The following is a 282,854-nucleotide window of genomic DNA, read 5'->3' on the forward strand; positions in this document are numbered from 1 at the left end:
GTGAGCACATCTCTTTGTTTATCTCACCTATTTGTCTAAGTCTTCGGCCTTGTCAAAAATGGGTCGTCTCTGGGCTTTGACATTCACTCCCGTCACTTATGACTTTCGAGTTCTGTCAAAGAGGGGCAACTGTAGACACCCCATTTTTGACCGACCTTAAGACTCAGACGTCATCGATTGAGCGCTCGGTGATTGCGCATGTTGTGCTCGTTCTGAGGTTTCGGAGTTTCGGCTGAGGTCCTTACCCCCGGACCTCGGGACATTTTTATGCTTTGCCTCGATTTGCGGAACAAGTCTTGCTTTTTCTTCCCGGAGGGAGGGAGAGGTCTTGTAGACCATCTCTTAGTGGCCGTAGGTTACTTTTCATGGTCACAGGCCACTGTTCCAGTTTAGAGACCAGTTTTCGATTTTCGGAACCGTTGGCCGTGCGCCTCGTTCGGGACCGCTTAACATTCTCCGTTTGGCACGATTTTTGGCACACACCTTGTTTCCTCTGTCTAGAGGGACACCGCGGCCCGGGAGACCACCTTTGTGGTCACACGCCACTTTTGGTGCTTAACAACCTGTTTTCAGGGCACCCGGCCGCGCGTTTTGCCCCCCGAACCCTCATTTTGCATCGATGTTGATTCATTTTTGGCATGAACCTTGTTTTCATTGTTTAGAAGGTGGTACAAGGGTGGGAGACCACCTTTTCTCTTGGAGACCACTTCTCTCTCCGCCAGCCGATTTTCTTGTCGGGAAACTGGTCTCCCTGATTTTTAAGCCACATTTTCTGGTCTCCCACCATACCACTAGCTTGCATTCAGTTGGGAGACCATCAAATGGGCTGGACGACCACTTTTCCTTGAGGAAGACCACTCACCAGGGAAAGTGGTCGGCCGACCACCTTAACTGGTCGGCCTACTCCCTCTAGTTTTGTTTCTGTGAGTTGTTGCCAACTGTGCCAGCTGGAAGGCACAGACTGCATCCTCCATACACGTGTATGGAGGATCTTTGGCCTTGGTTTTTAGCTTCTTTGAGAAGCTTTGGCCTCCTTTGTCTATAAAGGAAGGCCTCCCCCTCCTTTGTGAGGGTTCAGATTTTTGGTGAAGGCAAAAGAATATATGCCTCTCTATATCTCACTATTTTGAGCTCAAAAGTGTGTGATTCTTGGCCCTTTGCGCACCACCTCATAGCCTAACACTTCCACCCTCAACCTAAGGTTCTTAGAGGCCATTTTCAAAGGTTAAGGAGCTGTGTTTTTGGGTCCAGAAGTTGCTGGTTTTGTTGAGCTTCAAGGGTAACTCATTTTCTCCCTTTTTAAGCTCTATTTTGATCCTTCTCTTAGCCCTATTTGCATGCATATTTAGGCTTTGTTGTCAACTGAGAAAAGCTTCATTTTTAAGTGTTTTTCATGTTTGTTTAAGGCCATTTTGTTTTGGGGGGTCATCTACCCCTCTTGCATGCTCTATTTTGCCTTGTTTTGAGCCATGCCTTAGGGCCTTTGTGTTGACCTTTGCTTGGCCCTTTAGCCACTGAAATCCAGTGGATTTTCAGTGGTTGGTATGTGGTTTTGAGGGCCAAAATCAAAGAGGGGTGACCCTCTCTCTCCTTGTCTTGTCTACTAGCATTTTTGGCCTTACAAAGGAGCCTTACAAAGGAGCCTTTGTTTTCAAACTTCCAAGCCTTCAAGCCCCTTTTGGTGACTTATAAGGCCTTCCTAGGCTTTGTCCAGAGTTGGTGTTGTCATCTAGGGTTCGCCTCTTGCATGTGTAGAATAACCCTCTTCATAGCTTATCAAAGGAGCATGTCATTCTTGCATGCATTGGTCATGTTTCAGTGGGTTTTTGGTCATTATTTGGCATGTCATACCTTTGTCTTTTGCTAGTTTAGTGGCCTCTTGAATGCTTCACATGCTTGTAGTGTAAACCATGCTCACTAGCTTACATTGCATGTGATTTTGGCCCTTGATTATAGCACATTTTGGGCATGCTCTAAACTAATTTTGTTCATATTTTGGGTTGCCTTAGCTCTTTTGTTAGACCTCTTGGTCGAATGACGCTTGCCATGCATGGTTGTAGTGTAATACCCTTGCCTAGCCTTGAGTTTTGAACCCCCTTGCATGCTTAACTTGAGGTGTTTCTATGTTTTGGCATCATTGAGCATGATATTTCAGAGCGTATAAGGTTTCCATATTCCCATGTTTATCACTCTTTAAATGCGTTTGAGAGTTGTGCTTGTATGCCTCATTTATGGACCATTGCATAAGCTTCATTTTTGTACCTTTCAAACCATCATCTTAGTCCATTTTGCTACTATTTGGGGTTGGTTTGGTCATTTGAGCATTGCTTTGCATACCTCTAGTGTAATATGCTTCACTAGTTTCGGTATTTGAGCCTCCCAATATGCATTGTGTGAGTTGTTTGCGTGATTCGGGACCATGTTGCATGTTATTTCAGAGCTGGAACTTGTGCCATTGTATGCCATATTTCATCCTTTTAACGCGTTTGTAGAGTTGTATCTCATACCTTAGGCTTTGATCCCTTGCATTATGCATGCTTGTGTGTGTGTCATTGCCTTGTTTTCATCATGTTTGGCCACTGATTTGGGTGCGGCTGAGGTTCATCCATCTTGGTTTAAGTCCATCTTGCATTGTGTATGCCATATAGTCTATGTTATCGCATGTTCGATCATTGCATTGCGTATGCCTCGTTCATAACATTGCGTATGTTAGTGCATTGTGTATGCATGCCATATAATCCACGTGCATTGAGTATGCCCTTGATTAGTCCATAGCATTGTGTATGCTAGTTGCATGCTTGCATGTCATCCTTTGCATGTTCGCATCACTTAGTCGCATCACATTTAGGACTGCGTACTAGAGTTGCATTTGCACATGCAATGCCATTCTACTTGTTGCATTGTGTTTGGAATAGGAGTTAGTCTAAACACGAGAAACGAGGAACGTTTCATACTCCAAGTAATGAAACGTGCCTCGATTCCCGATCGCCGACACTCTTGACCATCCATGATGGAGTTGTTGGCTTTAGTTGCTTATATGTGCATTCATGTCCCATTGAGTCGTGCAATTCGACTCCTCGGCCATCATGCGTCGGGATGCATGATTGGTGGCTTGAGGATCGAGGACTACACTCCCTAGAGCATATGCAATGATGGGGAGAATGGTCGGGCACACATATGCTGAAAATACGTTGCCTTCTCTCTCTCTTGCCATTGTTGCAGAAAAAGCAGAAACCAGGAGAATGAACTGGTCGGCCGACTAGGTTTTCTGGCAGGCCGACCACCTTTTCTGGTCTTCACCACCAAGGGTGGTCGGCAGGTGGTCTCCCTTGCCCATAGCTGGTTGGCAGCCTTTCCACAGCTTCCCTGGGTGGAGTTTCATCTCTCTGGAGCCTCGTGCAACTTTCTGAAATCAATTGCAAACAAAGGTGGGTCGAGGCATCGCGATGGATTTCCCGACAAGGCGACTCGGGGATGCATGCATCCTTTATCATTCAAGGCAGAGCTGAGGCAATCCATTTCATGTCTCCTGCATGCTAGTTTATTTGCTTCCTTAGTTAAATTTGTTAATTAGCTAGTGTTGTGTAATAATTAGCTGTAATTTGTTATTCATTTGGGTTGTGTAATAATTAGTTTGATTAGCTTAGATTAGCTAGTTGGTTGTGTATTATTCATTCGGACCCTCCGAGGAGGGCAATGTTGTAATAAGTGTGCGTGTGTGTGATGCATGTCTTCCAACCCCAAGTCTTTCTCCCTTTCATTTACCAGCTTATGATGGTTAGTTTTAGGGCACGTTTCAATTAGGATCCTTATGCTCGTATGTTTGCATCCATTCATCTGTTTTGCATGCACCGGGCTCGGCGTATCATACTAACTGCATCGTATTTCAATTCTAAGTTGAATACATGTTATCTGTAATATCTGTAACCAGTCCGCGGGGGAGGGACCTTGCTGCTACAGTTCGGACTCGCGGTTTTTGTTGTCGCGGTTCTTAATCTGAACCAAAGAGTCCAAATCTGGCAAATCGTTTTGAGAAACAGATTTTTGAAAAAGTAGTGCCAAACATGGACTGCTTTGCCAGATACAAAGTCGCCACCTAAATATTTTTAAAATGGGGAAATTTAGGAAACCCTGACTCGGTGCCGAAGGCCACATGTCCGTCATCACCGGAGTTGTCTCGGCTCGGGAGCTTGGGTACGATCGGGGAAGGTCAGCTATGAGCACCCCCTTTCGCCCGGTCCGAGGACCGGCCTCTACTAACCATGATATCCGATTTTGAAAACGTTATGTGTTCTTATTCCAATTATTAGCCTAGAATTACTATGTTATGCGCGCAGCAAACAAGTATAGACTAGATTGCCTAATTTGGAAAGAAACATTGCATATCCGTTCGTTTTGAAAATGCTTTAAATTTTGCTACTCGCAAGTAGGCTAAAACACGGATTTTAATGAGTTTTTCCAACTCAAACAATCCAACCTTCACCCACAGGCATTCAAACAATTTAAACTCACATAAGCATTTAGCCGCATGGCAATCATACTGTCATGTTAACATTCACACACATGCGAGATGCTAAAGCATAAATACTTACATCGTACTCCGTGCCAAAACGGTAAACTAGTTAGCAAACATGCGTGTCCTAGTTCATGTTAAATTGCCTAATGCAACACATACAGGATGCAATTAGATAGGCTCGGCTAACCTAAGCATGGCATATGAAATGCGATCAACTATCACATATTCAATTTTTGAATTGAAGTACAAATGCAGTTAGCGTGATGTACCGAGCCTAATGCATGCAATATAAATGGATGCACACATGCATAGCATAAGGTATGCTAAATTAAACGTGCCCTAATCTACCATCATAAGCAGGTAAATAAAAGGGAAGAAAGAAGTGGGGTTGGAAGACATACACACCACCCACGCACACTTATTACAGATTTGCCCTCACTCGGAGGGACCAAATAAATATTACAAATTAATTAACTATGCAAGCTAATTAATGATTACAAATTAATTAATTTAATTAAAAAATTAAATTAAGCTAAGAAAACAGGTAAACCGCCTCGGGAAACGGGCCGCCATGCATAGGCTGCCTCTGTTTTCCTTCCTTCACTCCTCTGGAGGTTGTCAAAACCTCAGGACTGCATCCCTGGACACTGGGGAGTGTCACCGGCTGAGTGGAATTACCACCGGCAGTGGTGTGTGGCCATCGGCACAAAATGAAGCTGTCGGCAGGGTAATTGTTGCCGGTCGGCACCTTACACTGCCGGTCGGCAGAGTGTTCCTGTAGAATCTGCAAATGACAGCAACAGAGGGCAAGGCAAAGCATGGCAGCACAATTCAAGGCATATATGCACCAACCATGTCCCTTATCATGATAATGACTCAAAGGGGCATGTGCCTCGATTCTCGGACCACCAATCACGCATTTCCATGCATGATGGTCCAAAGAACCAAGTATGCAACTTTGATTTCAAATGAAATGCAAACCAAATCAAACCAAAGTCCTAATCCCTATCACCAAATCAAGGGGCAAGGAATGCATGCAAAATGCAATGCAACCTAAGCATACAAGCTAAGGATGCAACATGGCATGGCAACTAACTTATGCAAGCATACAAGCATACATATGGCAATGCAAATGGATGCAAAGATGGACTTAAACATGAATTAGGCAACTCTAAATAGGCCTAAAACAGTAGCCAAAATGCTATAATGAAGGACCAAATATACATGCACACATGCACCTAATTGAAGGCCAACACTTAAGCACAAATTGCACAACCCTCAAACACATTTGAAAGGGGGAATCATGGACTAATTAGCATGCAACATAAGCATTGAAATCATGCTAAAACATGGTGCCAAACCAAGTAATAAATCAAGCCAAGCATGCAACAAATGGCCCAAATGCTCAAAGCAAATCAATGGAGCATTGAACTACACTTAGCAAGACCAAACATGGCATGCATTAAGTAGCTAAAAACAGGTTTGTAGCATGTTAAAACAAGGCTAAAGGACTACTTAGATGGCATCTAAGTGACTCAAAAAACAAAGGCATGCATAATGGTCAAAACATGGAGCATTGCTACACAAGCTTCCAAAGCATTAAAGAGGCATGCAAGGCAATCAAACAAGCATGGAAATGGGACTGAAACAACATGTGGGGGGACCCCAAATCACCAAATCGATGCAAAGATGTCATGCTACACATGCACATACTCAAGGCCAACAAGCCCAAATACAAAGGAGCTATATCAAGCATGCCAAAATCAACCCAAACAACCTAGGACAGACCTAGAACAGGGCAAAACATGCACAAAATCTTCACAAGACTAAGCCTAAAACATGTTCCAACAAAGGCTAACAACCTAAGACATGTTAAGGCATAACAAGGCATTACAAGGCAACTATGCTAAGCATGCATGGAGTACCAAAACCAACTTAAAATCATGTTTTATTATGGATATATAAGCATGAAAAACAGCCTAAACATGCTCAACACACACTCAAGCATAATGCTCTCTCAAGAGGCCAAAACATGCCCTTTTCAAGGACAACAAGGAGATGGGGTGGCCCTCTCCTTCTTGGGACTTCAAGGCACCATCTTCACCACTGAAATCCCTCAATATTTCAGTGGTGAAGAGACCCCAACACCAAAATCCCGGAGCTAGCACAAAAGGGCACAAAATGAGGCCTTTCAAGGCCTAAGGGGGGTCAACCACCCTCAAACAACAAAACACTCTAAATAAACAATAAAGAGGGCCTAAAAATAGAACTTTTCTATGTTATACAATAAGCACAGAAACAGCTCTAAGACAGGTAGAAAATCAATGCAAAAATGGGGAATAAAGGTGTAAGTTTCTTACCCTTGATGATTTTCTTCACAAATGGTGGACCAGCTAGTTCTTCAAGCTCAAAACCACTCAAGAACACCAAGAACAACCCTTTAGAACCTCAGTAGCTAAAGGAAGGTGAAACACTATGTGTTTGTGTGCAATAGTAAGACACAAACACACTAAAACACACACAAGAGGGAAAAAGAGAGAGATAAGGTGTAACAAACCCTAACCCTAGATCTCAAACCCTAACAATGGCTGTCTAAGCTCTCAAAATATCTCAAAATGTCTCTCTTTAAGCCAAGAGACCTCTCTCTCTCTATATGGCACTTCTTGTCTTGTAAAGCTTACATGACAAGCTTCATAAGAGGGAGATCCCTCCATACACGTGTATGGAGGGGAGCAAAAGCAAGACAGCTGTCTTAAAATATCTGCAAAAGCAGATGCACAGTAATCGGCCGGCCAAAAATGCCATCTTGGCCAAAAAGAGTGCCGGCCGGCACTAAAAAGTGCTGACCAGCAACAAATAGTGCCGGCCGGCAATATACATTGCCGGTGGCAGCAAAAACCAGCCGGTGGCCTCTAGCCACTGCCGGTGATGGGTGGGGATGGTCTACAAGCCCTACCCTGCCTCTCCAAGGTAAAACACAAGTGTTTGGTGCAAAACCAGACACTAAACGGTCGAGTTCGGAGATCCTGAGACAAGGCGCGTAGCCGAGACCTCCGGGAACTCCAAACGAACACAAACATGGATGATCACCGAGTGTTCAAACGGTGACATCCAAGTCTTGAGGATGGTCAAACAGGAGCCCCCGCTACTGGGGCGGATTGTGATAGAGCTCAGCCAGCCAGAGGTGGCTTCCGGCTATAGCCGCGACATGCCAGCACCGACCCAGACCCTTGATCAGGCTGAGGCCAGAGGAAAAGACAAGGCAAAGGTAGACGCCGACCCTATTGAACAGCTGTTGTGGGCAGTCGAGGCTCTGAAAGTCAGAGGGATGAACAAGCAACAAACATCCGCGATTGTGATCAAAGCTGTGGATGATGCTTTCCCCGCTCCGATCAAAGGCAGTTCAAGCCGGGTAGAAAATCGGGATGGGCCCCGTCATGCCCAGACAATTCCTGTCGTTCCCAACCCTGCACCGGGAAAGGTTCAAAAAGCCAAGGCAGCGCCAGCCGACCCTTTCGCTAGCGCATCTGGCAAGAGTCCTCAAACTTCAAAGTACCTGCCCCGAGGGCGCAGGGTCTTTCATGACCTCCACATGCCTTTGTCTAGGGCATTGCTAATATTGGCGAAGAATGGGCATCTTAAGCCTTTGGAGCCTCGGCCACTCCCGAAGAATCTCCCTCCCACGCATGATGCTACCTTGTACTGCGCGTACCACCAACAGTCCGGTCACAGTACCGATTGATGTTCCCGCCTTCGTCATGAAGTGCAGGATTTGATCGATAACAAGGTTATCCTCCCACCCACCTCGGCCAAGTCCGTCACCACCCAACTGTTGGATTTCGAGGCCTCAGATACTGCAAGTATGTGAAGTGGACCGCCTGCGGGCGACATTTGGTATATTTTGGATGTAGCGTCTAGCACGCATTTTTTTGAGCATCGGTGAAACCGAGTTTTGTAAATCCTGGCTTGGATATCAAGTCAGTCTTTTGTTTGAGTCTGTCTCTTTGTCTTGAGTCAGTCTTTTTTTGCTTAAGGGTCTGTCTTGTTGTATCGAGTCAGTCCCCTTTTGTATATAATACTAGGTGATTCTGGGGTTGTTGTCCCGAACGCCATTTTGTTATTTTCTGTTTTTGTTTTGAGTCTGTTTCTGCCAAGGAGCCAGTTACACCAATCAAATCCGAATGAAACAGCTGTTGCTATCTCAACTTCATGCTTGCTTTCAGCATAAGGGCCAGAGAATTGGATTGGGCTGACAGTACATCTCGCCTGCTCTCCTGCATGCCAAACTCATTGCAGTAACCTAAGTTTTCCAAAAAACAAACCTTTTGAACACTGCGGTGATGAAAACGAAGAGGAAGGAATTCCTCGGGTTTTGCAAAATTTTGATAATTTTGAGAGAAAGAGAGGCGTGCTAAGCCTTTTAATGAGTGAAATCATGCTTGTCGGCGTGAGTACTGAGAAGGATCCTGGCCTGATCCAGATTGGTTCCACACTATCTTCGGCGCGAGCGATTTGTCACTTTCTTAAAAACTTTCAAAAGCAAATGTTTTGCGCGGCCCTGTGAAGACTTGTGTGGAATCCCTCTTGAGGTCGCGCAGCCTAGGATCGCTCTCAGCCTCAAGATTCAACCCATTTGTTTTCCGACTTTGAACCCGTTCAGAACGTTTAGAAAGTTCAACGGACAAACGCCGTGAAAGGCCCGTGTGGCCAGTTTTGAAGTAGCCTTCGATCAAGAAGCATCAAAGCCGAATCAGAAGGAGTAGATCTCGCCGGAAGAAGCTCGTGGAGTGACCAGGATGGATTCTCCTATAAATCATTGCAACAGCCGTTCTCCTAGACACGGAGAGGCTTCCAGTTCAGGAACCATTTGGCATGGACTTGCTACACTTTTACCCTTTGAGAGGCTCGCTGGGCCGAAAACCCGGAAGGGCGACCCAGGCAAAAGTTAGAGCAAGAGAAAAATACAGAAAAGCAAAAAATACAAAAAAGAAGAAAAGAAAAGAAAAAGACAAAAAAATGCAAAAAAAAAAGGAAAAAGAAATAGAAAATGAAAAGAAGCTCACAAGGTCGAAAACCCGCATTGGGCGCCTTGGCAAAAGTGAGAGCCAAACAAAGTGAAGGTTAAAATACCCGAGAGTACCTTAACCGGAACTACGTGAGGCTTGATTCCCATGTTTGGGATACGTAGGCAACTTCATCATGAAGTCCAACCCCCAACGCTTTCATAGCGTCTCAGTCCATGCAATGGTTTCGATTTCATCCCCAAAGTCCAGTGGCCAACACCCTTCAAGATGATTGTGTCCATATATTTGTTGTGACCGTCTTCGTCATCGCTGTGTCCGAGAGTTCGACCACCGCCAATGAAGACTGTCTGCGAATTGCTGCGGCACCACCCAAACAAGGGGCAACTTTCCATTGCCACGAGCCGCTGTGAGCCGCCATTCAAACCAGGGGCAACTTTCCGTTGCCTCCCACTCCCTTCAAACCAAGGGCAATTTTCCATTGCCTCCGATCCGAGGTTGCGCATCTCGAAGAGTAAGTTCTATGCTTGTTGAGCATCAGCTGTTTGAAAAATAGTTTTTGAAAATTTTTACTGAGGTTGACTATTTTCTCGAAAACTATTCCATTTTCCAAAACTGGACCATTGTCTTGGACCCAAAAAGGAAAATTTTCAGTGCTTACAGCCTGACTCGCATGCTTTTCAAATCAAAAAATCGAACAAGTACGTTAATCTGACTCTCATTTTGATCAAAATTGTTTTAGTAGAAAGCAAAAAACAAAGAATGGTTAAAATGATGAACTAGGGGCACAGTCGAGCCAGGCGTTCTGTCTTTCCCCCGTCATCGACGTACTTGCCAGAAGAGCGCTCTACCCGTCAGAAGAAATAGCCGTGAGCTAACGGTGTTGAGCATGAACCCACACCTTTCTATTTATCCATCAATCACCCCAGGGAGGGATGAAAAATGAGAGAATGAAGAATAGAGAGGTGTAAGTTGAGAGAAAAGTGAGGAAAAGGGTTTTGAGAAAAAAAAAATCCGAGCTCGACAGCCGAGTGATGTGAGAATCACAAATCAGACAGGGCGGGAAACACTGCCTAGAGAAACTGGCTCCTCGTGATCTGAGGTCCCCCGTCTTCAGTAACGCGTCTGTGTGTCGTGTCTTTTGTTTTGTATATCTCAACCTTTGTTTTAGGTCTTTTCCGAGCGTGTCTTGTTATGTTAGGTCGTGTACCTTTATATTTGAGTCCTCCCTGCTGTGTTCAGTTGTAGGCTCGATATCCCGGTTTGAAAAACCCTCATTCGATTTCAAAAATCATTTATGCTCAGAATGCTGTGCCATTCTCTACATTTGAACATGTTTCGACTCCAACCGGTTCCATCTTTGAGGTCCGTCCTGTTAGATTGGGCCGTTTGTTCAGAATTTGCCGTGTGCAGAATGAAACGAATGCTGTGTTATGGGCTGTATGCAGATTAATCCCCAACAGAGTAAGGGCCGTGTATCCGGAATCAGGCAGTGGGTTGCTTGGGTTATTTTGCTGTTGGCTGTTTAAGTTATCTGGTTATTACAGTGCGAGTGTTCAATTTTCAGATAACCAATCAATTTCATTTACATTGAGGTGTAACATGATGAGATGCGATGCAATGCATGAAATGTGTAAATGTAAACACTTTTTCAGATAAAAAGTCCGTTTCATTTCATTATCTTTTCAAATGTACAAGTTTTGGAAACAAAAATCTGCCTGCGGCAGTACAAGGTAATCTAACTACCAAAGACAAGAGGAAAAGTACAAAAAGAAGAAGATAGCAAAATCTGCATCCATGTCGAGCACTCCGGGGGGCCGTCAGTCCGTCCTAGTCCTCTTCCTGGACGAGGGTCCAGGAGCATCATCAGCATCGTCGTCAGAGCCCGAGCTAGAACCGCCTCCGGTCTCCTCCTCTGATGACTCTGACTCCGCCTCTGCCTCCGCCTCTGACTCCTCGTCATCATCATCGTCCGGGACTGGAGCTCGCGAGCTACTCCCGACGTGAGTACGCCCTCCCCTAGTACGGGGAAATATCTGGCCCTCCTCATCTCTCCCCCGGGCAGGGACAGAAGGCCCAGCTGGAGCACCTCCTGCCATGGGAATCTGGAAAGGAGGCTGAAAAAGTACACAAAAGGGAAATGCATCAGTATACTGTAGACAGTTTATCAGTGCAGAATACAGTGTATGAGTACAGTGTGAGAATGTCGTGAGCAGTCTATCAGTGCAGAATGCAGTGTGTGAGTACAGTGTATGAGTGCCGTGGGCAGTTTAACAGTGCAGAATGCAGTGTATGCAGTGTTCAGATACTGTGAGATCAGTGTATCAGGTGTCATGTCGTGCATCAGATTATGTGAATCAGTGTATGAATGGTTTGAGGCCAGTGTCAGAAGGACATACCGGTATGCTGTAGAGGGCTAGGAGATCAAATGTCCGCTGGAGCATCCCCATCATCGAGGCATTCATCGCCAACGACTGACGGGTGTACCCAGGAGAAGCCTGCAAAAGTATCAGATGTATCAATATTCTGTGGAATATCAAATAAACTGAAATGAAATGACTATACAAAAATGCAGTAATACATACCGGAGGTAAGTCGGGGACATCGATGAACTCGTGACCAGCCGGTGGAGAGGCGAAGGGGATCTGATAGGTCGACCCACCCTGCCCCTAGAAAGTCAGTACAGCGGGCAGGGCAGGCCAGCCAGTCCCCCGTCCTCCCTGAGCTCCGCCCCTGCCACGGACCCGGGCCCTCCTCGCAGCCCCTACTCTAACTCCCGCTCCGGCCCCAGCTGCCGATGCCACAGGCCTGGCCCCCTCTGCTGGACGGCCGCTCAGAGGTCGCATCAGGTACGTCCGCACGTACTCCTGATAGTCGCCGGTACCTCTGAAGCCGGCCTCCTCCCAGCCGATGGTGTAGTCGTCCATCTGCTCGCTGGTGAGCCCCTCGGTCTCCCTCATATCTGCGGGGGGGTGAACTGGGACTATCTGCTCAGGTAACCCCAGGGTCTGGCGTAGGAAACGCTCCCCCAGGTACCAAGCCTGACAGACCGGGCCCTCAAGCAAGATCCGGAAACGCGAGGTCTCCTCCACACCAATGAACCGATCCCGCATCGCCGCCGGCAAGGGAGCCCACGGCCGCCATGTGATCTGAAAGTGACAGACAGTTTGTTATCTACTGTTTTGGAAATATACAGTGGAAAAGCGAAGCTTAAATGAACTGTAAGTAAAACATACCTCGGCAGGGGTAATGGTATCGAAGTATCGGCGGAAGAAGCCGAATGTCTCCCGTGGTCGCCGGGTGCATCTCCCGTCGAAACGACTCGAGAAGGGGACGGCCAGAGGAGTCTCCGCAACTGGCACAGGAGCGAGCTTAGGAAAGTAGGCGTAAACCCACAACTGCAAGATAAATATCAGTGCATTTATCAGTTGAAGCAGAATGCAGAATAAAGCAGAAATGGCAGAGCTGTGTGTTGTGCAGTGTATTGTGTGCAGTGTACAGTGTGAGCAGTGTACAGTCAGTGTAAAGCAGAATGTATGTGTGTGCCATGTGTACAGCATACAGCAATTATAAAGCAGACTACAGTGTGTGCAGTGTACAGAATACAGAAAGTATAGGGCAGAAATGAAAAAGTGGAGAAGAAGTGTACCTCCCAAGCCCGCCAGTAACCTCCAAGCAGCTGGCCGCTACCGCGAGAAGCCGAGCTCATGTATCCATAAAGGGTGGCCAGAGCGGTGCCACCCTAATCATAGTGCAGAATGTCCCGGACGTCCACCAGTGCGCTGAGAAGACAGAGAGGCACGGTGTTCGCCCGATCGGCGAAGATGGTAGTCCCGAACAGGAACATGAGGAAGCCGCGAGCATACCTCTCCACGTCCTCTGGGGTCATCTCTGCCTCCTCCTCCAACACGGGCTGGACCCGAAACTGTACCTCAAACCAGGAGTATCGAACGAAACCTGGGCGAGCTAGGGGTGGCGCCTCCCCCAGTAGATGGACCTAAGCGGCGGTCCACTCATCCATGTCGATGTCAAATGGGATCGGATTCCCCCCTACCCCGATGCCAGTGAGCATCGAGAAATCATAAGGGGTCATCGTCATGTCCCCTGCAGTGGAAAAATGAAAAGAATCGGTGGTGTCACACCATCTCTCAGCCAAAGCGGCAAGGAGAGGCGTGCATGTGGAGAGCCTGGAGAGTCCTCGGCAGAAGGCGCCGAAACCCGCTCGATCCACGATGCGCCGGACTGCATCAGGGAGCTCACCGTACCACTCCCGAGCACCAGTATTCCCATACCCACGGATGGTATGGGAACCCTCCTGCAAACAGAAAGTAACAATTGCAAGACAACATTCAAAATGCAGTTTTGAAAAAGCAGATAAAGCATGTGTGCAAGTTTGACAGATTCAGGCAAATACCGGGTGCCGGTGTGCTTGCAGTGAAATACGTGTGCTGTGTCAGCGTGTTTGGGTGTTTCAGAACAGATAGAGCATTGTGTGCAAATCTAACAGATTCAGACGAATACTGGGTGCCAGTGTGTATGCAGTGAACTACAGTGAGTGCAGTGTGTTTGAGTAATTCAGGGCTAGTGCAGTGTGTGTGCATGTGTCAGTCTCAAGCAGATATCAGTTGTATGTATGTTTACAGTCAACTATAGTCTACAGCATATCAGTTTTCAGCAGTTAAAGAATACAACTAGCTATGACAGTTTTTGTATCCTACATTGCGAAAAGTAAAGCAGAAGACAAAGAATTACCTCGGAAGTGCCGAATGAAAGGTGGGAGGTAGGCTCACGCAGTAGTAGCTCAGGCACCACGTGCCTCTCGAAGCTCCGGAACTGACGCAGGCCGTCGGGGGGCAGAACATGGATCGCTGGTCGGTAGGTCGCCGGGTCGAACGGGCGCTCGCTCAGTGGTAGGAGCTCGACCTTGGGATCCATCTCGTGGTCCGGGGGAGTCCCGCTACGTGGAACATCGTCCGCCATATCGAAAATGATGAGAAAATGGCCGGAGGAAGGAAAATTGGGCCGGAATACGAAGAGTCAACCGAAAAGTCGACTCCCGAGAGGGTCGGAAATGCCCGGGAAGGCCGGAATGTGAAAAGGCAGAGGAATGAAGAGGAAAACAAGGGAAACAAACCCCAAAAAGGCGGGAACGCCAAACGAGGCACCGAAACAAAAATGTGATCGGTGGAAAATGTCCGAAACGCGAAAAAAATCGCGAATCCGACGACGAAACGGGCGTAGAACGCGAAGAAACGGAGAAACGGGGAAGGAAAAACGCTCTAGAGAGAGAGTGTGAAGGTTTTCGGTGGTGGAGAAGTGAGGAATAGGGTTTTGAAACCCTATTTTAAAACACCCGAAGTGAAAAGTCGAATCTGCCCCGACTCAGCAACTGTTTGCCAGTCGGCAATGTTTTGTGCCGGCCGGCACTTTTTTGTGCCGATGGAATTATTCCTCAGCCGGTGGACAGCCGGTGGCCTCCCCTCCCGGCCGGTGATGTTCCCACAGCCTTGTTTAGGCCATGTGAGGAGTTTTTGGTCTTCATAGCTCAAGAAAGTGCAAGAAAGTGCATTCCCGACGCTCAACCGGCCTTCGTTCTGACTTCGGACTGCATCTGCCGTGCGTAGCACTTGAACCCATGCAAGTGTAGACACCCCATTTTTGACCGCCCTTAAGACTTGGGCACTACTGATGGTTTGCTCGGTGTTGAGAGATGTGCAGGGCAAAGAATCAATTTCTTCGGCAAGAAGAGAGGCAAATCTTTCAAAACACTTTGTTTAGGGTTTTGGAGTTGAAGAAAAGAGGAAAGGAGAGGAGAAAACTGGTCTGGGAAAAGTTCGGCATGAATCCGGGTAGAAGCAAGTCGAGCAGCCCTCGCTGAATCGGGCTTATCTATCTGTACACTTGGAGTTTAGCTATGGGGCCACCACCGTCGGAAAGCTTACTTCCGGGGCTTCATTTTTCACTCAAGAATCTCCTAGAGCCAAGTCCGGGTGGGGGAGATATGATCAGTTGAAGTCGGGCATCATCCCGGTTGGATCGAATCTGCGCGGCTTCACGGAAAAGGGCATAACTTTTTGCACAGAAGGAATTTTAATGCAAGGTTTGCGCCATTGGAAAGCTAACTTCTGGGGCTTCAATCTGGACATCCACCGGCACTTTTTTGACCTCACCGGCCACCCACCGGTACTCTGTTTGTGCCGGCCGGCAATTTATTGTGCCGACCGGCCATTTATTGTGCCGACCGGCACTTTATTGTGCTGACCGGCAATTTTTGCTAGCCGACGACCTTCCGGAGCATTCTGCAGATTGAGTGGATTCCAGCTGTGCCAGCTGGAATGCACAGAATTGATCCCCCACGTGCATGTGTGCTTGTTTTGCACCCTTTGCACACCTTTGGCCCCTTTTCTTGCACCCTTTGCTCAAGGCTTCTTGAGGAAGCCTTGACCCCTTTTATTGGCTTCCTCAAGAAGCCTACCAGCTGTCCAAGCTTCTCCAATAAGCCTTGAACCCCTTTGACCCTTTGAAGCTTGTCTTAGAAGCTTAGCATTGCTTATATAAGCACCTCTCCTCCTCCTTTGTTTAGGTTAGAGATTTTTGGAACAAAAAACCAGAGATATATAGATATATCTGATATACATACATACAACCCTTGATCTCTCACCATATCTCCCTCATTCAACCATCAAACACCCTTGTTCTTGGGCCATTTCTTCATCAACTCATAGCACAAGGCATCCAACGCCTATTCCAGCAGCTTGAGGCTGTCCTCCAGAGGTTAAAAGCTCCTAAACTTGGTCCAAGAGGTGCTGGTTTGCTAGTCTTCAAGGGTGAGTCCTCATCTTCCCTTTTCTAGCTTTTTCTTGCTTCATATCTAAGCCATAGTTGCTTGTACTTTTGGGCTCCGACCTAAACTTCAAATCATCATATTTTGAGGTCCTCTTCATGTTTGATTGAGGACCTCTTGCTGTTTGAAGACAATAGCTTGCACTTGCCTCTTTACACCTTTGTATGCCATCATTTTTGCATAGTATCTTTGGCCCATGTGTGATCTGTTTTAGAGCCTGATGTAAACTGAAAATAGGCTTATTTTGAGCCCTTCTTCAACATTGAAGAAGGGCTCAACACTGTTTGGAAGTCCATGTTGTACTCCCCTTTATATCCTCTTTTTGGTCCCATTTTTGTATGTCTTGGCAGCCCCTGATGTTGCTGTTTTTGGACCTTGGTCCGAACTAAAAGTGGCTTTATTTTGACCTTCTTAACATGTTTTATTAAGGGTCTTCGCTTGTTTGGTGAATGCTTTGTATACCTCATGTTATAGCCACTTTTTGAGCCTCATTTTGCATTGTATTTCTAGCATGTTTGTATACTGATTTCGGGGCTGCCATGAACTGTAAATGTGCATATTTTGGGCCCCTCTTCAATGTTGTTGAAGGGCCCTAACATGTTTGGGGACAGCATCTGTGAGTTGCTTCATAATCGCATGTTTAGGGCCGTTTTTGTATGCCATTTTAGCCCCATCTTTGCTTGCTGATTGGCCATGTCATAAACTGTAAAAATGCTTGTCTCAGAGCTGTCTTGCTTCTGTCTTCATGCTCCATGTCCATATTATGCATGCTTTGTATAGCTGTAAGCCATTTCGGGTGCCTAATTTCGCATTTCGGGAGGAATTCCATGCATCGGGCGTACTTTCGCCTCATTTCGGGGCTGTTTTGCCCCTCATTTTGCTGCTGAAATCCCATTGGCATGTTTGCATATCATTTCCATGCCATTGCATTGCGTATGCCATTGCCTCGGTTTGCGTGCCCGTGTGCACGCATTTCGAGGCACTCCATTTTCATTCATCGGCCTCTTATGTGAGTGTGGCTGAGGCTCTCTCATGTTAGTATAAGTCCATGTTGCATTCTATATGCCATTTTAGCCATTGCATTGCATATGCCATTGCCTCGGTTTGCGTGCCCGTGCGCACGCATTTCGAGGCACTTCATCTTCTTCCATTGGCCACTGTTTTGGGCCTAACTAGAGCTGCCTAATTCATGTTTAAGACCATCCCTTGCTTATTTGCATGCTCACCTTGCATGTTTGCTTGTATCGGCATGTTGCATCCTTAGCTCGTATGCCTAGGTTGCATTGCATTGGCATGCATGCCTTGCCTCTTGATCATGTGATAGAGGTTGGGCTTTAGTTTGTTTGATTGGTTTGCATTTCATTTGACATGAAAGTTGCATACTTGATTCCTTGGGCCATCATGCATGGAAATGCGCGATTGGTGGTCCGAGAACCGAGGCACATGTCCCTTTGAGTCATTACAATGATAAGAGACATGTTTGGTGCATACATGCCTTGAAATATGCTGCCATGCCTTGTTTCGCCCTCTGTTGCTGTGAGTTGCAGGTTCTGCAGGAATACTCTGCCGACCGGCAGTGTAATGTGCCGACCGGCACTATTTTCTCTGCCGACAGCTTCAACTTTGTGCCGATGGCCATACAACACTGCCGGTGGAAGTTTCATTCAGCCGGTGATGATCCCCTCTGTCCAAGGATGTAGTCCTGAGGTTTTGACAGCCTCCAGAGGAGGAAAGGGAGGAAAACAGAGGCAGCTTGCGCATGGTGGCACGTTTCCCGAGACGTTTTCCTGCTTTAATTAATTTGTTTAATTTGTTAATTAAATTAGTTAATTTGTAATATTAATTAGCTTGCGTAGTTAATTAGTTTGTAATATTTATTCGGTCCCTCCGAGCAAGGGCAAATCTTTAATAAGTGTGTGTGGGTGGTGTGTATGTCTTCCAACCTCACGTCTTTCTTCCCTTTTATTTACCTGCTTATGATGGTAGATTAGGGCACGTTTAATTTAGCATACCTTATGCTATGCATGTGTGCATCCATGCATTTGTATTACATGCATTAGGCTCGGTACATCACGCTAACTGCATCAGTACTTCAATTCAAAAATTGAATATGTGTTAATCGTGCATTTTCACATGACATGCCTAGGATTAGCCGAGCCTATCTTAGCGACATTTTGTATGCGATGCATTAGGCACTTAACATGGACTTGGATCATGCATGTTTGCTAACAAGTTCTTTGTTTTGGCATGGAGTACTATGTAAGTATTTCCGCTTTAGCATATCACATGAGTGTGAATGTTACCATGACAGCATGCTTAACATGTGGCTAAATGCTTATGTGCTAAACTGCTTGAATGCCTGTGGATGGAGGTCGAATTGCTTAAATTGGGATAACACATTAAAACTGTGAATTTTAAAGCCCACTAGATAGTGGCAAAACCATCTTTTCCAAAAGCCCACTTGAGGGTGGCAAAACCTGCATTTTAGCCTACTTGCGAGTAGCAAACCATTTTCAAAACAAACATGAAATGTTTTGTTCCAATTTGGGTGATTTGGTCTATACTTGTTTGCTGTGCGCATAACATAGTAATTCTAGACTAATAAATGGAATAAGAACACATAAAGTTTTCAAAAACGGATATCACAGTTAGTAGAGGCCGGTTTTCGGACCGGGCGAAAGGGGGTGCTCATAGCTGACCTTCCCCGATCGTACCCAAGCTCCCGAGCCGAGACAACTCCGGTGATGACGGACATGTGGCCTTCGGCACCGAGTCAGGGTTTCCTAAATTTCCCATTTTAAAAAATATTTAGGTGGCGACTCTGTATCTGGCAAAGCAGTCCATGTTTGGCACTACTTTTTCAAAAAAATCTGTTTCTCAAAACGATTTGCCAGATTTGGACTCTTTGGTTCAGATTTAGAACCGTGACACAAATCGAGTCCGAACTGTAGCATTGAGGCTCCGCGGGCGCTGCTACAGTTTCTGGCGACTCTGCTGGGGAGTTTAGAGAGCTTGACTCGAACTTGTGATATCCTGTTTTGATTTCGCTTATGTGTTTCTTTGCATTGCATGTGCATTGGTGCGCCTAGGAACACAGTGTTTGCCATCTGCCATTCCTGAACGGTTTGCCGGAGGCTTGTCTTGTCAAGACATGTCCATAAGGCTGACCGGCTATGGGCTCTGACAGTATGGGAACACAAACCCCGGTTTACCGGGGCACCCTTTTTTGACCATTCGACCTAGTGCATATTCGGAATCCATAGTGACCATTCCAAACTAGGACAGGTTGCTTACCCAATAGGTTGTTTGAAACTGCTGTGTGCATAGTGAAACCCTAGTTCCTGACAAAATAGGACAGGGAAACCCTACCCCAACATAGGGGTGTTTTGGCTCTCTCTTACTTGCTATGTGCTTTTAGAGTGTATCTCTACAGGAATGCATATACCAGTTTACAAGTCTGGGTATCAGGCCTGTGGGCATCAGCATCAGTATTTGGGGAATCAGTTTTACCTGAGGGTATCAGTTTACAGGCAGATATTTAGGAAACAGTGATCAGTATTGGGTACATTCATCCTAGTATGCTCAAATCTGTTCCAGTGAAATTAGGCTGAGATGCTCTCTGTTTTCCCTTTTGCAAGGTAGTCCTGGAACCATAGCTTCAGAAGGCTCCGATATCTCCCGAGGTTCATCGGACTTGTGCTGATAGACTTTGTCAGGTCAGAGACTCAGTTCAAGGGTAATCAGGGCCAGAGCAGGCTAGTCAGGCACAGATCATCAGTTCAACAGTCTTCAGATCAACAGTCATTATCCATCTCGCCTGTGTGCAGTCGGGTTGAGATATCTGCTTTTGCCACAGAGACAGATATACCGGTTGCTCAGTTAGATTAGAACAGTATGTCGAGTCTGGAAGAGATGGTGCGCCAACTCCAGGATAGTATGAAATCCATGCAGCAAGACACTGTCCGTCAAGCAGAATTCGCCAAGCAACAGGCTGTGGTCATAGCCCAACAGGCAGAGACAATTGCCAGATTGGAGCAGCAAACTGGAGTATCTACTTCGCACCAGGCTCCTCCCCCACCAAGAGTTCCCACACTCGGGGAAGCAACCCATGTCCAGGATAATACGGACATTCCAGTCGGGCCAGCTCCACCCCCGATTCTGCCTCAACTCTCCAAGGCACCCACTCCTATCAACCAAACAGATTCTCCCTTCGAGCCCGAGGTGGAGCCCGTGGCATTAAAAATGCACAAGCTTGAAAAGCTGTTCAAAAAATCTCAAGGTGCGAAGTCCATTCCGGACATTGGAGACGGATACATCGACGCAGCTGTGACGCTGCCAGATCGGTTTAAGATGCCACAAATCGATCGTTTTGACGGATCTGAGGATCCCATGGTACACCTGCGACTATTTTCAGACGTCCTAAGACCAATGGGCCTCACTAGATTGCAGAAGCTGTCTTTGTTTGGCCGGACCCTGTCGGGTGTAGCGGCCGCATGGTATGCCAAATTGGAGGATGACGTCAAGAGAAGTTGGGATGAGATGGCTGAGGCCTTCGTCGCACAATATTCATACAATACCCAAATCGAGATTACGACCCGTGATCTTGAGACGACGAGGCAGGAGCCTAAGGAGAGCTTCTCAGAATTCGTGGCCCGCTGGAGGGCCAAGGCCTCAATGATGACCATTAGGCCAACAGATAAGGATCAAATACGGATGATTGTGCGCAATCTCCAGCCTAAGCTAATGCAGAGAATGATTGTAATCCCCTTTCCCACTTTCTCAGATTTACACGATATGGGGGTACAAATCGAAGATGCAATGAGGCAAGGTCTGTTTGACCAGGATAAGGAGCAGCCCAGGAGGGCATTTTCCCGCAGTTCGAATGTGACCACCAGCGGTGACGCAGCTGCAAGATCATCTGAAGTGGGCATGGTCACCACCACCACACCAAGAGCAGCCACCCCCTTTGTTGGTGCATCCACTTCAAACCCCCGGACTTCAGACTATCTGCCCCGAGGCAAGAGGGTTTTCACCCCACTCTATATGTCTTTGTCTAAAGCCCTGGGGGTCCTACTCAGGAAAGGGCATCTGAAACCGTTAAAGCAACGGCCTTTACCCGATCCTCTCCCTCCAAAACATGACCCGACTAAGTACTGTGCTTTCCATCAACAAACCGGTCATGACACCGACAGTTGCGTCCGTCTCCACCACGAGATACAAAATTTGATTGACAACGGGGTCATCCCCGCACCAGGTCCTGCGAAGTCTATCGACACTTGATCAGTGAACTTGTGGAGGGATAATGTGATGTGATCAGAGGTTGGACCACCTGCGGGCGGCACTCAGTTTACTCCAGATGTGGTGTATGGCACGCACTGTTTTGAGCATTTGTGAATGTTAGTTTTGTACTTTCTGACTTGGGTATTGGGTCAGTCTTGTTGTTTTGTATTGGGTCAGTCTTTTCATGCTGAGTCAGTCGGGTCTGTCTTGTTGTGTCGAGTCAGTCCTATTTTGTTAGAGTCGGGTGATTCCAGGGGTGTTACTTCAGATATCACTATTTTGCTTTGTGTTTGTCCTTTTGAGTCTGTTTCTGCCAGGGAGCCAGTTGTGCCAACAGATTTGAATGAACAGCAGTGATTTTCACACTCTTATGTTTGCTTCTGCCGTGTGCCAGTTGTGCCAGAAGTATTGAATGGAATGACAATGCTCTTCGCCTGCCTTTTCTGTGCCTTGAAATCATTGTATCGACCTAAGTTTTTTTTAAAACTTTTTTTTGAACACTGCGGTGAAAACGAAGAGGAAGGAATTCCTCGGGATTTGCAAAATTTTGATCATTTGAGAGAAAGAGAGGCATGCTAAGCCCTTAATGATTGAAATCATGTCTGTTAATGTGAGTACTGAGAAGGATCCTGGCTTGATCCAGATTGGTCCCACACTGTCTTCAGCACGAGCGACTAGTCGCTTTCTTAAAAGATTTCAAAAAATATTTGCGCAGTCCTGCGAAGGCTTGTGTGGGATCACTCTTGAGATTGTGCAGCTTAGGATCGCTCTCAGCCTCGAGATTCGACCCCTCACTTTCAAACCTTGAACCTGAGTTCAGAACGTTCAACGGTCAACCACAACGTGAGGCCTGTGTGGCCAGATTTGAAGCAGCCCTCGGACAAGAGGCAAGAAAGTCAGATCAAGAAGATCAGATCAAAGGAAGCTTGTAAAGCTAGATCAGAAGCCCCCCCCCCCCCCCCTCAAACTAGGGGCAAAAATGTCAGATGTGCTCGAAGAGCCGAAGATGGATCCTTCAGTAAATCAATACAACAGCCACTCTCCTGGATACGGATGGCTTCAAAACCCTAAAACCATTTGGCATGGATTTGTTACACTTTTACCCTTTGAGAGGCTCGCTGGGCCGAAAACCCGGAAGGGCGACCCAGGCAAAAGTTAGAGCAAGAGAAAAATACAAAAAAAAAAAAAAATGCAAAGAAAAGAACAAAAAAAAGAAAATCAAAAAAGGAAATGAAATGAAAAGAAATGAAATGAAAAGAATTGAAAAGAAAAGAAAAACAAAGCTCGCAAGGTCGAAAACCCGCAACGGGCGCCTTGGCAAAAGTTAGAGCCTAAAAAGGAGAGGTTAAATACCCGAGTGTACCTTAACCCGGAACTACGTAAGGCTTGATTCCCATGTTTGGGATACGTAGGCAACTTCATTCTGAAGTCCAGCCACAAACACCTCTAAAATCAATTGTGTCCATGTAATGGTTTTGATCATCTTTGCCTTCTCTGTATCTGAGAGTTTGGTTGTGACCTTCACTGTGAAGACTGACTACAATGTGCTGCGGTGCCATTCAAACAAGGGGCAACTTTCCTTTGCCATTCAATGCGCTACGGTGCCATTCAAACAAGGGGCAACTTTCCGTTGCCATTCAACGCGCTGCGGTGCCGTGCAAACAAGGGGCAACGTTCCGTTGCCATGCAGCTCTCTTCGAGCAAGGGGGCAATTTTCCTCCAAATCCGAGGTTGTGCGTCTCAAGAGTGGGTTCCGTGCTTGTTAAGCATTGGCCGTTTACAAAAATAGTTTTTGAGAATTTTTACTGAGGTTGACTGATCCCTCGAAAATTATTCCATCTTTTCCAAAACTGGACCATTTCTTGGACCCAAAAAGGGAAAATTTTCAGTGCTCATAGCCTGACTTGCATGATTTTCAAATCAAAAATCGAACAAGTATGTTAATCTAACTCTCATATTGGTCAAAATTGTTTTAGTAGAAAACCGAAACAAAAAATGGTCAAAATGATGAACTAGGGGCACAGTTGAGTCAGGCTTCCTGTCTTTTCCCCATTTTCAACATACTTGGCAAGAAGGGCACTCTACCTGCCGGAAAAGGGCACCCCTGAAGCTATCAACAAAGGGCTGAAAGCTCTCTCATCCTCCAAGCAACGAGGAATCAAGCCAAGTGCGAAGCACGGACGGGAACGGATCAAGATATTTCACTCCCTCATCTGGACAGATCTGATCACGTCCAAACTCCCCAGCGGAGCATCGTCAACCGATGTCAATTGCAGATCTGCTGCGCGTCTGGTCGCATTGCAACCCCTCTGTGGGAGAAATTCACTGTTGTGAACAAGAAGCTGGTAGAATACCAGGGGCAAGAGCCCACAATTTCCAGCTTATCCATCAACCACCCAGGGGAGGGATGAAAAACGAGAGATTAAAGAATAGAGAGATGTGCGCTGAGAGAAAAAGCGAGAAAAGGGTTTTGAGAGAAAAACCGAGCTTGAGAGCCGAGTGATGTGAGAATCACAAATAAGAAAGGGTGGGAATAATACCCGGTGAAACAGGCTCCCTGTGCACGTCTATGTGTCGTGTCTTTTGTTTTGTTTGTCTCGATTCTTGCTTTGAGTCGTTCCGAGCGTGTCTCGACGTGTTTAGGTTGTTTACCTTTTGTTTTCCGTTGTTGAGTCTTTCTCGCTGTGTTCAGTCGTAGGCTCAATACCTGGTCGAGAACTCATTTTCTCAATTTCAAAAAATGATTTGTTGTGTGCTCAGAGTGCTGTGCCATTCTCCACATTTGTGCAAAAAAGGAAATTTGTTCTTTCGAAAACTGCAGGGTCCACCCCCGATAAGTGTGAACAGTAGAACAAGGACCTATCTGAAGCTATGATAGTTCCAGACTGCAAAGCAAAAGCAAAAGAGCGAAAATCGAAGTATCTGAGTTTGTGTCAACTTCAGAAAATTCCGTGATTGTACTCCGGACGTACCTCTTCAGGGCCTTGTCAATGCTCCGAAATATGAGTGTACCTCTACCTCAGGCACAAGATCAATCTTGCATTGTGATGCACGTTCCAATTGCATTGTTATGCACCCACTTCACTAGCATTGTTATGCTCATTCATTGCATTGATTTTGCACATCTATCCAGCATTGTCATGCTCATTACATTTGCATTGTCATGCACCTTTTCACTTGCGTTGTCACGCACTTTCCACTGCATTGTTATGCACGCTCTCTTGTTCGGAAACACTGGGATACGTCCTTATGCTTTCCCTTCTCATTCGGAAACTCCGGGATACGTCCCTATGTTTCTTTCTCTTTTTCCGAAACTCCGGGATACGTCCCTATGTTTCTCTTACCTTTCCGAAGCACCGGGATACGTCCCTATGTTTCTTCTCCTTTTTCGAAACACCGGGATACGTCCCTATGTTTCTCCTTCTTTCCGAAACACCGGGATATGTCCCTATGTTTTTCCTTCTTTCCGAAACACCGGGATACGTCCCTACGTTTCTTTCTCCTTTTCTGAAACACCAGGATACGTCCCTATGTTTCTTCTCTCTCTTTCCGAAACACCGGGATACGTCCCTACGTTTCTCTCTCTTTCCGAAACACCGGGATACGTCCCTACGTTTCTCTCTTTTTCCGAGACCTTGGGATACGTCCTTATGTTTCTCTCCCTTTTCCGAGACACTGGGATACGTCCTTCTGTTTCTCTTCCTTTTCCGAAGCACCGGGATACGTCCCTATGTTTCTTCTCTCTCTTTCCGAAACACCGGGATACGTCCCTACGTTTCTCTCTCTTTCCGAAACACCGGGATACGTCCCTACGTTTCTCTCTTTTTCCGAGACACTGGGATACGTCCTTATGTTTCTCTCCCTTTTCCGAGACACTGGGATACGTCCTTATGTTTCTCTTCCTTTTCCGAAGCACCGGGATACGTCCCTATGTTTCTTCTCTCTCTTTCCGAAACACCGGGATACGTCCCTACGTTTCTCTCTCTTTCCGAAACACCGGGATACGTCCATACGTTTCACTCCTCATTTTCCGAGACACTGGGATACGTCCTTATGTTTCTCTCCCTTTTCCGAGACACTGGGATACGTCCTTATGTTTCTCTTCCTTTTCCGAAACACCGGGATACGTCCCTACGTTTCTTTCTCCTTTTCTGAAACACCAGGATACGTCCCTATGTTTCTTCTCCTTTGTCTAATCCTTGGGATACGTCCCTAACCTTTGGGATACGTCCCTAATCTTTGGGATACGTCCCTAATCTTTGGGATACGTCCCTAACCTTTGGGATACGTCCCTAACCCTTGGGATACGTCCCTAACCTTTGGGATACGTCCCTAACCTTTGGGATACGTCCCTCATCTTTGGGATACGTCCCTAACCTTTGGGATACGTCCCTCATCTTTGGGATACGTCCCTAACCTTTGGGATACGTCCCTAACCTTTGGGATACGTCCCTAATCCTTGGGATACGTCCCTAACCTTTGGGATACGTCCCTAACCTTTGGGATACGTCCCTAATCTTTGGGATACGTCCCTAACCTTTGGGATACGTCCCTAACCTTTGGGATACGTCCCTCATCTTTGGGATACGTCCCTAACCTTTGGGATACGTCCCTAACCTTTGGGATACGTCCCTCATCTTTGGGATACGTCCCTAACCTTTGGGATACGTCCCTCATCTTTGGGATACGTCCCTAATCTTTGGGATACGTCCCTCATCTTTGGGATACGTCCCTAACCTTTGGGATACGTCCCTAACCTTTGGGATACGTCCCTAATCCTTGGGATACGTCCCTATGTTTCTCCCTCTTCAGTTAAAAGCGTTCGGAATACGTTCCAATGCTCACACCATCCCGAAACACCGGGATATGTCCCTATGTTTCTCCCTGTCCCATTTCCCCACACAATTTCAGTGTGTTTGGAATTCATCTTAGGTCGCATTGTCATGCACACCTCTTCACTTGCGTTGTCACGCACATTCCACTTGCATTGTTTTATCAAACCGGCTTCGCGAAAGCGTATAAGTCCAATTACAAACCGGCTTTGCGTAGCATATAAGTCCAATGTTCAAACTGGCTTCGCGTGGCGTATAAGTCCAATTATCAAAGTCTTCCTACATATCATTTGTATCATGCCCCTGAACTACGCTGGTTTGATTCCTTGCAAAGGGATACGTAGGCAGCCTGCGGGCACAACCATTCATTCATTTGTATTTTGTTTGTTTGTCCAAGTCTTCGGCCTTGTCAAAAATGGGTCGTCTCGGGGCTTTGACATTCACTCCCGTCATTGTTATGACTTTCGAGTTCTGTCAAAGAGGGGCAACTGTAGACACCCCATTTTTGACCGCCCTTAAGACTTGGGCACTACTGATGGTTTGCTCGGTGTTGAGAGATGTGCAGGGCAAAGAATCAATTTCTTCGGCAAGAAGAGAGGCAAATCTTTCAAAACACTTTGTTTAGGGTTTTGGAGTTGAAGAAAAGAGGAAAGGAGAGGAGAAAACTGGTCTGGGAAAAGTTCGGCATGAATCCGGGTAGAAGCAAGTCGAGCAGCCCTCGCTGAATCGGGCTTATCTATCTGTACACTTGGAGTTTAGCTATGGGGCCACCACCGTCGGAAAGCTTACTTCCGGGGCTTCATTTTTCACTCAAGAATCTCCTAGAGCCAAGTCTGGGTGGGGGAGATATGATCAGTTGAAGTCGGGCATCATCCCGGTTGGATCGAATCTGCGCGGCTTCACGGAAAAGGGCATAACTTTTTGCACAGAAGGAATTTTAATGCAAGGTTTGCGCCATTGGAAAGCTAACTTCCGGGGCTTCAATCTGGACATCCACCGGCACTTTTTTGACCTCACCGGCCACCCACCGGCACTCTGTTTGTGCCGGCCGGCAATTTATTGTGCCGACCGGCCATTTATTGTGCCGACCGGCACTTTATTGTGCTGACCGGCAATTTTTGCTAGCCGACGACCTTCCGGAGCATTCTACAGATTGAGTGGATTCCAGCTGTGCCAGCTGGAATGCACAGAATTGATCCCCCACGTGCATGTGTGCTTGTTTTGCACCCTTTGCACACCTTTGGCCCCTTTTCTTGCACCCTTTGCTCAAGGCTTCTTGAGGAAGCCTTGACCCCTTTTCTTGGCTTCCTCAAGAAGCCTACCAGCTGTCCAAGCTTCTCCAATAAGCCTTGAACCCCTTTGACCCTTTGAAGCTTGTCTTAGAAGCTTAGCATTGCTTATATAAGCACCTCTCCTCCTCCTTTGTTTAGGTTAGAGATTTTTGGAACAAAAAACCAGAGATATATAGATATATCTGATATACATACATACAACCCTTGATCTCTCACCATATCTCCCTCATTCAACCATCAAACACCCTTGTTCTTGGGCCATTTCTTCATCAACTCATAGCACAAGGCATCCAACGCCTATTCCAGCAGCTTGAGGCTGTCCTCCAGAGGTTAAAAGCTCCTAAACTTGGTCCAAGAGGTGCTGGTTTGCTAGTCTTCAAGGGTGAGTCCTCATCTTCCCTTTTCTAGCTTTTTCTTGCTTCATATCTAAGCCATAGTTGCTTGTACTTTTGGGCTCCGACCTAAACTTCAAATCATCATATTTTGAGGTCCTCTTCATGTTTGATTGAGGACCTCTTGCTGTTTGAAGACAATAGCTTGCACTTGCCTCTTTACACCTTTGTATGCCATCATTTTTGCATAGTATCTTTGGCCCATGTGTGATCTGTTTTAGAGCCTGATGTAAACTGAAAATAGGCTTATTTTGAGCCCTTCTTCAACATTGAAGAAGGGCTCAACACTGTTTGGAAGTCCATGTTGTACTCCCCTTTATATCCTCTTTTTGGTCCCATTTTTGTATGTCTTGGCAGCCCCTGATGTTGCTGTTTTTGGACCTTGGTCCGAACTAAAAGTGGCTTTATTTTGACCTTCTTAACATGTTTTATTAAGGGTCTTCGCTTGTTTGGTGAATGCTTTGTATACCTCATGTTATAGCCACTTTTTGAGCCTCATTTTGCATTGTATTTCTAGCATGTTTGTATACTGATTTCGGGGCTGCCATGAACTGTAAATGTGCATATTTTGGGCCCCTCTTCAATGTTGTTGAAGGGCCCTAACATGTTTGGGGACAGCATCTGTGAGTTGCTTCATAATCGCATGTTTAGGGCCGTTTTTGTATGCCATTTTAGCCCCATCTTTGCTTGCTGATTGGCCATGTCATAAACTGTAAAAATGCTTGTCTCAGAGCTGTCTTGCTTCTGTCTTCATGCTCCATGTCCATATTATGCATGCTTTGTATAGCTGTAAGCCATTTCGGGTGCCTAATTTCGCATTTCGGGAGGAATTCCATGCATCGGGCGTACTTTCGCCTCATTTCGGGGCTGTTTTGCCCCTCATTTTGCTGCTGAAATCCCATTGGCATGTTTGCATATCATTTCCATGCCATTGCATTGCGTATGCCATTGCCTCGGTTTGCGTGCCCGTGTGCACGCATTTCGAGGCACTCCATTTTCATTCATCGGCCTCTTATGTGAGTGTGGCTGAGGCTCTCTCATGTTAGTATAAGTCCATGTTGCATTCTATATGCCATTTTAGCCATTGCATTGCATATGCCATTGCCTCGGTTTGCGTGCCCGTGCGCACGCATTTCGAGGCACTTCATCTTCTTCCATTGGCCACTGTTTTGGGCCTAACTAGAGCTGCCTAATTCATGTTTAAGACCATCCCTTGCTTATTTGCATGCTCACCTTGCATGTTTGCTTGTATCGGCATGTTGCATCCTTAGCTCGTATGCCTAGGTTGCATTGCATTGGCATGCATGCCTTGCCTCTTGATCATGTGATAGAGGTTGGGCTTTAGTTTGTTTGATTGGTTTGCATTTCATTTGACATGAAAGTTGCATACTTGATTCCTTGGGCCATCATGCATGGAAATGCGCGATTGGTGGTCCGAGAACCGAGGCACATGTCCCTTTGAGTCATTACAATGATAAGAGACATGTTTGGTGCATACATGCCTTGAAATATGCTGCCATGCCTTGTTTCGCCCTCTGTTGCTGTGAGTTGCAGGTTCTGCAGGAATACTCTGCCGACCGGCAGTGTAATGTGCCGACCGGCACTATTTTCTCTGCCGACAGCTTCAACTTTGTGCCGATGGCCATACAACACTGCCGGTGGAAGTTTCATTCAGCCGGTGATGATCCCCTCTGTCCAAGGATGTAGTCCTGAGGTTTTGACAGCCTCCAGAGGAGGAAAGGGAGGAAAACAGAGGCAGCTTGCGCATGGTGGCGCGTTTCCCGAGACGTTTTCCTGCTTTAATTAATTTGTTTAATTTGTTAATTAAATTAGTTAATTTGTAATATTAATTAGCTTGCGTAGTTAATTAGTTTGTAATATTTATTCGGTCCCTCCGAGCAAGGGCAAATCTGTAATAAGTGTGTGTGGGTGGTGTGTATGTCTTCCAACCTCACGTCTTTCTTCCCTTTTATTTACCTGCTTATGATGGTAGATTAGGGCACGTTTAATTTAGCATACCTTATGCTATGCATGTGTGCATCCATGCATTTGTATTACATGCATTAGGCTCGGTACATCACGCTAACTGCATCAGTACTTCAATTCAAAAATTGAATATGTGTTAATCGTGCATTTTCACATGACATGCCTAGGATTAGCCGAGCCTATCTTAGCGACATTTTGTATGCGATGCATTAGGCACTTAACATGGACTTGGATCATGCATGTTTGCTAACAAGTTGTTTGTTTTGGCATGGAGTACTATGTAAGTATTTCCGCTTTAGCATATCACATGAGTGTGAATGTTACCATGACAGCATGCTTAACATGTGGCTAGATGCTTATGTGCTAAACTGCTTGAATGCCTGTGGATGGAGGTCGAATTGCTTAAATTGGGATAACACATTAAAACTGTTAATTTTAAAGCCCACTAGATAGTGGCAAAACCATCTTTTCCAAAAGCCCACTTGAGGGTGGCAAAACCTGCATTTTAGCCTACTTGCGAGTAGCAAACCATTTTCAAAACAAACATGAAATGTTTTGTTCCAATTTGGGTGATTTGGTCTATACTTGTTTGCTGTGCGCATAACATAGTAATTCTAGACTAATAAATGGAATAAGAACACATAAAGTTTTCAAAAACGGATATCACAGTTAGTAGAGGCCGGTTTTCGGACCGGGCGAAAGGGGGTGCTCATAGCTGACCTTCCCCGATCGTACCCAAGCTCCCGAGCCGAGACAACTCCGGTGATGACGGACATGTGGCCTTCGGCACCGAGTCAGGGTTTCCTAAATTTCCCATTTTAAAAAATATTTAGGTGGCGACTCTGTATCTGGCAAAGCAGTCCATGTTTGGCACTACTTTTTCAAAAAAATCTGTTTCTCAAAACGATTTGCCAGATTTGGACTCTTTGGTTCAGATTTAGAACCGTGACACAAATCGAGTCCGAACTGTAGCATTGAGGCTCCGCGGGCGCTGCTACAGCAAGGTGTATCCTTTTCATATCCTTTTGAATTTTACAAGGTCCAAAAGTTGCCCCATGTATATCGCATTTCAAATCATCGCACTGTTTTGTGCATTTCAAACTATCGCACTGTTTTGTGCATTTCAAACTGTCGCACTGTTTTGTGCATTTCAAACTATCGCACTGTTTTGTGCATTTCAAATCATCGCACTGTTTTGTGCATTTCAAACTGTCGCACTGTTTTGTGCATTTCAAACTATCGCACTGTTTTGTGCATTTCAAACTGTCGCACTGTTTTGTGCATTTCAAACCGTCGCACTGTTTTGTGCATTTCAAATCGTCGCACTGTTTTGTGCATTTCAAACCGTCGCACTGTTTTGTGCATTTCAAATCGTCGCACTGTTTTGTGCATTTCAAATCGTCACACTGTTTTGTGCATTTCGAACCGTTGCACTGTTTTGTGCATTTCAAATCGTCACGCTGTTTTGTGCATTGCATTCCGTTGCGCAGTTTTGCGCATATCATTTCTTTACTTGCGTAGACCGCATGTCAATTACATTACCTGTGTAGACCGCATGTTTGTAATCATTTCCTTACTTGCGTAGACCGCATGTTAATTACATTACCTGCGTAGACCGCATATTTGTAATAATTTCCTTACTTGCGTAGACCGCATGTTAATTACATTACCTGCGTAGACCGCATGTTTGTAATCATTTTATTACTTGCGTAGACCGCATGTTAATTACATTACCTGCGTAGACCGCATATTTGTAATCATTTCTTTACTTGCGTAGACCGTATAATTGTTCAATTTCTTTCCTTGCGTAGACCGCATATTTATTGTTCAATTTCTTTACCTGCGTAGACTGCATGTATTGCCTGCGTAGACCGCATGTATTGCTTGCGTAGACCGCATAATTGTTCAATTTCTTTCCTTGCGTAGACCGCATATTTATTGTTCAATTTCTTACCTGCGTAAACCGCATGTTTTGATTGCGTAGATCGCATCTTAAATTTCATTACTTGCGTAGACCGCATGCTTTGATTGCGTAGACCGCATCTTAATTTCATTACCTGCGTAGATCGCATGTTTTGATTGCGTAGACCGCATATTGATTAACTTCATTACTTGCGTAGACCGCATGCTTTGATTGCGTAGACCGCATCTTAATTTCATTACCTGCGTAGACCGCATGTTTTGATTGCGTAGACCGCATATTGATTAACTTCATTACCTGCGTAGACTGCATGCTTTGATTGCGTAGACCGCACCTTTATTACTTGCGTAGACCGCATCTTAAATTTCATTACCTGCGTAGACCGCATGTTTTGATTGCGTAGACCGCATCTTTATTAATTTCATTACCTGCGTAGACCGCATGTTTTAATTGCGTAGACCGCATCTTTATTAATTTCATTACCTGCGTAGACCGCATGTTTTGATTGCGTAGACCGCATCTTTATTAGTGACGTCCAAGTCTTGAGGACAGTCAAAAATGGGGTGTCTACAATATCTCATATGCCATTTTAGAATAGCCAAGCCTATCTTAGTTGCATCCTGCATGTGTTGCATTAGGCATCTTAGCATAGTTAGGATTCATGCATGATTTCTAATTAGCTTCTTTCTTGGGCTCGGAGTACTCGGTGAGTGTTTATGCTTTAGCATCCTTGCATGTGTGTGAGCGACTGCCATGATAGCACGCTTTCCATGAGGCTAACTGATTATGTGATATACCTGCCTGAATGCCTGTGGGTGAAGGTTGGATTACTTGAATTGGAACAATTCATCGATTACGAGTTTTAAGCCCACTTGAGAGTGGAAAATCACCCTGTTTTCTGAGCCCACTTGAGGGTGGCAAATCCACGTCTTAGCCTACTTGCGAGTAGCACCATCAAACCATTTTCAAATAAACAAACATGAAATGTTTTGTTCCAACTCAAGAGATCTAGTCTATACTTGTATGCTGTGTGCATCACATAGTAATCCTAGGCTAATAAACCGGAATAAGAACGCATGTGTTTTCAAAAACTCGATATCATGTTTAGTATTGGCCGATCTTTGATCGGGCGAGCTGGGGTGCTCATTGCATGACCTTCCCTAATCGTACCCAAGTTCCCGAGCCGAGGCAACTTTGGTGATGACGAACACGTGGCCTTAGGCACGAGTCAGAGTTTCCTAAATTCCCCCAAAATAAAATATTTAGGTGGCAACTCTGTATCTGGCAAAGCAATCCATGTTTGGCACTTCTTTTTAAAATTAGTTTTTCAAAACGATTTGCCAGATTTGGACTCTTTGGTGATTTATCAATCTCGCATTGCACTTTGCGAGATCAGATTAAGAACCGTGACATCGAGTCCAAACTGTAGTGTGCCCAATGAACAAAACGGGATTTTCCTGAGACGTTCGGGGACGTCTACACCTGGATTATTATGTGTCAACAGTAATACATTATTTCTCCTAAGTAGTCATAGTTAAATATGAGACCACTACTGACTCTGGAGTAGAGGTTGTTGTATCACTAACAAAGGTTCAATGCAGAGCACACCTTCATGATGCATACTAATCTATCTTTGTTTGGTAATCTCTCTTGTCCTTGTTGATATTAAAATGAGTGGGGGATTATTGGACCATTTTAATATCTTTTATTTATTTATTTATTTATTTATTTTTGGTGACCTTTTGTCTTGTTCATGAATCTCTCTTCTTTTTTCTTTTTTTTGTGACCTTTTGTTTTTTTCATGAATGGAGATTAATTAGAAGGTCATGGGCTTGGTGGTGAGTTAAAATTTGGAGGTTTTGGAGCTCTCCCTTTTCTCTAGTTTAATGGTCATTATTTTTTGGTGTAATTTGTAAAGTCCTAGTGGCTTATAAATTGTTTCTCTCATCTACTCTTTTCTACACCAACTATTTTTTACACTTGAGAGATTACTAGCCAAAAAAAGGTGTTTTTTCTTGGTGGAGCTTTGGGTTCACCATCTTGTGCAGAGTTAGCCTGAACCATACGACAAGTGGTTAGGTTGTTGCATCCTATAGAGGACAAGTCATATTTTAGTGACTGTTGTATCGATATTTGAGTTCTTCCTACCGTAGTAAGCTTGATCTCCTTAAACAAAACGGGATATCCGTGTCTCAGCCTGATCTATTTATATCTCATTTTCTTTGCATTATTTATCAATAAAATATAATTCTTCTGGTATTTTCACCAACATAATGCGTGTAAGTTGAATACAAATTCGCGTAAGTTCGTGAAAACTTAAGACTTGCACAAATTTATATTCAACTTACACATTTTGTGGGATCACTTATGTAAGTTTATGAATATTTAAATAATTTTGTGATAAAGTTACAAATAGTGTGCATTGCACACCAAAAAAAAAAAAAAGTTATGCTAGAGATCCCAAATAAATTACCAAACCTTTCACATGGGTGTGGGACCCACGCACATGTGAGTTGTGTGGGTCCTACACCCATGTGAGAAGTTTAGTAGAAAATTTGATAATTTATTTGACATTTATAGCATTTTTCAAAAAAATAATTTTTAAACTAGGCCACACTTGTTTGTGTGTTTTTACTATTTCTTTTGTTTTTGAGTATTTTTTATTTTTTTGGGAGGAGGGAGGGGGCGGGTCTCTGAACTTTATTTATAAACCAAAACCAATGTAAATGCTTTTTTTGAGTTTATATTTTGGAACCCAATTTAAAAACTTGAGGTTCCCAATTTATAAACTAAAAAATTTGTCAAACAAAGTTTCTATGATTATTTTAAAAAATTTCATAAATATAATATTATTATTTTTTCTTTTTTTTGTTACTATTATGTGTGATTAGCTATGTGGATTTTCATGTACTTAGATAATATAAAACGATAAAGAAATTTTGTGATAAATATACTAGCATTGCTTAATCCAAAATTACAATCTATTTTAATTATTTTGAACACAAGTCGAAACTATTAGAGACACATAAAAATATTACAAATAATCACGAAGTTGCAAGTGGACAATATTTTTGCTTATGAAAATTTCTAGTCCGTGACCTAGTTTGTCAATTAGTTTTCAATGCTTTCAAAAGGGGGAATTTCTTTTTTTGGTATTGTGGGGGCCGAATATTAGGGGATGCGAAGAGGCCGAATAAGTGAACTTAGAGAATCGAGATATATACATCGTATTTGGCCCCGTCTTATATAAATTCAGATGTACCCTCATCGGCCAACATAACCAATTGAGCGAGGAGTCAAGTGAAGAGTGGTTTGAAACAAAAGGAGCCGAGTAAACAATTACATGATGGATTAAAGGTGGGCCTGACCCTGAGGCCTAGAAAAAGATATAAATAGAAGAACATCAACTAAAGAGAGGTATGTGAGAATTAGTAGGTTTAACTTAAGATACAAGCAACCAAGAGAGTATACACTGACTTATCCGTCGGAGTGCTAATTCCGGCACCCCCGACCGGAGTGTTCATTCCTTTTCAGGTTACTAGCTGAGGATCTCGAGCGTCCCATTGGATCAAAAGAGTATTTCCAAACCACTTCTCCACAATTGGCGCCGTCTGTGGGAATACTCTAGCACATCAATGGCGGGCGTGACAGAAAATCCTCCAGCAGTCGCTGACAACCTTACGCCACGAGTCAATACCACTCCAAGCACCATGCTAGAACCAGAAAACATTGCTGCACAAAGAGCCTTGAACTTTGATTCAGCTGATGAATCAATGCAAGCGATTATGGATCAGGCGAAGCAAAACGAACAGAGGTTGGAGAACATGATGGCTGAGAACGAGCGCCTTTGATGGGATTTGGCCTTGGAGGTGGCAAAATCCCAACAGGCCGCGCGCCAAGATCTGCCACAACCTCTGAGAAAGGATGGTCGACGACCTCAAGTTCGAAGACAAGATAGTGGCAGTGATTCTGACTCCTTATTCCCAGAACCCAAAAAGAAGGGGCGAATGGAAGTCTCCAATTCTTTTGAAGGAAGTCCGCGTGCACAGAGTAAGAGAAGAAGAAATCATTCAGATGAAGAGGACCAACATAACCTCTTTGTGCAGCGGATCGCAAGGGCAGTACTACCCAAAAAGTTCAAGGCTCCATTGTTCACCTTATACGATGGAAAATCGGATCCCACTGACCATATCCGTCATTATAAGCAAGCCATGACGCTGCATCCAGACGACGAGGCTCTCATGTATCTGATATTTTCGAGTAGTTTGGGACCATTGGCTATCAGATGGCATTATAAGTTGGAACCGGCGTCGATTAAGAGCTTTCACCAATTACAAAAATCCTTCAAGGCAAGATTCATCACCAATGAGGTCCAGCCGAAGCAAACCGACTCACTTTGGGCAATGCAAATCCAACCAGGGGAAACCTTACGAGCATTTTCGACGCGTTATTGGGAATGCTTTAATCTTGTGGATGACGCCTGCAACAACTCCATGGCCATCATCGCCTTTAAAATGAGGTTGCATCCTGATAGTTCCCTCCATAGTTCCTTGACCAGAAGGCCCCCCAAAACAGTCTGGTCATTGATGAAGAAAGTCGAGGAATACTGCAAAGTGGAAGATGACGCCCTGCAGGTTAAAGCCGGGCACAAGGCCAACAAGAAGGCCCCTTCTGAGATCATTCAACCAATAAATTATGAACTATTACGAAGCCCTGAACCGCGGAATCGGGCTAAATGAGATAGAAGACGGGATTCGCGCGGACCAAGTGACCAATGTTCCCACCGAGGTAGTGAACAACTTCAAGTGGATAGCAGGCGCACAAGGCGTGCAGACAAGAAATGTATAGAGTTGTCAGAGCCGATTAGCATGGTTATGTCTAGAGTTCAACACCTTCCGTTCTTCAAATGGCCATCAAAAAATGGTGGGACCTCCCAACACGAGGAGACAGGATAGGCGGTGTGAATATCACAAGGACCACGGCCATGATACCGAGAGTTATGCGTTGAAGGATCACCTTGAGGAATTGGTACAAGATGGTCGACTTAAGCAGTACGTTCTAAAAGACAACACAACCAAAACAATAGCTTTAAGGCAGGATTCACCTCTACTCGGTGTAATCAATATGATATACAGTCTACCGACGGCATCCGCAGTTCATATAATTCAGTCGAATCCTAGCCCCCAAAAGCAAATCACACTAGCAAAACTGCCCCATGAAGCTCCTAGTATTACCTTCGACGATTCTGACTTGATCAGCGTAACGCTCCCCCACATTGATCTATTGGTCATCGAACTACACGTAAGCCGATTCATCATTGAATGCGTTCTCATTGACCAGAGGAGTACTTCAAAAGTTATGTACTAAAAGACCTTCATCAAACTTGGGTTCACCGAGTCAAACCTGTCTCCAGCTCATTATCTGTTATTCGGTTTCAACGCTAATCCGGAATACCCGTTGGGCAAAATCACAGTACCAGTTCGAGCGGGCTCCCGAACGATGGATGTGGAATTCTTGGTTGTCAAGTTGCTTTCGCTGTATAATTTCATCATGGAACGAACTTGGCTGCATGCCATGAATGCCGTGTCAAGCACCTATCATCAACTGCTCCGCTTCCCGACTGAACGCGACATTGAACAAATCCGTGGTTCCTAGAAATTGACACAAGCATGTTATTTTCTTGCCGCAAAGACACCAAGAGAGCTGGAAGTGAATTCTATTGAGATGCCAGATCGCGGGAGCCTCGACGATGTTGGACGGTTCCCAAGTGAAAAGGCCACGGAAGCCCTGGATCAGTTGAAACTGACGGGGATCCTGACAGGTTCTTCATGGTCGGCGCCTCCTTGAATAAAATCGACAGGCAGCAGCTCATTACCTTCTTACTCAGCAACCTTGATGTATTTGCATGGTCGCCGTATGAGATGCCGGGGGTAGATCCATCTGTTTCTCAGCACCGTTTAAATGTTGACCCCAAATGTAAGCCAATTATTCAGAAAAGTTAGCGGTTAGCCGCAGAACACACTGCTACCGTTGTCGAAGAAGTTGACCGGTTGCTTGATGCCGGGGCAATCCAGGAAGTGACCTATCCTACGTGGCTATCGAATACTGTGGTGGTAAAGAAGAAAAATGGGACTTGGCGTGTCTGTGTGGACTTCACAAACTTAAATAAAGCTTGCCCCAAGGATTGTTTTCCTCTCTCCATAATTGACCAACTTGTAGACGCCACGGCACGTCATCAACATATGAGCTTCCTCGATGCCTACAGAGGCTACCATCAAATCGCCATGCATCTGGAGGACCCAGACAAAACTGCATTCCTCACCCCAAGAGAAACCTATTGCTATAAGGTTATGCCTTTTGGGCTGAAGAATGCAGGGGCAACTTACCAAAGACTAGTCACTGCCATGTTCAAAGAGCAACTCGGCCATACTATGGAAGTGTACATTGATGATATGGTGGTCAAATCCAAAGAAGAGCAAACTCATCTAGCCAATCTGGAAGAGACATTCGGCATTTTACACAAGTACAAAATGAAACTGAACGCTTCCAAATGTGCTATTGGGATCAGATCCGGCAAATTCCTTGGCTACATTGTCAACTACCGAGGAATCGAAGCCAACCCGAGGCAAATCACAACAATCCTAGAACTCGGCTCCCCTCGATCGGTGAAGGAGGTTCAAAAGTTAATGGGGATGGCCGCCGCACTCAACAGGTTCATCAGTCATTCCATAGATCGCTGTCGACAATTCTTTCATACCCTACGGCAGGGTAAAGCTTTCAACGGTCTGAAGACTTGCCTCCGATTAGTTCCACTCTTGACAACACCTTCGGCAGGCGACCCGCTCATTTTATATCTGGCAGTTTCCGACCAGGCCGTCAGTGCTGTACTATTAAAGGAAGAGCTTGGAAAGCAGTGGCCAGTGTTTTATGTGAGCAAGGCAATGGTTGACACCGAAACACATTACCTTCCGTTGGAAAAACTCATCCTAGCCCTCGTCATGGTAGCAAGAAAACTGATGCATTACTTTCAGGGGCATACCATCGGGGTACTAACGGACTACCTCCTCCGGTCAGTACTCCATAGTGCAGAAGCATCAGGGCGCGTTTCAAAGTGGGCTCTTGAACTCGGCCAGTACGATATTCAGTTTCTGCCTAGAACCTCAATCAAGAGGCAAGTGCTTGCCGACTTTGTGGCCGAATTCACTGGGGGTCTTGCCGACTTCAAGTCTGATCAAACTCAACCTAAGCTGAACTAGAGAATTTATGTAGGGGACATTTGGCAGTTGTACTGTGATGGATCATCCAATCAATGCGGCAGTGGGGCGAGCGTAGTGATCATGGCTCCCGACGGGGCAATAATCGAGCAGGCTGTCAAACTGGGCTTCGATGCATCGAACAACGAAGCCGAATACGAAGCATTGATAACCGACTTACGGAATGCACATCTTCTTGGTGCTTGGCATCAGCTTATCTTTTGCCAGCTTATCTTTTGCTATTCAAAGCTAGTCATCAACCAATTGAAAGGGGAATACGCAGCCAAAAATGACCGAATGGCAGCTTACATGAAAACGGCAAACTCTTTACTAGCAAAATTCGACCATCATGAACTAAATCAAATAACCCGGGATCTAAACACACATGCAAATGCCCTGGCCTGCCTAGCCTCCACCATCAACTCAGAAATCAAACGGACAATTGAAGTGGGATTTATCCCTGAGCCGAGCATTGCCCCCTCAGAGTCAATTCAAGTTAATATCATAGAATCAGGTCCAAGCTGGATGGACCATGTAGACGTGCCCTGGAGAACTCCCCTGCTCCGCGCACGATGGCACGAAATCATTTTGTTCTTAAGCTACTACAATTCGGACTCGTGTCATGATTCTGAATCTAACCTCACAAAGTGCGATGTGAGACCGATAATTCACCAAAGAGTCCAAATCCGGCAAATGGTTTTGGAAAACTGATTTTTATAAAGAAGTGCCAAACATAGACTGCTTTGCCAGATATAGAGTTGCCACCTAAATATTTTATTTTTGGGAAATTTAGAAAACCCTGACTCATGCCTAAGGCCACGTGTCCGTCATCACCAAAGTTGCCTCGGCTCGGGAACTTGGGTACGAGAGGGGAAGGTCATGCAATGAGCACCCCCGCTCGCCCGATCAAAAGAGCGGCCTTTACTAACATGATATGTTATTTTTGAAAACACATGTGTTCTTGTTCTGGTTTATTAATCTATCATTACTATGTGATGTGCACAGCATACAAGTATAGACTAAATCGCCTAAGTTGGAACAAAACATTTCATGCTCGTTTGTTTGAAAACGGTTTGAAAGTGCTACTCGCAAGTAGGCTAAAAAACTCACATTTTGATGAATTATTCTAATTCAAGTAATCTAACCTTCACCCACAGGCATTCAGGTAGTTATATCAAATAAGTAGTTAGCCTCATGGCAAGCATGCTTTCATGGAAACACTAACACACATGCAGTATGTTAAAGCGTAAACATTCACAGTGTACTCCGAGCCAAAACAAAGAACTAGTTGGAAATCATACATGATCCTAGTTCATGTTAAGATGGCTAATGCAACACATGCAAAAATGCAACTAAGATAGGCTCGGCTATTCTATGATGTCATGTGGAATGCAACTTGATAACATGTTGTTGAACACGTATTCAAGTAAATTTATTGAAAATACAATGCGATTTGTATGATGCGCTGAGCCCGGTGCATGCAAGACTGATGAATGAATGCACACATGCAAGCATAAGGTATACTAATTGAAATATGCCCTAAAACTAACCATCGTAAGCGGTTAAGTAAAAGAGAGAAAGAAATGAGGGTTAGAAGACATGCATCACACACATACACGCTTATTACAACAATCGGCCCTCTCTACGGAGGGTCCGAATAAGAAGCAAACTAGCTAATCTAAGCTAATTAAACTAATTATTACATCTCAAAACTAGCCAACTAACAAGCTAACTAATTAAGCCATTGCAACACAAATTGAATAGTTAAACGCATTAACTAATTAAGTACAAACCGAATAGCTAACTAGCTAATCAAATCAGCTAAGTAACGAGATAAATCAGGAGCCTCAAGGCGGGAAGTATATGCATGCTCGGTCGCCTCGTTCAGAAATCTGTTGTGATGCCCCAACTTGCCTCTGTTTGCAATTGTTCTCAGAACCTTGCACCAAACTCCATAAAGCTTCTAACTCACCTTGGGGACCTGTAGGAGCATGGCCGACCACCTAGGGGTGTTGCCAGCCACTAGCTGACCAGTTACCATTGCTGCAGACCAGAAAAAGTGGTCGGCCAGCTAGTTTTTCTGGTATGCCAACCAGTTTTGGCTGCACTTCTTCAATTTGCTACAACAGAGAGCAAGAAAGGGCATGACAATGTATTTGCAAGATATGTGTGCACAACCACCCTCCCTATCATTTCATGAACTCAAGGGAGTGTAGTTCTCGACCCTCGGGCCACCAATCGCGCATCTCAATGCATGATGGCCGAGAAGCCAAATTGCACAATTCAATGTAAAATGAATGCACAAATAAACACATAAAGCCTTGACCTCTATCATGTATGATCAAGAGGGTCGGCGACCGAGAATTGAGGCACGTTTCATCACTTCAAGTATGAAACGCCCCTCGTTTCTCGTGTTTGGACTAATATCCTATCCAAACACAGTGTAAGCAATAACATGCATGCAAACATGCAATGCAACTTAAGCATGCAAACATGCAATGCAAGGCATGCAAAACACAATGCAACTACATGGCATACACAATGTAAAGAATAACATGGCATACACAATGCAAACAACAACATGGCATACTCAATGCAATGTGACATGATCAACTTAACAAAGCTAATGACATGCAGACAATGCTAATGCATGCATACACAATGCAAGGCAACATAAGCACGCAACAACATGATGCAATGTAACAACATTCACATAACATGCTCGATGGACTTAGACCAAAATGGACAAATCTCAGTCATGCCCAAATCAATGGCCATATGCTAAGAAATGAAGGCACAAAAGCATATACAAGCATGCACATGCATTGACCTATCAACTAGGCCTAAGAGCATAACCCTCAAGAGCACTCAAGAAGTGATAAACATGGAAGTATAACAACACTATAAGCTCTGAAATTAAGTATGAAATGATGCCAAATCATTCAAACAATACAAGTATAGCATGCAAAGGTCCTTAAGCATTAAAGCTAGCAAAGAGGACTACAAATGGGGCATGTACTACATGGCATAAATGCATGAACCAATCATGGACAGAGCTCAAGTAGGTCAAAACAAAGACCAAAATGTGATGAGATGGGGGCTCAAATGCCTAGGCATGCAAGCATACACACTAGGCCATAAACAAGGCAACAATGCATAACACTCAAAGGCACTTAAAGAGTGAATGAAGTGGGAACATGGCAATGCTATATGCTTTGAAATGACATGATAAATGATGTCAAATCATGTACACAACACAAATAAAGCATGCTATGGTACCCAAAGCTTGAAGCTAGCATAGGCATTTGTACTATAGCTATGCCAAACATGAAGCATATGGCCAAGGCAACCCAAAATAGTCCTAGAAGATGTCAAAATGATGCTAAAACATGTATGGAAGGAAGCCAAAACAAGCTAGCATGAAGGGCATAAAGCATGGAATATGCAAGGCCAAAAGGAAGGGTTACACTACACCTACTAAGACCATGCATGAGATGGCTTCACCAATAAAAATCAGAGTTATATCATGGCAAAATAACCCCAAAAACACATTGAAATGATAGCTCGCAAGCTTAGGCATAAAGGCATACACAATGGCTCATGTTTAAGGCATAAAGGACCAACCCTTCAAAGCATGGAATAAGTGAAAGATGCAAGTGTATGACCACACTACATGGACTGAAATCTCATACCAAATGATGCCAAATCATTAAAATAGCCCAAGCAATGCATGCTAGTGGACTTGATACACAAAGCTAACAAGCTAGAATGCACTATAGCTATACAAAGCATGGCATGCATGACCAAAACAACACAAATCAGAGCTAGAGCATGCTAAAACATGGACAAAAGCTTCTTAGAGTTAATCCAAAAACAAGCTAGAATGATAGTCTAAAGCATGGTACACACTAGGCTAGTTCATGGAATTACACTACAAGTGTATGGAGCATGCAAGGGGCCATTAAACCAAACCTTAACAGAGCTATAACATGGTAAAACAACAACAAGAACATGCTGAAATGGACTCAAAACAAGCTAGGAAGACATGCTACTTCATGAAGCATACAAGACTAGTTTGTGAGAAATACAATACAAGTGTATGAAGCATGCATGAGGTGACAAAACCAAGTCAAAACAATGGTATGCCATGCTAAAATAAGCCCAAATACATGCTAAGATATGGCCAACATAAGCTTAACAAACATGCTCAAACATGAGGCAAATGAAGCAAGCATTCAAGAACACAAGGAGAGGGGATGACCCTCTCCTATTTGGGACCTCAAAATACCATTTCCACCACTGAAATTCCTCTGAGTTTCAGTGGTGAGAAGGCCAAAACAAGGTGATCCCAATAGCTTAAAAAGATGGCACAAGAACAAGGTCAAACAAGGCCTAAGAGGGGGTAGACTACCCCCAACACAAAAGTAACCTTAAACAAACATTTTAAGGACTGAAAAAAAAAACTTTTTGCAGTAGGAAGTTAAGTCTAAAACACCATGCAAATAGGTCCAAAATCTTAAGCAAAACAAAGGGTTAAAGGGCTAGTTGACTCACCCTTGTAGAACCTCTTCAAGGTTACCACTCCAGCAGCTTTCTTGGATCAAAACTAGTCCAAGAGCACCAAAATAAACCTCAAGAAGCCTCAGCAACAAAAGGAGGGTGTTTGAGTGTGTGTTTGTGTGCAAAAGTGTGATAAATAAACATTTTAAGGCACAAAACAAGAGCAAATAAGGAAATATAGAGACAAGTGTGTATCTATATCTCAAGCCACAAAATTCTGAACCTGGACAAGTACGGGGAAGGTTCTCTTATATAGAGAACCAAGCCTCAAGCTTGTTGAGGAAGCTAAGGGCTCAAAGCCATCCCTTCATACACGTGTATGGAGGATGGTTTTTGTGCCCTACAGCTGTGACAGCTGGAGAGAAAATATCTCCAGGAAGCTGGTGAAAAGCTGCCGACCACTTGAAGTGGTTGGCCAGCTAGTTACACTAGTCGGGCGACCAGTGGAAGTGGTCGGCCAGGGTCAAAAGTGGTCGGCCACAAGGGAGAGGTGGTCTGCAACAAGAGACCAAGGTGGTGGTGTGGTGGCCGACCAGAAAAGCTGGCCCAGAGACCAAGGAGACCAATTAGCCGACCAGAAAATTGGCTGGCGGGAAGAAAAGTGGTCTCCAAGGGGAAGAACTGGTCTCCCATCCTTAGACCACCTTCCAAACAAGGAAAACAAGGTTTGTACCAAAAACAAACCAGAAAGGATGCAAGACGAAAGTTCGGGAGTCAAGGCATGCGACCGGGAGACTCGAAAACTAGTCTACGGGCATCAAAAGAGGTCTACGACCACAAAAGTGGTCTCCTGGACCACAGTGTCCCTCTAGGAAGAGGCAACAAGGCATGGTTCAAGAACCAAGCCAAACGGAGAACGTTAAGAGGTCCCGAGACAAGGCGCGCGGCCAAAGTCTCCGGAAACCAGAAACTAGTCTCCAAGGGGGAAAAGTGGTCTATGACCACGAAAAGTGGTCTACAACCACAAAAGGGTGGTCCACAGACCTCCTCCTCCTTCCAGGGAAGAGAAACAAGGCTTGGTCCACAAACCGAGCCAAAACACAAAGAGTTCAGAGGCCCGGAGGCAAGGCACTCAGCCGAAAACTCCAGAAACTCGAAACGAGCACAACATGCACTATCACCGAGCGCTCAATCGATGACGTCTGAGTCTTAAGGTCGGTCAAAAATGGGGTGTCTACAGACCCTATCATTGCATTCCTGTCTTCTGAACAGCTCCTGGCAGAAAAAAAAGAAGCACACAAACTGCGAAACAAAGCCCTGCGATATTACTTGGATCGGCAAGGATAGCTCTACAAAAAATCCCTCTCTGGTCCATATCTAGAATGCGTTCATCCGAATAAATTCGAAGAACTCCTGACTGAGATACATGAAGGTAGCTGTGGTGCCCATTCCGGTGGGCGTTCTTTGGCTCATCGAGCTGTGACACAAGTGTATTATTGGCCGACAATGAGAGCTGATGCCAAGAATTACGTCAAGAAATGTGAACAGTGCCAGAAGTTTTCCCCTTTAACCCATTTTCCTGTCGAAGAATTGAGCTCTATCACCAGTCCTTGGTCGTTTGCCCAATGGGGACTTCACATCGTGCCCCGGGCAACAAGCGATTTTTGATTGTCGCGACAGACTACTTCACAAAATGGGTCGAAGCGGAGGCACTAACCCACATTCGAGATACTGATGTTAAGAGCTTTGCATGGAGAAATATCATAACGTGATTCGGCATTCCAAGAGCACTTATTTCAGACAACGGCACCCAGTTTGATTGTGGCGTCTACCGGGAGCTGTGTAGCAAGTATGGTATCCGGCCTTATTTCTCCACGCCGCTTTAGCCACAAAGCAATGGTCAAGCTGAAGCTTCTAACAAGTCCATCTTGGACGGCATCAAGAAGAGGCTGGAGAAAGCTAAAGGTAGATGGGTCGAAGAATTGCCGAGTGTGTTATGGGCTCATCGCACTACGCCGAGGCGATCCACTGGGAAAACACCGTTTGCTCTATGCTTTGGAACCCAGGCAATCATCCCCCTGGAGATCGGCCTCCCAACCTTGAAATCAAAAGTTTTTGACATGAGTCAAAATGACATGATATTAGCCTTGGATTTGGCTCTGATTGAAGAACGACGAGACCGTGCCCTTGCGTCCATGGCACGGTATCAGCAACAGCTTGCTAAGTCATATAATCAACATGTTCAGCTACGCCGTTATGCACCAGGAGAATTAGTCCTCAAGAAAGTACTTCCGGCTGCCAGGAATCCGGCTGACGAAAAACTGGGTCCTAACTAGGACGGCCCCTATCAGATTGATTCAATCGCGGGTACAGGGGCATATCGGCTCAAAGACATGTCTGGGAGAAGTCTGCCACGTCCTTGGAATTCCACGCATTTGCGTAAATTTTATCATTAACCCCGCATGTGGGGCATGATGACTTGTTTTGAATGTTCGTCATGTACAACTTTCACCTTTATAATGAAAAGACTCCTTGTCTCACTATATGTAATTTTAGTTCGAAGATAAAAAGCCTCCGAATTCGGAGCCCCATCAGTGAATGACACTTTTGGGCCGAATAAGTCTCCGGATTCGGAGCGCCCTTCATGGATATCACGATTGGCCGAGTTAAAAAGCCTCCGAATTCGGAGCCCCATCAGTGAATGACACTTTTGGGCCGAATAAGTTTCCGGATTCGGAGCGCCCTACGTGCATATCACGATTGGCTGAGTCAAAAAGCCTTCGAATTCAGAGTCCCGTCAGTGAATGATGCTTTTGGGCCGAATAAGCCTCCGGATTCAAAGCGCTCTTTGTGGATAAAAGCCTCGAATTCGGTGCATTTTTCGTGAATCTTACTATTAAAAAGCGCAAACATAGCTGGTGGAAAATGGAAAATGACCATAACAAAACGAATAAACATAAATCGAAATAACAAGCAAACACAAAAAAAAAGAAAAATAAATAATAATAATAATAATAATAATAATAATAATAATAATAATGTGTCTTATTGAACTGATCAGTGTTACATAATTCGTTTCTAATTCACTTTAGAGCAATACATGTTCAAGTTTATTCAGCATCCCCCTCGTCGTCACTCTTCTCAATTTCGAAAGCCCCAAAGGGAAAGTGATGACGTTGATATAACGGAGATGCTGAATCAACGTCTGCTCCCTGGAGAGCCTCTGCGGCTTGGAGAGCCTTAATCCATCCATGCCTAAACCCCTGATTCTCGCATCGAAATACCTCCTCGACGAGTTTCTCCTTGGTCTTGTCTATCCCAACTTTTCGGCCATCGTGGAAGCCTTTTTCATAAGCCCTGGTCTTTGCAGTCTCTACTACAAACATGTTTGTCGTATCTCGATCGGTAATCGCATGACTTATCAGCCGTTGGGTCACCCTTTCCTCCATGACCGGGTTAGATTGGCCGGCCGCACGCGGCTCGACAGTTTTGTCCTTTTTTAGCTCACGCTCAGCCTTCTCCACGCAAGCCTCCAAGTTTCGAATTCGTTCATTCTTCTGCTCTATCTCCCACCGCGCGGCGCGTAAATGCATACCGATTTCATAGGCGGTATACAAGCCTTTCACTGCTCCATGGTTGCCCTCCCGAAAGACTTCAAAATCCTGTTGACCAACCATCAACTAACGGACTTCTGGTGGAAAAATCTATCGAGCGAACTCGACTGCCACACCTGGGTCGTGAACAATTGAATCCGCTTCCGTCATCGGTTTATTCTCTACAAAAATTACAAAACTTAACGGTCGCAGTGTTGCATTGGACTCACCTCTCGGTCGCGGTCAAGGGGAGTTGCCCCGTTGCTGTTTTTCCCTTCTGGGTGATCTACTTCGACGACGTGGGGACTAACGCTTTTCCCGCTCCCTCGACGTCCTACTTTCCGTGCGCATAGGTTCGCCACTTCGATTTATCTCTGCATCCAGCTCAACCAATGTCCTTCATTCTCCTCTGCTGTTGAAGAATAGTCTATTTGACATTCTCACTTATCTAACCTTCCTCAACAGACTGGTTTAAATTGAGTCTGAACACACTAATGGGACTTACGCGCGCGAAGCACTCACTCTATTTATTCCTAACGGGTGCAGCGTCCCCAAGGCAATCTCATTAATGCTAAACTTCAAAAGCCCAACGTCGATCTACTCGTGCCACAACCACTCCATGAACTAATAGTATTCATCTTAATAGTTCATACATTGGCTGGGGCAAGGGCAGATTTATTAATCTAATCGGCCAAATATCTAAGCCTGGCCCCGATCTATTCGTGCCACAGCCACTTCATGAACTAATAGTATTCGGCGTACCAGTTCATACATTGGCTGCGGCAAGGGCAGATTTATTAATCTAATTGGAAAAATATCTAAGCCTGGCGCTGATTTACTCGTGCCACAGCCACTCCATGAACTAATAATATTCGGCATTCCAGTTCCTAAAGTGGCCATCGTAAGGGCAGATTCATGAATCTAATAGGCCAGACAATGAGGCCCTAAGCCGATTCACTTGTTCAGATAAATTGAAAGACGGATAAGTTACTAAATTGCCAAGATAGTTATCCAATCGGCAGGAGTTCACGGATGTTTAATTCACTCACCTCATAAACTTACATCCTATTGGATCGATAGCTAGCAAGCACAGTAGACAACAGTTATTTTATCCACAGTAGTAAAAAGCAACACTATTCATCAATAGCAAAAAATTGAGCACAAATAATAGCGAAGAGCAAAGGAAATTTTCAAGCAAATGGAATTTTCATTAATAAATTGAGTGCAGATGGTAGCCATTTTACGCATGAAAATTACCTTAAACTAACAGAAATCTACTAAACAAAAAGTTACAACCTTGCATGGAAGATGCCTAGCAAAAATTAAAATATCACCCTAGTCAATCCTCAGGGTCAGACCCCGACGGCTTAACGTCCACTTGCTCGAATGGAATCGGCTGGGCCAATGTCACATTCGCGGCAGCAAGGGCTTTGAGCCAGCCATGTTTGAAGCCTCGGTCCTCGAATTTGGGCACTTCCTTCGCATAGCTCTCCAAGGCGGCTTCCTTTCCCGCCTCAAACGCTTTGGAAACCTCAGAGTCGGCTTTTTCCTTCACCTTCTTCGATTCTTCTAAGTCGGTTTCCAACTTGGCAATCACCTCATTGGCTAATTGGAGCGCGTCCTCACTCGCTTTTGCCCTATCTTCAGTAGCCAGCCTTAGCTGCTTGGAATTCCTCGCGCCTTCGGCCTCAGAGTTGGCCCTCGCACGTTCCTCTGCCATTTTTGCCGCTTCGGAATCGGCTCTTTGAGAGGCTTCCACAGCCTTGCTCTTTTCGTTTTCAACTTCAGTTTTCAGCAAGCCGATCTGCTCTATAGCGTCTTGTTAACGGCGGCCTATTTCGGCTATCCTGCCCACGGTCTACAAAATAAGGAAATAGAGATAAATAATAATAAAAATATATGTATTTAGGTGGAAGACTGCATATAAAGCATGTACCAATAAGGCTGACTGAGCGGCTAATGCAATCGACAGTAGATCTGGCTCGGCCCGAAATGTGGCTCTGTCAACCGGCAGGGAGATCAAAGAGGCCATGCTCAAGGCCACAGCCAGGTCTTTTAAAGCCGACGCGTCAAAGGAAATCGGCATGTTCCTTATCTTTGGTTGAACAGTGAACGGAATAACCAAATCCAACTCCTCAATGCGTGGCCGTTTATCGACTTGCCCTTCAATGGACTTGGCTTCTTTCTCGGCAGGGCATTTCTCTCCCCTTTGCTGACCCTCCTGATCCCCCTGCTCTACCCACTCAGTCTCGGCCATTTCGGTTTGAGCCGTCTCTTTCCCGACGACAAGCAGGGAGGGCTCAACATCGGCAGTGAGAGGAATTTTCGATCGGATGGCCTCGGCTCTCCACTGGGCGGCCATTCTTTCGGTATTTTTCTTCTTGGCAAGTTGCGTGAGCAACAACCCAGCCATGTCCTTAAGATACGCATCGAGAAAGTCTCCTAAATCTATAAAGATGTCTTCGAAGGAGACGTCCCCTCAGCCTGAGGTAGACAGAGGGTTGGAGGAATTGAGACCGGCTTCCTCAAAGGCTAACTTCAAAGCCTTTTCTACTTCGGCTTCAGACTGGTTTGACTCCTCAGCGACCTCTTCGACTACCTCCACCTGCTCCGAATCGGATCCCTCTAAACCAACTTGCCTCAAGTTTTTAAAGTTGGTTAAGATAAGGGCCGTGAGAAACTCTTCGCCCCTCGGAACTGGGATGTTTTCTGCCGCCAAAAACGTCGTATACGTCGGCTCGTATCGAAGAAGAATGTGGGCTGCCCTCCCTTGTTTTTGAAGGCTTGGACGGCCAAAGTATTGAGCGCGACTTTAATTTCCGCAAGAACGACGTCGTCGGTTGAAATCAAAACTTTCTTCAAATCGTTCCTGCACAAGTAAAACCATGAGACCACAAAAATAAAGCTGAATAAATATAAGAAAGATAAACGCAAGGAGCTATATGGCCACCTGGTTCGCCTCTCCGTCTAGGAATAGGATCTAGGCGGTCTTCGCCTTCGCCGAATTCCCATTTACCTCGGACAACGATCATAACATCATTAACTCGCTTGCCAGAGCTGGAAAGCATAGTCACTAATTGATAGTCGATGTCCTTGGCCCTAAGGAAATAGCACCCATGTCGGCCCAAAGATTTGGCCAAGGCATAACAATGCCGAATAGTAGGTATGCCGAGATTAATCCTAAGGCAACGGTTTAACTCTATAATCCCTATTATGATTCAAAAAAAAATTTACATTAGGTTGGGAAAGGATTAGACCCCAGTGGCAAAGGACGGCCCTGAGAAATGGGTGAAGGGGGAAACGGACTCCGCCCTCTGCAATTGATAAGAGAGGGAAGACGATTGTGCTTTCATTAGCCCTCTCCATATCAAGGGTGTTGTCTGTCACAAGTGACAGACAGACGTCATCAGGGATGGAAAAATGGCGTCGAAAGCCAGAGGCTCGATCCGCAGAAATGAGGTCTTTCAAATGCTTTGCCATTTTCGGCAGTCTATGGAATATGCTAAACTAAAAACAAACCAGGAAAAGGGATTCTAAATAGAGAGGAAGAGAACTTACAAGAGGCGGAGAAGACAATGAGGAATAAAAGGAGGTTGCAGAGGTGAATCGGAATGCACACCAAGAGCTCCAAGTATTCAAAAAATGTATATGCATTCGAAAGGACAACAAAATTTTAAATCACAATAAATGAAAGAAGCGTACGAAAGGGTGGGAAGTTGTAATGATGATCGAAAAGCATATACGTTCTGACATTCGCGTTGGAATGAGGTTAGCCGCCGAATTTCGGCTCTGACTTTTTAAGTTCGAAACCAAACACGCTAGCTAACTGTTGTTAGTGGGGTGTTTGGGGGGCAATTGTGGGGGCCGAATTTTAGGGGATGTGAAGAGGCCGAATAAGTGAACTTAGAGAATCGAGATATATACATCGTATTCGGCCCCGTCTTATATAAATTCAGAAGTACCCTAATCGGCCACATAACTAGTTGAGCGAGGAGCTGAGTGAAGAGTGGTTTGCAACAAAAGGAGCCGAGTAAATAATTACATGACGGATTAAAGGTGGGCCTGACCCTGAGGCCCAGAAAAAGATATAAATAGAAGAACATCAACCAAAGAGAGGTATGTGAGAATTAGTAGGTTTAACTTAAGATACAAGCAACCAAGAGAGTATACACTGACTTATCCGTCGGAATGTTAATTTCAGCACCCCCGACCGAAGTGTTCATTCCTTTTCAGGTTACTAGCTGAGGATCTCGAACGTCCCATTGGATCGAAAGAGTATTTCCAAACCACTTCTCCACAGGTATGAAAAAATTTCAAAATAATGTGATAGATAAAAAAAAATTATAAAATAATTATAAAAATATGTAAAGTGTTGTATAAATTGTGGGATCACATAGAACAAATAAATTAATATTTTGTATTTGCAATTATAGACTACAACATCATGCTAGAAATTACACGTAGAAGAACAAAAATACATTAAAAAAATAGCAACAAAAGGCAAACCAAAGCCTACACTAGACAGTGTCCTTAAAACAGATTCGCCGCCTCACCGGTTGGGTGCTGGACGTTGTTCGACGCCTATCTCCCAGGATACGACGGTTGGACCAACTATAGCAATGCACCGACTGAGTAGTTTCGGCGAACAAAACTTTGCAACACTCTCTCACAAGAAGAATATAAAAACTAGAGAAAATTTTTGAAAGACAAAGAGGAGAAAATTTTATGGGTAGAAAACTGAAGGAGAAGGGTCTCCTTTTATACACATGGAGGGAGAGAGGAAGAGGCTCCAACCATAAAGGCCCCTCACAAATGCAGAAATGAATTCTATATTAAACCTGCAAAACTGTTGGAATAATTCATCATAATTATAAAGGAGTTACACATGTATTATACATCTATGTAATGTATATAATCTGCAACCCACAACACTGGTTTGACCTAAAAAGATTAAGATGGGTTGGGCCAACCCCCACACTCAATCCATTCCAGCAAGCCTCAAGCCTAAGCCCAAATCCAAACCCAGTCCCAAGGTCCACGATCCACAACCTACGACCCACGGATCACGAATCACAGACCCGGACCCGGCCCGATCTAGGCAGGCAGGTGGCGTGCATGCGCGTATGGCAATTTTTGCCTAACCAACCTGGACTATAGTCTTGGCCCAAATCCATCCTTGAAGCATCCATATCTCCCTTCTTTCAGGAAATTTGGATGCCCTAAAGGCTTACACCATTAGGCAAAACATGGAATTTAAATACCCATCAATGCTCTCATCTACAATCAATATGGGATTCAAGGTTTTACACATTTCCCAACACCTCTTTCATGAGGCCAACTTAATGAGTCAATTTCTCATTCAAACCATAATGGTTTTTTCGTCATTCTTTTTGGGGTGTAAAGATCTCACTAATTTACAATTATATTGTACAGAAATACACAACACAATAAATTGGTAAAGAAAGCAAACCGAAGCCTGTGTGGTACCACAGTCTCCTTAAAATAGATTAGCCGCCTCATCGTGAGTGCTGGAGGTACGTTGGCTTCTATCTCCCAGGATACGACGTTTTAGACTGGCTAGCGCAGAAGCACCTCATGATAGCTTTGGCGAACCGATAATGGCAGCACTCTCTCAACACATGAAGAAAATTATATGAGGAAACAAACTAACTGTATATATTCTGGAAGAAAAAAATATGTGATCAAGTAACTGTATATATACAATGAGGAAGAGAGGAGAAACCTTCCAGCCATGAAGGCTGGCCACTAATGCAAAAATAAATTCTGTATTAACCTACAAAACTGATTAGATTAAATCCATCATGAATAGAGGAGTTACCAGCTCTATCATACACATAGGTTTTGTATATATATTCCTACAGTCCATAGACCTGGCTTGGCCTAAAAAGATTAAGATGGGTGGGCCAAATCCAACCCCCACACTCAATCCATTCTAGCAAGCCCAAGCCCAAGCCCAAACCCAAGTCCCAAGATCCATGACCCATGGATCACGGACCATGGACCACGAACCTAGACCCGGCCCTATCCGGTCTGGGAGGGTAGGCGGGCGGCGCACATGTATATGGTAATTTTTGCATCACCAACTTGGGCCATAGTCTTGGCACAAGTCCATCCTTGAAGCATCCATAACTCCCTTCCTTTGGAAAATTTGGATGCCCCAAAGGGCTCATACCCTTATCAAAATCTTGAGTTTTAAATACCTATCAAAGTTTTCCTCTATAATCAATGTGAGATTGGTAGTTATACACAATTCTCAATACCTCATTCATGAGGCCATCTTTATGAGACAATTTCTCATTCAATTCTTAATGACTTTGGGTCATTCTTTTTGTGGTATGAAGACCTCGTTACAAAGACTCTAAACCCATTTAATCCCAACTCAACCAATGGTTGGGACCTATTTTAATTTCATATTAAAGTCACCATAAAACCATTTTTTCCAACAATCCCCCCCATGAATAAAAAGTGACTGAATAAAGAAAACGGACAACGTTTACAATAAAGACTCGGAGAGAAAGCACACATACTAACCCTACATCAGAAAAGGTAACTGTTGGCCTTGAACCTTTCGTAGTGAAAGCCTATTGGATTTACTAGCTGACAAGTAAACATGATGTCTTGAACTGTTCTGTCATTTATGTAAACCAAGAAAATAGACCTCACACAAAAGTTAGTCCGATCATTGTTCTTGTTCTTACTGGTGTGTCCGGTATTGCCCTGGAACACTAGCCTGGTTCAGTGAGTGGCTTTAAAGAATTTGGCCTTACCAATTCTTAAAGAAATGGCCCCACTTCGCACTCACATAGGCGACCTATATAAGGTATTTCATTATACCACGGTTGACTATTCATATCACTTAGGTCATTAAAAGCATTAGCTTAACCTTCCACCCCCACAAGGTATCATTATACAAAGGAATGGGTAAGAGGATTTACTTCCTCAGGGACTCACCCGTTACACGAAATTAGGTTGTCTCTTTGAACCTAGATCTTGGGATCTCCAGTCAACTAGGTTGGGTTTTCCGTTCCGGTAACATTAATTTTAGAATAACATTAATTCAACAAATAGATTCATCTTGCAGTTTTAGAATAACATGATTTTTCTGCCCAGAATTGGTTTTGGTTTTAATTTTTGCATGTTATTGCTTTGTTCTGTGGAGCACCATAGAAATCATATATATAGGTTTTGCTTCCCAGAATGTTCACTATGACTTGCTTTGATTATTAAAGCCTACTGTGTCATATATTTCTCACGTGCTAATATATCAAAGATACACAGCTTTGCATTGAAGTTATTTTTGTTTTACACTCTTGTGTGTATGTTTAGAATATTAAAACAAATGTTTGGTTCTAATTTTGTAAGCAAAATCAGAGACTGCTAGGGTTTATTCTTGCGTAACCAAGATTGTTTTCTTGTTCACTGGGTTTTTATAAAGTGGCTTATTATATGAAAAGTTTAATTGGTGTGTTTTTTTTTTCTATATTCAGTATAATTCCATGCCTATAGACATTCAATTTGATTTCCTAATCCACTGGTTTTCTGAAATGGTAGTTTAATTTGAAGGCTCTATCATAATCTACATACTTAATTGTTTTAGTATGATTTTATTTTATGAGTATGGTTCATAATTCCCTACCATGATTTGCATGATTTTAATTTTATAATATAATTTGCATGCTATGGCTGTTGCAATTTTTGACATGTTAAATATTTTATAGTTTTGATTTGTTACATGCTTACACAAGTTGTACTAGGCCGGATATAGCCTACTATGTTAGCAGGCTTAGTATGTACACGAGTAATCCAAATGCCACTCATTAGAGAGGCATTACACGGGTGTTAAGTTATCTACGCTACACCTGGGATTATGGGTTGCATTATACCAGATACCCAGCGATATTAGAAGGGTATAGTGACTCTAATTAGATATCTGATATAAAGGATTCCAAATCCACTAGTGGTTATGTGTTTACCCTTAGAGGGGCAGCCGTGTCTTGGAAATCTTCCAAGCAAACATATATATCGAGATCAACGATGGAATCTGAATTTATTGCTTTGGATAAAGCAACTGAAGAAGCTGAATGGCTTCATCAGTTCGTTGAGGATATTCCACGTTGGCCGAAACCTGTGCCTTTGCTATCTGTATTCATTGTGATAGCCAGAATCACTAATTTCTCAACATGTGGTCAGTAAACTTTCTACTACTAGGAATCACAATGTTTTAACCTGTGATCAATAGTCACTTTAATACTAGGAATCACAACCTCCTGACACAATAGACACTTTTATTACTAGGAATCATCATGTCTTGATATATGATCAGTAGCCTTTCCACTACTAGGAACCATCATGTCTTGACATGTGATTAGTAATCTGTTCGCTACTAAGAACCATAATCTCATAACTGTGTAGCCAGTGGTCTAACACTTCCTAGGAACCACTAGTTTTCTATCTTTGTGATCAGTGATCTTGTTCTCACTAGGAGCCACCAATTTAAGAATATATTTAGAATTTAGAAATTCAAAAATATATTTGTAGACACCCCATTTTTGACCGTCCTCAAGACTTAGACGTCACCATTTGAACACTCGGTGATTATCCATGTTTGTGTTCGTCTTGAGTTCCCGGAAGCCTTGGCAGCGCGCCTCGTCTCAGGACCTCTCGACTCGACTGTTTTGTGCTTGGTTTGACACCAAACACTTGTGTTTTGCCTTTGAGAGGCAGGGTAGGGCTTGCAGACCATCCCCACCCATCACCGGCCGCGGCTTGAGGCCATCGGCTGTGTTTTGTGGCCACCGGCCAAATATTTGGCCTGCCGGCACTATAGATAGCCGGTCGGCTATCTTTTTTTGGTCAATTGCATCTTTGGCCGGCCGACTACTGTGCATCTGCTTTTGTAGATATTTTGACACAGCTGTCTTGCATTTGGCTCCCCTCCATACACGTGTATGGAGGGATCTCTCTCTCTCTAGATGCTTGTCTTGTAAGCTTTACAAGACAAAAAACTCTATAAAGAGAGGTCTTCTCTCTTGTTGAAAGAGGTTAGACATTTTAGACAGCCATTTTAGGGTTTGAGCTCTAGGGTTAGGGTTTGTCTATATCCTAGCTCTATATCTCTCTTCCTCTTGTGTTTAGTGTGTGTGTTTAGGCTCACTATTGCACACAAACACATAGTGTTACACCTTTTCTTGGTTCTGAAGGACCAGAGGTCTGTTCTTGGAGTTTTGGGGCTGGTTTAAGCTCAAGGTAGCAGCTGGTCCACCATTTGTGAAGAAGGTCTTCAAGGGTAAGAAGTTTACCCCTTTATTCCCCATTTTTGCATTATATTTTTACCTACCTTGCAACTATTTTTCGGCTTTGCATATAATGCATAAAAGTTCTGTTTTTAGGCCCTCTAAATAGTTTGTTTAGAGTGTTTTGTGGTTTGAGGTTGTTTGACCCCTCTTAAGCCTTGTAAGGCTCCATTTCGTGTCATTTTGTGTGAGATCCGAGACCTTGGTGTTTGGGCCTCCTCACCACTGAAATCTTGAGGGATTTCAGAGGTGAGGATGGTGCCTTGAGGTCCCAAGAAGGAGAGGGCCACCCCCTCTCCTTGTTGTCCTTGAAAAGGACCATTTTTGGCCTCTTGAGGGAGCACCTAGCTAAGCCTCATGTTGACCATGCCTTGGCTATTATTTATGCTTATTTTGCCATGAAATAGCATTGTTGTATGTTGGTTTTGGTACACCATGCTTGCTTAGCATACATGCCTTGTAATGCCATTTTGTTGCCTTAACATGCCTTAGGTTGTAAACCATTATTCTAGCATGTTTTAGGCTTAGCCTTGTGAAGCTTTCATGCTTATTTTTCCATGTTTGAGGTCTTTCCTTAGTTGTTTGGGTCGACTTTGGCATGCTTAGTATAGCCCCTTTGCATTTTTGGTTTGTTGGCCTTAAGTGTGTGAATGTATAGCATGCATCCTTGCCTTAATTTAGTGGGTTGGGACCATTTGCCATGTTATTTCAGTCCCTTTAACATGCTTGTATGCTTGCCTCGGATGCCTCTTTGAAGCTTTGAAAGCTTGTCTTGCATGCTCCATGTTTTGGTCATTGTGCATGCTTTTGAATTTGAGCCACTTAGATGCCATCTAGGTGTCCCTTGGGTGTTGTTTAGGTCTGCATTAGACCTATTTTAAGTCCTCTTAGCCTTGTGAGGCTTGGTTGACTTAGTCTTGGTTTAAGCCTCTTGGCTTGTCTTGGGTTTTTGGCTTTGTTTGCATGCCTTGTTTATCTTGTTTAATTGGCTTAGCACCTTTTGTAACATGATTTTCAATGCTTACCTTGCATGCCATTAGTCCATGTTATGCCTCTTTCAAGTGTGCTTGAGAGTTTCCCTTTTGTGCTTGAGTGTTAGCCCTTTAACATGTGCATGTGTGTATGTGTGTTTAGTCCTCATTTCATAGCACTTATGGCCATTGTTTTGGGCCTAATTAGAGCTGCCTAAATCATGCTTAAGTCCATCCTTTGCTTGCTTGCATGCTTACCTTGCATGTTTGTTTGCATGTTTGCATGTACATCTTGCATACCCATGTTGCATCCTTAGCTTGCATGCCTAGGTTGCATTGCATCTAGCATGCATGTCTTGTTCCTTGATCTAGTGATAGGAATTGGGCTTTGGTTTATTGGTTTGCATTGCATTTGACATCAAAATGTGCACACTTGGTCCCTTGGGCCATCACGCATGGAAATGCGCTCTTGATGGTCCGAGAACCAAGGACCATGTCCCTTTGAGTCATACACATGATGAGGGATAGGATTGGCGCATACATTGCTTGAATTGCCATGCTATGCCTTGCCCTCTGCTGCTGTCAATTGCAGGTTCTGCAGACATTCTTTGCCGACCGGCAGTATTTAATGCCGACCGACAATCCATTGGTGGCCGATAGCTTCACCAACTGTTGATGATCATATACCACTGCCGGTGGCTATTCTACTCAGCCGGTGGTGTCTCCCAATGTCCAGGGAAGCAATTCTGAGACTTTGGCAGTCTTCAAAGAGGCAGAGCAGGGAAAACAGAGGCGGCCTATGCATGGCAGTGTACTTCCGAGCAAAACCCGAGCACGCGCGCATCGGACCCTCTTCCCGAGCCCCCCCCCCTTTTATTGCTTTCCTTATGCTTAGTTAATTTGTTAATTAATTAGGTGATTTGTAATAATTAATTAGCTTGCGAGTTAGTTAATTTGTATTATTCTTTCGGTCCCTCCGAGCGAGGGCAAATTTGTAATAAGTGCGGGTGAGTGTGTGCATGTCTTCCAACCCCCACTTCTTTCTCTCTTTTACTTACTTGCTTTGACGGTTAGTAATGAGACATGTTTAATTTAGCATACCTTATGCTATGCATGCGTGCATCATTCATCAGTATTGCATGCACCGGGCTCGGCGCATCATGCTAACTGCATTGGTATTTCAAATCTAACTTGAATACATGCTACTTGTGCATTTTCACATGTCATTCATAGAATAGCCGAGCCTACTCTAGTGACATTCCGTATGCGTTGCATTAGACATTTAAACACGAACTTGGAGCATGCATTGATTGCTAACGAGTTCTTTGTTTTGGCACGGAGTACGATGTAAGTATTTATGCTTTAGCATCCTTGCATGCGTGTGGGTGTTGCCATGATAGCATGATTACCATGAGGCTAGCTGCTTATGTGATATAAACTGCTTGAACGCCTGTGGGTGAAGATTGGATTGCCTGAGTTGGAATAGCTCATTGAAATCCGTGTTTTAGCCTACTTGCGAGTAGCAAATTCCAAAACATTTTCCAAAAACAAACGGATATGCAATGCTTATTCCCAAATTAGGCAATCTAGTCTATACTTGTTTGCTGTGCGCATAACATAGTAATTCTAGGCTAATAACCGGAATAAGAACACATAACGCTTTCAAAAACGGATATCATGGTTAGTAGAGGCCGATCTTCGGATCGGGCGAGAGGGGGTGCTCATAGCTGACCTTCCCCAATCGTACCCAAGTTCCCGAGCCGAGGCAACTTTGGTGATGACGGACACGTGGCCTTTGGCACCGAGTCAGGGTTTCCTAAATTCCCCCAAAATAGAATATTTAGGTGGCGACTCTATATCTGGCAAAGCAGTCCATGTTTGGCACTTCTTTTCAAAAATCTGTTTCTCAAAACGATTTGCCGGATTTGGACTCTTTGGTTCAGATTAAGAACCGTGACACGAATCGAGTCCGAACTGTAGCGGGGGTCCCTCGCGGGTGCGTGCTACAGTTTCTGGCGACTCCGCTGGGGATTCAGAGAGCTTGACTCAAACTCGTGATATCCTGTTTTGATTTCATTTATGTATTTCTTTGCATTGCATGTGCATTGGTGCGCCTAGGAACACCGTGTTTGCCATCTGCCATTCCTGAATGGTTTGCCGGAGGCTTGTCTTGTCAAGGCATGACCATAAGGCTGACCGGTTGTGGGCTCTGACAGTATGGGAACACAAACCCCAGTTTTACCAGGGCACCCTTTTCGACCATTCGACCTAGTGCATATTCGGATCCATAGTGACCATTCCAAGCTAGGACAGGTTGCTTACCCGATGTTAGGTTGTTTGAAAACTGCTGCGTGCGTAGTGAAACCCTAGCTCCTAACAAAATAGGACAGGGAAACCCTACCCCTCTATAGGGGTGTTTTGGCTCTCACTTATCTGCTATGTGCTTTAGAGTACATCTCTACAGGAAAGTACATATCAGTTTGCAAGTTTGAGTATCAGGCCCGAGGGCACCAGTATCAGTGTTGTTGAGAAATCAGTTATTTGCGGGTATCAAGTTCAGTTTTGGGAACAATGGTTCTGGGGAACAGTGATCAGTAGTAGAGTGCAGTTGTTCGGCTACACCTGTGTTTGATCTGTTTAGGCTGAAATGCTGTTTGTTTTTCCTTTCAGTTCAGAGGTTCAGAGAGTTGATACAGAGTAGCTAGTGTTCCCCCTTGCTGAGGCAGGACTTATGATGACGCAGAATTCAGAAGAGATTGTTGTTATGACAGCTACGCTAGATCAAGGGATCACCCTGCAGGATGAAACCAATGTTGATGTATCGCATCCGCCCAGGTCGCCTGTCGCGCACCCGATCTGGACTCCCCAGTTGTATCAGGCTCGCGAGCCCACTACATTCGAGCTAATGGGAATGATTGGTGACCTCCAGAGATCCATGGCTGATCTGGCCTATGGAATGTCGGCTTCGCCGCCAGCGGTACCGTATGCCGGGAATTTCATGCCACAGGAGCCCCCGCTGCTGGGGCGGATTGTGATAGAGCTCTGCCAGCCAGAGGTGGCTTCCAGCTACAGCCACGACGTGTCAGCAACAACCGGGCTTCGCTCTGAAGTAGCAACCCAAACCCTTGACCAGGCTGAGGCCAGAGGCAAGAACAAAATGAAGGCAGATGCCGATCCCATTGAACAACTGTTGTGGGCAGTCGAGGCTTTGAAAGCCGGGGGGATGAACAAGCAACAGATATCCGCAGTTATGCAAACACTGTGGAGGATACTTTCCCCACTCCACCTGAGGGTAGTTCAAATCAGTCAGAAAATCGGGATAGGCCCCGTCATGCCAGAACAGTTCCTCCTATTCCCAATCCTGCACCTGGGAAAGATCATAAAGCTAAGGCAGTGCCTGCCGACCCTTTTGCTAATGCGTCTAGTAAGAATACCCAGACTTCAAAGTACCTGCCCCGAGGGCGCAGGGTTTTTCATGCTCTCTACATGCCTCTGTCTAAGGCACTTTAGATTCTTGCCGAAAGGGGGCACCTCAAACCCCTTAAACCTCGGCCTCTCCCAAAGAATCTCCCTCTCACACATGATGCTGTTTTGTACTGCGCATATCACCAACAGACCGGTCACGCCACCGATAACTGTTTCCGCCTTCGCCATGAAGCTCAGGATCTGATCGATAATGAGGTCATTCTTCCACCTACCTCGGTGAAGTCTGTTACCACCGAGCTGTTGGACTTTGAGGATACTGCGAGTATGTGATCAGGGGTTGGACCACCTGCGGGCCGCGCTCGGTGTATTTATGTGGCGTCTGGCACACACTTTTTGAGCATTTGTAAATGCAGTTTTGTAGCTTCTGGCTTGGGTTTTGAGTCAGTTCTCTATTTGTTTTTGAGTCTGCCTCTTTGCTTTGAGTCAGTCTTTTTGTTTTGGGTCTGTCTTGTGGTACCGAGTCAGTCCCGTTGTATAGGATGTCGAGTGATTCTGGGGTTGTTGCCTCAAACACCGTTTTTTTATTTAACCTTTTAACCTTTCTTTTTGAGTCTGTCTCTGCTGTGGAGCCAACTACATCCGAGAAATCTGAATGAAACAGCTGAGGCTATCATGTTTCCATGCTTATTGTTTGTTTTGGGCTAGTTGTGCTAGAGAATTTGAATCAATGGCCGTGCATTCCACCTGTTCTCTTGTGCCCTGAAAATCATTGTATTGACCTATGTTTTTTTTCAAAACCTCTTTAACACTGCGGTAAAAACGAAGAGGAAGGAATTCCTCTGGTTTTGCAAAAATTTGATCAATTGAGAAAAAGAGAGGCATGCTAAGCCTTTAATGAATAAAATCATGCTTGTCAGCATGAGTACTGGGAAGGACCCTGGCTTGATCCAGATTGGTTCCACACTATCTTCGGCGCGAGCGATTTGTCGCTTTCTTAAAAACTTTCAAAAACAAATGTTTGACGCGGCCCTGTGAAGACCTGTGTGGGATCGCTCTTGAGATCGTGCAGCCTAGGATCGCTTTCAGCCTCAGGATTCGACCTGTTTGTCTTGAACCTCGAATTCATTCGGAACATTCAACGGTCAACTGTCAAAGGAGGCTCGTGTGGCCAGTTTTGAAGCAGCCCTCGAACAAGAGGCACCAAAGCCGAATCAAAAAGATTAGACCTCACCAAAAGAAGCTCGTGGAGCAACCATGATGGATTCTTCTGCAAATCATTGCAACAGCCGTTCTCCTAGATGCAGAGAGGCTTCAACTCCAAAAATCATATGGCATGGACTTGTTGCACTTTTATCCTTTTGAGAGGCTCGCTGGGCCGAAAACCCGATAGGGCGACCCAGGCAAAAGTTAGAGCAAGAGAAAAACACAAAAAAAAAGCAAAAAGCAAAAAATGCAAAAGAAAGAAAAAAAGAGAAGAAATAAAATCAAAAAAATCAAGAAAAAAAGAAAAAAGAAAAAAAAAAGAAAAAGAAAAAATGAAAAGAAGCTCGCAAGGTCGAAAACCCGCATTGGGCACCTTGGAAAAAGTTAGAGCCTGAAAAGTGAAGGTTAAAATACCCGAGTGTACCTTAACCGGAACTACGTGAGGCTTGATTCCCATGTTTGGGATACGTAGGCAACTTCATCATGAAGTCCAGCCCCCAACGCTTTCATAGCATCTCAGTCCATACAATGGTTTCGATTTCATCCCAAAGTCCAGTCGCCAACGCTTCCAAAGTGACTGTGTCCATATATTTGTTATGACCGTCTTCGTCATCTCCGTGTCCAAGAGTTCGACCACCACAAATGAAGACTGTTTGCGGACTGCTGCGGCATCATCCAAACAAGTGGCGACTTTCCGTTGCCACGAGTCGTCGCGAGTCGCCATTCAAACCAGGGGCAACTTTCCGTTGCCATCTACCCCTTCCAAGCCAGGGGCAATTTTCCATTGCCTCCGATCCGAGGTTGCGCATCTCAAAGAGTAAGTTCCATTCTCGGTGAGCATTGACTGTTTGCAAAATAGTTTTTGAAAATTTTTACTGAGGTTGACTATTTTCTCAAAAACTATTCCATTTTCCAAAATTGGACCATTTTCTTGGACCCAAAAAGGAAAATTTTCAGTCCTTATAGTCTGACTTGCATGGTTTTCAAATCAAAAATTGAACAAGTACGTTAATCCGACTCTCATCTTGATCAAAACTGTTTTAGTAGGAAGCCAAAACAAAAAATGGTCAAAATGATGAACTAGGGGCACAGTTAAGTCAGGCGTTCTGTCTTTCCCCCGTCGTCAACATACTTGCCAAGAGGGCACTCTACCCACCAGAAGAAATAGCTGTGAGCTAACGGCGTTGGGCATGAACCTGCAACTTCCTATTCGTTCATTAATCACCTTGGGGAGGGACGAAAAATGAGAGAATAAAGAATAGAGAGGTGTAAGTTGAGAGAAAAATAAGAAAAAGGGTTTTGAGAGAAAAAATCGAGCTTGAGTGCCAGAGTGATGTGAGAATCACAAATGAGAAAAGGGTGGGAAACAATACCCAGAGAAACTGGCTCCTCGTGATCTGAGGTCCCCCGTCTCCGTTAACACGTCTGTATGTCGTGTCTCTTGTTTTGTTTACCTCAACCTTTGTTTTGAGTCTTTTCCGAGTGTTACTCGATGTGTTTAGGTCGTGTACCCTTTTGTTTGAGTCCTTCCCGCTGTGTTTAGTTGTAGGCTCGATACCCCGGTTGAAAATCTATTTAATTTCAAAAATCGTTTATACTCAGAATGTTGTGCCATTCTCTATATTTGATTGTGTTTCAACTCCAGCTGGTTTCACTCCCATAGTCCGTCTTGTCAGATTGGGCTGTTTGTTCAGGATTTGCTGTGTGCAAAATGAACCAAATGCTTTGTTACGGGCTGTATGCAGATTAATCCCCAGTAGAGTAAGGGCTGTGTGTCCAGATTCAGGCAGTGGGTTGCTTGGGTTATTTTGCTGTTGGCTGTTTAGTTATCTGATTATTACAGTGCAAGTGTTCAATTTTCAGATAACCAATCAATTTCATTTACATTGAGGTGTAATATGGTGTGATGCAATGCAAAGTATGAAATGTAAAGATATACGGATGTAAACACTTTTTCAAATAAAAAGCCTGTTTCATTTCATCATCTTTTCAAGTACACAAGTTTTGGAAACAAAAATCTGCATGCGGCAGTACAAAGTATCCTAACTACCAACAAAAGGGAAAAGTACAAGAAAGAAGAAAAATAACAAAAATCTGTATCCATGTCAAGCGGCTCCGAGGGCTATAGGTCTGTCTTAGTCCTCTTCCTGGACGAAGGTCCAGGAGCATCATCAGCATCGTCATCAGAGCCCGAGCCAGTGCCGCCTCCGGTCTCCTCCTCCGATGACTCCGCCTCCGACTCCTTGTCATCATCATCAGGAACTGGAGCCCGCGAACTACTCCCAACATGAGTGCACCCCGCCTTGGTGCGGGGGAATACTCTGCCCTCCTCATCTCTCCCTCGGGCAGGGACGGAAGGTCCAGCTGGAGCACCTCCTACAACGGGAATCTGGAAGGGAGGCTGAAAAAGTACATAAAAGACAAATGCATCAGTATACTGTGGACAGTTTATCAGTGCAGAATGCAGTGTATGAGTACAGTGTGTGAATACTGTGGACGGTTTGTTAGTGCAGAATGCAGTGTATGAGTACAGTGTATGAATGCTGTGGGCAGTTTATCAGAAGTGGCATAGTGCATCAGATTATGTGAAGCAATGTATGAATGGTTTGAGACGGTGGTCAGAAGAACATACTAGAATGCTGTAGAGGGCCAGGAGGTCGAAGGTCCGCTGTAGCATCCCCATCATGGAGGCATTCAACTCCACGGACTGCCGGGTGTACTCGGAGGAAGCCTGCAAGAGTACAAGATGTATCAGTATTCCGTGGGATATCAAATAAACTGAAATGAAATACCAATGCAAGATGCAAAATGAAGTAATACATACCAGAGGCAAGTCGGGGATACCGGTTAACTCGTGATCAGCCGGGGGAGGAGCAAAGGGGATCTGGTAGGTCGCCCCATCCTGCCCTCTGTATGTCAGTAAAGTGGGCAGAGCAGGCCAGCTGGTCCCCCGCCCTCTCTGAACTCCACCCTTGCCGCGGACTCGAGCTCTCCTCGACGCTCCTACTCCAGCTCCCGCTCCAGCTGCTGGCGCCACGGGCCTGGCTCCCTCAGCCCGACGGCCACCGCTCAGAGACCGCATAATGTACGTCTGCACGTACTCTCTGTAGTCGCCGACGCCTCTGAAGCGGGTCGCCTCCCAGCCGATAGTGTAATCGGCCATCTGCTCAGTAGTGAGTCTCTCGGTCTCCCTCATGTCCTCAGGAGGGTGAACCGGGACTATCTGCTCTGGTAACCCTAGGGTCTGGCGTAGGAAACGCTCACCCAGGTACCAAGCCCGACAGACCGGGCCCTCCAGTAAGATCCGAAAACGCGAGGTCTCCTCAGCACCGGCAAATCGGTCCCGAATCGTCACCGGCAACGAAGCCCAAGGCTGCCAAGTGATCTGAAAGTGACATACAGTTTGTTATCTATCGTTATTGAAATATGCAGTGAAAAGCAAAGCTTAGATAAATTCTGAAATAAAACATACCTCGGCAGGGGTGATAGTGTCGAAGTAGCGGCGAAAGAAGCTAAATGTCTCTCGTGGCCTCCGCACGCATCTCCCATTCAAAGCGTCGTGAGAACGGGACGACGAGGGGGGTCTCCGTGTCTGGCACGGGTGCAAGCCTGGGAAAGTTGGCATAGACCCACAACTGCAGAGAAAACATCAATATGATTATCAGATAAGAGCGGAATGCAAAATAAAACAGGAATAACAGGGCCACATATTGTGCAGTGTGTTGCGCAGACAGTATATTGTGTACAGTGTACAGTGTGAGCAGTGTACAGTCAGTGTAAAGCAGAGTGTATGTGTGTGCCGTGTGTGCAGTATACAGTTAGAGAAAAGCAGACTACAATGTGTGCAATACAGAATACAGTACAGAGTACAGAAGATAGAAAAGCAGAAATGAAAAGCGGGAAAGAAACGTACCTCCCAAGCACGCCAGTAGCCCCCGAGCAACTGTCCGCTGCCACGGGAAGCCGAGCTCATATACCCGTAGAGTGTGGCCAGAGCGGCGCCACCCCAATCATAGTGCAAGATCTGCCTGACATCCACTAGTGCATTAAGCAGGCAAAGGGGCACGGTGTTTGCCCGGTCGGCGAAAATGGTCGTCCCCAGCAGGAACATGAGAAAGCCGTGCGCATATCTCTCCACGGCCTCCTGAGTCATCGGAGCCTCCTCCACCAACGCGGGCTGGACCCTGAACTGCACCTCGAACCAGGAGTAACGAACAAAGCCTGGACGGGCGAGAGGTGGCACCTCGCCAAGCAGATGGATCTGAGCGGCAGTCCACTCGTCCATATCAGTGTCGAAGGAGATCGGATCACCCCCTACCCCGATGCCTGTGAGCATCGAGAAATCATAGGGAGTCATCGTCATGTCCCCCATCGCAGATAGATGGAACGAGTCGGTGGTGTCCCATCACCTCTCCGCTAGAGCAGCAAGGAGAGGCCTGCTCGCGGTGAGTCTGGATAATCCCCTGCAGAAAGCGCCGAAGCTCGCCTGGTCCACAATGTGGTGAACCGCGTCGGGAAGCTCAGCATACCAGTCCCAAGCGGCAATGTTCCCATACCCGCGGACAGTATGGGAATCTCCCTGTTTTCAAACAAATAATTGCGAGGCAATATTCAAAACGCAGTTTTAAGAAGCATACAGGTATACAGCATGTGTGTATGTTTTCAAAATCAAACTGACATCGGGTGTCGGTGTGCTTATAGTGAACTACGACGTGTGACGTGTCAGCGTGTTGGCGTGGTTCAGTACAAATATAGCACGTGTGCAAGCTTTTCAGATTCAAACAGATATCGAGTATCGGTGTGATTGCAATAAACTACAGTGTGTGCAGTGTATACTGTGTTGGTGTGTTTGAGTGATTCAGGGCCAACGCAGTGTGTGTGCACATGTCAGCCTCAAACAGATATCAGTTGCCAGTATGGTTGCGATCAACTACAGTGCACAGTGTGTCAGTGTATCTGAGTCAAGCAGTTAAAGAATGTAATCAGCTATGGCAGTTTTTATATTCTACATTGCGGAAAATAAAACAGAGAAAGGAATGTTACCTCAGAAGCGCCGAAGGATAAGTGAGATGTAGGCTCACACAGGAGGAGCTCTGGTGGCATCACTCTGTCGAAACTCCGAAACTGGCGAAGTCCGTCAGGAGGTAGCACATGAATCGCCGGCCGGTAGGTCGCCGGGTCGAACGGGCGGACGCTCAACAGGAGGAGCTCAACCCCGGGATCCATCTCGTGATCCGGGGGAGTCCCGCCCTGTGGAATATCGTCGACCATGTCAAAAATGGTGAGAAAATAGCCGGAAAAGGAAAAACCGGGCGAAAATATGGAAAGTCAACCGGAAAGTCAACCCGAGAGGGTGAAAAGTGGCCCGAGAAGCCGGGAAGTGAAAAAGGCACGCAAGTCGAGAGAAACTCGAGGGGAATAAACCCCAAAAGGTGGAAATGGCAAAGAAAGCACCGAAATGAAGAAATATTCAGATGAAAATGTTCGAAACGCAAAGATATACGCGAATCGAACGACGAAACGGGCGTGAAACGCAAAGAAACGGAGAAAAGAAGAGAGAAAAATGCTCTAGAGAGAGAGGGAATGGATTTTCGGCTGAGGAGGATGTGTAAAATAGGGTTTGGAACCCTATTTTAAAAGACCCGAGGTGAAAAGTCAAATTTGCCCCGATTCATGCATTTTTGGCCGGTCGGCCAAATATTTGGCCGGTGGAATGTATTTATGGCCGATGGACAGCCGGTGGCCTCCTCTTCCGGCCGGTGAGCCTCCTGCATCCTTGTTTGGGTCAAATCTGTAGTTTTGGGTCTTCATAGCTCAAAGAAGTATAAGAAAGTGCATCTCCGACACTCAACCGGCCTCCGTTTTGACCTCAGGTCGTGTCTTCTGTGCGTGGCACTCGAATTCGTGCAAGGTGTATCCTTTCCGTATCCTTTTGGCTTTAACGAAACTCCAAGTTGCCCCATGTGCATCACATGTCAATCGCACTGTTTTATGCACTCGCGTCGTCTAAACGCATCGCGCTATTTTGCGCATCTCATTGCATGTTTGTTCAAATTCATTACTTGCGTAGACCGCATGTTTTGCTTGCGTAGACCGCATGTTTGTTCAAATTCATTACTTGCGTAGACCGCATGTTTTGCTTGCGTAGACCGCATGTTCATTCAAATTCATTACTTGCGCAGACCGCATGTTTGTTCAAATTCATTACTTGTGTAGACCGCATGTTTTGCTTGCATAGACCGCATGTTTGTTCAAATTCATTACTTGCGTAGACCGCATGTTTTGCTTGCGTAGACCGCATGTTCATTCAAATTCATTACTTGCGTAGACCACATGTTTTGCTTGCGTAGACCACATGTTTGTTCAAATTCATTACTTGCGTAGACCACATATTTTGCTTGCGTAGACCGCATGTTTGTTCAAATTCATTACTTGCGTAGACCGCATGTTTTGCTTGCGTAGACCGCATGTTTTGCTTGCGTAGACCGCATGTTTGCATTCAATTTCATTACTTGCATAGACCGCATGTTCTGCTTGCGTATGTAGACACCTCATTTTTGACCGCCCTCAAGACTTGGACGTCACCGTTTGAACACTCGGTGATTATCCATGTTTGTGTTCGTTTGGAGTTCCCGGAGGCCTCGGCTCGCGCGCCTTGCCTCAGGATCTCCGAACTCGACCGTTTAGTGTCTGGTTTCACACCAAACACTTGTGTTTTGCCTTGGAAGAGCAGGGAATGCCTTGTGAGGCATCCCCATACACCACCGGCAGTGGCTAGAGGCCACCGGCTGGTTTTTGCTGCCACCGGCAATGTATATTGCCGGTCGGCACTATTTGTTGTCGGTCAGCACTATTTAGTGCCGGTCGGCACTATTTTTTGCCAAAATGGCATCTTTGGCCGGCCGACTACTGTGCATCTGCTTTTGCAGATATTTTAAGACAGCTGTCTTGCTTTTTGCTCCCTGTATGGAGGGATCTCCCTCTTATGAAGCTTGTCTTGTAAGCTTTACAAGACAAGAAGTTCTATAAAGAGAGGGGCTCTCTCTTGTTGCAAGGGTTAGACACTTGAGATATTTTAGAGAGCTTAGACAGCCATTTTCATGGTTTGAGTTCTAGGGTTAGGGTTTGATACACATTATCTCTCTCTTTTTTCCCTCTTGTGTGTGTTAAAGTGTGTTTGTGTCTTACTATTGCACACAAACACATAGTGTTTCACCTTCCTATAGCTACTGAGGTTCTAAAGGATTGGTTTTAGTGTTTTGGTGTTGGATTCAAGCCAAAGAGGGCCATTGGAGCACCATTGTTGAAGAAGTCTTCAAGGGTAACAATTTTGACTTTATATTCCCCTTTTTTGCATTGATTTTCTACCTATCTTAGAGCTGTTTTCGTGCTTATTGTATAACATAAAAAAGTTCTGTTTTTTAGTCCTCTTGATTGTTTATTAAGAGTGTTTTGTGGTTTGAGGGTGTTTGACCCCTCTTAGGCCTTGAAAGGCCTCATTTTGAGCCATTTTGTGCAAGTTCCGAGACTTTGGTGTTTGGGCCTCTTCACCACTGAAATCTTGAGGGATTTCAGTGGTGGAGATGGTGCCTTGAAGTCTCCAAAAGGAGAGGGCCACCCCCTCTCCTTGTTGTCCTTGAAATGGACCATTTTTGGCCTCTTGAGGGAGCACTTAGCTAAGCTTCATGTTGACCATGCCTTGGCTGTTTTTTGTGCTTAATATGTCATATTATACCTCTGTTTTTCATTGGTTTTGGTACACCATGCATGCTTAGCATACCTACCATGTAATGCCATGATATTGCCTTAATATGCCTTAGGTTGTTAGCCTTTGTTCAAGCATGTTTTAGGCTTAGTCTCGTGAAGGTTTTGTGTATATTTTTCCATGTTTTAGGTCTGTCCATAATCGTTCGGGTCGGATTTGGCATGCTTAATATAGCCCCTTTGCATTCCGGCTTGTTGGCCTTAAGTGTGTGAATGTATAGCATGACATTTTTGTATTGATTTGGTGATTTGGAACCATCCACCATGTCATTTCAGTCCCATTTGCATGCCTATATGTTTACCTTGGACGCATCTTTAATGCTTCGAAAGCTTGTGTAGTATGCTCCTCGTTTTGGCCTTTATGTTTGCTCTTGATTTTGAGCCACTTAGATGCCATCTAAGTGATCCTTAGGCCTGGTCTTAAGGTGCTAAAACTCTGTTTTTAGTCATTTAGTTCATGCCATGTTTGGTCTTGCTAAGTGTAGTTCAATACTCCATTGGTTTGCTTTGAGCACTTAGGCCATTAGTTGCATGTTTGGCTTGATTTATTGCTTGGTTTGACATCATCTTAACATGACTTTCAATACTTACTTTGTATGCTAATTGTCCATGATATCCTTCTTTCAAATGTGTTTGAGAGTTGTCCAATTTGTGCCTAAGTGTTGGCCTTTCAACATGTGCATGTGTGCATGTGTATTTGGTGCCTCATTATAGCACTTTGGCCCTTATTTTAGGCCTAATTAGAGCTGCCTAAATCATGTATAAGTCCATCTTTTCATCGGTTTGTATTGCCACATGTATGCTTGTATGCTTGCATAAGTGCCTTGCCATGCCATGTTGCATCCTTAGCTTGTATGCCTAGGTTGCATTGCATCTTGCATGCATGCCTTGTTCCTTGAGTTGGTGATAGGAATTGGGCCTTAGTTTGTTTGTATGGTTTGCATTTCATTTGACATGAAAGTTGCATACTTGGTTCTTTGGGCCATCATGCATGGGAATGCGTGATTGGTGGTCCGAGAATCGAGACACATACCCCTTTGAGTCACAAACATGATAAGGGACATGAATGGTGCATATATGCTTTGAATTGTGCTGCCATGCTTTGCCTTGCCCTCTGTTGCTGTCAATTGCAGATTCTGCAGGAACATTTTGCCGACCGGCAGTGTCAAGTGCCGACCGGCAATCCCTTCTCTGCCGACAGCTTCATTTTGTGTCGATGGCCATAACACACTGCCGATGACAGTTCCATTCAGCCGGTGGCACTCCTCAGTGTCCAAGAAACCAGTTCTGAGATTTTAGCAGCCTCCAGAGGAGTAAAGGAAGGAAAACAGAGGCAGCCTATGCATGGCGATGCGTTTCCGAGCAGGACCGAGCATGCATTGCATCGAGCTCTCCTCCCGAGGCGGTTTACTGCTTTTCCTAGATTAATTAATTTGCTTAGTTGATTAGGCAATTTGTAATATTTAATTAGCTTGCGTAGTTAATTAATTTGTAATATTTATTCGGTCCCTCCGAGCGAGGGCAAATCTGTAATAAGTGTGTGTGGGTGGTGTGTATGTCTTCCAATCCCCACTTCTTTCTTCTCTTTTACTTACCCGCTTTGATGGTTAGTATTAGGGCATCTTTAAAATTAGCATACTTCATGCTATGCATGCGTGCATTCTTGCATTTGTATTGCATGCATCAGGCTCGATACATCACGCTAACTGCATTTGTACTTCAAATTCAAAACTGAATATGTGATAGTTGATCGCATTTCACATGCCATGTTTAGGTTAGCCGAGCCTGTCTAGATTACATTTTTGCATGCGATACATTAGCCATTCTTAACATGAACTAGGACATGCATGTTTGCTAACTAGTTTATTGTTTTGGCATGGAGTACGATGTAAGTATTTATGCTTTAGCATCCCGTATGCGTGTGAGTGTTGCCATGACAGTATGCTTGCCATGCGGCTAAATGCTTATGTGATAAATTGTTTAAATGCCTGTGGGTGAAGGTTAGATTGTTTGAGTTGGAGAAACTCGTTGAAATCCGTATTTTAGCCTACTTGCGAGTAGCAAATTCCAAAGTGTTTTCTAAAACAAACGGATATGCAATGCTTATTTCCAAATTAGGCAATCTAGTCTATACTTGTTTGTTGTGCGCATAACATAGTAATTCTAGGCTAATAAATGGAATAAGAACATATAAAGTTTTCAAAAACGGATATCACGGTTAGTAGAGGCCGATCTTAGGATCGGGCGAGAGGGGGTGCTCATAGTTGACCTTCCCCGATCGTACCCTAGCTCCCGAGCCGAGACAACTCCGGTGATGACGGACATGTGGCCTTCGGCACCGAGTCAGGGTTTCCTAAATTCCCCCATAAAAAATATTTAGGTGGCGACTTTGTATCTGGCAAAGCAGTCCATGTTTGGCACTTCTTTCCTAAAATCTGTTTTCTCAAAACGATTTGCCAGATTTGGACTCTTTGGTTCAGATTAAGAACCGTGATACAAATCGAGTCCGAACTGTAGCGGGGTCCCTCGCGGACGTGTTACAGCGTAGACCGCATGTTTGTTCAAATTCATTACTTGCGTAGACCGCATGTTTTGCTTGCATAGACCGCATGTTTATTCAAATTCATTACTTGCGTAGACCGCATATTTTGCTTGCGTAGACCGCATGTTTGTAATCAATTCCATTACTTGCGTAGACCGCATGTTCTGCTTGCGTAGACCGCATTCTTATGTCCAATTTCATTGCTTGCGTAGACCGCATGCTCATGATCAATTTCGTTGCCTGCGTAGACCGCATGCTCCACTTACATATCTGTGCCTTCACAGCATTATCATGCTTCCCCCTTGCTTTGCGTTGTCACGCATTTTCAAGTACATTAATATGCATGTTGCTAATAACATCGTACCTATTGAGTTGCTTTCTTTTCAGGCACGATATTGTATGTCTTTTTTCGGTCTAGGAGACCCTAAATCCTCTGAAGGTGCAAGTCCTTCGGTGTTTGTCGTGCCCGAACGACTTTTGATAAGTTGCATTATACATGCATTTCAAGCGACTCGCGTCGTCACATATTCAAGTTCACGTGCATCTCAAAAGCCGCGTGTTGTCGCACATTCCATGCATTTCATGCATCATTTGCATTCCAAAAACAAAAACAAAACAAAATATATAATTGCATTGTCATGCATCATTGTAATATAGTGTATATTGCATTGTAGCTTTATTGCTCGCGCCTTTCCATGATTGAGCTTGGTCTGGTATACTTTTCACGTCGAAACATAGTTCAGTGGACCGTTCTATGTTAGACGTGGCTTGTATGCGTACATGCTTTCCTAGGCAAGATTTGGTTTGGCCCGCAGGCCATATCCGTTATATTACATTTCCATTCCATTGAATATAGTGTATATTGCATTGTAGCTTTATGGCTCGCGCCTTTCTATGATTGAGCTTGGTCTGGTATGTGCCTATACTTTTCACATCGAAACATAGTTCAGTAGACCGTTCTATGTTAGACACGGCTTGTGTGTGTACATGCCTTTCCTAGGCAAGATTTGGTTTGGCCCGCAGGCCATATCCATTATATTACATTTCCATTCCATTGCATATTTGTAGATATTGCATTGTAGCTTGCATGCGTTCATTGCATCACCTTTCATTTATGGCTTGCGCCTTTCCATGTTGAGCTTGGTCTGGTATGTGCCCATACTTCTCGTGTCGAAGCATAGTTCAGTAGACCGTTCTATGTTAAACATGGCTTGTATGCGTACATGCCTTGCCTAGGCAAGATTTGGTTTGGCCCGCGTGCCATATCCATTGCCATCTCCCCAGCATATCCATATATATATTGCATTGTAGTGTAATTGTTGCACCCGGCATTAGGATCATTGTCCTTTCTTCAGCAGGTCGTTTCCCCACTTGTGTCAATCCCCCCCCCAATACTTGTTCTTGTGTCCATCTACATTATTCATAGTTCAGTTAACCGTTCTATGGTAGACGGACTTGTTACCTCCATCAATCCATTTGACATAGGTGTGGTTTCGAACCGCTCATGATTGGATCATAATTCAATTGCTTTGCATATAGTTTGCATTGTTTCAATTGCATTGCATTTTCATTTGCGTTTCTTATACATTGTTTTGTATATATTGCATATCATTTTACGTTCATTTTTGCATTGTCATGCATGTTGCTAACAACATCGTACCTGTTAAGTTATTTTCTTTGCAGGCACGATATTGTATGTACGGTTCATTTGCGGCTGGTGGAACCAGACAAACTGAACAGGTATTGTATCCTCCGAGTGAGACGTATTGAGAATCGCATAATTCTCTTACATCCTTTCTGCATTGTAGTGTAGCTCGGTGTATGCTAGATTAAAACTGTTGCATATGTGCTCCGTTACGGCTTTCTTTGCATGATCATAAGTTATGCTCGGCTTCTTGCATTGTCTTGCATTTTGCCCCTGTCTTCGGGCGCATATCTTGGTTGTCTTGCATGCTTTGTCTAAGTCTTCGGCCTTGTCAAAAATGGGTCGTCTCTGGGCTTTGACATTCACTCCCGTCATTGTTGTGACTTTCGAGTTCTGTCAAAGAGGGGCAACTATAGGCACCCCATTTTTGATCGTCCTCAAGACTTAGACGTCACCATTTGAACACTCGATGATTATCCATGTTTGTGTTCGTCTTGAGTTCCTGGAAGCCTTGGCAGCGCGCCTCGTCGCAGGACCTCTCGACTCGACTGTTTTGTGCTTGGTTTGACACCAAACACTTGTGTTTTGCCTTTGAGAGGCAAGGTAGGGCTTGTAGACCATCCCCACCCATCACCGGCCGCGGCTTGAGGCCATCGGCTGTGTTTTGTGGCCACCGGCCAAATATTTGGCCGGCCGGCACTATAGATGGCCGGTCGGCTATCTTTTTTTGGTCAATTGCATCTTTGGCCGGCCGACTACTGTGCATCTGCTTTTGCAGATATTTTGACACAGCTGTCTTGCATTTGGCTCCTCTCCATACACGTGTATGGAGGGATCTCTCTCTCTCTAGAAGCTTGTCTTGTAAGCTTTACAAGACAAAAAACTCTATAAATAGAGGTCTTCTCTCTTGTTGAAAGAGGTTAGACATTTTAGTGTGTGTGTTTAGGCTCACTATTGCACACAAACACATAGTGTTACACCTTTTCTTGGTTCTGAAGGACCAGAGGTCTGTTCTTGGAGTTTTGGGGCTGGTTTAAGCTCAAGGTAGCAGCTGGTCCACCATTTGTGAAGAAGGTCTTCAAGGGTAAGAAATTTGCCCCTTTATTCTCCATTTTTACATTGTATTTTTACCTACCTTGCAACTATTTTTCGGCTTTGCATATAACACATAAAAGTTCTGTTTTTAGGCCCTCTAAATAGTTTGTTTAGAGTGTTTTGTGGTTTGAGGTTGTTTGACCCCTCTTAAGCCTTGTAAGGCTCCATTTCGTGTCATTTTGTGTGAGATCCGAGACCTTGGTGTTTGGGCCTCCTCACCACTGAAATCTTGAGGGATTTCAGAGGTGAGGATGGTGCCTTGAGGTCCCAAGAAGGAGAGGGCCACCCCCTCTCCTTGTTGTCCTTGAAAAGGACCATTTTTGGCCTCTTGAGGGAGCACCTAGCTAAGCCTCATGTTGACCATGCCTTGGCTATTATTTATGCTTATTTTGCCATGAAATAGCATTGTTGTATGTTGGTTTTGGTACACCATGCTTGCTTAGCATACATGCCTTGTAATGCCATTTTGTTGCCTTAACATGCCTTAGGTTGTAAACCATTATTCTAGCATGTTTTAGGCTTAGCCTTGTGAAGCTTTCATGCTTATTTTGCCATGTTTGAGGTCTTTCCTTAGTTGTTTGGGTCGACTTTGGCATGCTTAGTATAGCCCCTTTGCATTTTTGGTTTGTTGGCCTTAAGTGTGTGAATGTATAGCATGCATCCTTGCCTTAATTTAGTGGGTTGGGACCATTTGCCATGTTATTTCAGTCCCTTTAACATGCTTGTATGCTTGCCTCGGATGCCTCTTTGAAGCTTTGAAAGCTTGTCTTGCATGCTCCATGTTTTGGTCATTGTGCATGCTTTTGAATTTGAGCCACTTAGATGCCATCTAGGTGTCCCTTGGGTGTTGTTTAGGTCTGCATTAGACCTATTTTAAGTCCTCTTAGCCTTGTGAGGCTTGGTTGACTTAGTCTTGGTTTAAGCCTCTTGGCTTGTCTTGGGTTTTTGGCTTTGTTTGCATGCCTTGTTTATCTTGTTTAATTGGCTTAGCACCTTTTGTAACATGATTTTCAATGCTTACCTTGCATGCCATTAGTCCATGTTATGCCTCTTTCAAGTGTGCTTGAGAGTTGCCCTTTTGTGCTTGAGTGTTAGCCCTTTAACATGTGCATGTGTGTATGTGTGTTTAGTCCTCATTTCATAGCACTTATGGCCATTGTTTTGGGCCTAATTAGAGCTGCCTAAATCATGCTTAAGTCCATCCTTTGCTTGCTTGCATGCTTACCTTGCATGTTTGTTTGCATGCTTGCATGTACATCTTGCATACCCATGTTGCATCCTTAGCTTGCATGCCTAGGTTGCATTGCATCTAGCATGCATGTCTTGTTCCTTGATCTAGTGATAGGAATTGGGCTTTGATTTATTGGTTTGCATTGCATTTGACATCAAAATGTGCATACTTGGTCCCTTGGGCCATCACGCATGGAAATGCGCTCTTGATGGTCCGAGAACCAAGGACCATGTCCCTTTGAGTCATACACATGATGAGGGATAGGATTGGCGCATACATTGCTTGAATTGCATTGCCATGCTATGCCTTGCCCTCTGCTGCTGTCAATTGCAGGTTCTGCAGACATTCTTTGCCGACCGGCAGTATTTAATCCCGACCGACAATCCATTGGTGGCCGATAGCTTCACCAACTGTCGATGATCATATACCACTGCCGGTGGCTATTCTACTCAGCCGGTGGTGTCTCCCAATGTCCAGGGAAGCAATTCTGAGACTTTGGCAGTCTTCAAAGAGGCAGAGCAGGGAAAACAGAGGCGGCCTATGCATGGCAGTGTACTTCCGAGCAAAACCCGAGCACGCGCGCATCGGACCCTCTTCCCGAGCCCCCCCCCCCTTTTATTGCTTTCCTTATGCTTAGTTAATTTGTTAATTAATTAGGTGATTTGTAATAATTAATTAGCTTGCGAGTTAGTTAATTTGTATTATTCTTTCGGTCCCTCCGAGCGAGGTCAAATTTGTAATAAGTGTGGGTGAGTGTGTGCATGTCTTCCAACCCCCACTTCTTTCTCTCTTTTACTTACTTGCTTTGACGGTTAGTAATAAGACATGTTTAATTTAGCATACCTTATGCTATGCATGCGTGCATCATTCATCAGTATTGCATGCACCGGGCTCGGCGCATCATGCTAACTGCATTGGTATTTCAAATCTAACTTGAATACATGCTACTTGTGCATTTTCACATGTCATTCATAGAATAGCCGAGCCTACTCTAGTGACATTCCGTATGCGTTGCATTAGACATTTAAACACGAACTTGGAGCATGCATTGATTGCTAACGAGTTCTTTGTTTTGGCACGGAGTACGATGTAAGTATTTATGCTTTAGCATCCTTGCATGCGTGTGGGTGTTGCCATGATAGCATGATTACCATGAGGCTAGCTGCTTATGTGATATAAACTGCTTGAACGCCTGTGGGTGAAGATTGGATTGCCTGAGTTGGAATAGCTCATTGAAATCCGTGTTTTAGCCTACTTGCGAGTAGCAAATTCCAAAACATTTTCCAAAAACAAACGGATATGCAATGCTTATTCCCAAATTAGGCAATCTAGTCTATACTTGTTTGCTGTGCGCATAACATAGTAATTCTAGGCTAATAACCAGAATAAGAACACATAACGCTTTCAAAAACAGATATCATGGTTAGTAGAGGCCGATCTTCGGATCGGGCGAGAGGGGGTGCTCATAGTTGACCTTCCCCAATCGTACCCAAGTTCCCGAGCTGAGGCAACTTTGGTGATGACGGACACGTAGCCTTTGGCACTGAGTCAGGGTTTCCTAAATTCCCCCAAAATAAAATATTTAGGTGGCGACTCTGTATCTAGCAAAACAGTCCATGTTTGGCACTTCTTTTCAAAAATCTGTTTCTCAAAACGATTTGCCGGATTTGGACTCTTTGGTTCAGATTAAGAACCGTGACACGAATCGAGTCCGTACTGTAGCGGGGGTCCCTCGCGGGCGCGTACTACAATATTCACCTACCCTAACGGGGTGTCTCATCTTTGCTTTCAAACAAAGCCACATAAAAATCATATATGCTATAATTGACACAAGGATAACATAGTAATTGCCTCTAATTAATTTAGAGATATTATCATGCAATCTTTATGATTTCCTCTAATCACACTTGATCTCTCTAGATCTTCCTTTAAGAACCTCGCAAGGCTTAAGGTTGGCAAGTGGAACAACATTTCTATTGTCACCTCTTGAAGCCATTTCTGAAAAATTATAACAAAATTGCACTATTCTGTTTTTCTAGACACTAAACTTAACACTAGAAAATCCAAAGTTTGAAATTTAATTCAAAACTGATCTCACCAGTTACCCTAGAATTGAACATGGTCAGGAAAGTTTCCTGCTATACTCTGCTCAATAACTCAACCCACTAGAGTCATTAAAAGCTTAACTTAACCTCTACACTTGCAGGTATCACCAATAAAAGGAATGGCTAGAGGTTTAACCTCCTCAGTGACATACCATCGTTACACGCAATTAGGTTGTTCCATTGAACCTAGATCTTGGGATCTCCAATCAAGTAGGTTGGGTTTCCATTCCGATAACACCTTACACTAAAGGCCATAACCCCATTCCTTCTGACGACTTCTCTACTGACACTCGATTTAACCTTTTGGTTAGCAAATCCACAATGTTGTCCTTAAACTTTACAAAGTCTAAAGTGACAACTCCGTTTGAGAGTAGTTGTCGTATGAAATTATGTCTACGACGGATATGTCTAGACTTTCCATTATAAATATTATTTTGTGCCCGTCCAATAGCCGATTAGCTGTCACAATGAACACAGATGGCTAGCACAGGTTTAGACCAACGTGGAATATCCTCAACAAACTGGCAAAGCCATTTAGCTTCTTCAGTTACTTTATCCAAAGCAATAAACTCAGATTCCATCATTGATCTCAATATACACGTTTGCTAGAAAGATTTCCAAGACAAGGCTACCCCTCTGAGGGTAAACACATAACCACTAGTGGATTTGGAGTCTTTTATATCAAATATCCAATTAGTGTCACTATACCCTTCTAGTACCGCTAGGTATCTGGTATAATGCAGCCCATAACCCCGGGTGTAGCATAGATAACTTAACACCTACATAATGCCCCTTCAATGAGTGGCATTCGAATTACTCGTGTATCTACTAAGCCTACTAATAGAGTAGGCTATATCTAGCCTTGTACAACTCATCAGATACATCAAACTTCTAATGACCCAAGAATATTCTAGCTGAGAGACACTTTCACCATTATTCTTGATCAAATGTAGACTCACGTCTGTCGGTGTCCTAGACACACTTGTATCTGATTTACCAAATTTCTCAAGTATCTTCGTAACATAGTGAGATTGAGAAGGTACAATAACCATTAGATGTTCTGGTAATTTTAATATCCAGAATGACATCTACAAGGTCCACATCTTTCATGTCAAACTTAGAGTTTAACAATCTCTTGATAGTTTGAATCATCGTATCATTACTACCAACAATGAGTATGTCATCAACGTATAGACACAAAATGACATAACATCTGTCAGTGTCTTTGACATATATGCATTTGTCACACTCATTGATTTTGAGCTCATTTGACAATATAGCATTGTCAAATTTCTCATGTCATTGCTTGGGAGCTTACTTCAAACCATACAATGATTTGACAAATTTACAGACTTTCTTATTTTGTCCTGGAGCTGAAAACCCCTCGGGTTGCTCCATCTAGATTTCTTTATCTAAATCTCCATTTAAGAAAGCTGTCTTTACATCCATTTTATCTATCTCTAGACCACGTAAAGCTGCTATCGCAATCACCATGTGAATGGATGTAATCCTTGTCACAGGTGAATACGTATCAAAGCAATCCAGCCCTTCTCGCTACTTGTATCCTTTGATAACTAGCCTAGCTTTACACTTATCAATTGATCCATTTGCTTTCATGTTTCTATTAAAGATCCACTGACTTCCCAAGGCCATACCAGACACACCAGTAAGAACAAGAACAATGGTTGGACTAACTCCTGTGTGAGGTCTATTGTTTCGATTTACACAAATGGCAGAACAGTTCAAGACATTACGTTCACTGGTCAGCCAATAAATCCAATAAGCTTTCATTACGAAAGGTTCAAGACCAACAGCTACCTTTTCTGATGCAAGGTTAGTCTGTGTGCTTTCTCTCCAAATCTTTGTTGTAAATTTTTTCCGTTTTCTTTATTCGGTCAATTTTTATTCATGTGGAGGATTATTGGAAAAAATGGTTTCATGGTGACTTTAATGTGAAATTAAAATAGGTCCCAACCTTTGGTTAAGGTAGGATTAAATGGGTGTAGACTCTTTGTAACAAGGTCTTTACACCACAAAAAGAATGACCAAAAACCATTAAGAATTGAATGAGAAATTGTTTCATAAAGATGGCCTCATGACTGAGGTATTGGGAATTGTGTATAACTATCAATCCCATATTGATTGCAGAGGAAAACTTTGATAGGTATTTAAATCTCAAGATTTTGATAACGGTATGAGTCCTTTGGGGCATCCAAATTTTCTGAAGGAAGAGAGTTATGAATGCTTCAAGGATGGACTTGGGCCAAGACCATGGGCCAAGTTGGTTATGCAAAAATTGCCACATGTACGCAGGCTGCCCGCCTGAACCGGACCGGGCCAGGTCCAGGTCCGTGATTCGTGGGTCGTGGGTCGTGGATCTTAGATCTTGGATCTTGGCCTTGGGCAAATGGATTGAGTGTGGGGGTTGGGCTAGGCCCACTGATCTTAATCTTTTTGGGCCAAGCCGGGTCAATGGGATGTAGGAATATATACACAAAACCTATGTGTATAATAGAGCTGGTAACTCCTCTATTCATGATGGATTTAATTCATTAGTTTTACAGGTAAATACAGAATTGATTTCTGCATTAGTGGCCAGCCTTCATGGCTAGAAGGTTTCTCTTCTCTCCCCTATTGTGTATAAAAGGAGGCTCATCTCCAATAGGTTGAACACAGACTTTTTGCTTCGAGAATATATACAGTTAGTTTGCTTCCTCTTATAATTTTCTTCCTGTGTTGAGAGAGTACTGCCATTGTCAGTTCGCCAAAGCTATCAAAAGATACTTCTACATTTGGCGATCTAAACCATCGTATCCTAGGAGACAGAAGCTGACGTACCTCCACCACCCACGGTGAGGCGGCTAATCTATTTTAAGGAGATTGCGGTACCACACAAGTTTTGGTTTGCTTTCTTTACCAATTTATTGTATTGTGTATTTCTATACAATATGATTGTAAATTCTTGCATGTTTTCTTATTTGTTTTATCAAAGGATACAGGTAGTGAGAAGGCTTGGATTACTTTGATACGTATTCACTTGTGATAAGGATTACACCCATTCGCATGGTGATTGCGAGGGCAACTTTACGTGGTTGGGGATACATTAGATAGATGTAAAGAAAGCTTTCTTAAATATAGATTTGAATGAAGAAATCTACATGGAGCAACCCAAGGGATTTTCAACTCCAAAAAAAAAATAAGAAAGTCTATAAACTTGTCAAATCATTGTATGGTCTGAAGCAAGCTCCTAAACAATAGCATGAGAAGTTTGACAATGCTATATTGTCAAATGGGTTCAAAATCAATGGGTGTGACAAATGCGTATATATCAAAGACACTGACAGAGGTTTTGTCATTTTGTGTCTATAAGTTGATGACATATTCATTGTTGGTAGTAATGATAAGATGATTAGAACTACCAAGAGATTATTAAATCTAAGTTTAACATGAAAGATATGAGCCTTGCAGATATCATTCTGGGTATTAAGATTACCAGAACATCTAGTGGTATTGTACCCTCTCAGTCTCACTATGTTGCATACTCATAAAATAAAATCATACTAAAACAATTAAGGATACAAATTATGCTAGAGCATTCTAATTAAACTAAGCAATTAGAATATAATATTGCAAGATCATGTATTTCTAGGAAAAAAAATAGTAGACCATTTGCCCAGAAAATAACCATACTGAAACAGTTCTCTTATGCATTGTAAGTACATAAAATTATTTTCTATTTGTTCTCAATACAAGCAATGTGTACAGCAAATTATGTAGTAGACTAATTTTGACTTTCAAGGCAAGAATATCATGGCAGCAACAATAGACTACAATTTTATTTTATTTTTTGTTATTATAGGAATCTGAAGCATGCAACAGTAGCCTTTCACCCATAAAACACATATTAATACTATGAATCACTAGAGAACAAAGCAACACCAGCATTACCAAACCAATTATGGACACAATGTTTATTATTAATCTTACTAGTAATGCAAGACAGTGGGCTTATCTATATGGTACATTCTAATTGATACTCAAAAACTTTGGCAGTAGAGAAAATTAATCTAGCAAATTATGATGAATATATTTGTCCAATTTCATGAATATTATATGATCTGTTTTAAGTTTGTTGTATAAATTGTGGGATCACATAGAACAAATAAATTCATATTTTATATTTGCAATTATAGACTACAACATCATGCTAGAAATTACAAGTAGAAGAACAAAAATATATAAAATAAAATAGCAACAAAAGGAAAACCAAAGCCTACACTAGACAGGGTCCTTAAAATAGATTCGCCGCCTCACCAGTTGGATGCTAGAGGTTGTTCGACGTCTGTCTCCCTAGATATGACGATTGGACCAGCTACAACAATGCACCAACTGGGTAGTTTCGGCGAACAGAACTTTGCAACACTCATAGGAAGAATATAAAAACTGGAGAAAACTTTTGAAAGACAAAGAGAATCAAATTTTCTGGGTAGAAAACTGAAGGAGAATGGTCTCCTTTTATACACATGGAAGGAGAGAGGAAAAAGCTACAGCCATCAAGGCCCCTCACAAATGCACAAATGAATTCTATATTAAACTTGAAAAATTGTTGGAATAATTCATCATAGAAAAGTTACACACACATTATATATCTGTGTAATGTATATAATTTTGCAGCCCACAACACTGGCTTGGCTCAAAAAGATTAAGATGGGTGGGCCAAGCCTAACCCCTACACTCAATCTCAAGGTCAATGGATCACGAACTCGAACCCGGACTCGGCCCAGTCAGGGCAGGCAACGCGCGCATGTGGCAATATTTGCCTAACCAACTTGGACCATAGTCTTGGCCCAAGTCCATCCTTGAAGCATCCATAACTCCCTTTCTTCGGAAAATATGGATGCCCCAAAGGACTTACACCCTTAGGCAAAAAATGGGATTTAAATACCCACCAATGCTCTACTCTACAATCAATGTGGGATTCAAGGTTTTACATCTTTCCTAACACCTCTTTCACGAGGCCAACTTAATGAGTCAATTTCTCATTCAAACCTTAATGGTTTTTTGGTCATTCAGGTAAGATCTCACTACAAAGAATCTAAACCTAGTTTGCTCCACCTCAATTGAGGATTGGCACTCACTTTAATATTGCATTCAAGTCACCAAAAAATCATTATTTTTCCAACATAAAGTTCAAGTGATGATTTTGTGATGGGATGTAAGTTTTAAATCCTTTCATATTTGTGTAAGAAACATATTTTCTCCAACTAGAGTATAATTCCTCCTTTCAAAAAAACAAGAAACAAAAATAAATTTTGCAGATTAAAGTAAATAAAAAGTGGATTCATTAATTGAAATTGGACCCCAAGAGCTAGTAGACAGCTCTGAAAGTAGTGGAAATACAATTGATTTAGACGTGTGGTCATGTTTCAATAATGGGCATATGATTTTATGTTAGGTGATTAGAAAACAAGAGACGACATATTATATAATGATTAGTAAAAGAGTATGAAAACATGACGTTCTAGGAGAATCCAATAATTTTCCTCCAATAATTGTTGAATGGAAATTGTATAACAATAGTTCTATGAACTAAAACAAAAACAATACGAAGAAGTCTAGAATTTGAAATTAAATGTCTAGATTCATTGATAGTATGGTCTTACATGGTAGCCCACTTTAAAGTAGAGACTTTTAAGAAGAAGAAAAAAAATAGTATTCTAATTAATTAACTTATCAATGCAGCTGATAATTTTTTTGACAAATTGAGATAGCTACCTAAACTTATTGCTCCTAGTTAAATGGTGTTTTCTTGTTAAGTAGTGTCATAACCAAGAAAAAGAGTGGGTAATACCATTTATTATCTAGGGGTGCCATACCAATTAAAAAAAGTTAGGGGCTACCTTTAATAAAGAATTGTATACTAAATTGAAAGTGCCATATATTATTAATGTTTTTTTAATCGGGCATAAGTGTGTGGCCCTGGTGTTCTCTCTGTCATTCTATCCTTGCCAACAATATATATTTAATATAATTAATTAGACTAGCTCAATTGATAATTCATACATAAATCCAATTAAAAGATTAAGAGATCAATGCTTTAATAAATATAAAATTGATAATTTCTTTTTTATCATGAGATTTTGATAGTATCTTCCTAATCATAAGAGCTATAGCATTTTCAATGTGATAAGTATCACATTGATAGCATTTTTTTTCAATGTAACTATCACATTTTATTATTTGGCTACTTTTGTATCTTCCTCTTTCACAAGGAGAATTTTATTAGTCACAATTCACCACTTTATAGCTTCACCTTTTCACTTTTACGTACTGAAAGATGTCAATCGTTTCTTATTTGCATAAAAAATGCAATAATGATAGGTGACTCTAATTTTAAAACTCTAGAGAGAGCTCTAATGATATGATAAGAGAAAAAAAAATAAAAAATAAAAATAAAAACATAGGTACACATATCACATTATATGTGGGCCTCACTCATTACCACATCACTAGAGCTCTCGTTAAAGTTCTAAAAGAACTTTCAATCTTTATTCTAAAAAATAACATCATCCACAGGTTCAGCAAGACTATAAATTTAGAAGTATCTATCTAAAATTTATTGAGAATTAAAAATTTCAATTGTGATAGGGACCCCCACATATACATAACCCTCACAACTCACTCTCATCCCAACCACTCATAATGTGGGACTCACACATACATGAGTGGACCTCACATACACATCAAGGGCTTAGATCAAATTAGGGGTCATAAAATCCCCAAAAAAGGAGGTCCCAAACATTTCTGTAAAAATTAATAGTTCAAATTCATTTCATTTATAGAATCAATATTTTATCGATTTAATCTCCACCACTGATATCCTGATAAATTTTGGGACATATTTCTGGACCCCAGCTTTTTTGTTTTTCTTTGGTATAGCAATGTTGAGTTTGGTGCACCATCCATCAAATCAATCTCAAGCATTAAATCTAAATTACCAAAAGTAAATAAATGTTGATTAGTATTGACTAAAATTAAATGTAAAAAATGAGGTAAGTTTTCATGTTTTTGTTTACTATGAGTCCTAATTTTACTGTCATAATGTGATCCAGCTTGTCATATAGTATGATTTACTCATCAAATTTTTTGACACTTGATTTGTTAAAACTAATATTGATGCATCATAGATGGAGCTGCCCACAACTCACGAATAAACTACCAATCCTCTCTTATGCATCATTGCTCGAGAGATTATGAGCTCGTTTGGAATGTGAGTTGGCTTTTAATTTTTTAATTATTCTAGGTTGGGGCTAAAAAATCTCGTTTGGGATAGATTTTTTAATTTTTTTGACTTTCATGAGAGCAAAATGAAATGATTATGGATTGATGTGACATTTTAGCCTATTTTAGAAAGTGGGTTAAAAGTTACTTCCTAATTTTTAACACACTTCCTCTCTCACAAAAAATGTCGAAAAGTCAAAAAATTAGCTTTTAATCATATTTTCAAAACACTCCTTTATCCTATTTGACTAAAATAACCTATTTTATCTTATATAACTATTTTATCCCAAAGTGTCTTCTCAAACAAGCCCATATGGGTTAGGAATATCACATGGTTATATTCTTATTCAATGGTGTTCTCTTAATTTTTCATCTTTTCTTTATTTGTAGGGCCATACAATTTTTGAAGCACTTGTTATTTGATTGAACGCCGTGAATATGAAATTTTGGAAACACTTGAGATGGTAAAGGTTATAGGGACCCCTATTCAAACTTTCTTGTTCGCCTATGTCAATTTATTTATAATACCAAAATCTCTTATCTTTTTGTTTCAATTTATTCACAGTAACATATTTTTTTATTTTTAAAAGTGAAAATTTTATTATAAAATATATTTAGAAACTAATTCTTGTCGTCAAAAAAGTCAATCGCTAAAATGTTACAGTGAAAACTTTTTTAAAAAATAAAATAAAATTATCAACAAAATTTGAAAAATGTCACTAAGATGGTGTTTGATAAAATTGAAAACTGAAAATTAAAGACTGAATATTGAAAATTAAGTATTGACAACTGGATGTTAAAATTTTTAAGCTGAAAAGTTGTTTAATAAAAATTTAAATGCTGAACTAAAAATAAGTTGTTTGATATGTATATAATTGAATTTAAAATTTATTATTTTTAAATTGTATATTTTTATTTTTATATTGTGATGATGGTTGTGGTGGTGGTGACGGTGATGGCATGGTAGTGGTGGCGATGGTGGTGCATGGTAGGGGTGGTGGGAGCGGTAGCATTAATAGTGGTGGTGGTGGTGATGGTGGTAGTAGTAGTGGTAGTGGTAGTGATAGTGATAGTTATATGATGGTTGTGGTAATGGTAGTGATAGCAATAGTAGTGGTAATAAAATGATACTAATGTTTATGACAATAATGACCATGGTGATGAAGGTGATGATAGTGATAGTGGTAGCAGTAGTGATGGTGGTCGTAGTGGTGGCAGTGGCATGATGGTGGTGGTAGTGATAGCGGTGGTGGTGATAGTAGTAGTGAGTTTATAATAGTAAATATCGATATTTATGTTTAATATTTATAAATTTAGTAAAAATTAAGTATGTTTCGTATGACTTAAAACTTTCTTAAGTTTTAGTTTACATTTTAAAAGGTACTTAAATTTTTAAGTGATATTAATTATAGTTTCAAATATGCTTAATTGATTATCACTTAATACATTCAATTTTAAGTGATGAATGATGTTATCAAACATCTTCTAATAAATGGACTTTTAGAGACACAATAATTTGGTGCAGAAAAAGATTTATGTTTTAAATAAAAAATTTAGTCTCAAAAGCATAATAATTCATCACTAAATGTCTAAGACTTTTGATTACTAAAATATTTTGTCCTGAAAAAGTGATTTTATCCCTAAAATTTTTACTCTAAAATCCTAATTTGTAGTGACTAACACGAAAACTTGAGACACAATAAAACGACTACGAATGAGTCAGGACAAAGAGACATAGAATTTTGGATAAATTACAATTGTACTTATTGTAATTTGTATATAGTGTCAATTTGGTCCTTGAATATTAGTTGCATTAAACTTACTTTTAAAATTTTTACATTTTAACAATTTAGTTCAATTGATAATGTCTTTTTAAGAACTATACTGAAAACAATATACAAAATAAGGATAAAAGACAGTTTTAGTATCTAAACTATGCGTTATTTTTTATTTTAATCATTTAAGTTTCAATTTTGTCATTATGGTCCTCAAATTTGTCAATTTGAATTAATTTGGTCCTAGGTCTAACATCTGCCAACATTGGTAATATGAATATGAATAAAAGATAATTTTGGTCCCTAAAGTATGCATTTATTGTCATTTTAATCTCTCAAATTTTAAATTTTGTCATTTTAGTCCTCAAAGTTGTCAATCTAAGTCAATTTGGTCCTACCTGAAATTGTCAATTTTTAGGACGAAAATAAAAAAATTTAAAACTTGAGGGATTAAAATGAAAAGAAATGCAGACTTTAGGAATCAAAATTGTCTTTTGTCCAAAAATAAAATACTTTTTCCATTATAAATGTAAACGAACGTTATTGATAAGACTAAATTGACTCAAATTGACAAATTTAAAGACCAAAATGATAAAATTAAAACTTAAGGGATTAAAATAACAAAGAATGTATACTTTAATAATTAAAATTGCTTTTATCCTACAAAATATAAACTATTCACCCTCCTCAAAGTAATCGAAAGGTTGAGATTCCATTTTGAATGAATCGTTTTACTCTTGATTTTTTGTCTAATTTTTGAATAGATGTTATCAACTAAACTAAATTGACACAATATAAAAATATTAAAAAGAAAAATTCATAAAATTAGAACACACTACAAGAAAAAGCATCTTTAGCAACTAAAAATACACCTTTGGTCGCTAAAAGTATAGGTTTTGGCGACTAAAAAAGCATTAGTAGCCAAAAGTGAGGATTTTTGGCGACTAAAAAAATTTAGTAGCCAAAAGTATAGGTTTTGGCGACTAAAAATCTATTTGGTCACCGATATATGGCTTTTAGCGACTAAAAAAATTTTAGTAGCCAAAAGTAAGGCTTTTTGGCGACTAAAAAAAATTTAGTAGTCAAAAGTGAGGTATTGGGCGACTAAAAAGATGTTTGGTCGCCAAAGTGAGGCTTTTACCGACTAAAAAAATTTTAGTAGCCAAAAGTGAGGCTTTTTGGTGACTAAAAATAATTTAGTAACCAAAAGTAAGGCATTGGGCGACTAAAAAGATGTTTAGTAGCCAAAAGTGAGTCTTTTTGGTGACTGAAAAGAAGTTTAGTCGCCAAAAGTGGTAATTTTAGCTTGGGAATTAAATTTTTTAACAACTAAAAAATAATTAGTAGCCAAAAGTATAGAATTGGCGACTAAAATTATGTTTAGTCGCCAAAAGTGGTCTCTCTTTTTTTTCCTAGTAAATAATTTATTTTTTCATAAATTATGTTCAATAAAAAATAATTATCTTTATATATATACATTTATAATAATACGGGTCTATGTACTATATAAATAATATATGTTGCATATATAACCATGTGGTGTTATAGTGGCGTAGTGGAAAGAGTGCCTTGTATAAAGCTTATGGTGTGGGAGGTAGATAGTTCAAATCTCCACAAGAGTTAGTGAGTGTAATTTTTTTTTTTTTCATGAATGAGCTTTTGGTGACTAAAAGGTTTGGTCGTCGATCCCTTGAGTATTGGCGACTAAAACATTGGTCGGTAAATGTATAATTTAAAAATATATACTTGACTATTGGCGACTAAATTTTTAGTCGCCAAATGTATAATTTAAAAAATATAATCGACTATTTGCGACCAAAGTTTTGGTCGCTAAAGATTTGCTTTTTGGCGACTAAAAAATTGGTTGCTAAAGATTTGCTTTTTGGCGACTAAAAGTTTTTTAGTCGCCAATACCTTTCCCAACCATTTTCCAACGACCAAACCGACAACTAAAAAATTTAGTCGGGGAAACTTAAAAACCGACTTTTGCCAAATGTGTTTTTTCTTGTAGTGACAACAAAAACCAAATTAAAGCAAGAGACAAATTACATCCATCACTGATATAATTTGCCCAAACTTTTTTGACACAGCATGCTCTTATCAGAACCCGCTTTGGGCTAAGGCCATTGAAGCATGTGCCTTAGGCCCCAGAAAATTGGCCCAAAATAGGGCCCTCAAATTTAGAAAAATATTATATTAGATTACAAATATAAATAGGTCCAAATTATTTTTGTTGTTTTAGGGCCAATCTAAAGGACCCAAAAATATTCTATTGGCCTCATATTAAGTGTAGTTTGGCCCAATTGAAATTAAAATATGTACAAAATGTTGATAACCCTTGAATGAGAAATACTACATATACATACATACTAAATGTTTGTGGCCCAAAATAGGCCCCCTAATATTTTTTTTTTTTTTACCTTATTTATCATACTTTAGTGGAATAAATAAATTTGTCCTATTTTTTTTTACCTTCTTTGTTTATTAGATTTTAATGAAATAAACAATTGATTCAATCTCAGTCACACTCATATACAACATATTCAATAAACAACAATGCAATGCAACCAGACTCATAAACAACATATTTAATAAACAACAATTACTTCAATACATATCCAATACATTTTAATTGAATAAAATTTTCCTAATTTTGGTTTTTTTTTTTTTTGCATGAATAAATTTTAATATCTATTTTAGTATCAATCAACAATAATGATACCAAATAAGATGAATTTGTTTTTCTTTATGAATATAAGTTTCCATTTTTATTTCACCTAAGACGTCCGAAAATTTAAGGCCGGCCCTGGCTCTTACCGTAGGAAAGCAGAGAGCAAATTTGTTTATAATCTCAAAAACTGTGTGAAGGTTACACTTCTTATTGGCTGTACGGATAAAGTGAGCCTCACTTGTAAGTTATAACTTAACTAGATAGTTAAATAGGTGGTCTTTCTTTTAATTCTGATTATCTTCTTTTTGTTTTGATTTATGAAACTAACTAGAGTCGAAAAGAAGACCATTTATTTAATTATGTTTCTTTTTCACAACACCAATTAAGTTACCAAGTGGAGTAACCGTCAATAAGAAGGAGAGTAACATGTTTTGAGTGTGGGAACAAATTTAATCACTTAAAAAATATTATAAGACTTTTATATATATACATATTCTAGTGTCATGTCAATTTATGTGAATCTCAATTAATTTTGAGATTAAAGCAAAATGTTCCTTTCATATGAATTGAGTATCTCGATTAATTTTAAGGCTTATGCAATTCGCTCCTTTTACTTGAATCGGATAAATCTATAATAAAAAAAACCCCTAAAACATGGCAACAAAAAGTTAAATCTGATATTTAGAGAGAACACAATCACCAAGGTCCAAGCTACACCTAATAGGCCAACCTTCTCAGTTGGACAATATGAGACTTTTAAATTAAACAAAAGAGAAGGCAAGGCAACGCATGTCAATCTCTCCATTTACTTCAAGCTAAATGGCCATGGCTTCCCAAACTCAAAAGCTTCACTTCATTTTGTTCCCTTTAATGACCTATGGCCACATGATCCCCATGATAGACATAGCCAGATTACTAGCACAACAAGGTGTTAATGTCACCATAGTCACCACACCACTCAACGCCAATCGATTCACAATAGTTATTGCTTCTGCCCAACAATCTGGACTCCAAATCAAATTTCCCCAACTCAGATTCCCATGTCTCCAAGTTGGACTGCCCGAAGGGTGTGAGAACTATTAGGTTTTTATTCTTGGCAATCCCGTTTGACAAAACTCCTTTCAGTTGTAATTATATTCGCTCTTTTATTTCAGTAAGGCTATGAGTTTTAGATACGAATCCAACCTGAATTATGCCTTGCAGAGAAATTTGTGAAGTTAATTCTTTCATATTTGCCACTTCGTTGACTATGCCTGGTTAGCTCGTGAGGGTCCAGGGGGCAGCGCCCCTTGGCGGGTCCAGGGCAGCACCCAGAAGGGATCAAGGGGAAGCGCTCCCGAAACAAAAAGCAAAAATGTAGTCGAAGTTGCTTGTCTGCTCGAGCGGCCATTTGTGCGCTCGAGCGGAGAATCTTTGGTTCCAGAAGTTTGATCGCCTACAGAAGTACTGGAAGTTGGGATTTTACGCTCGAACGAACTTTCCTACGGTTGAGTGAGGTCTGCTCGAGCGGCCATTCTTGCGCTCGAGCGGAGATCGCGGATTAGTTTTCTATAAATATGTGGTTTCATCTGTTTTTAAGGTTACGACTTCTAGGTCTTCTTCTTGGATATTAGGGTTTATATCTGGATCTTTTTTGATAGTTTCTTTGATATTTGTTTGAGTTTAAATCTGGTTTGAAAAGTATACATCAAAGGATTGTTTGTTTCGTTCAATACCAAAAGAGAGTGTTGTTCTTTAGTAGATTCCGTAGAATTTAGGCCTGAAGCTTTGGTGGATTCTGGAGTGGCTCATTGTCGTGGATTTGACATCGACGTTGTAGATTCAATGTTGGGCAAGACAATTCCGAGGTGAAGATCGTGGTGGAAGAGGCATATAGAGGTCGGTTCAATTTGTACGTGGATTTGCTAGGTAATTGAGAGTACACTTATGTAATTCCTTTTGTCTTTTTAGTGGATTGTTTTGTGGCTTTGGCCAGTGATTTTTTATTGCAATTAGAGGCGCTTCAATTGTGATTTTTCCACATTAACATTGTTGCGTCGATTTGTCTTGATTGTTTGATTGGGATTATTATTTACTGCTTAAAATTGATACATAATCACAAATCAATATCTAGGGGATTTCTAAATTTTTCAATTAGTATCAGAGCGGGTCACTCTATTTTTTTTTAAACTTTTGGAGTGAGATATTGTTTGATTTGTGATAATGGATTCAATTCGTGAGGGAAATTCTATGGTTCGACCACCCCTACATGAAGGATCTAATTATTATTTTTGGAAAGTTCGGATGAGATCGTTTTTAAAATCTATTGATTAAAAAGTTTGGCAATTTGTCATGTATGGGTGGACTGAACCAATGAATACCGTTGATGGAGTAACTTTTCCCAAACCAATTGATAAGTGGGACCCAACTGATTATCAAAATAGTAGCTGGAATAGTAAAGCTATCAATTCTCTCTTTTACGCCATCACACCTGAAAAGTTTAGTCGAATTTGCAATTGTGAAGTCGCAAAAGAGGCTTAGGATATCTTACAAACTATTCATGAGGGCACTCCTTCTGTTAAACGCTCAAAACTTCAATGGCTCACATCTAGTTTCGAAAACCTTTCAATGAAAAATAGTGAAACCTTTGATGAATTTTATGCAAAGTTGAGTGACATTGTAAATTCCAACTTCAATTTAGATGAAAAAATACCGGAATCCAAGATTGTGGGAAAAGTTTTGAGGTCTTTGCCCAATTGCTTCCAACCAAAAGTTACGGCTATTGAGAAGGCTCAAGATGTTGACAACCTCAAACTGGATCATTTGGTTGGAAATCTCCAAACTTATGAGGCACATAGTAATTTCAAAAAGAAACAAAAAAATGATATTGCTTTTAATAGTGCTCATACAGTTGGAAAGGATTCTGATGAGGATTGTGAGATTGATTCCAAGATTACGGATGCTTTCATAGAACAATTTAAAAAGTCTTTTCTGAAAAAGAATCCTAATATTTTGGAATCAACTCATACATCCAAAGGCAAAGATAAATTCAAAGTTAATTCTATAACCCAGAAGAAGAAAGGAAAAATACAAGGGAACACTGAAAGAGTCCAATGCTTTGAATGCCAAGGATTTGTCCACTTTGCTTAAGAATACCCTACTCGTTTGAGGAAGAAGAAAGCCTTCGCTATCACTTGAGATGATGAATTAGAGTTTGATAAAGATGAAAGTGACAACAAAGCACAAGGCGAAGAGGGGCATGAACAATTCCTTGCTTTCATGGTGGCTTCCGAAACTGAAGGACGAATAAAGTATCCAAAGAGGCCTGTTGAGAATGACACTGATGATGAATCCTCAGGGAGTGATGATGAAGAACTTCAGTAAGCTTATGAAAAGTTGTATAAGGAATCTCTTAACTTATCCAAATTGAATGACAAACTCATTATGAAACTCAAAGCATGTGAAAGTGAGAATGTCAAACTAAATGAGGAGATTTTCGAGGCTAGGAATGATGTCGTCAAGATTTCTAATGATCGATAAGCTCTTTGTGCAAAACTCTTGACTTGTGGCAAATCTATGCAACGTATGAAGAAAAGATTGAAACTCTCGAGATGTCTCAAGTTGTTTTGGAAGAACTAATAATCAAGAAAGAGGAAGAGCTCAAGTGTGCTATGGCTACCATTGGTCTTTAGAACAAAGGATCAAAGACTCTGGACAATATCATTGGGTCTCAACAAATATGTTATGACAAGAGTGGCATTGGCTCTGGTGATAACAAAGAGCAAAAACCAAGTGCATCCACATCTCATGATACAAGAACTCAAGTGCAAGGGGAGCACAAGATTCAACGAGAGGAAAGACTTCTCAATCTTCCTAGAGTTGGTAAGGCCAAAGAAAAGAAGGTACACCATGTTTTTATTTGTCATCATTGTGGTATATATGGTCATATTTGCCCTTATTGTTATGAGTTGCATGGGAGAGTGTCTCATAGAGATGAAAAAAATTCTAACATCTCATGGGGTAGGAGACAGTTTATTGGTGGCAATGAGGTTAAGAGTCATATTAGACCTCGTTATTTTGATTTGTTGGAGACCAAACATGAACAAAGGCTATGTTTTCCTAGACCTAGGAATAGGAAGTTGGAAACCAAGTCGAGACAGGTTCCCATTAAAAGGGAAGGGAACCACAACGTCAAGACACCTCCCAAGAACCGCAATTCTCATAACTTTGTTCATATTAAAGCAGTTTGGGTGAAAAAACTTGACTTGTGTTAAGTTGTTTATTCCTTCTTTTTTTTCTCTTTTTTTTTCTTTTTTGGGTTTCTGTGTGTTTTTTTCTTTTTGGGTATTTTAATGTGTGGTATCATTTAGTGTGTGCTTGTTTATTTTATGTCTTGCTTTTTTAGAAAGAAAAAAAAATCCAAAAAGATTTTCTTAATATGGTTTTGCAAGCTTGAAATTTTTAAGAAGTCCTTGGTGCATATTGGCATTGATGAGAATATCCATTACATGTTAATATGTGTGTGCTTTTTGTGGTCATTACTCATTTCGGAGTGTGTGTTCTTTGATTAGTATGTCTCATTCTGTACACACTCTTGGATTAGCAAATATTGGAGTCTTCCGCCTTAGTGATCATTTTTCCTCTATGGACTTCTAGTAGTGTGTCTTTTGCTTTTCTAGAGGAATTGACCTATACTGGCATTGTCACACCCCAAACCCAGGTATGACCGGCCATGGCCTACAGGGCCTTAGCCCAAGGCACACGTAAGCCTAACTACTAATCCATAATCACATTGAACAACTATACAAAAGTCCAATAATAAATAACCAAACTCAATCAAGTGACATGCCACAAGTATAAACGACAAAACCAACCGTAATCAATACCATCCAAACTTATAGGATATAAACAGCCCATATATCAAAATAATCCTAAATGAACCTCAATAAAAATAAAAATAAATATGCACAAACTTGACATAATAATCTAAAACAAAATAAATGAATGTCCTAGAGGTCCATGCAATCGAGTCCCCACTACGCCACGAGTCCACTCTAAATCCTTCTAACACCTGGAAATGATAAACAACTAAGTCAGATAATAGCTTAGTGAATAACAACATGGATAGTAAATACAGTTTTGAAAACAGGGATCAATTCCAAAATAAGATACATATCACAAAAACTAGATTGGCATACACTTTTGATAAAGATAATCTGTTTCAAAAAGAAAGTTCCACAGTTCAACAGTTAAAATACTCATGTCTCTCAAGAACATGAAAAATGACATTTTTCACTTAAAACAGATTACAACATGAACACTAATAATTTTCTGGGTACCAAGAATAACAAGTAACATGCCACACAGTTCTCAAGGCAATAAGCCTGTTGGATGCAATATCGAACCAAGAGTCATCCTCGGGGTGGCAACCCGGGCCTTTTCTCTAAGACGATTCGATTGAAGGTCATCTAGCCCAACCCAGGTCTTTTCCTTACAATCGTTGAGTACTAGAGTCATCACAGCCCAACCCAGATCTTTTCCCTAGTGGCCAGAGTCACCACACACAGTGGAATAATTTCCCTGGACTAAATATATAGATGGTCCCGATAATCAATACAATTCAGTTTCGCAAAACATGGTAGTTCACCATTATAAACATGAGACCCTAACAAATAGTTTACAATATGCCAGGTTTACACATGCTTCAAAAATAATTTAATTCCATTGATACTATAATAATTTATCAAAACAGTTTAGTCCTGAAACAACAATTCAATTTTCCAATAGTTTAGGGTAGGGGAACATTTATAAAAATATGTAGCATGCAACTAGTCACTTGAAAGCGGAACAATGTAATCCTCGAAAAGAGTATAAGAGTCCAACTAGTACCCTGAACCAAGTATGAAACTACACGTGACTACCAACTTAAAAATACTAAAGAATAAGAACTAAGTGATCCCAAACTAAAGCGCACTAACACGGCTCAACCCAACTCACCATTACTTTTAAATATTACCTAAGCTCATGTTCTTCAAGGTCTAAAATTACCAAAGACATGGGTTCAAATCGAAACTTAATTAAAAGTACCTTTAAGATAAAACAGAGTTTTAAACAAGTTTTTCCAATCTATTCGCTAACTTTGAAAATTACAAAACCCACTCCACACTATTTGAAAAATTCCAAAACCCTCCAGATATCAACTAATATATCCTAACTTTCAAACCCAATGGTTTCACTTGATTTGCTTAACAAAATAATTATTTGCAATTAATTATATCCAAACAAGTTGTTCTCTGCAGCACTTTAAAGAAATTAATGGTTCTCTTAGTACACATGAGAAATCAATGCAAGGCCAAAAATTTAAGAAACTAGACTCATAACCGGTTCTAATGACGCTAATTTGATAATTTTCGGATTTATACCCAAAGAGAACGACACTTCCGAAGTTACTGTTTTAAACTAGTTTTCTGGACAGATTTGAATGCACCAGTTAATATAGATTTTCACTCCCAAAAATTATGAGAAAATTATGATATGAAATTCAATATGTAATTAATCTACTGTAAAAATTTTAGTTCAAAATTCATCCATTTGATATGATTCCTCGATTTTTAAAGTTTGTGATTCTGTGCAGAATTTTTGAACTAAGAATTACACTCATTTTTTATACATGAATTTAACTCCCCAAATTTCTTGACAGTATATATATATACACAAAAAAACATACACCTACAACCTCTCTATCAATGGATTAAATAACAATAGAATAAGGAGAAAGAACAAAGAAAGAAAAAAAGAAAACTTAAGAGGCCATACGGCATAACACACACAAAGCTTTCATTATTGGCTACAAGAATAATCTTGATGATTGAATCACCCCTCACCTTCCTTCATAAACCCACGGCTGGCTGCTAGGGCTGCTAGTGTTGTGAACAAATAAGAGAGTAGGGTTGGTGTTTATTTTATTTTATACTAGTGGTGAGCACACATAAAGTCAAATAAATAGATAAATATACAATATATATATATATATATATATATATATAAGTTATATGCAACTTAAATGGTAAGAGCTTTATTTATTAATTTTGTGGTCTAGAGTTCAAGTCACATCCTCTTCTCTATTTTTTTTTTTTTAATAATAAACCTTGCCTCCAAATTAAAGACTTTCACCATAAATTTATTTTAGGTTTAAAATTAATTAAAAGACCCTCCAAATATTTAATTTGCACTTTAGGATTCACCATCAAAATATTTGAGATTGTAAAATTATTATTACTTAATTATTTATTTGATTTGTATATTCGGGTTCTCACATTCTCCCCTCCTAAAAGAAAAGTTTCGTCCTCGAAACCAACCTGAGTAAATCTAGAGAATAGATGTGGATACTTTTCACGCATCTCATCCTCGCGTTCCCAAGTCGCCTCTTCAACTAGATGATTACGCCACAGTATCTTAACCAATTTAATGGCCTTCGTATGCAACATTTTCTCTTTCGAATCCAAAATCTGAACAAGCGTCTCCTCATACAAAAAATCCTCTCTAATCTGAAGCGACTCATAATCTATCACGTGTGACAAATTGTGCACATATTTCCTCAACATTCCTGCCAACCTCGGGGGTAAAGCAACACGGTATGCAACCTCACCAACCTTCTCCAATACCTCAAATGGACCAATGTATCTGGGACTCAACTTTCATTTCTTTCCAAACCTGATAACTCCTTTCCATGGTGATACTTTTAAGAATACCATATCCCTCACATGAAACTCTAAATCTCTCCTACGATAATCAGCATAACTTTTTTATCTACTCTGAGCAGTCAATAATCTCTCTCTGATGGTGATAATTTTCTGTGTTGCATCCTCCACCAAATCAGGTCCCAACATTTGCCTCTCACCATCCTCATACTAGCACAAAGGAGATCTACACTTCCTCCCATACAAAACCTCATAAGGAGCTACTCTCCAAACTAGAATGATAACTATTATTATACGTAAACTCCATGAGCGGCAAATAATCATCCCAATTACCTCTCCACTCCAAAGCACAAGCTCTCAACATATCCTCAAGGGTCTGAATAGTCCTCTCTGATTGCCCATTTGTCTGAGTGTGGTAAGCTGAACTAAAATTTAACCAAGTACCCATAGCTGACTGTAACGCACCCCAAAACTTAGACACAAAACGAGGGTCCCGATCTAACACTATTGACACAGGTGCACCATGCAATCTAACAATCTCCTTTACAAATAACTATGTTCATCCGAACTGCAATAAAATGTACTGACTTGGTTAATCTAACCACAACTACCTAGACTGCATTGTGATTACTACTAGTACGAGGTAATCCGCACACGAAATCCATGGTAACATGATCCCACTTCCACTCTGGTATCGGTAAGGGTTATAGTTTCCCCGCAGGTTTCTGATGTTCTACTTTAACTTGTTGACATACCAAACACTGAGCCACAAATTCTGCAATATCTCCCTTCATACCATTCCACCAAAAATGTTCATGAAGATCCCGATACATCTTAGTACTTCCAAGATGAATGTTGTAACTAAAACTATGTGCCTCCGTCATAATCTCCTTCCTAAATCACCACAAGCAGGAACACAAATTTAGCTACGAAATCTAAGCTACCTATCAACACTAACCACAAAGTCTACATGCATACCCTCTGTCATCTCTCCATTAATACGCTCACATTGGAGGTCAATCTCCTCAGCTAAACGAATCCATTCTCTCAAGGTCGACTGGACTGTCAATTGACTACAATAAGCCCTATCACCAAGCATAATAACTTCAAGCCTCAAACATCTCATGTCTTCTACCAAACAAATCTCAATAGACAAAGCAACTACATCTCCAACTGCGACCTTCCTACACAAGGCATCTGCGACCACATTTGCCTTCCTCGGATGATACAAAATATTCACATCATAATCTTTTAGCAACTCAAGCCATCTTCTTTGCCTCAAATTTAGTTCCTTCTGTGTGAAAATATACTTCAAACTCTTATAATCAATGTAAATCTCACATGACTCTCCATACAAATAATGTCGCTAGATCTTAAGAGCGAAAATCACTGCTGCTAACTCCAAGTTGTGCGTAGGATAATTTCTCTCATGTACTTTCAACTGTCGTGACGCCTAAGCAATCACATTCCCATGCTATATGAGCACACATCCTAAACCCTATCGTGAAGCATCACTATAAATCACAAAACCACCCCTATTTGCGGATAAGGCAAGGATTGGAGCTAATGTCAATCTCTGTAAACCATAATTTTTGGATTTATACCCAAAGAGAACGACACTTCCGAAGTTACTGTCTTAAATTAGTTTTCTGGACAGATTTGAATGCACCAGTTAATATAGATTTTGACTCTCAAAAATTATGAGAAAATTATGATATGAAATTCAATATGTAATTAATCTACTATAAAAATTTCAGTTCAACATTCATTCAGTTGATATGATTCCTCGATTTTTAAAGTTTGTGATTCTGTGCAGAATTTTTGAACAAAGAATTACACTCATTCTTTATACATGAATTTTACTCCTCAAATTTCTTAACAGTATATATATATACACAAAATACGTACACCTACAACCTCTCCATCAATGGATTAAATAACAATAGAATAAGGATAAAGAACAAAGAAAGAATAGAAGAAAACCTAAGAGGCCATACGGCACAACACACACAAAGCTCTCCTTCTTGGCTACAACAATAATCTTGATGATTGAATCACCCTTTACCTTCCTTCATAAACCCACGGCTGGTGATAGGGCTTCTAGTGTTGTGAACAAATAAGAGAGTAGGGTTGGTGTTTATTTTATTTTATACTAGTGGTGGGCACACATAAGGTCAAATAAATAGATAAATATACAAAATATATATATATATATATATATATAAGTTATATGCAACTCAAATGGTAAGAGTTTTATTTATTAATTTTGTGGTTTAGAGTTCAAGTCACGCCCTCTTCTCTATTTTTTTTTTTTTAATAATAAATCTTGCCTCCAAATTAAAGACTTTCACCATAAATTTATTTTAGGTTTAAAATTAATTAAAAGACCCTCCAAATATTTAATTTGCACTTTAGGATTCACCATCAAAATATTTGAGATTGTAAAATTATTATTACTTAATTATTTATTTGATTTGTATATTCAGGTTCTCACAAGCATATCATGGTAATGTTAAGTCTCTTAACCACCTTCCATCTTTTTGCATCTCCATGTCTTTTCCCTTTGTTCTTTGTAGTCCTGCCATGAGGAAAAGACTACCTCAGAGTCACCAACCACGCTATCCTTATTATATCCATGCTTCTCTGGTTTAGTTTCCATACTCTTAAACGTGTCAGCCACCAATGAGTGTGCAAAAGAAAGAAAAAAAAATGTGCAAAAGAAAGAGAGAGAAAAAAAATCATTGATTGAGGGGGAGCCTCCTCTTTTACTCACCAAATACCCCTTGATTTCTAGTGGTTTGACTTTCCTTAGTTGTGCTTAGATTCTCTTGCCAGAGGTCCAGCTATCAGATCACTACTAGGATTTGAATCTTGTGTTTGTCGAACTCCAAGAGTCACACACACACTTTTATCATAGGATCTATGCTTTTCACATAATGCATCACTTTCTTTCTTGAGAAATCTTCTACTGGCTATGCACATTGTGTTTTCAAGTAATTATGTTTCTTAGATAATCTTGTGTGTTTTTAGGATACAAATCTAAAATTCCTTACTTACTTCACCGTATTTTGTTTTTGTCTTTTTCTTCTTATTCATTGTTTTCAATATTTGTGGTTGCTTTTAGTGAGGGGGAGTTTGGTTCATCTTGGATTGGTTTGTTAAGGGTGTTTGGCATTAGTTGGTTTGTGTGTTGTTATCCATTGCTTGTTTATTGCTTACTTCTCGCAGGTTATTAATTTTTTCATCATCTTGTCCCTGCTTGTGTGGTTTTTGATCTTGTTCTCGTTGTTTGAGCTTCATTTCTCAATTCGTGACAAAAAGGGGGAGAAATGTTGTTGGGTGCATGTGTCTTAGGATTTCATGTATTCATGCCATGTGTCAGGTGCATGTGTCTTAGTTTTCATGTTTTCATGCTACATGTTCTTAAAATCTCCAATTTATATATGTTCATATTTTCATCTCATGCTTCAAGATAATCTTGTCATATGTCTATTGCTTTTTCATATACTCTTGTGGCACTAATAGTTATTTTGGAGATTATGGCACTAATAGCTGTTTTGCAGATCACGACCTTGAGAATGAAGTTTGCTTTTGTTGACTGTAATGGGTTGGGGTGATTAGGCTGTAATGGGTTGGGGTGATTAGGATTTTATTTGTTAGGTGTGTTTTGTTACGGCATTGCCAAAGGGGGAGATTGTTAGGTTTTTATTCTTAACAATCTAGTTTGACAAAACTCCTTTCAGTTGTAATTATATTCGCTCTTTTATTTCAGTGAGGTTATGAGTTTTAGATGCAAAGCCAACCCGAATTGTGCCTTGTAGAGAAGTTTGTGAAGTTAATTCTTTCATGTTTACCACTTTGCTGACTATGCCCAGTCAGCTCGCGGGGGTCCAGGGGCTAGCGCCCCTTGGCTGGTCCGGGGCAGCGCCCAGACGGGGTCAAAGGGCAGTGCCCCAGAAGCAAAAAGCAAAAATGCAGTCGAAGTTGCTTGTCCGTTCAAGCGGCCATTTGTGCGCTCAAACGGAGAATCTTTGGTTCCAGAAGTTTGATCTGTAACAACCCGAAAATTTAAGTTGTCCCTTAAATTTTATGCTAGTATTATGGTTGTATGTGATGATATATTATTAAATAAATAATAATAAATATAGAATCTAATTTTGCATTGGATTATCAAATATAGAATTAATTAGGGATTATTATTTGGGGTCAAATTAACAGAAATATGAAATTATAATACTAGTTAGGCCAAATTAAAGTTAAAGATAGTAAATAAATAAATATAAAAGTAAGAGTAAATAAATAACAATAATAATAATAATGGGTGTGGTAGTAAAATAAATAATTAATTTTCTGTTGGTATACGATAGAGTGTAATTTAATTAGGGATTGATTTATTTATATAGTTATATTAGAAAACTGGGCCAAAGTGTAAGTATCTTAAATATTTATTAAAGATAAGTATAAATCTAATCGAATCAGTTGGAGGATACACGCTGCCATGTGTTGGCCAGCGGACGTTCTTACTTCCCTATAAATAGGGAGGAGGTGCTCAACTGTGGGAAAAAGAAAATGAGAAAGGAAAGGAAATGAAAGGAAAAGAAGCTAAAGAAGGGGAAGGAGAATATTTGAAGAAAAAAGGGTCTTTGATAGTGGAAAGAAAGAGTAAAGTATTAAAGTTAAGGTGAGTTATATTAAACCTTGAGTCACCATAATATATTTTACATATGTTTTGACTTGCCATAAATTATTACATACAAGTTTATGTTTTATAAATTATATTAATATTCCAATTACGTGGATTATTTTATAAACCCAATTTGCTTAAAATGAAACCCATGGATATATTTGTTTAACTTTTAATGATTATTTGACTATGACCTTATATATAATTATGTTTTGTAAGTATCACCACGGGAGTTCCACGCCTTAGGGGACTTAAATAACCATCGGCTCTGTTTGGTCACTTTGTGGCCCTCTGTTGTCATGGATCTATTGATCTCTGTTTTGTGCAGAGCAAAGTGCTGTGCAGAGATAAGGGCTACACTATTGTGGGAGCCAACTCTATAATCTATACGAGCCACCTCTTGAATCCGGACCTTTGTTTTGACTGTCACTCCTGTGACTTTTGTTCCATTCTATTCGGTACCGTGGTTATGGTTATTTATTTACATAATCTCAGTTTTGCTACTTAAATGATTATTTGTTCAAACTAAGTTATTTTAAATATTTTAGTTACATAATTATCCATGGTTATTTATGTCCCTTATACTCTTGGCATAATATTTCTCACTCTGCCATGTGCTTATAGCTGTTTACCACTTTTCAGGAAACAATGCAATTCAAAAATAGCTTTTGAAAAGTCTTGGATGCAGGGCTACGGAATAGACACACACAACACCTTTATGATATTTTTATATGTAAATATCAGTCTTTTTGGTCAATAAATTTTGTAATAAAAATAGAAACTCCGATGATTATTTTGGTACCCTCACTTAAATATTATTTCCGCTTACGTTTATTTATTTGTTCAAGAATTGGCCAGAGGTAACTTCAGTTACTGGCCATCATGATACTTAACCTTTGGGTACGGGGAGCGGGTCGTGACAAATGATATCAGAGCAATGGTTTATAAAATAAATAAATAAATAAAATAAATCATCATTGGAGCATAGGACACACGCACATTTAAGAAGTAGGATAGCGGGTAATTATTACCTAAATATTATATTTTGTTAGTCGATTTAATTATATTATAATTTTATATGATTTTATATATATATATATATATATATTTTTTTTTTTTTTTTGTGCATAATTTGTGAGGGATATTTGTTATAGCAAAAGAAGGAAAAGAAACAGAGGGTGTCAAGCTCAAGCACCCACCAAAATTATAATATAATTAAATATATATTTTTTCAAGTTCAGTATTCAAAAAAAAAAATTCATTTCGATTTTTTTAAAAGTGGGTTCAAATTATAAAGTTACTAATTTTAAAACTATTTTTCGTCAGTGGAAAGTTCACAGATAAAAGAAATAGAAGCTCATCTCAAATTCTTTCAACTCCTACATATGATTCTGTCATTTCACTCCCAGTCGCTTGTTTGATTGTGTTCTCATTTTATTTTTATTTTTTTTTTCGAAAATAAAACTAATGAAAAGTTTTTAAAGTCACTGATTGTTTCTCATTTTGGCCCAAAATAATTTTTGACAACTAGACAGTGAGTTGTTTTTGGTAACGTTTTTTTTTTAGGAAATATTTTCTATCAGATTAATCATCTAATATATATATTGATCAGAATGCGCAGCAGATAGCTTATACATATGACAAATTTCGAGGATGAAATTTTTAAAAAGAGAGAAGATTGTAACAACCCGAAAATTTAAGTTGTCCCTTAAATTTTATACTAGTATTATGGTTGTATGTGATGATATATTATTAAATAAATAATAATAAATACAGAATCTAATTTGGCATTGGATTATCAAATATGGGATTAATTAGGGATTATTATTTGGGGCTAAATTAATAGAAATATGGAATTATAATACCAGTTGGGCCAAATTAAAGTTAAAGATAGTAAATAAATAAATATAAAAGTAAGAGTAAATAAATAACAATAACAGCAACAACAACAACAACAACAACAACAACAACAACAATAATAATAATAATAATAATAATAATGATAATAATAATAATGGGTGTGGTAGTAAAATAAATAATTAATTTTCTGTTGGTATATCATAGAGTGTAATTTAATTAGGGATTGATTTATTTATATAGTTATATTAGAAAATTGGGCCAAAGTGTAATTATCTTAAATATTTATTAAAGATAAGTATAAATCTAATCGAATTAGTGGGAGGATACGCGCTGTCACGTATTGGCTAGCGGACGTTCTTACCTCCCTAAATAGGGAGGAGGTGCTCAACTGTGAGAAAAAGAAAATGAGAAAAGAAAGGAAATGAAAGGAAAAGAAACTAAAGAAAGGGATAGAGAATATTGGAAGTAAAGAAGGTGTTTGATAGTGGAAAGAATGAGTGAGGTATTAAAGTTAAGGTGAGTTATATTATACCTTGAGTCACCATAATATATTTCACGTATGTTTTGACTTACTGTGATAACCTTGTTCCGTATTACGCTAATTGGTCCTTATTATGAATGTGATTATGTATTTGATATGATCTTGTGCACCATTTATGTGAAAATATGTGGTTTTGAATTTCTATCTGTTCACCATAGGAATATCTGTTTGATTATCTGCTTTGGAATTTAAATTGAAGGCCTTATCGGCCACAAAACCCGAAATTGACTGTGCCATTATGATTGGCATAATTTTTAGAGCCTACGGTGAAATTTAATTGAAAATTGATTCGGATCAGAATAATTAGATTCAAAACGATTAATTAAGTGTCCAATTATTTAATATTGATAGTTTTGATTAGTGGGACTTACATAAAAGGGCACTATGCACTCAACTTCTCTCTTTATTTCATTTTGGCTGAAATCACTCTAAGGAGAGAGGGAGAGGCCGGCTTAGAGAGAGAGAGAGAGAGGAAGAGCTCAAATTGAGATTTTGATCTTGAAGCTTGAATTAATTGAAGACCAATTCAAGATTTTTCCATAATTTGGAAGATTGAGCTTCTAGGTGAGTGATTGATTATTCATGAGTTTAATATTGTAATTTATTGAATTTAAAGTTGCATGGTGATCAAGAACAAGAATTATGTTGTATTTGATGAATTTGAAGTCATGGAATGCATGCATGTGTATAATTGCCATGAATTTGTATAGTTGAGCATGAAAGGTATGATCCATGTAGGATTTTGGTTAGAGTTCATGCTTGTGATCACCATTTTCACCATTTGAGTTGGTAATGAAAGTTATATCTCACATGCATGTACAATTCCTAAGAGTATGAGCTTTGAATGCATGAAATTGTTATGTTGGAAATAAGTTTGGTGTGAATTGAGACATGCATGTGATTAATTTGTGAAATTGAGCTTCATAATGTAATGAATTTGGTGTTGGATCTTGTTAGTACATGTGTATGTGAATTTTGAGCCAAAATCATGTGTTTAGAGCCTTTGAATATCAAATTCGAACTCAAGAACAAGTTCTGGAAAACCCAGAATTTATGACGTCCACTCGAGCAGGAAATTCGAGCTCCCAGTATTTTTGCAGACATGGCGTCCGCTCGAGCGGGGAAGTTCACGCTCGAGCGGGGAGCTATAGCGATCCCGGGTTTACCCTTTGTTGTACAGTGATCCGGACATGTGTCCGTGAATGTTGGTAGTTGTTTATTTTCTAGTTTGCATCCTCTTTACTTTGTATATTGAGTTATAAGATGCGTTGGGCAGGTTTGTTACAGGTTGGTTGCGTTTGGGAGCCTAGTGTTGCTGCCCAGATTTTTAGTCCTTCGCTCGAGCGAGGAGTTTGTCGCTCGAGCGAGAGTAGTGTTGCACCGGTTCTGGACCTGAGAGTTGCATTTCCTGGCTCGAGCGAGCTTTTCGTGGCTCGAGCGGTCTGGGTTTTTCTTCGCTCGATCGAGAACTTCTTGGCTCGAGCGAGAGTTTTCTGTGTCTGGTCGCTCGAGCGACCAATCCTTCGCTCGAGCGAGGGTGTTTTATATCAGCGGACAGCAGCGTCTAAAACATCACTTTTTCACTTCTTTTCTTTGAGCAAACCCTTAATCCGACACTCTCTCTCCCTAAACTTACACTCTCTCTAAGATTTGATCTCCCTAGGGTGTGAATCTAGCCTAGAGCCTTTATTAAAAAGATAGAGGGCGTTGAGAGCTTCGATTTAATCTGAAAAAAAGTTTGGATTTGGAGCAAGTTGACCTTGGAGTCTTCATCTCCTTTTTGGTTTAAACTTCGAGGTAGGGACATCCTACTCCTCTCTATGGGTTTTGTCTTTAAATTTTGGTATTTTGAGATGTTGGGCTTGGTTTGGTAATTTTGTGAAAGTTTGGGGCTTTTGTGTAATTTTACAAAAGTTGGGGTTTTATTCATAATAAACCTAGGTGCATGTTTGGCATAGAAAAATGGAATGATTGTTGAATCATTGATGAAAATGAAACCTAAGGGTTGATATGGTAATTATGGAAAATGGCCTAATTACATTGTTTAATTAAATTGGGATAATTAATTGGTGAGAAATGAGGAAATGAAATGTTGATTGAATATCCATTTGTGCATTTATTTTCTGTTTTAGAAATAACTGCTTTGGGCTATCGGTGGAGGATAGTCGAGATTGTTGTAGACAATGCATGATGATTAGGTAAACTGAAACTAATCAATGAAATGTGTCATGGAACTTGACGGTTAATAGAATACATTAATTGTATGTATTGTGTGATTGTATATAGAACCAATGTGTTTATATACGTTATGTGTAGAGGAGGAGATAGGGGATGCACTCCGCGGTTTAGGGGAAGATAGGGGATGTACCTCTAAACCGGATAAGTATTGGGAGGAGATAGGGGATGAACTCCGTAGACACAGCTTATATGCTTGTCTAGAGAAGCGAAGATAGAGCTCATATGCTTATCTTTGTGAAGTGTGGATACAGCTTGTATGCTTATCTGAATGTGAGATATAGTTTTTATACATATCTGTGGAAATGATGATAGAGCTAGCATGCTTGTCTGTTGAAAAAGGGAAAAATGAAAAGTAATTGGGACTTGTAAGTCGTTGACATAAATACTTAATTTATGTGATTCTATCAGTATTGACCAACTATCAATTGCTAATGTTTTAGTCATTGTCCATGGTTGGTTTAGTGTATTTCTACTGGGCTGTGGCTCACCCTATATGGGAATATCATTTTCAGGTGCAGGAAGCATGCCACCTCCAAGGACATAGCTGGGAGGCTAGTGGCGGGCATAGTTTTGTCGTTTTACTCTTGATGTATTACATGTAACTTCAAGCCAAGGGCTTAATGTGTAAACGAGTTAGAACTCTTTGTTGTAACCAAGTGTTAACTTGGAAAGCTGTAAGCCCGTAGGGCATTTTGTTATGAGGTTAACATGTAATATTTATGTAATGGAACTCTAATGAATATCAGAGTGTGGTTAATTTATATGTAAATGCATGTCTTATCTGATGGGTTTATTGTTATTATTTTGAGGGCGTTACAGGAGCTATGTAGATAGACCTTCAGCTCGAGCGTCTGAGTTCGTGCTCAAGCGTGAAAATGATGTAACCAGCACTTTTGCAGACCTCGTGGGTCCGCTCGAGCGGGGAAGTCCACGCTCGAGTGGGGACCCCTATTTCTGAAATTTTGAAAATGCATTCTGTGTTTCGTTTTCCATTCTCTTTTACTTCTAAGTACTCTTAGGCATGCATTGAGTATTGTGAATGAATTAAAGAAGCCTAAAGAGGAATATGTGAATCAAGGGACAAACTGAATTGTTTGTGACCGGTTGTGTTCATGTAATGTGTAGGGTCAAGCTCCAGGGCAAATCACCCAGCCGATCATTGTGAGTAATATCTTAATAAAGATATTTGAAATATGTTGTTCGTCCAATTGCTTACTTCTGTGCAAGTCTTATAAGTTTGTTAATTTGAATGGTGGACGAATGTTTGCTATGACAAAAGAATGGGCCAAAGGCCAGTTTGACACGAATGATAGAATGAATGGGCCAAAGGCCAGTTTGACACGAATGATAAAATGAATGGGCCAAAGGCCAGTATGACATGAGTGAATGGGCCAGAGGCCGTATGACATGAATGAATGGGCCAGAGGCCGTGTGACTTAACGAATGGACCAGAGGCCGTATGATGCAAATGAATGGGCCAGAGGCCGTTCGACATAAATGACATGAATGAATTGGGCCCGAGGCCGTATGATGTGTTTGGAACCGCAGTCACTTGACCTATATTTATATATAAGCTAGATAGAAATACAAATTGGGCCCAAGGCTGTTTGAAGTACGTTTTTCTAAATACCATTGTGTAACTTCTTTATTTGATATTATTCACTGGGCTTTCGCTCACGCTCATTCATGTGTTTGTAGGTGAGCTAAGTGAGGTCCACACCCAGCCTCAGTGAAGTTTGTGTGGAACAACCGAGGTTTTGAAGAGTCAGCCCTACGTCTCATGCACAGGACTCGTCTTCGCTCTTTTGCTATCCTATTTTATTTTGTCATGTTGGCGAGGACTTTGGTTTATGTTGTATATGTTTATGGTCTTGATTGGCTGACCTAGACTTGATATATCCTATATGTACAGAGCTTTGTATTAGTACATATTTTGATGTGAGATATTAATACGTGTATGTATGGTTTGTAATGATGTGCCACGTAAGCACAGCTCTATGGACAAAGTTTTAAATTTTGCTTCCGTTTGGCCCCTTTACTCTGATGAGTTATGTCTGGTTTGATTTGAGGCCGTAGGTAATCTCAGGATTACTGGCCGGTCATGTCCTTAACCCATGGGGGTGGGTTCGGGTCATGACACTTGCCATAAATTATTACATACAAGTTTATGTTTTATAAATTATATTAATATTCCAATTACGTGGATTATTTTCTGAACCCTATTTGCTTAAAATGAAACCCATAGATATGTTTGTTTAACTTTTAATGATTATTTGACTATGACCTTATATACAATTATGTTTTGTAAGTACCACCACGGAAGTCCCACGCCTTGGGGGACTTAAATAACCATCGGCTTTGTTTGGTCACTTTGTGGCCCTCTGTTGTCATGGATCTATTAATCTCTGTTCTGTGCAGAGCAAAGTGTTGTGCGGAGATAAGTGCTACACTATTGTGGGAGCCACCTCTATAATCCGTACGAGCCACCTCTTGAATCCGAACCTCTGTTCAGACTGTCACTCCTATGACCTCTATTTCGTTCTGTTTGGTACCATGGTTATGGTTATTTATTTACATAATCTCAGTTTTGCTACTTAAATGATTATTTGTTCAGACTAAGTTATTTTAAATATTTTAGTTACATAATTATCCATGGTTATTTTGTGTCCCTTATACTCTTGGCATAATATTTCTCACTCTGCCATGTGCTTATAGCTATTTACCAATTTTCAGGAAACAATGCAATTCAGAAATAGTTTTTGGAAAGTCTTAGATGCGAGGCTATGGAATAGACACACAAAGCACCGTTATGATATTTTTATATGTAAATATCGGCCTTTTTGGTCAATAAATTTTGTAATAAAAATAGAAGCTCCGATGATTATTTTGGTACCCTCACTTAAATATTATTTCCGCTTGCATTTATTTATTTGTTCAAGAATTGGACGGAGGTAACTTCAGTTACTGGTCATCACGATGCTTAACCCTTGGATACAAGGAGCGGGTCGTGACATGATCGCTTGCAAAAGTACTGGAAGTTAGAATTCTATGCTTGAGTGAACTTTCCTATGCTCGAGCGGCCATTCTTGTGCTCGAGCAGAGATCGCGGATTAGTTTTCTATAAATATGTGGTTTCATCTATTTTTAGGGTTACGGCTTCCAAATCTTCTTCTTGTATATTAGGGTTTATATCTTGAGCTTTTTTGCTAGTTTCTTTGATGTTTGTTTGAGTTTAAATCTAGTTTGAAAAGTCTACATCAAAGGATTGTTTGTTTCGTTCAATACTAAAAGAGAGTGTTGTTCTTCAGTAGATTCCGTGGAATTTGGGCCTAAAGCTTTGGTGAATTTTGGAGTGGCTCATCGTCGTGGATTTGACATCGACGTTGTGGATTGATCGTTGGGCAAGACAATTCCGAGGTGAAGACCGTGGTGGAATAGGCATATAGGAGTTGGTTCAATTCGGGCGTAGATTCGCTAAGTAATTGAGAGTACACTTGTGTAATTCCTTTTGTCTTCTTAGTAGATTGTTTTGTGACTTTGGCCTGTGGTTTTTTATCACAATTAGAGGCACTTCAATTGTGATTTTTCCACGTTATAATCGTTGTGTCGACTTGTCTTGATTGTTTGATTGGGATTGTTATTTACTGCTTCAAATTGATACATAATCACAAATCAATATCTAGGGGATTTCTAGATTTTTCAAGAATCTCGACAAGGTCCCTTCGCCTGACATGGCTCAGAAGTTCTTTGTTGCAACTAGTATGTGTAGACACCCCATTTTTGACCGTCCTCAAGACTTGGACGTCACCGTTTGAACACTCGGTGATTATCCATGTTTGTGTTCGTTTGGAGTTCCCGGAGGCCTCGGCTCGCGTGCCTTGCCTCAGGATCTTCGAACTCGACCGTTTAGTGTCTGGTTTTGCACCAAACACTTGCATCTTGCCTTGGAGAGGCAGAGTGGGGCTTGTAGACCATCCCCACCCATCACCGGCAGTGGCTAGATGCCACCGGCTGGTTTTTGCTGCCACCGGCAATATAGTTTGCCGGTCGGCACTCTTTGTTGCCGGTCAGCACTTTTTTGTGCCGGTCGGCACTCCTTTTGGCCAAGATGGCATTTTTGGCCGGCCGATTGCTGTTCATCTGCTTTTGCAGATATTTTTAGACAGCTGTATTGCTTTTGCTCCCCTCCATACACGTGTATGGAGGGATCTCCCTCTTGCAAAGCTTGTCTTGTAAGCTTTACAAGAGGCATATAGAGAGGGCTCTCTCTAAGGCAAAAAGGAGAGCTTTTAGACATTTTTGGGAGAGAAAAAATACAGACCAAGCTCTGGTTTTTCTAGGGTTAGGGTTAGATATACACTCTCTATCTCTCTTTCCCTCTTATTTGTACACTAGGTGTTTTGTGTCTCACTATTGCACACAAACACCTAGTGTTTCACCTTCCTCTTGGAGCTGAGGTTCTAAAGAGTTTGTTCTGAGATTTTGGTGTTAGATTCAAGCTCAAGGAGGCCATTGGAGCACCATTTGTGAAGGGGCCTTCAAGGGTGAGATTCTAGTCCTTTTTTTTTCCCATTCTTGCATTAATTTTATACCTATATTAGAGCTGTTTTTGTGCTTATTGTATAACATAAAAAAGTTCTGTTTTTAGGCCCTCTTTATTGTTTATTAAGAGTGTTTTGTTGTTTGAGGGTTGTTGACCACCCTTAGGCCTCAAAAGGCCTCTTTTTGAGCCATTTTGTGCTAGCTCCGGGATTTTGGTGTTGAGGTCTCTTCACCACTGAAATCTTGAGGGATTTCAGTGGTGAAGATGATGCTTTGAAGTCCCAAGAAGGAGAGGGCCACCCCCTCTCCTTGTTGTCCTTGAAAAGGGCATATTTTGGCCTCTTAAGGAAGCCTATGTTTGAGTGTGTGTTGAGCATGTTTGGTTTGTTTTTCATGCTTATATATCTATAATATAACATGATTTCAAGTTGGTTTTGGAACTCTATGCATGCTTAGCATAGTTGCCTTGTAATGCCTTATTTGTGCCTTAATGTGCCTTAGGTTGTTAGTCTTTGTTGGAGCATGTTTTAGGCTTAGTCTTGTGAAGATTATGTGCTTATCTTGCCATGTTTTAGCTCTGTCCATAGTCGTTTGGGTTGATCTTTGCATGCTTGATATAGCTCCTTTGTATTTGGGCTTGTTGGCCTTGAGTATGTGCGTGTGTAGCATGCCATCTTTGCATTGTTTTGGTGATTTGGGATCATTCTATATGCCATTTCAGTCCCATTTCCATGCTTGTTTGATTGCCTTGCATGCCTCTTTAATGCCTCATAAGCATGTGTTGCAATGCTCCATGTTTTGGCCATGGTGTATGCCTTTGTATTTGGGCCATTTAGATGCCATCTAAGTAGTCCTTTAGCTTTGTTTTAACATGCTAAACCTCTGATTTTGGTTGCTTAATGCATGCCTTGTTTGGTCTTGTTAAGCGTAATTCAATGCCACTTTGGTTTACTTTGAACACCTAGGCCATTTGTTGCATGCTTGACTTGATTTATAACTTGGTTTGGCACCATGTATTAGCATGATTTCAAAGCTTATAATGCATGCTAATTGCTCTTGTTTATCCCTTTCAAGTGTGCTTGAGGGTTGTTTAAATTGTGCCCAAGTGTAGGCCTTCCATCATGTGTATGTGTGCATGTGTTTTGGCCTCTTGTTTTGAACACTTTAGCTACTGTTTTAGGCCTTTTTAGAGTTGCCTAATTCATGTATAAGTCCATCTTGCCATCCATTTGCATTGCCATATGTATGTTTGCATGATTGCATAAGTGCCTTGCCATGTCATGTTGCATTCCTAGCTTGTATGCCTAGGTCGCATTGCATCTTGCATGCATACCTTGTTCCTTGAATTGGTGATAGGAATAGGGCCTTGTTTGTTTGATTGGTTTGCATCGCATTTGAAACCAAAGTTGCATACTTGGTTCTTTGGGCCATCATGCATGGGAATGCGTGATTGGTGGTCCGAGAACCGAGGCACATGTCCCTTTGAGTCATTACAATGATAAGAGACGTGGTTGGTGCATACATGCCTTGAATTGTGCTGCCATGCTTTGTTTTGCCCTCTGTTGCTGTGAGTTGCAGGTTCTGCAGGCTTTCTTTGCCGACCGGCAGTGTAAGGTGCCGGCCGGCAATCTTTCCTCTGCCGATAGACTCCATTTTGTGCCGATGGCCACACACCAGTGCCGGTGGTAATTCCACTCAGCCGGTGGCACTCCCCAGTGTCCAGGGATGCAGCCCTGAGGTTTTGACAGCCTCCAGAGGAGCAGAGGAAAGAAAACAGAGGCAGTTTGTGCATGGTGGCGCGCTTCCCGAGGCGTTTTCCTGTTTTAATTAATTCATTTAATTTGTTAATTAAATTAGTTAATTTGTAATATTAATTAGCTTGCGTAGTTAATTAATTTGTAATATTTATTCGGTCCCTCCGAGTGAGGGTAAATCTGTAATAAGTGTGCGTGAGTGTGTGTATGTCTTCCAACCTCACGTCTTTCTTCCCTTTTATTTACCTGCTTATGATGGTTAGTATTAGGGCACGTTTAATTTAGCATACCTTATGCTGTGCATGTGTGCATCCATGCATTTGTATTGCATGCATTAGGCTCGGTACATCACGCTAACTGCATCAGTACTTCAATCCCCAAACTGAATACGTGATAATTGTGCATTTTCACATGACATGTTTAGGATAGCCGAGCCTATTCTAGCAACACTTCGTATGCAATGCATTAGGCACTTAACATGGACTTGGATCATGCATGTTTGCTAACAAGTTCTCTGTTTTGGCACGGAGTACGATGTAAGTATTTATGCTTTAGCATCTCGCATGTGTGTGAATGTTAACATCTCAGCATACTTAACATGTGGCTAGATGCTTATGTGTTAACCTATTTTGAATGCCTGTGGGTGAAGGTTGGATTGTTTGAGTTGGAAAAACTCGTTGAAATCCGTATTTTAGCCTACTTGCGAGCAGCAAATTCCAAAGCATTTTCAAACCGAACGGATATGCAATGTTTATTTCCAAATTAGGCAATCTAGTCTATACTTGTTTGCTGCGCGCATAACATAGTAATTCTAGGCTAATAATTGGTTTAAGAACATGTAAAGTTTTCAAAAACGGATATCACGGTTAGTAGAGGCCGGTCTTCGGACCGGGCGAAAGGGGGTGCTCATAGCTGACCTTCCCCGATCGTACCCAAGCTCCCGAGCCGAGACAACTCCGGTGATGACGGACATGTGGCCATCGGCACCGAGTCAGGGTTTCCTAAATTCTCCCATTTTAAAATATTTAGGTGGCGACTCTGTATCTGGCAAAGCAGTCCATATTTGGCACTACTTTTTCAAAAATCTGTTTCTCAAAACGATTTGCCAGATTTGGACTCTTTGGTTCAGATTAAGAACCGTGACACAAATCGAGTCCGAACTGTAGTAGCGAGGCCCCACGCGGGCGCGTCTACAGTTTCTGGTGACTCTGCTGGGGAAATTTAGAGAGTTTGACTCGAACTCGTGATATCCTGTTTTGATCTCATTTATGTGTTTCTTTGCATTGCATGTGCATTGGTGCGCCTAGGAACACAGTGTTTGCCATCTGCCATTCCTGAACGGTTTGCCGGAGGCTTGTCTTGTCAAGGCATGTCCATAAGGCTGACCGGCTATGGGCTCTGACAGCATGGGAACACAAACCCTGGTTTACCGGGGCACCCTTTTGACCATTCGACCTAGTGCATATTCGGATCTATAGTGACCATTCCAAGCTAGGACAGGTTGCTTACCCGATGCTAAGTTGTTTGAGAACCGCTGCGTGCGTAGTGAAACCCTAGTTCCTGACAAAATAGGACAGGGAAACCCTACCCCAACATAGGGGTGATTGAGCTCTCTTTTACTTGCTATATGCTTTTAGAGTGTATCTCTACAGGAACGCATATACCAGTTTGCGAGTTTGAGTATCGGGCCCGAGGGCACCAGAATCAGTATTGTTGAGAATCAGTTATCAGGAATCAGTTATCCGCGGGTATCAGATTCAGTATTTTGGGAACAGAAATCTGGGAACAGTGATCAGCAGTAGGGTACAGTTGTTTGGCTACACCCGTGTTTGATCAGTTTGGGCTGAAGTGCTGTCTGTTTTTCTTTCAGTTCAGAGAGTTGCAGAGTTGATACAGAACAGCCAGCGTCTCCCCTTTGCTGAGGCAAGATTTATGGCGGCATAAAGTTCAGAAGAAATTGTGGTTATGGCAGCTGCATCGGAACAGGGGATCGCCCCACAGAATGAGGCCAACATCAGTATGTCACACCCGCCCAGGATGCCCGTTGTGCACCCAGTCTGGGCTCCCCAGTTATATCAGGCTCGTGAGCCCACCACCTTCGAATTGATGGGGATGATAGGCGATCTCCAAAGGTCTGTGGCAGACCTCGCCTATGGAATATCGACTTCACCTCCAGCGGTGCCGTATGCCGGGAATTTTGTACCACAGGAGCCCCCGCTACTGGGGCGGATTGTGATAGAGCTCAGCCAGCCAGAGGTGGCTTCCGGCTATAGCCACGACATGCCAGCACCAACCCCGACCCTTGATCAGGCTGAGGCCAAAGGAAAAGACAAGGCAAAGATGGATGCCGACCCCATTGAGCAACTGCTGTGGGCAGTCGAGGCTCTGAAGGCCAGAGGGATGAACAAGCAACAAACGTCTGCAATAGTGACCAAAGCTGTGGATGATGCTTTCCCCGCTCCGATCAAAAGCAGTTCAAGCCAGACAGAAAACCGGGATGGGCCCCGTCATGCCCAGACAGTTCCTGTAGTTCCCAACCCTGCACCGGGAAAGGTTCAAAAAGCCAAAGCAGCGCCAGCTGATCCTTTCGCCAGCGCATCTGGCAAGAATCCTCAAACTGCAAAGTACCTGCCCCGAGGGCGCAGGGTCTTTCACGACCTCCACATGCCTTTGTCTAGGGCATTGCTAATATTGGCCAAGAATGGGCATCTTAAGCCTTTGGAGCCCCGGCCACTCCCGAAGAATCTCCCCGCCACTCATGATGCTACCTTGTACTGCGCGTACCACCAACAGTCCGGTCATAGCACCGATGGATGTTCCCGCCTTCGTCATGAAGTGCAGGACTTGATTGATAACAAGGTTATCCTACCACCCACCTCGGGCAAGCCCGTCACCACTCAGTTGTTGGATTTCGAGGGCTCAGATACTGCGAGTATGTGAAGTGAACCGCCTGCGGGTGACATTTGGTGTATTTTTGAAGCGTCTGGCACGCATTTTTGAGCATCGGTGAAACCGAGTTTTGTAAACCCTGGCTTGGATATCGAGTTAGTCTTTTGTTTTGAGTCTGTCTCTTTGTCTTGAGTCAGTCTTTTGCTTAAGGGTCTGTCTTGTTGTATTGAGTCAGTCCCCGTTGTATATAATACCAGGTGATTCTGGGGATGTCGCCCCGAACACCATTTTGTTTTGTAATTATTATCTGTTTTTGCTTTGAGTCTGTTTCTGCCGAGGGGCCAGTTGCACCAACAGATCCGGATGAAACAGCTGTTGCTATCTCAACTTCATGCTTGCTTTCAGCATAAGTGCCAGAAAATTTGATTGGGCTGACAGTACATCTCGCCTGCTCTCCTGCGCGCCAAACTCATTGCATTAACCTAAGTTTTTCAAAAAAAAAACTTTTGAACACTGCGGTGATAAAAACGAAGAGGAAGGAATTCCTCGGGTTTTGTAAAATTTTGATCATTTTGAGAGGAAGAGAGGCGTGCTAAGCCTTTTTTTGGATAAAATCATGCTTGTCGGCGTGAGTACTAGGAAGGATCCTGGCCTGATCCAGATTGGTTCCACACTATCTTCGGCGCGAGCGATTTGTCGCTTTCTTAAAAACTTTCAAAAACAAATGTTTTACGCGGCCCTGCGAAGACCTGTGTGCAATCGCTCTTGAGATTGCGCAGCCTAGGATCGCTCTCAGCCTCGAGATTCAACCTATTTGTTTTTCGAGTTTGAACCCGTTCAGAATGTTCAGAAAGTTCAACGGACAAACGCCATGAAAGGCCCGTGTGGCCAATTTTGAGGTAGCCTTCGATCAAGAAGCATCAAGGCCGAATCAGAAGGAGTAGATCTCGCCGGAAGAAGCTCGTAGAGTAACCCTGATGGATTCTCCGCAAATCAGTGCAACAGCCGTTCTCCTAGACACAGAGAGGCTTCAATTTCAAAAAACCATTTGGCATGGACTTGCTACACTTTTACCCTTTGAGAGGCTCGCTGGGTCGAAAACCCAGAAGGGCGACCCAGGCAAAAGTTAGAGCAAGAGAAAAATAAAAAAAAAAGAGCAAAATATACAAAAAAAAGAAGAAAAGAAAAAAGAAGAAAAGAAAAAAGAAAAAAGCAAGAAAAGAAAAAGAAAGAAGAAAAAGAAATAGAAAATGAAAAGAAGCTCGCAAGGTCGAAAACCCGCATTGGGCGCCTTGGCAAAAGTGAGAGCCAAACAAAGTGAAGGTTAAAATACCCGAGTGGACCTTAACCGGAACTACGTAAGGCTTGATTCCCATGTTTGGGATACGTAGGCAACTTCATCATGAAGTCCAGCCCCCAACGCTTTCATAACGTCTCAGTCCATGCAATGGTTTCAATTTCATCCCCAAAGTCCAGTGGCCAACACCCTTCAAGGTGATTGTGTCCATATATGTGTTGTGACCGTCTTCGTCATCGCTGTGTCCAAGAGCTCGACCATCGCCAATGAAGACTGTCTGCGGATTGCTGCGGCACCATCCCAAACAAGGGGCAACTTTCCGTTGCCACGAACCGCTGTGAGCCGCCTTCCAAACTAGGGGCAACTTTCCGTTGCCTCCCACCCCCCTTCAAACCAGGGGCAATTTTCCATTGCCTCCGATCCGAGGTTGCGCATCTCGAAGGGTAAGTTTCATGCTCGTTGAGCATTGACTGTTTGAAAAATAGTTTTTGAAAATTTTTACTGAGGTTGACTATTTTCTCGAAAACTATTCCATTTTCCAAAACTGGACCGTTGTCTTGGACCCAAAAAATGAAAACTTTCAGTGCTTGCTGCCTGACTTGCATGCTTTTCAAATCAAAAATCGAACAAGTGCGTTAATCCGACTCTCATTTTGATCAAAGCTGTTTTAGTAGAAAGCAAAAACAAAAAATGGTTAAAATGATGAACTAGGGGTACAGTTGAGCCAGGTGTTCTGTCTTTCCCCCGTCATCGACGTACTTGCCAGAAGAGCGCTCTACCCGCCGGAAGAAATAGCTGTGAGCTAACGGTATTGAGCATGAACCCACACCGTTCTATTCATTCATCAGTCACCCCGAGGAGGGATGGAAAATGAGAGAATGAAGAATAGAGACGTGTAAGTTGAGAGAAAAGTGAGGAAAAGGGTTTCGAGAGAAAATCCGAGCCTGAGAGTTGAGTGATGTGAGAATCACAAATCAGAAAGGGTGGGAAACAATGCCTAGAGAAACTGGCCCCTCGTGATCTGAGGTCCCCCATCTTCATTCACGCGTCTGTGTGTCGTGTTTCTTTGATTTGACGTTCTCGTCTTTCGTTTCTAGTCTTTTTCGAGCGTGTCTCGTTGTGTTTAGGTCGTGCACCTATATTTCAGTCCTCCCCGCTGTGTTCAGTTGTAGGCTCGATATCCCGGTTTGAAAAACCCTCATTCGATTTCAAAAATCATTTATGCTTAAGAAGGTTGTGCCATTCTCTACATTTGAGTGTGTTCCGACTCCAACTGGTTCCACCTTTGAAGGCCGTCTTGTCAGATTGGGCTGTTTTGTTTGAAGTTTGCCGTGTGCAGAATGAAACGAATGCTGTGTTACGGGCTGTATGCAGATTAATCCCCCAACAGAGCAAGGGCTGTGTATCCAGAATCAGGCAGTGGGTTGCTTGGGTTATTTTGTTGTCGGCTATTTTAGTTATCTGATTATTACAGTGCAAGTGTTCAATTTTCAGACAACCAATCAGTCCCATTTACATTGAGGTGTAACATGATGAGATGCGATGCAATGCATGAAATGTGTAAATGTAAACACTTTTTCAGATAAAAAGTCCGTTTCATTTCATAATCTTTTTCAAGTACAAAGTTTTGAAGAAAACAAAATCTGCCTGCGGCAGTACAAGGTAATCTATCTACCAACTAAAAAGAAAAGTACAAGAAAGAAAGAAAAGATAGCAAAAATCTGCATCTATGTCAAGCACTCCGGGGGGCCGTCAGTCCGTCCTAGTCCTCTTCCTGGACGAAGGTCCAGGAGCATCATCAGCGTCGTCATCAGACCCCGAGCTAGAACCGTCTCCGGTCTCCTCCTCCGATGACTCTGCCTCCGCCTCTGACTCCTCGTCGTCGTCGTCGTCCGGGACTGGAGCTCGCGAGCTACTCCCGACGTGAGTACGCCCTCCCCTGGTACGGGGAAATATCCTGCCCTCCTCATCTCTCCCCCGAGCAGGGACAGAAGGTCTGGCCGGAGCACCTCCTGCCATGGGAATCTGGAAAGGAGGCTGAAAAAGTACACAAAAAGGGAAATGCATTAGTACACTGTGAACAGTTTAAAGGTGCAGAATACAGTGTATGAGTACAGTGTGAGAATGCCGTGAGCAGTCTATCAGTGCAGAATGCAGTGTATGAATACAGTATATGAATGCCGTGAGCAGTTTAACAGTGCAGAATGCAGAGGATGAGTACAGTGTATGAATGCCGTGAGCAGTTTATCAGTACAGAGTACGGTGCAGAATGCAGTGTATGCAGTGTGTCAGATGCTGTGAGATCAGTGTATCAGGCGTTGTGTCGTGCATCAGATTATGTAAAGCAGTGTATGAATGGTTTGAGGCCAATGTCAGAAGAACATACTGGTATACTGTAGACGGCTAGGAGGTCAAATGTCCGCTGGAGCATCCCCATCATCGAGGCATTCAGCGCCAACGACTGACGGGTGTACTCAGAAGAGGCCTGCAAAAGTATCAGATGCATCAATATTCTGTGGAATATCAAGTAAACTGAAATGAATAACTGTACAAAATGCAGTAGAACATACCGGCTGTAAGTCGGGGACGTCGATGAACTCGTGACCAGCCGGTGGAGGGGCGAAGGGGATCTGATAGGTCGACCCACCCTGCCCCTGGAAAGTCAGTACAGCAGGCAGGGCAGGCCAGCCAGCTCCCCGTCCTCCCTGCACTCCACCCCTACCACGGACCCGGGCCCTCCTCGAAGATCCAGCCCCTGCTCCCGCTCCGGCCCCAGCCGCCGATGCTACAGGTCTGGCCCCCTCTGCTCGACGGCCGCTCAAGGGACGCATCAGGTACATCCGCACGTACTCCTGATAGTCGCCGGTGCCTCGGAAGCCGGCCTCCTCCTAGCCGATGGAGTAATCATCCAGTTGCTCAGTAGTCAGCCCCTCGGTCTCCCTCATCTCTGCAGGAGGGTGAGCCGGGACTATCTGCTCAGGTAACCCGCGGGTCTGGCGTAGAAAACGCTCCCCCAGGTACCAAGCCCGACAGACCGGGCCCTCTAGCAAGATCCGGAAACGCGAGGTCTCCTCAGCACCAGGGAATCGACCCCGCATCGCCGACGGCAAGGAAGCCCATGGCCGCCATGTGATCTGAAAGTGACAGACAGTTTGTTATCTACTGTTATTGAAACATGCAGTGGGAAAGCGAAGCTAAATGAACTGAAAGTAAAGCATACCTCGGCCGGGGTGATGGTGTCGAAATATCGAAGGAAGAAGCCGAATGTCTCCCGTGGTCGCCGGGTGCATCTCCCGTCGAAGCGACTCGAGAACGGGACAGCCGGAGGAGGCTCCGTGACTGGTACGGGAGCAAGCCTAGGGAAGTAGGCGTAAACCCACAACTGCAAAACAGATGTTAGTATGACCGGCAGAATAAAGCAGAAATGGCAAAGCCGTGTGTTGTGCAGTGTATTGTGTGCAGTGTACAGTGTGAGCAGTGTACAGTCAGTGTAAAGCAGAATGTATGTGAGTGCCGTGTGTACAGTATACAGCAAGTATAGAGCAGACTACAGTGTGTGCAGTGTACAGAGTACAGAGAATATCGGACAGAAATGAAAAGCGGAGAAGAAATGTACCTCCCAAGCCCGCCAGTAACCTCCGAGCAGCTGGCCGCTGCCACGAGAAGCCGAGCTCATATATCCATACAGGGTGGCCAGAGCAGCGCCGCCCCAATCGTAGTGCAAAATATCCCGGACGTCCACCAGTGCGCTGAGAAGGCAGAGAGGCACGGTGTTCGCCCGGTCGGCGAAGATAGTAGTCCCGAACAGGAACATGAGGAAGCCGCGAGCATACCTCTCCTCGTCCTCCGGGGTCATCTGCACCTCCTCCAATGCGGGCTGGACCCGAAACTGTGTCTCGAACCAGGAGTACCGCACGAAGCCTGGACGAGCTAGTGGTGGGGCCTCCCCCAGTAAATGGACCTGAGCGGCGGTCCACTCATCCATGTCTGTGTCAAAAGGGATCGGATCCCCCCCTACCCCGATGCCTGTGAGCATCGAGAAGTCATAAGGGGTCATCGTCATGTCCCCTGTAGCAGAAAAGTGGAAAGAATCGGTGGTGTCCCACCACCTCTCCGCTAAAGCAGCAAGAAGAGGTCTGCATGTGGACAACCTAGAGAGCCCTCGGCAGAAGGTGCCGAAGCCCGCCCGGTCCACGATGCGCTGGACCGCATCAGGGAGCTCGTCATACCACTCTCATGCACCAGTATTCCCATACCCACGAATGGTATGGGAACCCGCCTGCAAACAGAAAATGACAATTGCAAGACAACATTCAAAATGCAGTTTTGAAAAGACAGATATGGCATGTATGCAAGTTTGTCAGATTCAGGCAAATACCGGGTGCCGGTGTGCTTACAGTGAAATACGTGTGCTGTGTCAGCGTGTTTGAGTGTTTCAGAACAGATGTAGCATATGTGCAAGTTTGACAGATTCAGACAAATACTGGGTACCAGTGTGTGTGCAGTGAAATACAGTGTGTGCCGTGTGTTTGGGTGATTCAGGGCTAGTGCAGTGTGTGTGCATGTGTCAGTCTCAAGCAGATATCAGTTGTATGTATGTTTACGGTCAACTACGGTCTACGGCATATCAGATTTTAGCAATTAGAGAATACAGCTAACTATGGCAGTTTTTGTATCCTACATTGCGGAAAGTAAAACAGAAGATGAAAAGTTACCTCGGAAGTGCCGAATGAAAGGTGGGAGGTAGGCTCACGCAGCAGTAGCTCAGGCGCCGCGTACCTCTCAAAGCTCCGGAACTGACGCAGGCCGTCTGGGGGCAGAACGTGGATCGCCGGCCGGTAGGTCGCCGGGTCGAACGGGCGCTCGCTCAGTGGTAAGAGCTCGACCCCGGGATCCATCTCGTGGTCCGGGGGAGTCCCGCCACATGGAATGTCGTCCGCCATGAAGAGAGTGGTGTGAAAATGGCCGGAAAAGGAAAACCGAGCCGGAATGTGAAGAGTCAACTGAAAAGTCAACTCCCGAGAGGGTCGAAAATGGCCGGGAAGGCCGGAATGTGAAAAGGCACGGAAATGAAGAGGAAAGTGAGGGGAACGAACCCCGAAAAGGCTAGAACGCCAAACGAGGCACCGAAACGAGAATGTGATCGGTCGAAAACGTCCGAAACGCGAAGAGAAACGCGAATCCGACAACGAAACGGGCGTAGAACGCGAAGAAACGGAGAAACGGGGAAAGGAAAAAGCTCTAGAGAGAGAGAGCAAGAGTTTTCGGCGGCCAAGGAATGAGAAAATAGGGCTTGAAGCCTTATTTTATAACACCCGAGGTGAAAAGTCAAAACTGCCCCGCACCAGCAACTGTTTGCCGGTCGGCAATGTTTTGTGCCGGCCGGCACTTTTTTGTGCCGATGGAATTGTTTTTGTGCCGATGGCCAGCCGGTGGCCTCATCTTTCGGCCGGTGGGGTTCCCACAGCTTTGTTTAGGCCATATGAGAAGTTTGTGGTCTTCATAGCTCAAGAAAGTGCAAGAAAGTGCATCTCCGATGTTCAACCGGCCTCCGTTCTGACCGCGGGCCGTGTCTCCAGTGCGTGGCACTCGAATTCGTACAAGGTGTATCCTTTTTGTATCCTTTTGAATTCAAAAGTTACCTCATGTGTGTTGCACAAGTTCATCACACTACTTTGATGCATTACATCGCGCTGTCGTGCGTCACACATTTGCATTGTTATGCACGTGTTACATGCGTTGCAACACGCACCCCTTTGCATTGACGTGCACATTTCTCATGCATCATCATTGCATTTCCATTCCATGCATTGTCATGCATTCCGGAATACGTGCGTTGTTGCGCATTTAAGCCCGTTTACATTCCGTGTGGCATGCATGTCGCACTTAGCATCGCACTGTTTTGTGCATTTCAAACCTCGCGCTGTTCTGCGCATCGCACTGTTTTGTGCATTTCAAACCATCGCACTGTTTTGTGCATTTCAAACCATCGCACCGTTTTGTGCATTTCAAACCATCGCACTGTTTTGTGCATTTCAAACCATCGCACTGTTTTGTGCATTTCAAATCGTCGCACTGTTTTGTGCATTTCAAACCATCGCACTGTTTTGTGCATTTCAAACCATCGCACTGTTTTGTGCATTTCAAATCGTCACACTGTTTTGTGCATTTCAAACCTCGCGCTGTTCTGCGCATCGCACTGTTTTGTGCATTTCAAAATTGTTCGCGCTGTTCTGCGCATCGCACTGTTTTGTGCCTTTCAAAATTGTTCGCGCTGTTCTGCGCATCGCACTGTTTTGTGCATTTCAAAATTGTTCGCGCTGTTCTGCGCATCGCACTGTTTTGTGCATTTCAATTTCGCGCTGTTTTGCGCATCTCATTGCATTTTGCATGCATTCCATCGCACTGTCCTGTGCACTCGCGTTGCCTAACGCATTGCGCTATTTTGCGCATCATACCGTCGTGCAATACGCCGGTCTGGCGAGACCTTAAACACGCATGGTCTGGCGAGACCTTAAACACGTACGGTCTAGGAGACCTTAAATCCTTGGAAGGTGTAAGACCTTTAGTGTTCGCATTGTCGTACACTTCGAAAGCCGCGTGTTGTCGCGCATTTCATGCAACATGCATTTCATACATCATTTGCATCTCAAAAACAAAAAACAAAAAAAACATGCATTGTCATGCATACCATTTTGCATCCCGGTCTAGGAGACCTTAAATCCTCTGAAGGTGCAATTCCTTTGGTGTTCGTCGTGCCCGAACGACTTTTCGGTGGTCTGGTAAAGCCACCTGCCTATGTTTGCGATGAGTTCCTAGAAGACCAACTGGGACGGTGGAAACTAGAGTTCGAACGGCTTATGCCTAGAACGCAAAGGTTCGGGAGTTCCGAGACTAAAGTCTGGTTTAAATACCCAGAGGTTTACCCTCGGCTTGAAATCTGTATGGAAGCCCCATAGGTTGAGGCGGCATGTCTACGCCTCAATTCTGGATACTGAACCAACCTAGTATATCACCCTGTTGGTAAGATAGGGAAAGTTGCAATCATAGTCATTGCATCATAGTGCATTGTCATGCATTTCCATTGTAGATTGCATGCATTCATTGCATCACCTTCCGCCTATGGCTTGCGCCTTTCCATGTTGAGCTTGGTCTGGTATGTGCCCTTACTTTTCATGTTAAAACACAGTTCTGCATGTGTATCGCGCCGATTCCACGCTGATATGTTGGTTGAGGGTTGCGGCACCTTTTCTGTGTTACACATGGCTCGTATGTGTCCATGCCTTTCCTAGGCAAAATTTGGTTTGGCTTGCGTGCCATATCCATTGTATCCATATCCATTCCATTGCATATTTGTAGATATTGCATTGTAGATTGCATGCATTCATTGCATCACATTTCATCTATGGCTTGCGCCTTTCCAGGTTGAGCTTGGTCTGGTATGTGCCCTTACTTTTCATGTTAAAACACAGTTCTGCATGTGTATCGCGCCGATTCCACGCTGATATGTTGGTTGAGGGTTGCGGCACCTTTTCTGTGTTACACATGGCTTGTATGTGTACATGCCTTTCCTAGGTAAGATTTGGTTTGGCCTGCGTGCCATATTCATGTATTACATTGTAGTGTAATTTTTGCATCCGGCATTAGGATCGTAGTCCTTTCTCCAGCGGGTCGTTTCCCCACTTATGTCGATTCCACCCAATACTTGTTCTTGCGTCTGTCTACAATACTCATAGTTCAGTTGACCGTTCTATGGTAGACAGACTTGTTACCTCCATCAATCTATTTGACATAGGTGTGGTTTCGAACCACTCGTGATTGGATCACGATTCAAATGCTTTGCATGTAGCTTGCATTGTTTCAATTACATTGCATCTTCATTTGCATTGTTTATACATTGTTTTGTATATATTGCATATTGTTTTGCATCCACATTTGCATTGTTATGCATGTTGCTAACGATATTGTACCTGTTAAGTTTGTTTTCTTTGCAGGCACGATATCGTATGTACGGTTCATTTGAGGCTGGTGCAACCAGACGAGCCGCACAGGTATTGCATCTCCCGAGTGAGACGTATTGAGAATTCCATAATTCTCTTACATCCTTTCTGCATTGTAGTGTAGTTTGGTATGCTAGCTTAAAATTGTCGCATGTTTGCTTCATTACAGCTTTCTTTGCATGATCATAAGTTATGCTCGGCTTCGTGCATTGTCTTGCATTCTGCCCCTGCCTTCGGGCGCATATCTTATTTGTCTTGTATGTTTGTCTGAGTCTTCGGCCTTGTCAAAAATGGGTCGTCTCTGGGCTTTGACATTCACTCCCGTCATTGTTATGACTTTCGAGTTCTGTCAAAGAGGGGCAACTGTAGACACCTCATTTTTGACCGTCCTCAAGACTTGGACGTCACCGTTTGAACACTCGGTGATTATCCATGTTTGTGTTCGTTTGGAGTTCCCGGAGGCCTCGGCTCGCGTGCCTTGCCTCAGGATCTTCGAACTCGACCGTTTAGTGTCTGGTTTTGCACCAAACACTTGCATCTTGCCTTGGAGAGGCAGAGTGGGGCTTGTAGACCATCCCCACCCATCACCGGCAGTGGCTAGATGCCACCGGCTGGTTTTTGCTGCCACCGGCAATATAGTTTGCCGGTCGGCACTCTTTGTTGCCGGTCAGCACTTTTTTGTGCCGGTCGGCACTCCTTTTGGCCAAGATGGCATTTTTGGCCGGCCGATTGCTGTTCATCTGCTTTTGCAGATATTTTTAGACAGCTGTATTGCTTTTGCTCCCCTCCATACACGTGTATGGAGGGATCTCCCTCTTGCAAAGCTTGTCTTGTAAGCTTTACAAGAGGCATATAGAGAGGGCTCTCTCTAAGGCAAAAAGGAGAGCTTTTAGACATTTTTGGGAGAGAAAAAATACAGACCAAGCTCTGGTTTTTCTAGGGTTAGGGTTAGATATACACTCTCTATCTCTCTTTCCCTCTTATTTGTACACTAGGTGTTTTGTGTCTCACTATTGCACACAAACACCTAGTGTTTCACCTTCCTCTTGGAGCTGAGGTTCTAAAGAGTTTGTTCTGAGATTTTGGTGTTAGATTCAAGCTCAAGGAGGCCATTGGAGCACCATTTGTGAAGGGGCCTTCAAGGGTGAGATTCTAGTCCTTTTTTTTCCCCATTCTTGCATTAATTTTATACCTATCTTAGAGCTGTTTTTGTGCTTATTGTATAACATAAAAAAGTTCTGTTTTTAGGCCCTCTTTATTGTTTATTAAGAGTGTTTTGTTGTTTGAGGGTTGTTGACCACCCTTAGGCCTCAAAAGGCCTCTTTTTGAGCCATTTTGTGCTAGCTCCGGGATTTTGGTGTTGAGGTCTCTTCACCACTAAAATCTTGAGGGATTTCAGTGGTGAAGATGATACTTTGAAGTCCCAAGAAGGAGAGGGCCACCCCCTCTCCTTGTTGTCCTTGAAAAGGGCATATTTTGGCCTCTTAAGGAAGCCTATGTTTGAGTGTGTGTTGAGCATGTTTGGTTTGTTTTTCATGCTTATATATCTATAATATAACATGATTTCAAGTTGGTTTTGGAACTCTATGCATGCTTAGCATAGTTGTCATGTAATGCCTTATTTGTGCCTTAATGTGCCTTAGGTTGTTAGCCTTTGTTGGAGCATGTTTTAGGCTTAGTCTTGTGAAGATTATGTGCTTATCTTGCCATGTTTTAGCTCTGTCCATAGTCGTTTGGGTTGATCTTTGCATGCTTGATATAGCTCCTTTGTATTTGGGCTTGTTGGCCTTGAGTATGTGCGTGTGTAGCATGCCATCTTTGCATTGTTTTGGTGATTTGGGATCATTCTATATGCCATTTCAGTCCCATTTCCATGCTTGTTTGATTGCCTTGCATGCCTCTTTAATGCCTCATAAGCATGTGTTGCAATGCTCCATGTTTTGGCCATGGTGTATGCCTTTGTATTTGGGCCATTTAGATGCCATCTAAGTAGTCCTTTAGCTTTGTTTTAACATGCTAAACCTCTGATTTTGGTTGCTTAATGCATGCCTTGTTTGGTCTTGTTAAGCGTAATTCAATGCCACTTTGGTTTACTTTGAACACCTAGGCCATTTGTTGCATGCTTGACTTGATTTATAACTTGGTTTGGCACCATGTATTAGCATGATTTCAAAGCTTATAATGCATGCTAATTGCTCTTGTTTATCCCTTTCAAGTGTGCTTGAGGGTTGTTTAAATTGTGCCCAAGTGTAGGCCTTCCATTATGTGTATGTGTGCATGTGTTTTGGCCTCTTGTTTTGAACACTTTAGCTACTGTTTTAGGCCTTTTTAGAGTTGCCTAATTCATGTATAAGTCCATCTTGCCATCCATTTGCATTGCCATATGTATGTTTGCATGATTGCATAAGTGCCTTGCCATGTCATGTTGCATTCCTAGCTTGTATGCCTAGGTCGCATTGCATCTTGCATGCATACCTTGTTCCTTGAATTGGTGATAGGAATAGGGCCTTGTTTGTTTGATTGGTTTGCATCGCATTTGAAACCAAAGTTGCATACTTGGTTCTTTGGGCCATCATGCATGGGAATGTGTGATTGGTGGTCCGAGAACCGAGGCACATGTCCCTTTGAGTCATTACAATGATAAGAGACGTGGTTGGTGCATACATGCCTTGAATTGTGCTGCCATGCTTTGTTTTGCCCTCTGTTGCTGTGAGTTGCAGGTTCTGCAGGCTTTCTTTGCCGACCGGCAGTGTAAGGTGCCGGCCGGCAATCTTTCCTCTGCCGATAGACTCCATTTTGTGCCGATGGCCACACACCAGTGCCGGTGGTAATTCCACTCAGCCGGTGGCACTCCCCAGTGTCCAGGGATGCAGCCCTGAGGTTTTGACAGCCTCCAGAGGAGCAGAGGAAAGAAAACAGAGGCAGTTTGTGCATGGTGGCGCGCTTCCCGAGGCGTTTTCCTGTTTTAATTAATTCATTTAATTTGTTAATTAAATTAGTTAATTTGTAATATTAATTAGCTTGCGTAGTTAATTAATTTGTAATATTTATTCGGTCCCTCCGAGTGAGGGTAAATCTGTAATAAGTGTGCGTGAGTGTGTGTATGTCTTCCAACCTCACGTCTTTCTTCCCTTTTATTTACCTGCTTATGATGGTTAGTATTAGGGCACGTTTAATTTAGCATACCTTATGCTGTGCATGTGTGCATCCATGCATTTGTATTGCATGCATTAGGCTCGGTACATCACGCTAACTGCATCAGTACTTCAATCCCCAAACTGAATACGTGATAATTGTGCATTTTCACATGACATGTTTAGGATAGCCGAGCCTATTCTAGCAACACTTCGTATGCAATGCATTAGGCACTTAACATGGACTTGGATCATGCATGTTTGCTAACAAGTTCTCTGTTTTGGCACGGAGTACGATGTAAGTATTTATGCTTTAGCATCTCGCATGTGTGTGAATGTTAACATCTCAGCATACTTAACATGTGGCTAGATGCTTATGTGTTAACCTATTTTGAATGCCTGTGGGTGAAGGTTGGATTGTTTGAGTTGGAAAAACTCGTTGAAATCCGTATTTTAGCCTACTTGCGAGCAGCAAATTCCAAAGCATTTTCAAACCGAACGGATATGCAATGTTTATTTCCAAATTAGGCAATCTAGTCTATACTTGTTTGCTGCGCGCATAACATAGTAATTCTAGGCTAATAATTGGTTTAAGAACATGTAAAGTTTTCAAAAACGGATATCACGGTTAGTAGAGGCCGGTCTTCGGACCGGGCGAAAGGGGGTGCTCATAGCTGACCTTCCCCGATCGTACCCAAGCTCCCGAGCCGAGACAACTCCGGTGATGACGGACATGTGGCCATCGGCACCGAGTCAGGGTTTCCTAAATTCTCCCATTTTAAAATATTTAGGTGGCGACTCTGTATCTGGCAAAGCAGTCCATATTTGGCACTACTTTTTCAAAAATCTGTTTCTCAAAACGATTTGCCAGATTTGGACTCTTTGGTTCAGATTAAGAACCGTGACACAAATCGAGTCCGAACTGTAGTAGCGAGGCCCCACGCGGGCGCGTCTACAGTTTCTGGTGACTCTGCTGGGGAAATTTAGAGAGTTTGACTCGAACTCGTGATATCCTGTTTTGATCTCATTTATGTGTTTCTTTGCATTGCATGTGCATTGGTGCGCCTAGGAACACAGTGTTTGCCATCTGCCATTCCTGAACGGTTTGCCGGAGGCTTGTCTTGTCAAGGCATGTCCATAAGGCTGACCGGCTATGGGCTCTGACAGCATGGGAACACAAACCCTGGTTTACCGGGGCACCCTTTTGACCATTCGACCTAGTGCATATTCGGATCTATAGTGACCATTCCAAGCTAGGACAGGTTGCTTACCCGATGCTAAGTTGTTTGAGAACCGCTGCGTGCGTAGTGAAACCCTAGTTCCTGACAAAATAGGACAGGGAAACCCTACCCCAACATAGGGGTGATTGAGCTCTCTTTTACTTGCTATATGCTTTTAGAGTGTATCTCTACAGGAACGCATATACCAGTTTGCGAGTTTGAGTATCGGGCCCGAGGGCACCAGAATCAGTATTGTTGAGAATCAGTTATCAGGAATCAGTTATCCGCGGGTATCAGATTCAGTATTTTGGGAACAGAAATCTGGGAACAGTGATCAGCAGTAGGGTACAGTTGTTTGGCTACACCCGTGTTTGATCAGTTTGGGCTGAAGTGCTGTCTGTTTTTCTTTCAGTTCAGAGAGTTGCAGAGTTGATACAGAACAGCCAGCGTCTCCCCTTTGCTGAGGCAAGATTTATGGCGGCATAAAGTTCAGAAGAAATTGTGGTTATGGCAGCTGCATCGGAACAGGGGATCGCCCCACAGAATGAGGCCAACATCAGTATGTCACACCCGCCCAGGATGCCCGTTGTGCACCCAGTCTGGGCTCCCCAGTTATATCAGGCTCGTGAGCCCACCACCTTCGAATTGATGGGGATGATAGGCGATCTCCAAAGGTCTGTGGCAGACCTCGCCTATGGAATATCGACTTCACCTCCAGCGGTGCCGTATGCCGGGAATTTTGTACCACAGGAGCCCCCGCTACTGGGGCGGATTGTGATAGAGCTCAGCCAGCCAGAGGTGGCTTCCGGCTATAGCCACGACATGCCAGCACCAACCCCGACCCTTGATCAGGCTGAGGCCAAAGGAAAAGACAAGGCAAAGATGGATGCCGACCCCATTGAGCAACTGCTGTGGGCAGTCGAGGCTCTGAAGGCCAGAGGGATGAACAAGCAACAAACGTCTGCAATAGTGACCAAAGCTGTGGATGATGCTTTCCCCGCTCCGATCAAAAGCAGTTCAAGCCAGACAGAAAACCGGGATGGGCCCCGTCATGCCCAGACAGTTCCTGTAGTTCCCAACCCTGCACCGGGAAAGGTTCAAAAAGCCAAAGCAGCGCCAGCTGATCCTTTCGCCAGCGCATCTGGCAAGAATCCTCAAACTGCAAAGTACCTGCCCCGAGGGCGCAGGGTCTTTCACGACCTCCACATGCCTTTGTCTAGGGCATTGCTAATATTGGCCAAGAATGGGCATCTTAAGCCTTTGGAGCCCCGGCCACTCCCGAAGAATCTCCCCGCCACTCATGATGCTACCTTGTACTGCGCGTACCACCAACAGTCCGGTCATAGCACCGATGGATGTTCCCGCCTTCGTCATGAAGTGCAGGACTTGATTGATAACAAGGTTATCCTACCACCCACCTCGGGCAAGCCCGTCACCACTCAGTTGTTGGATTTCGAGGGCTCAGATACTGCGAGTATGTGAAGTGAACCGCCTGCGGGTGACATTTGGTGTATTTTTGAAGCGTCTGGCACGCATTTTTGAGCATCGGTGAAACCGAGTTTTGTAAACCCTGGCTTGGATATCGAGTTAGTCTTTTGTTTTGAGTCTGTCTCTTTGTCTTGAGTCAGTCTTTTGCTTAAGGGTCTGTCTTGTTGTATTGAGTCAGTCCCCGTTGTATATAATACCAGGTGATTCTGGGGATGTCGCCCCGAACACCATTTTGTTTTGTAATTATTATCTGTTTTTGCTTTGAGTCTGTTTCTGCCGAGGGGCCAGTTGCACCAACAGATCCGGATGAAACAGCTGTTGCTATCTCAACTTCATGCTTGCTTTCAGCATAAGTGCCAGAAAATTTGATTGGGCTGACAGTACATCTCGCCTGCTCTCCTGCGCGCCAAACTCATTGCATTAACCTAAGTTTTTCAAAAAAAAAACTTTTGAACACTGCGGTGATAAAAACGAAGAGGAAGGAATTCCTCGGGTTTTGTAAAATTTTGATCATTTTGAGAGGAAGAGAGGCGTGCTAAGCCTTTTTTTGGATAAAATCATGCTTGTCGGCGTGAGTACTAGGAAGGATCCTGGCCTGATCCAGATTGGTTCCACACTATCTTCGGCGCGAGCGATTTGTCGCTTTCTTAAAAACTTTCAAAAACAAATGTTTTACGCGGCCCTGCGAAGACCTGTGTGGAATCGCTCTTGAGATTGCGCAGCCTAGGATCGCTCTCAGCCTCGAGATTCAACCTATTTGTTTTTCGAGTTTGAACCCGTTCAGAATGTTCAGAAAGTTCAACGGACAAACGCCATGAAAGGCCCGTGTGGCCAATTTTGAGGTAGCCTTCGATCAAGAAGCATCAAGGCCGAATCAGAAGGAGTAGATCTCGCCGGAAGAAGCTCGTAGAGTAACCCTGATGGATTCTCCGCAAATCAGTGCAACAGCCGTTCTCCTAGACACAGAGAGGCTTCAATTTCAAAAAACCATTTGGCATGGACTTGCTACACTTTTACCCTTTGAGAGGCTCGCTGGGTCGAAAACCCAGAAGGGCGACCCAGGCAAAAGTTAGAGCAAGAGAAAAATAAAAAAAAAAGAGCAAAATATACAAAAAAAAGAAGAAAAGAAAAAAGAAGAAAAGAAAAAAGAAAAAAGCAAGAAAAGAAAAAGAAAGAAGAAAAAGAAATAGAAAATGAAAAGAAGCTCGCAAGGTCGAAAACCCGCATTGGGCGCCTTGGCAAAAGTGAGAGCCAAACAAAGTGAAGGTTAAAATACCCGAGTGGACCTTAACCGGAACTACGTAAGGCTTGATTCCCATGTTTGGGATACGTAGGCAACTTCATCATGAAGTCCAGCCCCCAACGCTTTCATAACGTCTCAGTCCATGCAATGGTTTCAATTTCATCCCCAAAGTCCAGTGGCCAACACCCTTCAAGGTGATTGTGTCCATATATGTGTTGTGACCGTCTTCGTCATCGCTGTGTCCAAGAGCTCGACCATCGCCAATGAAGACTGTCTGCGGATTGCTGCGGCACCATCCCAAACAAGGGGCAACTTTCCGTTGCCACGAACCGCTGTGAGCCGCCTTCCAAACTAGGGGCAACTTTCCGTTGCCTCCCACCCCCCTTCAAACCAGGGGCAATTTTCCATTGCCTCCGATCCGAGGTTGCGCATCTCGAAGGGTAAGTTTCATGCTCGTTGAGCATTGACTGTTTGAAAAATAGTTTTTGAAAATTTTTACTGAGGTTGACTATTTTCTCGAAAACTATTCCATTTTCCAAAACTGGACCGTTGTCTTGGACCCAAAAAATGAAAACTTTCAGTGCTTGCTGCCTGACTTGCATGCTTTTCAAATCAAAAATCGAACAAGTGCGTTAATCCGACTCTCATTTTGATCAAAGCTGTTTTAGTAGAAAGCAAAAACAAAAAATGGTTAAAATGATGAACTAGGGGTACAGTTGAGCCAGGTGTTCTGTCTTTCCCCCGTCATCGACGTACTTGCCAGAAGAGCGCTCTACCCGCCGGAAGAAATAGTTGTGAGCTAACGGTATTGAGCATGAACCCACACCGTTCTATTCATTCATCAGTCACCCCGAGGAGGGATGGAAAATGAGAGAATGAAGAATAGAGAGGTGTAAGTTGAGAGAAAAGTGAGGAAAAGGGTTTCGAGAGAAAATCCGAGCCTGAGAGTTGAGTGATGTGAGAATCACAAATCAGAAAGGGTGGGAAACAATGCCTAGAGAAACTGGCCCCTCGTGATCTGAGGTCCCCCATCTTCATTCACGCGTCTGTGTGTCGTGTTTCTTTGATTTGACGTTCTCGTCTTTCGTTTCTAGTCTTTTTCGAGCGTGTCTCGTTGTGTTTAGGTCGTGCACCTATATTTCAGTCCTCCCCGCTGTGTTCAGTTGTAGGCTCGATATCCCGGTTTGAAAAACCCTCATTCGATTTCAAAAATCATTTATGCTTAAGAATGTTGTGCCATTCTCTACATTTGAGTGTGTTCCGACTCCAACTGGTTCCACCTTTGAAGGCCGTCTTGTCAGATTGGGCTGTTTTGTTTGAAGTTTGCCGTGTGCAGAATGAAACGAATGCTGTGTTACGGGCTGTATGCAGATTAATCCCCCAACAGAGCAAGGGCTGTGTATCCAGAATCAGGCAGTGGGTTGCTTGGGTTATTTTGTTGTCGGCTATTTTAGTTATCTGATTATTACAGTGCAAGTGTTCAATTTTCAGACAACCAATCAGTCCCATTTACATTGAGGTGTAACATGATGAGATGCGATGCAATGCATGAAATGTGTAAATGTAAACACTTTTTCAGATAAAAAGTCCGTTTCATTTCATAATCTTTTTCAAGTACAAAGTTTTGAAGAAAACAAAATCTGCCTGCGGCAGTACAAGGTAATCTATCTACCAACTAAAAAGAAAAGTACAAGAAAGAAAGAAAAGATAGCAAAAATCTGCATCTATGTCAAGCACTCCGGGGGGCCGTCAGTCCGTCCTAGTCCTCTTCCTGGACGAAGGTCCAGGAGCATCATCAGCGTCGTCATCAGACCCCGAGCTAGAACCGTCTCCGGTCTCCTCCTCCGATGACTCTGCCTCCGCCTCTGACTCCTCGTCGTCGTCGTCGTCCGGGACTGGAGCTCGCGAGCTACTCCCGACGTGAGTACGCCCTCCCCTAGTACGGGGAAATATCCTGCCCTCCTCATCTCTCCCCCGAGCAGGGACAGAAGGTCTGGCCGGAGCACCTCCTACCATGGGAATCTGGAAAGGAGGCTGAAAAAGTACACAAAAAGGGAAATGCATCAGTACACTGTGAACAGTTTAAAGGTGCAGAATACAGTGTATGAGTACAGTGTGAGAATGCCGTGAGCAGTCTATCAGTGCAGAATGCAGTGTATGAATACAGTATATGAATGCCGTGAGCAGTTTAACAGTGCAGAATGCAGAGGATGAGTACAGTGTATGAATGCCGTGAGCAGTTTATCAGTACAGAGTACGGTGCAGAATGCAGTGTATGCAGTGTGTCAGATGCTGTGAGATCAGTGTATCAGGCGTTGTGTCGTGCATCAGATTATGTAAAGCAGTGTATAAATGGTTTGAGGCCAATGTCAGAAGAACATACTGGTATACTGTAGACGGCTAGGAGGTCAAATGTCCGCTGGAGCATCCCCATCATCGAGGCATTCAGCGCCAACGACTGACGGGTGTACTCAGAAGAGGCCTGCAAAAGTATCAGATGCATCAATATTCTGTGGAATATCAAGTAAACTGAAATGAATAACTGTACAAAATGCAGTAGAACATACCGGCTGTAAGTCGGGGACGTCGATGAACTCGTGACCAGCCGGTGGAGGGGCGAAGGGGATCTGATAGGTCGACCCACCCTGCCCCTGGAAAGTCAGTACAGCAGGCAGGGCAGGCCAGCCAGCTCCCCGTCCTCCCTGCACTCCACCCCTACCACGGACCCGGGCCCTCCTCGAAGATCCAGCCCCTGCTCCCGCTCCGGCCCCAGCCGCCGATGCTACAGGTCTGGCCCCCTCTGCTCGACGGCCGCTCAAGGGACGCATCAGGTACGTCCGCACGTACTCCTGATAGTCGCCGGTGCCTCGGAAGCCGGCCTCCTCCTAGCCGATGGAGTAATCATCCAGTTGCTCAGTAGTCAGCCCCTCGGTCTCCCTCATCTCTGCAGGAGGGTGAGCCGGGACTATCTGCTCAGGTAACCAGCGGGTCTGGCGTAGAAAACGCTCCCCCAGGTACCAAGCCCGACAGACCGGGCCCTCTAGCAAGATCCGGAAACGCGAGGTCTCCTCAGCACCAGGGAATCGACCCCGCATCGCCGACGGCAAGGAAGCCCATGGCCGCCATGTGATCTGAAAGTGACAGACAGTTTGTTATCTACTGTTATTGAAACATGCAGTGGGAAAGCGAAGCTAAATGAACTGAAAGTAAAGCATACCTCGGCCGGGGTGATGGTGTCGAAATATCGAAGGAAGAAGCCGAATGTCTCCCGTGGTCGCCGGGTGCATCTCCCGTCGAAGCGACTCGAGAACGGGACAGCCGGAGGAGGCTCCGTGACTGGTACGGGAGCAAGCCTAGGGAAGTAGGCGTAAACCCACAACTGCAAAACAGATGTTAGTATGACCGGCAGAATAAAGCAGAAATGGCAAAGCCGTGTGTTGTGCAGTGTATTGTGTGCAGTGTACAGTGTGAGCAGTGTACAGTCAGTGTAAAGCAGAATGTATGTGAGTGCCGTGTGTACAGTATACAGCAAGTATAGAGCAGACTACAGTGTGTGCAGTGTACAGAGTACAGAGAATATCGGACAGAAATGAAAAGCGGAGAAGAAATGTACCTCCCAAGCCCGCCAGTAACCTCCGAGCAGCTGGCCGCTGCCACGAGAAGCCGAGCTCATATATCCATACAGGGTGGCCAGAGCAGCGCCGCCCCAATCGTAGTGCAAAATATCCCGGACGTCCACCAGTGCGCTGAGAAGGCAGAGAGGCACGGTGTTCGCCCGGTCGGCGAAGATAGTAGTCCCGAACAGGAACATGAGGAAGCCGCGAGCATACCTCTCCTCGTCCTCCGGGGTCATCTGCACCTCCTCCAATGCGGGCTGGACCCGAAACTGTGTCTCGAACCAGGAGTACCGCACGAAGCCTGGACGAGCTAGTGGTGGGGCCTCCCCCAGTAAATGGACCTGAGCGGCGGTCCACTCATCCATGTCTGTGTCAAAAGGGATCGGATCCCCCCCTACCCCGATGCCTGTGAGCATCGAGAAGTCATAAGGGGTCATCGTCATGTCCCCTGTAGCAGAAAAGTGGAAAGAATCGGTGGTGTCCCACCACCTCTCCGCTAAAGCAGCAAGAAGAGGTCTGCATGTGGACAACCTAGAGAGCCCTCGGCAGAAGGTGCCGAAGCCCGCCCGGTCCACGATGCGCTGGACCGCATCAGGGAGCTCGTCATACCACTCTCATGCACCAGTATTCCCATACCCACGAATGGTATGGGAACCCGCCTGCAAACAGAAAATGACAATTGCAAGACAACATTCAAAATGCAGTTTGGAAAAGACAGATATGGCATGTATGCAAGTTTGTCAGATTCAGGCAAATACCGGGTGCCGGTGTGCTTACAGTGAAATACGTGTGCTGTGTCAGCGTGTTTGAGTGTTTCAGAACAGATGTAGCATATGTGCAAGTTTGACAGATTCAGACAAATACTGGGTACCAGTGTGTGTGCAGTGAAATACAGTGTGTGCCGTGTGTTTGGGTGATTCAGGGCTAGTGCAGTGTGTGTGCATGTGTCAGTCTCAAGCAGATATCAGTTGTATGTATGTTTACGGTCAACTACGGTCTACGGCATATCAGATTTCAACAATTAGAGAATACAGCTAACTATGGCAGTTTTTGTATCCTACATTGCGGAAAGTAAAACAGAAGATGAAAAGTTACCTCGGAAGTGCCGAATGAAAGGTGGGAGGTAGGCTCACGCAGCAGTAGCTCAGGCGCCGCGTACCTCTCAAAGCTCCGGAACTGACGCAGGCCGTCTGGGGGCAGAACGTGGATCGCCGGCCGGTAGGTCGCCGGGTCGAACGGGCGCTCGCTCAGTGGTAAGAGCTCGACCCCGGGATCCATCTCGTGGTCCGGGGGAGTCCTGCCACGTGGAATGTCGTCCGCCATGAAGAGAGTGGTGTGAAAATGGCCGGAAAAGGAAAACCGAGCCGGAATGTGAAGAGTCAACTGAAAAGTCAACTCCCGAGAGGGTCGAAAATGGCCGGGAAGGCCGGAATGTGAAAAGGCACGGAAATGAAGAGGAAAGTGAGGGGAACGAACCCCGAAAAGGCTAGAACGCCAAACGAGGCACCGAAACGAGAATGTGATCGTCGAAAACGTCCGAAACGCGAAGAGAAACGCGAATCCGACGACGAAACGGGCGTAGAACGCGAAGAAACGGAGAAACGGGGAAAGGAAAAAGCTCTAGAGAGAGAGAGCAAGAGTTTTCGGCGGCCAAGGAATGAGAAAATAGGGCTTGAAGCCTTATTTTATAACACCCGAGGTGAAAAGTCAAAACTGCCCCGCACCAGCAACTGTTTGCCGGTCGGCAATGTTTTGTGCCGGCCGGCACTTTTTTGTGCCGATGGAATTGTTTTTGTGCCGATGGCCAGCCGGTGGCCTCATCTTTCGGCCGGTGGGGTTCCCACAGCTTTGTTTAGGCCATATGAGAAGTTTGTGGTCTTCATAGCTCAAGAAAGTGCAAGAAAGTGCATCTTCGATGTTCAACCGGCCTCCGTTCTGACCGCGGGCCGTGTCTCCAGTGCGTGGCACTCGAATTCGTACAAGGTGTATCCTTTTTGTATCCTTTTGAATTCAAAAGTTACCTCATGTGTGTTGCACAAGTTCATCACACTACTTCGATGCATTACATCGCGCTGTCGTGCGTCACACATTTGCATTGTTATGCACGTGTTACATGCGTTGCAACACGCACCCCTTTGCATTGACGTGCACATTTCTCATGCATCATCATTGCATTTCCATTCCATGCATTGTCATGCATTCCGGAATACGTGCGTTGTTGCGCATTTAAGCCCGTTTACATTCCGTGTGGCATGCATGTCGCACTTAGCATCGCACTGTTTTGTGCATTTCAAACCTCGCGCTGTTCTGCGCATCGCACTGTTTTGTGCATTTCAAACCATCGCACTGTTTTGTGCATTTCAAACCATCGCACTGTTTTGTGCATTTCAAACCATCGCACTGTTTTGTGCATTTCAAACCATCGCACTGTTTTGTGCATTTCAAATCGTCACACTGTTTTGTGCATTTCAAACCTCGCACTGTTCTGCGCATCGCACTGTTTTGTGCATTTCAAAATTGTTCGCGCTGTTCTGCGCATCGCACTGTTTTGTGCCTTTCAAAATTGTTCGCGCTGTTCTGCGCATCGCACTGTTTTGTGCATTTCAAAATTGTTCGCGCTGTTCTGCGCATCGCACTGTTTTGTGCATTTCAATTTCGCGCTGTTTTGCGCATCTCATTGCATTTTGCATGCATTCCATCGCACTGTCCTGTGCACTCGCGTTGCCTAACGCATTGCGCTATTTTGCGCATCATACCGTCGTGCAATACGCCGGTCTGGCGAGACCTTAAACACGCATGGTCTGGCGAGACCTTAAACACGTACGGTCTAGGAGACCTTAAATCCTTGGAAGGTGTAAGACCTTTAGTGTTCGCATTGTCGTACACTTCGAAAGCCGCGTGTTGTCGCGCATTTCATGCAACATGCATTTCATACATCATTTGCATCTCAAAAACAAAAAACAAAAAAAACATGCATTGTCATGCATACCATTTTGCATCCCGGTCTAGGAGACCTTAAATCCTCTGAAGGTGCAATTCCTTTGGTGTTCGTCGTGCCCGAACGACTTTTCGGTGGTCTGGTAAAGCCACCTGCCTATGTTTGCGATGAGTTCCTAGAAGACCAACTGGGACGGTGGAAACTAGAGTTCGAACGGCTTATGCCTAGAACGCAAAGGTTCGGGAGTTCCGAGACTAAAGTCTGGTTTAAATACCCAGAGGTTTACCCTCGGCTTGAAATCTGTATGGAAGCCCCATAGGTTGAGGCGGCATGTCTACGCCTCAATTCTGGATACTGAACCAACCTAGTATATCACCCTGTTGGTAAGATAGGGAAAGTTGCAATCATAGTCATTGCATCATAGTGCATTGTCATGCATTTCCATTGTAGATTGCATGCATTCATTGCATCACCTTCCGCCTATGGCTTGCGCCTTTCCATGTTGAGCTTGGTCTGGTATGTGCCCTTACTTTTCATGTTAAAACACAGTTCTGCATGTGTATCGCGCCGATTCCACGCTGATATGTTGGTTGAGGGTTGCGGCACCTTTTCTGTGTTACACATGGCTCGTATGTGTCCATGCCTTTCCTAGGCAAAATTTGGTTTGGCTTGCGTGCCATATCCATTGTATCCATATCCATTCCATTGCATATTTGTAGATATTGCATTGTAGATTGCATGCATTCATTGCATCACATTTCATCTATGGCTTGCGCCTTTCCAGGTTGAGCTTGGTCTGGTATGTGCCCTTACTTTTCATGTTAAAACACAGTTCTGCATGTGTATCGCGCCGATTCCACGCTGATATGTTGGTTGAGGGTTGCGGCACCTTTTCTGTGTTACACATGGCTTGTATGTGTACATGCCTTTCCTAGGTAAGATTTGGTTTGGCCTGCGTGCCATATTCATGTATTACATTGTAGTGTAATTTTTGCATCCGGCATTAGGATCGTAGTCCTTTCTCCAGCGGGTCGTTTCCCCACTTATGTCGATTCCACCCAATACTTGTTCTTGCGTCTGTCTACAATACTCATAGTTCAGTTGACCGTTCTATGGTAGACAGACTTGTTACCTCCATCAATCTATTTGACATAGGTGTGGTTTCGAACCACTCGTGATTGGATCACGATTCAAATGCTTTGCATGTAGCTTGCATTGTTTCAATTACATTGCATCTTCATTTGCATTGTTTATACATTGTTTTGTATATATTGCATATTGTTTTGCATCCACATTTGCATTGTTATGCATGTTGCTAACGATATTGTACCTGTTAAGTTTGTTTTCTTTGCAGGCACGATATCGTATGTACGGTTCATTTGAGGCTGGTGCAACCAGACGAGCCGCACAGGTATTGCATCTCCCGAGTGAGACGTATTGAGAATTCCATAATTCTCTTACATCCTTTCTGCATTGTAGTGTAGTTTGGTATGCTAGCTTAAAATTGTCGCATGTTTGCTTCATTACAGCTTTCTTTGCATGATCATAAGTTATGCTCGGCTTCGTGCATTGTCTTGCATTCTGCCCCTGCCTTCGGGCGCATATCTTATTTGTCTTGTATGTTTGTCTGAGTCTTCGGCCTTGTCAAAAATGGGTCGTCTCTGGGCTTTGACATTCACTCCCGTCATTGTTATGACTTTCGAGTTCTGTCAAAGAGGGGCAACTGTAGACACCTCATTTTTGACCGTCCTCAAGACTTGGACGTCACCGTTTGAACACTCGGTGATTATCCATGTTTGTGTTCGTTTGGAGTTCCCGGAGGCCTCGGCTCGCGTGCCTTGCCTCAGGATCTTCGAACTCGACCGTTTAGTGTCTGGTTTTGCACCAAACACTTGCATCTTGCCTTGGAGAGGCAGAGTGGGGCTTGTAGACCATCCCCACCCATCACCGGCAGTGGCTAGATGCCACCGGCTGGTTTTTGCTGCCACCGGCAATATAGTTTGCCGGTCGGCACTCTTTGTTGCCGGTCAGCACTTTTTTGTGCCGGTCGGCACTCCTTTTGGCCAAGATGGCATTTTTGGCCGGCCGATTGCTGTTCATCTGCTTTTGCAGATATTTTTAGACAGCTGTATTGCTTTTGCTCCCCTCCATACACGTGTATGGAGGGATCTCCCTCTTGCAAAGCTTGTCTTGTAAGCTTTACAAGAGGCATATAGAGAGGGCTCTCTCTAAGGCAAAAAGGAGAGCTTTTAGACATTTTTGGGAGAGAAAAAATACAGACCAAGCTCTGGTTTTTCTAGGGTTAGGGTTAGATATACACTCTCTATCTCTCTTTCCCTCTTATTTGTACACTAGGTGTTTTGTGTCTCACTATTGCACACAAACACCTAGTGTTTCACCTTCCTCTTGGAGCTGAGGTTCTAAAGAGTTTGTTCTGAGATTTTGGTGTTAGATTCAAGCTCAAGGAGGCCATTGGAGCACCATTTGTGAAGGGGCCTTCAAGGGTGAGATTCTAGTCCTTTTTTTTCCCCATTCTTGCATTAATTTTATACCTATCTTAGAGCTGTTTTTGTGCTTATTGTATAACATAAAAAAGTTCTGTTTTTAGGCCCTCTTTATTGTTTATTAAGAGTGTTTTGTTGTTTGAGGGTTGTTGACCACCCTTAGGCCTCAAAAGGCCTCTTTTTGAGCCATTTTGTGCTAGCTCCGGGATTTTGGTGTTGAGGTCTCTTCACCACTAAAATCTTGAGGGATTTCAGTGGTGAAGATGATGCTTTGAAGTCCCAAGAAGGAGAGGGCCACCCCCTCTCCTTGTTGTCCTTGAAAAGGGCATATTTTGGCCTCTTAAGGAAGCCTATGTTTGAGTGTGTGTTGAGCATGTTTGGTTTGTTTTTCATGCTTATATATCTATAATATAACATGATTTCAAGTTGGTTTTGGAACTCTATGCATGCTTAGCATAGTTGTCATGTAATGCCTTATTTGTGCCTTAATGTGCCTTAGGTTGTTAGCCTTTGTTGGAGCATGTTTTAGGCTTAGTCTTGTGAAGATTATGTGCTTATCTTGCCATGTTTTAGCTCTGTCCATAGTCGTTTGGGTTGATCTTTGCATGCTTGATATAGCTCCTTTGTATTTGGGCTTGTTGGCCTTGAGTATGTGCGTGTGTAGCATGCCATCTTTGCATTGTTTTGGTGATTTGGGATCATTCTATATGCCATTTCAGTCCCATTTCCATGCTTGTTTGATTGCCTTGCATGCCTCTTTAATGCCTCATAAGCATGTGTTGCAATGCTCCATGTTTTGGCCATGGTGTATGCCTTTGTATTTGGGCCATTTAGATGCCATCTAAGTAGTCCTTTAGCTTTGTTTTAACATGCTAAACCTCTGATTTTGGTTGCTTAATGCATGCCTTGTTTGGTCTTGTTAAGCGTAATTCAATGCCACTTTGGTTTACTTTGAACACCTAGGCCATTTGTTGCATGCTTGACTTGATTTATAACTTGGTTTGGCACCATGTATTAGCATGATTTCAAAGCTTATAATGCATGCTAATTGCTCTTGTTTATCCCTTTCAAGTGTGCTTGAGGGTTGTTTAAATTGTGCCCAAGTGTAGGCCTTCCATCATGTGTATGTGTGCATGTGTTTTGGCCTCTTGTTTTGAACACTTTAGCTACTGTTTTAGGCCTTTTTAGAGTTGCCTAATTCATGTATAAGTCCATCTTGCCATCCATTTGCATTGCCATATGTATGTTTGCATGATTGCATAAGTGCCTTGCCATGTCATGTTGCATTCCTAGCTTGTATGCCTAGGTCGCATTGCATCTTGCATGCATACCTTGTTCCTTGAATTGGTGATAGGAATAGGGCCTTGTTTGTTTGATTGGTTTGCATCGCATTTGAAACCAAAGTTGCATACTTGGTTCTTTGGGCCATCATGCATGGGAATGCGTGATTGGTGGTCCGAGAACCGAGGCACATGTCCCTTTGAGTCATTACAATGATAAGAGACGTGGTTGGTGCATACATGCCTTGAATTGTGCTGCCATGCTTTGTTTTGCCCTCTGTTGCTGTGAGTTGCAGGTTCTGCAGGCTTTCTTTGCCGACCGGCAGTGTAAGGTGCCGGCCGGCAATCTTTCCTCTGCCGATAGACTCCATTTTGTGCCGATGGCCACACACCAGTGCCGGTGGTAATTCCACTCAGCCGGTGGCACTCCCCAGTGTCCAGGGATGCAGCCCTGAGGTTTTGACAGCCTCCAGAGGAGCAGAGGAAAGAAAACAGAGGCAGTTTGTGCATGGTGGCGCGCTTCCCGAGGCGTTTTCCTGTTTTAATTAATTCATTTAATTTGTTAATTAAATTAGTTAATTTGTAATATTAATTAGCTTGCGTAGTTAATTAATTTGTAATATTTATTCGGTCCCTCCGAGTGAGGGTAAATCTGTAATAAGTGTGCGTGAGTGTGTGTATGTCTTCCAACCTCACGTCTTTCTTCCCTTTTATTTACCTGCTTATGATGGTTAGTATTAGGGCACGTTTAATTTAGCATACCTTATGCTGTGCATGTGTGCATCCATGCATTTGTATTGCATGCATTAGGCTCGGTACATCACGCTAACTGCATCAGTACTTCAATCCCCAAACTGAATACGTGATAATTGTGCATTTTCACATGACATGTTTAGGATAGCCGAGCCTATTCTAGCAACACTTCGTATGCAATGCATTAGGCACTTAACATGGACTTGGATCATGCATGTTTGCTAACAAGTTCTCTGTTTTGGCACGGAGTACGATGTAAGTATTTATGCTTTAGCATCTCGCATGTGTGTGAATGTTAACATCTCAGCATACTTAACATGTGGCTAGATGCTTATGTGTTAACCTATTTTGAATGCCTGTGGGTGAAGGTTGGATTGTTTGAGTTGGAAAAACTCGTTGAAATCCGTATTTTAGCCTACTTGCGAGCAGCAAATTCCAAAGCATTTTCAAACCGAACGGATATGCAATGTTTATTTCCAAATTAGGCAATCTAGTCTATACTTGTTTGCTGCGCGCATAACATAGTAATTCTAGGCTAATAATTGGTTTAAGAACATGTAAAGTTTTCAAAAACGGATATCACGGTTAGTAGAGGCCGGTCTTCGGACCGGGCGAAAGGGGGTGCTCATAGCTGACCTTCCCCGATCGTACCCAAGCTCCCGAGCCGAGACAACTCCGGTGATGACGGACATGTGGCCATCGGCACCGAGTCAGGGTTTCCTAAATTCTCCCATTTTAAAATATTTAGGTGGCGACTCTGTATCTGGCAAAGCAGTCCATATTTGGCACTACTTTTTCAAAAATCTGTTTCTCAAAACGATTTGCCAGATTTGGACTCTTTGGTTCAGATTAAGAACCGTGACACAAATCGAGTCCGAACTGTAGTAGCGAGGCCCCACGCGGGCGCGTCTACAGTTTCTGGTGACTCTGCTGGGGAAATTTAGAGAGTTTGACTCGAACTCGTGATATCCTGTTTTGATCTCATTTATGTGTTTCTTTGCATTGCATGTGCATTGGTGCGCCTAGGAACACAGTGTTTGCCATCTGCCATTCCTGAACGGTTTGCCGGAGGCTTGTCTTGTCAAGGCATGTCCATAAGGCTGACCGGCTATGGGCTCTGACAGCATGGGAACACAAACCCTGGTTTACCGGGGCACCCTTTTGACCATTCGACCTAGTGCATATTCGGATCTATAGTGACCATTCCAAGCTAGGACAGGTTGCTTACCCGATGCTAAGTTGTTTGAGAACCGCTGCGTGCGTAGTGAAACCCTAGTTCCTGACAAAATAGGACAGGGAAACCCTACCCCAACATAGGGGTGATTGAGCTCTCTTTTACTTGCTATATGCTTTTAGAGTGTATCTCTACAGGAACGCATATACCAGTTTGCGAGTTTGAGTATCGGGCCCGAGGGCACCAGAATCAGTATTGTTGAGAATCAGTTATCAGGAATCAGTTATCCGCGGGTATCAGATTCAGTATTTTGGGAACAGAAATCTGGGAACAGTGATCAGCAGTAGGGTACAGTTGTTTGGCTACACCCGTGTTTGATCAGTTTGGGCTGAAGTGCTGTCTGTTTTTCTTTCAGTTCAGAGAGTTGCAGAGTTGATACAGAACAGCCAGCGTCTCCCCTTTGCTGAGGCAAGATTTATGGCGGCATAAAGTTCAGAAGAAATTGTGGTTATGGCAGCTGCATCGGAACAGGGGATCGCCCCACAGAATGAGGCCAACATCAGTATGTCACACCCGCCCAGGATGCCCGTTGTGCACCCAGTCTGGGCTCCCCAGTTATATCAGGCTCGTGAGCCCACCACCTTCGAATTGATGGGGATGATAGGCGATCTCCAAAGGTCTGTGGCAGACCTCGCCTATGGAATATCGACTTCACCTCCAGCGGTGCCGTATGCCGGGAATTTTGTACCACAGGAGCCCCCGCTACTGGGGCGGATTGTGATAGAGCTCAGCCAGCCAGAGGTGGCTTCCGGCTATAGCCACGACATGCCAGCACCAACCCCGACCCTTGATCAGGCTGAGGCCAAAGGAAAAGACAAGGCAAAGATGGATGCCGACCCCATTGAGCAACTGCTGTGGGCAGTCGAGGCTCTGAAGGCCAGAGGGATGAACAAGCAACAAACGTCTGCAATAGTGACCAAAGCTGTGGATGATGCTTTCCCCGCTCCGATCAAAAGCAGTTCAAGCCAGACAGAAAACCGGGATGGGCCCCGTCATGCCCAGACAGTTCCTGTAGTTCCCAACCCTGCACCGGGAAAGGTTCAAAAAGCCAAAGCAGCGCCAGCTGATCCTTTCGCCAGCGCATCTGGCAAGAATCCTCAAACTGCAAAGTACCTGCCCCGAGGGCGCAGGGTCTTTCACGACCTCCACATGCCTTTGTCTAGGGCATTGCTAATATTGGCCAAGAATGGGCATCTTAAGCCTTTGGAGCCCCGGCCACTCCCGAAGAATCTCCCCGCCACTCATGATGCTACCTTGTACTGCGCGTACCACCAACAGTCCGGTCATAGCACCGATGGATGTTCCCGCCTTCGTCATGAAGTGCAGGACTTGATTGATAACAAGGTTATCCTACCACCCACCTCGGGCAAGCCCGTCACCACTCAGTTGTTGGATTTCGAGGGCTCAGATACTGCGAGTATGTGAAGTGAACCGCCTGCGGGTGACATTTGGTGTATTTTTGAAGCGTCTGGCACGCATTTTTGAGCATCGGTGAAACCGAGTTTTGTAAACCCTGGCTTGGATATCGAGTTAGTCTTTTGTTTTGAGTCTGTCTCTTTGTCTTGAGTCAGTCTTTTGCTTAAGGGTCTGTCTTGTTGTATTGAGTCAGTCCCCGTTGTATATAATACCAGGTGATTCTGGGGATGTCGCCCCGAACACCATTTTGTTTTGTAATTATTATCTGTTTTTGCTTTGAGTCTGTTTCTGCCGAGGGGCCAGTTGCACCAACAGATCCGGATGAAACAGCTGTTGCTATCTCAACTTCATGCTTGCTTTCAGCATAAGTGCCAGAAAATTTGATTGGGCTGACAGTACATCTCGCCTGCTCTCCTGCGCGCCAAACTCATTGCATTAACCTAAGTTTTTCAAAAAAAAAACTTTTGAACACTGCGGTGATAAAAACGAAGAGGAAGGAATTCCTCGGGTTTTGTAAAATTTTGATCATTTTGAGAGGAAGAGAGGCGTGCTAAGCCTTTTTTTGGATAAAATCATGCTTGTCGGCGTGAGTACTAGGAAGGATCCTGGCCTGATCCAGATTGGTTCCACACTATCTTCGGCGCGAGCGATTTGTCGCTTTCTTAAAAACTTTCAAAAACAAATGTTTTACGCGGCCCTGCGAAGACCTGTGTGGAATCGCTCTTGAGATTGCGCAGCCTAGGATCGCTCTCAGCCTCGAGATTCAACCTATTTGTTTTTCGAGTTTGAACCCGTTCAGAATGTTCAGAAAGTTCAACGGACAAACGCCATGAAAGGCCCGTGTGGCCAATTTTGAGGTAGCCTTCGATCAAGAAGCATCAAGGCCGAATCAGAAGGAGTAGATCTCGCCGGAAGAAGCTCGTAGAGTAACCCTGATGGATTCTCCGCAAATCAGTGCAACAGCCGTTCTCCTAGACACAGAGAGGCTTCAATTTCAAAAAACCATTTGGCATGGACTTGCTACACTTTTACCCTTTGAGAGGCTCGCTGGGTCGAAAACCCAGAAGGGCAACCCAGGCAAAAGTTAGAGCAAGAGAAAAATAAAAAAAAAAGAGCAAAATATACAAAAAAAAGAAGAAAAGAAAAAAGAAGAAAAGAAAAAAGAAAAAAGCAAGAAAAGAAAAAGAAAGAAGAAAAAGAAATAGAAAATGAAAAGAAGCTCGCAAGGTCGAAAACCCGCATTGGGCGCCTTGGCAAAAGTGAGAGCCAAACAAAGTGAAGGTTAAAATACCCGAGTGGACCTTAACCGGAACTACGTAAGGCTTGATTCCCATGTTTGGGATACGTAGGCAACTTCATCATGAAGTCCAGCCCCCAACGCTTTCATAACGTCTCAGTCCATGCAATGGTTTCAATTTCATCCCCAAAGTCCAGTGGCCAACACCCTTCAAGGTGATTGTGTCCATATATGTGTTGTGACCGTCTTCGTCATCGCTGTGTCCAAGAGCTCGACCATCGCCAATGAAGACTGTCTGCGGATTGCTGCGGCACCATCCCAAACAAGGGGCAACTTTCCGTTGCCACGAACCGCTGTGAGCCGCCTTCCAAACTAGGGGCAACTTTCCGTTGCCTCCCACCCCCCTTCAAACCAGGGGCAATTTTCCATTGCCTCCGATCCGAGGTTGCGCATCTCGAAGGGTAAGTTTCATGCTCGTTGAGCATTGACTGTTTGAAAAATAGTTTTTGAAAATTTTTACTGAGGTTGACTATTTTCTCGAAAACTATTCCATTTTCCAAAACTGGACCGTTGTCTTGGACCCAAAAAATGAAAACTTTCAGTGCTTGCTGCCTGACTTGCATGCTTTTCAAATCAAAAATCGAACAAGTGCGTTAATCCGACTCTCATTTTGATCAAAGCTGTTTTAGTAGAAAGCAAAAACAAAAAATGGTTAAAATGATGAACTAGGGGTACAGTTGAGCCAGGTGTTCTGTCTTTCCCCCGTCATCGACGTACTTGCCAGAAGAGCGCTCTACCCGCCGGAAGAAATAGCTGTGAGCTAACGGTATTGAGCATGAACCCACACCGTTCTATTCATTCATCAGTCACCCCGAGGAGGGATGGAAAATGAGAGAATGAAGAATAGAGAGGTGTAAGTTGAGAGAAAAGTGAGGAAAAGGGTTTCGAGAGAAAATCCGAGCCTGAGAGTTGAGTGATGTGAGAATCACAAATCAGAAAGGGTGGGAAACAATGCCTAGAGAAACTGGCCCCTCGTGATCTGAGGTCCCCCATCTTCATTCACGCGTCTGTGTGTCGTGTTTCTTTGATTTGACGTTCTCGTCTTTCGTTTCTAGTCTTTTTCGAGCGTGTCTCGTTGTGTTTAGGTCGTGCACCTATATTTCAGTCCTCCCCGCTGTGTTCAGTTGTAGGCTCGATATCCCGGTTTGAAAAACCCTCATTCGATTTCAAAAATCATTTATGCTTAAGAATGTTGTGCCATTCTCTACATTTGAGTGTGTTCCGACTCCAACTGGTTCCACCTTTGAAGGCCGTCTTGTCAGATTGGGCTGTTTTGTTTGAAGTTTGCCGTGTGCAGAATGAAACGAATGCTGTGTTACGGGCTGTATGCAGATTAATCCCCCAACAGAGCAAGGGCTGTGTATCCAGAATCAGGCAGTGGGTTGCTTGGGTTATTTTGTTGTCGGCTATTTTAGTTATCTGATTATTACAGTGCAAGTGTTCAATTTTCAGACAACCAATCAGTCCCATTTACATTGAGGTGTAACATGATGAGATGCGATGCAATGCATGAAATGTGTAAATGTAAACACTTTTTCAGATAAAAAGTCCGTTTCATTTCATAATCTTTTTCAAGTACAAAGTTTTGAAGAAAACAAAATCTGCCTGCGGCAGTACAAGGTAATCTATCTACCAACTAAAAAGAAAAGTACAAGAAAGAAAGAAAAGATAGCAAAAATCTGCATCTATGTCAAGCACTCCGGGGGGCCGTCAGTCCGTCCTAGTCCTCTTCCTGGACGAAGGTCCAGGAGCATCATCAGCGTCGTCATCAGACCCCGAGCTAGAACCGTCTCCGGTCTCCTCCTCCGATGACTCTGCCTCCGCCTCTGACTCCTCGTCGTCGTCGTCGTCCGGGACTGGAGCTCGCGAGCTACTCCCGACGTGAGTACGCCCTCCCCTGGTACGGGGAAATATCCTGCCCTCCTCATCTCTCCCCCGAGCAGGGACAGAAGGTCTGGCCGGAGCACCTCCTGCCATGGGAATCTGGAAAGGAGGCTGAAAAAGTACACAAAAAGGGAAATGCATCAGTACACTGTGAACAGTTTAAAGGTGCAGAATACAGTGTATGAGTACAGTGTGAGAATGCCGTGAGCAGTCTATCAGTGCAGAATGCAGTGTATGAATACAGTATATGAATGCCGTGAGCAGTTTAACAGTGCAGAATGCAGAGGATGAGTACAGTGTATGAATGCCGTGAGCAGTTTATCAGTACAGAGTACGGTGCAGAATGCAGTGTATGCAGTGTGTCAGATGCTGTGAGATCAGTGTATCAGGCGTTGTGTCGTGCATCAGATTATGTAAAGCAGTGTATGAATGGTTTGAGGCCAATGTCAGAAGAACATACTGGTATACTGTAGACGGCTAGGAGGTCAAATGTCCGCTGGAGCATCCCCATCATCGAGGCATTCAGCGCCAACGACTGACGGGTGTACTCAGAAGAGGCCTGCAAAAGTATCAGATGCATCAATATTCTGTGGAATATCAAGTAAACTGAAATGAATAACTGTACAAAATGCAGTAGAACATACCGGCGGTAAGTCGGGGACGTCGATGAACTCGTGACCAGCCGGTGGAGGGGCGAAGGGGATCTGATAGGTCGACCCACCCTGCCCCTGGAAAGTCAGTACAGCAGGCAGGGCAGGCCAGCCAGCTCCCCGTCCTCCCTGCACTCCACCCCTACCACGGACCCGGGCCCTCCTCGAAGATCCAGCCCCTGCTCCCGCTCCGGCCCCAGCCGCCGATGCTACAGGTCTGGCCCCCTCTGCTCGACGGCCGCTCAAGGGACGCATCAGGTACGTCCGCACGTACTCCTGATAGTCGCCGGTGCCTCGGAAGCCGGCCTCCTCCTAGCCGATGGAGTAATCATCCAGTTGCTCAGTAGTCAGCCCCTCGGTCTCCCTCATCTCTGCAGGAGGGTGAGCCGGGACTATCTGCTCAGGTAACCAGCGGGTCTGGCGTAGAAAACGCTCCCCCAGGTACCAAGCCCGACAGACCGGGCCCTCTAGCAAGATCCGGAAACGCGAGGTCTCCTCAGCACCAGGGAATCGACCCCGCATCGCCGACGGCAAGGAAGCCCATGGCCGCCATGTGATCTGAAAGTGACAGACAGTTTGTTATCTACTGTTATTGAAACATGCAGTGGGAAAGCGAAGCTAAATGAACTGAAAGTAAAGCATACCTCGGCCGGGGTGATGGTGTCGAAATATCGAAGGAAGAAGCCGAATGTCTCCCGTGGTCGCCGGGTGCATCTCCCGTCGAAGCGACTCGAGAACGGGACAGCCGGAGGAGGCTCCGTGACTGGTACAGGAGCAAGCCTAGGGAAGTAGGCGTAAACCCACAACTGCAAAACAGATGTTAGTATGACCGGCAGAATAAAGCAGAAATGGCAAAGCCGTGTGTTGTGCAGTGTATTGTGTGCAGTGTACAGTGTGAGCAATGTACAGTCAGTGTAAAGCAGAATGTATGTGAGTGCCGTGTGTACAGTATACAGCAAGTATAGAGCAGACTACAGTGTGTGCAGTGTACAGAGTACAGAGAATATCGGACAGAAATGAAAAGCGGAGAAGAAATGTACCTCCCAAGCCCGCCAGTAACCTCCGAGCAGCTGGCCGCTGCCACGAGAAGCCGAGCTCATATATCCATACAGGGTGGCCAGAGCAGCGCCGCCCCAATCGTAGTGCAAAATATCCTGGACGTCCACCAGTGCGCTGAGAAGGCAGAGAGGCACGGTGTTCGCCCGGTCGGCGAAGATAGTAGTCCCGAACAGGAACATGAGGAAGCCGCGAGCATACCTCTCCTCGTCCTCCGGGGTCATCTGCACCTCCTCCAATGCGGGCTGGACCCGAAACTGTGTCTCGAACCAGGAGTACCGCACGAAGCCTGGACGAGCTAGTGGTGGGGCCTCCCCCAGTAAATGGACCTGAGCGGCGGTCCACTCATCCATGTCTGTGTCAAAAGGGATCGGATCCCCCCCTACCCCGATGCCTGTGAGCATCGAGAAGTCATAAGGGGTCATCGTCATGTCCCCTGTCGCAGAAAAGTGGAAAGAATCGGTGGTGTCCCACCACCTCTCCGCTAAAGCAGCAAGAAGAGGTCTGCATGTGGACAACCTAGAGAGCCCTCGGCAGAAGGTGCCGAAGCCCGCCCGGTCCACGATGCGCTGGACCGCATCAGGGAGCTCGTCATACCACTCTCATGCACCAGTATTCCCATACCCACGAATGGTATGGGAACCCGCCTGCAAACAGAAAATGACAATTGCAAGACAACATTCAAAATGCAGTTTTGAAAAGACAGATATGGCATGTATGCAAGTTTGTCAGATTCAGGCAAATACCGGGTGCCGGTGTGCTTACAGTGAAATACGTGTGCTGTGTCAGCGTGTTTGAGTGTTTCAGAACAGATGTAGCATATGTGCAAGTTTGACAGATTCAGACAAATACTGGGTACCAGTGTGTGTGCAGTGAAATACAGTGTGTGCCGTGTGTTTGGGTGATTCAGGGCTAGTGCAGTGTGTGTGCATGTGTCAGTCTTAAGCAGATATCAGTTGTATGTATGTTTACGGTCAACTACGGTCTACGGCATATCAGATTTCAGCAATTAGAGAATACAGCTAACTATGGCAGTTTTTGTATCCTACATTGCGGAAAGTAAAACAGAAGATGAAAAGTTACCTCGGAAGTGCCGAATGAAAGGTGGGAGGTAGGCTCACGCAGCAGTAGCTCAGGCGCCGCGTACCTCTCAAAGCTCCGGAACTGACGCAGGCCGTCTGGGGGCAGAACGTGGATCGCCGGCCGGTAGGTCGCCGGGTCGAACGGGCGCTCGCTCAGTGGTAAGAGCTCGACCCCGGGATCCATCTCGTGGTCCGGGGGAGTCCCGCCACGTGGAATGTCGTCCGCCATGAAGAGAGTGGTGTGAAAATGGCCGGAAAAGGAAAACCGAGCCGGAATGTGAAGAGTCAACTGAAAAGTCAACTCCCGAGAGGGTCGAAAATGGCCGGGAAGGCCGGAATGTGAAAAGGCACGGAAATGAAGAGGAAAGTGAGGGGAACGAACCCCGAAAAGGCTAGAACGCCAAACGAGGCACCGAAACGAGAATGTGATCGGTCGAAAACGTCCGAAACGCGAAGAGAAACGCGAATCCGACGACGAAACGGGCGTAGAACGCGAAGAAACGGAGAAACGGGGAAAGGAAAAAGCTCTAGAGAGAGAGAGCAAGAGTTTTCGGCGGCCAAGGAATGAGAAAATAGGGCTTGAAGCCTTATTTTATAACACCCGAGGTGAAAAGTCAAAACTGCCCCGCACCAGCAACTGTTTGCCGGTCGGCAATGTTTTGTGCCGGCCGGCACTTTTTTGTGCCGATGGAATTGTTTTTGTGCCGATGGCCAGCCGGTGGCCTCATCTTTCGGCCGGTGGGGTTCCCACAGCTTTGTTTAGGCCATATGAGAAGTTTGTGGTCTTCATAGCTCAAGAAAGTGCAAGAAAGTGCATCTTCGATGTTCAACCGGCCTCCGTTCTGACCGCGGGCCGTGTCTCCAGTGCGTGGCACTCGAATTCGTACAAGGTGTATCCTTTTTGTATCCTTTTGAATTCAAAAGTTACCCCATGTGTGTTGCACAAGTTCATCACACTACTTCGATGCATTACATCGCGCTGTCGTGCGTCACACATTTGCATTGTTATGCACGTGTTACATGCGTTGCAACACGCACCCCTTTGCATTGACGTGCACATTTCTCATGCATCATCATTGCATTTCCATTCCATGCATTGTCATGCATTCCGGAATACGTGCGTTGTTGCGCATTTAAGCCCGTTTACATTCCGTGTGGCATGCATGTCGCACTTAGCATCGCACTGTTTTGTGCATTTCAAACCTCGCGCTGTTCTGCGCATCGCACTGTTTTGTGCATTTCAAACCATCGCACTGTTTTGTGCATTTCAAACCATCGCACTGTTTTGTGCATTTCAAACCATCGCACTGTTTTGTGCATTTCAAACCATCGCACTGTTTTGTGCATTTCAAATCGTCACACTGTTTTGTGCATTTCAAACCTCGCGCTGTTCTGCGCATCGCACTGTTTTGTGCATTTCAAAATTGTTCGCGCTGTTCTGCGCATCGCACTGTTTTGTGCCTTTCAAAATTGTTCGCGCTGTTCTGCGCATCGCACTGTTTTGTGCATTTCAAAATTGTTCGCGCTGTTCTGCGCATCGCACTGTTTTGTGCATTTCAATTTCGCGCTGTTTTGCGCATCTCATTGCATTTTGCATGCATTCCATCGCACTGTCCTGTGCACTCGCGTTGCCTAACGCATTGCGCTATTTTGCGCATCATACCGTCGTGCAATACGCCGGTCTGGCGAGACCTTAAACACGCATGGTCTGGCGAGACCTTAAACACGTACGGTCTAGGAGACCTTAAATCCTTGGAAGGTGTAAGACCTTTAGTGTTCGCATTGTCGTACACTTCGAAAGCCGCGTGTTGTCGCGCATTTCATGCAACATGCATTTCATACATCATTTGCATCTCAAAAACAAAAAACAAAAAAAACATGCATTGTCATGCATACCATTTTGCATCCCGGTCTAGGAGACCTTAAATCCTCTGAAGGTGCAATTCCTTTGGTGTTCGTCGTGCCCGAACGACTTTTCGGTGGTCTGGTAAAGCCACCTGCCTATGTTTGCGATGAGTTCCTAGAAGACCAACTGGGACGGTGGAAACTAGAGTTCGAACGGCTTATGCCTAGAACGCAAAGGTTCGGGAGTTCCGAGACTAAAGTCTGGTTTAAATACCCAGAGGTTTACCCTCGGCTTGAAATCTGTATGGAAGCCCCATAGGTTGAGGCGGCATGTCTACGCCTCAATTCTGGATACTGAACCAACCTAGTATATCACCCTGTTGGTAAGATAGGGAAAGTTGCAATCATAGTCATTGCATCATAGTGCATTGTCATGCATTTCCATTGTAGATTGCATGCATTCATTGCATCACCTTCCGCCTATGGCTTGCGCCTTTCCATGTTGAGCTTGGTCTGGTATGTGCCCTTACTTTTCATGTTAAAACACAGTTCTGCATGTGTATCGCGCCGATTCCACGCTGATATGTTGGTTGAGGGTTGCGGCACCTTTTCTGTGTTACACATGGCTCGTATGTGTCCATGCCTTTCCTAGGCAAAATTTGGTTTGGCTTGCGTGCCATATCCATTGTATCCATATCCATTCCATTGCATATTTGTAGATATTGCATTGTAGATTGCATGCATTCATTGCATCACATTTCATCTATGGCTTGCGCCTTTCCAGGTTGAGCTTGGTCTGGTATGTGCCCTTACTTTTCATGTTAAAACACAGTTCTGCATGTGTATCGCGCCGATTCCACGCTGATATGTTGGTTGAGGGTTGCGGCACCTTTTCTGTGTTACACATGGCTTGTATGTGTACATGCCTTTCCTAGGTAAGATTTGGTTTGGCCTGCGTGCCATATTCATGTATTACATTGTAGTGTAATTTTTGCATCCGGCATTAGGATCGTAGTCCTTTCTCCAGCGGGTCGTTTCCCCACTTATGTCGATTCCACCCAATACTTGTTCTTGCGTCTGTCTACAATACTCATAGTTCAGTTGACCGTTCTATGGTAGACAGACTTGTTACCTCCATCAATCTATTTGACATAGGTGTGGTTTCGAACCACTCGTGATTGGATCACGATTCAAATGCTTTGCATGTAGCTTGCATTGTTTCAATTACATTGCATCTTCATTTGCATTGTTTATACATTGTTTTGTATATATTGCATATTGTTTTGCATCCACATTTGCATTGTTATGCATGTTGCTAACGATATTGTACCTGTTAAGTTTGTTTTCTTTGCAGGCACGATATCGTATGTACGGTTCATTTGAGGCTGGTGCAACCAGACGAGCCGCACAGGTATTGCATCTCCCGAGTGAGACGTATTGAGAATTCCATAATTCTCTTACATCCTTTCTGCATTGTAGTGTAGTTTGGTATGCTAGCTTAAAATTGTCGCATGTTTGCTTCATTACAGCTTTCTTTGCATGATCATAAGTTATGCTCGGCTTCGTGCATTGTCTTGCATTCTGCCCCTGCCTTCGGGCGCATATCTTATTTGTCTTGTATGTTTGTCTGAGTCTTCGGCCTTGTCAAAAATGGGTCGTCTCTGGGCTTTGACATTCACTCCCGTCATTGTTATGACTTTCGAGTTCTGTCAAAGAGGGGCAACTGTAGACACCTCATTTTTGACCGTCCTCAAGACTTGGACGTCACCGTTTGAACACTCGGTGATTATCCATGTTTGTGTTCGTTTGGAGTTCCCGGAGGCCTCGGCTCGCGTGCCTTGCCTCAGGATCTTCGAACTCGACCGTTTAGTGTCTGGTTTTGCACCAAACACTTGCATCTTGCCTTGGAGAGGCAGAGTGGGGCTTGTAGACCATCCCCACCCATCACCGGCAGTGGCTAGATGCCACCGGCTGGTTTTTGCTGCCACCGGCAATATAGTTTGCCGGTCGGCACTCTTTGTTGCCGGTCAGCACTTTTTTGTGCCGGTCGGCACTCCTTTTGGCCAAGATGGCATTTTTGGCCGGCCGATTGCTGTTCATCTGCTTTTGCAGATATTTTTAGACAGCTGTATTGCTTTTGCTCCCCTCCATACACGTGTATGGAGGGATCTCCCTCTTGCAAAGCTTGTCTTGTAAGCTTTACAAGAGGCATATAGAGAGGGCTCTCTCTAAGGCAAAAAGGAGAGCTTTTAGACATTTTTGGGAGAGAAAAAATACAGACCAAGCTCTGGTTTTTCTAGGGTTAGGGTTAGATATACACTCTCTATCTCTCTTTCCCTCTTATTTGTACACTAGGTGTTTTGTGTCTCACTATTGCACACAAACACCTAGTGTTTCACCTTCCTCTTGGAGCTGAGGTTCTAAAGAGTTTGTTCTGAGATTTTGGTGTTAGATTCAAGCTCAAGGAGGCCATTGGAGCACCATTTGTGAAGGGGCCTTCAAGGGTGAGATTCTAGTCCTTTTTTTTCCCCATTCTTGCATTAATTTTATACCTATCTTAGAGCTGTTTTTGTGCTTATTGTATAACATAAAAAAGTTCTGTTTTTAGGCCCTCTTTATTGTTTATTAAGAGTGTTTTGTTGTTTGAGGGTTGTTGACCACCCTTAGGCCTCAAAAGGCCTCTTTTTGAGCCATTTTGTGCTAGCTCCGGGATTTTGGTGTTGAGGTCTCTTCACCACTAAAATCTTGAGGGATTTCAGTGGTGAAGATGATGCTTTGAAGTCCCAAGAAGGAGAGGGCCACCCCCTCTCCTTGTTGTCCTTGAAAAGGGCATATTTTGGCCTCTTAAGGAAGCCTATGTTTGAGTGTGTGTTGAGCATGTTTGGTTTGTTTTTCATGCTTATATATCTATAATATAACATGATTTCAAGTTGGTTTTGGAACTCTATGCATGCTTAGCATAGTTGTCATGTAATGCCTTATTTGTGCCTTAATGTGCCTTAGGTTGTTAGCCTTTGTTGGAGCATGTTTTAGGCTTAGTCTTGTGAAGATTATGTGCTTATCTTGCCATGTTTTAGCTCTGTCCATAGTCGTTTGGGTTGATCTTTGCATGCTTGATATAGCTCCTTTGTATTTGGGCTTGTTGGCCTTGAGTATGTGCGTGTGTAGCATGCCATCTTTGCATTGTTTTGGTGATTTGGGATCATTCTATATGCCATTTCAGTCCCATTTCCATGCTTGTTTGATTGCCTTGCATGCCTCTTTAATGCCTCATAAGCATGTGTTGCAATGCTCCATGTTTTGGCCATGGTGTATGCCTTTGTATTTGGGCCATTTAGATGCCATCTAAGTAGTCCTTTAGCTTTGTTTTAACATGCTAAACCTCTGATTTTGGTTGCTTAATGCATGCCTTGTTTGGTCTTGTTAAGCGTAATTCAATGCCACTTTGGTTTACTTTGAACACCTAGGCCATTTGTTGCATGCTTGACTTGATTTATAACTTGGTTTGGCACCATGTATTAGCATGATTTCAAAGCTTATAATGCATGCTAATTGCTCTTGTTTATCCCTTTCAAGTGTGCTTGAGGGTTGTTTAAATTGTGCCCAAGTGTAGGCCTTCCATCATGTGTATGTGTGCATGTGTTTTGGCCTCTTGTTTTGAACACTTTAGCTACTGTTTTAGGCCTTTTTAGAGTTGCCTAATTCATGTATAAGTCCATCTTGCCATCCATTTGCATTGCCATATGTATGTTTGCATGATTGCATAAGTGCCTTGCCATGTCATGTTGCATTCCTAGCTTGTATGCCTAGGTCGCATTGCATCTTGCATGCATACCTTGTTCCTTGAATTGGTGATAGGAATAGGGCTTTGTTTGTTTGATTGGTTTGCATCGCATTTGAAACCAAAGTTGCATACTTGGTTCTTTGGGCCATCATGCATGGGAATGCGTGATTGGTGGTCCGAGAACCGAGGCACATGTCCCTTTGAGTCATTACAATGATAAGAGACGTGGTTGGTGCATACATGCCTTGAATTGTGCTGCCATGCTTTGTTTTGCCCTCTGTTGCTGTGAGTTGCAGGTTCTGCAGGCTTTCTTTGCCGACCGGCAGTGTAAGGTGCCGGCCGGCAATCTTTCCTCTGCCGATAGACTCCATTTTGTGCCGATGGCCACACACCAGTGCCGGTGGTAATTCCACTCAGCCGGTGGCACTCCCCAGTGTCCAGGGATGCAGCCCTGAGGTTTTGACAGCCTCCAGAGGAGCAGAGGAAAGAAAACAGAGGCAGTTTGTGCATGGTGGCGCGCTTCCCGAGGCGTTTTCCTGTTTTAATTAATTCATTTAATTTGTTAATTAAATTAGTTAATTTGTAATATTAATTAGCTTGCGTAGTTAATTAATTTGTAATATTTATTCGGTCCCTCCGAGTGAGGGTAAATCTGTAATAAGTGTGCGTGAGTGTGTGTATGTCTTCCAACCTCACGTCTTTCTTCCCTTTTATTTACCTGCTTATGATGGTTAGTATTAGGGCACGTTTAATTTAGCATACCTTATGCTGTGCATGTGTGCATCCATGCATTTGTATTGCATGCATTAGGCTCGGTACATCACGCTAACTGCATCAGTACTTCAATCCCCAAACTGAATACGTGATAATTGTGCATTTTCACATGACATGTTTAGGATAGCCGAGCCTATTCTAGCAACACTTCGTATGCAATGCATTAGGCACTTAACATGGACTTGGATCATGCATGTTTGCTAACAAGTTCTCTGTTTTGGCACGGAGTACGATGTAAGTATTTATGCTTTAGCATCTCGCATGTGTGTGAATGTTAACATCTCAGCATACTTAACATGTGGCTAGATGCTTATGTGTTAACCTGTTTTGAATGCCTGTGGGTGAAGGTTGGATTGTTTGAGTTGGAAAAACTCGTTGAAATCCGTATTTTAGCCTACTTGCGAGTAGCAAATTCCAAAGCATTTTCAAACCGAACGGATATGCAATGTTTATTTCCAAATTAGGCAATCTAGTCTATACTTGTTTGTTGCGCGCATAACATAGTAATTCTAGGCTAATAATTGGTTTAAGAACATGTAAAGTTTTCAAAAACGGATATCACGGTTAGTAGAGGCCGGTCTTCGGACCGGGCGAAAGGGGGTGCTCATAGCTGACCTTCCCCGATCGTACCCAAGCTCCCGAGCCGAGACAACTCCGGTGATGACGGACATGTGGCCTTCGGCACCGAGTCAGGGTTTCCTAAATTCTCCCATTTTAAAATATTTAGGTGGCGACTCTGTATCTGGCAAAGCAGTCCATGTTTGGCACTACTTTTTCAAAAATCTGTTTCTCAAAACGATTTGCCAGATTTGGACTCTTTGGTTCAGATTAAGAACCGTGACACAAATCGAGTCCGAACTGTAGTAGCGAGGCCCCACGCGGGCGCGTCTACAGTATGTTACAACCACCATTGGAACAACTTTTTGGTGAGTTAAAACCAAACCCAAATTGCATAATCTTTTATCAGTTTTTGCCATGGACAAGTGATGTTACTCAGAAATTTCATATTCCTAGGCTTGTTTTCCATGGAACCTGTTGTTTTTCTCTATTTTTGTCACATAATATATGGACCCACATGGTGCTTGAGGAATATAAAGCCTTCGAGGAGTCAAGAGTACTTTGTTGTGCCCAACTTGCCTGACCGAATCGAGCTAACCAAAGCCCAGCTTCCGGGTTTTGCCAATCCGAGCTTATCGGGTTTGAATAACATTCGTGAAAAGATTAGGGAGGCTGAGAAATCAACGTATGGGACTGTGGCTAATACTTTTGAGGAGTTGGAGTCAGAGTATGTGAAAGAATACCAAAAGGCGAAAGGAAATAAAGTTTGGTGCATTGGACCTGTTTTGCTATGCAACAAAGACAAGTTAGATAAAGCCGAGAGAGGTACCAAGTTTGCGATTGATATACACCATTGCTTGAATTGGCTTGACTGGCAACAATCAAGAACTGTAGTCTATGTTTGCCTCGGAAGCCTCTCTCACCAAGCTCTTTCGTAGATGATAGAGATTGGGTTGGGGCTAGAAGCATCAAACAAGGCATTCATTTGGGTCATAAAGGATAAAGTAGAGGAATTGGAGAAATGGAATTTGGAAGGCGGATTCAAGGAGAGGACCAAAGATAGAGGCCTTTTGATCCGCAGTTGGGCACCGCAAGTACTGATATTGTCACATTGGGGAATTGGGGGTTTCGTTACGTGTTGTGGGTGGAACTCGACACTAGAAGGGATATGTGCAGGCGTGCCAATGACCACATGGCCTATGTTTAGAGAGCAATTTTGCAATGAGAAGTTAATTGTGCAGGTTTTGAGGATTTGAGTGAGTGTTAGTGTGGAGGTTCCTATAAGATGGGAAGAGGAGGAGAAAGTAAGGGTGTTGTTGCATAAGGATAATGTTGTGAAGGCCATAGGCAAGTTGATGGATGGAGGAGAGGAAAGAGAGAATAGAAGAAAAAGAGCTACTCAGCTTGGGGAAATGGCAAAGAGGGCAATGGAATAAGGTTCTTCTCACCTCAACATGGCAATGCTAATTCAGGATATCATGGAAAAGGCAACTTCTAGGCAATGAGAGAGAGAGAGAGAGAGAGAGAGAGAAAGTACTATTTTGAGCATATGAAGTTTTTTGAGTAATGGAAGGTTAGCATGTCAAAGTTACAGTTCATTGCTATGGAATTTGCTAAATAAAATTTTTGGTAAATTACAAACATACCCCTTGAGGATTACTTAAATTACAAATTACCCCCTTTGATTCTAGAAATTACATTATGTCCTCTAAAGTTTCTAATTTCATAACAAATAAGTCCTTTTATTAATACATAATTAAGTTAATTAACAGGTTTTAATAATGTTAAAATTTTATTTCAATTCACTACAAGAATTTGCACATTTGGCGACCACTTTTGGCGACTAAACAAAATTTAGTTGCCAAAAAGTTGACTTTGGGCAACTAAAATATGTATTAGTCAGCGTAGGTAGAGTTTTTAGCTACTAAAATTTTTTAGTGAGGAAATATTATTTATTGGCAACTAAATTATCTTTTTATCGCAAAAGTGACACTTTTAGCGACTAAAAAATTTATTACTCGTCATTAGTCTCAATTTTAGGCTACTATTTTTTTTTTAGTCGTTGTATATGAAATTTTGCCTACAAAATAAATGTTAGTAGCCAAAAACCAGGTATATTCTTTGGTTAATATGTAGCAACTAAAAAATTTAGTGGGCAAATACAAATTTTTTCCGACGAAATGAAGATTTAGTCACCAAATATACCTTTGGCGACCAATAAAATAGTCACTGTTTATTTTCCTATGGCTACCAAATAGGATAGTCGCCAATAATAACACTTTTGTTGACAAAAATTTCTTTTAGTCTCTAAATCTTCAAATTTTTTAGGGCGCGCGCGCGACCTCTTTTAGTGTTGCCTGCCCCTTTCTCTATTACACACAACAACATTCAACCCTCAGAATCAGACACCAAACCGAAGAGACAAACACCTCACCGCAGCCCACTGTACGGAAGACATTACCACTGCCACGGCCATTGCCACCACCGCAAAGCACCACCGGCACAGCTGCAGACCACAAGTTCCCCCTCTCTCTCTCTCCCTTGCTCACTCTCTCGATCTTGGTGTGTCTGTCTGTCTATCTCTCTCTCTCTCTCTCTCCCTCTCCCTCTATTTCCCCCTTTTCTAATTGTGGCTTTAGGGTTTTATATGCTTGATTTATACTTGATTCAATTGGTTTATATGCTTGATTCAGTTGATTTATTCTCTTAATCTCGCTCTCAGCCGAACCCATTTCAATACATCATTGTCTTGGTTTATATGGTTGATTCATGTGCATTTACTACTCATTTCTAAAATAGGTTTGTCCATATGATGACTGTCCCCTAAACCAGAGTTAAGAATGTAATCTCAGCGGTGATTTTTTCATTGCAGAGGAATTAACTTAGGACCTAAACTAGAGTTTTGAAATGGGTTTGTGCATTTACTACTCATTTCTGAAATGGATTTGTTGTTGTTGTTGTTGTTGTTGTTGTTGTTGTTATTATTATTATTATACACTTTCAAAAAAAACACTTGATATGACCGAAAAGATACACCAGATTCCAAAACATTTTTCAAACTTAAAACATTACCCTCTTCTAACACGGGAGAAAAAATCAAGGATCAGCATTATTGCCCTACATTACCCCTATTTTCCCTATATGACATTTCTTTTTCTATTTTTGTTAGTGTACACAAGCATATGCAAGGAAAAACAAACAAAAAAACAAAAAAACAAAGAATCCTACCAAACTCCTAATGGGATGGTAAGAAGTGGCATCAAAGATAGAAATATATATGACCATTTGTCGTTGGTGCATAGAGTTGTTGATACTCTAAAAATGTCAATACCCAAAACTTTATTTGTCGTGGTTTGCAAAATTATGTTCTGGTTACACACCAGCTTTGCAACCCTCTAGTTATATTGGAGTAGTTTATGTTTGTCATGTTCTGTTAAATTGTACATCGTTTGATGGAATTGTGATGATCTGATTATTTAAGATGATGGGGTTTAAAGATGTTGACTCTGTAAACAATTTTATCCTAGGTTCCTGTGAGCTTTATGTGGTTCTATCATTTATTATATATATATATATATACATATATGTAAAATTGCTATTGAAATTCTGAAGGATTAGAATTGGAGTTGTGAATGTATTGAAATGTTGTTTTGTTTCATTGAGCTGTTTGACTAAATGCCTAAATAGGGATTCTGGATTTTTTATTTATTTATGTTCTCCAGGATTTTTAAGCATTGATAATGTCTAAAGTTGGAGCAAACTCTCAAGCAAACTCCCAACTACCCATTGATGGTTTACAACCATCTATATCGGTTGAGAGTGAGACCTCTCTACCATCACAGCCTCCCCTCCCAAATCAAAATGTCCTTGATGTAGATGATTCTGATTCTAGTTTAGCTACTAGAAAAAACCCAAGTTTTATGTGGCAATACCTTAAGAAGGAAGAAATTGATGGGGTACGGAAGGCAATATGTAATTATTGTAAGAAGCATCTTGGGGGTAATCCAAAACATGGAACTTCACATTTGCGTGATCACTATAGGAGTTGTCTTAAGAAAAGGGAATGAATGGACATGAGGCAAAGAGTTTTAACTAGAAACTTTAACAAGGAGAGCTCGAAAGTCTCTTATAGTTTTTATGAAGATATTGCTAGAAGAGAGCTTTCAAATGCCATAATCTTGCATGAATACCTTTTGTCTATTGTGGATCATATTGGGTTTAACAGATGTTCGATGGCACTTCATCCATTGTTTAAAATACCTCCTTAAAATACAATAAAAAAGTGATATTTTGAAAATCTATGACAATGAGAAGGAGATGATAATGAGATTGGTACAGAGCAATCAAAGTAAAGTGGCAATCACAACTGATATGTGGATTTCTAGTAATCAAAAGAAATGATTCATGGCGGTCACGACACACTTTATTGATGATTCTTGGTCATTGCAAAGCCATATTTTGAGGTATACTTTTGCATATAAATTAATCTATGCTTTATTACAGATTCTTGTTGCATCATATATTATATGCATTCTACTGAAAACATGCCTTGATGTGCTTTTGGTGTTGAACAATTACAATGGAAGCTATTCATAATGTTTTGTTAATCGAAATTTTGTTTTAATTTATGATTTTAGGTTCATATATCTTCCATGTCTACACACAAAAGAAGTTCTTTGTGATACTTTGCTTAATTGTTTGATGGATTGGGATCTTGATAGAAAAGTATTTGCTATCACTGTTGATAATTGTTCCACCAATGATGCGATGATTAACATTTTGTTGGATAAATTGGATAGTAGTTCTCTTCTTTTGGGTGGGACTTTGTTTCATATGCGTTGTTGAGCACATATTCTCAATTTGATTGTCAAAGATGGATTGGATGTGATAAGAGTAGGTGTAGAGAAAATTCGGGATAGTGTAGCTTATTGGACAACAACTCCTAAAAGGGTAGAAAATTTTGAAGAAACAGCTCGTTAAGTAAAAAATTTTGATACTAAAAAGATAGGACTTAATTGTGCAACTAGGTGGAATTCAACGTACCTGATGCTTCAAACTGCCTTGTTGTATAAGGATGTATTTTACCGCTTGAAATATAAAAGACCCAATATACAAAATTGCCAAGTGAGGAGGAGTTGGAGTTTGCTAGAGAAATTTGTGGGAGGTTCAAGATATTTTATAGAGCAACTGAATTGTTTTCTAGAACTAAATATCCCACAGCCAATGTTACTTTTCTAAATTTATGTGAGATTAGGATAACAATCTCTCAATGGCTCTCTTATTCAATTGGAGTGGTTAGGTCAATGGAATCAAAAATGCTAGGAAAGTTTGATAAATATTGGGTGGTTATACATGGTCTTATAGGAGTTGATGTTGTACGTGATCCTAGGTAGAAACTTAGTATGTTGGAGCTTTATTTTGATAAACTTTATGGAGATACAGTTGAAGAGAAAATTATGAAGATTCGCCAACTTTGTTATGATTTGTTGCAAGAGTATCAAAGAAAACTTAGTTTGGAGACTGATGCTAATGTTGAATCTTAGATCCAGAAAATTTCTCTCCAGAGAAAATTCGATCCATAGAAATTCTCTGGATTCCAGTTTAGAGATTTTCTCTGGATTTCTAGAAAATTTCTCAGATTTTCACAAGAATTTTTCTGCGTTTAAACTAAAAAAAAGGCTCGAGATTGTGTGCCTGAGAGTCAAACAAAATGGGTTGTTGGTGGTAGAAGAGAGGAGGCGGTGTTGTGAAGGAGGCGGCTGTGGGTGGTTAGAGATAGAGCCAAAACTGTGGTTCAAGAAATGAGAGATTGACTCGGTCTGTGAATCATACTCTTCATCTCCACCACTTGAAGATTTCACACCGTTTCCAGAATCCATTTGCTACCAAAAAAGTGATATGAAAAATGATATATTAAATAAATAAATAATGCCAAACCTGCTGAGAGATAGTTGTAGTTCCAAAAAAAGAAGAGAATTTGAGAGAGAGCACAGAGAAAATTCACACAGTAATCACAGCAGAGAAATTTCATACAACCAGAGAAATTTCATACAGTCGGAGAAAATTCACACAATGATCATAGCCAGAGAAAATTCACATAGTCTAGAGAAAATTCAATCTGAATTGCTCACACTATATCTATATCTGTATATATGAACATATCTTAACCTTTCCTCTATTTATTTTCAATTCCACCTTTTCTTTTCTTCTAGAAAATTTCCCCACAAAGATGTGTGGTTTGATTAATCTCAATACCGTCAATGACGACGACAACGACTCTCCTCCTCTGTCGCCACATCTAGAGAAAATTAACAAAATTACATGCAGAGAATTTCTCTGGGTTCAAACCAGAGAAAATTGAAATTTCTCTGAGTTTGAAGACAATTTGCAACATCATAAATTGAATCATAGTATATAGTGAAAAGAATTAATTGGCATATCTACTATGGGAAAGTTATATGATTCTACTATAGCATATATAGCTAGGCTTTCATGGATTGTATGAAATGGAACTAATGTTTTTCTTGAACTGAAGAAGGTCCAATGATAGGTTTTCAAGAACAACAATAAATAAATAAAAATTTTATTAACCAGAAACAATGATAGATTATCAAAATTGACTGTCAAGTCTGCACAAATCTAGTCCTATTTAGTAACAATTAATCTAATTTTCTTTAAATTCAGACCTCACCAGATTTATTTTTTTTTTTTTTAAAAAATTAAACTTGATTCATGCATCCTATATGGAAGTCAAAGAGTGGAAGATGAATATGCATGTTCCTATACACGTTTCAAGTTATATTTATAGAACAATTGTAGAGTTCTCCATTCATGTATGAATTAAATATCTAGTATTTGGGATGTGTAAGCATTATAAAATCAGACACAAATTTCTCCGAGAGAGAGCACATAAAAATCCAAAGAAAATTAAAATTTCTTTGGTTTTGGACTAATTTTCTTTGATTTATTAACAATTTTATCTGTGTTTTGACCAAACCAGAGAAAATTGTGTTTTGACTCAACCAGAGAAAAATTATCAAAAAGCCAACACAAAACATCACAACAAGAATTCACAGTGTAAACAGCACAATGAAAGTGAGAAACAGAAGGAGAAGAACAAACGCCTCTCTTTCACAGTTGTTCATCTTTGTTCATTTATATTACCAACTAGTTATTTGTGCTATAGGTGCAAATATAAAGTATCATAGATTGAAAATTCATAACAATTGAACAGTTAGGGTACACACTAGCCTCAGTGAACTTCTTGAGAAGCTCTTCGTGTCTCTTGAACTTTTTCTCAAACACTTGGGCTAGTTGTGATCCGTCAACTTCGCCGGAGCTGGATTTGTTCCCGAAGGAAGGCGCCTGGGTGAACATGTCGTTCATATCATTGTTGTTGATACAAGATCCACATGTTCTCCAGAGAGTTTTAGAAACTTCTCTGTAATAGCTTCAACGTGAACGGAGATAAAATTGGTCGCAACAATAGTGAGAAGATCTTTAACAGGAGTGTTAGTGATGATCATCATCGTCGTCGAGCCAAACCCTAATCTCTCCGCCATGGATGTAACGAAGAAAGAGGAGAGATGAAGGGTTTGAAGAGAGAGAGAGAGAGAGAGTGTGTGTGATAAATAAGATAAGGATCTTAGACTAATTTTCTCTAATTTATAATTGAATCTGATAATTATGGTAGCTATTCGAAGTGGTTGAAAAGAATTGAAACAATATATATGTTTTGGATGCATTTTGAAAAAATAATTAAATCATGTGACATCTACATCCGTTCTAGCCTTTATTTAATATATAAGAGATTGTTTGAAAACCTCACGAAAAAGTCAACTTTTGATTAAAAAAATTAAAAATTAGTTAAAATATCAATTTTTTTACTAATAAAAATAATTTCTTTTAATAAATTTTCAAACAATTAGCTTAGTTTTTACATAAAATCAAAAACGAAAAAGGTTCTCAAAAAAAAAAAAAAAAATCCCCACAAATCCCAATCAATCACTAAGCCTACATTTAGGGCTTGTTTGGTTTTATTTTAAGATATAGTTTTTGAGAAAAAATTCCAAAATTACTTTTTCTCTCCTATATATCAATCAATCACTTTTTCTCTTTCCTCTCTCATTCTCAATTATTTTTTCTCCCACACATATCTACTCAACTACAACAAAATATCAAATCATGCCAAACTCCCAAACTATTTTCAAAATATATAACCAAACAAACCAAAAACATTTCTAAACTCTCTCCCCAAATTTTTTTTTTTTTTGAAAATTTATCTCAAAACACAAACTAAACACATTAGTTTTTAAAACATGATTTGGATAAAAAAAATTAAAAATTTTGTTTGGTTAACAATTTTTTATAATACAACTCAAAACTCAATTTTCTCTCACATTCTATATATCAATCAATCAATTTTTTTCTCATATCCATCTATTTAACTAAAAAATAAAATAAAACCACAAATCATCCTAAAATTATTTTTAACAATCATAATAACCAAACAAATTTTTAACTTTCAAAAACTATTTTTAACAACTTATCTTTCCAAATATAACTCTAAACTCAAAATTCATTTAAAAAACTAAACCAAACAAAACCTTTGTAGTCCATAGATTCTTCCGTCCTCTAACTTAAAACATACACATGTTTGGATAAAGAATTTGAATAGATATCTATAATAATTTATTGGGGTTTGTGACTTCTCTTTTTCTTTTTTTTTTAAGAAGAGTTTTAGCCCATGTTTATTCGGCGAATTAGGTTTAATGGATTATGAATGCAATAGGAGTGAATGAGGAGATTAGTAATGTGATGGTATCAATTTAGAGATGGAGAATAGAGAGTATTTGTTTGTATGCAATATTATGATATGAGATTAATATATAAAATTACACAAATGCCCTCAAACTAACCAATGTTAGAATAATTACAATATATATATAAGGCTATTTTGGAAACATGGTTGGCTAATTTTTTATTTTTAATCTATTTTAAATCACATCAACTCTATATCTTTTTACACATTCTTTTATAAAAACAAAATTAAAAAAATTAAAAAATTAACTTTTAATTAATTTTCAAAACAATTCATAATAAATATATATATATATATATATATATATATGGGAGACAAGCCACGAGGGGTGTCTTGCCCCTTGCATAAATGTCCCTCAAACTTTTTTATTTTTTATTTTTTATTTTTTATTTTTTTTACCATTTAATGCTGATAATGATTTGACAAAGGATTAAGAGGAGGGGGCATTTATGTAATTTCATACCCTTTCCACCAACAATCCGTGGACTAATCTTTGAATCCTATAGGAAATTTTATTTTCACACACTTAATTATTTTAGTATACATTTTTTTACAATACACACATTTATTAATTAGTTTTCTCAATTCACACACTAAAAGTTACAATTATACCATTCACTCATAATTATTGTACACACACTACTCAACCCTCATTTCCACACACTTATTGAGTGACCTTACTTCCAGATTTGTAGATCCACATGAAGACCATTCAAGACCACAGTGTGAAGTGAAATGAAGACAAAGTCTTCCATTGAAAACCCTATTGAACCTCCATTAAAGACACCATTGAAAAGCCTCCAAAATATTGTTGAAGATGAAGCATCTTTCTATTTTATTATTATATTTATCATTTTATTATTGCATTTACCATTTCCAAATCTCTATGCACTCCATTGCCATAAAACCCTTATTTATTTTATGTTTTTCAATTTGAAAATTTCGGCACTAGTTTTTCAAAATTATACATTTAATTCGAAACTTAACTTTCGCATTAAAGTGATTAGTTCGACAAATTAGTTCCGAAAAAAATATTAAAAAAAAACTTTCGCCAGTGTTGATGTCCAAATATAATGAAATAATTCGACAGTTGATATCTGAATATAATGAAATAATTCGTCACTGGTTGTTCGACTGAAAATTACGAAAGGATAAAAAAAAATTGTACAAAAAAACTAACATTTTCATCATTAATAGAGTATAAATCTAGAGATTAAAGCAATATGAGAGTATTGTTTTGCAAGCAATAGAGGAATAGAGAGTGTGTAGCAAGCAAAGTAACAACAATGAAAAAACTAGGATTTATATTTTTATTTTATTTTTTAAAAGATGTATATACAGAATATTTTCATATAATATTATGGGTGTTAGTGGATGTCCATTATGATCATTTTAGTTTAGAGTATAATTGTTGTTAAAATAATATTTTATTAAGTATGTACACTGAGGTAATTAGGTATGTGAAAATAAAATTTTCCGAGTCTCATACAGGGGCAAATATGTTTATTCAACTGCTGTACAGGATTGTTAATCCTTCTAGATTACCAATCCGGCTCATTATTTGTCATCCAAACATGTTATTCATAGGCTTACTAATAGTCCAATCCTGCCCCATAGTCAGCAAAACAAACATGTTCTAAGTGTTTAGATTAAAAAAGAGTTATAGACTCCAAATAATCTAACAAATTTTCTACCAAACCTCTCACATTGGTATGAGACTCACTCACATGTGGATTTATATGGGTCCCACACCTATCTGAGAAGTTTTGTAGAAAATTTAGTAAATTATTTGGGATTCATAGCATTTTCTATTAAAAAAGTTAAAAGTTACTAAACGGTTTTAGAAATTGTTTAGAAAGTATTAAATTAGTATATTTTTTAACTTTTTATAGAAAAATACAAAACATAGGTTGAGATTGAGAGCGATGTGGTAGAGAAATAATGTGACTACATAAAATAATATGCTAAAATAGTATATTTTATTTTGACACATGCCAAACAATAGGAATGTAAAAATGACCCGCGACATATGAGCGGCCCGGCCAGTTTAGGCCCGTTTGGGCCCAAGCCCAAGCCTAGGGCAAGACATTGGGCTAGTGCCATCATTTTGAAGCCCGACCTGGCCCGTGGGCTAGGCCCATCGGTCCGCTCAAAACCCACTAAAGGCCCGACCCGCCTGAGGGCTAATTTTTTTTAGTGGAAAATAATAAAATTTTGATAGAAAAAATAAAAAACAAAAAAATTTGTTCAGGCCCGCCCAAGCTTGCCCCAAGCCCAAGCCCAAACCTAAGCCCACTGGCCTACCCAAGGCCTGAATACCCCCGGGCCTGAGCCTAGGCCGCTCAGCCTGAATTTTAGCGAGAGCCCACAAGACCTGACATAAGCCTAGCCGGACTGGACCAAGCCAAATTTACACCCCCACCAAACAAACTCTTATTATCCGTTGAAAAAATTAAATATTATATTAACTTTTTTACAAATAAACAATAATTTCTTCTAATAGCCCTTTAAAGAATAAAAAACATAAAAAAATTTAAAAATATATATACATATCCGAACCAATCATTAGATATCTACTTAAATTCTTTATCTAGATGTAGGCTTTGTTTGATATAATCTAAAAAGTCCATCTTTTTATCTTTTTATTTTTTAGATCATATCAATCAACATATTCTCTTTATTTTTTTTAGATTTTTTTATAAAAAATTAAAAAATACACTTATTTAAAACATCCTATACACCCCTTAGAAAAATATTTCAGATTATTAATTAACCACTAATAACATAATAATATAATAATTTAACCTTTATTTATTTATTTATTTGTCTTACACTATTAACTCATTTGAACAGACATTATTGCTAGCAATTTTGAACACAAATAATGTTTGAGAGCTGGAAAATCTTTCCCCCGTAATTCCCCTAATGCCCAAAACGACGTCGTTTTGGGCATTAGGCTTTTTTTTTCTTTTTTTTCTTCCATTTTCAGTCTGCAGAGGAAGGGGAAGAGGGAGAGAAAGAGAAGAGAGAAAGAGGAGAGGAGAGAAGCAGCTCCGTCGCTGATCGTCTCCTCCTATGCCTCCGTCGCAGCAGCTCCGACGTCGCAGCCCCGCCGCAGCTCGTCGCAGCCTCCGACCGCCGTCACCCTGCCTCCGCCTCCTCCTCCCCCGAATATTATGCCCCCTCCAGTCCCTCCTCCTCCTCCTTTCTTCCTTCTTCCTTCTTCCTTCTTCTTCTTCTTCTTCATTTGTTCTTCTGATCTGCAAAAAAATAAATAATAAAAGAGCAATGACGGCGTCGTTTTTTATTAGGGGGATTCGAGCTACGTAACTTTCGAGCTACGTAGCACTGCTGTTTTGAACACTGATTCAGTGCTAAATTTATCCACACAAGAGTTATTATTAAGCTTTATTTGGCATGATCTAAAAAAGTTAAAAAGTCACTATCATATTTAAGTTATATCATTTTATTTAAATAATATCACCTCTCTAACATATCACTTCAAACTCAACCCATACCCAATTCATATTTCATAAAAAGTAAAAAAGTGCATCATTCCAAACCAATCCTAATGTTTGTTTGGACAAGACAAACTTCGAAGGAAAGAATCCATGATTGCCATTTACGTAGCAAAAAAGTTCTCAATTTTACCCAACATCGCTCCAATTCCTTCTTCTTGACCTTTTCACTTTTACAGTGTCAGTTCAATTAAATAAAAAAAAAAAAAGTTTTCTACACCAATTTATTCAATTCTTGGAGTGCCTTTTCAAGCAACATCGAATTTGAAAAAACCCAGTTGCTGAATTTTCGATTTGTTGAGTTGATCTTCACTTGTGGGCCATGAGAGAACAGGTATTGGATAACGATCCTAGTCAGTTCTTTTGCTCCATTCCTTTTCGATGACCATCTTTTTCATTCGGTTCGTAATCAATAGAGACAAATGCATTTTTCCACATTACGTATATTTTATTTTTTTATCTAATTCTTTATTATTTTCGTCACGTTAATGCTTTATTGGGAATTGGTTTTGTGTAGATTTGCAGTCTTCTTTTTCTTTCTATAAATTTGGGAGCAACCGAAGATCAATCTGGTTCTGGGTTTTGCAGATCTGAGTCTCTCTTTGATTTCAGACTTCAATATTTCAACATTTGTGTAAGTCTCTCCAATATGGGCTTTTTACTCTTTTTATGTGTTTGAATCACTTTGGTAATATGTTTTTCCGACTTCTGATTTGCTTTTTTCTTCTGGGTATTTGATAGAATTGCATTTTGTATATGTAATTCACTGTTTTGAGTTGTAATTCTGGGTGAATTGTGAATATTAATGAAACCTGAAGATGGTGTTAAGTACGGTCTGAGCAGTTAATTTAGAATTTGCGGATTAAAGCCTCTGAGAATATTGATTTGAGCTGAATTTGTTATAAAAATTTAGGCTTTTATGTGTTTGAATAACACTTTGATTTGCCTTTTTTCTTCTGGGTATTTCATATAATTGCATTTCTCTATTTAATTCACTGTTTTAAGTTGTAATTCTGGGTGAACTGTGAATAATAAATGAATCTTAAGTTGGAGTTAAGCACAGTCTGAGCAGTTAATTTAGATTTTGCGGATTAAAGCCCATGAGAAGATTGATTTGATCTGAACTCGTGATAAATTTGATGGTCTCGTCATTGAAACTCTTTCCAAAATTTGTATTCTATGTTTGTCAGGGACTCGGAGCATTGGCTGTTATTTTCTGTATTTGATTTTTTATCTATATTTCGATGTTTTTAAGTTTTTTTTTTTTTTTTTCCTTTTTTAAAGTAAAATGTGGAAAATGAAGATGGTTGTCATTGGACTAGATTTTCAGTTGGTGTTTTAGATTAATGTTGCTTGCAACTTTACTTTGAGAACTCCTATTCTCATTCCAGAATTGATGTGAACTAATCCTTTTTTATGAAATTTGGAAGGAATAAATATTGCCAGGAGATATGTATATTTGTTCATCTTTTGTCTGACTATATAGACTTTAATTCGTTGTACGGACATATTAATGGCCTATTATTTATGGGGAATTTAGACACCATGGAGTCTTTAATTTTACAGGATGCGGGAAAGTGCTTTATTCTTTAACTTCTTATCATGTTTTTGAAGGTCTTTTATAAAATTCAGATTGGTCTAATCTTGAGTGTGTGTGTTTTAAATTTTTTTTTTTTTTAAAAAAAAAGATGCATTGGCATGGATTGAATTTTCTCTTTTGTTTTTCATATTATATTTCAAGAATTGCTACATTTTTTCAGGGCTGGAAGCGCTAATGGAAGACCTATATACGAATGGTGAAGTCTCTAATATCACTACACCTGTGAGTACTAGATAATGTTTGATTTTGCATCAATCATTGTATAGATTGAGGTAGATTTTGATGATTTGAACTGTGGTATCTCTTGACATTAAAAAAATAAAATCGGTGGTATCTTAAATTTTGTGTCTTCAACGTTTTAACTCATGAAAGGTTAGGTATGGGGTAGTCCTTATTAATTAGCACTTCTTGACTTGATTTATAGTAATTTCAGTTTGATTTGGAAGCGTGATTTTCGAAGTCTAAGATAGGCCGTCTTATCAGGTCTGCTATAATGCTTTGAGGAACGAAGGCCTTCTTTGTAATCATCTTGGTTTTTACTCATCAATGGATGACATTTTTTCCCGTCTTTTGACCTTGAGTTCTAATATACGTGACCGATTCATTTGTTTTATTGGTGAGTTCTTCATTTCACTTATTTTAAGTTTTAGATATGATGTCACTTATATGCATCCTTACAATGGGCCCCTATAACCATCCACTGAATTTCCTTTTATAATTGCTGGATATGGCTCAATGTCACTGCAGAGCAACTTCTCTACAGAGACATTAATAGATGCTCTGAAGATTTGAGGGACATATCTTCCGGACAACATTCAAGATCTTCAAGTTGCAGCAATTGTAGATTTCTTTCCAATGGTTGTTCATCTTCTTCACGTCCTTGCAGTGCGGGTACAAGCGTTGGAATCCTTGAAGAAATAGCATCAGATCTCACTAATAGGTTACTTGTAAATTCAAGATTTGAAATTGTAGAAAGCAATATCACTTTTCGAGCCATCCCCTTCATTTTTCAAGGGTATCAATACTCCCTCCTTTTATTCAGCTTTGTTTTGTTACTAAATGATAATCATTCTGCAATGTTTTATATGAATAGAATCAAGATACAGTATTCACTCTTGATCTGGTATGATCTTTACGATGTGCCCATACTCTTTAAGTAGAATGGGGATGTTTGGTGCAGCATGTGGAACTGCTTATAGCCTTTTTTTATGGAGTATATATTTTGAAGATATGTGCCAGAGTGTTTGGTGCACTTTTACTTACATTACATCTTATAAGGTAGCTTAAATAAATTGGAAAAAACTTATTATTGGAAAACCGGGGGGAGAGGTACTTTTAGCTTTTGATTTCAGATTATCAATTTTCAGCTTACTAGAAGTTGCACCAAACAGGAACATTGAGGGATGGATAGATTTCTAAAGCTAATCTGACTTTTTTGTTCTTTGTTCTTTTTTCTTGTTTTTCTAGTTGATGTATTTATCAATTAATCATATCATATTGATCTTGATTATGTGGAACTTGTAATTGCGTGCATGGGTGTGTTGTGCATATGTGGATCCTCCAGTACGTAAACTATGAACATGGTGTAGGGTACATTATTTGGTAATATGAATATAATGGTGTTGCAGCCTTTGATATTTTTCATTATTTCTCTAAGATGCATGTGGGTTGCACAGCATGTGATATATTATATATTCCTATTCTTATGCCCTATTATTTACTTTATCTTACTATCTGTTCATATGCTCGTAGGTTGATGCTCCCATTTTTTGGTTTGAGACTCGCCTGGAGGCTAGCATCAGCCTCTTGGAAAATTTCTTTCTGCTATGTTAGATGCGCTCAAGTTCAAGTTCGCAGGTAAAGGGCATACTTAATGCTCTGTTCAGTTATTAAAGAACAGTCCATATGTGTTGTCTGTCTGATTTAATTGAAGGAGTTGACATCCTCTCAATATCATACATCTTATGAGTACTACGTTTTAAATTTCTGATAAGGTGGTTTGGATTCGATAGAACATTAATTCTCATTCTTGCATCTTCAGTGTCATCTCTCGAGTTAGGAAAACTTTGCACGGTTCTTCTGATGATATTGGCTGGCTGCAACACACGCCCGGAATGGCTCCTGTGGAGGATGGTTCAGATAGATTCCTGGAACTACTAGAACGTGTAAGGTACCAAATTTAGATTGGTTTCATCTTAAGATTCTGTTTTGATTTCTTTTTGATAGGATTGTTCAGATTATTGGATCCCGTTTTCATCACACATCTCAGTTTGTATGGATCATATCTATTTAAATTTTTATTTTTACTTTTTTGCTTCTCAGGAATGGAGAGCACAATCTGCCCAGTTCATTTGTTTATCTTCTGATTCCTGGTGAAATATTTTTGGCCTTCCCTTCTGATTTTGTTTCTCTTTGTCCATTGACATCTGTTGTAGTGATAAAGCAATGAATGATGTGATATGCCAGGACTTTTTAGCAATCATGGTCCCTTATACTTTGTGAGCACTAAGCGGTTTTTTTCAAAGATGGGTCTAGCTTGCCATATTGCAAAAATCCACAGTGAGGTATGTAAATCATTTCCTGTAAATTTTTGTACTAAAAAAGGCTTGGAAACATTAAACTACTTCTTACCTGACAATGATCATTTTGCCGTTGTAATTTTTTTCTTCAAATAATGATTTTTTCTATGGGAGCTTCTATTTTCCCAACGAAAGTAACTCTTTACACCCCGCTTTCTAATTGCACCTCCTTGAAAAATTGAAAATTTTTATTTTATCTCCGTACATCCCCAATAATTCCAACCAAACCCTCATTCGTAACCTACCATCTGCTCTTTGCACCTCTCGAACCTTTCAAAACCCTAACTCTACACCCACCCCAACCACCGTCTCCGACCACCACAGTTACCACCTCCACCCCCGATCACCATCCTGCAGTCCTCTCCCACCCCTGTGACCACCAACATGCAACCCTCTGCCAACCCTAAGACCACCCCCCTGCAGAGAGATATAGTGTTTGAAGGGAAGAAGAAGATGGATTTGGGTAGTGAGCTATGTTACATGGACTTGGTATAGATGTTGGGTGGGTGTGGGTCTTAGAGGATGTGTATCTTAGAGGTCGAACTCATCAAAACTGAAATTAAAGGATATGCGAACTTGGAAAAAAAAAAGGGTTATATTTCTATATTTAATCTATTATGTTAGACAAAATAATGTTATATGTAACATATAGGCCTTGTTTGGCAAAGCTTTTTTTTTTGCTGGCAAAGATTTTTTTTTTTTGCTTTTTGGGTTAAAATCCACAAAAAGTCAAAAATAGGCTAAAATAGTGAATAAGACAAAATGTCACATCAAACCCATAATCATTTCACTTTTTCTCTCACAAACATCACATCTAACTACAAAAAAATCCAACCATCTTAAATATTTTAGTCTACTAAAATAGTCAACTTCCCAAACGAGGCCATAGTGTCAAAAAAGCATTTTTCTAATTTTATAGCAATTATACAACAACATATAAATATAATGATAGTGTTAAGTACAAATATATAAGAAGTGTGCAATGGAAAGTATTGGACACATAACCCATACCCTTGTCTAATGTTGAGTGTCCAACCTCAGTATTTTATTTATTGTTAAGAGTCCATATGTAACATAGGTAGTGAGCAGCAGTGGTGGTGGCTAATGGAGATGATGGGGAGAAGAGGGTGGGTGGAAGGAGATATTAGGGTTTTGAATTTTTATCGTTTGAGTAGTTTTTGATACTTTTAGATAGGGATAAAATTGCAATTAAAAAAAATGAAAAATGAGGGGTGTATAGAGTTGTTTTTGTGGTGTAAATAGAAGTACGCTTTTCGTATTTGTTTTTCTTATTCTGTCTGTCATGTAAACTATACAATTGTCATTTTTTGTTTTTTGAATGTTAGTACTTTTTGTGAAGGCATCTGTGGAGCACAATGCGTGGGAACTGAAGCAATACGTCGAGGAGCTCTACTGGGGGTCTGGCAAACGCGTGATGCTGCTAGGGCATAGCAAGGGTGGAGTTGATGCTGCTGCTGCATTGTCAATATATTGGGGTGATTTAAAGGACAAAGTTGCTGGCTTGGCATTAGTTCAGAGCCCATATGGTGGCACACCATTAGCTTCGGATATTCTTCGTGAAGGTCAAATTGCTGACAAAGAAACCCGGAGGATCATGGAGCTTTTAATATGCAAGCTAATTAAGGTAGTCCGCTCTTCTACTTAAAGAGCTTTTAATATGCAAGCTAAACAACTCGTTAGACACTTATCCAAATGTGTTCTATTATTTTAAAATTTTTTGTTTTTAGACGCCAACATCCTTTGGACATTTGGAGGATCACATGTCTATCGCTTAGATACATATGAAATTCTTGGGAAGTTTGTTAAAAGTTGATTTTTTGGCTTTTTTTTAAAAAACGTATAAAAAAGTAGAAAGGTGATGTGATCCAAAATAAGTTAAAAGACAAAAATTGACATTTAGCCAAGTTTCCAAAACAGCCCTAAGTATAAGCTGGAACAAACTAACTTACGATATAATGATAAAAGAAAAATAATATAGATTTACAAAAATTGGTGTTATGCTGTGACACCCCAAAATATTTAATTAATACCACAACCAATCACGATTATTAATAAAAAAAATAATAATAATCTATAATAGTAAAATAAAAGAATTAATTGTGATTGTATGCGATAAAGTAAAATTTAATAGTAATAATAAGAATAATAATAATGGAAGTAATAAAATAAATAAGCTATACGTGTTATGTAAATTAATTTGTCATTGTGGTTATCAAATATGTGATGAGGAAATTTATTTAGGACTAAGTTAATCACTAATTAATGTGAAAAGATTAACATGTATAAATATAATTAAACGAATCAAATACCACATAAATATTTATAGTTAAATATAATTATGGTTGTATGTGATGATATATTATTAAATAAATAAATAATAATAAATAAATAAATATATAAATCTAATTTGGCATTGGGTTATCAAATATGAGATTAATTAGAGATTATTATTTGAGGCTAAATTAAAAGATACAAAACTATAATGCTAGTTGGGCTAAATTAGAGTTAAAGATTGTAAATAAATAGTAATATTAATAAGCCCATATGAGATAAGGCCAATCAGTTTTCGTTATTAATTAATAGATTATAATCTTAGATTATAATCTTTCAGGAGAGATAGTTAATTGCCACCTGTATCATCTAGCTTTAGGAAGCATGAATCACCATATGTAGGCATCATAGGAGAGTGAAATAAAGAGAGACCGAAATGAGGAAGAGCAGTTTCGAAAAGATAGGAACAATAGAAAGGAAATAGTAAAACTCAATCTTAAGGTGAGTTATATTATACCTTGAGTTAGCATAATATATTTTATGTATGTTTTGACTTACCATAATTTATTTTATACAAGTTATATTTTATAAGTTATATTAATTCAAGTTATGTTTTAGAAATATTTTAGTTACGTGGATTAATTTCTAAACTCTATTTGTTTAAATGAAACCCATTGATTTGTTTAAATTTTAAAGAATATTTGACTATAACTTTATAAACAATTAGGTTTTGTAAGTACCACCACGGGAGTCCCACGCCTTGGGATAGTTAAATAACCATTGGTCTCTGTTTGGCCACTTTGTGATTTTCTGTTTGTCATGGATCTATTGACTTCTGTTCTGATTGTCACTTCTGTGACCTTTGTTTTGTTCTGTTCTGTACCGTGGTTATAGTTAACTATTTACATAATTTCTATATTTCAGTTTCTGCTACTTAAATGATTTGTTTACCAAATTGAGTTATGTAAATGTTTTGGCTTAACTAACTATCCATAGTTATTTTGTATTCCCTATACTCTTGGCATAATATTTCTTACTCTGTTGTGTGCTTATAGCTGTTACCCTTTCAGGTGACAAGATGTAGGGGAAACCCATAACCTCACGAAATGGAACCCACATGTGAATTGATGTTGAACCACTTTTTTTTATCTTTCTTCCTTTTCTTTTCTTTTTTTTTATATTTTTGCACCCTTTTGTCCTACTCAGGGCCAGTCACTGAATAATAAAATAATAAAAGCCCTATAAATATATTTTCTCTTATTAAAATAATAAAATGAAGTAATTTCCTGTTTAATTATTTTTGTTTCCGCTTGCGCAGTTTAATTTGCTACGAATAGAATAAGTTAGTAAGTTGTGATTCCAACCGTAAGCCCCTGGGGTTGGGTCGTGACATATGCTGTATATTTTTATTATCTTTGAATGATGTATTTTTATATAACATATAATAAATATATAAAACTATTTGTTTGGTGGTTTTGTTTAGATTTGGCTACAACATTAGGTATGTAATTTGTGTAGGTATAACTCCCATATATTGAGGAATTACTTTTATTTGATCTGTTGTCGATATAGTAAGCTGTTTGACTCATTAACCTATATCCGTATTTGTTTTTCAATCTTCAAAGGAAAAAGTTCCCGGTGTTCCTTATATGCTCTTCCTTGTATGTTACCCAATTAGTTACATTACGCTCTGTGAACATATTTCAGAAATTGCTTTGTTTTGAGGTTCTGTTTGCATTAGTTTTTTTAATTTCCTGTTCTTTCTGAATTTCTTGCTTTCCCTATCTGTTCTGTTTTGCATCTCTGCCTCTTATGTTGGTAACTATCATTTTAGCAAATATAAACAATTTCATTTCGCCTTAAAAGAGTTACCACATCACGACATTACAAAATAAACTGTGCGCACCTTTTTTTCAATTCTTTCTCATTGTTCATGTTCTCATGAAGATTAAAAATATATATATATAATTGAATTGGTAGGGTGACATACGGGCGTTGGAGGATCTGACATATGAGAAGCGAAAGGAGTTCATATCAAAGCACAAGCTCCCTGACGACATCCCTCTCGTTTCCTTCCAGTCTGAAGCGAGCGTGGGGCCCGGAGTCCTTGCCACAATGTCCCACATAGCACACGCCGAACTCCCATGGCTTCCTCTTCCCAACTTTAGCGGTGGGGAGTCCAACGAAGCCCAAGCGGGTCGCACGGTCCCCGTTGTGATTCCAGTTTCTGCCGTGATGGCTGTGTGCGCACTCCACCTAAAACTAAGGTACGGGGAGAAGAGTGATGGATTGGTGACGAGTCGCGATGCTGAAGTTCCAGGATCGGTGGTAGTGAGACCAGACCGAAAGCTTGATCATGCTTGGATGGTTTACTCTTCATGGAGGAAGGATCCAAATGAGGTTGATTGTTGTGAAATGTGTGAGGCTTTGCTTAGTCTGCTTGTGGAGATTGGCAAGGCAAAAGCAGGAAAGGGTGATTGTAGTAGTGGTTTCTAACTATTAAGTAACTCCATTGAGAGAGCTTTGTGTTGAAGCTTTACATGCTTATATTTTGATCTGTTTTGCCAACAATTTTACCTCATGAAATGAATCAGCAACAAAAAATATTGCTTGGTGTTTTGCAAATTTTGCTATGCACCTTTTGCAAATTGCTCGCTCTTCATTTGGATTTTGGATGACCCCAAAAAAAGTGTTGAACACTTGCTCTTCTTTTTGGCACAAAAAAGAAAAGAAAAGAAAAGGAAAGAAAAGAAAAAATTTGAACGACACACCATTATGGGCACAAATTCTCTACTTTTAAAATTCATGTCTAGCTGTTCTCAATGGCAAAAAAATGCTGCTAGGGTTTGCAAATTTGATATGCACTTTTTGCAAATGTATAATCATAGTGTGTCGAATTATTGCATTTTCTACTACTGTGTTTGGATATTAAAATTATTGAATAGAGTGCAAAAAGAAAAGGAAAATATATATATATACAGTATAAGTTTTTACTTCTTTTTTTTCCCTTATTTTCTTACATTACACAAATACAAGATCGAAGAGTCTACTTGATTTTCAAGTAAATCCTAAATGGCCAAGTGTAAAGATGTAGGAGAATGAATATGTGAAATATAAACTCCACTTATTATACTAGATTATATTATGTATATATGTTGAGTAATTCTCCGCCCTGGCGGAACTCGTCTTCGTCTTCTTTGAGGTCATTAACTGTTTTGCTGACTCTATTATTGTCACTAATTATCACTATTTTCGTTGTCTTCTCCACCACCACCACCACCACCACCATTTTTGCCAATTCCATTATATGTTTTCATTGGGTATGGCAAAATTGATTCAAAATTCCACATTTTCTATCTCCAACACTTCATTGAGAGTTGTTTAGATGTCCAATTTACATTTGCCTATCCACAGTTTCAACTCTAAGAGATTACATATTACATACATACATTTTGAATACAGAATTAGCTTGCATATAGATGTAGTTTTGGAGATTTGACACGATTTTTGCTTAGAATTTTTTGAACTCCATATAATTTCTTTTTACCATTTTATTTATATATTTATTTTTCTAAGAGCCAGTGGTATGTAAAATATGTTAAGCATATGCTATCATTGTGATTTTTATGGTTGGGTAAAATAAGCAAAAATCCCAAGCATGTTCAAATTTTGTTATCTAAATGCCAATATATGCCTTGGTATTTATTTTTGTGAAGTGTAAAGTTTCACACGTTTTGGACACAAAGTGTGAAATTTTAGTACTCAAAAATGTGAAACACATTTTATGGGCTAAAAAAGTGCTAAATTCACATTTTCATACCTTCAACCACCACTCTTTCAAGTGATTAAAACTCATAAATTACTCAATTTTAAAGTGATAAAGACAAGTTTAGCTAGAAACTTGAAACTCAAAAATTTACAAATTCAAATAACAGGTTTACCACTACTTAAAACTAAAAAACTACACAATTTTGAAAGTTTAAAATTTCAGTGAAAGTGAGAAAACTCAAGCTAAATAACTTTTGAAGGTGAAATTTACAAAAGTGTGAAATTTTTTCCTTTTTATTTTTTCATTTTACATCATTTCTATATTCTTTTTTTTTTTTTTTTCATTATAAGTGATTTTGATATTCAATTGTGATCTTATTTGATAGATCTTATCAAGTAGGTTCTAAACAAATTGTTTTGTCTTTTAAAAATAGGTAATTGGACAAATAAGATCACTTTCGGCTCATTACAAACTTGTTCGAGATAAGTTTAAACAAGTTACTACTCAACTCGATAAGCATGCTACAAAAATAAAGCTACTTGATCTCAACTTATGTTGGGCTCGTTAAAAGCTTATTCGAAATTAACTCCAAACTTGAATATAATTTAAACCTTAGTAAGTTATCAAACTAAATTTGAACAACCTATTGCTCAACTCGATCTGGCTCTTTTTAGTCCTAACTATTGGCTATTGCAGTTTTTTCATTAACATCATCATAAAGATAAAAAAAAAAAAAAAAAAAGTATAGGTATAATCGTCTCTCACTCAACTATAAATATATAAAAATTAAATTAATGAATCACAAATACAAAATATCAAAATAATTTTTTTTTTGGGTAATTAAAATAACAAAATACTCCTACTTTAAAATTTGAGTTCACAATGTCCATAATTGATTACAAGTTTCAACCTCGTGAGGTATCACTGTCCATTCATGGAGCAAAGAGAAGTGAGCACCTTTCGTGGATGCATGTAATGGGCCTTGAACGGCCCTGTTTTAAAGGACAATAAGTGGGCCCAAACGCAGATCTATCAATTCGGCCCCACTACAGAAACAGCTAATCCCATCCAATAAAATTGAGCCATATTGCATTCGTATACGATGATGTGCTACGGTCTACGCACGTACCATAGATCTTCAATCATAGAATACTTTCTACCGTATGATTTTATTTAAGTGGGGCACAATGAAATTAAGATTTTAGCAGAAGGATCGGATCATAGGACAAATGGACAGATCATAGGACGCCTAAATGTTCGTGCATAATTGTTATGATGGTACTGCGAAGCCCACTCGATTAGTGAAAAGCCCAACTAATAGCTCTGTGGTTCTGTTTAAATTCATTTAAGTTTAGGTAGGCCCAAAAGGGTCCCACAGCCCATTAACTTATGCCCTTTAATATCCCTATCATGAAAATAACCACCCAACTATATAATTATTAAACAGTGGGCCAGAATTTTTATTTTTATTTTTATTTTTATAATCACACCAAAGACTTCTCCAAAATATTAACTTACCCTCTTCAATTATAAAAATATATCACTTTCTCGCTTTTATATCATCTTCAACCTGGTTTATTTGTACACTTTTTATAAGGAAATCAATAGGAATTGGGGTGGCTGTTGTGCGGGGGTGCACAGCAGCCACTGCTGTGCAGCTAATTGGGCTCTTTTCGGAGCCTATTTTGATAATCCGAACCGTTCATATTTTAGAATATATCAAGTAGAACATACCTGTAAAAAATCAAGTTAATCGGATATCGTTTACCCATTCATCCACTCACATTTATATTCATTTTTATACTTTAAATTACAATTGTTATTTATTTTTGTAGATACAATTGTGAGTGGATGAATGGGTAAACGATATCCGATTAACTTAATTTTTACAGGTATGTTCTACTTGATGTATTCTAAAATGTGAACAGTTCGGATTATCAAAATGGGCCCCGAAAAGAGCCCAATTGGCTGCACAACAGTGACTGCTGTGCACCCCACACAGCAACCACCCCAATTCCAAATCAATATGTATAAATTTATAAATGAATGAAAAGATAAAGCGATATTCGTTAATAGTTGAAGAGTTTAAGTGTAATTAACTCTAAAACAAGAACAAAAATGAGTCATTTATAATTTTAATACTGTGTTTGGTTGGAGGATTTAGGAAGGGATTTGGAAAGGGAAAGGGAAAAGGTGTGTAAAACTATGTGAAATATAAGCATTTTTATTCACGTTTCACCTATCTTTTCCATTTTCCTTTTCAAATTTCTCCTCAAATCTTCCAACCAAACACAACATAAATGTTACATGTTGGACTGTACACCTTCTAATCGATTTCAATTAGGTCTAGTCATGTTTTTGATGAGCGAAATCTTTCAAACACCCCTAATACCCCATCCTCCCAAACCCACTCAAATACCTATACGTTTTCCAGGGCTTGAATCCCAAACCTCCCATATGAAAATGTCAGGGGCAATGCAACTAGGCCATTGGCTTCAATTAGGTCTAGCCAACTCCTATTAGGAATTTAAACAGAAAGACATGTGTAAGCAAAATATGATTTTAATTGATCATGTAAAGCTCACTCTCATCCAACATGAAATCCATATGTAATTAAGGTTTAGATCCGTCCAAATTCTCTAGGGCGTTGAATTAATGCATATGACTAATTACTTTACACAGTCAACTCTAGGGTGAAATTCTATAAATTCAAGTTTAATTGATTGTTGTGATGATATATTTTGCCTAGGAGAGCTTACTGTGTTAATTTTTTTTCAAGTCATATAAGTATCTCACTCCATAATCAAAATAAATCATGTTATTATTTTAAATCAAGAGATGACATATATTTAGTGTGAAATTTGCTGCCATGAGAGGGCTCCAAATTCACTGAGATGCCACTAAATTATGGGTACTAATGCATGAAATGTATGTTAATAAAGATTTGTTTGAGATGTGGTTTGGTTTTTTGGCTTTTTGACTATTTGATTATTTTAACTTGAGTATAAGTTTTTTGACTTTTGTGAGAAAAAAAATAAAATGATTATCAATTGGATGTGACATTTTGTCTTATTTAACTAAAATAATTAATAAATCCTATATAATTATTTTAGCCCAAATATATATTCCAAACGAAGCCTAAAGTAGATTAAGGCCTTGCTTGTCATAACCTAAAAAAGTCAACAAGTCACTGTCCTATTTAAGTTATATCATCTTATTTAAATCACATCACTTTTCTATTACATCACTTCAAACACAACTCATACTCAACCCATATTTCATAAAAAATCAAAAAATATAATTATTTAAATCATTCCAAACAACCTCTAAATAGAAAAATGCTTCCTACCCCCAGCTGGGGGTGACACCCAGTGAGTTGTCAGCTGGGGGTTGGTCCAGGAAAAACAATTTTTTTTTTTTTTTTTTTTTTTGATTTCCGACCAGTGGGGGCACGCCACGTCACTGGGGGCGCCACCCCCACTGGGTGTATGAAGCATTGTTGCCCCTAAATATTCATACGGCTGGTTACCAAGAAAGCAATCATTCAATGGATGCCAGTGTACTTTTTCAAATATGTGCCTGTCAATAACCATCCTATTTGCCAGTTGTACGTACTAAATTATAAAATCTTTGGTGGACCATGCAATAATGCTCTTAATAGAAGCAAATTACAGAGATGCTGATCCATTGCATTGAAAGGAAAATGGTACTACTCAGGCACCAATAATGTTAAATATACTATAATAAACTTAACATTAAATATATCACTTACATAATGTTAGGTGAGCTCCATATCAAATAATGAAACCTACTTATATGTATGTGTTTTAGTTGATAAATATATCAATAAATTGATTAGTTTTTTTGACAAATATTCAGCTTGTTTAGTTCTTATTTTCAGGGTTTATTTTTCAGAAAATTAAATTTTTTTTATTTTCCGTATTTTTTTTATTTTTGATGAATTTTTTAATATTCTAATTATTTTTTTTAAAAAAAAATTAGATACACCTAATATAAATATACTTAAAAAGTATAATATTTGTGATTTTTTTTTAAAAAAATCACTAAATACCAAAAATATAAATATATATATATATATATATATATATGAGAATTCAGTACATTTTTTGTATTTTTGTGTATTTATTGATTTTTTAAAATATTTTTTTATAGATATTTTACTTTTTAAATACATCTAAATAAGGTGCATCTAAAAAAATTGCCTAAAATTTTAAAAATATTCACTAAAAATAAAAAAAATACGAAAAATAAAAAACTTAATTTTTAAAAAATTAAAACTAAACACACATTTATTCTTACACTATTCATTGTTGTAATAGCTACAATATGAACAATCTTAGTCAATTGCTATAATGGCTGTTATTGTCAAATTATAACAACTTTCCAATGAATAAATAATAATAATAATAAATCAAAAAGGCATGTTAAAAGAAATATGAAAAATCAGCAATGTTAAATCTTATGCTCAATTCCGCAATGCCATTTGGCTTCGTTTGGCAATAGGATTTTTGGCTAATTTAGTTACTAAAAGGTAAAATAAGTTAAAAAATTAATAAAATAAAATGTCACATTTAAATAATAATTATTTTACTTTTTCTCTCACAAAAGTTAAAAAAATAAAAAAAAATCAACATAAACAAACTTTTAATCCTAAGTTAAAATCGTCAAAAAGTTAAAAAACTAACTAAAAAAGTCAATTGCCAAACGATGACTAAATTTTAAATTTTCAAAAATAATTTTTAATAACATAAAATTTCACACTTTCAAACCCGAAATGTATGAAATTTTATTTTTTGGTACATAGTTTCATATTCAATTAACGTCTTGTTTGATAAAATCTCGTTTAGTAGGTTTCAAAAATAGATGTAAAAAATAAAAATTAGGAAATTTTAAAATATAAAATATAAAAAACATATTAGATGCGCCACGTTAGCGCCATCGGCGTGTTGCCCATATATTCAAACTTGTATGTATGCATGGGCAAGGGCAAAAATTTCCAACAGTTTTGTTTGGAAAAAAAAGAAAAAAAGAAAAAAAAAAAAAAAAGGGGTTTTTATCAAACAACTTAAATATAGTGAGACCTTACTGCTTAACAGAAAAATCATGGGACATAATGAGAAATAAATGCATGTGGTGAGACTTTTTACTAACCCTTAAAAAATTTACTTAGTAATAATTCGTGCTATGCAACGTATGTAAAAAAATTAATAATATATTTTTATATAAAATAATATAAATAGTTAAATTTTTGTGTGTAAATTATGAAAATAAAAAAGATTAAAATTTATAAATTAAGTCTTATAATTTTATCACAATTTATTTATTATTTTTTAATTTGTCACAAATTTAATCATGTAACTTTCAACTCTACTTGCTAGAATTGCAAACTTAGATCAGCTCAACCCAACCAACTTGAGTCTATCTTAAAATTTTTTAAAGATTGAACAATATAGTTTTTAATTAAGTGGGGACCTACGCAGAAATTTAAAAATTCAAATTAAATTTGAGTGAACTTGGACAGAAACACCAAATAATCTCAGCAACCAAAACAAAATTATATATATAAACATATAAATTATTTGCTAATTTATTTTTTAAAATAATAAATAAAATTAATTAAAAGTTTAATAGTAATGAACGAAAGAAAAAGCAATATACGTAAGATTTCTAATAGAATTTTTCTTGAAAATATTTTAAAAAATACACCTTTTAAAAAGGGATCATCGAAGGGTTGTTTAGAAAGTGTCATATTAGCTCACTTTTTTTTTAGTTCACATCACATCTCTACTTTTTTACACATTTTTTCGTAAAAAATAAAAAAGTATACTTAATTATCTTTTTTGGGTCATGTCACATCTATATTTTATTTTCATACAAAATAAAAAAGTATACTTATTTAGCACTTTCCAAACTATCACGGTTAACAAATTTACTTTTCTAATGGCATAATAATTTAAATGTGATTTTTTAGAAATTCTTTTTAATTTAAAAATTACAATAAAATATTAAATAGACTAAAAACAAATTTTTTACAAAATAAAAGTATTTGAATAACAAAAGGTAAGAAGAAAATTTAATATGATATTTTTCATTTAATCTGAAAATAATTTCAGATGAACAATAAATTATCACCTATAACCATCTTTTTTTTAAATAAAAAAAATTAATGAACTATCACTTCTTATAAAAAAATTAAAATTAAAATTAACATTTCTTTCTAATTTATTTTAGCAAAAGTAACTTTTTAACAATTTGAGCCAAAGATATATGTATTCTTTATTTTAATTTTTTTAATTGACAATTGAAATAAATAAATTAAAAAAAAAATCTAACAAAATCCACAATGTTTGCTAAGTACTAAAAAAATTATGTTCTGTTCTTTTGTTATAAAAAAAAATTATATTTAAAAATTTGTTTGGTTGAAAATTTTTGAAAATAAAAAAATTCAAAATCATTTTTCTCTCTGTTGCACATCAATCAATCACTTTTTCTCTCTCTTCTCTACTTCTCTCACATTCTACAGATCAATCAATCACTTTTTCTCTCACATCCATTTATTCAATTGCAAAGAAAAATTTAAATTATTCAAAACTCGAAAACTATTTTCAAAACATACAACCAAACAAATTTTCAAATTTTGTAAATTTTTGTAGAAAATTATTTTTTAAAATTGTTTCACAAATACAAATCAAACATGGCCATTATTGTTCAAGTCTTTATAGTTTGGAAGGATATAATTTTTTTTTATAAAATTTAGAACAAAAAAGAAAAAAAATTAATAGCGATTAATAATTTGAATACATGTATTTAGAGAAAATTATATTTAGACTAATAATATTATAACACATATGAATATTAATCTCACTCTAATTGTAGTAACATAATTTGAAGAAGATTTTAAATTTGAAATTTTACTTTATAATTTAATAAAGGATGCAAAATTTAAAAAATGAATATTGATCTCATTCTAATTGTAGTAACATAATTTAAGTAATAATCTAAAATTGAAATTTTATTTTAAAAATATAAAATTAATTTATAGACCAATCATATTCTAACACGTATTAACAAAAAAAATTAAAAAAAAATGAGAAAAAAGAATTACAACTTTCAACCTTAATGAAATGACAATATTTTGCAATTATAATAGTATATAGATATATAGATAAATCATGAAAATAGATCATTATTTAAAACTTCTATATTATGAGATAAATCATTATAATTTTAAATTTAAATTAATGGAATGCTTTCCATATTTAGTGCTCCTCAAATTTGAATTTTGAAATAGATTAGTATATTTTCTATTTTTTATTTTATATATTTGATATACTTTTCATTTGAAAGTCACAAATCAAGCGATATTATTATTATTATTATTATTATTGGCTTTAATGAGAGCTATAGAAGATTTTTTTAGTTATTTAAAATCAAAAAATTAGAAATTTTAGTTTGATATATTGGAACTCTCACAAAATTTGTGATTAGAAACCTCATTTTACTTATATAATATATAGATGGATAAATAAGAATTTATATTTGTTTTAGATATTTTTTTAATATACAAATTATTTTTTTTAGATTTTTTATAAAAATAATTTAATAACCCCATCACTAACCATAGTGTATGGAGGAAGTTGAAAATGGTGTAGCAGTAGGTATGGGAAAAGTCAAAAAAGCTTGTGGGTTAGGAGAAGTCAATAAATATTAAATTTTTTTTTTTAAATCAAAAAATTAGAAAATTAAGATTGAGATATTGGAACTGCTTTTACGGGTTAAAAACTTTTTTTTCCTTATATAATACTAACCTATCACCCGTGCTATGCACGATATAATTATAAATATTTATATTTGTTTTTGATTTTTTTTAATATATAAATTATGTTTTTTAAGATTTTTTATAGAAATAATTTAACAATCTTATCACTGAGAAGTTAAAAAAGGTACTACAGTAACTATACACAGATTGTATCTATAGTTATTTGTATGAGGGGATTTTAAATGCTAATTTGGAGATTTTGACCAAATCAATAAATGCAGACATGTGGATTGAAAAAAGTTAATAAATGCTGATCAGGGGGATTTTAACCAAATCAATAAATGTTAAGTTTTTTTTTTAATAAAAAATTTTAAAAATTCAGATTGAGATATTGAAACTCTCACAGGCCTTGGGGTTAAAAACCCCCTTTTGCTTAAAAACCCCCTTGAGTGTTTATATTTATCTAACTTCAATCTATACTATATATTAAGCAAAAGGGGATTTTTAACCCCAAGGCCGGTGGGAGCTTCAATATGCCAATCTGAATTTTCTAATTTTTTTTTTAAAAAAAAAAATTTAACCTCAACATTTATTAACTTCTCTCAACCCACAAGACTTTTTGACTTCTCTCATAATTACTGCAGTACCTTTTTCAAAACAAATAATTTATATATTAAAAAAAATTATTAACTTCTCTCAACCCACAAGATTTTTTGACTTCTCTCATAATTACTGCAGTACCTTTTCCAAAACAAATAATTTATATATTAAAAAAAATTATTAACTTCTCTCAACCCACAAGACTTTTTGACTTCTCTCATAATGACTTCTCTCATAATTATTGCAGTACCTTTTTCAAAATAAATAATTTGTATATTAAAAAAATTTAAAACAAATATAAATATCTATCTATTTATTTATTTCTATCTCTAATTCATAAGTTTTGTGGGAGTTTTAATATCTGAACCTTAATTTCTTAATTTTTTTTTTTTTAAAAAAAACATAGCACTTATTAAATTCTTCCAAGTCTTTTTAATTTCTCCAATACACACACTCTTTTTAACTTTTCACATACCTATTGCAAACAGTGAGTCTCCTTTTTGTTTTTTCCTTCTTGACTTCTCACTTCTACACTTTCAACTTCAGTTACCACGTATGCAAACAATAAGTTTTTTTTTTTTTTGTTTTCTCCTTCTTGACTTTTCCTTTTGTTTGCTGTTTCAATAATGTAGTTAGATAACGCATAAAAATATTTGTAATTTGTCTAGCGAATAAAAAATTATAATTTGATTTTTTAATATGATTGAAGATAGATAAATATAAACCATCACAAAGAAAAAAAATGTGATTATAATTAGTTGAATGATTCTTTTTTTTTTTAATGTGATTGTAGTTAGTTTAATAGTTCTTTTTTTTCATTTATTTATTTTATTATGTGAAAAATGTGATGTGATTGTAATTTGTTCAATGACTCTTTTTTTTAATATGATTGTTGTAGTTAGTTCAATAGTTTTTTTTTTAATGTTATTTAATCTTTTTATTTACTATTTTAATTTTATTTTTGATTTTTTAATATGATTGAAATTAGATAAATATAAACCCTCACGGAGAGAAAAATATGATTATAATTAGTTGAATCCTTCTTTTTTTTAATGTGATTGTATTTAGTTTAATAGCTTTTTTTTCATTTATTTATTTTATTATAGGAAAAATGTGATGTGATTGTAGTTTGTTCAATGACTCTTTTCTTTAATATGATTGTTGTAGGTAGTTCAATGATTTTTTTTTAATGTTATTTAATCTTTTTATTTACTTTTTTAATTTTATTTTTAATATGACTGAAATTAGATAAACATAAATACTCACAAAGAAAAAAACGTGATTGTAGTTAGTTCAATGATTTTTTTTTTTTTTTTAATGTGATTGTAGTTAGTTGATGGTTCTTTTTTTCATTTATTTATTTTTTTATGAGAAAAATGTGATGTGATTATAGTTTGTTCAATGGTTCTTTTTTTTTAATATGATTTAATCTTTTATTTACTGTTTTAATGGTTTTTCTTTACAATTATTTATGAAAAAAATATGATTGTAGTTAGATAACATAAAAATGTTTGTGATTTCATTTGATTTTTTTTCTTATTTGATTTTTAAAGTACCAATTATTGATAATGATTATATTGTATTTTGAAAAAAAAAATTGTAATTGATTTTTTTAACTTACTGTGTTTTTTAAAAAAAAATTATTGTGTTTTTTTAACTATCAATTCACTTAATTTGTGATTTGATTTTTAACCCACTGTATTTTTTGAAAAACAAAATGAATTGTACTCATTAGGGTCACATAATGTACCAATTATTGATGACGATTAGATTGTATTTTGACCCAAAAAAATTGTAATTGATCTTTTTAACTCACTATATTTTTTGAAAAATAAATTATTATGTTTTTTAATTATCAATTGACTTAATTTGTGATAGATTTTTTTTTAATTATTGATGATGATTAGATAGAATTAAAAAAAATTGTGATTTGTATGATTGAAGTTATCTCCTTTTATTTATAATTTTATTTTTTTAAATGACTGAACTTAGATAAACATAAATACTCACAAAAAGAAAAATGTGATTGTAATTTGTTCAATGGTTCTAAATAATCTTTTTTATTTACTATTTTAATGGTTATTTTTTTTAATTATTTTTTTATTATGAGAAAAATGTCATTGTAGTTAGATAGCATTAAAAAAATTGTAATTTGTATGATTAAAGTTATCTCCTTTTGTTTATAATTTGATTTTTTAATATGATTGAAATTAACTCACAAAAAAAAATGTGATTGTAATTTGTTCAACTGCTCTAAATAATATTTTTATTTACTATTTTAATGGTTCTTTTTTTCAATTATTTTTTTTTATTATGAGAAAAATATGATTGTAATTAGATAGCATTAAAAAAATTGTGGTTTGTATGATTGAAATTATCTCTTTTTATTTATAATTTGATTTTTTAAATATGATTGAAGTTAGATAAACATAAACACTCACAAAAAGAATAAATGTGATTGTAGTTTGTTTAATACTTCTAAATAATCTTTTTATTTGCTATTTTAATGGTTCTTTTTTTCAATTATTTTTTTTTATTATGAGAAAAATGTGATTGTAGTTAGATAGCATTAAAAAAAATGTGATTTGTATGATTGGAGTTATCTCCTTTTGTTTATAATTTGATTTTTTTTAATATGATTTTTTAATATAATTGTTATCATCCCAATTAATGAAAATTAAACGATATGTATATAATTTGTTTATAGAGAAATTGATTTATGTTTTTTCAAATATTTTGTAGGTTTCATATTTTCAAATACTTAGATACATCGAACAAATTGATGTTGACAACTTTTGGATTGATTTGTGCAAAAGTTATTATCAAAAAGTTGAATATCATTATGGTCACATTGTTTGTCGTCACTGCCTACATGATGATATTGATATTATAACAAGATAATTTTCTTTAGGTAAATAATTACTATGTACAATAATAATTCAAACTTAACAAGTGTTTTAATTTTTTATTAGGTACAATATTTCCTTTTAACAAGTGTCATTTTTTTTTTTGGTTGATAAGATACAATGTTAATCTTGTGGTCAAAGACAGTACTGGTTCAATAAATATCACTGTTCGAGATAAACGGGCAGAGTTTATTTTGCGATGTCAACCATCATATTTGAAGAATATGAGATCAAATGTAGGAAATTATAAAATTTATTATAAATAACTTATTCTTACTTTTTCAAACACAAAGTTATAATTCCAAAATTTTATAGGATAATGGCGTTAGAATGATTAAATATTATATTTCGTCATGCCAAGACCGTACCTATGCATTTATCATACATGTACCAACAATGCCACGTCAACTAGATTGTGCACCGTGCGTAACCTTTGTTTTAAATATAGATTGGTCTGAAGAAAGTCTATACCTTTCATAAAGTAAAAAAAAAAACATGTAAGTATAATGTTTTTACTTTATAACATTTTATAAATACATAATATATGTGTTGTTCATTAATTATAATACTTACTATAATGTTGACAATGCAGGAATGCTGATAAAAGGCTCACAACAATTTAGATTTTAGTTATTTTTTGTTTTACTTATTCAGTGAATTTCGAACAAATGTAATAAATTCTTATTTTTATTACTTTAATTATACAATGTCATTATTTTCTTTTAAAATTACATATATTTTATGCTAACAATTTAAAAATATGTTTGACATAACTATGAATGGTTTTTTTTTTTTTAAATTTAATCTCGTGCATAGCACGGGTGATATGCTATCTATACCATATATTAAGCAAAAGGAAATTTTTAACCCCAAGCCTTATAGGAGCTTCAATCTCTAAATCTAAATTTCCTGATTTTTTGATTTAAAAAAAAAAAAACCCTCAGCATTTATTAACTTCTCCCAACTCCCAAGTCTTACCCTCATAATAACACTTTAATGCATTAAGAACAAGTATAAAAAAAAATTCTTTAAAATCCAACAGATATGAATTTCTTGAAAAGTTCCAACACATATGATTATTATCTCTCATAATAACACTTTAATACATTAAGAACAAACATAAAAAAAATTTCTTGAAAAGTCCAACACATATGATTATTATCAGAATATTAAACTTTAATATAATATAATAATAATAATAAAAAAAGACATTTATTTCCTTGAAAAGTCTAACACATATGATTATTATCAAAATATTAAACTTGAATATAATATAAAAAAAGAAAAAAAGAAGGCATTTAAAATATAAAAAAAAAATTAAAAATCGCAATTCACATATATAGATAATTGTAAACACAATCCGTGCATAGCACGGGTGATATGCTAGTTATATTAAAAAATCAAATTATAAACAAAAGGAGATAATTTCAATCATACAAATCACATTTTTTTTAATGCTATCTAACTACAATCACATTTTTCTCATACTAAAAAAAATAATTGAAAAAAAAACTATTAAAATAGTAAATAAAAACGGTTATTTAGAACTATTGAACAAATTACAATCACATTTTTCTTTTTGTAAGTGTTAATGTTTATCTAACTTCAATCATATTAAAATATAAAATTATAAACAAAGGAAATAACTTCATTCATACAAATCACAATTTTTTTAACGCTATCTAATCATCATCAATAATTAAAAAAATCAATCACAAATTAAGTCAATTGATAATTAAAAAACACAATAATTTATTTTTCAAAAAACATAGTGAGTTAAAAAGATCAATTATAATTTTTTTTGGTCAAAATACAATCTAATCATCATCAATAATTGGTACATTATGTGACCCTAATGAGTACAATCCATTTTGTTTTTTAAAAAACACAGTGAGTTAAAAATCAAATCACAAATTAAATGAATTGATAGTTAAAAAAACACAATAATTTTTTTTTCAAAAAACACAGTGAGTTAAAAAAATCAATTACAATTTTTTTTTCAAAATACAATCTAATCATTATCAATAATTGGTAGTTTAAAAATCAAATCAAATCACAAATATTTTTATGCTATCTAACTATAATAATATTTTTTTTCATAAATAATTGTAAAAAAAACCATTAAAACAGTAAATAAAAGATTAAATCACATTAAAAAAAGAATCATTGAACAAATTACAATCACATCAAATTTTTCTCATAATAAAAAAAATAAATAAATGAAAAAAAAAACATTGACTAACTACAATCACATTAAAAAAAAAAGAACCATTGAACTAACTACAATCACATTTTTTTCTTTGTTAGTGTTTATGTTTATCTAACTTCAATCATATAAAAAAATAAAATTAAAATAGTAAATAAAAAGATTAAATAACATTAAAAAAAAATCATTGAACTAACTACAACAATCATATTAAAAAAAAGAGCCATTGAACAAATTACAATCAAATCACATTTTTCCCACAATAAAATAAATAAATGAAAAAAAAAGAACTATTAAACTAATTACAATCACATTAAAAAAAAGAATCATTCAACTAATTATAATCACATTTTTCTCTTTGTGAGGATTATATTTATCTAATTTCAATCATATTAAAAAATCAAATTATAATATTTTATTCGCTAGACAAATCACAAATATTTGTATACACTATCTAATTACAATATTAAAACAGTAAACAAAAGGAATAGTCAAAAAGGATAAAACAAAAAGAAGACTTACTGTTTGTATATGTGGTCACTGGAGTTGAAAAGTGTAGAAGTGAGAAGTCAAGACGGAGTAAATAAAAAGGAGACTCACTGTTTGCAATAGGTATGTAAAAAGTTAAATAGAGTGCGTGTATTGGAGAAGTTAAAAAGACTTGGAAGAATTTAATAAGTGCTAAGTTTTTTTTTTCAAAAAAAATCAAAAAAATTAATAAATTAACGTTCAGATATTGGAACTCCTACAAAACTTGTGGGTTAGAGATAGATATAAATAAATAGATAGATATAGATATAGATATTTATATTTGTTTTAAATTTTTTTTAATATACAAATTATTTGTTTTAAAAAAGGTACTAATAATTATAAGAGAAGTTAAAAAGTATTATGGGTTGAGAAAAGTTAATAAATGCTGAGGTTAATTTTTTTTTTTTTTAAAAAAAAAATTAGAAAATTAGGATTGACATATTGAAGCTCTCACATGCCTTGGGGGTTAGAAACTTTCTTTTGCTTAAAATATAGTATAGAAGTATAGATATGAGTAATATTATATACACTAATTAATATACTAACTAGTATATCAATTGATGATGTGTCATAATTTAAGATATTTTTAGTATTTGTAATTTATATAATGAATGAGATTAATAATAATATCATAACTAGTGTTAATAAACTAATTAACATAATAATTGGCACATATAGCACTACTCTATAATATATAGATAGATAGACACCAATAAATTTTAAATTTTAGTCTAATCTCTCCGCTCATGTTGATGTCTACTTTGAAAAAAGATACAAAGTTTATATACAGGCTAACAAAAAAAATTTAAGCGTTGGTTTGGAATGTTCTAAAAAAAATATATTTTTTGACTCATTGACTTATATAGGTTGAGTTTGGGTTGGATTTGATGTGATGTGTTAAAAAAGTAATGTAATTTAAATAAAATGATGTGACTTAAATAGGATAGTGACTTTTTAACTTTTTATATTATTTAGTTTATGCCAAACCGACCCTTATCACAATTGACAAGTTGCAAGTCATTGTTATAGAGTAACGCTACAGTAACAATCCATAACAACCGTTACGATCAATATAAGCATTGCAACATATACTACTCTGGTAAGGGAGTGTTTTGTTGGAATTATGGAAGCAGTTTATAACTAAATTTTTAGTTTTTTTTAAAAAAAATGAATAAAAAAATAGAGAGATGATATCACTTAAAAGAGGTTAAAAGTCAAAAAGTGACTTTTAATCTCATTGCCAAAAGAGGTAAGAATAGTTTAGATAAGCTGAAAAAAAACTAATTTTTCAAAAACTGGTGGTGGGTGCTTTTTACTTTTCTGTTTTGATTATCAACTTTTAGCTTAAATTAATCTCCACTAAACACCCCTAAAACTATCAATACTAAAAATCAGATTTTCTATTTAATATTATTCAATTATTTACAACTTTGGTTTAATGACAACCAAATGTAATCAATCAAACTACATAAGTAAGTTCTGGTATTCAATATTGTGGTTCTAAAATTGAAATTGAGAACCTCTATTCCCACTCCACGCTTGACTTCATACACTCTACATTTTGTTTATGTTTTTGTTTCAAAGACACAAGGTGGAGTTTGATTAATAAATACGGAGTGTGAATATCAATTATTTCGAAATTCAGCTTAAAAAAAAAAAAAAAAGTTTGAAAAGTCTAAAAATGGGTAATATGAATGAATTCAAGAACAGTGTGGAAGCAAAACAACCAAGTATAGTCACCAATCACCATCATGGGCCTATGTTTTTAAAGTTTTGTGGTCTGCAACAAAGCTGTACAGTCCTTTGTGTCAATGAAGACACTATGGCCCAACTCAAAAGTGACAGCAATATCATATCTCTGTGAACCTGTGATCCACAGGCCCAAAACATAGATATACTAGTGTATGTCCGTACTTAAAGGTACAGTATAAATAATGTTAGGATCAAAATATAATTGTCATTTATACGTATCATGTTGAAATTTATGAAATTTGTGTCATTTTTTGATAAAAATACTGAAAAAAATATATTGAATTTTTTTTTTACTTACAGAACTTGTTGGTTTTATGTTTTCATTTTCGCTCTTGTTTTACAGACTTCAACTTTTTGTTGTCCACTTTCTTAATTCTAGTGGTAATAGAAGGCTCCTCAAAAGGGCATAAAAATTCTATCAGTTAATTTTGAAAATACATGATTGCGTCTTTCGCTTGTTAACTACTCCTAATTTCTAAGCCAAGGTAATCCCCACAGAGTTTCACTATTTCTTTTAGAACTATATGCATCATCATGAAGTGAACTTCAACTAACTTAACAAATAACTTCAGCGACAGTTTGGCCATATGAGGAGCTGCAAGGCAGCACAACCAATTAAAAAAGAAAAACTCTGTATTCATACACAAAATTCATACAAAAAAATTCCACAAAAATAATGTGGCAATGGCAATTTTTAAAATAAACTCATCGTCATCCATGTTTTGATTTAAAACAAAAGGTTCGCATTAATCAACATCATTCTATATGAAAATTTTATATGAATTTTATGCTTGTTTATCATTACTCTTAAAAAAAAACAACAATCAATCTAATCGTTCTTATCTTTCCATAATAAGCTACATAAACCACACACACACACACAACAAATCCACAAAGAAAACTCTATTCATATCCACACACACAAAAAAAAAAAAATCGACAAAAATGATGTAGCAATAGCATTTTTTAAAACAAACTCATCGTCATCGTCATTAGTGTTTTGATTTAAAATAAAACTTTCAATTTGATCCACATCATTTTGTTTATGAATTTTCTATTTGTATATTTAGAAAAAAAAATACAAGATCATTCTCATTCTCATCTTTTCATAATAAACTACGCGATCCACACAACACAACAAATCAAAATTGTTCAAAGAGTTGAAAATGCAATAGAAGTTCATTTCCATGTGGATCATCCAAATATATTACTAAATTAATCCTTCGTAGGAGCGAACTTATACTAACATGCCTTGAACCATTTTTAGTTTAGACAACATTGTTTTTACCTTTGGATGTTGTGTTACCCTTCTTGTTCAATTGATGAATGTAGGAAATTGTGATGTAACTGAAACATTCTTAATCTAGAAAAGGATATTCTCCTCCCAAATCTTCATCAAAGTCCCAACTTTCTCAAATCTTCATACCAACAATGTCAAAAACATTTAACATTAGCCATTTTTTGAGAGAACAAACTTTGGGAAGGAAATTCAAGTCTAAACATTGGTGTCTCTGGTATTACAGTACTCTATAAAATCTATCAATAGTAAATATTTTCTGCATTTAGTCTCTTGCTTTTACCCTCACACCCTAATTGAACAACTCACAAAATAAATAACTCATACAAATATCTAGAGCCTAGACATAGATATATCCATGTGTGAGTGCATGTTCATGTATACCAAATTGAATGAGAATTTATAGATGAACAGACCTCGTCCATTTTATTCTACTTCTTCAAGTAAGATATGATTAAAGAGCCAATCAATGGGACTTCAACGAACTTAACAAATAACTTCAGCGACACTTCGACCATATGAGGAGCTGCAAAGCAGCACAACCAGTTAAAAAAGGAAAACTCTGTATTCATACACAAAAATTCCACAAAAATGATGTGACAATGGCAATTTTTAAAATAAACTCATCGTCATCCATGTTTTGACTTAAAACAAAAGGTTCATATTGATCAACATCGTTCTATATGAAAATTCTATACGAATCTTGTGCTTGTTTATCATTACTCTTAAACAAAACAAATAAACTATAGAAGAATGTTCATGTTCAAATTTTGATTAGAATACCAAACTTTTCACACATTGACGGGTTAGCAAAGCAGCGAAATATATTAACCTGTTGTTATCATAGCAACCACAAACCTGAGGTGATCCTTCTGAATGATTTCATTAACTACCTGTTAAAATTAAAAATAAAAATTATAGCAGCCATTATAATTAAAAAATTATAATAACAAATAAACTGTGGAAGAATGTTCATGTTCAAATTTTGATTAGTATAGCAAACTTTTCACACATTGACAGGTTAGCAAAGCAGTGAAATACTTTAACTTCTTGTTATCATAGCAACCACAAACCTGGAGTGATCCTTCTGAATGATTCCATTAACCGCTTGTTAAAATTAAAAATAAAAATTATAGCAGCCATTAACCGCCTGTTAAAATATAAAATTAAAAATAAAATTAAAAAAATCAGAATTTGAAGTTTTGAGGTTATCGAAGGTACATTCATTCAAAAAAGAAAGGAAATAGAAATTAGGGCAAAAACTGAGAGCGAAGACTCGCTGTCTCACGGATAAGAACCGAACCGAAACTTCGCTGATACAATGATACTTTCTCGACAATGTTGAAATTTCTTGTTGAAAAAAAAAATTGTCGAAGAATAGAAACACAAAAAACATTTCAATAACAGAGGAGAGAAATAGAATCTTGAGAGTGGTAATGATGAGCAGTGGCGAAAGCACAACCTATTTCGTCTGAATGTGAATCGACTACCCTAAGGCAGCAACAAAAACATTTCAATAACAAATAGAGAGAGGAGGATCGAAATTACCTTGCGAAGAGAACAACCGAGGGTGAGAGAGAGGGAACCTTGCGAGTGGTAATGATGAGTAGCGGCAAATCGACTTCAACGATGAACAACAGAGCCAAATTGAAGATGTATTTCGAAAGCAGAACCCAGCAACAAAAACATTTCAATAAAAAAAAAATACAACAGTGAGAGGCAGGAGGACCGAAATTACCCTGCGAAGGGAACAACTGCGAGTGGGAGAGAGAGAGGAGGACAAGAATAGAGGTAGTCGGTGGTCGCGATGTTAGTAGTAGAGAGAGAGGAAGAGAGAGATAAAGAGGGAATGAGGAGGCAGGTGGTTTTGGTGGTTCTGTTCAAGAAGAAGAACAGAGAGGGAGAGAGCTAAAGAGGGAATGTGAAGGAGACGAGAGAACATGGAGGGAGAGAGAGATAAAGAGGGAATGGGGAGGAGACGTGGATAGGTGGGAAAGCTAAGGGAAAGAAATGTTTGGGCGGGAAAAAAATTGTTTTCAACCGTTAGATATTGTTTAAGAATTATCGTAGCCATTCAAATGAAACGATACATTTTGATACATGTTCAAAAACCGTCTTACTTTATTATATAGATTTTTTATTTTTCTCAAGTGTCTGGGCCAATCTAACATGTAGCAAGTATGTAATTATCAATTAGTTCAGTTGATTACTCTTTTACACTCTTATATTTGAGGTCTCGGGTTCATTTTTATCAATAGTATAAAAATTTTTAAAAATGAATATTATAAAATTTCTTTTGTTGTATTGAGTTGCTTATTTTGCTTCAGTGTAAATTACTCTTTTGACCCTTATGGCCCTGTTTGTTTTGGGGATAGGGGTTGGGATTGGATTAACTTGGAGGTGGGAACCACTAAAATCATATTTGTTTGCAAAAATGTCCATGAAACTAACAGTCTTATGGGATTGGAAATACCCTCGAATGGAGGGATTAGGAAGCCTATTGTGGAAGTTTTATTCAAATACAATCCCATGAAGTAGGGATAAAATGACTATTTTGTCTCTCATTTTATAAGAATAATTTAATATAAAAATAGTTTTTAATATTAAAATAAAATAGTATAATAATATTTTTATAGCATATATATATATATATATATCAACATAAAATAATATAGTACCAAAATATAATTTTTAATATTAAAATATATCAAAAACACAAAGGGTATTATGAAATTTCATATAATTAATCCCACCCTATAATGACAAAACAAACATAAATTCTTGCTAGTCCGGGGGTCATCAAACAAATATAATTTTTCGTAATCCCTTCACTAACAATTCTCATACTAACAATCTACTCATTAACAATCCCTACGCTAACAATTCTATCCAACCTAACTCTAAAAACAAACTGGCCTTATAGTTTGAATAAAATATCATTTCAGTTCCTATTGGTTCTATTTGAATCTTAAATTTTAAGTACAGTTTTAATTTGGTCCCATTATCTAATTTTTTTGTTGGTAGAGGTTGTTGGTGGCTAGAAGTGATGGTCAAAGGTAAAGGGACTTGCCAAAGGTGGTCATGAAAGAAAAAAAAAAATACATATGAAAATTTATTTTCAAAATTAATGAAAACACCCCTTTTTTTCATATAGAATTTAGTGAATAACTGTTTACATTTATTAAAAAAAAATTGAAAACATACACTAACTAGTGTGTTTGGTTTCAATTTTTTGTATTTAATTTTTTAGAAATTGAATTTTTTTATTTTTCATATTTTTTTTTTGTTTTTAGTGAATATTTTTAAATTTTTAAGTAATTTTTTTATTTTTTTAGATGCATCTTACTTAGATGTATCTAAAAAGTAAAGGGTTCGTTTGGTTTGTATTTCTAAAAAAATTTTGGGAAATTTTCTCTACAAATAAGTTTTTAAAAGTAATCAAACCAAACAAAATTTTCCAAAAAAATTTCTCAAAACTTGTAAACCAAACAAGTTTTCCAAACAAATCTCTCTCTCACACACATCAAATCAATAGCTTTTTTCAAAACTCTCTCTCAAAATAATTTTCCAAAATATCTTTTGAAAAAAATAAAACCAAACAACTTTTCGTACTTTTTATCTCTAAACACATCTCTCAAACACAAACCAAACATACCCAAAATATTTGTTAAAAAATATTTCAAAAAATCAATAAATATACAAGAATACAAAAAATGTACTGAATTCTCTCTCTTTTTTTGTTGTATTTTTGGTATTTAGTGAATTTTCTAATGATTTTTTTCACAAATATTATACTTTTTAAGTATATTTATGTTAGGTGTATCTAACAATTAAAAAAATTGCTTAGAATATTTAAAAAATTTAGTAAAAACAAAAAAAATGCAAAAATAAAAAATTTCGATTTTCTAAAATGTGAATTCTGAAAATAGAAACCAAATAATAAGTTTTTGTTTCTACGTATTAATTTTTATAAATATAAATTATCAAACGATTCAAATTTGTTGTATTGGAACTAATAATTGCCAATCCAATTGCGTTTATGGCTTTAAAATTTACACAACATTTGTTCAAAGAGTTAAAAACGCAACACACACTCTAAAAATAAGACTTTATAGCCTTGTTTGATGTAGTTTATCAAGTTATTTATAATGTTTTTAATTTATTTTGAGAACTTGTGTTAGTGTGTTTAGTGCAATTTACATTTATAGCTGTTGATGAAAATATCAGAAAAAATATATTTTATTGATAAATAATGCAAAGAAAATGAGATACAAATAGATCAGGCTAAGGCACGGATATCTCGTTTTCTTTAAGGATATCAACCCCACTGTGGTAGGAAGAACCCAAATACTGATGCAGCAGTCACAAACTATGACTTGTCCCCTTCAGGATACAACAACATGACCACTTGTCGTATAGTTCAAGCCAACTCTGCACAAGATGGTGAATCCAAAGCTCCACCAAGAAAAACACCCTTCTTTGCTAGTAATCTCTCAAGTATAAAAAAATAGTTGATGAGTTGATGTAGAAAAGAGTAAATGAGATGGACTATTTATAGGCCATGAAGACATACAAAATGCATCAAAAAACAATAATGGCCATGAACCTAGAGAAAATGGAAAGTGTACCAAACATTAACTCACTACCAAATTCATGAATTCTAATTAAACTTAATTCATGAACAAAACAAAAGGACACCAAGGCAATGAATCTCCATTCATAAACAAGATAAGATTCATGAATAAGACAAAAGGAAGATTCATGAACAAAAAATAAATAAATGAATGATATTAAAATGGTCCAACAATAACTTATGAGGTAGAAATATCTTAAAATAAATTAAAAAATAGTTGATTATATGGAAAAGCATAAGTTTTAAAAAAAAGTTAATTGTTTAGAAGAAAAGTATTTTGAACTTCTGTTTTCTAATTATCAAATTTTAACTTAAGAAAATACTAATCCAAACAAATTTTATGTACTCCAACACACGTCGTCTTTGTAACAAATACAAAATCCAAAGCCTGCAATATGTTTAAAATTTATTTATTTATTGTGGACGGCTAAAATGAATCAAGCTCAGATAGGATTGAAATTTTTGAGCTGGTGGGCACAGCAGGAAGGCAATCTCACCAGAGAATTGGGAATTCAACACTGAATGGTTTAAATCTGGTATGAAGGTCCAGGATCAGGGGTTTAGGACCAGAATGGGTCATGGGAATTTGAGGACCGAAGTAAGGCAGAAGAAAGCATGCCTTAGTAGGATGTGGACCTAGTCAATGCACGTTCCTGTATTTCGGGCCCAACCAACTCCTAGAAATTTGTGTCTAGTGGAACATAATCCCTAAGAAAAAGGGGTTGACGTGAGAAGTGAAGGGAGGCATAACAATTAGTGGAAGTAAACTATAAAAGGGGAGGTAATTACTACAATGGAGGTACACAATCATTTCTACTTGAACTCTACTCTAGTCATTCTGCACTTCGATCTATTTGTCATTAACTTAGGCATGGGAGAGATCCCAGGTTGCTCCAGCCATTCTCCTTACTTTTTTGTGAGTATTTTTCAAGTCTGAAGGAGAGATACGACCATCGCGTCACCGCTGCAGTCAAGTGGATCGATTTTTGTCCACCACATTTATGATTATTTTAAATTAACTTGGAAAACTATTTGACTAAATAATTAGACATATTTTACATGGGTGTGTGTGTGTGTGGAGACATGCACATGTAATACAAACACAAACACATGCATACAATCAAAGAGTTGAGAAAAGTGGTAAAATATTTTATAATGAAGAAAATTGATGAGATTTGCAAGATTGGGAAGGTGTAGAAAGTGTAAATTGTGAATGATTGAGTTGAATTAAATTTTGGAATGGAGTTTCCATACCTTTCTTTATTTTTGTATTCATTATGTTCCCCAAGCTATGAAGCAAAAGATTGAAAAAAAAAAAAAAAAAATCCCCTAATTTGCTATGGTGAACTAGAGGACGGCTAAGATAACATTGTGATTGAATAATCTATAATTATTGTGCTACCAAACACACATTAAAACTGATTTCACTTTAATTAACAGTACCCATAAGCTGCCAAACCAAATGAACCAAGAAATGGATTGATGGCAACAAATAATTGATAGGCCACTTAACATATAACCAATAACCAGTGGATAGAGGTCAGCTTCATTGTCTGGAATCTTGTTATTTGTTTCAAGTCACTATTTTATGAGATAATGTATTTTTACGATTTGATCGTGTAATAAGAAAAATACTTTGAAACCCTATGAGATATATATTAGCCCATTTCAATCCTAAGGCCGACCTCGAGTACTTGATCCCAACATTTTACAGATGTTTGGATTATCTGATGCAAATTCGTGGCCATGGATGAGTTACAACGCGTAGGGTCCCAAGGAAACACATTCAAATTGCAAAAGGAGTGCTAGGAAGAGTTTAATTATTGGAGTAAGTTTGTGTAAAACAGCTCACTTGCAGAAGTACAATATATTTAACTTATTCTCAGGACTCCTTTTGTAAAAACATACTTCAACAGTGAAGAATGATCTATAGACAATTCAGTATAAGACCTCACAATCATCACAAAAAATGAGTGAGTATATGTGAGGACCCAACTACATTAGATGCATATCGTTTCTTCGTTCGAGAAAAAAAAAAAAAAAAAAAACTCCATTAGATTCATGTTATAGAATAAATCCGCAATACACAGTAGTCATTTATAGATCATGTATCAATTAAAATTGGATGTTACCATAAAAGAAATCAAACTAAAAATGATCAGTTTTATGATTCATCCCAATACAATATACCCATATTAATTGTGGTATGTGGATAGAGATTATTAGCACAATTTGACAATTGGATTAAAAGTTAATTTTTAAATTTTTTTTTTTTTTTGAGCCTCTTTACTTTTTTGACACATTTTTTAAATAAAAAAAAAGAAGTCAAAAAGCTAATTTTTAATCTACTTCCCAAAATAGGTTTGTGTAAAAATTATTGGGCAAAATCCATTTTACTCCCTCCGCTTGATAGCAGTTCACTCCCTATTTTTCAAAAATAGCTATATGCTCCTATGTGGTTTTGAACTAAAATGCAATCGTTAACAACGTTAATTATAAATGTAAAATGATTATAATACCCTCAAATCTTATATTTTTTTTGTTATTTTCTTTCTCTCTCATCTCTCATACACATAATTTATAATATCTAGTATTAATTCAATTAAATCACAATTAATTATAAATTCTTAATTATTTATTTTAATTCTTAAATTTTTATTCTAATTTTAATTTAATTATATTTTATATCACAATTAATTAATCCTAAATTATTAATTAGTTATTATTATAATTTCTAACATGTTAATCTAATTTTAATTTAATTATATTTTAGACCAATTCTTAATTATATTATATTTTATATTTACTTTATTTTAATTAACATATTAATTTAATTTTAGGTTTGGAGAAAATGGAGGTAAAATTTTCATTTTGTTGTATTAATTTAATTCTGATTTTTCAAAAAATAAAGCCTACCCTAAAAAATGGTGTGTGTAATACACCTTCCATTAGTTTGGATGGAAAAATAAATGGTAGTACTTCAATCCAAAATCACATGGGATTTTCTGGCTATATTTGAATCATATGGGGTAAAATACTCTAGATCCAAACTACAAGGAGGTAAAATAAATTTAATCAAAAATTATATAATCCGAGAGTATCATTTGATGCTATCTATGTAGTACGCTCAACAAATAACAAATTTCAGAAAACATTAAGTGAGACATTCCTAATCTCCCAATTAACTATATGATAGAGCCAATGTCTAATCCATAAAATTTTAAGTTACATCATTGGTTTGGAATACCGACCACATAAACAATGCTATATAATATTCTGATAGTACCTGATAATTACCCAAGTTCACACGGACGACCCAAATTATAAAACATGAATGGATTTTCTTTCATTTTATTTTATTTTTCTCATTTTGGATAAAGGTTGAAAGACCAATGCAACTACTAACCTAGACACAAATGGGAGGCCTTTGGATCATTAATAGTAAAATCCCTAATGGGAACTAGGGGTGTAATTTTGGCTCGGGCCGGCCCGGGCTCATGTTGGGTCTTGCGGGTTTTTGCCAAAAAATCGACCCGATTCACGGGTCAGAAAACTAGGTCCAGGTCCAGGGGTATTCGGGCCTCGGGACGGGCCCTTGGGCTCGGGCTTTGAGTGAGCCTAAATAATTTTTTTTTTAATTTTTTACCACCAAAATTTTATTATTTTCCATTAAAAATAACACTGGCCATCGGGTGGGCCGGGCTTTTGGGAGGGCCTTGAGCAGGCCAATGGGCCGGGCTTCAAAACGATGGCCCAAGCCCTAATCTAATGCCTCGGGCTAGGCTTGGGTTCGGGCCTAAACAAGCCTTAATGGGCCGGGCCCACCTCAGGCCGCAGGCGAGCTTCAGGCCAAAATTACACCCCTAATGGGAACCCATGACTCATCCCCACTTTGCTAAAAGACCCCTATCTTGTGCCCCTCTCTCTATATATATTTTTATTGGCTTTCTCTTTGGGCTTGGCTTCTGTCCAGTCCTTAATCGGACTGAACCGTGCTGTTGGGCCCGTGGGGGCCCACCACGGGTCCCGTTTTGATAATTTGAACCGTCAATGTGTAGAACTCGTCGAGTACTATAAGCCTGTAAAAAATCACGTTAATCGGATATCAGTAGCTATGTGATCAAATCAGTTTTGTATAAAAAAATGGACGGTGAATAAATTAACGGTTGACAAAAATCTGTTTTGATCACATAGCTATCGATATCCGATCCAACGTAATTTTTTACAGGCATATAGTACTAGACGAGCTTTACATATTAAACGATTCAGATTATCAAAATAAGACCCATGGTGAACCTCCACGGGCCCAACAGCACAGTCCAGTCCGATTAATGACTGGACAGAAGCCAAAGCCTTCTCTTTTATACTAAAATACTAAATGTGTCAGTAATTTTTTTATTTACTATTTCTTTATATAAATGGAATAAAAAGACTTGGAATGCACACTAGAATATTCATTTTGTTGGAAAACATTTAGATTTCATAAACTTTGTACATAGGTAAAACAAAATTATATTATATTTGGTTGGACTAATTATAAGGGCTCAGTTTATGTTTTTTTATTGATGGGGTAGTAAAAGCCCTCATGTTGTATAATTTAAGATGCATGGTTTCACTGCAAAACCCTAATTCTAATGTCCCATGCTGTCATAAAGGAAAACCCTTAAAAAACATATTTAAAAATTCAATTATTAATTTTTCATTTTTGGCAAATGGTAAGAATTTCATTAAAAATATTAAAAACTCAGTTTATGGACAATTGCTATGTTGATCATTTGTGTGCATGGTCCCACAGTTTATGTATGTTGAGTTGTATTTTTTTTTTAATTTCAAAAAAGAACATTGTATGTCAATCTTTTACATGTGTACGATCCCCCACTTAACAATTGTTTAGAAGATCTCTGATAACTTTAAGCACGATCAACCACTTGCGAAACAGAATTAGACCACAATCGCAAGGAAACGAAAATTAGAAAGCAAGCTACAACATACACATGACCTACTTGCAACGTGACTTTTTCAGTCACCTTTTGACTAAGGGCTCTTTTGGGAACTGCGTTTAACGCATGGTTTGCGTTTTGTGATCAAAACGCAGCAGGCGTTTTTGCTGTGATTTGGGAAGCGTGAAAATTGGGTTGGAAAATTACATATTTACCCTTCCTATTTATATTTTGTAAGTTTGGGTGAAATGTAAATTTTTTAAGTTGAGTGAGGGTATTTCAGTCAAATCACTTCCAAAAAAATTGGTTAAAAGTAACTTTTTACCAACTTCCCAAATCACTCCCAAAAAGCTTGGTTAAAAGCCAAAAAGTCACTTTTTACCATCTTCCCAAAACAATCCTAAAATATAATGTGAAAAAAATTAATATATTCGAAAAAGATTTTTTAGATTTTTTACAAAAAAAAAAAAGAAAAAAAAAAGTTGAGTGAAAGAGAATGAATTTTTGATTTTTGATTTATTTATTTATTTTTGTATATGAATTGAATTTTTTTGGCTTTTTAATAGTTTTTTTTTATACTAAGGCCTCGTTTGGTAAGTGGTTTTTTTAGTCAAAAAGTTACTAAAAAAATTAAAAAGTCAACAACTTATACCAAAAAATTAAAGATTTTCTTTTCTCTCTACTTTTTGCACATCTTTTTATAAAAAATCAGAAAGTTATCCCAAATATACTAATTTTTTTTACATCATATTTTAACCAATTAGTCAAAAAATTACTAAAAAAATTTATTCCCAAAGGAGGCCTAAAAATAGCATTTTTTCAAACGAACTTACAATTTTGAAATCTTAGCCAGGTTTATTTGTGGGATTAAATAGGTTGACTTACACTTAGGCCTCGTTTGGGAACAGACTAATTTAGTAATTTTTTGGTTATTGAGCTAAAATATGAGCTAAAAAAAACTAGTATATTTGGGATAGCTTTTTGACTTTTTACGAAAAGATGTGCAAAAAGTAGAGAGAAAAGAGAATCTTTGACTTTTCTGTATGGGTTGTTAACTTTTTGGCTAATTTAATAACTTTTTTGACTTTTTAGCTAAAAATAAGAGTTCCCAAACGAGGCCTTAATCCATATCTAGGGACAATTTATCTTATAAAGTATGAACCTTTTCCTACAAAAAGAATGATCTCACTTTAGTCCCTAACCCATAAACAAATGTCTAATTTGAAAAAATAATCTTCCAATCACAATATGTCACGTCATTCACTAAAATATGGAATCACAGCCTGATCCTCCCTGTCCCATTCACCTCCCTATTCTCTATATAAACCCACCATTTGGTCCCGTCTACCAGCCTTCAGACTCCGATTGGCCAAGTTTGGATATGGTTTTGAGGTTTACATGGCTCTGAGATTGCGTTGAGTTTGTGTCTCGAAATATAGTGCAAAGTTAAATAACTTTAATTTTTTAAAGATTGTGAGAATTTAATATATATATATATATATATATATATATATATTTCTTTCTAGAGATCAGAGTGGAAATTTTAATTTTTAAAGATCTAAAATTACCCTTAATTGTGTTGAGAGTTAGTAATCAGATCAAACTGAGAGTTTGTAAAAAAAAAATTCGAAACCAATGTGAGTAGTATTTTTCTTAAAGGAGAATTTCAGTTCAGCCCATGTTTTGAAAAATTATTATAAATAAGTGATAAATTTTATAAATATTGATAATTAAAATGATAAAATTTTCTATAAATCTGTAATAAGTTTATGAGATTACACTAAATGGTAATTCTCCTTTTTTTTAAAAATACTAAAATGGGAAATGTGTTTACTTTAGAGATGAAAGAATATATATATATAGGCACCGTTTGGGAAGAAGTTGGTTGGGCTTTTTTGGCTATTTTAGCCACAAAAAACAAAATAGGCTATTTTAGCCATAACAAACAAAACATCACATCTAACCCATAATCATTACACTCTTCTCTCACAAAAAAAGTCAAAAAAGCCAAAAAGCCCTTCCCAAACTAAGCTTTTTTGTCCAGGCTAAAATAGTCAAAAAATCCAAAAAGCCAACCCACTTCCCAAACGGAGGCTATATATATTTAAGCGAAATTACAAGATGAAACTTTGAAGTTTTTTTTTTTTTTTAAATTTTATTTATAATTTTTCAATATATTTATATTTATTCAATGGTAGCACCAACAAAGTAGGGCCATTCTCATTTGCCACATTCAAATTGGATGTAGTGTTGGGTGAATAGAGAAGCGTTATTGCCTCATCATAACGTACATCACTATCTATAACAAACTGAATAAAGTTCAATTTATTTTATTTTTTTCTGTGAGAAGTTTATATTATTTAGTATTTACAATATACAGATATATCCTAACTTAGAAGGAGGGCTCGATGAAACTTGAAATTCATATTTTTAGATACTATTTAAAATAAATTAAATAAATATATTTATTTAGATAAATACTTTTATTTGAATCACATCATCTTTCTATATTTTTGTACATCTTTTTATAAAGAAATAAAAAATATACTTATTTAAATCTTTTCAAATAACTCCTTGATTCGATTCAAAAGGTTGTTACCGCTTGAATTAGCCTTTTGTCTTAAAAAAGTCAAATGAATGTTAAGAAATGGTAAGGTAAAGAAAAGTATATGAAAAAAGAAAAAAACAAAAAGAAAGTACAGTGACAAGAAATCTTTTTTTAACCATTAAAGCCAAAAACTTATTAGGATGTTAATGTTTTAGAAATTAATATATTATATTAAGTTTTTTAATCTCGAATGTGATAGTTGAATTATCCTTATTAGATTATTTAAAGCATTCGGGTCATACACTTAATTTAATTTTTTTTTGAATTATACAAACATAAAAGATTATAATACTCATCTATATTTGTTTGTCTATCCATTACTGCATATTTATTCACTTTACTATCTCTCTATGATCACTTATTTATTTGTCTAATTTAAGTATATATGTCCATATCAACACACCAGCCACCGTCAACTACCACCATTAGTCACTGCCACCGTTGGCGTTGGTCGCATCTGGTAACTTTTTCGGCAAACCACGATTTGGTAGCAGGGGATAAAAATGAAAAAAAGTAAATTCTTTAAAACAATAATTTTTTTTTCATCAAACAATTTTATTAATTATGTTTCTACAATAAAAATAAAAAATAATCTTTAAATCTAATGACATACACCCTTAAAAATGAATTTCTCAATAGTTTTTTTAATTATTTAAGTGGGTATCTTTTTTAGTATTTAAAATTTTAGAAAAATTACTATTCAATAGTAATTTTATAAAATTATGATTTAAATTTAGTAATATTTATAAAATTTATCATTTATTTATAATTATTTTTTCAAATATCTACTTGGTTGAAATTTGAAAAAATGACAAATCAGTGTAATTTTGTAAAAAAATTACAAATTACTGAGAAATTTTATAAATATTAATAATTAAAATTGTAAATATTTTCATAAATTTTTAACTTCGTGCTACATTTGTATATATATAAAAAAAAAAATTAAATGTTTTCTTCAAGTATATATTTATGTTTAAGGAGTTTTCTTACTAAGTATCCTTAGGACACTTGACATGTTTGTACATAATGTATGAAAATGCATATATAACATGTAATATACAATTAATTTAAACATTATTAATCAATGCCTTTAGGACACTCATTAACCAAATTCATATATAAAATACCAATAACATTACAAATTCAGACTTATAACCTTAAAATTTATCCCCCCAAAAAAATTTAATAGTTTAAATTTATTTCATTCATAAATCCTAAACTTTATCAATTTAATTTTTATTATACAACTACATTTGAGATAAATTATGAATCGGTAAAAGTAAATTCATATTATTTTTCTTTTCTTAAAATACAATGTACGATGGTGAAAAGGAAGTGGATTTTAGCAATGCAAGTTTTTTTATTGGATAAATTACATCGAAGTTTTTGTTTAATATAGATATTTTTTTTACATTTAAAAAATTACATTTTTCTTCTTGAGATTTATAATCTCACTACAAATTGCTCTATGAATTGCTAATGTCATATACTAAATTTTTTTAAATGACCATCTTGTCATTTTTTCTATCATTTATTTTTTCTATTATTCTGACTACATTCTACAATCATTAAATTCTACTTGAACATATTCTTATTGAGTGAATATATATACAAACATAAATTTCATATAAAATTTTTAAACACAATGATATAGTTTAATGGTGACATTTGACTTTAAAATAAAACATCTATAAACATGATTTATATTTACAACAATATCACTATTATAATAATTTTATGATATTTTTTATATAAATTTTTATATATAAATATAATTTTTCATTTTGATTTCCACGATTATATCTAATTAGATCAATTTAACCTAAACATATTTAAAAAGTATAAAATATGTATAATTTAAAAAAAAAAACCATTAAATACAATAAGTAAGATAATATATTAAATTTTTGTATTTTTTTATATTTGGTGAATTAAAAAAATCACAAAATATTATACTTTTTAAGTATATCTAGATTAGGTGTATTTAAAAAATAAACAAATTACTTAAAATATTAAAAATTCAATAAAAATTTAAAAATGAAATTAAAAATTTTAATTTTTGTATGACTTAAACAAAAAAATATTATTATTATTTCTTTTGAAATGATATGAGTGAAATATCTGTATTATTTTATTATTTTATAAGTATAAAAGTTAAAAGCATAAATATATTATTTTAATCTAATAAAAAATAAATATAATTTTTTAAATGCGAAAGAATCTGTATTAGACCAAAAATAAATAAAAAAAATTAAAAAGTGTCAGGATAATTTGTCTTTTTTTTATTATTATTTTCTGTTTGGTGACAGCTGTGACCATTTTAGCATTAGCCCTATGCGATCCCTTCTTCTTAGGTCGACTCTTGTTGGAAGTAATAAGGCGCCGTTTGTTTTGGATATAGATGGATGAGATTAGGATGGGGATAAAATTTATTTATGTTGTTTTTGTTTATAGATTTGAAGATGGGATTGAGATGGAGGAGAAGATTAGAAAGTCTTGGAAAGGAGATTGAAATAGAGGAAGTGAATGTGATATTAGAAAAATAATTCGTCAGAATAGAAATTTTTATTTTTATTTTTTTATTTTTTTACATGTTGAATATTTGTTTTTAAATATTAATATTTTATATTTTATATTTTTTGTTAACTAAAAATCATTGTTTTATTTGTTTTATTATTTTCTTGAAATTTTATATTTTTTTTATTTTTTATTTTATTTTTTTACATGTTGAGCTTTTTTTTAAAACATTAATGTTTAATATTTTTGTATTTTTTATTTGTTTTATTATTTTATATAAAAAGAATTTAACAATCTCTATACTAACAGCTATTATCAAAATAAATACAATTTTATTTAATCCCTTCAATAATGATCTCCTCACTATAAATCTCTTCTATTATACTTCTGAAAACAAACGAGCCTAAATACTCAAACTTGTTTAGAATGAATTATATAGGTATATTTTTTATTTTTTTAAGTTATATTATTTTTTATTTTTTTATATATCTTTTTATAAAAAATTAAAAAATAATCTTATTTAAATAATCTCAAATAACACTTTAGTCTTAGGCTCCTTTTGAGAAGTGAGTTATAATCCACTTCTTAGATTATAACCCACTCCTGTCTTACAAAAAAACTACTTATAAATAACTTTTAATCAAAAAATTAACAGCAATGTTAGGTATCATGAAAAACCTTTCATGAAAATAATCATGAAAGTTTTGTGACCCTTAGATTACACTTAGAATAAAGCACCACACACTAATCAAAGTAATCTAAGGATCATAAATTTTTCATGATCATTTTCATGAAAAAATTTTCATGATCCCTAACTTTTCCCAAAAATTAATTATAATAATCTTCCCAAAATAACCCTTTCACCTCACTCTTATTAAAAAACTCATAATCTCATCATCTAATCTCTCTCTCTCTCTATATATAAATGCTAGGTGGTCACAAATTTTGTGGCTCGAATGACTCGAAACACTCAAAACGACGTCGTTTTAGATACAAAACGACGCAATACGACGTCGTTTTGACAGTTTCGGACCATTTGAACCACAGAATTTATAACCTTCAATATTTTTCATATATATTTTGAAAAATGCTAAAGATTCCAAATTTTCTACCAAATAAATGACCAAATGTCTCACTGTGGGGCTCACAAAATTGCGGACCTCACACCCATGTGAGACATTTAATCATTTATTTAGTAAAAAATTTAGTATCCCTAACATTACCCATATATTTTCTCTCACTATTCTCTCCTCTCCTCTCTCCTCCGTGTTGTGTGCTACGTCCTTACCATAAATGGTTGGTATATGCCCAAGTCGGTCGCGACGGGTCTCTCATTCCTCCCTCTCTCTCTCTCTCTCTCTCTCTCTCTCACTATATATATATATATATATACAGTCTCAACCTTCCTTTCTCATCAACTTCTCCTCATATTAGTTCAAAAAAAAAACTTCTCATATTTAATCACTACACATTCCCCTCATTGCTTCTCTCTCTCTAGGGAGTGAGTGAGTCACCAGTAAACAATGATGAGCGACGCACCAAACTCAGAGACCGAGTCCACTAGCAACTCATTCTCACCTCCTCCATCATCACCACCATCATCCTCCAGCTGCCTAAACCCGACAACACCGGACCCAAACCCGAAGAACCGGCCCAAGAGGAACAGGGACAGCAACAACAACAACAAACACCCGGTTTACAGAGGGGTCCGAATGAGAGCTTGGGGCAAATGGGTATCCGAAATCCGAGAACCCAGAAAGAAGTCCCGGATCTGGCTCGGAACCTTCTCGAACCCGGAAATGGCGGCCCGAGCACACGACGTCGCCGCCCTTTCCGTCAAGGGAAAGTCGGCCATCCTCAACTTCCCCGAACTCGCCCCTTTCCTGCCCCGACCCGACACGTGCTCCCCACGTGACGTCCAAGCCGCCGCCGCCAAAGCCGCGTCGATGGACCACCTTGGCGTTCCGACGACGACGTCGTCTTCGTCTTCATCGGAGGAAACGGAGGAGCTGACTGAGATAGTGGAGTTGCCGAGTTTGGGAACGAGTTACGAGTCGGCGGCTGAGTCGAGGGGTGAGTTGGTGTACGTGGACTCGGTGGTGGATGTGGAGGAATGGTGGTGGTTGGACGAAGATCATGGGTGTTTCGCCGCCGAGAGTAGTGTTATTTCCGGTGGTTTCGAGACCTTTTTGTGGCGACATTAATTAATTAATATATAACATATTTTGTTGTCCAGAAATGGTGTGCAAATTTTTATTTATTTATTTATTTTTGTTAATCACTTTCATCACAATTTTATTTTGTTGATTTTGATTGTCACAATTAATCATATATTTTATAATGTCACCTTTTTTTTCATCTATTGACAACTTGATTTTAGTGAAATTATAAGAATATTAAATGTAATGAACTCTTAATTTATTATTTTTTTTATTAAAAAAAATTAGGTCACATTTTGTGATCTATTTTATTTTGAAAATAGAAAGAAAACAAATTTCAAATTAATAATAAACTTTACAAATTCTGCTTATTAACATCGTAAATTATTTTACAAGTATGTAATTATTTTGGAAACTTACAATTGATTTGTAATTTTTTCTATTTTAATTGTATTTTATTTATTTATTTGATATTTGATGTAGGGCTAAATTACATACTATTATTTTTCTTTAAGTTCTCACTTGCTGGGATAATGAAATATAATCATCAATTTTATATAAACTTTTTATACAAAAAGATAACTTATTTTATTCTCCTTTCATATCCAGTTAAAATACTTTTCATTACGGCTTATAACTCAAACATTGTCATTGTCCTATCATTTTAGTTGATTTTTTTTATATGAAAATTTATAAATTATTTTCGCACTTCTATTACTTTTTCTTCTCTCTCTCTTATCTTAGATTGTATTGTTAAATTTAATCTCACGTCGTCAATATAAACTATCTAAACCTGTGTTTGGCAAGGGCTTTTTTAGGTTTTTTTTGCTATTTTAGCCACAAAAAACAAAATAGGTTATTTTAACCATAACAAACAAAACATCACATCCAACCTATATAATCATTACATTCTTCTCTAACAAAAAAGTCAAAAAAGTCAAAAAGTCCTTCCCAAACCAAGCTTTTTAGCCCAGGCTAAAATAGTCAAAAAATTCAAAAAGCCAAAAAGCCAACACACTTCCCAAACGGAGGCTAAGTTTGGTTGGTATAATGTAATAGTTTTTTCATTCATTCTCAATTGGTTTTAAGGTGAATACTTTAACATATAGTATTAGAGTGGGGTCTTAAGCATGTTTGTTTTGAGGGATAAGGGTGTGGGATTGGACTATTAGTTTTTACCGGATTAATAGTCCATTGTTTGTTTGAAAATTTTTGTTCCGAACTATTAGTCCCACAAATATGGTATTATCCTATCCTATGGGGGAGGGTGGGATAGAAATCATGGGATTGTTATCTCATAGGATTATTTTGTGAAATGTCAATTTTACCCTCCATGTTATTACTTAGCAAATAATTAGAAAAATAATAAAATAGTCTTTTGAACATTTATGAATTATTTTTTTAGTGTTGTTAATTTAAAATTATATATTAAATAAAAAATTTTAATTATAAATTATAAATTAAATCTAATTAAAAATAATAAATTATAAATTATGGCCTTATAAATTAAATTTTTTTAGTCTTGTTAAAAAATTAAATGTACATATTAAATTAAATTATTTTTTTAGTGTTGTTAATTTAAAATTATAAATTAAATAAAAAATATAAATTATAAATTAAATTTATTTAAAAATAATAAATTATAAATTATGGCATTATAAATTAAATTTTTTTTGTGTTGTTGAAAATTTAATTTATATATTAAATAAATTTATTTTTTATTGTCGTTAATTTAAAATTATATATTAAATAAAAAATATAAATTATAAATTATAAATTTAAGTTAATTGAAAATAATAAATTAAAATAATTAAAATATTGTGCAAAAAATAAAATAAAACAAATTTTTATTTAATCTAGTTAAAAATAATTAAAATATTAAAGCTATGTTTAATATTGCTATTACTTAGTAAATAATTAAAAAGAATAAAATAGTCATTTGAGCATTTATCCTTCTTCATAATATCCCAAACAAACATTGGATAACTAAAAATAGTCTAATCCAGACATCTAATCATATGACTAAACAAACATATGATACAAATTTAGTGCAACCAAATAATCCTGGGACAATATATCCTAGAACTAATAGTCCGATAGATTACAATCCTCCCTTATCCAGTCCATCCAAACAAACGCACCCTGAATGTTTTCTCACCCTTATGCTACACTCATTGTCAATTAATTTTAAATTGAATGCTTTATACTGTGTTTGATTGGGGGATTTGAAGAGGAATTTGAAAAGAAAAATAAAAAAAATAGGTGAAATGTGAATAAAATATGCATATATTTCACCTAATTTCACACTCATTTTCCTCTTTTTTTTTTTTCCTAAATATCTCCTCAAATCCTCTCACCAAACACAGTATTAATATATCATATATGTCCTCTTCATTGATTATAGGTTACACTTGGTTCACACATCATGTGTTTTTCAAATTTTATAAACTTAGGTTTTGTTTGGTTTGGGAAGTGAGTTAAAATATGAGATGAAAAATAACAAAGTATTTGGGAATATTTTTTTGAATTTTTATAACAATAAAAAAAAGTGTAAAATTTAGAGAAAATGAAATGAATCATTGATTTTTTTAATTGCTTTAATGACTTTTTAATTAAAATTTGTTGTTCTCAAACTATGCTTAATTTGTATGTACTGTTTGGCGCAATTTACAAATTGAGCAGCTTATAAGTCACGAAGACAAAGCAAATAATGCAGTCTACTGTACACTTGTAAATTATTAGTACTAAATCAAGACACTGCACTATTTTATTTACTATTTAGGAAATAGATAGGATCAAAGTCTTTCATTATCTACAGTATACTAGGGTTGCAATGCTTAAAACATTAATCTTTTTGTTTTTTTTCGGCTTTTTGAGAAAAAAAAGTGTAGTTAAAAAGCTAAAAAGCTGAAGCATTTAACAAAAAAATTAAAAATAAAAATAAAAATAAATAATTTAATTTAAGTTTTTAAAAAAATTACATTTTACGCTTGTTTGTTCTAAAAAAAAGAAAAGAAAAAAAAGAGCCTTTACTAAAAAAATTATTTGTCAAACAGGAAGGGCCAACATCCTAAGGACTTGTTTGAGAATATATTATTTTAGTAATTTTTGATTTTTTAATTAAAATATGAGATAAAAAAATTATATGTTTAAAGTGTTTTTTTGAAATTTTACAAAAACATATGCATGCAATAAAGTAAAAAAAAAAATCTTTGATATTTTTATATAATCTATTAATTTTTTAATTTTTTTTGATAATATTTTAACTTTTAAATTAAAATATTAAATTGCCAAACGGCACATAAATTCAAAGCAAGACTCGTCATAGACATCAGTCTTGTCCCAGCTTTGGACTAATAGTTTGTGTCGGATCTTGCTCCGAATTTGGAGTGTGACAATAGAAGTTACTTAGGATTAGTTTGGAAGGTGGGTTGATTTTTTTGATTATTTTAGTTTAGGATAAAAAGGCTCGTATGGGATAAGTGTTTTTGATTTTTTTAATTTTTATGAGAGAAAAATAAAATGATTATAATTTGAAAGTGACATTTTATCTTATTAGAGTAAAAAATCTATTTTACATTTTATAATTATTTTAGCTAAAAAAACCCCATTTAGCTTATGCCAAATGAGGGCTTAGAGATCATTTGGGGTCCAGCCCAAAAAAAAAAAAAAAAAAAAAAAAAAAAAAAAAAAAAAAAAAAAAAACCTAGATTGTTTGTTATCCGTTTAAAAATATCAAATGCCACGTTAACTTTTTTATTAAAAAAATATTTTGTAACAACTTCTCAAACAAATTGATTTTTTTTAAAAAAATTATTGATAAATCTCATTTAAAAGTGTTCTAACTTAATAAATCCACCAAGGAAGCTAGTCCCATGTATTTATATTTTTATTCCATGAAATCTTTTTATCTTGATTTATATTATTTGTAAAACTATTATACCCTTATTTCTATTGTTGATATGTATTATATAAAAAAATAATATACACATTTTCTTTTTGTTGCTATCTTTATTTTGGTAGTAATCGTTATTCACTTTTTTCTTTTTGATTAGTTTCATTCGCATTTATGATATTATTTCATAGGTAAATTACCTGGAAGTCCTATTTAAAGAGAATAAACCTATTTAATCTCACAACCTTTTGAATGCTCTCAAAAATTCACTACGTTTTTTTCTTCTTCATTCTTTTTTGTGCATCGTTCTTCTCTACTCCATTCTCTTCATGATTTTCTGGTGACTGGCGACCATTTCTTGTTTCTTTTTTTTTTTTTCTTCTTTCTAATATATAGTTACCAGCGACTGATAACCACCATTGCTTGGGGTTCACTAGCAACTACTGACCATCGACTTCTTACTTTATCCTCACCGACGACGAAAGAGACGAGTTTCCGACAGAGAAGATGAGTAGATCTACATCAAATCTGAGTAAATCCATATGAGATCCAACTATATCTAAACCAAAAATAGTTGGCGGAGTACAATATTCTCTCTATATTTGTTTCTCTCATTCGATTTCTCAATTTTTTTACCTTTTCTTTGTTATACACTTCTATTTTCCTGTTTTAATAAAGAAAATTTTTAAGTTTTGAATAAGTTGTTTTAAGTTTTAGTTACAGCCGGTCAAAACTGTAAAATTTGCAGTTTCAAGTTTTTTTTTTGTACTAAAATGAGTCATGCTTTAAAACTGTAAAATTTTACAGTTTCATAATATTCTTTAGAACTATAAAATTTTTCAGTTTCATAATATGTTTTCTAACTTGATTAATAAGGATAAATGCTTAATAAATCATGTTTTGAAACTATAGCATTTTACATTTTCAAAATTTCCTTTTCAATTTGATCAGTATTTTTTTTTCTCTTCAGCTTATCAATATTTAACGCATTATTTTTTCACTATAATTTCTCTATTTATTATTTTTTTTCCCGGCAATATTCTAGGCATTCTAGTAAGTCTCCGATGATATTCTTGACGTTTAATGAATATTTTGGACATTTCGGAGACTTCTAATGACGTTCAGAACACTCCAACGATACTTCGGCAATACTCCGGCAACTTCCCACTGATTTTAAATATTCCGGTGAGTCTCCGGTGACCGTTTGACTAAAGTCCAGCGGTGGTGGAATGTAGCACCGTTTTTGAAGTTATATAAAAAAAAGAATTTTTTGATAACAATTAAAAATATGTATGACTAATTAGTGCAAGTGTTTTGTTTTGGGACTAGATAGATTTTAAATTTTGTATATGAGACTTACTGGTAAGTGCCCCTTGTTTTATTGTGTTAGGGTTTCGAAACTCTCTATTTGGTAGGGTTTAGAAACTTTAGTTTACACGTAATGGTAAAATAATATTATGTCTGTTAGGTCCCTAAGTCTTGTCAATTCCACGAACAAACTTGTGTAATCGAGTTGTAATTTCTGTGCTGTTTTGTGTTGCTCGCTCGAGCGAAGAAGGACTCGCTCGAGCGAAGGACTGAGTCTGGCTGCAAACCTGAAAGAGGTCATTGTGCGCTCGAGCGAAGCATTGGAGGCTCGAGCGACGAACTGCATCTGCGTTCAAACTTGAAAGAGTTTATTCCTCGCTCGAGCGAAGACTTTATGGCTCGAGCGAAGGTTCTTATGGAAGTCACGCGAGATAAGCTTCTCGCTCGAGCGAGATAAGCTTCGCTCGAGCGAGCTTCAGAATCCGGAAATCTATAAGTAGTTGGTTTCTCCAAACTTTAGGATTACTTTTTAGATCTACTTTGAGATTTTCTGAGGTCTTCTTGTAGAGAGATTTTGGTGAGTTTTCCTTGATGTCTTGAGAAGAGTTCTTCACTCATGATCTAAAATACATACATCAAGGAGTTGGTTTCTTTAAATTCAAGAGAGAGTTCTCTTCGGTGGATTCCGAAGATTCTAGCGTATAGTTTCAAAAGGTGTTTGATTCTATATGTGAGTGAGGTTGTGGAATCAACTTCAAGATTGATCAGTTCCGAGACGAAGTCGTGAAAAAGAGTTACAGAAGATTCGAAGACAGATTGACTAAGTTGGGTAATCTTTGTATGATATCTTTGTAATCTTTTTACTTCAGTAGTGGATTGATTTGTGGCGTTTCGCCCGTGGTTTTTTAATCATAGTTGGAGGTGTCCAATTGTGGTTTTTTTTCCACGTTAAAATCATTTGTGTCGATTTATTATTTAATCTGAAAAACAAACAATCTAAATCACTTTCGTAAGTACTTGTTGATTTAGATTGTGTGTTTTGGATTTTTGGAATTTGGAATATTTTAATCTTGATCTAATCACGAATCACTTAGATTTTTAATTGGTATCAGAGCAGGTCACTCTTTGTTTTTTCAAAACTATAGGAGTGTGATTTTGTGTGATTAGTATCATGGATTCTATTCGTGAAGGTAACTCGACTCATAGACCCCCATTACTTGACGGTACAAACTATTCTTATTGGAAAGCTCGTATGAGAGCATTTTTAAAATCCATCGATGAGAAAGTTTGGCACTCCGTAATCTTTGGGTGGAGTGAACCTACAATCACCATGGATGGGATTGATATTCCTAAACCCCTTGATAAATGGGACACAACCGATTACCAGAATTCGAGTTGGAACAGCAAAGCTCTCAACTCCCTCTTCTGCTCTCTCACACCTGAAGAATTCCGTCGAATTTGCACGTGTGAAATAGCAAAAGAGGCGTGGGATATTCTTGAAACGATTCACGAAGGTACTACCTCTGTTAAAAGGGCAAAACTTCAACGTCTCACGTCCGCCTTTGAAACCCTTTTTATGCGCGACGATGAGACGTTCGATGAATTTTATGCAAAACTCAGTGATATCGTGAATTCCTGTTTCACTCTCGGTGAAAAAATCCCGGAAGCAAAAGTTGTTGGAAAAATTTTGAGGTCCCTTCTCGAGAGGTTCCAACCAAAGGTGACAGCCATTGAGGAGGCTCAGAATGTTGATACCCTCAAGCTCGATCAATTGGTTGGAAATTTGCAGACTTATGAAGCCCACCAAATTTCTAAGAAAAAGCAAAAAGAAAATATGGCTTTCACGAGTGCCCATGAGACGGCAAAACCTCCGGAGACTGAATTTGATTTAGAGTCTGAGATGACGGCTATGCTTACAAAACAGTTTAAAAAATTTTTGAAAAAGAAGCCGAATTTCAGAGCCCCTATTTCAAAAGATAAGAGTAATGACAAACCCAAAACTTTTCCACCAAAACTTGCTTCAAAAACTGAAAAGAAGATTGTAAAGGGGCAAGGGGTCAAGTGCTATGAATGTCAAGGTTTTGGTCACATTGCCCTTGAATGCCCTTCGAAAAAGAATCAAAAGAAAGTCTACACTGTAACTTGGGATGATGAAAGCGGGTCGGAGCAAGAACCCGAAGAACCTGAATCTGGAGAAGACGGAGATAGTGCTTTCATGGCTTTTTGGTCTACTTTGACACCTCCTCCTCCAAAGCCAGCAGAGTTAGCTCGTGGTCAGAATTTGCATCTTCCTCCCACCTTTGACGGGAGTAACTACCTGTTTTGGAAAATCAGAATAAGAGCTTTTCTGAGAGCTTTTGATCCAGAAGGCTGGCAGGCCATTGAAGAAGATACAGACAGGGCTGACAATCCGAGCAATCAGAGAGCCCTGATCACTATTCGTGGAGCAATTTCTACTGAAGAACAGCAACGGGTTGTTCGTTGCACAAAGGCTAAAGAGGCATGGGAAATTTTGAGCCAATTCCATGAAGGAGGAAATTCACATTCACCACCATCCAGCAACTTTTCAGTCTTAGTTACTAGATTGGAAGAGGCAAAGGAGAATGAAGAGCAAAAAGAGGATGATGAAACATCTGATGACAATGATGAGATCAATGGCGATGAACTACAACAAGCTTACGAAAAGCTATACGAGGAATCTCTGAATTTGTCCAAAACCAACGACAAACTCTCTCTCAAGATCAAAACATGTGAGAGTGAGAATGTCAGGCTGAAAGAAGAACTTATAGCAGCAAAGCAGAATATCGTCAAGATCTCGAGTGACAGGCAAGACTTAGGTGGAAAACTACTATCCTGTGATACTGAAAGGAATGAACTTCTGAAGGTGTATTCCACATATGAAGAAAAGCTTGCAAGTCTTGAGCTGTCATAAGCCAGATTGGAAGAGATAGTCTGTCAAAAGGATGAAGAGCTTCGTCTTGCTAGAGCCACTATTGCCATGTGGAACAAAGGTTCCAAATCTTTAGAAGACATCCTCGGGTCTCAACAAATGGGTTGCGACAAAAGCGGGTTAGGCTATGGTGCAACAGCTCACAAGGGACAGGCCTCTACATCACATGACAAGAAGAGTCAAGCAAAGGGAAAATTGAAGGTAGACCAGGCTGATCTCTCTCTTCGTCCACCAAAAGCTGGTAAGATCAACAAAAAGGAGGTAAAACCGGTTTTTATTTGTCATCACTGTGGTAGGTATGGCCACATTCGTCCTTATTGCTATGAATTGTTTGGTAAGGTGTCTCAAAAGAGTAGAAATTCAAATACTTTTTGGACTAGGAGACAACCTTACATGTCTAGGCGGAATACCAAGACTAAAAAGATTTGGGTGAGAAAAGATGATTTGACTTGTTTAGTTGTTCACACTGCTCTAAAAGCACGTGATTCACACATGTGGTATCTTGATAGTGGGTGTTCTCGTCATATGTCCGGTAACAAATCCTACTTCACCTCCCTTGAAAAATATGAAGGAGGAATTGTTACCTTTGGAGATGGCGGCACTTCGAGAGTCATTGGTAAGGGCTCTATAAGTGTTGCTGGTCTTCCCAAGCTAAATAATGTTCTACTAGTTGATGGTCTTAAAGCAAATCTTTTAAGCATTAGTCAAATGTGTGATTCCCATCATGAAGTATTGTTTTCAAAAAATAAATGTGAAATTTTGGATAAAAAGGGAAATACTGTCTTACATGGGGTTCGCACATCTGATAACTGCTATGGGATTGTTACTACTAATGATCTCACTTGTCACTCTGCCATCATTAGTAACATTGACCTGTGGCATCAAAGATTAGTTCACATGAATTTCAATGACCTAACTAAGATAGCCAACAAAGAGATTGTGAGGGGAATACCTAAACTGGGTAAGAATTTGAGCCATGTGTGTGGACCATGTCAACTTGGAAAGCAAAACCGTGCCCCGCATCAAAAGGTGAACAGCTTTACAACCAAACGTCCTCTCGAATTGGTTCACATGGATTTAATGGGTCCTACTCGCACTGAAAGCATCGGAGGTAAAAGATACATTTTTTTAACTGTTGATGATTTTACTCGATTTTCATGGGTAAATTTTTTAAAGGAAAAATCTGATATGTTTGATGCTTTCCAGGCCTTAGTCTTTAAAATCCAGAATGAACAAAGTCTTTCCATTGATCGTATCATAAGAATCCGAACCGATCATGGTCGTGAGTTTGAAAATAGTTCGTTTTCGGATTTTTGTGATATACATGGAATTAAGCATGAATTTTCTGCACCCATTACTCCACAACAAAATGGAGTTGTTGAGAGGAAGAACAGGGTTGTTCAAGAAATGGCTAGGGTCATGCTCCTTAGTAAGAAACTTCCTCCAAAATTTTGGGCCGAAGCCATAAATACTACTGTTTATGTCATAAATCGCGTGTATTTAAGGCCCGGCACTTTACAAACTCCATATGAATTGTGGAAGGGCTTGAAACCTAATGTAAAATACTTCAAAACTTTTGGGAGTAAGTGTTACATCTTCAAAGATAGAGAGCCTTTGGGCAAATTTGACTCCCGAAGTGATGAAGGTATTTTTCTAGGGTATTCAACCACTAGTAGGGCTTTTAGAGTCTATAACCTGCGAACTTCATCTTTAATGGAATCTATCAATGTGGTTATAGATGACACAGGTGCACCTCCTCCAGCAACAAATGAGGATGATAATGATGAGTCTCCAATCTTGGATATCGAATCTCAAAATCAAGGAGAAGGTGCAGACCCATCACAAGAAATGGTTACCGAACCATCCTCACAGGTAAGGCCAAGTCCAAAGAGTGCTCCAAGGGACATCACTCCTGTTGCCCCTGTCACCACAAGTCCTGAGCTTAAACCATCAGCTAGGGTGAAACTGAATCATCCAGCTCAACAGGTGATTGGAAGTGTCTCGGATCGAATGAAAACCCGAAGACAGATTCGGGATGAGGTATCACATATGTGTTATGTTTCTTTAATTGAACCTAAGAATTTTAAAGAGGCCTTGCTAGATGATAGTTGGGTCAATGCTATGCATGAAGAATTAGGTCAATTTGAACGTAACAAAGTTTGGACTCTAGTTCCCAGACCTAGAGACATGAATGTGATAGGTACCAAGTGGATCTTTAAAAATAAATCTGATGAGAATGGTACAGTTGTTAGGAACAAAGCTAGGTTGGTTGCTCAAGGCTACACACAAGTAGAGGGTGTTGACTATGATGAGACGTTTGCCCCAGTTGCACGTCTCGAATCTATTCGTATTTTACTTGGTGTTGCATGTTTCCTTGGCTTTAAATTGTTTCAAATGGATGTGAAAAGTGCTTTTCTGAATGGGTACTTGAAAGAAGAGGCATATGTTGAGCAACCAAAAGGGTTTGAGGACCCTAAATGTCCTAATCATGTCTACAAGTTAGACAAGGCTTTGTATGGATTGAAACAAGCCCCTCGTGCTTGGTATGATAGACTCACTACATTTCTTCTTGATAATGATTTTCAAAGGGGTAGTGTGGATAAGACTTTATTTGTGAAACATACTAAGTCTCATATTCTTGTTGCTCAGATTTATGTTGATGATATTGTGTTTGGATCCACTGCGGAACATCTTGTGAAATATTTTTCGGATTGCATGACACATGAGTTTGAGATGAGCATGATGGGAGAGTTGTCTTACTTTTTGGGTCTTCAAATTAAACAGTCTCCTTCAGGTATATTTGTGTCTCAGTCTAAGTATGCGAAAAATCTTGTGTCTAAGTTTGGTCCTGAGTCTGCCAAACATGCCCGCACTCCCATGAGCACCAGTCTTCACCTCTCCAAAGATTCCTCTGGTATTGATGTTGATCCTACCCTTTATAGGAGTATGATAGGGAGTCTTTTGTATCTCACAGCCAGTCGTCCAGATATTGCTTTCAGTGTAGGTGTTTGTGCCCGTTACCAAGCTAGTCCTAAAGAGTCTCATTTACTTGCTGTCAAACGCATCATTAAATATGTTAATGGGACTTTGGGGTATGGGGTTTGGTTTTCTACTGATACTACAGCTAAGATTACTGGTTTTTCTGATGCCGACTGGGCAGGGTGTGCTGATGATAGGAAAAGTACTTCTGGGGGGTGTTTTTACCTTGGGAATAATCTGGTTTCCTGGCATAGTAAAAAGCAAAATGCCATATCTCTTTCGACTGCTGAGGCTGAGTACATTGCTGCAGGGAGTTGTTGTGCTCAAATGTTGTGGATGAAGCAAATGCTTCATGATTATGGGATAGAACAGAACACTCTTACTCTTTTCTGTGATAACACAAGTGCCATAAACATTTCAAAAAATCCTGTCCAACACTCTCGCACCAAACACATTGACATTCGTCATCATTTTATTCGAGAGTTAGTGGAAGAGGGCCTTGTTGTTCTTGAGCACATTCCCACTGAGCATCAAAAAGCTGATATTTTTACAAAACTCCTTGATCTTCTTCGGTTTGAGTTCCTTAGAAAGACCTTGGGTGTCATGCTCGATCACTAGAGTGTTACTTGTTTCTTGAGTAGGTGTATATGTTTGTGCCTTATGAATGCTTGGATGTGATAATCTCATTATCATTGATATCTGTTTACTTGCATCCAATTTTTTTTACACTACTCATGCTGCTTACAAGATCTCATTGTTCATTGGTCATAGCTCATTTTGAATGCCCATGCTTATTAACCTCATGATCTCATTCTGTACACATCCTTGAGATTAATTGTTGCAGGGGTTTCCGCATATGTGATCAAAGTTCTCTATGGACCACTAACAGTGTTTCTTGTACTTTTACTGTGGAAATGACCGATACTAGCATATCATGGGTGATGTTGAGTCTCTTAACCATCTACCATCTGTTTTCACTTCCACGGTTTCTCCCTCAGTCCCTTGAAGTCCGGGCATTAGGAAAAGGCTACCTTAGAGGCACCAACCAGGCCATCCTTTATGATTTCATTCTTCTCTGGTTTGGTTTCCATACTCTTGAGAGTGAAAGCCACCAGTGAGTGCACACAAAAAAAAAAAAAAAGGGACTCTTTGATTGAGGGGGAGCCTCTGCATTTACTCAACAAATACCTCGTGATTCCTAGTGGTTTGACTTTTCACTGTATTGTTGAGTTACTCTTGATGGAGGTCCAGCCATCCGATCACTACTAGGATTAACTCTAGCTCAGTGACCTCTCATGGATTGCACACACACACTTTTTATGTGAGCTCTCATATTGGTTTTTGGGTTGTACATTCTCATGTAGCTTATGATCATTGATTATATTTTATCTGCTTTGCTCATGATTTCCAGTGTCGTTTTTTTTAAAAATTGCAAGTTCACAAGATTCATGAATTGCGGATTATTTCATGTTAGTATTCACTTGGCTCAGTATGATCATCTATTTTTTGTTTCAGGACTCACCTCTTGATTTTGAGTATAGTGTTGTTTTAAAAAAAAAAAAAAAAATTCTTTTTTGGCTTGTTTTTTTCTCTCTTGGCTCGAGCAACAATTGCCTCGCTCGAGCGTGCTTTTGCCACTGCATTAGACCTGAGAACATGCCTTTTTGGCTCGACCGACCCTTTCTTAGCTCGAGCGACCGCCTGGGCATTTTTATCTCTCGCTCGAGCGATAAAGTATTCGCTCGAGCGACCTTTCGCGGTTCAAATTCTGAATCTGTGCCTATTCAGTTCATCTTTTCCCCTCCTTCGTCTTTTCTCTCTCTCTCTCCCCTAGGGTTTTTCGTGGTTGTCTTTGCTGCGATCTTCTGCCTTTTTCCCTCTTGATTTCGGAGTTTTTTTTTGGTTCTTCATCATCTATCTCCGATTTCTGGTAAGTGTTTTTTCCCCTTTCTTCGTTTTATTTTCCTTTTTTATGTTACTTGGGTTGAGATGTGGATGAGATTTGGATGTGTTAGACTCTAGGTTTTATTTTTGTTGGTTGTGGTTCTTCCCTCTAATTTTCGAGCCTCACTCTTGCATCTAGGGTTCTTGATTTTGTCCATTACACTCTCCATTGTGCTTAGGGTTTACCATTGGGGTTTTGTTCAGAGTTTAACATTGGGGATTTCATTTATATATACATATATTGCCATTATGTAATCTGTTTTCTCTCTATTGTTTCATACATTGATGTTTCGATTCTATAATGGCTGTAATATCTTGTTTTCTCTGTGACTGATTTTTTGTCTCTTTAGCACTGCTCTTCATTTCATTTCTTATATGCTAATGTTACGAATTTCACTGCTTTTCTAACCCCTGTTGAACTAATTTGTTTTGACTGACTCTTTGTGTTTTGTTTTGGGGGTTTTCTGGTGTTGTCTATTGGATATTCCTTGTCTTTCTGGGCTCTTGTCTATATTGCTTTGTTTGGGTTGTATTAGTCATGGCCGAGTCATCCAAGCGTCGTAAAGCTACGGTTTCTCGTTCGTCCTTCAACTCTGAAAAGTTCCCATCTAAAGAAAAATCTAAGTTGTTTAGGGAGTCTTTTGCATCTCGTACCGTACATTTAGAGCGCAATATCCTCCCAAATGCCTTTGAGGTTATTCCCATTCGGTCTTTATTTGATACGTTAGGCGGAGATCAAGTGTTGCATTTCTCCGGGCCACAAAATTTGAGTCTCATCCGGGAATTCTATTGCAATATCCATTCCATTCGCAAAGAACTTCCGGCATCCTTTGAGACTTGGGTTAGGAAGAAGTCACTTGTTATCACTGGGGATGTGTTTCGGATTTTACTTGGTCTTCCTGAAGTTCGTAATTGTCATTTTCCGTTTCTTACTCGGTCAGGTGTTGATTTTAATTGTGTTGCTTCTGAGTTATGTGGTGTTGACCGGACTTGGATCACTGGGGATCTCCTTCAGCAAAATGAGTTGCTTCCTCGGTTCCGTCTCTTGAATATCATCGTGTGTGCGAATCTTTATGTCACCACCCATTCCTCGCATATTACTCAAGACCAAGGTTATGTTCTGTATTGTATTCATCACCGACTACCTATTGACCTTCCGGAAATGATTGTTTCAAAAATGATTGGGGTTTCTGAGGGCAGAAAATCTTTGGGGCTTCTTTATGGGTGTTTGCTTACTCGTTTTCTCACTGCCCTTGATGTTCTTTCTTTTGATGATGATGAGTTTGCTTACCCTATCAAACCCATTACTAAATTGACAGTCTCTCAGAGTCAGGCTCATGTGAGGGGGAGTGTGTCGGGGGTTGGGAGTTCTGGTGCAGGTAATGATGATCCCCTTGCCGAGGAGGAGGAGTTTGAGGCCGCCAATGCCGGTGCCCCTGATCTTCCTGAGCTACGTCCTCGCTCCTTTCGTGGCCAACTACAGCACTTTGAGCAGTCTGTTACACGTCGCCTTGATCTTTTGGCTACACGTCTTGATGCTTTTGATGGCCGCCTTGATGAGCAGAGTGCCGTGCTTGCTCAGATTCTTTCTCTTCTTCAGTTGCAGTAGCCACCATCGTCTCCTTCTTAGCTTTTGGCATATGCTTCTATTGGACAGTTTTTGTTCTTACTCTGGATAGTTTTTTATGCTATATCTGCCTGTTGTTGTTTTTGGGTCACTCCCGGACAAAAAGGGGGAGTAGTTTTGATACTCATGATTTCTTTTTGCAGATGAGCATTTGGACGTTTATATGATGTGGCTATTATTGATATGGATATTGGGTACTATATGTTTTTATCTATATGTTTTTGTGTTATATCTTGATGGTTTGTTTTGTTATGTTACATTTCAGGTTTGATGGAGTTAGCTTTGATTACAGGTTTTCCTCAAAGTTTGGTTTATTGTTTCACGATGTTAGTTCCAGTTTGTTTTGAGATTGGTTGCATAGTTGGTTTGCCTTGAGTTGTAATAGTTTTAGCTAGTTCGTTTGCTTTGAGTTGTAATCGTTTTAGCTAGTTCGTCTGTTTAGGAAATTGTGTTAGGAAGTTTTGTCCGGGTATTGACAAAGGGGGAGATTGTTAGGTCCCTAAGTCTTGTCAATTCCACGAACAAACTTGTGTAATCGAGTTGTAATTTCTGTGCTGTTTTGTGTTGCTCGCTCGAGCGAAGAAGGACTCGCTCGAGCGAAGGACTGAGTCTGGCTGCAAACCTGAAAGAGGTCATTGTGCGCTCGAGCTAAGCATTGGAGGCTCGAGCGACGAACTGCATATGCGTTCAAACCTGAAAGAGTTTATTCCTCGCTCGAGCGAAGACTTTATGGCTCGAGCGAAGGTTCTTATGGAAGTCACGCGAGATAAGCTTCTCGCTCGAGCGAGATAAGCTTCACTCGAGCGAGCTTCAGAATCCGGAAATCTATAAGTAGTTGGTTTCTCCAAACTTTAGGATTACTTTTTAGATCTACTTTGAGATTTTCTGAGGTCTTCTTGTAGAGAGATTTTGGTGAGTTTTCCTTGATGTCTTGAGAAGAGTTCTTCACTCATGATCTAAAATACATACATCAAGGAGTTGGTTTCTTTAAATTCAAGAGAGAGTTCTCTTCGGTGGATTCCGAAGATTCTAGCGTATAGTTTCAAAAGGTGTTTGATTCTATATGTGAGTGAGGTTGTGGAATCAACTTCAAGATTGATCAGTTCCGAGACGAAGTCGTGAAAAAGAGTTACAGAAGATTCGAAGACAGATTGACTAAGTTGGGTAATCTTTGTATGATATCTTTGTAATCTTTTTACTTCAGTAGTGGATTGATTTGTGGCGTTTCGCCCGTGGTTTTTTAATCATAGTTGGAGGTGTCCAATTGTGTTTTTTTTTTTCACGTTAAAATCGTTTGTGTCGATTTATTATTTAATCTGAAAAAAAAAACAATCTAAATCACTTTCGTAAGTACTTGTTGATTTAGATTGTGTGTTTTGGATTTTTGGGATTTGGAATATTTTAATCTTGATCTAATCACGAATCACTTAGATTTTCAATGTCCTTTCATTATTGCGGTGAAACTTTGTGTTCATCTATTGTCGCTTTGTGTTCGAAATTCTATATTCGTCCATTGTTGTTCTGCGTTCGAAACTTTATGTTTCTCCATTGTTATAAGTCGAAACACTATTTATGTCCAATCAATTTTGTTACAAACATATTCTTCAAAGGTGGGTTTGGTTTGATTTGGATTGGTGGAATGGTAAAATTACGTAGATTGCTAATGATAGTGATAATGATAATGATGATGATGAAGATGAAGATGTGGGTAATATTTTTTTTTTTATTTTTAGAGTGATTGAGTTTTTTTGGATTTCTAATTCCATCGCTACTATTGTTTTTATTTTTTTATCAATAAGTGTGAATGTTTACATTTCACATTCTTTTTTTTTTCCTTTCAATTTTGTTTCATGTTACAATGTGAATGTTCACATTAATACAAATTTAGTTTTTCTAAGGTTTGTTGTATATTAATTGTAAATTGTGAACATTCATATTGTATTTTGGTATGTGATTTTATTTTTTTTACTATATTTGTTGGTTGAACAATAATTTTTGTTACCAATGAACAATCGAAATAGTTGATTTTCACTTTTTTCAATCTTATTTTATGTTTTCATGTTGCAGTGTGAATGTTCACATTGGTATGAGTTTATTTGTTTATTTTTAAAAACTAATTGTATATTAATTGTAAATTGTGAAAATTTACATTGTATGTTAATATAATTTTTATTTTTTTGAAAATTAATTGTATGTTTGTTGTTTTTGCTACTATACTTGTTAGTTGAACAGTCTTTTTTTTTTACCATTGAATAATTAAAATAGTCGATTTTCACTTTTTTCAAATTTATTTTATATTTTTACACTGCAGTGTAAATGTTTACATTGGTATAAGTTACTTTTTTTAAGGCTAGTTGTATGTTAATTATAAATTGTGAACATTCACATTGTATTTTGGTATGAATTTTATTTTTTTCGAAGGTTAGTTGTATGTTTGTTGTTTGCTGTGAATATTCACATTGTACTTTAGTATGCGTTTTATTTTTTAAAAATTAGTTGTATGTTTGTTGTTTAATGTAAACACTCACATTATATTTTGATTTTCTTTCAGATTTTTTGTTGTGTTATTTTTAAAATTTTCAAATTGTTAAAAGGTTCAAAATTCATAATTTGAGATTTCCTCCATGGAGTGCCGGAGAGATTTTCTCATTAGAATAAGAGAGATATTTTTTCTTTAAAATAAGGGAAATATTTTCTCTTTCGAATGAGGGAGATATTTTCTCTATAAAAAAAGAGACTATTATTATGTATTAATTTCAAAATAGAAATATGTGCAAGAAATTAAAAATAATGATTTGATCATATTACATTAAATCGAACTTAATGGAATATTAAAAAAGAATATGAGTTGGATGGAATAAAACACTTAAAAAGAGAATTTATTAAAAAAAATGACCATTTTTAACTACTAAAAAAGAGTTAAAAACTAAAAAAGAAAAAAAATAGAGCCCAAATGCCCACTTATTTCTCATTTGGCAGGAATTATTTTGCCTAAATTAGTTAATAAAACATATTAAAATAATTAATAAAATAAAATAGAAAATTTAAATTATAATCCTTTCATTTTTTTAATTATCAAATTAATTATAAAAAAATTATTCCTAAAAACCAAACGAGGACTAAGGCCTCGTTTAGCAAATGCCCCCTTTAGTCAAAAAGTCAAAAAATTATCAAAAAAACTAAAAAGCCAACAACCCGTACCAAAAAGTCAAAGATTTCATTTTCTCTCTATTTTTTGTACATCTTTTCGTAAAAAATTATCTTAAATATATTAATTTTTTTTAAATCATATTTTAACTAAAAAATTAAAAAATTATTAAAAAAACATTTTTCCACACGAGACTTTAGTTGATCTCAAATAAGTGTTAAAGCTAAGACTAGCCTAGGTAAGATACTCCACTGAATCGAGTGGGAGTTGGTATGATTGGTAAAAAAAAACGTGATGCTCAGTTATTTTGGAAAAGGCATAACTGATTTTAACGTCACATTCAAGTGAGAAAATTATAAGGCAATCGTGAACTAATGTCTCAGTTATTCTGTCTGAGGGGTAACCTTATTTCAATGACTTTTAACATTTGTTTAGATTATGTTTCAACCATAGATTTAGGTAGTATTTTAAAAATCAAACATAATCCAATCCAAACACAACCTTAGCATAATAGGTGAGAACAAAAAATAAAGAATTATGATTTTTTATTTGAGTGAGAAAAGAAAAGAAATTATTAACAAATGTGTTGTTTAATTGTATTTAATTTTATTTATATTTATTTTTTGTCAACAAAAAAACTATTACAAAGAATATCAAATTTCTCTCTATAAGAGTTGAACACCAAGACCTAATAACATGAATGGTATTATATGACCACTAAGCCAAATGTGTTGTTTAAGTTGATCAAGTCACAAATTAACCAATTTATTTCTTATTTAAACAAATTTGGAAAACTTCTAAATCAACATTTTTTTGGAAATATTCTAACTCTCATCCTATTTTGCATAAATAAAATTTTATTTTTGCCCATAAAAAAAAAAAAAATCCCTATTCTGCATTCTCAAACTTTCCTAGTCATGGTGGATAATTCAAACAAATTTGGATTTAGGTAAGTTTTTTTGACTCAATAAAGTTGATTAAAAATATATAATTTTAATTTTCAATATAGACCTTTTCATCTCATTAAAAAATAAAAAATATAAATATAAACCTTGTCTTTTGAGGGCTTCACAAATCATTATTTTTGCAATGCATGTGAACGGTTCACCTTGTTTTCTATGATTGCATTTATTTAGCATATTAAATAGCTCAAATTATTTGTTGAGTTCTTTTTTTGGGCAAAAAAGGACCCTGTAGGATATAAACAAACAAGACAAATTATAATTATACGATATTGGGGTGTTTGGGATGTCCTAAATAAGTGTACTTTTTGACTTTTTAGACGAGAAAGTTGAAGAAAAAAATTATGATTGTTTGGGTTAACTTTTTATGAAAAAATGTGTATTAAAAAATTATATAAATTAGTGTGTAGGGAAAAATTAGGATTGAGAGTTGTGTAGTCGTAATTTTTGACTTTTGATAAATAGTAATAACTTTTTAACTTTTTAAATAATTTTTTAACTTTTTAACTTTTTGACCACGTACCAAACTTAGCCTGATTTTGTGAGGGTTGATAGGCTTTCTTTAATGTTTGTAGGGTCTCCCTTTGAGCTGAATACGCATTTTAGTTACCAAGGTTTGGCTTGGTGGATGAGGCTAAGGACGTGGGGGTTTACTCTTTTTAAGGTTTTTAAGTTCTTAGGTTAGACTTCTCTTATTAGTAAAATTTTTACGAATTAATCTATTTTGGAAGTCTTATTCAGGCTGTAGTAACTTAGGTGTGCATAAATTGGTCCAATATACACAATATATTAAATAAAAAAAAAGTATTTTAATTACTACTATACCCTTATTTTTCAAGGTCTTGACCATGTAACACCTTAGACTAATAATTTGGTTTCAATTTTCTGAATTCAATTTTCTTGAAATTAAGTTTTTTGTGTTTTCATTTCTTTTTTGGTTTTCACAAAATATTTTTAAAATTTTAAGTAATTTTTTTAAACTTTTTTAGATGCACCTCACTTAGATATATCTAAAAAGTAAAATATTTGTAAAAAATATTTTAAAAAATTAATAAATAGACAAGAATAAGAAATGAACTACATTCTTATTTTATTTTTTTTTGTATTTTTGGTATTTAATGAATCTTTTAAAGATTTTTTTTCACAAATATGATATTTTTTAAGTATATTTATATTAGGTGTATCTAAAATTAAAAAAATTACTAAAAATATTAAAATAATTCAATGAAAACAAAAAAAATATAAAAATAAAAAAATTTTAATTTTCTAAAAAGTGAATCTTGAGCCCTGAAATCAAGCCATGCATTTTTTTTTTCTTCTCAAAAAGTAATCGTCATGGATGTTAAGATAGGGCGCAACATGTAAATGTAATGCGTTTGGTCATAAACCTTTTTAATTATAAATTTTTTTACTTTCACCCCTTCAAATCCTTTTTACATCATCTTTAAAAGGGTGTATTAATTTGAACGATTTTCATAATTGAAGGGATCAACATGTACAATTTATAATTAAAAATGATAAAATGATAGGAGAGTTTTAGTGTAATTAACCCTAGAAATAATACTAAAAGCAAAGAGTGAATCATTGGTGAGACATGTATTGTTTACTTAACATCGGTGATGGTTTATTCAAGTAAAACTTCAAGTTTTTTAGAAGTTTAACTTAAAATGCGAAACCGATTAGATTTAAGAAAGTGATGGGTGTAAATATTCAATCATTGACATATTGTGAGTCCGTGAAAACAAAGAAGGTTGTAGAAAAGGGTTTTAATTTTAAATTTATTCAACAAAGGTTTTCTACATTTTTGGCCATAATCGGCCTATCATTTTTACATTAGGTTTCAATTTTTATTTTATAAAATTTTTTTTTGATAGATAAACTATTTTTGAGTTTGTTTTTTTTAATTTTAAAACAACTATTTTTAGGAGACACTAAAAAATTATTTTCAATTTTAAAAATCATTTTCAAAATTAAAAAAAGGCCGCAAGTTTTCAAATATTTTATTATTTTGTTTTTAGAAACACAAAAACAAAAAACGATAACAAACAGACAAAATATGTACCTCTTTTCCTAGAAAAAATGTCATTTATGACCAAAACGGCTTAGACCATCTCTAACTCTGAACCAAACCTGTCATCAAATTTAAAATTTGGTGAAAAAATCACTTTTTCATGCTCCAACGGTTTCACCAAACCGGTATCAAATTCAAATTCATCAAACAAATCATCAAAGTGAGGACAGGCTTCGCATTTCACCAAAACACTGTACACGACCGTTGGGGAAGACGAACCGGTCGACCAGCCGGTCGACCATAAAAGGGTTCAAACAGTTCCAAAAAAAAATTCAAACAGTTAAAAAAAAAATAAAAATTTCCCTTACCGGTCGACCGGCCGGTCGACCAACCGGTCAACTACCACAGGGTTCAAACAGTTCAAAAAATTTGGTTCAAACAGTTCAAAAAAAAAATTTCCTCTTACCGGTCGACCAACCGGTTGTCTCCGGAGCAAATTTGATAAAAAGTAAAGAGTTGGAGCTAGTGGTATCAAATTGAAAAAAACATCATTTTTTTCATTAGATTTGATGACAAAAGAAGTTCAGGATTGGAGATACTCTTAAAATATATGATTTCCATTTAATATTTCAATTTAGCTCAAGATTGAGCACTAAATTTGCATTTATAAATACAAATAAATGTTAATAATTAAAACCCAATACAAATTTAACATAAATTTCTAGATTTGCAATCCACACCATTCAAAAAAATAAAAATAAATGAACTGCACAAAATGCAAGACAGGATAGATCGTGATACCATTAAAATAAGCAACAATGATTCATCCAAAAAAATAAAAAAATAAAAAATAAAAAATAATCCCACCATATAAGACCACACCACTTTAAAACTTAATACTCCTCTTTTTAATAATCTACCTCATTTTTGTAAAACAAGATAGGTTCCTTGAGCCAAATATTTCATTTACTGCAAAACTGTCAAAGTTCAGTCCAACCAACTCCCTAGCTAGCATATATTCATAGAATCCATAGCTAGCTCAGTTTTAGGGTTTTCTTTTTGCAGCTTATTCATTGATTTTATTTTTTCACTTCAAATCCAAAAATAATAGGGTATACTACACTTATCTCATCAGATTTCTGATAATTACAGAAAATCTCTCATATAATTTTAATAATTATATTAATCTTTTTGCTTTTCAAATTATTATCAAGATTCTCTTAATTTGTTAAGTTCGTACAAACAACATTAGTTAGATGTCGCTTTGATTTGCATGTGAAAAGACACAAATATCCATAAATCAAGAAGCCTCATTCATTATTAACATAGGAAATTACAATTACCTCTTATGAGATTTTGCATATATATTATTAAAGATTCATACATATTTTAGTATTATTTAATAAAACTCTTAAATTTCATATAATATTAAATAAAATCCTTAAATTATTTAGACATTATTAAAATATTTTTGACAAAAATTTAATTTTCATTGATAAAATACTTTAAAATAATTAATCTCTCTAAAATTAATATTAGATAACATCTTAATAATTAATATAAGACTTATTCCACATTAAATAAACAACGTAAAATATATTATTTTAAGTAATGCATTTATTATTTAATTTTTTTTAAAAAAATTTAAAATTAATTAATTAATTTTTTCATCAACAATATGCATTACTTATTTATTCTTATGTAAAATAATTATTATTTTATCTTTTCTCAATCATATATTATTCTCAAATTTTAATCTTTATTTTTGAGTTATTAAACTTCTAATCGATTCATATTTTTAAAAAAAATGCAAGTTAATATTTCTTACCTGATTAAAAAAAATTAAAAAATAAATACATAAGTAAAAAAAAATCCTACATCCCCTGACAATTAAACCAAACTCATTCATTATTAACATTAATCTTAACCTTAAATGCATAAAATTTAATTTAAATATACATGAAATTATTATTTATTTTTCATAACTTTTTCAGCCTCCATTTGGGAAGTGGGTTGACTTTTTGACTTTTTTGGCTATTTGAGCCTAGGCTGAAAAGCTTGGTTTGAGAAGAACTTTTTGGCTTTTTTGACTTTTTTTGTGAGAGAAAAGTGTAATGATTATGGGTTGGATGTGATGTTTTGTCTGTTGTGGCTCAAATAGCCTATTCTGTCTTTTGTGGCTCAAATAGCCAAAAGAGCCCAAATGAGCTCTTCCCAAACGACACCTATAAATATAACTCCTTGACTTTATTTTTTTCCACAATAATTTTTTGAACTTTTATAAAAAAAATATAAAATAAATAAAAATTCAACCATTAATGAAGGTTAAAACTTAATTTTAAGATTTAATTTAAAAAAAATAGTTTAAATGGGATAAATAAAGATCTAGAGATAGCTTTTAGGAATCACACATAACAAATTAATTGATTATTTTAAGTAAAGCTTAATTTTAATTTTAGTTGTAAGAAATGACAAAGGCCAAGTTTGGCAACACCAAAATAATTTATTTTTTTATCTTTTTTTCATCACATCACCTCTCTACTTTTCTGGACATCTTTTCGTAAAAAGACAAAAAGTACACTTATTTAGGTTATTCCAAACAACTCCAAATTATTTGAATTGCTTATTATTTTCAAATGATTTCTTGATCCTACATTTTCTATTAACTAATTTTAATTTCTTGTGAGGCGATTAGATTTTTTTTTTACTTCTATATTTATTTTTTTAATCATGTAAGAAATATTAACTTGTGTTTTTTTTTAAATATACATCGACTAGAAATTTAATGACTTAAAGATAAAAATTAAAATTTGATAATAATATATGATTTTGAAAAAATAAAATAATATTTTTTTACATATGAATGAATAAGTAATGTAAATTATTTGGCAAAAAAAAATCTGTTACATAGCCATAGGTTATACTATTTCGTCATTTTTAATAGGAAACTGGGGTCTCTGTTGTGCTTAAAGCACAGCAGTGACCGTGGTGCCTCGGTTTGAAGTATATTATGGTCTTATTTTTATGATTTAAACCGCTCATTTTGTAAGATTTGTTAAGTACTTTATGCCTACCAAAAATCATATTAATCGGATATCAAAAACTATATGATCGAATTGTATATTGTTTTATGCTATTTCTCAAAAGAAAAACTTATTGTTTATTTTTTGGTTGTCGATCATATAGTTTCTGATATCTGATTAATATGATTTTTGGTAGGCATGAAATACTTAACAAATCCTACAAAATAAACGGTTTGGATCATAAAAATAAGACCATAATATACCTCAAACGGAGGCACCACAATCATTACTGTGTTTTGAACACAGCAGTGACCTCTTATCCTTTTTAATAGTATAACCTATGGCATCATCAAAATTTGTTAAATAGCAATAAGAGAATCTTGATAATAATTTTATAAGTAAGGGAGATTAGTGTAATTATTAAAATTATAAAAAAAGTCCTTGCAATTTTCAAAAATTCAGGATAGATAAGTGTAATTGATCCAAAATAATATACATCTAGAGAGAGAGAGGATGAGGTTGCTGAATAAATACCATTACAAAGAAATATATTTAAAAAATTCATTAAATATGAGACGAAAACTAATGCACTATCCTCTCTTCCATTGAAATGTGATAGATAGTGATCCATAAGTCAAAACTTTCATGGCCCCATCACACATACAGCTGTGAAGATGTGATCAAAGCAAATGTAGGACCCCACTTCTTTCTTCACTACTTTTGTCTTTTTATTAGTTTTTCTATTTTTCTATTTTATTTTTTTTTGTATAAAAGTTTATGCAATACCTTCTTTCTTCACTACTTTTGTCTTTTTATTATTTTTTTCTATTTTTTCATTTTTAATTATATTTTTTTATAAAAGTTTATGCAATACTCTCGCCCACTAGGTTCAATTTCTCTTAAATTTAAATTTAAATTTGTGAAAATTTGAAGAGCCAATAGGGTTCACCAATTGTCTTATTTCGATAATCTGAATAATTTATTTTATAAGACTCTCAATATATATTATCTATAAAAAAAATTAAATCAATCTAATAATCATAATATTTTTATTTTACTGTATTTATCTTAAAAAAAAGATAATCTATTTCAAAATATAATTTTCGTCGATATTTTTAGACAAATATTATAAAATGAATATGTTACGATTATTATTGGATTAATCTAATTTTTTTTTATAAATAATATAAATTGAGAGATTTATAAAATAAACAATTTGAATAATCAAAATGGGACTCTTAATGGGCCCTATGACCCCTCAATTGTTTTTAAAATTCATATTTAAATTTTAAAAAATTCCAATCAAATTATATATATCTATATATATAAGAACCGTTTAACTGCTTGAGATTCGTCTTTTTTTTTTTTTTTTTTTTTTTTTTTTTTTCTGATTTTGCCCTTTCATTTTGAATAATTTACTAATGGTAGCCTATATGTTGAGTGAAGATTTTTTTGTAATTATGTAAATACTTTTAGTCAATTATGTAACAGGTTTTTTTTCATAATATCCCAAACATTATTGGTCAATCATGAAACATTTTTTTTTATAATTGCACAAACATTCTTGTTCAATTATGAAAGATAAATCTTTTATTTTTTAGAAAATCACCAATACACCCATAAGGTTTGTATAAAATATGAATCGGTTTTATTATACTAGAAATTACAACTATCGTTTATTATAAATTTTCATTTAACACAATAATTAAGGAAAAAAAAAAACTAATTCTCCTATACAATAATAAATTATCAAAATTATTTATTGAAAAATATTTCTCATATCATTAAAAACTAGTAATTGATTTAATAATTTATTTATCAACAAAATGGTTAACTGAAAAATATTTTCATATCATTAAAAAATTTTAATTTACTCAATGATTTACTTATTAATAAAATTAATTATTTGTTATGCGAGTATGATTTATGTATTAATAAAATTAGTTATTTGTATATATATGTGTATTTTCTTTTGCTTCTTTATTAGTTTAGTGGATTATCTTAGTAATTTTTTTTAAATAAGAAAATTATCTTAATATTTGTTTTATATTTATCTGTTGAAAAAAGCTACACACCATAATTTTTTTTTTTATAAATTCAAACGAAATGTTAAAAACTCATAAATTTACCCAAAATGATATGAAAATAGAATTGGAGTTTCAATCATTAGTTGTATAACACAAAGGAAAATGTTTGGTGGCTCGAATTTTTGTAGCTCGAATGGCTCGAATGTGTTAAAACAATGTTGTTTTACACCAAAAACGACGTCGTTTTGGATGTTTCGAGCCATTCGAGCCATATTTTTTCGGGCTACCTAGCATTGTTGTATAACAAATCAAAAAATAATAGATATTATATCACATAATTCTATTATATATCTAATGAATTATTCTATTCAATTTCTTAAAATACTATTTTATTTTTAAAAAAATTATGAAAATATAAAATTTAAATATATTGTAGCGCAGGCCTTCTTAAACTTTTATGTATATATATATATATATATATATATATATATAAATATAACATTATAATGTGTACTCAATTATCAACACTATAGAACAAGCTAAGGTCCCGTTTGTTATCCGCTATCACAGTCTACTTCAGACTGTGATAGATGAACAATGAACCAAGTTTCTGTTTGTTTTGATTTTGGAGATCCGGATTAGTAGTCCGAAGGGACTAGGATGGGTCTTTGGCGAGGGTATTAGTAATCCGGAGTGAGAGATGGTATTAGTAAACCAGTCTGTTCGGATTGGGTGTTACCGGACGTCCGGTCAACCGGTCAATGCAAAAAAAAAAACTTTAAAACTTTTTGGGCATTTTTTTAAAAATATTAATGTTTAATGTTTTTGTATTTTTTGTTAAGTAAAAATCATAATTTTATTTGTTTTATTATTTTATATAAAAAATAATTTAACAATCCCCTCACTAACAAAACAAACACAATTTTATTAATTCTCTCACTATCAATCTCTTTATTAACAATTTCCTCAATTCTATCTCCGAAAATAAATTGGCCTAATGGGAAGCAACTTTGTCTAGGAAACGTCACATTATTTTATGTGGTTGGAAATTGGGCAACCTCAAATCTACCGCCATATATGTATGAACATTCAATTAATGTTAAAGGATTAATAATTGATAAACTATCTTATACTTCTTTGTGAAGATGCATTTTTGGCTCCGTTTGTAAGAAAAAAATTAGATTTTTTTGGTTAAAATAGTCACAAAAAATAAAATAAACTTTTTAACTCAATAAGACAAAATATTACATCTAACTTATAATCATTACATTCTTTCTTTCATAAAAAAGTCAAAAAAAAATCAAAAGCCAAAAACTCTTCCCAAACGAGACTTTTTAGACCCAGGCTAAAATAGCCAAAAAAGTCAAAAAGCCAAAAAACCAACCCACTTCCCAAACGAATCCTTTATTGGGTATTTCTGATTGGGTCTAGCTTCTCTCCAGTCCGTGATCGGACGGGAGGGTACTGTTAGATCTGTAAGGGTTCACTACGAGTCACGTTTCGATAATCCGAACCGTTTTAATGTGTAGAAATTATTGAGTATTATATGTTTGTAAAAAAATCACGTTGATCAGATATCAATAGTTACGTGATCAAATCAGTTTTGTATTAAAAAATAGACGGTGAAAAAATAAACGATTGATAGAAATCTAATCTGATAAGATAACTAATTTGTTAATTTCTAATCAAGTCGACCATGAAATAAAATGGAAAAAAAAAAAAAAAAAAACAAAAACAAATGAAGAAGATGAAAACGAAAGCCCACCTAGCATTGTTAAACACATATAATCATTATATTTATAAGGGAAAAAATTTCATAGACACGGTAAGATTATATAAATTTGACTTTTCTCAAATCTCGCAATAACAGAAATCTCATTCTCTAAACTGTTGTTCTTTATATATAACATTGCACTATAAGACGAACATTTACATTCATGACACAAAAGTTATTACAATGGAAGTATCTTAAAATCGTTTTAAACTACAATTCTCATCTAGAAAAAAAATGCTATTAACCAATTATTTAGTTATTATCATACTATTAAGCAATAAATTGATGCCCCAATTAAAAATATTGTGCCAGGAGGAATTTGAGGGTTGGTTTGGCCTGTTTGAAAAAAGTCAAAAAGTCACTATCATATTTCACATTATCTTATTTAAATCACATTACATCTCTAACACATCACTTTAAACCTAACCCATATTTTATAAAAAGTAAAAAAATATACTTATTTAGATCATTCAAAATAACTCCGGAGTGTTTACAGCTCATTAGAATCTTAAGTTATTTTATTAAGCAAAACTAAGTTTTTTTTTTTTCACCATCACACCTGCACTCTAATTCGAAAGTTGACCTTGAATTATCAAATGTATTCGTTGAACATTTTACGTATACAATTAAATACATCGAAAAGTGATACAATATTAAACTCAATTCATAAACTATTGCAGGGTTGACCTCTTTGGGCTTGCATTTTAATTATTAAAAAAAAAAAAAAAACATATTGTACTAAGCTAATTCGTTAATTTCATGTTATAGGTATTAATGTGATTAATTATTATATATAGCCCTTCTCGTTGACTCTAAATTTGATGCAAAACCCTATAAAATATGTTGCTTTCTTAGCTTTATTTTAAAGTAATTGGCTCTTTTAATGATCGCATTTCAAAGTCGAATTGAACAGCTAATCATTCTTTCTTATTAATTAATTATTTTGCTTTTACCGTACAAAGATCTTATTTCTTGATTAATAATATTCTATGGCACATGATCCCGCTCCAATTGACCAAGCTAGGTTGCTTGCATTATTAAATTTATGATCCGAGATCATTAAAAAAATAAATAAAAACAAAAAATAAAAGTTGAAAAAACTTGACCTTACCAATGGTGTTCGATTATTTATTTAATTATAATGGCTAAAATTCTTCATCACTTCTCTTTTTATTATTATTTTTATTGGGAAATCTTGATTTTTGTAATCTTCATATTTAAAGATTCATAAGGGTCAAACTCCAAATAAAGAGGACTTTCCGTAAATATACTTTGCCCTTTTTTGTTTTTTTCTCTTTTTAAAAAAATTCTTACACACCGAAAACTTATTCCATGGATCTAGAGTTTTATATCAATGTGTTCGGCTAATAAGAACAATACATGGAGGGAAAAAGTCACAATATATGGAGTAATTTTAGAAGTTTTGCTAATAACTATCACATTCTTTAAAACTTCATTGATTCAACATACTATATTAGATGATGGCGTGATATACCTGACCTATTGAATAATTTCTTCTTACAGATCATATTTCCAATCTATTTAATCAATCTCTCATATATGACTAATTAACTGTTATGTATGGTTTGAACTTTGAAGTATTGAAACACGGCCTAGTTTGGGAAGACTAAATAAGTGCACTTTTTGACTTTTTATGAAATATGGGTTGGGTTTGGGATGGGTTTGAAGTGATGGGTTAGAGAGGTGATGTAACTTAAATAAGATGATGTGACTTAAATAGGATAGTGACTTTTTGACTTTTTGTCTTTTTTGCCTCATGCCAAGAATGTTTGTGTTTGGGATGATCTGATAGTACCTGAAAACTTTAGAGCCAAATCACTTCTTTTGTTGAGTTTTCAAAAATTATTTTTTGTTATTTTTTTTTTCTTCATAAAAATTAGTTTGGTTAAAAAAATAAGAAACACTTATCATTTTCATATAATTTTCTCATTTTAGTAGAGAAAATAATTTTAAATATTTTTTGATGTTTATTTTGTCAAACTAATTTCTATTGTTTGGATTTTATTTTTATTTTATTTTTTAAATTTTGAAATTCAACCAGACAGGGTGCCATGTTGTTAAGGGCATTTGTTTTCAAAGTCATCTCTCTGCATTCCCATCGAGAGCAAGGACACGTCAACTGTCTACTGTAATGCAATGTATGTAGTTTTTGGGCTCCCTTGGGGCATAAAAGACGGAAAAATGCTTGGGAGCACTAATTAGTGCTCCCACTAATTAGGTGGCAATGGGTCCCGTCATTAATGATGTGATGTTTTGATCTTGGAGTTGTATTTTTTTTAATTTTTTTTTTACTTTTTTAATGCTTTAGTGCTATTAGTGGTGATGTTTTTAGTGGGATGAATCATTGTTGTAAAAGACGACACGGTCACATTACAAAACAAGAGAGAATCAGTTCCCAAATTTTTTCTCCATTTTTTTTTTCTATTTTTTAATTTCTATCCAAATTAATGATCAAAATACAATGTATATAACTACAAAGAAAAACTTATATCTACAACAATGTTATACATAAATGAATTTCTGGTGGAGGTAAGAAAAACATGTAAAAAATTCGTTTATGTATAATATTTTTTGTAAGATAAATTACATTAACTTTTCTTCAAATTTGAAAAAAAATATGTTAATCAAGTTTTACATGTTTAACGTAATTGTATTGGATTTTCTTAAAAATTTAATTCACATAATACTTTCTCATTTTTATAAAAAATTTATTAGATATATAAATGAAAAAAATAATATTATCTTATTTTTTTATATTAGTGTGTGAAAATAAAAAAATTCAAACTTTTATGTGCATTTAAATTTTGATGTATGATTTGACCGAGAAACCGCATGTTAGGTGCCAATGAAGGCAATGCAACATCCACATGGAGGAGAACTATTTAGTACGTTAGAATATTATGTGATATTATTAATATGATATTTTAAATTAATTATGTAATAAAAATTTTTTATAAATAAAATATATTGACTTTTATATGATAAATAAAAGATAAATTTAATGTATTTATAATTTTTTATTAATTAAAAATATCATGTAAATAATATTATATATCTGATAATTTTAGTGAGGAATGTATTTATATATAGGCATCGTTATCTTGGAATTAACTACAATGCAATTATTATTATTAAAGCTCATCCTCAACAGTCGCCTTTAATAGATCATAGGTTAGTTATCAGGCCTTTGAGGGCATTGGCACCTTAATAGAGGAAGACACCTTTTAATGTTTCAATTTTAGGTGATGTTTGGTATTGTTTTTTATTTTTTTTATTTTTTTTTATTTTTTTAGTTATAAAAAGATAAAATAGGTTAAAAAATTAATAAAATAAAATGTCACATCTAAATTATAATTATTTTATTTTTTTGGGTAAATTACACTTACACTCCTTGAGATTTGGGTTTAATATATATCACTCTCTGACGTTTGAAAAATTACACAACTCCCCTATTATTGTAATTATTTAGACGGAATGAAGACATTAAACTCACGCACTCTCTCTTTTTTTGCTTTGCTTTGCTTTACTTTTTTTTTTCCCTTTCTTTTACTTTTTTTTTAATGTAATTTCCTCTATTTTTCTAATAGGAGTTGTTACCTTTTATATAAGTAGAGGGGGTTTGTGAAATGAAATTATTAACCACAGGAGTGAGAATGTAATTTTCAAAACGTTAGGAGATAGGTAGTAATTGGATCAAATCTCAAGGGGTGTCAATGTAATTTACCCTGTTTTTTTTTCTCATAAAAATCAAAAAGTTAAAAATTTCATCCTAAACGAGATCTTTTAGTCCTAAACTAAAAATCAAAAAATTAAAAAGCCAATTCATATTCCAAACGAAGGCTCAGTGTGGTCCGAATGCAATTGTTAGAGGTAGGGTTCAATGAGATTTTAAACCAATCATTGAATTATATATATATATATATATATTTATCTTTTTATAAAAAAATAAATCGATTAATTCATAAAAATTGACTTCACTGCAATTAATTTAAAATAATTGGACCATTTAAAAAAACCAATCTGAGAGTTACATGTTAATTTGGAATTGTTTCTTGTTGTCTTCTCTCATTATGTTTTATTACTATAATTTTTTTGAGTGCTAGTTTAGTTTAATGATTTGATTTGATTTTATTTTTTTTTTAAATTTCAACACCGGGTTGTATTTTAATTTATTTGAATCAATGTAAAAAATAAATGAGTAAATTATATCATTAATTTTTGTAGTTTGAATAAAATTTCATTTTAATTCTCATAGTTTTAATTTAAATAATTTAAATCTTATACTTTCAGTTTTATTACAATGTGTTCTCTTCGTTATATATAGTTAGAATTTTGAATAAAAAAAAATTATGTGCAAAACTAGATAGGCCAAAATAGAATTAAAAAAAATAAAATAAGAGACCACTAGTGTCATTAATAAATTATATCAGTGGTCCTTATAGTTTCATTAGAATTCCACGTGGTCCATCTTATTTTGCACATGGTCTTTTTCTAGGGAAGTGATTGAGACCCCCTCCAATCACCACCCCCACCACCCCCTATACACACGTGGCGGGGGGTGATTGGAGAAGAAAGAAAAAAAGGAAAAGAAAAAGAAAAAATAAAAACTGGCCAATGTGAGAGAGAGGGGGTCAAAGGGGGTGCTTCCTTGAGGGGGTCCAACTCATTTTCCCTTTTTCTATTCAAAATGTTAATGGCCCATGGACGGACATTGCAATAAAATTAAAAATATAAAATTCAAATTATAAATATATAGACCAAAGTGACATTTTAATTAAACTATGAAGACTATCGATATTATTTATCCGAATTAAATTGTTGATATGAGTCTATGAGAGTTAGGGGTGCAACTTGGGCGGGCTCAACCCGACCAACTTGAACCTAGCCCGAATTTTTTTAGGATTTGGACAAGATATTTACAAATTCGGTACGGGTTTGGGCAAAAATTCAGAAGCCCGAATTAAATTTGGGCTGGCTTGGGTAAATATGTCGAACAACCCGAAGCCCGAATTATACATATATAGAAATATAAAAATATTAAATATATATAAATTATTAGTCATTACATGATATTAAAGTAATTTAGATTATTAAATCATATTAAATATATATTATATATACAAATAACATAAAATCATATTCTTTTTTTTCACTCATAAATTGTAAGAACTACTATAGCAGCATCTCTTTTAGATTATATAAATTATTTGTTTTGATAGCATTAATGATTTTCTATATAAAAAAAATGTAAATAGAGTCAAATTTTAATAATTTAATAAAGCAATTGCACACACACAAAAAAAATAAAACAAAATTCATTTACAATTCGGGCAAATCGGGTTTAACCCGGGTCGGGTTTAGACATGCAACCTCGGGTTGCAATTCGGGCCTGGCGGGGCCTAGACAGGTCTCAGCACAATTTGGACTAAACTTGGATAGCGTCCCAATCCGATCGAACCCACTCGAATTACACCCCTAATGAAAGTGACGAGTTTTTAGAACTAAAAGAAATTGTGTCGTGTATCCATCGTCCGCCTATTCTCTAGTATTTTTTTACCAGCAGTAATTGCAATGATAGAAAGAATATAAAAAATTAAGTCAAATTGATACTCCTAATTATAATATTTTCATTTTAAACATGATAAAATAAAAAAATTACGATTATTTGATTGATTTATTTTTTTTATAAATAATATCTTATAAAATGAACTATTAAAATTATCGAAATATAATTCATGTTATGCCTAATAGATCCAAACAAGACTTTTCAATTCAGATATAAACATGAGAGAGCCTAACACTTGTTTTCTAATTTTTAATGATCACAAAAGTGCAAGGACACCTGATTGCCTGAGTTCTTTTCATTCTCATATATACAAAAGACAAATTTTACACAACCATTCAAATGTATGTACGATTTTAATTATGAAATCATGTCACCCTGGTATGAATGAATTGGTACTGAGTTTTATCTTTCAAAAAAAAAAAAAAAAAAAATTCACCTTACTTATTTTCACTTTTCAAAAAATACTTTTCAAAAAATTATACTTTCTTATTTTTCGTATTTTTTTGTTTTTACTGAATTTTTTTAATATTTTAAGCAATTTTTTTAATTTTTAGACACATCTAATATAAATACACCTAAAAAGTAAAAAAATTGTAAAAAAAATCTTTTAAAAATTCACTAAATACTAAAAATATAAAAAAAATATAAGAATTCAGTACATTTTTTGTATTTTTATGTATTTATTAATTTTTTAAAATATTTTTTCACAAATTTTTTACTTTTTAGATACATCTAAATAAGGTGCATCTAAAAAAGTAAAAAAAATGTTTAAAATTTAAAAAATATTCACTAAAAATAAAAAAACACGAAAACTAAAAAAGTCAATTTTCAAAAAACTTAATTCAGAAAACTCAAACCAAACACACTATTGGTACTGAGATTTGTAGGTGTTGGTTAAGAACTTGATTAGTTTTGAAAGTTTATAATGATTAATTATGAATCAAAGTCACATTAATTATCAAATTATTATAAATTAAACTGATCTTAGTTATAAGATTTGGTGGTATTTAATTATACAACAATGATTCATCCTCCCTTTTCCCCACCCCCTTTGACCCCCTCTCTCTCTCATTGGTTACATTTTCTTTTTCTTTTTCTTTTTTTTCCTACTCTTCCAATCACCACCCGCCACGTGGCAAGAGGGGGGGATGAGGGGGTGACCCCCAAAAGGGGGTCCCAAGCATTATTCTTAATCATAATTTCAACTGATTTTGGTCCAGCTTTTTGTGGTACTATAGTTATATTAATATGGCATTGATTGTATGGCCAAGTTTGGAAAGACTAAATAAGTGTATTTTTTGATTTTTTATGTATTATGTATAGAAAAAATAGAGAGGAGATGTTGATTGATGTGACCCAAAAAAAATAAAAAAATGAAATAAGTGCATTTTTTTAGGTTAGCCAAACTTGGCCTAAGTGATGGAAGTTATGAATCATACTTTGCCTCCGTTTGGCAAGGGCTTTTTCAGGCTTTTTTGGCTATTTTAGCCACAAAAAATAAAATAGGCTATTTTAGCCATAACAAACAAAACATCACATCCAACCTATAATCATTACATTCTTCTCTCACAAAAAAAGTCAAAAAAGCCAAAAAGCCCTTCCCAAACCAAGCTTTTTAGCCCAGGCTAAAATAGCCAAAAAAGCCAAAAAGCCAAAAAGCCAACCCACTTCCCAAATGGAGGCAAGTCAGTTTTTGGGTTTCCAAATCAATTTTTTTAAAAAAATTTTTTTTAATTAATGTTTCTAATTTTTAGATATAATTAAAAAGTATAAAATTTTAATTTTTTTAAAAAAATTCACTAAATAAAAAAAACTAAAAAAAGTGAGTATATTTTCGTATTTTCCATATTCCTTTATCAATTTTTTGATAGATTTCTTCATAAATATTTACTTTTTAAGTATATTTAGATTAGGTGTATTTAAAAAATAAAAATAAAAAATTAATTAAAACATGAAAAAGTTCTCTAAATACAACAAAATATGAAAACTAAAAATTCAAAACGTGATTTTGAAAACTTAAAACCAAACAATGCATATAGATATATACAATAGCACTTCCCATAACAAAATGCATTAACACGAGAGAAGAAAAAAAAGAAAAAAAAGAAAGAAAAAACACCACCTTAACATTGAAACCGGCATTACGAAACTATACGGGAAGCAAATATTCCGGCAAGCCCGTACTCTTTTCTTCCGAGCTCCGTTTCTGTCCGATCACCTGCGAGCAAGTAACGGTGAGCTACCCGGCGGTGTGTGGCCGGAAAACCCCTCCGACGGTCAAGTTAGTACACACCTTAGGATAAAGAGAGAGAGAGAAGAGTGTTGGAGTGTAGGAATTCGTTACAGAATGTTCGTCTCTCGTGTATGGGGGGCGCAGACATGCTTATATACCCTCTGCGCCCCATATCCACTCCCAGTCATCTCCTGACACGTGGCTCCGCTATCCCATCTGTCAGCATAAACCTCGCTGAACATCACCTAATTTCAACTGCCTGCCTTCTCAGCTGGAGCTCGGCAGCCGAGCTTCTCTATCCACGGTCGTGCTATGCTTCATACCCAAGCACTTCACTGGCTAAGCCAAAGGAGGACCGGGTTAGACGGCATCTCGGCAAAGCCTAGCCCGGGGCACCTCCTGTGGTCGGCCTTCCTGCTGATCAAACGATTACCTCGGCTGACCACGCCTTTCCGGGCGCCGGTCACTCAACTTGACTGGCTCCACCATCGCCTGATCAAGCAGCTCGTTCCAACCGAGCACTGCCTTGCCGAGCAGCTTCTTTACGGTCTGGGGCGGCACATACTTGGCCCAACTCCTGCCCGGCCCAAATCCTGGCAGCCCATCTCCGGGCGGATCGCCGGTCATCTCGGCCCCATACTCAATTAGGCTCTCAACCTGCTCGGCCGTTGCCTCGGCCCAATTCCAGAAAATAAATCTCCCTCTCAATTGCCCCTTAATTCCGTCCGCGCGAGCGTGACTGGGATTACCTATACTTCAACCGGGGTAACATTTCTTTGGTCTTCAAAATGCCGAAGGGCGACCAGGCTAGTTAACATTACTGTCCGCAAACTTGCCCGGTTATACTCCTCGGCTGGCGTCCTCTTCTTTGAAAGTAGCTCGGTTGGCTCTTCGACTCTTCAACCTGTCTCTTCAGTTCTGATGTTGCCATAAATGGGGACACGTGGCGGGCTGCCATTGTTTCTTGAGCAGCCAACCCGCCGTTTTGCGAGAATTTGAATTTGGGCGGTCTCTTTTGTCTATACACATAAGACCCTTCGTCCTCATTTTCCTCCTACTGTCTTTCTGCAATCCGACTCGCCAGAGCTTTAGCATCTTCCTCCAAGCCCCGCTTGCCATTCTTTGCGTTTGTGCTCGAAGGAAAAGTAATTACCCCTCACTGGTAAGACCTTCAATCCCTCTTTTGTTGCTATCTTCTTTAATATTTCACACATTAGGGCACTAAAACTTAGTTCTTAGGGCATAGGCCATAGAAACCGTCCCAAACCTCCCACTGTTCTTGGTGTTCTTCATTTTTCTTGAAGAACATTGAAGAACTGGGGCGGACGGGGCTCCTGGTCTTCATTTGATCCAAAAAACCAATCTAACCGAGCAAATAACATGTTTGTCTCAACCCCAGCAAAAATCGAGATAATGAAAGGAATTGGTCGCTCAACCGGGCTAACAGTTGGTCTGCTTGGGCGACCGAGCTCCTTAGTTAACTTAGATGACCGAGGTGGTTTGGCACTCTTAATGACCGAGCTAAAGTCCAGCTCTCTTCGCGCGATCGCGCTCACACTTACACTTGCCATCATTTTCCTGCAGAGTCCAAGGGGACCACTGTCCATTCCTGAGGCTCTCAGGGCCGAGCAACAACCAATTATCACAGTGACAAACCCCTCAGCCGAGCTACCCTAGTCCAGCCACAAATGGGGAAATTTCGCTTCCTAGTGGATACTCCGGCCGCGCTGGCTGTGTTCAGGGAGGAGTACGGCATCCCGGCCGATGTCCACCTGAAGCTCGCAGAAGAAGAGACCACGCCTTGAGGTAGAACAGAACAATGCCCCTTCACCGTGCTGTCGATCGTCGAAGGAGGCCTCCGCTTCCCACTGAACCCACTTATCACCGAGTTCCTCCGCCGCACCGGGCTGGCACCCACACAAGTGTCCACCAACACTTATCGAATTATCAATGGTGTCCATGAACTGAACAATCGGCTAGGCACCAACTTAGGTCTAGCCGAGATATTGAGGCAATACACGATGGGTCACACCGGTGACGACCTAGCCTATTACTTGAAAATCAGACCGGGCAAGGAGAAAATTGTAACCGGCACCCCGGATAAAGATTTGCACGACAATGATTTTTTCTGGGTGTCGGGCAATTACGAAACAGCCGAGGTACCGGGCTGGTTTATAAGCAAGGACTTCGGTTCCTCATGTAAGGCGCTCAGACTTGCTCGGTCAGCTTACTTCTTTATTCTGTAATTAACCGGTTTTCCTGTTTCCTTTGCAGCAATCCAAGCCTTGCAGGCCACCTGTCAATTTCCCAACGTAGAGGCAATACGGACCGTGCTCCGCCATCGTCACCGAGACTGCAACGAACTGCTCGGTTACATCCCAACCTACAGGTACTCTGCTCCACGTCGGAGTAAAGTAACAGACTTCCTCCGTGCTCCATCGCCACCTCCAGATCCTACCCTTACTTATGTCCCCTTAATCCGGTTGACAGACGAACAAGAAATGGCCAAAAGAAGCAGAATCAAAAACCTTCTCACTGCAACCTCGGCCGAGATACCGAGCGTCGTCGCTTGCTCCCCAGCTGCCGATCAATCAAGTGCTGCCGTGGTCGCCTTAGCTTCTCTAGCCGCCGGGCAGTCTAGCAAAGAAACACGTCGGGCTGGCAAAAGACCACGGGCAGATCCCCCTGCCGAGCTCGTCGTTGAACTGACAACCGAGCAACCTGTCGAAACGGTCAGCCCCATCCTAGTATGGCGGCCGCAACTGAAGCACCGGGGTCAAGACATCCCGGCCACGGCTTCGATTAAGGGCGATAAAGAGCATTTGCTCACCTTCGATCTTACCAAAGCTCTTCTTCTACCGAGCGACGTGGTCGGCAGCGATCACGTCCCTGACACTCGGTTGATAAAATCATCAGTGAAGTCTATGGCTAGGGTAAGTCAATGTGCCTCTTAAATTTTCACAAGTGTTTGCCCGGTTCCTTCTCTAATCAACTTTGCTTCTTGCAGGCCATTCAGAAACAACACCTGGTAATGGAGCGCATCCATAGACTTCGGCAAAAGGCCAATGACACAGCCAGCCAAGTCCAGAGCCTCCAAGGCGAGCTCGGCCGAACAAAGTCTTCACTTGAGATGGCCAATGCAGACAACAACAGACTGCTCGGTCAGCTGGATGCGGCCGTGAAAAAACAGGATGAGCTCCAGACCGAGCTAAACGTGCTCAAAAAGTCGCGGAAGAAAGACTGCCGGGCTGCTAACAACGCCGGCTTCAACGAAGCCGAGGAGAGCTATAAGAAACAAGTCTTTGCAACACAAGACATTTACTTCAAAGCTGGCTGGAAGTCCGCCTGCGAGCATCTCGGCCAGGGCTCTGACATCGACGTATTTGCCAATCCTCCTCCTGCGTTCCTACCGGTCTACCTCGTGCCTTACGCAAACGACGTCTTCAGCGCGTTGCAAGCTGAGGCCGAGGAAGGGCTTGAAGAGAGAGACGCCGAGACAGATGCAGAGGCAGAGGATGCCAAGGTGCAAGAGCAGCCTGGCCATGACGAGCCTGGTGCCCAAGACAAAAGTCCAACCATCAACCTTGAGGCCGCCGAGGACGAGTTTACCAATCTCTCCCCCTTAGTTTAGTTTTCTTTTCATTTTGTATGTTTGCTTTCTGCATTTCTGATGTAACCGGGCTCTGTCCCCACCTTTTGTATTGACTTTCTATCAATGAAAAACTCTAATTTTGCCAAGTGTTTGCACGGTTGTCATCAATTCCATCTTCAGCAAAACATCTCGGTATAAATCATAGATTGAATGGAACACCTCGTCAACCGGAATACATAACTCGGTTGAAGTACTTAAGCAGAACAAAACAGCAACTTCATAAACCGAAATAACCATCTCGGTTGGTAATAACAAAGTTGAACAAATCACCAACTCTTCCAACCGGAGTAAATCATCTCGGTTGGGAATAGCAGTTGAACAAATCACCAACTCTTCCAAACGGGATAAATCATCTCGGTTGGGATTCCTAAGTTGGACAAAACACCAACTCTTCTAACCGGAGTAAATCATCTCGGTTGGAAATTCGAAGTTGGACAAAACACCAACTCTTCCAACCGGAGTAAATCATCTCGGTTTTTATATTAAAATAACAGTCCAAGTGCTACAGCAAAATTACTTCTATATATTGACAAAAAGAATTACATTCTGAAGTGCAAGCCAAAAAATTCCTTTGCACAAGAAAAGAAAGCAAAAGCTTAGAAATAATACAGTTTTAGGTTGGCTGCATTCCATGGCCGGGGTATTGCTGTTCCCTCTAGATCCTCCAAGTGGTAAGCCCCCTTGCCCGCCAGACCGGTGATCTTGTAGGGTCCTTCCCAATTTGCCCCTAGTTTGCCTTCACCTGGCACCAGGGTGTTGCCCATAACTTTCCTTAAAACCCAATCACCAACTTTGAACGGTCTGGGGTGCACCGTCTTGTTGTACTTCTTTGAGAGCTCTTGTTGGTATGCAGCCACATGGATGAGGGCCTTCTCCCGACGCTCTTCCACTAGGTCCAGCTCCAAGGCAATAGCCTCGGCATTCAGTTCGGGCTTGAAACTCTCACTTCTTAGGGTGGGCATGCCAACTTCCAGAGGTATGACCGCATCCATGCCATAAGCCAAAGCAAATGGAGTTTCCCCGGTAGATCACCGCGGGGTTGTTCGGTATGCCCAAAGCACGTTGGGTAGTTCTTAAGCCCATTTTCCCTTTGCCTTCTCCAGCCGTTTCTTCAACCCATCCAGTATAGTCTTGTTCGATGCCTCGGCTTGACCATTACACTGCGGGTAAGCCAGAGTGGAGTTGTAGAATTCAATCTTCAAATCTTCACAAAATCCTCTGAATAGGCGACCGTCAAACTGGGTGCCGTTGTCAGAGATCAAGATCTTGGGGACGCCAAACCGCGTGACCACGTTCTGCCAGACAAACTGCTTCACGTCTTTCTCTTTGATTGTTGCCAAGGGCTCAACTTCAACCCATTTCGTGAAGTAATCTGTGGCCGCAATGAAGAATTTCCGGTTGCCCGGTGCTGTTGGCAGTGGCCCCACTATATCTAGCCCCCACATGGCGAAGGGCTAAGGACTGGTGAGGGGAAGAAGTTCCCTAGCAGGCTGATGGATCTGATGGGCGAATTTCTGGCATTTTTCGCACTTGCGGACGTACTTTTGTGTGTCGGCCTGCATGCATGGCCACCAGTATCCCTGCGAAATAGCTCGGTAGGCCAAGGACCTGCCCTCTATGTGGCTGCCACAAATGCCTTCGTGAATTTCGTACAAGAAGGCCTCTACACTACCCGGGTGCACGCACTTTAGATAAGGACCAGTGAAGGACTTTTTATACAACGCACCAGATGGAGAGAGCCAAAACCGCTCTGACTTCACCCGGACTTTGTGTGCTTCTTTCTTGTCAGTTAGTAGAGTCCGGTCTCTGAGGAACAAGATTAAGGGGTCCATCCAGGAAAGACCTAGCGCGGCGCAGAGTACATCCGTCTGCCCGGCGCCTTCAATGCTTGGTCGTGGAAGAAAGTCAATTAACAGGGGGTTTGGAGATGTACTATCTACCATCGAAGCGAGGCCGGCCAGCTCATCAGCTCGGCTGTTTTCTTCACGGCCAATCTGTTGGACTCTGATTGCCTGAACTGTTTGATGTGTTCCCTGACCAGAGCTTGGTACCTCGCCATTCTATCATCCTTTGCTTCGTAAATCCCAGAGACTTGGTTAACCACAAGCTGGGAATCACTGTACACCAGTAGCTTGGCAGCCTTCATTTGAATAGCGCTCTTGAGACCGGGGAGAAGGGCCTCATACTCAGCCTCGTTGTTAGATGCTGGGAAGCCAAGCGTGATAGAATGTTCAATGGTTAGACCATCCGGGGAGATAAGAACGATATCTAGACCGGCACCATGACGATTGGACGCTCCATCAACAAAAAGCTTCCACATTTTCCCCACAAAAAGTTTCCAGCAGTCTGATGGGTCCTGAGAGTTGCGAAGGGCAATGAGATCACGGTTTCTTGGCTGTCTGGTTTCAAGTTCTGTGTTGATTGGCTCCACTCCAGCCCCCCTTGGTGATTCGGCACCGGACTCAGCAAGTCAGTCTACAATGCTTAAGTCCGTAGGCGAATCACCAGGTTGCGATATTATGCCGGCCGCTGGCTCTGTGCTGAGTAGTTCCATTACTTCACCTTCTGACGACGTGGTACCGGACAGATTGGGTGGGACAACAATACCCGGCTCCGTCATTGCGTCACCAGTTGGTTGAATTGTGCAAGCTGGGGGTACTACGGTGGGGCACGCAAATTCCGTGTCGACAACTCCACCCAGTTGTGGTATCTCGGTCAGGCTTGCAGTCCATTCTTCTTCGGCCGCGGCAATATCGGCCGGGCATACCGGATGAGTTCCTGGCGAGAATTCAGCAACGAAATCGGCCAAAGTTTGGGCCTTTATGGCTGTGCGCGGTTGGAACTTTACATCAAATGCCCCAATTCGACCGCCCACTTGAGAATTTGGCCTGAAAAGTCCGCCCGTTCAAACAAGGCCTCAAGGGGAAACTCGGTCAGTACGATGATGGTATGGGCGTGAAAATAATGCGCCAACTTCCTTGAAGCCATCATCAACGCCAACGCAAGCTTTTCCAGCGGCAAGTACCTCGTCTCAGCCGGTAGCAAGGTCTTACTGACATAAAAAATTGGGAGGTGCTTGATTCCTTCAGCTCGGACTAGCACCGCACTGACTGCGTGCTGGGAGACGGCAAGGTAAAGGTAGAGTTCCTCACCCGGCCTTGGTGTAACCAACAGCGGCGGAGTAGACAGATATTCCTTGAGTTCGGCCAAAGCTCGATTGCACTCTTCGTCCCACGAGAACTTTGACTTCAAAGCTTGAAAGAAAGGGCGGCAGCGATCTGATGACCGGCTTATAAACCGATTAAGCGCGACGGCCATCCCGGTCAGATGCTGTACGTCCTTAACCGAGCTGGGCTGCTTCAACTCTTGCACGGCTCTGATCTGAGTAGGGTCTGCTTCGATGCCTCGGTTCGTGGCTAAGAACCCCAAAAATTTTCCGGATCCCACGCCAAAGGCGCACTTTGACGCATTCAAGCGTAGGTTGTGCTTCTTTAGAATGGCAAACATCTCGGCTAAGTCGGACAAATGGTTTGCCTCATGTCGGCTCTTTACCACCATATCATCGATGTAAGCCTCCATTGTCCAGCCAAGCAAAGGAGCAAACATTTTGGTCACCATCCTCTGAAAGGTTGCCCCCGCGTTCTTCAAACCAAAAGGCATAACCCGGTAGCAGAAGAGTCCCCTTGGAGTCATGAAAGAGGTGATTTCTCGGTCAGGCCCATGCATGGCGATCTGATGGTAGCCGCGGTAGGCATCCAAGAAACTGAGCCTATTATGTCAAGTCGTCAAGTCCACAAGCTGGTCAATTCGCGGCAAAGGGAAGCTATCTTTGGGACAAGCTCGGTTGACTGTCTTATAGTCGACACAAACTCGCCACTTTCCATTCTTCTTGGGCACCACTACTGTGTTAGAAATCCACCGAGGGTAGTGCACTTCCTGAATTGCTCGTGCCTCAAGCAGGTTCTTCACCTCCTCTGCAACTACCTCGGCGTGATGCAGTGCCGATCTCCTTGTTCGCTGGATGACTGGCTTTGCTCCAGGGAAGACGTTGAGGTGATGGCAGATAAAACTTGGATCAAGGCCAGGCATGTCGTAAGGCGACCATGCGAAGACTTCGATGTTGGCAATCAAAAACTCAACCATCTCGGTCCTCTTTTGGGCAGTAAGGTTGGAACCGAGTAGGAAGAACTTATCCGGCCGCTCTATATCGAGTCGCACCTCAACCAGGTCCTCCACAGCTTTGTCCTCTGCCTTAGTGCCCATATCCTCCAGAACTCCTCGGTCTTCTGGTCCTTCTATCATTTGCACAAGCCCTTTGGCAGCCCGGCTGCCATTTACCGCCACGAAGCACTATTTGGACATGACTTGATCCCCCCAGATCTCCTCGATTGCCCCCATAGCCGAGGGAAATCTCATCACCTGGTGGTAGGTCGAAGCTACAACTTGCATAGCGTGAAGCCATCCCCTTCCAAGGATAAGGTTGTACGTCGAAGGCACTTGTAGCACCCAAAACTCCACTTGCTTGACAACGAATCCCACTTTGACCGGCAGGATAATCTTTCCCAAGGGCCACTCCGGTTGCGAGTTGAAACCAACCAGTGGCGAAGTTTCCGAAACCAACCAGTGGCGAAGTCTCCCGGAGTTTGAGCTGCTTGAATGCATCAAAATACATGATCTCGACCAAGCTTCCCTGATCGATTAAGATCCGTTAAACATCAAATTCCTTGACGCGTAGTGTTACTACCAGGGCATCGTTGTGCGGCGTCTGGATACGCTCTAGATCCCTTGAGGTGAAACTAATCGCGTCTTTTTCTTCTGTCTTCCTCCTTTTGATGGCAGGCTGTACCGACAAAACCTCCCTCATATACTCTGCCTTTTTTATCATGCCCCGGAGTTTGCAAACACGCTCCGGTTCCACGATGCCGTGGATGACATTAATAACTCCTTGTGGTGGTGCGTCTCGGTCATCCTGTCCCCTGGGATCGACCGGAGCCTGATTCGGCTTTACGCCGCCATCAATGTAAAGGTCTAGATGCCCGGCCGCGACCAGCTCTTCTAAGTGTTGCCTCAAAGGCAAACAATCCTCAGTCCGGTGGCCCCTCTTCCGGTGGAATGTGCAACGATACTGCGGATTGTAGCCCTTCTGTCCATCGCCCAACTTAGCAGGAAACCGGACATACTCCTCGTCTCGGATTTCACTAAGTATGCGATAAATTGGAATCTTGAAGACCGTGGTGATGCCAGTTCTTGCCTTCAATCTTCTGTTGGCATCCGCAACATCATCTCGGGTGTAGTCATCCCGGTCGTTCCGACGTCCTCTACCCCGGTTCTTACGATTCGAGCCACGGTCTGGTTCCTCTGCTCTGTCACTTGAGCGGCTGGACTCTAGCCCAACTGTGTGCACTTTGCCTGCTGTCTTCTTGTCTGTTGCTACCGGAGTTAACTTCACGGTAGAGGCTGACGCATCATCCTCGACACGGATGTGCTCATTGATGCGCTGCATGAGCTGGCCCATGGATGTCGGTTGGTGCATAGTGAGCGAGTCTCGCAGTCTATGTCCGACCGGGAGACCATGATTGTATTGAGTGATTGCAAGGTTGACCGGGCAATCCAAGATCTCGTTGAAGGTCTCCCAATACCTGGAGTTATATGCCTTCAGTGTGTCGCTCGGTTCCATCTTGACACTTAATAAGTGATCGACTTCCTTTGGTGTTTTTGTGTTGGTTTTGAAGCGCGTCACAAAGGCTTCGGCCAACTGATGCCACCGTTGTATGCTCCCTTCCGGCAACCTCTCGAACCACTTCAAGCCCAGCTCGCCTAAACTTGACGGGAAGATCAGGCACATGAGACCGTCATTTCACCTATGTCCGGCCATAACCTGTCGGAAGTGGCTCACATGCATGTAAGGATCGGTTTTCTCGTCGTAAAGCGTGAACTTAGGCTGGTGGAAGCCTGCCGGAAGCGGTGTTGTTTCTATTTCTAGGGAAAAAAGGATGGCACTCAGCCTGGCCAAGTCCGTATCTTCGAAGAGTGGCACTGCTTGGCAGGGTGGAGGCATTCCGACCTCTTCACTGGCGTGAACCCCGTAGGATAGCCGCTGGAACGCCGGTATTCTCTGAGCTTCGCGCCGGCGAGCCTGCTCCTTTAAGACCGCCCGCAAATCCTCTGAATGAGCGGAGTAAGAATACCTCGACGTCGTCACCGGACGTGAGGGTTTGTAGGTGCTGTCTTGCGCGCTAGACTTTTCTGCATGCGCGTCGGAATCACCAACCTGGAAACTTCTGGTAATAGATATGGACTGAGTGCGTCGCTGACTCTGACCACCTGAACGGCGGGATGGGGTGCGCTCACTGTGGTCACCCACTCCAGCTACACCGTTACCTTTGACATACCGCTTCAGATCCTCCATCTCCGCCGCCATTCGCCGGATGACAGCGTCTTGGTCCCTCAACTTATTTTCCAGATGTCTGGCGTGTGAGTCTCTCCTCCTCCGGTGACCGTCTGGACTCCGTGAATGACCATGACTTCTTCCGCGCTTATCCCGCGCGTCTCCTGACTGTCCTCCGGTGGGCGTCCCCAAGTCCGCTATTGGATGGATGGCGGGAGGGCCTTCTCTCATTCGGGTGAACTCCGAGGTGGCTCCGTCAATGGCAGACAACGGAAACTCGTCGTTGTTCGCCATGGACGGCGATCAGATGAACCTGAAAGACAAGGTTTTGTTTGTCAAGCTTCCCACAGACGGCGCCAATTGTACGAGGAGCAAATATTCTAGCAAGCCCGTACTCCTTTCTTCCGAGCTCCGTTTCTATCCGATCACCTGCGAGCAAGTAACGGTGAGCTACCTGGCGGTGTGTGGCCGGAAAACCCCTTCGACGGTCAAGTTAGCACACACCTTAGGATAAAGAGAGAGAGAGAAGAGTGTTGGAGTGTAGGAATTCCTTACAGAATGTTCGTCTCTCGTGTATGGGGGGCGCAGACATGCTTATATACCCTCTGCACCCCATATCCACTCCCAGTCATCTCTTGACACGTGGCTCCGCTATCCCATCTGTCAGCATAAACCTCGCTGAACATCACCTAATCTCAACTGCCTGCCTTCTCAGCTGGAGCTCGGCAGCTGAGCTTCTCTATCCACGGCCGTGCTATGCTTCATTCCTAAGCACTTCACTGGCTAAGCCCAAGGAGGACCGGGCTAGGCGGCATCTCGGCAAAGCCTAGCCCGGGGCACCTCCTGTGGTCGGCCTTCCTGCCGATCAAACGATTACCTCGGCTGACCACGCCTTTTTGGGCGCCGGTCACTCAGCTTGACTGGCTCCACCATCGCTTGATCAAGCAGCCCGTTCCAACCGAGCACTGCCTTGCCGAGCAGCTTCTTTACGGTCTAGGGCGGCACATACTTGGCCCAACTCCTGCCCGGCCCAAATCCTGGCAGCCCATCTCCGGGCGGATCGCCGGTCATCTCGGCCCCATGCTCAATTAGGATCTCAACCTACTCGGCCGTTGCCTCGGCCCAATCCCAGATCATAAATCTCCCTCTCAGAAACATTAATGTAAACTACAACACAGTTGTTTTAAAACAAAAATATTACTAATCAGTAATTGTACAGGAAAGAAATAAACGTTCTCGTATAATCCTGTTGATCAAGTCTGCGCTCCTCTAAACGTCGTCGCTTTACTCCCTGAAAACACAAACGTGAGCTAACCGGCAAGTGTGTGCCGGAAACCCCTTCGATGCCTAAGTCAGCAAAATAGACAAGTAAACAAAAAACTCTGTGTATTCAAGAATCAAGGTGGTGTTACCTCCCCATAGGTGATATTTGTGAGCTTTTATAGGTTCCGTGTGGCACAATCTAAGTAGGACTCTTACTCCTCCATGTAGAGTCCTCCTAGGATTCATACTCCTGAAAGATAATGTTTATCCTTCAACACCCTCCTCACTGCTTAAACCAAGTGAGATGGTTTTACCATGGTTGGATTCCACTATGACCGAGGTAAGCATGGCTTATGCTAAGCCGCAGACTAGACCGAGCTAACTTTAGTTTGGCTCTCCCATTTATTGCTCTTACCCAGGTTTCTCCTAGCACCAACCATGGTGTGATCAGACCGAGCTATCAAACAGCAAGGTTCTGGCCGAAATAACCTCGATAAGCCAAGACCGGGCTAACTTTGAGTACGGCAACCGGGCTATGTTCAAAGCTTCCTTTAAACCGGAGTAACCTCAAGATTCTTTCGGACCGGAGTAACTTTATACCTCTCTTGGGCCGGACTAACTTCATGGCCTTTTTACTCAGTTCTTCGCAACGTGGCCCATAACGGCCCATTACCCAGCTCGGCCCAATTTATAAGTATAAATTACCCTCTCAATTGCCCCTTAATTCCATCTGCGTAGCATGATAGGGATTACCTGTTACCAGCCGAGCTAAAAAATTTCAGAATTCCAACCGAGCTAAAATCATTTAGCCTTTCTAGCCGGGTAAAAAACCCTTTTAGCCTTTCCAGCCGAGCTAAATTCACACCGGGTTGTACCTGTCCGGTCAAAACGTCTCTTCAATCACAGCAACTGAACGCTTCTTATTTCATGGACACGTGGCATGCTCTTATTGGCTGAAGGCAGCTGTCACGTCGCCCTCGTACCTCGTGTTTTTTGAACAGTTCCCGTCTTTTCGTCCTTTCATCTACACAAAACAAACCCTTGCTATTTCGAATCACTACTCATCTCCTTCTCTCTCTCTTCTAACCTCCACTGTCCTTCAACCTTGCAACTGTGAAGCTCGTGTTTTGCTGCTGCCGTGTGCTCCCATCCTCTAGGCTGTTCGATCTTCATCAGGTAAGCATTATAAATCTGTTTTATTTTTCTTGTTTTCGTATTTGTTCAATCCACTGTATTTTGTTTTGTATGTTTTTGCAAAACACACTCTTTCTTTCTACTTGATTTGTATGTTTCTGGAAAAACTTAGCAATAGAACACTCGAATACATGTAATACCCTGTAGAACACTGGTTTTCGATCCAAAATCATAATGCAATCGGACTAGGATACTGTTTATGCTATGTGTAAGTCTACCCAGAGCATTCAACCGAACCAACACTTGTACCAGTAGTTTTAACAAGTCAAAATCTTTTGATTTATCTAAGCCGAGATAACAAACCGAACTAAGTCTGCACTTAGTGTGTTTTGAAGGCCTTAATTCCGACCGAACTATCTTGGGGCTAAGCCAGCACTCTTAGTTCAGACCGAACTAAGAAAGGTACCCCTAGAATTTCAACCGGTCTAATAAATCACTTGCCCCAACCGAGCTACCAAGCACCTTGCTGAAACCGAGATAGGACCTGCAACATTTCACAAAGCCGAAGTAGGACTTAACTTGTTTTTACTTTGTAGCACGGTCTAAAGATCTGTGCTTAACACTTCTGTTTTTTCACTTTGCACACTTAGGTTGCCCGGGCACTCCTTTTGATTGCTCAACCGAGCTACACAACAACATTTTCCGACCGAGCTAGCACCAAGCATAATTTATACATAACTTAGGAGTAAATGGGTAAATATAGGTTTTTAGTAGAAACACCAGGTGGCATGGCCGAATTCCGAAGGGATTATAACATCCCTGACGATGTCCACCTAACCTTAGCCAAAAAAGATGTTATACCTTGGGGAAACTAGGACTTTGTACCCTTTACCCTTTTATCAATAATAGAAACCGGACTAAGATTTCCAGTCTAACCCTTAATTTGTGAATTCCTTAGGCAAACGAGAATATGCCCAACCCAGCTTTCCACCAACTCATACCGCATAATAATGGGCATAGCCGAGCTAAACCGCCGAGCTGGCATTAACCTCGGCTTAGCCAAAATCTTCCACCAGTACTCCATAGGGTCGAAAGAAGATGGCTGGGTTTACTATCTTAGAATACGCCGCCGCTGAGAAAAAATAATAAAAGACACACCGGACAAAGACTTGAATGATGATGACTTTTTCTGGGTGTCTGGCAATTTTGAAGACCAGCAAGCCCAGATCCCTGGCCGAAGTATAAACTGGAATAAAGGAGAACCTGGTATAATTACTTCGGTTTATTGGCATGCTTTGCTTTATTTCGGTTACCTGCTCTTGAACCGAACTAACAGTTTGTTTTCTTTATGCAGATTCAGCCCATCTTCAATCCTTGTATAGTTATCCCAACCTGAACATTATCCGCGCCGCACTACGTTTTCCAGAAAGAAGTTGGGCCAAACTTCTAAATTTCGAACCGACATACAGATACAGCGGCTGCCGAAAAGCCAGAGTAACTGACTTTTTTTGGAGAACGCCCCCGAACCGGACCCAACCTTGCCACAAATTAACCTAATCCCACTGACTGCTGAAGAAAAGATGGCCAAGAGAAACAGAGTCAGGGCTCTCTTGACCGAGACAAACAGGGCCGAGGTACCACTACCAAACCAAACACAAGAAACCGTGGTGGCCCTACCATCACAACAACCCTCCTCATCACGCCGAACTAAGCGCGCCCGTACTACCCAGACCGAACAACGCTTAGTTGATGAAGACGAAACCACTCTGCCACCAAGCCCTCCACCGAGCTCGCAACCGGAGCACGCCGACCGAGCCAGCTCTTCCAAATGGGCACCCAAACTGACTTTTCAGAACCGTGATATTCAGGACACTGATTCAGTTGTCGCTGAAAAAGACCATCTGATGGCTTTCAACCTTGCCAAGAGTGTGTGCCTCTCAGCCGACATGGAACACCACAAGAACTTGACCGAGCTAAAGGCCATCCGCTCGGCCACGAAATCAATGATCCTGGTAAGTTGTTCTTCTTGTCTCTCTAAATATCACCAACTTTCTGTTCGGTTTTGTCATTAGTTTTTTTTTTTTGTCAGGCCGTGCAAAAGGGCCAAATTGCGCATAAAAAGGTGTTGGAGCTCAGGAGCACAGCAAGGCAAGCCATGGCAGAGGTTGAAGCAAAAACAACCGAACTGAAGGAGTCCTACCAGAAAACGGCCGAGCTAGAGGCCAAGGTAGCTCGTTTGACCGGACTAGTTACCTCGGCCAATGCAGACAAATAGAAGGCCCTAGATGTGATGAAGGATAAGTACCTTCGTGAGCTAGTCAAGCTCGAAGGTAAGAAGGACGCCGAGATAACGGAGCTGAAGAAGAAGGCAGAAGACGCCGAACTCCGGGGTTTCAAGGAAGACGAAGCCCTTTATATCAAACAATGTGAAGCAGCACAGGATTTGTTCTTCAAGTGCGGTTGGAGAGGTGTTGTGGAGCAGCTCGGTTGCGGGACCGAAACCGAAATCTACAATGCTCCTCAGTATTTCATTCCGGCCTCACTGGCGGAGTATGCTGCCGACCTTCAGAAGCAATTTCTTGAAGAAGGTGGAGATGAAGGTTCTTCTTTTGAAGATGGCTCCCAGCCCGGTCGCCAGCCTACTCCTCCAATTCCAGGGATCTCCAATCCCCCAGCACCTGATGCTATAGTCGTGTCGCTAGCTGAGCCGAACGCAGAGGAGCTTGTTTCAACCGAGCCCAATCGAGTTCTGGCTACGACCGAACTTCCTGCTGAGACTGGACTCAGAGTTGAGCTGGATGCTGATCTGGACGATCTGTTTAACTGATTTTGTATCTTATTTTTTCTTTTGGCTTTTGTAACCGGGCTGTGGCCCCTCATTTGTACTTGTTTTGAATTTAATCTATGAAAATCATCTTTTGTATTCAACACTTATTCCGGTTTGATCTGTATGCTTGCACTTGTAATGAGTTTTTCAATGAATTCTTTTGTTCCAACTGTTATCTAGGTTTGCTTTCCTGTTTGTGCTTGCTTTCTAACTGCAACTTGAACGAAACACAATATTTTTCGGCCGAGATACTTTATTCCGGTCTTAGCTGAGCAATCTGACTGAGCTTACTAGCCAACCACTCTTTAGCCGATATACATACTTCGGCTGAAGAGTACCAAGAGTGGTTTAATCCAGTCAACCATTCTTCAGCCTATACCCTTACTTCGGTTGAAGAGTAATAAGAGTTTAATCCAACCAACCACTCTTTAGCCGATGTCCTTACTTCGGCTAAAGAGTACTAAATGTTGGTTTAATCCAGCCAACCACTCTTTTAGCCGATGTCATTACTTCGGCTAAAGAGTACTAAGAGTTGGTTTAATCCAGCCAACCACTCTTTAGCCGATATCATTACTTCGGCTAAAGAGTACTAAGAGTTGGTTTAATCCAACCAACCACTCTTTTAGCCGATGTCCTTACTTCGGCTAAAGAGTACTAAGAGTTGGTTTAATCCAGCCAACCACTCTTTTAGTCGATGTCATTACTTCGGCTAAAGAGTACCAAGTGTTGGTTTAATCCAGCCAATCACTCTTTTAACCGATGTCATTACTTCGGTTAAAGAGTACTAAGAGTTGGTTTAATCTAGCCAACCACTCTTTAGCCGATGTCATTACTTCGGCTAAAGAGTACTAAGAGTTTGGTTTAATCCAGCCAACCACTCTTTAGCCGATGTCCTTACTTCGGCTAAAGAGTACTAAGAGTTGGTTTAATCCAGCCAATCACTCTTTTAGCCGATGTCCTTACTTCGGCTAAAGAGTACTAAGAGTTGGTTTAATCCAGCCAATTACTCTTTTAGCCGATGTCCTTACTTCGGCTAAAGAGTACTAAGAGTTGGTTTAATCCAGCCAACCACTCTTTTAGCCGATGTCATTACTTCGGCTAAAGAGTACCAAGTGTTGGTTTAATCCGGCCAACCTCTAGATTGTTTTTTCCAGCCAACCTAAAGTAAAGTGTTTGGTTATTTCGACCAAACGTCCTGCAGCCTGGATCCTTATCCTGGGCTTAGGAAGGGTGTTGGTTTTTCCAACCAACCTTTAGATTGGTTTTTCCAGCCAACCTAAAGTAAAGTGTTTGGTTATTCCGACCAAACGTCCTGCAGCCTGGATCTTTATCCTGGGCTTAGGAAGGGTGTTGGTTTTTCCAGCCAACCTTTAGATTGGTTTTTCTAGCCAACCTAAAGTAAAGTGTTTAGTTATTCCGACCAAACGTTCTGCAGTCTGGATCCTTATCTTGGGCTTAGGAGGGGTGTTGGTTTAATCCAACCAACCTCTAAGTTGGTTTTTCCAGCCAGCTTAGAATAAAATGTTTGCAATGTTCCTAATTTCACTAAAACTAACTTTTACAGAAAACAACTATGCTGAAAAGAATCGACTTGTTTTATTGAGGAAAAAAAAAATTACACATGTTTGAAAGAGGAAAGCTAAAAATAAAATAACTTGAGATTGGCGGTGTTCCATGGTCTAGGGATTGCTTTATCGTCCTTGTCTTCTAGGTGGTATGCCCCTTTGCCTGCTAACCCAACCACTTTGTAAGGACCTTCCCAATTAGGCCCTAGCTTGCCATCTCCTGGTACTAAGGTGTTTCCCATCACTTTGCGCAGCACCCAATCTCCGATCTTGAATTGCCTTGGATGCACTGTTTTGTTGTATTTCCTGGATAACTCTTGTTGGTATGAGGCAATGTGAACCAATGCTCTTTCTCTTCTTTCTTCGGCGAGGTCGAGCTCCAATGCTATGGCTTCTCCATTCAAGTCTGGATCAAAATTTTCACTTCTAATTGTGGGGAGGCCAACTTCCAGTGGGATTACTGCTTCCATGCCGTAGGCTAAGGAGAATGGTGTTTCTCCTGTTGATCGTCGAGGTGTGGTGCGGTAAGCCCATAAAACATGAGGAAGTTCCTCTGCCAACTTGCCTTTTGCTTTCTCTAGCCTTTTCTTTAGTCCATCTAAGATGACCTTGTTTGATGCTTCTGCCTGGCCATTTGCTTGAGGATATGCTGGTGTAGAATTGTAGAATTCTATCTTGTATTCTTCACAAAAGCCTCTAAAGATTCTGCCATCAAACTGGGTACCGTTGTCTGATATTAGGGCTTTAGGTATGCCGAATCGAGTAATGATATTCTGCCAGGTGAACTTTTTCACATCTTTTTCCTTGATTGATGCCAATGCTTCTGCTTCCACCCACTTTGTGAAGTAGTCTGTTGCTGCGAGAAAGAACTTCCTATTTCCGGGCGCTGTTGGAAGTGGTTCTACTATGTCCAAGCCCCACATTGCAAAGGACCATGGGCTGGTCAATGGTAGGAGTTCTTTGGCCGGCTGATGTATTTGATGTGCGAACTTTTGACATTTCTCGCACTTCTTCACATACTTCTCTGAGTCTGCTTGCATGTATGGCCACCAGCATCCTTGCGAAATGGCTCTGTAAGCTAACGATCTTCCTCTTTGGTGGCTTCCACATACCCCTTCATGTATTTCGAACAAGAATGCTTCTACTTTACTGGGGTGGACACACTTTAGATAAGGTCCTGAGAATGACTTTTTGAACAATGCTATAGATGGGGAGAACCAAAATCGCTGCGACTTTGCTCTAATTTTGTTGGCTTCTTTCTTGTCTTCCGGTAAGACGCCGTTTTTTAAGAACAGTATGATGGGATCCATCCATGAGGGGCCTAATTCGGTGCAACATACCTCTTCTACTTCGGGTCCTTAATGCTTGGTCTTGGTAGGTAGTCAATTAGTAATGGGTGAGGGATGGATGTATCTGCCATTGACGCAAAAGCCTGCTAGTTCATCTGCTCTGCTGTTTTCCTCCCTGCCGATCTGTTCTATCCTTACTACTTCAAATTTCTTGATCTCTGTTCTAACCAATTCTTGGTACTTGGCCATCCTGTCACCTTTTGCTTTATAGTCGCCAGAAATTTGGTTTACCACCAGCTGTGAGTCGTTGTAGACCATTAATTCGGTGGCCTTCATGTAGAATGCTGATTTGAGTCCTGCAAAAAGTGCTTCATACTCCCTTTGTTGTTTGATACTGGGAAGCCAAGGTTGATTGCTTGCTCCACAGCCAGGCCGTCTGGTGAGATGAGGACTATGCCAAGTCCTGCACCATGCCAGTTGGATGCTCCATCCACAAAGAGCTTCCACATCTCACCAACGAACAACTTCCAGTAAGTGGAGGGGCCAGATGATGTCGTGGGGTCAAGAATGTTGCTGGTGTTCTCTTCAAGGTCCATGCTTGCTGTTTGCCCCTTGCTATCTGATTGTACCAAGTCTTTATTTGTTGGTGAGTCTTGGCTCGGTGTAGCTTGGTTTACTTCTTCCTTGCTGTCTTTATTCTGGTCTGCTTTGGGGTCTGACTGAGTATCCTGCACTAGGGGTTGCGCTATTCCGGCGTCAACTTCTATTCCTGGTTTGGTTGTATTAGTCAGGTCGACTGGGTAGATATGATGACTTCCTGGGGTGAATTCTGTGACAAAGTCTGCCAAAGCTTGGGCCTTTATCGCGGTTCTGGGTTGAAACTTGATGTCGAATTGTCCCAATTCCACCGCCCATTTCAACATTCGCCCAGAAAAGTTTGCCCTCTCAAACAAAGCTTTTAATGGGAAAGCTGTGAGGACGACTATAGTGTGGGCGTGAAAGTAGTGTGATAACTTTCTTGAGGCCATCATCAAGGCCAATGCCAGTTTTTCCAGTGGTAAGTACCTTGTTTCGGCACCCAGCAATGTCTTGCTGACATAATAGATGGGCAGATGTTGGATTCCTTCCGTGCGGACCAATATTGCGCTAATTGCGAGCTGAGAGACTGCTTGGTACTGGAAGAGCTCTTCTCCAGGTATTGGGGTTACTAGTAATGGTGGAGAAGACATGTATTCTTTCAAGCTTTCCAGCGCTCGGTCGTATTCTTCGTCCCACTCGAACTTGGCTTTCAATGCTTGAAAAAATGGTCCTAGTCTGTCTGACGACCGGCTAATGAATCGGTTGAGTGCAGCTGCCATGCCGGTGAGATGCTGCACTTCTTTTACTGAGTTAGGCCTCTTTAGATTCTGAATAGCTTTGATCTGGGAGGGGTCTGTCTCAATACCCCGGTTGGTCACTAGGAAGACTAGGAATTTTCCAGATCCTACACCGAACGCGCACTTGGATGCATTAAGGTGCAACTTGTGCTTCTTCAGAATCTGGAACATTTTTCCTAGGTCTCTTAGATGGTTATTCTCATCCTTGCTCTTGACTACCATGTCATCGATGTAAGCCTCCATTGTTCTGCCTAAAAACGGCTCAAACATCTTGGTGACCATTCTCTAGAATGTTGCCCCTGCGTTCTTTAGGCCAAAGGGCATGACTTTATAGCAATACAGTTCTCTTGGAGTAGTAAAGGACGTGACCTCCTGGTCTGGTTCGTACATGGCGATTTGATGGTAGCCTCTGTACGCATCCAGAAAGCTAAGCCGGTTGTGCCCCGCCGTCAGGTCTACCAGTTGATCTATCCGTGGTAGGGGGAAGCTGTCCTTTGGGCATGCTTTGTTGACTGTCTTATAGTAGACGCAGACACGCCATTTGCCATTCTTTTTTGGTACCACGATTGTGTTGGAAATCCATCTGGGGTAATGTACCTCTCTGATTGCTCCTGCCTCCAGCAGGTTTCCTACTTCTTCTGTCACTATTTCAGCGTGGTGGAGTGCTGACCTGCGAGTGCGCTGAATGATTGGTCTGGCGGATGGGTGGACATTGAGTTGGTGACAGATGAAGTTTGGATCGATGCCTGGCATGTCGTATGGCGTCCAGGCGAACACTTCGATGTTAGAGGTCAGGAATTCCAAGACCTCTAATCTCTCAGTGCTGGACAACGACAAACCGAGCAAAAAGAACTTATCCGGGTTTTTATCATCTATTCCTACCTTCACCAAGTCTTCCACTGCTTTTTGGTCAGCTGCTTTGTCGACATCTGCGAACAATTCATTGCTCTCAGGTTCTTCCACTAAATGAACATATCCCTTGGCAGCGTGGCTACCATTAACCGTGACGAAGCACTGCTTAGACATAATTTGGTCTCCAAAGCCCTCTTCAATTACACCGATTTCGTTGGGGAACCGCATTACTTGATGATAGGATGACGCCACAGATCGCATGGCATGCAGCCATGTTCTTCCCAAGATTATGTTGTAAGTGGAAGGGACTTTTAACACCCAAAACTTCACTTGTTTTGTCACGCTTCCTGTCCTGACCGGAAGAATGATTTTGCCGACTGGCCATTCTGGCATTGAGTTGAATCCGATCAGGGGGGATACAGCTGGTGCCAGGTCTTTGTCCTCCAATTTCAATTGTTTAAAGGTATCGTAGTACATTATCTCACACGAGCTACCTTGGTTTATCAGAATTTGCTTGACGTCATAGTCCTTGATGCGGAGGGTAACGACCAGTGTATCGTTGTGGGGGCAATATATTCTTTCCAAGTCTTTGTCTGAAAAAGACATGACGTTCGTGGCCTCTATTCTCCCCTTTTTGATGGTAGGTTGAGCGCTTAGTACTTCTCTTAAGTGCTCAGCCTTCTTGATCGATCCTCTGAGCTCACATACACGCTTAGGTTCGAATACTCCATGTATCACATTGATCACACCTTGAGGTGGGGCGTCAATTGGCATTCCATTGGGGTTATTGTGGTCCTGGGGAGCTGGTTGTGTCCCTCCTTCAATGTATTTATCCAGGTGACCGGCTGCCACCAACTCCTCTAGATGTTGTCTCAATGGCATGCAATTTTCAGTGCGGTGCCCCTTTTCTTTGTGAAAGGTGCATCGCGATCTTTCGTCATAGTCTTTCTGTGCTTCCTCTAGCTTAGCTGGCCATGTGACGAAAGGCTCATCGCGTATTTCACTCAAAATTCGGTAAATCGGTTTCTTGAATATCGTGGTTATGGCTGTGCAGATTCTTAACCATCTTTTATCCTGGTCCTCTCCGTTGTCTCGCCTACCTCGTCCGTTTTTGTTCGGACGTTCTACCGCGTTAATCTTTGCTGTGGTCTTTTTATCTGGTACTACGGTCGTGCCAGATTTTGATTTGGCAAGGGTGCCATCCTCTTCCACCCTGATGTACTGATGCACTCTTTCCATCAAAGCCTCCATGGTGAGGGGCGGTGTCATGGTGATTGAGTCCCTTAGTCTGTTTCCGACTGGAAGGCCTCTTTTGTATTGTGTAATGGCGAGATTGGTGGGGCAGTCCCTAATTTGGTTGAATGTCTCCCAGTAGCGACTATTGTAGGATCTTAGTGTCTCCTTTTCACCCATGTCGATGGAGAGTAACTGGTCAATCTCCACCGGAGTTTTGGTGTTCGTTCTGAACCTCGTGACGAACACTTCCGCCAATTGTGCCCAGGAGGCTATGCTGCCTTCTGGAAGTTTTTCGAACCAAGTTAAACCTAGATCACCAAGGCTCGATGGGAAGAGGATACACATCAAAGCCTCGTTTCGCCGATATACCGCCATAACCTGGCGGAAGTGACTTAGGTCTATATAGGGGTCCGTCTTCCCCTCGTACGTGGTGAATTTGGGCTGAAGGAAGCCTGAAGGTAGGGGTGTGTTTTCTATTGCCGGAACGAACGGCGAGGTCTGCAGCCTTGCTAATGCTTTGTCCGTTGGTTCGTAGGCAAGGTGCGGTAATGGCATTCCAACCTCGACGCTTTCATGCGTCCGAGGAGCCAACCGCTGAAGGGCAGATACCCTGCGAGGGTCGCGCGGCCTAGTATCCTCCTTCAATCGTGCCCTTTCTTCCAGCATGATCCGCAAATCGGACGATCTTGGCAACTCCGTCTGCCTGGACGATGTCTGGTGCGAGCGTGAGGGTCGATAGGTACTTCCCTCTGTGTAAGACCTCAATGATCTCGTTCTCTCAGACTTGGAGAAACGAGTTCTGGAGATTCTGGATTGAGTATCACCTGTCTTGAGGCTCCTACTCTCTGCTTGCGATGGTGTGGAATGCCTTCCTCGGTCTTCTGAGCGGCGATGGGGGTGTTTTGCTTTTGCGTCCATCTCCTGTCGCCACTCATTTTCTTTTCATCTGGCGCTTCATGGCCTCTATGTCTGCCGCCATCTTCCTTATTAATTCATCTTGCTCCTTTACGCGGTCCTCCAGAACTTGAGGATCAATTCTCCGCCTTTGTCTGTCAGGACTTCGTGAACGAGAGTGACGGGGGCTGTTAGTCCGTCTCCTCCCACTTGTATCCCTTCTGGGAATTTGTCGCTGTGGCTCCAAGTCCGCCATGAGAGGGATAGAAGGTAGGCCTTCGCGCCTTGCACCCCTCTCTGGTGTTTGTTCGTCGATGGCGGACTGCGGCAAATCTTCGTTGTACGCCATTGCTTCTAAAAAGGAGAAGCTTGATTAAGAGGTTTTGTTCTTGTCTGAATTCCCACAGACGGCACCAATTGTACGAGAAAGAAATAAACCTTCTCGTATAATCCTGTTGATCAAGTCTGCGCTCCTCCAAACGTCGTCGCTTTACTCCCTGAAAACACAAACGTGAGCTAGTCGGCGGGTGTGTGCCGGAAACCCCTCCGATGCCTAAGTCAGCAAAATAGACAAGTAGACAAAAAGCTCTGTGTATTCAAGAATCAAGGTTGTGTTACCTCCTCATAGGTGATATTTGTGAGCTTTTATAGGTTCCGTGTGGCACAATTCAAGTAGGACTCTTACGCCTCTATGTAGAGTCCTCCTAGGATTCATACTCCTGAAAGATAATGCTTATCCTTCAACACCCTCCTCACTGCTTAAACCAAGTGAGATGGTTTTACCATGGTCGGATTTCACTATGACCGAGGTAAGCATGGCTTATGCTAAGCCGCAGACTAGACCGAGCTAACTTTAGTTCGGCTCTCCCATTCATTGCTCTTACCCAGGTTTCTCCTAGCGCCAACCATGGTGTGATCAGACCGAGCTATCAAACAACAAGGTTCTGGCCGAGATAACCTCGATAAGCCAAGACCGGGCTAACTTTGAGTACGGCAACCGGGCTATGTTCAAAGCTTCCTTTAGACCGGAGTAACCTCAAGATTCTTTCGGACCGGAGTAACTTTATACCTCTCTTGCGCCGGAGTAACTTTACACCTCTCTTGGGCCGGAGTAACTTCATGGCCTTTTTACTCAGTTCTTCGCAACGTGGCGCATACCGGCCCATTATTCAGCTCGGCCCAATTTATAAGTATAAATTACCCTCTCAGTAATTAATATGATTGCATTGTCAGATTGGAGAATAAAAAACCAATTCACCAAGCAAGATAAAAGAAGTTCTATGAAAACAAAATTAAGTAATAAATATTTGTCACTTGTTACTAGGTTATTTTAACAAGATAAACAAAATAATAACAGATAACAATATAATTACGAGTAGAAAATGTAAAATTAATTGATCTATGTGTTTAGAATAATTATTCAATATCATGTGCGAAATAACCGCACACGTGTCGTGTGAGATTGTTTAGCAACACTACCATTTATGGCAATAAATAAAATTTTCATGTGTAGAACATCTTGGTCAACTAAAATTTGGCTACAATGAATCTGCAATTTCAAGTAAACTAACCATTTCATACTTTTGTTTGGACCCTTTTCTCATTTTTATTGTTCATTGAAAATAAATAAATAAATAAAAACTTTGTCCTTTAGCCAACCTCAGGGAAAATTAAATCAATGATAACATCATTGTTATTCCAAAAATTGGTACTTTGAATCATCCGATTTTAATCACAAACATTGGAAAATATATTTTTTTTTTTGGTAATAGAAACTATTCATTTGTCATCGCTTATCTACATGCGTTGCACATTGGATTTTGTTTGATCCTTGGTGGGTCTCTTTTACTTCTTTTCTATGTACCCTTGTCTTGATTTAAAGGATTCTCTCATGATTTTGCATAGACTATGATAACTTTTTCAGACCTGTAATTATCACCATATTTTTAAAATAAGAAAATTATAATTCAGAGTAATTTTCACAAAATACGTACAAATTCATATATAGATTTATGATTTTAATTATTAATGTTCATAAAATTTTCTATTAATCTGAAATTAACTTTAAAACCTACACTGAACTGTAATTGTTCCTTTACAAAATGGGAAATTATTTTACATGTTTCATTTGTAAAATTATAATAGATTAAGTCCCACAAAAGATTTCCTAATGTACCTTAATTTTACCCTAGTATTATTGATATTTCTAAAGCATTGTATGGTAGGTGAGGTGAGGTGATATTTTGCTGTAAATGATTTCAAAATCAATTACAGAATAAGAATAAAATGGTTCATTGGGTGATCGATTCTCTCCCTAGCATTTTCTGAAAACTTACAGAAGGAACCCAAAAGTAGCACAAATGATTGAGAAGTGAGGTTGCATTTGGATGCATCATGTTCTTTGAACATTGTATCCACAATAATATGCTCTTGTGAAATGTGATTCATGCTTTTACTATAACTATAGAAAAAGATGTGTTATGTAAAGGCCAAAGGTATGTGGTAAGTTAACAATCATGCCTTGTTCATAAAGAGACAAATAGTTTCAGGTAGCCTTTGAATTTATGAATTTAAAATTAAAAAAATTTGACATCACTCATTACATAGGGTGTAACTTTTAATTTAATCAAGAAATACCAATGTATAGCTCAGATTTCTTTTATGTATAGATCTCACAATACAGTAACTAAATCTCAGCCACACATTTACTTACAGAGTAAATTTCCTAACCCAAAATTTTGGGATAATAGTATTTTGGTTCTAGATTTCAATAATGAATTTAAGAGTTTTAAATAACTGAATTTGAAGTAACTTAGTGAACATAATTATTTGAAACTCTTTCATGAGTGACTTTACTTGTACAAAAATTATGAGCTCAATACCAATTTTACATGAATAAGAAAACAATATGTAGTGACATCTAAAAAAAATACAAAGAAATGCCACACAAATAAATAAATTTTAGAATTATTTTATTCTGATGGGGTAGTTGAGTTTCTCCTATTATATATTGCAATAAGGCCTATTTTAAATATCAAATATTTATTATTGCATATCACATCGGTAAATAAAAATAATTTAAGAGATTAATATATTTGTAAAGCATTTTTCAAACTAATATGATGCATGGCTTCTTATTGTTCTTGACACCACCAAAGAGATGAGCAAGTGTCATTTACAGTTTTTGCTCAAATCTGACTGCCAAATTAGATTGACCTTAGCCATAAAATTAAGGACTTTTCTTAAGTGTGCAACTTACACCTTACGCTTACGCCTTTCTGTTTGCCGTCATGTTTTATGTTTACACCTTCCATTTACACTTTTTGTATTGGTTGGATATGGTGTGCAAGAGGACCCTAAAATTAGATATTTTACTCTTGGAGCTTTCAAGATCTTCTCATAGATTTTTTTTTTATTATTATTTTTTTTTATAATTTTGATGATTTGGATAAGAGTGTTTAGTACTGATATTTATGAAGCCAAAGTCGTTAAATAAAAAATATATATAACAAAAAACCAGATTGTTGAGACGTTGAGAGAAATAATTTTTACTTTCTATTTTATGATAATCAACTTTTTGAACTCGTAAAAAATTGAAGAGAACAGCAAACAATATATAAAAATTTTAAAAATCAAACTATTTTGTCAAACATATAAGGGCTAGAGTGAATAATTCTTAAAAAAGTCGAACTTGACACCATTGCTATTATCACCTAAGACCATCTCCAACGCTGAACCAAAATTGATATCAGATTTAAATTTTGATGAAAAATGTACTTTTCCATGCTCCAACCATTGCATCAAATGAATATCAAAATGAGAAATCAGCAAAAAAAGTATCAAACTGAAAACAAGTTCTGCATTTTACCAAATCACTGTTACTGACCGTTGAAGGAGATACATCGGTTGCCCGGCCGGTTGCCCGGCCGGTTGACCAGCCGGTCAACCGGTTCCCTTTGAAATAACTAGGTTCAAACCGGTCAAAAAGGGTTCAAACAGGTAAAAAAAAAAAAAAAAAAAAAAAAAAATTGCCCAAACCGGTCGACCACCTCCCCAATTCTGCTTTGATGCTCACCGTTGGAGCGCCTCGTATCAAATTGAAAAAAACGTCATTTTTTTCATCAGATTTGATGAAAAAAGAAGTTAAGCGTTGGAGATGCTCTAAGATCTTTCAACTTGACCGACCTCCTTGGGCTTGGTACTATAGACTAACTGGTCTCTCTAAATTGTTTTGACTTATAAATTGAATTTTTTACGTATTAAAAAAACATATAAAATAATAAAAACAACTTAATATTTTAGTTTAAATTTTTTGAAATTTAAAAAATTAAATTATTTCGAGAGAATGCCAACTTTTAACATAAAAAAATATTAAAATTTTGTCTTTCTTATATATGATTTATATTTAGTTCAAAATTAAAAATTAATAAAATGAGATATTTTTAACTTTTTACATTTTTAATTATTTTTTTAATAAATTAATAGTTGACTATGAATTGACTCACTAAGAGCATCTCCAACGGTGAACTAAATTTTTTAACAAATTTGAGTAAAAAAAAGTTAATTTTCTCAATCTGATATGACTTGCTCTAACCGTGCATCAAAAGGGAATGGTCGACCGATAAGGCTGATTTTTTTTTTACCTGTTTGAACCTTTTTGACCGGTTTGAACTTACCTATTTGAAAGGGAACCGGTCGATCGGTTGGGTCCACCGGCTGGACACCCGGTTGGTTGACCGGTTGGCCCACCCCAACGGTCAAACACAGTGAAATACTGATATACAGAGCTTGTCTTTAGTTTGGTGAAATATTTGTTCCATTTTCATTTTGATATCAAATTGGCGAAACCATTGGAATTTGAAAAAGTCACTTTTTCATTAAATTTCAAATCTGATACATGGTTTGATGCACCGTTGGAGATAGTCTAACAGTAAGGAGTTGCTTGACATTTCCTATATTAACCTATTCTTTTTTTTTAATCTTTTTTAACTCATATTATTTTTATTTTTTATTTTTTTACATATATTTTTTTATAAAAAATTAAAAAAAATACATTCATTTAGGTAACAAGAATGATTCATCCCACTAAAAATATTACCACTAATAGCACTAATGCATTAAAAAAGTAAAAAAAAAAAAAAAATACAACTTCAAGACCAAAACATCACATCATTAATGACGAGACCCACTACCACCTAATTAGTAGGAGCATTAATTAGTGCTCCCAAGCATTTTTCTTTAGGTAATCCGAAACAATTTGTGAACAATCTTGCTACAGACCTCTAATTAGAGGTCATTCCGTACAGCTCTAATGAGCTGTCCGGGAATAAATAAATAATAAAAAAAACAGTGAAATAAAAGACAAAAATAGGAAAAAAAAAAGACAAATTAAAAATACATTAAAAGTATTTTTTTAGAGGTCCAAATCATTTTTCATTTGTGAATCATATCTCCGCCAACTGGTTGGCAAATGACCCAAATCCAAAAGAAGGCTGTGGTCAACAAAAGAAGACTGACAAATTCTTCATGATGAATACATATAAATATGCAGATATTTATTTGAAGGTAATAAAGATTGTCGGCATCCTCAGGTGAAGACAAGAAGGGGCTGTCCTTGTGAAGCAGAGGCAGTCAAGGTTTGGACTAGATTACAGTCAGATTTTATCACGATTTGTTTGCTTTACATCAAAGCCAAGGAAGAACCAAAAAGGTTTGGTAGGTCCCAAAAACTTTCAAAATGGAGTAATTTTTTATAAAAAAAATTTTAGAAGTTTAAATTTGTATAATACGAATGATTCGAATATATTAAAATGTTGTTATTTTACTTTCAAAACATTTGAACTATTAGTTATAAAAATTCGAGCTATTAACTATTTCTGATTTTTTTATAAAAAATTTAAACACTTTCTCAAGATTTGATGTTGCCAAAAAGTTGGATAGGGTTTTGAAACTTTTTGAAGCTAACCTAATCTCAAAAGAAAAATGTTTGGTGGCTTGAACTTTTGTGGCTCGAATGGTTTGAATGTGTCAAAACGACGTCGTTTTATACTTAAAATGACATCGTTTTGAATGTTTCGAACAATTCAAATCATGATTTTTTGGATCACCAATTAGCGTTGACCTCAAAAACCCATTTTGTCCATGGATGTAGAATTGTAAATGGGAAGGGAGGTAAGGTAATCTTGTGGGACCAGCATAGTTGCTTGAAGAATGGACCACCAAAGTATTAGATGAATCCTATGCAAAACTTGAGTGAGAATTTTTAATATTTATAATTTTGTCTGTGACTAATTGTTACACGATCATAAAATTAACTAGTATTGTAAATTATTAAATAAATAATTTTTAGAACTCTAATTTTTAAGACTACCCCATGATGGTTAGAGTAAGAGAGAAGATTAAAATTAACATAGATAGTAATTAATTTGTTAACTGTAAGATTAGAAAGTTAATTAATTTATTTCTATAAAATCAAACTTGTACCTGAATGCCCTTGGACTACAGTCTAACTCTTTATAGCAATGAAGCCAATCATATCAATGTAATTTTTATCTAAATTAATATACTATAATATATTAATATTGAAGAAATTAAACACTCAACATCAATGAAAATTTTAAAAGGCGGTGGGCAAGAGGAAAAGTCAATAGTTACAAGTAGTTGTGTTGTGTGGGTGAGAGTGTAAAGTAATAAGTCGGTGGAAGGTGTTGGGGGGTGGTGAGGAACACAGTAGGGGACCTCCTATCTGATTTGCGGCTCCTCTCTTTATTAGTAGCCGTAGCCACAGAAGTGCCATTTGGGTCAATGCACGTGTGGATTCGAATGGGCACCTTTTTCATGTGCAGTCATTGGTCGACATGCACTCCTTTAGACAAAGATATTTTTTTTAAAAGAAGATGTTAGGGACCCCAAACATGGTAGTAAATTTTTTATTAAACCTTTTATATAGGTGTGAGATTTATACAAATCAAATATATATGAGTCTTATATCTATGTAAGAGATTTGGTAGAAAATTTAATAATTTGTTTGGGATCCCTAGCATAACTCTTTTTTAAAACAAAAATATTTCTCATCATGAAAAGCAAAATGTTTGACGGTCCGAATAGGAGCGGTTCAAATGTTTGGAATGAGTGTTGGCTAGTTATCTGTTTAAATGATCGGTCGGATGTTTATTCGGACGATCAGATAAAAGTTTATCCATTGCTGTTATCTCTTTTGTCAGCCGCGATTGTCAACTTCTTCATCGGCGACCAGCAAGGTGAAATTCGGGTCATTTGAACCAACTTCCTTTTCAGGCCACCTAGTATTGCTCTTATTAAAAATATTAGGCGAATTATACTAATAATTCTTATAGTTTGAGACTCGTATTAATTTAGTTTTTGACTTTTTAATTGTGACACATTTAATCTTGATTTTTGTCTTAAATAAAGATAATTGAAGATACTATTACTTAATTTCAAGGGCATAATCATCAATTTGATAAAATATAAACTACTTTGACAAAAATAAATGTCAAAAAAATATTTTTAAAATTTTTAAAAATTATCTCTACCTACCAAAGATAAAATTATATTTATTTATTTTTTGTACCAAATTATGTTTATTATGTGTTAGGATAATGATCATGTAATGGGTGATTGCTAAAATTTTAATGTGTAATCTATATATTTAATATATGAAATGTTTTTAGTTTTTGATTTTTTAATTTAATGGATTGATTTTATAATGGTATCAAAGTTATTGCCATATTTGACTTTTGAAAAAATAAAAAACTAATTTAAAGAAAATAAAAACAACCACTCATTATATGATCATTATCCAAACACATAATAAAAATTAAATTGGTAAAAAATAAATAAACAAATGTCTAAAAGATTTATCAATTTTATATAATTTTATTTTTAGTTGGTAAAAATAATTTTTAAAAATTCAAAAATATTTTTTAACATTTATTTTTGTGAAATTAGTTTATATTTTATCAAATTGACAATTTTGCTCTTAAAATTAAGCAATTGTATCTTCAATTGTCCTTATTTCAAATAAAATTCAAAATTCAGATTAAAATGTGTCACAATTAAAAAGTCAAGAACCAAAGTGACACAAGTCTCAAATTATAAAGCCTATTACTATAATTGGCCCAAAAATATTTTATCAAAATAATCTTGAAATTATGGTAAGTTCATAGGATGATTTATCAAAAAGGATTAAGATATACCGGCCGGCGGCCGATCCATATATTTTGGTAATTCACAACATTGTGGGTGTTTAGGAAGTGAGTTTTGTTATAAACATTACTACAAAAATAGTTAAAGATCACACTTTAGGAAAAAAAAAAATCTCATTTTTATTGGAAGTGTGATAAAAAAAATTAGTTTGATATTTTTATCACACTTAATTTGATTGAGTGTGATAATATTTATTTTTTATGTCACTTTTCAATTAAGTGTGATTATATATATATATATATATATTTTAATCACACCTTCTAATTAAAGTGTGATTATATATACACAATTACTTTTTAATCACACTTTTTAAATAAGTGCGATTATATATATATTTTTTAATCACACATTCTAATTAAAGTGTAATTATTTATATATTTTTTTAATCACACATCCTAATTAAAGTGTAATTATATATACACTACTACTTTTTAATCACACTTTTTAAATGAGTGTGATTATATACATATTTTTTAATCACA

General features: G+C 39.0%; 2 protein-coding genes and 1 pseudogene across 18 annotated transcripts; all 3 read left to right on the forward strand.

Moving 5' to 3' along the window:
* Positions 1-91,278: 91,278 nt before the first annotated feature.
* LOC114262288 (UDP-glycosyltransferase 73C4-like) lies at positions 91,279-161,229 on the forward strand (annotated as a pseudogene).
* A 10,954-nt stretch (positions 161,230-172,183) lies between these two features.
* On the forward strand, positions 172,184-181,152 carry LOC114322745 (uncharacterized). 17 transcript variants are annotated; one of them, XM_082870406.1, is made up of 11 exons: positions 172,184-172,367; positions 172,622-172,667; positions 173,794-173,855; positions 174,117-174,249; positions 174,381-174,648; positions 175,386-175,490; positions 175,675-175,803; positions 175,956-176,005; positions 176,100-176,197; positions 177,573-177,857; positions 180,485-181,152. In XM_082870406.1, exons 3-11 carry the CDS (start codon positions 173,808-173,810, stop codon positions 180,998-181,000), a joined length of 1,632 nt encoding a protein of 543 aa, XP_082726532.1. In that variant the 5' UTR covers positions 172,184-172,367; positions 172,622-172,667; positions 173,794-173,807; the 3' UTR covers positions 181,001-181,152. The 17 variants fall into 17 exon arrangements, with proteins under 17 accessions (XP_082726532.1, XP_082726529.1, XP_082726535.1 ...); XM_082870403.1 differs by having other exon boundaries at positions 172,217-172,367; positions 172,551-172,667; XM_082870409.1 differs by having other exon boundaries at positions 172,222-172,367; positions 172,551-172,667; positions 174,058-174,249.
* A 34,229-nt stretch (positions 181,153-215,381) lies between these two features.
* LOC114322769 (dehydration-responsive element-binding protein 3) lies at positions 215,382-216,282 on the forward strand. The gene has a single exon (XM_028270174.2). The coding sequence runs from the start codon at positions 215,567-215,569 to the stop codon at positions 216,245-216,247; it is 681 nt and encodes a 226-aa protein (XP_028125975.2). The 5' UTR covers positions 215,382-215,566; the 3' UTR covers positions 216,248-216,282.
* The last annotated feature ends 66,572 nt before the right edge of the window (positions 216,283-282,854 follow it).

This window comes from Camellia sinensis, chromosome 5, assembly GCF_055761805.1.
Source record: "Camellia sinensis isolate YWXY chromosome 5, ASM5576180v1, whole genome shotgun sequence".
NCBI lineage: Eukaryota > Viridiplantae > Streptophyta > Magnoliopsida > Ericales > Theaceae > Camellia > Camellia sinensis.

Bases quoted from the DNA above. Each gene is read 5' to 3' on its own strand.
- LOC114322769 (XM_028270174.2), top strand. From the start codon at position 215,567: ATGATGAGCGACGCACCAAACTCAGAGACCGAGTCCACTAGCAACTCA.
- LOC114322745 (XM_082870406.1), top strand. From the start codon at position 173,808: ATGGAAGACCTATATACGAATGGTGAAGTCTCTAATATCACTACACCT. The intron at 174,649-175,385 runs GTATCAATACTC...ATATGCTCGTAG, and splicing joins ATCCCCTTCATTTTTCAAGG to GTTGATGCTCCCATTTTTTG. The intron at 175,491-175,674 runs GTAAAGGGCATA...TTGCATCTTCAG, and splicing joins GCTCAAGTTCAAGTTCGCAG to TGTCATCTCTCGAGTTAGGA.